At 45.7% G+C, this 288,358-nt stretch overlaps 1 protein-coding gene across 1 annotated transcript; it reads right to left on the bottom strand.

The window, feature by feature from the left end:
• Window positions 1-46,002: 46,002 nt before the first annotated feature.
• On the bottom strand, window positions 46,003-228,558 carry PIANP (PILR alpha associated neural protein). The gene is made up of 6 exons (XM_086932914.1): window positions 228,379-228,558; window positions 88,422-88,507; window positions 62,171-62,799; window positions 55,259-55,340; window positions 54,587-54,808; window positions 46,003-48,280 (listed from the first exon to the last, which is right to left on the bottom strand). Exons 2-6 carry the CDS (start codon window positions 88,475-88,477, stop codon window positions 48,259-48,261), a joined length of 1,011 nt encoding a protein of 336 aa, XP_086789040.1. The 5' UTR covers window positions 88,478-88,507; window positions 228,379-228,558; the 3' UTR covers window positions 46,003-48,258.
• Window positions 228,559-288,358: the final 59,800 nt, after the last annotated feature.

Consider the following 288,358-nt stretch of genomic DNA (forward strand, 5'->3'; position numbering starts at 1 on the left):
CACTGGCTCTAGTGCTGTCTGATTAAAGGCTATGTAAGGTGTGATCAGTTTCCCCCTTTTACTTGGGTCCGCGATAGCAGCACTTACTTCTATGGCTTCATACTATACTAAGTTGGCTCCCCTTAACGTGTGACGTTATGACGCCTTCTGCGTATATACACGGAAGTGGTCCGATGTTTGGTTCGGACGCTGATACGGATCGGTCTGCAACGGCGGTGCTTCCTTCACGCCATTAAGTAAGTTGGACTATACCATCTGATTAGAGGATACAGGACTTTAGTTCATTAGGGCTCACATTAGACTAACGCTGGCAGTATTGACGCAAGTCTTTGATTTGTAGGTGACGTGATTACTTTGGACAAACGCCCGGATTTTGCATCTGGTACACATTAAACGATATTGCTGGAGATATTCACTTCATTTATAGGTAGGTGGAAAGACACGTTATGTCACTTTGCATCTCGTAGTCAGGTGATTTGTGTGTGACTAGATACTTATGGTGGTTTCTCTCTTCAGACATTAGGTTAATGCAGTGCATTACCTCATGACTTCCAGCTGGAGGTCCTGGGTTAGCCCCTTTTTTGCTATCCAGATTTTGTGTTTGTAATTTAGTGTGTTCATGGTGATGGCACGCTAGCGATGGTTTTTTGGTGCTGGTGGAAAGTCTAAGTGTCACATTTGAGGTGTGTGTCACAGGTTCAGTTTCAATTTCCTTTGGACTGGGTGGATGATACTGTTGTGGCAAGGCTATTATATTTATATATGCATTTGTTTTTAGATTAATATGTGCAGCGCATGGTCCTGAAGATGGTCCTATGGATTGTTATAACCAACTAAGGACCGAAACGTCGACGCTTGGCAACGTTTTGTTCATTTTTGTATCATCATTTGATTGCTAAATGACTACATCGTGATAAGTACCGTTTTGTACATGATATTTATTTTTTCATGTGTGTAGCAAAAGTTGCCTGATACTACTAAGAATCTTTCCTGTCAACATAGTAGTATTTCTGCTGCCATATTTTAGATTTGTGTATGAAAAAGTATAAGAAAGAAAAAAAGACAAAAAGAATATTTTGAATAATAAAAAACAGTTTAAATCTGTTTTCCTTGCTCCTGTTTAATAATTGACCACTTTTTGTGGCAACATTGAAATGTATTGAATATTGTTTAAACAAGTCCTACAGGGACACTTGTGTAAATTGTTATTGATAATACCCAGTCCCTTTTGGAATATTGGGTGGCTCTGTTGGGTGAAACATTGTTAGCGCAGACAACTGTCTGCAAGGGCCCTTTTTTAAGGAAAGTGGTTTTTGTTGTATATAGGTATCTGTCTACCCGGCGTACTTATATTTGTTACTTGTATCCACCTGTGTATATATATTTGTGTATTGTTTGTATGTAAATTTGTATAGTATTTGTGACTAAGGAACATCTCCGTATGTCTGAACAGGAAGCCCTCACCTACACTGATGATTATATAACTAAAATAGCTGGTGGTCCCTCACTGTTAGGGCCACAAAATAGAGGCAATACCTTAAATATCCAACAGTCCGCGGCCCGTAATACTCTAGGGCGACTGCATAAAAAACTCATAAGAACTGAGTTGCATGCCAAATTCCTAACAGATTGTTTGAGCAATAATATTATACCCGTTGGAGTACAAGTCCGTAACATACCAGCAATCTTCGTAGAGGACGAAGACTACAAGGTGGGCTTCAGCTTTGTGGGAAATAAATGCTCTAGAAGCTGGATGGTCTTGAGCATAGAGACGGCACTTAAACATATTGACAAACTAAGGTTGGAGATTGCAGAATTAGAGAAACAGATCCGTGAAGATACTGTAGCCACGGATACTGAGGAGTTTTTAAAAAAGCTTGACACCATCGAGGAGGAGCTTCGCGGGCACCCAAGATGGCTGCGTGAGCTCGGAGCTCCGAAGACCCTCCGATCCTCCACATCAATCCTGTCACTTATCCTGGTTCACGTTTGTGGAATATTGACCGTGAACCGACGCTGACACGGGACCCGTTGTCCGAATTAAAATCCAACGTTCCTTGGCACAGCTACACCGTGTGGAAGTTTGAAGGCAGTAGTGGGTCCAGGGCCCAGGCTGGGGCTGGCGTATGAGACACCGTCGGACAGAGGTGACGAGGTGCCCGGCTGGCTGATCCGTCTCCTAGCGGAGCCAGCGGAGTTGCGGAGTGCGCATGTACCAGACGGAGTGCAGCGGCTGAGGCGGCAGCTTCCGAGCATCGGTGGACCGGTGAGGCCCGGTGTGTGGACGGAAGAAGTGTCCTGGTGCCTGACCATGGCTGGCAGAGGAGACCCTGATAGATCGAAGCCTCGGAATAGCAAAAAATCCATGTATTCGCAGTCCAACAATATGGAGCGGTATGCCCAGCCGAAGGGCTCGCCTGGAGTCTCCGCGAAGACCCAAAGACTTGCATCGAGAAGTGTCGCCTGAGGCTCATGACCCTACGCTCCGCGACGTGATGGGCACCATTGAAGGCATGAAGGCCGATATGCACCAACAACATGAGGTGATGGCACTCAAGGTGGACACCCTGGCAATCAAAGTGAATTTGATTAGAGCGGACTTGGGCAAAACGAATGAGCGAGTCAAGTCGCTTGACATCAAGACCTCGAGCCTCACCACGGACGTCTCGGACCTGCAGACCGAGGTCCGGAACCTGAAGTCGGCTAACGACCTCTTTGCACGGAGGCTTGAGGACTTTGAGGGCCGTGCCAGGCGGCAAAACGTCCCCATTATTGGTGTGCCGGAAGGGGCCGAAGAGTCGGCCACGGACCTCTTCGTAGAGGATCTAGTCCAGAACCATCTAGCCCCCAAGGGGCTTAGCAAGTTCTTCTCTGTGGAACGCGCGCACAGGCTGTCTGGGGTGCGACCGAAGGAGGGGGCCCCTCCGAGGCCCATCATCGCCCGGGTGTTCAATTTCAGGGACCGTGATTCCATTTTGCAGGCCTCGAGGAGTGGTGGGCCGTTGAAGTTCCAGAACGCTGACATTAACTTTTACCCGGACTTTACTCAGACCGTGCAGAGACGGAGACAAAGCTTCATGGGAGTGAAACGGCGTTTGCGAGACATGGGCATGAAATATGCTATGCTGTTTCCTGCAAAACTGAGAATCGAAAATAACGGCCGGGCACTGTTTTTCGACCTGCCGGAGGTGGCGGGGGACTGGCTCGACACCTTGCCTCAACGGCGTGACAAGCACGAGGAGCGGTCGGAAGGGGCTACAGGCGGCCGCGACTAGCAGGAGTGATGGGTGACTACAGAACTCTTTGGACAATGGGTCTACCTGAAGCAGCTCGGTTTGGTAATCCTGTGACTTGTTTGGGCTTTCCCCGATAACTTTCTATCTGGAGGTTGGGGGGGGGATAGGGTCACCTCCTTTCTCCTCAGGGGCTTCTTGTAGGTTAGTTTTTTCTTCTAGGGGCGACAGGCACACTGCGAGTTGGGGGGGCTTCTTAGTCTAATGCAGGGGTGCAGGGTGGGGGGTGGGGGGTGGGTGGCTTCTTTGTTCCTGTTTTTCGTTGGATTCCTTTTTCTCTTTTTTCCCTTTTTTGCAAGGCAATTGGTGGTTGGACACTTCTAATGTAGCGACTGTGCCCGCTGGGGACGGACTGGGTTTGGATTTCGATGATGGGGGGTAGGAAACTGAATGTTTTAAGCTGGAATGTCAATGGGTTGGGGGGTCGTATTAAGAGGGGTATTGTATTGCAAATGTTCAAGAGGTGTGTACCTGATGTGATACTGTTACAAGAAACGCATTTGGTTGGAAACACGTGTCACGCACTCAATAGGAAGGGCTTCAAAATGGTGGCACACTCGGGGTTCTCTTCGGGCTCCCGGGGGGTGGGGATTATGGTGCGTTCAACCCTCCCCTTGGAGATAGATTCAAGAGTGGTCGAGGAGAGAGGACGCTACGTCGCCGTCACGGGGAGGTGGGAGGGGCGTACCCTGGTTTTAGTTTCTATCTATGTCCCCCCTGGGCTGCAGACGGCCACTTTCAAGGACCTTGGGGGTGCCATTTTAGGTCTTCCCGAGGGGCTGCTTATCATGGGAGGAGACTTTAACGCTGTAGGTTCAGGGATGTTAGATAGGTATCTATCCAGAGATCTTCGAGGCTCGCAGACCTGGCTTCCCGACTTTTTGGACACAATGGGACTTATTGACTGCTGGAGGCTCTTGCATCCTGCCCAGCGCCAATACTCATTTCACTCAGGGGTTCACGGTAGTCTCTCCAGAATTGATTATGTTCTGGCTCTGGCGGCCCACGCATCGGCGGTTTCTGAGACCAGACTGATGGCGAGGGGCCTCTCGGACCACTCTCCGGTCTGGGTGTCCTTCGACTTCGATATCGTGGTAGCCGAGAGGGTGGCGCCGATTAACCCGTGGTACTTCCGTGATCCCAAGACTCGTGGACTCTTGGCCAAAGCCATTGAGCTTTACTTTTCTGAAAACTTGGGCTCGGTCACATCCGCTGTCTCCTTATGGGAGGCCTTTAAAACTGTCCTGAGGGGGGAGGCGTTCTCCTTAATAGCTGAAGTACGGAGGCGCAGGGACGCGGATGTGGTGATGATTGAGTCAGATATAACGGAGATAGACTCTCAGTTGGAGGTCGGCCCGACACCGGACCTACTACACGCTCTCTCCCTTAAACAGTCGGAGTACCGGGCCATTGTCACGGACGCGGCGAGGGCTATGGGTAGAGAACAGCAAGGGCGAATCTACGACGTCGGGGACAAGGCGGGCAAGCTTATTGCCTGGCTTGATAAGAAGGAGAGAGCCAGCCGCGTGGTCCCGGAGGTGCTGGGGGAGGACGGCGTTGCTGGTACCGACCCCAGTGCTATCGTCGTGGTCTTTGCTGAATACTTTGAGTCCGTCTATGCCTTGGTCTCCGAGATATCGAAGGAAGACTCTAGCGTCTTGCTTCAGGACATAGAGGTACCGTGCTTGTCGGAGACCGAAAGAGAGGACATGGATAGGGACATCACGGTGGACGAGATCGCTGTAGCGATACGCTCCCTGCGATCTGGCAAGGCTCCAGGCCCCAACGGCATCCCTGTGGAGCTGTATAAGATTAAGCCGGATGTTGTTGCCCCGCCCTTGCGGGATATGTTCCTTGAGGCGCGGGAGACAGGTATACTACCCCCAGACCAGAGGCTGGCCACCATTGTGGTCATTCACAAGGAAGGGAAGCCCAGAGACTTGTGTCGATCTTATCGACCTATCTCCTTGCTGAACGCTGAGCCCAAGATCTTGGCTAAATTGCTCGCTAACCGGCTGGTTGGAGCGATTAGCGACTTAGTGCACCCGGATCAGTCCGGCTTTATCCCGCATCGTAATACCGCCCTCAACCTGAGAAGACTTCACGGAGCCCTTGCGAGGGTCCGCACCCTCCAAGAGCCGGCCATCTTGGCGTCCTTGGATGCCGCCACAATGGCCTTCGATTCCCTTGAGTGGTCATACTTGTGGGCGGTGCTGGCGAAGTTTGGATTTGGTCCGGGTTTCATAGGGTGGGTCAAGCTGTTATATGCCAGCCCGCTTGCCAACGTGGCGGTTAACGGACGCGCATCGGCCTAGTTTATTCTCGGTAGGGGTACCAGGCAGGGATGCCCCCTGTCGCCCCTATTGTTTGCACTGGCATTGGAACTACTGGCGGCATGGCTAAGAGGGCATCCAGGCATCAGTGGGATCAAATGGTCCCCGGGTTTCGAGGATAGAGTGTCTCTGTACGCGGATGACATTCTCCTCTACCTCACCTCGCCGTGTAAGTCCCTTATTGTTGTTTGCGACGTACTGCGCACTTTCGGCAGACATTCTGGCCTTGTCATCAATTGGTCGAAGTCCCACCTGTACGTCCTGAGGGGTGAGGTCCCGAGGCTCCCGCAGGACTGTAATATACAGGTCGCGAGGCAGGGGTTTAAATACCTGGGTATCTACATTTCGGTCGATTCCAAAATACGTTACGCGAACAATTTGCTTCCCCCTCTTGCGCGCCTTCGGCGTGATGTGGAGGGGTGGCGGAAGCTGCCGCTTTCCCTGCTTGGACGTGCGGCTTTGTTCAAAATGATGTCCCTGCCCCGGTTCCTGTACGCGCTTCAGAACACCCAGGATCCGGTCCCGTCTGGGTACTTTAGAGAGGTCGAGGGCCTACAGCGGACCCTGCTCTGGGATGGCAGGCCGCGCATAGCCATTACTAAACTGACCCTTCCGTGGTACGACGGAGGGATTGCGCTGCCCGACATTCGGAGGTATTTTTGGGCATCGCAGCTGGCTGCCCTTAACCACGGCCTCTATGGTCCAGCCATAAGTCCGGGATATGCCATGGATCGGTGGCTCCTGGACGTCGGGAAATACTACAGGGCTCTGTATTCGAGGTCTCTGGATGGAGGAATAACAGGTCCCACTAAGACAGCGGTTCACATCTGGAGAGCAGTGACGAAGGCACAGGGGTGGAAAGGCAGACTCACGATGGCAACTCCACTTTATGACTCTGAATTGTTGGGCAAACTGTGGCATACCAAGGGGTTTGACCGCTGGGACTTGATAGGCATCTCCAGGGTGGAAGACATGATAGCTAAGGGGCAGGTCAAATCCTTTGAAGTGTTACAAAGGGAGTTTCAGTTGGGGGGAACGGAATTTTTCAGATATGCCCAGTTGAAACATGCCCTCCTGACAGTTATGCCGGAGGGTGGAAAGATCCCTGAATCTTCACCGCTGGAGGATAGGTTGTTGGACGGCCATATGCCCGACAGTGCTATCTCATTGACCTATAAAAAATTGATTAATGTCCGCGCTGACCTTCTCCTGGGGGTGCGAGATCAGTGGATCCGTGATGAAGTTGAGTTGGATGACGAGGATTGGCAGTGCGCGGTCTCGTCTCCGAAGGAGGTGGCAATCCCGGCCAGACTGAGGCTGGTGCAATTGAAAATCCTGCATAGGGTGTATGTCACTGGCCGCAGACTGATACACATGGGTCATTCGGTGGATGGCCTCTGTAGGCGAGGGTGCGGTTCCTTAGCGACTTTCATGCACATTATATGGGAGTGCAGGTCGGTGGCTACATATTGGAGGCGAATACATGCAGTGATGGGTGAAGTAACCGGGGTGTACCTGCTGGCCGAAGCCCGGCGCTGCCTGTTAAATGTGTGGGGCCCCACGGATTATAACAGTTCACAGACTCAATGGGTCACTCTAGGTAACATGGTAGCTAAGAGGGACATTGCTCAGAAATGGGGAGCGGCTTTGCCCCCAACAGTTGAGATGTGGAAGGCTAACATGGACTGGTGCATGTTCCGGGAGAAGACAGTGTATGTTGCCAGAGGTAGGCCCAAGAAATGGAATAAGATTTGGGGGCCCTGGAATGAGTATAGGGGTGACATCTGCCTTCCGCCTGATACAACGCCCTTGGAGGAGCGCTTATCCCCTTAGCTCTTGACCCCGGCCGAATGATTGAGGTACAACTGTCCTTCCTTCCTTCCCCCTGTTATCTATTTACATGGTTTGCTCGTATGGTCTACTACTCAAGATACTGACCCAGCCTTCCCCTGGAACGGGGCGATGTCGCACTCATGTTCTTTTGCCTTGCCTTCTTGCACTAGCTAGGTGCCTTCTTTTTATTACATTGTTTTTTCTTTATATAAAATAAAATAAACCTTATACGAATTTGCATTCTATTCTGTGTGCACCATTCAAGCTGCATAATGCCTTGCTGCCTAGCCTCCGGGATGTATGGCTGAATAGCTGTGTACTACTGTGTTGTAAATAAAGGTTTTCCAAAAAAAAAGAAAAAAAAAAAAAGCTTGACACCATAATTACTGATTTCCAAAGAAATAACATCATAAAAAAGACTGAAAAATTACAAAAAGATCTAAAAAACTATAGTAAAGAACGGACGTATCCTTACTTGAAAAAAGATTTTTTTCAGTCCACTAGTAACCAGACAAACTTGGCTCCTAAACACACCACTTTCTCTGAGACTGGTTTCTCAAGCTCTGATGAAAATCTGAATCGGGCAGTAGTTCAAACTATAGAGGAGGAAGAGGACATAATTCCCCTTCTTTTTTAGGGAGGGGCGCACAACAACAGAGGGGTCGTTCCCGGAACACCAGGAGGGGTTGGTACAGGAACCGGTACACTCCGGGGTTCCGTCAAACACGGAACAGTTATTACGAGTGTTAACTCCAGAACTAGATACAGAGATGCATAGCAACCAGAGTGTGGCCATTGTTCCAATCTTTAATTTATCTTCACATGAGTTAAGTTCGCAAGAAGTGGAGATATTGAGCCATGGGTTGTCCTTTGTCCCCACTAACAGAAATGATGCTTTTTTGACATTCAATGAGCTTTATAAGTTCTTTCGAACGATACGTCTGAAGTATTACTTCTTTGCAAATCCCCAAACGATATATGTGCCTAACATCAGTGGTCTAAAGTGTCCCTCAACCTTTTTTCCACCAACTAATATGATGCCGAAAGATCTCATCACTTTTGAAAATGTAGTGCTTAACGAAATCCAACAAATGTTTCAGAATAGAAAATATGCCAAATATAATTTTTCTAAGGAGGCTAAATTGGTGCGACAGACCCTTTCTAACTTGGATGATCTTATAGTGAAACCAGCGGATAAAGGGGGTGGGATCATTCTACAAAACAAAACAGATTATGATAAGGAGGTTTTACACCAACTTAAAAATCCAACACACTACAAAAAACTTAGAGGAGATCCCACCATGAGAATACAAAAAGAGATTCTATCACTAACGACGGTAGGCCTGGAAGGGCTTTGGTTAAGTGCCAAAGAATTTGACTATATGAATAAAAAGGACTTTACGATACCAGCATTCTATACGCTTCCTAAAATTCATAAAGACAACCAATGCCCTCCTGGTAGACCCATCGTGGCAGGATGTCAGTCCATACTCCAACCATTAGCGGAATATGTCGACTATTTTTTGAAACCTTTTGTTCCTTTGACCAAATCACACACACAAGACAGTAGAGATGTGATCACAAAACTTGAAGGCCAACCATTTGATCCAACCAGTGACATCTTGGTGACTATGGATATTAATAGCCTGTATACTAACATCCCTCAAGAAGATGCCCTTTTTATAATCAGTGATATCTTGGAAACACGAACACGACCCCACCAGGTTCCCACTGATTTTATTGTTCAATGTGCCAGAATTGCTCTAAATGAGAATTATTTCATTTTTGGTTCTGACTTTTATGACCAAGTCAAAGGCGTGGGAATGGGCGCGATTTTCGCGCCTGACACAGCAAATCTCTATGTGGCAACCTTTGAGGATAGGGTAATATATAACAACAATCCCTATTCTGATAATCTACGCCATTACTTACGTTCCATCGATGACGTTTGCTTAATTTGGAATGGCACAGAGACTTCATTGAGAGAGTTCCACGAGTGGCTGAATATACAGGATAGTAATCTACAATTCACACTCGAGAGTGACAGACCCTCGATTAATTTTCTTGACCTATCCATCTATAGCGATAATAACATCTTAGCTATGAAGCTCTATACGAAACCCACAGCGAGGAATACCCTCTTAAAATATGATAGTCATCATCCGCGCAGCCTACGCGATAATCTCCCTTTTGGGCAGTTTTTGCGTCTTCGAAGCAACTGCACCAAGAAGACAGATTATTTCCGCGAGGCCAAGGTGCTACAACTCAAACTGGTGATGCGGTCCTATCCTCGCAGACTAGTGAAACGGGCCATGAAACGTGCCTGGTACTATAACCGGGAGGCTTTGTTGACAAAAAAAGAAAAGACTGGTATATCTGAGATAGACACAAGGCTCCTTACCTGTGTTACGACGTTTGGTTCTGAATCCCATCAAATTAAGACTATCATAAAAATGAACTGGCATCTAATCAGTAAAGTCTAACCTCAACTTGAGTTACCTCGCTTTGCTTTCAAAAGAGGAAGAAATCTGAGAGATTCTCTGGTGAGGGCTTATAATGAACCGGATCACTGAAATAATATCGACTGACAAAATATCGACTTGCCAAAATATCGTGGACAAAATATCGACAGTCAAAATATCGAGTTTGTATCTACAAACAGGTAAGTACAAAAATATCGAGTACAAAATATCGTTAACAAAAATATAGATGTAAAAAATATCGACTTTATTAAAAACAGTGTTAAATTAAATTAATATTAAATTTTAATTACTAAAATATACTTAAAACGACTTAAATTAAATTATAATAATAAAATAATAAATGAAAATAATAAAAATAATTTTTTAACATCTTATTTGTTGACCCTGAACCCTAAAAATACCCCTTTACCCAAAAACCCAAAACTGACCCTGAACCCTAAAAATACCCCTTTACCCAAAAACCCAAAACTGACCCTGAACCCTAAAAATACCCCTTTACCCATGACCTGAAAACTGACCCTGAACCCTAAAAATACCCCTTTACCCATGACCTGAAAACTGACCCTGAACCCTAAAAATACCCCTTTACCCATGACCTGAAAACTGACCCTGAACCCTAAAAATACCCCTTTACCCATGACCTGAAAATTGACCCTGAACTCTAAAAATACCCCTTTACCCATGAACTGAAAACTGACCCTGAACCCTAAAAATACCCCTTTACCCATGACCTGAAAACTGACCCTGAACCCTAAAAATACCCCTTTACCCATGAACTGAAAACTGACCCTGAACCCTAAAAATACCCCTTTACCCATGAACTGAAAACTGACCCTGAACCCTAAAAATACCCCTTTACCCATGAACTGAAAACTGACCCTGAACCCTAAAAATGCTCCTTTACCCAAAATTTATCAATATTATTTAATTACCAATTAATTATTAATTAACAATAACAATAAAGTAAATATATTAGAACATTAGGTGTAATTATTTTAATAACTAATATTATTTTTTCAAAATTAATTACTTAAAAATAACACAAAATTATAAATATAAAAAATGTACTCTAATTAATGTAATTAACTAATTACAATTAATTAATTAACAATTATTTACTAATACAAAATATATTCAAAATTATATTAATTAATTAACTAATTAATATTAATTAATTATCAATTAATTATTAATTAAAAATATTAACAAACATACATTAATTAATTAATTATTATTAAATTACTTCCCACCCTATTCCCCTATAAACCCACAACCCGCTACAGAATTACATTACGCAATTATTATCAAAACAAAATTCATGTAATAAAATATTTTATAACATTAATACACACTATTCACACATATTATTACATAAAAATACACTATAAAATATTATATATTATTAAAAAATCGATATTTTTGCTATCTATATTTTATACAGTCGATATTACTTCACTTACCTGTAAAACGATATTTTTGTAGTCGATATTATGTCCAGTCGATATTTTGTCCAGTCTATATTTAAAACTCGATATTATGTCCAGTCGATATTTCGGAGTCGATATTTTGTCTCTATACCTAATGAACCATCGCCGACCACTATACAGTCGCAATGGGGGTTACCACCTGTGATTGGGCATTTCCCATGTGGCTCTTGTGCAGCTTGTGGGACTACTAAGACACTAAAAAACTGTACTGTGAATGGCAAAAACATCAAACTGTATCACCACTCAAACTGTAACACTAAGAACGTTATTTATTGCATACAATGTCCGTGCATGTTATCGTACATTGGTGAAACCACACAGCCAGTTAAGAAACGAGTATTACAACATCAGTCTAGAATAAGATGTAATGTTACAACTGCCCCTCTGGTAGAACATTATCAGCAAAAATTACATATGCCCAACGAAATGCAGTGGTTTGTGATTGATGTCATTAAAGGTACCAAGCGTTGCCAGAATGTTGATCGTCTACTTACCCTGAGGGAGAATAAGTGGATCTGGACCTGTGACACGGTGGATAAGGGCTTGAATTCTCTTATTGAATGGCATACTGTGGCCACCATGTGAGTTAATGAAGGTCTGGTATTTCGATCATACTAGGTGTTAAGATTTCCTCTAATTCTGTATAGATGTGGGGTATTTAGTGTGGTAATACTACCTTTTGAGAGATTCTGTTTAAAGCAATATACGGACGGGGCTCCGTCTTTAGATGACTTCTATGACGTTAGTATCCAATGATTGGCTTAGCCAGGTTACTGATTATAGACTGTGGCAGGTTTTGACCCTAATACCTTATCACCTAGGTCCTCCGCAGATTCACTGGCTCTAGTGCTGTCTGATTAAAGGCTATGTAAGGTGTGATCAGTTTCCCCCTTTTATTTGGGTCCGCGATATCAGCACTTACTTCTATGGCTTCATACTATACTAAGATGGCTCCCCTTAACGTGTGACGTTATGACGCCTTCTGCGTATATACACGGAAGTGGTCCGATTTTTGGTTTGGACGCTGATACGGATCGGTCTGCAACGGCGGTGCTTCCTTCACGCCATTAAGTAAGTTGGACTATACCATCTGATTAGAGGATACAGGACTTTAGTTCATTAGGGCTCGCATTAGACTAACGCTGGCAGTATTGACGTAAGTCTTTGATTTGTAGGTGACGTGATTACTTTGGACAAACGCCCGGATTTTGCACCTGGTACACATTAAACGATATTGCTGGAGATATTGACTTCATTTGTAGGTAGGTGGAATGACACGTTATGTCACTTTGCATCTCGTAGTCAGGTGATTTGTGTGTGACTAGATACTTATGGTGGTTTCTCTCTTCAGACATTAGGTTAATGCAGTGCATTACCTCATGACTTCCGGCTGGAGGTCCTGGGTAAGCCCCTTTTTTGCTATCCAGATTTTGTGTTTGTAATTTAGTGTGTTCATGGTGATGGCACGTTAGCGATGTTTTTTTGGTGCTGGTGGAAAGTCTAAGTGTCACATTTGAGGTGTGTGTCACAGGTTCAGTTTCAATTTCCTTTGGACTGGGTGGACGATACTGTTGTGGCAAGGCTATTATATTTATATATGCATTTGTTTTTAGATTAATATGTGCAGCGCATGGTCCTGAAGATGGTCCTATGGATTGTTATAACCAACTAAGGACCGAAACGTCGACGCTTGGCAACGTTTTGTTCATTTTTGTATCATCATTTGATTGCTAAATGACTACATCGTGATAAGTACCGTTTTGTACATGATATTTATTTTTTCATGTGTGTAGCAAAAGTTGCCTGATACTACTAAGAATCTTTCCTGTCAACATAGTAGTATTTCTGTTGCCATATTTTAGATTTGTGTATGAAAAAGTATAACCCTGGTATGGAAGCCTCTAACACAACTAAGGAGGAGAACAAACCTGAACTTCTACTGGGTAACAACAGGAGAAGAATCAGGTAGGAAAAACTAGTCACGAGCCAAGTGAAACTCCTGAGGCTCTACGCAGGATTAATTCCAATTTTGGAAAAAGTGGGAGATTTAGCCAATGATGTGGGCAATAAAGATTCCCATAACAAACTATATCAGGCACATGAGGACCTTATAAAGGGAGCGGCATCTGAGCTCTTTAGTAAGGTACAGAATTCTAGGAGGGGGCAACAACATAAATCCTCATGGTACAATACAGCCTGTAGAAAGGCAAAGGGAGAACTCCTCAGAAGCATCAAAGAGGGACTAGGCGGAGAGAAGCTACGTGAAAGTAGACGGGCATATAAAAAACTAGTTGCTCATGCCAAAACAGAATGGGAGGAGGGCCAATGGGAGGAGCTTACTAGCTCCCTCGCAACAAGAGACTACCGAATGTTTTGGCGAGTAGTAAATGGGGGATCGGGGAGCCTCCATTCGGCAATAGAGCCAAATATTGCAGCAGGGGTGTGGCAGGCACATTTTCAGTCACTTTATAGTTCAGAGCTGGGAGAAACCATGATTGCAGTCGGTAATGGACTGGCTCAGTATGGCGGGGACTTGATAACAGTGGGGGAGGTTAAGGCAGCAATTGCAGGTCTGGCATCGGGAAAGGTGCCAGGGTCTCCCTGGGGACCTGTTCAAGCAGGAGCCCGATATTTGGGCCCCCTACCTTGCTACTGTATTTAATGCAGTCCTGCATGGCATGGAAATCCCGAGTACTTGGCTGGGGGCAGAGGTGGTTCCTATATTTAAGAAGGGCTCGCCTCTGCTCCCAGCCAACTACAGACCGATCAGTCTAATTGACGTGCCCCAGAAGCTTTTTGGTAGGATACTGTTGAATCGCCTCCAGGACTGGGCGGAGGAAACTGACGCCCTTAGTCCATATCAGGCGGGCTTCAGGAAGGGAGTCTCCACAGTGGACCAGGTTTTTCGTTTGAACATCATCTACTGGAGGACAGCGATATTCGAAGGCGGCAGCTTGTACACTATATTTGTGGACTTGCGGGCCGCCTTCGACCTGGTGCCCAGAGGGAAACTCTAGAGTATTCTGGCCGAGATGGGGGTCCCCCCGGACATTCTGGCAATTTTACAGAGACTGCATCAGAACAACTATGCCCGGGTGAGGTGCGGGAAGCTTGGGGAATTAACGGACGGATTCCCCGTTGACAGAGGGGTTAGGCAGGGTTGTGTACTGGCACCGACCCTGTTCTGCCTCTTTGTCAACGGGGTAATCGCCCATCTCAATGGCATTGAATACACTGATGCTCCAAAATTGAACGGCAGCAGGGTACCTGCAATTATGTTTGCAGATGATACCCTGCTGCTGTCCAAAACCCCCATGGGGTTACAGAGGATCCTTGATTCTTTTGTGGTCTTCTGCACGGAAAGGGGGTTGGAAATCAATGCTATGAAAACTAAGTTCATGGTCTTGAACCCAACCCAAAGATCACGTCCGAACCCCTTGCTGGGATCATCACGTTTAGAGAGAGTCTCCACCTTTGAATATCTGGGTGTAATGTTGAATGAAACCATGTCCTGGGGAACACACCAGACTAGGGCAAGTCTCAAATTAGTGCAGACCACAGGTGGCATTGTACGGATGATGAAAAGTTCCACATACCGACCACTGGGGCCGGTTATCCAGATCTATAAGGCACAGGCCAGGGGTGCCATTACATATGGGGCGGAACTCTGGGGCCATACACCCGCCCACAATTTGTCTATAACGGAGAACAAATTTATTAGACAGATAGTTGCTCTCCCGTCTAGTACACCGCTCCTCCCTTTGAGGATGGACTTGGGCCTGAGACCCATAGCAGACGAATTGGGCCTCAGACCCATAGCCTTCTGGCGAAGGTTATGGAGCAGTGAGGAACTTTCTACCTATAGGGCAGAACTGAGGGAGTTTCTAACACACCCCAAAGCCTTACAGATTCCCTGGATAAAATATATAAAAAAGTCCTGTGTGAGATTGGGGTTCCCAGACCTATGGTCCGATCCAGCTAATGTGTCACTTAGGATCCCACGAAGAGTCTTGGCCAATGCTTATTATGAGCAGAAACTGGCTATGGTTTTAGATTGCCAGGGCGAGGGGTCATTAACATCTGTATTTACACAATGCAAGGATTCCTACAGGCTGGAAAGGGTCCTGGACGGGATGACTCCTGTGCTGGCCAGGAAGCTATTTCTCCAATGGAGATATGGCACACTGCCTCTGCGGTTATATACTAGCTCCTGGTCAACACCGCCCTCTACCAAGCAATGCCCGGCATGTACCTGTGCTGAGGAAAGTGACCTACATGTGGTCTTGTTTTGTCCAACTTACAAGGCCGTTAGGAAATATTGGCTTTTACCACTTATCAGAAACTTTGGTTGTAGGGAGTACCTCCCGATGTACAGAATTTTAAAAACGGATGTTACGGGACCAACGGTGTTTGCACTAGCCAAATTCCTTACAAATGTCTGGCATACTCGCACTCGTATTTTAAAGTCGCAGTTGACCATCTAACTATAAGAATATGAATTTTAATGTATGGCCTTTTATCTGCTTTTACTCAAGAAGTACTTATATTGTATTATATGTGTTTTACTGCATATCTTTGACGGTTTCATATTGTACTATATGTGTTTTACTGTATATCTCTGATGGTCAAATTGGCCGAAATAAAGATTGAATAAATAAATAAAAATAAGAAAGAAAAAAAGACAAAAAGAATATTTTGAATAATAAAAAACAGTTTAAATCTGTTTCCTTGCTCCTGTTTAATAATTGACCACTTTTTGTGGCAACATTGAAATTTATTGAATATTGTTTAAACAACTCCTACAGGGACACTTGTGTAAATTGTTATCACTTAAGTAAGCGTCTCCATTAGTGCGAAGGGAGCAGCCGGGGTCACGAGAAGACGAGCCCCGCTGAGAGCTCAGGAGATCAGGACAGGTCAAGTAATAATAATTATCTACAGCGCGCTCGAGGCTCTCCATTGCCTCAGCAGTAAACGAGGTTCACTTCTGGATGAAATGCGGAGTCTACGCATCCCTGTGAGGTGGACTCATAAAAGGTGCAGTATTTACAAATATATATATATATGTAACTGGTAACCATCAACTTTCTAGCTGGCACTGGTCGAGTTACTAAACCTGGCAGCATCGGTCCTGCAAAGGTTTGCTGGTCACCTTTCAGTTGGTTACAGCTGTATTTGGCTGTTCATCTGCTACCAATAAGGTGAAGTCTTTGCATAAGTTGTGTAATATTTAGACAGCACTAAATAATGATTACTACTGTGTCGCATAATTTGCTTTTTCTTGCAGTATTTGGGCCATAGGTTGCTTATTCTCCCAAACGGCCCCCAGCGCCTTGAGACCCTCAGGGGTGATTAGTTTGCTTATTACAAATACCAGGGTATTTAAAGACCTACAAACCTAGAGGCATATAATCATAAATGCTTACATACAAAGGCATATTATGCATGTTAGTGTTTGAGTATGGGGTTTATGAAGGAAAGAGGCAACTCTTGTAATCTTCCCAAGATAATGTAGTTGTGCGTGTATGTGAAGTTTAGTAATGAATTTCCGAGTTTGGTTGCTTTGCTTAAACAGGGAAAGAAGTACCTCCCGTGGGCTTCAAACCATGACTGCTCCAATCTTGCTTTAAAAAAGTATAGTTTCTGGATGCTCTGCACCAACGGTTAAACATTCTTCTCAATTAGAAGAATGAACAGCAGAGTCAGTCCAACGGGCATTCAAACTTGTGACCTGCAGATCAACTCGTTCCTGAACAAATATTCAACCCACTGAGCCCTCCTCCCTGTTGTCATTACTTAACAAGCATTTGTATAGACTTCCTAGCTATCCATGCACAACATACCAGCAAGCCACTCACTCCGCCTCAGCCCGTTTGTTTCCTCTCAATAGTAATTAGGGCGGATTTAAAAATGTGTGTAAACCGGTTTGGCATGGCAGGCTGCAAGAGCCACTGGGGGCCCCGTTACATAGATGACAACACGGGAAAGGCACAGCCGAGAGCTAGCAACACAGCTACCAATTAAAGCCATCTGCAGCGAACCAGTTTATTATCATAGGAGGACCTTCAAATACGTGCATTCTGGATATGCGCTGAACCAAAACCTCTCTCATATTTGATTTTATAACACGTTGCTCCAACTATAATACTAATAATGTGATGCACTAAGGTGAAACACGTGCGTGTGTTACAGAAATAAACATATACTTAAATTTTCAAAAACACCTTTGCTGCTATGATTTAAAGGCCAGCTTGTTTTCATGGGTCCGCACGTGGACGGACTATTAACACCCGCGCCTCAACTTTTACACTTAATTTGTTGACTCTCCCTCCAGACAGGAATGATATGTCTAGCCCAGGGCTTTCCTTTTAAAACGCTCAGCTGTCGGGTGTTAGTGCAATTGAAATAAAACAAGACTATACTTCCCAGAATGCATTGCGTCATGAAATCAAAGTCAAGGGATTTGATATGGATAACCAAACAGTCTGGTTCCCAAGACTAAAGGGGTGAATCTAAGTATGGTGGCTTGTACGAGGCTTGAAAAAATTATTGCAAAGAAAAGCTCAGTTTTTAGAGCGCGCTCCAAAGTGTGCTGAATAAAATCCAGCATGTGTTTAATTTTATTTATTAGCACACAGCACCACTCAGCACCACCACAGCACCACTCATCATCACCACAGCACTACCACAGCACCACCACAGCATCACTCAGCACCACCACAGCACCACCACAGCACCACTCAGCACCACCACAGCATCACTCAGCACCACCACAGCGTCACTCAGCACCACCACAGCGTCACTCAGCACCACCACAGCGTCACTCAGCACCACCACACCACAGCACCACTCAGCACCACCACAGCACCACTCAGCACCACCACAGCACCACTCAGCACCACCACAGCACCACCACAGCACCACCACAGCACCACTCAGCACCACCACAGCACCACTCAGCACCACCACAGCACCATTCAGCACCACCACAGCACCATTCAGCACCACCACAGCATCGCTCAGCACCACCACAGCACCACTCATCACCACCACAGCCTATCTCAGCACCACCACAGCACTACTCAGCACCACCACAGCATCACTCAGCACCACCACAGCATCACTCAGCACCACAACAGCATCACTCAGCACCACCACAGCACCACTCATCACCACCACAGCACCTCTCAGCACCACCCCAGCACTACTCAGCACCACCACAGCATCACTCAGCACCACCACAGCATCACTCAGCACCACAACAGCACCACTCATCACCACCACAGCACCTCTCAGCACCACCACAGCACTACTCAGCACCACCACAGCATCACTCAGCACCACCACAGCATCACTCAGCACCACAACAGCATCACTCTGCATCACCACAGCATCACTCAGCATCACCACAGCATCACTCAGTACCACCACAGCTTCACTCAGCACCACCACAGCAGCACTCAGCACCACCACAGCAGCACTCAGCAGCACCACAGCATCACTCAGCACCACCACAGCACCACTCAGCACCACCACAGCATCAGTCAGCACCACCACAGTACCACTCAGCACCACCACAGCATCACTCAGCGCAACCCCAGCATCACTCAGCGCCACCACAACATCAATCTGTGCAACCATTCAACAACAACTGGTTAAAATATGTTCTCTCAATGTTTCAAGCTTTATTACAAATGTCACAAAAAGATGTTAATATTTCACTTCTGTTCTTGGATTTTCATCACAATAAAATACACTGAACATAATCTTCACAAAAGTTATTTACCAAAGTTTAAACTATTGCCATTATAAATTACAATCACTTTTATTTAAGTATTCATTATTTTAAAAAAATAAAAGCCATTGTTATTTGTAATATCAATACATCTAAGTCACGTAAATACAAAATATGTTGCATTACAAATGCTATAGGTGTCACATTTGCGAAATTTATAACTATTGACATTGTAAATGACAAATCTATTAATTTAGCTATTTTCAAAACTAACACATAAATAAAAAAATTGTCATTTACAAGACCAATAGCTCAAACTTTCATAATGCGAGACCTATTGCATTGCAAATGTTTGTTTATACAGGAACTCTTGCAAACTCTCACTCTCACATATCCTCACGTATATACACAAATACTGACATATACTAGTTTAAAACATATGTAGTTACTCATAAAGACACTATTGAGGCAGGCATTCACTCACTAACACACCCATACACACACTCATCCACCCATACAGTCCTGCACACATACTGTCTTCAACACATACAAACAGTGACTCACTCATTCATGCATCTATGCACTAAGTAATACCCCCAGCGAACCACACAGACACTCACACACGCATACTGATATTCAAAAAAACAAGTAATAACGCATATAGAAACTCATGTAGCTACTCACCACCCATGCAGTCACTTATACACAAAGTGAGAGACTGATACAGATATTTACATATTTAAACATTACTCACTAACCCATGTAGTCACTAAGATACATTTAATCAGTCAGTTATACAATCAATTTTACACAAAAAAATAACCATTTAGACACTTATATTCCCATGTATTCTTCCATCGACCTTGAGATATACATGTAGGAAGAGGTGTGGCTCTGCGGCCAGGACAACTGATGCTGGTATCTGGGGATCACGGTTCGATCCCCTGCGCCAGCGGCAAATTAGCCCAGCACCATGTGACTCTGGGCAATAGCTAGCTTAACCTTCCCGGCGGCCCCCAGCGCCTGGAGACCCTTACGGGTGATTGTTTGCACTTTTCAAATGTGGATTATTATTATATAAAACATATTTAATTTTCCGAAAAACACACATTCACTGGATGATGTAATCAGTAATGTCATTTGAGATGTCATCAGTGATGTCATGGGTGATGTCACTATGTCATGAGTGATGTAATATGTGTCGTCATCAGCAGTGCATTGCGGCGCGCGAGTTATAGTTAGCTGAACTAACTACAACGGGGGAATTTCTATGGTGTTGTACGAGTGAAATGTCCAACTAACTATAACTCCCCTGAAACCTATGGTTTTTCTGTGAATTTCTAAGGATTTTTAAATGCTAATTTCTAATTATAACATGCCTGAAACCTATGTTTTTTTCAGTGAACATATATATTTCACACTATCTCCTAAAAACTTTGCCTGCACTGCCTAATTAACTACTCTCTCTCTCTTCCCAGTCCCTGCTCTTACACCCGTCTCTTTTGAGCCTTTCACCCCAATCCCTTCACTTCCCTCTCTCCGCATCCCTCTCGCCCCTGAGCCTGCCTGCTTGGATCTCTTCACCTCTTTCTTCCTCTCCTCCCGATCTCTCACCCCACCTGCTGATGAGCTCAGCTCCCTCATCCCTCGCCCCCCCCTCACCCCCTCATCATACGAGCCTTTCTTCTCGGACCCCTCTGCCTTTCCTCCCTGCTCGCTATCACCTCCCGCCCCTGTCTGCTCTGACCCCCTCACCTCTGCGCGGTCCAGGGCTGGCTGCGGCCGCCGCTCTCGCAACCTGTCGAGAGAAATCGATAGAAATTCATTTCTAACTAAGGTTATATGTTCTCCCCTCTCCCCCCTCTCGCTCCCTCGCTCGCCTTACCTCCAACAGCACTTATGTCATCTCTCCTGCTCTCTCCCCATCTCTCTGTCTCTTTCTCTCTCTCTTTCTTTCTTTCTTTTTCTCTCTCACTCTCTTTCTTTTTCTCTCTCACTCTCTTTCTCTCTCTTTCTTTCCCTCTCTCTCTTTCTTTCTTTTTCTCTCTCTCTCTCTTTTTCTTTTTTTTCTCTCTCTCTTTCTTTCTCTCTTTCTTTTTCCCTCTCTCTCGCTCTCCCTTCTTTCTCTCTCTCTCTTTCTTTTTTCTCTCTCTCTCTCTCTCTTTCTCTTTCTTTCCCTCTCTCTCTCTCTCTCTCTCTCTCTCTCTTCTCTCTCTCTCTCTTTTTCTCTCTCTCTCTCTTTCTTTTTCTCTCTCTCTCTCTTCCCCCCACATCGCTCCCTTCTCTCCCTGCCCACCTGGCTTCGCTCACCCCCAGGCGGTCCCCCTTCTTCTCCCTGGACCCCTTGCCTCTCCAGTTCTCCCTACACAACCTCTCTTGCCCCCCCTCCGCTCTCTCCCGCTGATTTAACACTCCTCTGTGGCAGTTGAGAAAATTTCATTTTCCTTTATTGAATCCACCTCGTTTTTTTCCATCATTTTGTCCAATCTCATTAAACAGTAAGAAAAAAAACATGTCTGGTGGGATAAAATGCTATTATACCTCTAACACCGTCCGCCCCCTCCTCGGATCAATGGATGAACTGTGGAGCTCAGTGGAGACAGTCAGTGCAGAAAAACACAAGCAGACAATCACTGCAGCGGGCACGGAGACTCCAGCAGGAAACAACCACTAACGGCGGAGGCAACACCGCAGGAGCAGACACTGCCTCCCGGGGAGGCAAAGAAGGAAGAGAAAACGAGTCCATGAGGAGACGATCACTACAATTAGGGCAGTGTGGGACTACAGCACTGATGGGCGGGGAGTGGACTTATGAGGCAGCTGTTGCAGCAGCCAGTCACTAAGGGTCGTATGTATCAAGCAAAATTGCATTTGCAAGTTTGCAAATGCAATTTTGCCAAATGGTATGTATAAAGGCAAATCTGCGTGTAAAATAAGGAATCGCAAATTTTGCGATTCCTTAAATGCAATGTAAGAAGCACCAAAAAAGTGTAATTTGGCCTTAAGGAATCGCAAATTACCACCAAGTTCAAGTTGGTGGTAATTTGCGATTTCTTTGAAAAATGCACTTTTTTGCATTTTTCAAAGTGCAATGTGAAGTACATACATGCCCTTAGGGCATGTATGTGCGCCACATGCGCACCCATGCTTATTTCAGGAGTGCAACAGTGTGTCCTTTTGACATCCCTGCACCCTTGAAATTGTATTCTCAATTTGCGATTCGCTAACTGCTAATCGCAAATTGAGAATGTCTTCCCATTCATTCCTATGGGACTCTAAGTCCATAGGAATGAATGGGGAGGTATTCCTTAATTGCGAATCGCAATTTGCGATTTGCTATTAAGGAATATGTAGGATTCGCAAAATTTATTGCAAATCCTACATACATAGCATTTTGCGATTCTCAAATAGCAATTCGCAAAAAATCGCTATTTGAGAATCGCAAAATGACTTTTTGATACATATGGCCCTGAAGGAGCAAACAAAACATTGCAAGAGGCTACACCTGCAGGTAAACATCACTACAATGTAAACAACTACTTCAGTAGGGGACAACTACTGCAGGCGCAGACACTCCTTGCACGAGACATCGCTGCAGAGCTCGACAGTCCGCGTGGGGCTGCTCAATGTTGTTTGTGCGGAAAATATGGGCATTTCCATGGAAACACCCATCTGAGTCATGGAATTGTTTAATTCTTTCTATAACTTTTAATGCTGGCGTTCGGCCTGTTTCTCACCACTGCCAAGTATTATGGATCAGTGTAGTGACCAGTGGGTAAATAAAAGGATTGCCGAGGTTCACATAATTGGGGAAAGCAAGGAATCTGAGGTTTTAATGTGGCTGTCTCAGGTCCTACCTCTGACACTTAACCGCTGGCACACGCCCCATCAGTATCCCTAGGACATGTGGCGCTATCGCTTCCAGACAAAATAGTCACCAGGACACATCTCACAATAATCACTAGGTCATGTCCAAAGTTAACCAGCAGCGGTAGATCATATTCAGACACTGGGCCACATCTCACCATAAACCTAATCACTGGACCACATCACTACACCACATATCATGTTAACAAATGGACCACATCACTAAATCACATATCAAATTAACCACTGGACCACATGACTAACACTTGATTTTTTTTTTTTTTTAAAATATATTTTTATTGCAGGAATTAGTACAACAATACAGTAACGACCAGCATCATATTATAGCCAACTCTTTCAAGATACAGCCCACCGACCCCCTTCCATAGTATTGCTATACAGCCAAGCGGCCCGTGTTCTAGGGGTTAGACGGTGAATGTAGCTGGGGTCAGTAGGGTGCTGGAGCTGGTCCGGATAACACACTGTCCGTCATCTGCTTTTCTAAACAAACCCCAACCCCCAAAAGGAAACCCCCCCCCCCCCAACTACCAGACATTATGAAACTCCCCCCCCCCCCCCCCCACCATCAGCGCCAGGGAGTTTATCACTGTAGGATCCACTGTTTGACCCACGGGGAAGGTAATAGTGCTGTTAATGCTAGTGTTTAACGGGACTCAGGTCTAGGTGCTTCTTCGTTTTCGGAGTCGCTGGGGGTACAATAATCCCTGAGGGCCTGCACCAGCGTTTCCCATTCTAACGCGGCCTCCTGCGCCTTCTCATTGCTTTGCCTCCAAGCCAACTGATAACGCAGCGCGCTCTCACCCGCCGCCCATTTCAAAAGTTCACCGTGCCATCTGCTGCCCGTAGGACCAGCACGTGCCTTCCAATTCCTGGTCACCTCTCGCTTAGCCAGTAGGAGCCCCAGGTCTATAAATTTACTGGTGATTTTATTCCGGGAGGTATGGGGGAACCAGTGCAGTAGCCCTACCGCCGCATCGAACAATAAGTGCCTCCCCGTCACCTCTTCTAAAGTCGCCGTCACCTCCTGCCAGTAGGCCGTCAATCCGGGACAGGCCCATAGCATGTGTAGGAGGTCCGCCTCCTGAGCCGGGCACCTAGGGCATTCCGCCGAGGCTGTGGCAAAGTAACGCCTGATCTTAACCGGGGTCAGGTACGCCCTATGGAGAACATAGTAGTGGACCAGTTGGAAACGGGCACAACGCGTACCCTTCCATGCTCGCCTCACCAGCTGGGACCAGGTCGTCTCCGGGATCTCCCTACCGATGTCCTCTTCCCAGCGGGACTTCAGTGTGGTGAGAGGGACCAACCCCTCGGTAATCAGCCTGCCGTAAAGGCAGGTGACCGCCTTCACTGTTCCTGCCGACATCATTACATACTGGCACACCTGAGACAACTGAGGTTCCTCTAGTCCGTTTCGCCAATACGCCTGGATCACTCGCACAATGGCCGAGTGCAGCAGAAAGTCGCCCCGGGGGATCCCAAAGCGGTCAATGAGATCCTGAAAGGACAGGAGCACTCCGTCCTCATACAGGTCTCCGACGAGCTGTAAACCCGACTCCTCCCAGTCCGCCAGTCGCGACCAGTCTCCTCCGTGGGGGGGGCCGTCAGCATCCCCAATGGTATTTCAGGTGCATATGGGGTCCGCAGGTGACCTCTGTTATGAGCCCGATTCCAACAGAGTCGGATAGTCCGCTCCTCCATCGATAGGTCCCGAAGGACTAAACGCTGTCGCAACGCGATAAAGGAGAGGACGTGCCTGGCTATACCCGTCCCCCTACCGTCTTCCGGGCCTCTGAACTCCCTGGCTATCTCCTGGGTGTATGTCTGGAGCTGCGCCGCCAGATAGTACTTCTCAAAGTCCGGCACAGCGAGCCCCCCTTCGTCCTTCGGCCTCATCAGGGTATTGAGGGCCACCCGCCGCCGGCCCGTGCCCCAAAGGAACCCGATCACCATAGAACGCAAGCGGCGAAACGTAGCCGGTGGTACCCAGATCGGCAAAGTCCGAAAGTAATACAATAGTCGGGGGAGCGCCACCATTTTGAGCAGGGCAATGCGTCCTGCCACGGAGAGCGGCAGCGTGGCCCAAAAATCCATGCTGCCTCGGAGTGCTCGCATGCAACGGGCAATGTTTCCGTCTAGGAGGTCGGGCTGGTCGTGGTACACAAATACCCCAAGGTATTTAAAGCAGTCGGGTTCCCATCTGATCTCTCTACTTAGCGCCGGATTGGGGACACCCCTACGCATCGGGAAATGACTAACACTTGATGACATCACTTAAACACATATCATATTTAACACTGGACCACATCATTTAACCACATATCATGTTAACCACTGGACCACATCACTTAACCACATATCATGTTAACAAATGGACCACATCACTAAACTACATATCATATTAACCACTTGACGACATCACTTAAACACATATCATATTTAACACTGGACCACATCACTTAACCACATATCATGTTAACAAATGGACCACATCATTAAATCACATATCATGTTAACAAATGGACCACATCACTAAACCACATATCATATTAACCACTTGAGGACATCACTTAAACACATATCATATTTAACACTGGACCACATCATTTAACCACATATCATGTTAACCACTGGGCCACATCACTTAACCACATATTGTATTAACTACTGAACCACATCTCATCCTAAGCACTACATCACATGTCAACTTAAACAATAAAGGTTTCATGTTAACTACTCGGCCACATCTCATTTTAACCACTAGCCACATCTCAAGGTATCACTAAACCATATACAATATCAACCATTAGACCACATCTCAACGTAAGCACTATATTGCATGTCAACGTAACGCAAAGAGGCCCTTTTCAAGTTAACCACCAGGTTACATCTCAACCTGCAGACTACATTGAAGCTTACTTTCCAGGTGGTACCTAGAACCCAGTTACGGCCATCACAAGTTGTTGCGGTGCTGGAGGGGTGGGGGGTTTGGTGGGTATGGGTTTCGGGGGGTGGCGGGAGGATGGAATAACAAGCTGGACCCAGACTTACAGTGGTCCAATACAACATATAGTTTTCAATTCTATTGTGTTTCCATGCACATTGGTTAAGTAGTGTTCTACACAGTAAGAGTATGCTATATGAGATGACTACTGTTTAACCCTGGACGGTAAACTCTACTCCGCTAGCGGAGTTTGCGGAGTTTCCCACACTCCGTGTTATGCGGAGCTCGCGGAGTTCCGAAAAACTTCGGTTCGCGCAGCGGAGCAGAGTTTTTTTCCTCACTCGTGTTCACCAACATCAAGTTGGCGAGCGCAAGCGAGGAAAATCCACCTCCCGGTGAGATTTTTCCTTGTGCACGATCTCCAACATCAAGTTGGCGAGCACGAGTGTGAAAAATAAACCTCCAGGCGAGATTTCCTAACGCTTGTCAGGTTTCTCATTGCAAGTGGGTGTGTATGCTCACGTTGAGAAACTGCCCGTTCGCGTTCAGAAAGCTGCTGCTCGAGTAAAAATCTATTAGAGCAGCAGAAAAAGTAAGCTTGCGCTGTGCATTGTGCTGTTTGCAATGATTGCACAGTGCAGACAAGCATCCGTCACTGTGCAATCACAGCAAATGGCATTTTTCTTCCTTACTCTGCCACTTGCGGAGCTCTACGTAGTGCGGCAGAGGTTTTTTTTTGCACTTTGCTTAGCTTGGTGTAGTGCAACTCCGCGAACTCCGTCCAGGGTTACCACTGTTACCCTTATACGTCAATATTTCTTGTTCAATCACAAATCTTATCTGTAGATTTGTGGTACCTCTATTGGTGCTAGTTTTGTACTGTCTTATGTCAACAAACACAATCCGAATCAAGGGCTTCCAAATCAGCTTGATTTGATTTGCTCGCCATACATAGATGAAGGACTTGCTTATACTGTGGTACATAACAGAGTAATGTTGAAAATACCTCTAGATAACAATGTGTGTCCTTTGCAGCTCACCTTTAGTATTGCAAGGAATGCTGTTTGGAATGCTGTGTTGGCGTCAAACACTGACACGTATTGGCTCCACATCAGAGGATATCACACACATTCGCTCCATGTTGAGGTAATTCGATCAAAAGTCAATTCTTACTTTCAAGAATATTTATATTTGAAACACGTGTAGGGCATGAATTGTAACCACAAGTTCGCCCCACTGCCTTTTTTGATTGAGGTCCAGGATTAACTAAAGTATGTAACAAGGGGTTTTAGTTTACAAAGACATTACTCACACTGACCCCGGTAGAACCTACTGTATCACAACGTTTGACACTGAAGGACCTATCATCTGAAATATTTGAAATAACTATGGCCATATCTTACTGAAGGGTTGTGATCTACATGTAGCTGTTCGTGACTACATCCAGATACAATGCAATTTAGGAGCCCGTTTTGAAATGTGCTAATATTCAGTGCTTTAAATGTACTGAGTGCCTGCCCTTCTTTCATTTGAAATGGAGAATACTTGCAGTTCCCAGTCCTGGAGCAATACATTTAATGGAATAGTACAGTGACCCCTCAGGAGCACACAGGTACTCTAAATAGTTAGCACATCAACTTCTGTATTTGTGTTTAAAGCCCTGTTAATACCTTCTTAACACTGGGCTGTACCTCACATGGCGACGAGGATGTACACTTTCAGTGTCTGCAACTCTCGCTAATTTGCCTTTCACAATTAAAAAACAAATTGAAAGTGTAAACAGTTCTACAAAAGGCAACACTTGTGATTTTATAATGTTACACCACATGTACAGTATCTGTTTTACAAGGTACCCTTTCACTCCAGACCATTGGGAGAATGAGTAGACATTTGAAAAAACAGGATTTTGAGCTGTAAATGCCATTACAGCGCACAGTATGACCCACAGCAATAGAACATTTCCCTGGGAAGTTCGGATAATCTTGAAACTAATTTCTGAACAGCCGCAGGGCTTCCCGTGGTAGCCAAGCATGCCTTTGCATCGTACCTGAAATAAGCTCCCGGCCCCCCGGAGAGCTCCTCCAACCTTTTTATTTCAACTCCCAGTGGTGTGAACAAAGAGTTCCTTTTGTGCAAGATTTATGAGTGAATACAATCAGAATTGCTAAAGTAGAAAATGCAAATGCGCTGAGGTGTTTTAAGGACGTGTAGAGTTTATTGTAAACACCCTAGTGATGTATTGTCTATGGTGTATGGTTTTTATAGGTTTGTAATGATGTATTCAAACGCGAGCAGTCATTTTAACACTTAATGGAACTGGTGGTTTGCATATGGTGGCTGTGTTAGCCCACACACTTAACTTTAAAAAACATAGTAGATTAATTGCATTTGTATGGAATACTAGGGCATATTAGCAACAAATAGCGATATTTATTGCTAAATGCGCCTAGCGCTTTTTTTTTTATCGCCGGATATTATCGCAGAGATAACGTGCTATTAGCAACGCTTATCTCCAAAGTGATAAAATATCCGGCGATAATGGTTCGATGCGTGAATATCGCTGGAAATCCAGCGATATTCAGGCATCATCGCTAATGGGGACTTAACCTGAATATCCACCTCCCATTGGATATACAGGTTAAGAAGTGGTCTGAGCAGGCGTTAGGTTTTGGCGATAATCACGCTTAGCGCAAGTTTTTTTATCACTTCGCCTGCCTTGCTAATAGGCGATAGCTCTGTTAGCGACTGCTTTCAGTCGCTAACAGGTTAAGTACGCCCACTTTGCATGTCATTAGCGATAAATATCGCTGACATGCAAAGAGGGATCCAAACCTGTAGCTATCGCCTACAAGCTGTCGCTAACTGCTGGTATCGACAGCTTGCTATAGGGCGATAAAAATATCACCGCTTTCGCTGGAAAAAGTCCTGCTTTAGCGGCGATATTGCCCTTGCTAATATGCCCCACTATTCCTAACAAATGCATTCTTTTTTTCATAAACACTGTAAAAAAAAACGTCCCTATTTCTTGCAACATTTTATTGCTGGTTTATAGACTCTGCCACGACAAACCTGCTTGGCATATAAGGCCCACGCTCCATCACAGTCAGCATGACATCGCGCCGAGGTCCCAGTCACCTGCGAACAGTGTTTCTGATTGCCACTATACTTTTTCTTGGTACTTTTTCTCTTAAATCTTAAAAAAATATTATCTACAGTTCCTCTTGTTAGTTGTTTGTCATTTTGGTGTCATTTTGCTTATTCAATTTTCTTCTATTTTTTTTAATTGGTGTGGGATTTCTATTGTGTTGTGTTTTTGACTTTCAACAGTTTTGGTTCGTCTTAATGTTTTACACGTTTTCACTTGGTTAAGTCTATCGGCTCGGTGCCAAAGCTATCAGAGGTTACACTCAGGTTTACTCTATTGAAAACTTTGGCTTGCCCCCAACAAGTTAGTCACTTTATTACTTGTGGCATACTACCATCCACCCTAATTAATGATTTACTTTCTTACAGATGAAACCTACACTAAGGAAACGCATTCTTTTGCTTACCTTACTGGAGACCACATCACTATTTAATCGCAAGTTCAAAAGTGTTTGCAAGGCTGCGCCATTGTAAGGTCATAATAAATGTTGGTATTGAAGCACTAAGGGCCATACGTATCAAAAATGATTTTTTGCGATTCTCAAATTGCGATTTTTAGCAAATTGCAATTATAGAATCGCAACATGCCATGTATGTAGGATTTGCTAAAAATTTCGTGAATCCTACATATTCCTTATTTGGGATTCGCGAATTGAAATTCGCAAATAAGGAATTCCTTCCCATTCATTTCTATGGGCTAGGAGGTCCATAGGAATGAATGGGAAGACATTCTCAATTTGTGATTCGCAATTAGAGAATCTCAAATTGAGAATGCAATTTCAAGGGTGCCAGGGTGTCAAAAGGACACCCTATTGCACCCCTGAAATATGTATGTGTGCACAAGTGGCGCACATACACGCCCATAGGGCATGTATGTGCGCTACATGGCAGTTTGAAAATGCAAAAAAGTGATTTTTTCAAAGAAATTGCAAATTACCACCAACTTGAAGTTTGTGGTAATTTGTGATTCCTTAAATGCAATCGCAAAATAGAGAATAGCAAATTTTGCGATTCTCGAATTTACAATTCCCTTTTGGGATGATACATCTCAAAAAGGCTTTTTCTCCGTTCCCAAACGGGCCAATTCTGAGAATCGGCCCATTTGCGAACGGGAAAATGGCTTGATACATATGCCCCTAATATACCAAAGCATGCTTAAAGAGAGCTGATATGCCCTTTCACCATACAATAATAACTTGGTTTATGTAGCTCTATGTCACGATTCCCCTCTCATGGTTCTCAACTTATTGACATTTGGGAGGATGGACGGATGAGTCTGCCATGCCAGAACTCAAATCCTTGGGGCTCCACTCACTGCTTTGTTACAGCATCCAACGTTCAGCTCACTGAGTTATCCTCTGATAGAAATGAAGAGCGTATGTTCAAATGCTTATTGACAGCTCATGTTGATCCTTTTTGAAATGCCATGTTTATTGTCTCACTTTATGACGAAAATATAGTTCAATATTATTTCAATTCAGTGAAACACAAATGTGCAGTTGATGTCAGAAAATCAGTATTTAACAATTCACTCTGTAATTGTCAAGGACGGGGCGCTTGGGCGGTCTGTTAAATCCCTTCTTGATTTCTCGAATAAAGGGTGAGTCCTCCCAGACACCAATGTGCCAACATACTAAGAATAATGCACATGAAAGGTGTAAAGTGCCTCCTTGGGAGGGTTCTAAAAAATGGGGAAACCACCCCAAAGGCATAAACCTCTGTACAAGTTTATGAATCTTGATTAAAAATGAAGATTAGTTTTCTTTTTAAAAATTGTGTATTTTCGCAATATATTGTTATTTACGATTCCTGTGAACCTTTGACTGTACTCATATCATCTTATATATTATCCTTATACCATTTTAGTGGATATTATATAGCATTATTACTCTTTATTATACCTTCATGCATTTATGTATTAACAAAGAACTGCTTATACGAAGTATTGTTTTTATGATCGTATTATTCTTTTCAATAAACCCTTTCTTGAACTTAAAAAAAGATGAAGATTAGAAATGAAGAGAACAGCAAAGCACCAAACTCCTGATGAGAAAATGGAATGGGAAAAGAGCCAGGCTGGATCCAGAAGGAGAACCCAGTAGAACATTCCAGCTGCAAGAAGCAAAAAGCAAAGAAAAATGGAAGAAAGTGGACGAGAACACAACAACAAATAAGGGAACAAATGTGTTGCATCTCACCCTTCATTTAGAATTTCTATGGGATGTGACACCAGAAGAAAAAGACCTTACTAAAAAGACCTTCCTCCATCTTGGGTTGGGATCCACAGATAAGATCCTATGGCCAGGCCACCATCCTGGAAAGGCCATATTATAAGGCTTAACCACGCCCTCAATCTGGAAATCATGGCGTTCACAACAAAGAGAGAGTGAAAAACAGCACCGTGTCTACTAGGACATGGCGCTCTTTCTCTTTCTCCCAGTGCTGGGTCAATTTTAGCTGCCATGCGCCAACGGACACACCCTTGAGCCATAGTGCAAGAGTCTGTGTTCTATCAAGCATAGGTTTTGTACTAGACTGTGACCCTAACAGTCCAAACACTAGGCTTCAACACTGCATGCGAACTGTGCAATGCAGCACACACGCAAAGTTTGAAAAGTACGAAGAACTAAAAATATTTCTCCTCCATTACGGCTGCCATGATGAGGTGTAAGTTTATGGCACAAATCCCGACCACAGTTGTTAGTAGATAAGAGATTTGTGTCAAAACCCATGAAAACCCATGGGTGGTTGTATGCGAACCCCTAGGTACTACCAATGGAATGCCCCTTAAGGAAAAGTAGCGCCTTTAGCAATTTCAACTTTCCAATACAAATTTTGATTTGCATTCGAAAGTAAATATCGCCCAAGGCTTTTCATGGGATTTGTGTTACAAAGGTAAATGCAAAAAAATGTAAATTGATACTTGTATAGCGCACTACTCACCCGCAAGGGTTGTACGAATACCGCTGTGGAACCCATCCTGGCTTTCCCTGTGAGGCGTCCACTCCTGGGCACCCCCAAGGTGGAGGCCAGGCATTCTTAGCGTTGTGGGGACCGTTGTGGAGATTAAGCAAGCTATTGCCCAGAGTTGCAGAGTGGGACTCCATGATTGGAATAGGCACCGAGGCGAGAATTATCAGGTCCGTGGAATTTTTGAGCCCAAGACCCGCCGAGGCGGGGAAATTGAACCCTGATCCCGGGCTAGACCTCAGCATCAGGGTCTGCCGCTCTAACCATTGAGCCACACTTCCCCACAAATGTAACACCAACCCGGAGGAAAGTGTTAGTAAATTTGGGCCTCAGTGTTTAAGGTAAAACAAGTGTGTTAAAAATACATATTTTAATAATAAGCAATCTGTTCTTACCTATCACAAACCGTTTTATGAGCTCATCTGATAGCACACTTACATTACCTCTCAAAAAAAAAATTCTCTGTCACTAGGAAGTCTAAAATGACTCTATCAATTAAATCATATTCATTCTCCAGAGCAGCCGTTAGTTTTCCTGATTAACTAATTGCACCCATTTACATTTCTTTCAGGTAGCAGGCACCCTGTTGAGGAGGCTTGTTTCTTCTAATGACGTCTACTGCCTGCTTCCCTGGCTTCTGAGAACTGATGAACCCCTCCCTTTCCTTCCAGCTGGTCAGCATTATCCGTTCTGGAATGGTTGTTTTTTAATAAAAAAAAGTGTGGGAACTGTTATGGTAAAATTAAAAGAGATTGGGACTATCATTCCCAATACAAATTGGGTTATTGGATGACAGTGTGGGAAGACCAACTCAGGCAACACAACAATTCTTGTAAGGATGACCACAAAAGTCACTGAATTAGAGGCAATGTGTAAAGCATTTCTGCAGCACATTAACAGTAAAAAAGTTAAAACACAACACAAGGAAACTCCCAAACCTAGGTGTCGATTAGGATGGCGGACGGACCTGTGTCCGTCCGCCACCCCCGAGGTGGAGGGACCGACCGCAGGGGCAGCGGCGGTCCCTCCGTTGCAATTCGGATGTGACCACCACCCTGGCGGTCACATCCCGTATATTTTACATAGCGGCGGGTGCTGCTTTAAGCAGCAACCACCGCAATGTAAAATATGCATGTTTACGTTTGGCATGCACAACTTGGCAGGCACCGCGTGGTGCCTGCCACCTTGCGCATGCCAAAGCAGGGGGGTACCATAGGTACCCTCCATGTGCACCCCCCAACACCCTGGGGGCTCGCAACAGGCCCCCAAAACCAAAAGACCACATGCTTTTCCACGGCAGAAAAGCCGCTGTGGAGAAGCATGTTTCCGCCTGCATCGTGATATGGCTGGCGGTGTCTTGCAGACACCGCCACCATATCTGCGTACAACCACCACGGATCAGCGGCGGACGGACTTGCCATCCGCCGCTAATCCCAAAGCCATCGTAATGTGGTGGGTGGTGTTGTAAAAAACCAAGGCGGTGAATCAGCATCTTCCAGGCCGGCGGTGGCTTCCGCCGGCCCGGAGGATGCAGATTCACCGCCATCATAATTGGCCCCCTATTTAGGTAGATAGAGTACATTTTTTCATCAATAAAATGATAACAGAACTGAAAAAAATCCAGTCTGTAGAACTGGAGACATTCAATTAAAAAGGTTTGTGTGAAAATAGCGGCTAAAAGCACTAAGTGCCATTGGTGCCGAATTGGTTGTGCTGTTGCGGGGGAAAGCGGTACAAAAGGGGGTGGTGATGGACGGAGCATCTGAACCAATCAAACACTCACACCCAATCAACAGATCTGGGTTTAATCCTTCACCGTTCTTTAGCCCACTCTGCCACCCCAGTTCAGACATGGCCATATGGAAATCAGTCTGACCCTTTGCCTCATGGGAACAGTCCAGCCCGAACTGCCAAGCCATGCCTTCCCTGGACCGGAAACAAGCTTCCGAGGACCGGTTTCTGGCATTTCAGCCATCTTCAGCCCGGCTTGCTTGAATCCAGTGGCAAAGTGAGCAAGGGACTCACGTCTGAGCATACCCTGCCAATTTATGGTGAACAAAGCGGTACAAAAGGGGGTGGTGATGGACGGAGCATCTGAACCAATCAAACACTCACACCCAGTCAACAGATCTGGGTTTATTCCATCACCGTTCTTTAGCGCACTCTGCCACCCCAGTTCAGACATGGCCATATGCAAATCAGTCTGACCCTGTGCCTCATTGGAACAGTCCAGTCCGAACTGCCAAGTCATGCCTTCCCTAGACCGGAAACAAGCTTCCGAGGACCGGTTTCTGGCATTTCAGCCGTATTCAGCCCGGCTTGCTTGAATCCAGTGGCAAAGTGAGCAAGGGACTCCCGTCTGAGCATACCCTGCCAACTTATGGCGAACAAAGCGGTACAAAAGGGGGTGGTGATGGACGGAGCATCTGAACCAATCAAACACTCACACCCAGTCAACAGATCTGGGTTTAATCCATCACCGTTCTTTAGCACACTCTGCCACCCCAGTTCAGACATGGCCATATGCAAATCAGTCTGACCCTGTGCCTCATGGGAACAGTCCAGCCCGAACTGCAAAGCCATGCCTTCCCTGGACCGGAAACAAGCTTCCGAGGACTGGTTTCTGGCATGTCAGCCGTCTTCAGCCCGGCTTGCTTGAATCCAGTGGCAAAGTGAGCAAGGGACTCACGTCTGAGCATACCCTGCCAACTTATGCCAAACAAAGTGGTACAAAAGGGGGTGGTGATGGACGGAGCATCTGAACCAATCAAATACTCACACCCAGTCAACAGATCTGGGTTTAATCCATCACCGTTCTTTAGCCCACTCTGCCAGGCACAAGTTTAGGCGGACTGCGATTGCACGCTGGTCGGATAAAGGGCTCAGGTAGGTCCGCTGAAGAGCTAACTTCTGAAGTCAGGCGCAAAGATTTCCGTTCACGTTGGAGGAAGTGGCTTTTGGCGAGAAGAGCAGGTCGATAATTGCGCACGGTTGGTGAAATAGAATGAAGATGCAGCCATCACTGGAGCTTCGCATTGGTGATCTCTAAAGGTGGTTGTTGCTATAGCACTAAGTGCAGTTCTTGCACTACCAGTCATCGCGAACAGTCACTGTTAGCCTGAAGAGCAGGTCTAACCAGAGCTTCGCATTGGCGGTCATCTCGGGTGGCACAGTTTTGCAGTGTATGGACCCGTTCATGGTCGCAAGGAACCCAAACTTCAGGCTGTTTACCTTTTCTGCTTGACGGAGCTTCCACTTCATGCCAGCAAAGGCTTCATGACCCGTGGTGGTGCATCATGGGTATTAAGGAAATACTCCAGCAGAGTCCAACAACAGGGCTAAGGCAGGTCTGGGACGGCCCATTTGCATCTTGTCAGCCGGACAGTTGCAGGGTAGCCTCTGGAAGCTTGTTGTGTTTCTGTAGCTCACAAAGATTGACCAACGGACCCTAGGAGTCAGACTGGGTAGCCTGGGAGGAAGGCCAGTAGGTGCAAACTTTCTTCTTCAGATAGCAAGGCAGCCCTTAAAGCTGCAGGGCGGCCCTCTGGCAGCAGGGCAGTCCTTCTGAATCTTCCACAGGTCCAGGGGTTTTCCTTTGAGTGGTTCTGAAAGTCCTCATTTTATACCTGCTGTCAGTCTTCATGTGGAGGAATTCCCTGACCTACGAGAAAAACGAGTTCTTGTCAGTTCTTCCCCTTCCTCTGGGCCAGGCTTCAAACTGTCTGGGGTTACAAAAAAGAGCAGGCCGGGTGTTAGGGTCCTTTGTGTGTGCTGTAGGTAAAGCCTTTGAAGTATAAGTGAGACTGGGTACTGCCCACCCCACCAATTCCTGACTACACATAAGCTCCCTATGTCCCATTGTCTGGAAACAATACACAAACCCCAAGAGCAGAACCATTCACAGTCATGTGACCCAGGACACTAGAAGAAAGGCACAGTTGGTTGGGAAAAGAAAATGCCAACTTTCTGAAAATGACATTTTCAGACTTGTAACTTAAAATGTGACTTAACCATTCAAGAGGATTTTAAATTACAATTCATTTGAGTTTAATAAGTATATATCTATCTGTTCCCACTCTGAAGTCAGCACTTACCAAATGTAATAAGGTAACCAAATGTTAGTCAATGGGATAGATATAAATTACAACAGAGGAAAACGACTTTAGGGGTTTTTCACTGCCAAGATATGTAAAACTTAAGTACACATGTCCTACCTTTAAAATACAATGCACTCTGCCTTTAGGGTGACTACGTATTACGAAAGGAAGGCCTAGGCCTGGCAAAAGGTCCGTTTTTCCAGGTCGAAATGGCAGTTTCTATCTGCACTACAAGCTGCAGCGGCAGGCATGAGACATGTTTTTAAAACCCTACTTTAGGAGGTGGCACAATGAGTGCTGCAGACCACTAGTAGCATTTCATTTTAAGGCCCTGGGTATATACAGTACCATATACTAGCAATTTACAAATACATTAAAGGTACCAATTAGGTGTAGTCCAATGTTACCATGCTTTAAGGTGAGAACACAAACACATTAGCACTGGTTAGCAAGAGTAAAGTGCACAGAATCCAAAACGCCTAACAAAACTGGGTGCAGCAAAGGAAGGCAAAAAACCCTCGGGTGACCATGCAAAAGGGGCAAGGTCCAATATCGCCCACTTCAACCACGGGCTAGAAGGTGAAGGGGAATGACTGCTGAAAGTAAAGTGCTAGGAGGTGGACCCATTTGTGTACTAGTAGGTGATCTTAAGAATCCTTTTTGAAATGCAACTGTCCATCACCAAACATGGTATTAAAAATGGTTGACCTTTCAGGCATCTAGCTGGTGGTGGTGGGGCACAGCTTTGGTCCTTTCAAATTACAAATTTCGTTTTTGTTGATATTTGCTGCTGCAGTTTTCCACACATGCAACTTTTTCTGATCCAGTTACCTGCTGTAAAAATCATATGCGGAAAAATTGCACCAGGTGAAACCAGGTGCAATTATATTGTACACAGCCAAATCATTTCCATAAGACCCCAAAAATATCTGTAATTCTGCACTTTTCTGAATGCAAGGACTATTTTACCAGCCGGTAATCTGGTGTGATTTAACTGCAGTTGATTTACAAGCAAACTTCTAATTAAGGCCTAAAAGTGCAGGTAGCTACAGATTAACACAAGATGCAATCATTTCTGTAGAAGCTGGGAGTAAAGAAATAGGTCTATAGTTGGTTATAGTCATTAGATCAGCAGTGGGGTTTAAGCAATGGTACAATAGGTGTTTGCCTGTATCTTTTAGGTGCCAGGCTTTTTAAAAAGGAAAAATTGTAAAGTACTGCGCTGAAGAATGGCTCGAGGAGCCCATAATCTGAGCTATATGGCCATATAAGGATCTAACTGTGAACCAGTAGGGTGTAGACTGGGAATTTTGAGTCCCAAGTATTGACTGGACCGAATATCGTTACAACAATAATGAGGGGTAAAATATTGAAAGGTGTACCTGCAAGGCGGTGACGTGGGGAGGGGGAGGGGCAGGGTGGGGGGTAGTGCTGTATGGATTACGGACTTTAAAAGGTAAGTAAACATATAAATAAATAAAACGAATTTCGTTGCGCGCACTTCATCGCATTTGGTGATGCAGTGCACACAACGAAATTCGTTGTATTTATTTATATGTTTACTTACCTTTTAAAGTCCGTAATCCATTCATAACTACCCCCACCCTCCCCCTCCCCCTCCCCACATCACTGCCCTGCAGGTACACCCACTACCGGCTCCGGCTGCTTCTATGCCAAAGTTCACACATAAATGCCTTAGTGATGTATATATCTTCAAGGAACGTAGAAGTGGAGTTAAGAATAGTAAATCCTTATCTCCCTCTGTGCAACTGACTTTCAATATTTTGTTCCTCTACATTGTTGCAATGATATTCTGTCCCGTCAATATTCAGGATTCGATATTACCTACTACAATCAACCACCAAAGAGTGACTTTATTTTGGTGTGTTCCAGATTTTCTTCCATCAGTATAAAACAGATAAGAGTTATATTAGTGGTGGAAATGGCCACATCAGGAGTGTTGGAAGCCACTGCAAGGGAGCTGAAAGTCTGCAGGGTATCCATGATTTTGTCCTAAGAAAATTAGAAAGTATATTGCAGAGGGATTGAGAGGATGTATGAGTAGTTTTGCAGACTTCAAGGCAAAAGAGACTATTAAAAATATAGAACACTTTGTTGGTTTTGTTGGAGGCTAAGTGAATGTGATTGCCATTAAATGTAATTCTGGTATTGTAAATAAGCCTTATGTATTCATACACAGCATTCTGATAAAGGAGCTTGTCATTGGCTAGATACAACCACCATTTATATGCTGGGCATTTGCACTGGCATTTGAGTTCATTGAAGGAGGGTGAGAACCAAGGGAACAAGGAGTGGATGCGGCAAGGAGTAACACATTTCACAGAGATTGATGAGTAAGGAGCGGTGAAGCCCATGGCATTGACATCAAGATCTGAGGAGCAAAGAGATGGAGCTGGTAAGAGTGAAGGGGCATCTTTTCCTACCAAGTCTCTGGGACAAATTCTGGCTGGTTGAGGATGTGACATGACAAAATATTGTATATCAAGCTCCACTATGGGGAGAGAGAAGGACATTGCTAAGTGATCTGTCAATGCCGGGGGAAGGGGCAGTAAGCTACAGACAGAGTACTGTGGGGCAAAGAGAAATTCAAGGGTAATGCCTTTTATATCTATAGGGCTTATATTTAGGGCTCCCGGGTTTATGGTACTTATTTTTTCAACATTTTCCGTCTGTATTTATCCGTATTTATTTTTGGGCCATCTTATTGGTATTTATCCATATTTATTTTGTGTTTTGAGGATAATTGGAGCCATAAAATTGTATATTTCCACATGTATTAAACTTTTGGTCGTGCACTCATACATGGAAGCCTGTCACGCTTTAGCAAAGTAGGCAGCCACATGTAACAAAACACTACACTCACAGAGTTATACTTCAAATATACGTTAATACCTGCATTTAAGGACATTTCATCCTGTTTTTAACTCTTCATGCTGTCAATCTGCTCAGCTGTTCCCTGGCATTCATGAAAAACAGAATAGTGCGTCTCTTACGAGAAGCACCACTTTTAAAAATACCCACAGACAGGAAATGCATTTATTTTCTGTCCATAATCAATAAAAATGAAAAAATGGGAGCCTTACTTATAATATACTCATATATATTGACGTTGGAGCATCTGCATCAAATGGTTTGTTTACAAGAAGACTGAACTCACCTTGCATTGTAAAATTGTTAGCTTGAATACAAAAAGGAAAAATCTATCCCAGAAGATCCGGTGTAAAACCGCTGCCGCATGAGGGGCGTCGATAGACTAATAAAGGTTTTATTGTGCCTGTTGGCAAGACAATTATTGTGATATAGAGGAGCCTGGCCTCAGGGACATGGGAATGAAGAGTTCAATACCATCAGATGAAGTGCTGTAGATAACAACAAGGCTGCCACCATTTGCAAGTGGACGGCTAAGGCTGAGGTTTCCATACATAGGCGGATTGGACAAAATACCACCAGGATAAAAATATTGTCTAAACCATGTTTCAGTTATAAAAGCGGCATCAATATGGTTTTCGTTAAATAGCCATCTAGGTCCGGAGTTCTGAGCGGGTGGTATATGTGTGCATTAAATCCCACAGAATTGTGAATTCTGTGCAAAATGCTACCCGGTAAATCCGGTTATAAATGACTCCTCGGTTGTATGAATTTATTTATTTATTTTGAGTTTTATAGAGCGCAAACTTGACCCATTAGGGTATCAGAGCACTTTACGAGAACCAGCAGCAGTATGTCCTTTTCTGTGGAAGGCCACCAGATGCGACACAAGATCAAATAGGTCCCTCGAAATAAAAGTGCCTCTGTTTTGTTGCCATGGAGTTTGAAGAAGTGAATTTTCATCCAGGAGGCGACAACCAACGCTCAGAAATTTAAGTTCTCAGAGAAGGAAATGGACCTACCTGCGGACGAGATGTCACTCTGCATGTCATCTACATAGGACATCACAAAAAACCATAACTGAGAATGAGATGAGCTAATGGGGCCACGTTGACATCAAACAATGGAGCTCAATGAGGAACCTTGAGGAACTCCACAAACTAAAGGCTTGGGTGTTGAGTAGTAAGACTTCAACTCCACCGACTGGGAGAAATTAATCAGATAAGATGAATCTTACTTCAGTGATCGATAATGAATCCCAACTGAGTGTCTGAGACAAAGTATGTCATGGGAGACCATATCAAAGGCAGCAGAAGCACATCCCTCTTCTACCATACCCTTCAGCTCACCAATAAAGTCTTCAAAGAGTTCCCACTGGACACCCGAAGAACCGCCACTCAAGCCCTGATCACCAGCAGACTGGGCTGCCAATGCCCGCTACGTCCGCATCACCTCTCAATTCAGCAAGACTCCAAGTCATACAGCACACCGCAGCCAGACTCACTCTCAAACTACCTCTAATCACTCACATATCCAAACACCTCAAGAACCTCCACCGGCTCCATACCACACACACGCCCTCTCCGAGCTTCTCATGCACACCTACAAAACACTACACAATCAAGTCCCAGCGTACCTCAACAGTTGCATACAGTTCCACTGGACAACTTTGCTCGGCCAGCCTCCTCCTCGCCCACGTCCCCCCGCATTCGCTGATCCAGAGCTGGGGGCCACACCTTTTCCTACCTGGCCCCTAGAAGCCTGGAATGACCTCCCTATTTACAGGTACATCTAAGAATTCAGCAAGAAACTGAAAATCTGGTTCTTCCAACAGGCTTCAGACAGGGCTGCACCACCCTTCTGGGTTGCCCAGATACCCTCTCATCTAGGGTGATATGCGAGCTGTATAAATAACATAAAATAACGTAACATGACATAGCATAACATAACATAGCATAACATAAGGGTTTCACAACTTCCCCTTTCTGCCCAGGGGCTAACGCCAAGTAAGATCTGGTAGCGTAATGGACTAAGGCATCCACTACAGGAATCTGTGTTTCACATCTTAACCTAAGACTGTGCTATGGAACTAAACAAATTGTAGGAAAGTGTTATACAAATAAAGACAAGTTAAATAACATAACAACATAGCTTGGCTCGACATCATAACAAAAGGCAGATGAACTCCTGATTTCACTTTTTAACAATCATTTTTTAATTAACTTTGTATAAATGTTTCATCTCACAGTTCACAAGATGTTAAATACTGCATTTCACATTAACAGTGTGCTCTACAAAAATATATCAGAGTCCATGATGTCACGTGTAGAAAGAAGGAAAAGGGGAGAGTAAGAGAGAGGAAGGACACTGAACAAGGACGAGCGAGAGAGGAAGAAAAGGGTGAGCTGTAGAAAGGGCCAGAGTGGGAAAAGGTCCAATAAGGAGACTTTTGGAGAGTTATAGAAGGCACATAGACAAGAAGCGAAACGAAGGGAGAAGGAAAAGGATGAAAAGACAGGAAAGCAATTGTAGATGGGAGGAAAAGCATAAGTAGAAGGGAAGTGGGAAGGGAGGGCGAGATGATAAGGAGGGAAAGAACAAGGTAGAAAGACCAGGAGCAAATATGTGCAAGAAAGGAGTTTGAAGAGAGGGAGAAGAAACTTAAAAGAAATAAGAGAAAGGAAGACAGGGAGGTAGAAACAAGAAGGAGGGGGAGATACAGAGGTAATGAGAGGCAGACAGAGCAAGCGAGAGAAAAGAGAGGAGAAGAGAGAGGTGGGAAACAGGTAACTCGAAGGGAGAGGAGAGGAAGCGAGTAAAAGAGTGAAGGAAACAAAGGCGAGACAGCAGTGGAGAGGCAGGGTGAGGGTCGCAAGGACAGAGAGCAGAACTGAAGAGATAGGCTCGGCCTCCTTAGTGACGTCTGAGATGAATTTGGCAATTTCCGCTGAAAGTGGAGTTCCCACTGAAGCATCCCTCGTTCCTGCGAGTGACAGAGAGAGACATCAGAGTGAGCACCGAGGTGCAGAGCCCAGGGAGGAAAACACAGGGCGAGGCAGAGGCGGCCCTTGACAAGGAGCACCGTGGACAGCAGGGAGGGCGAGAGACAAGGAGGGCAAGAGATGGCCAGGCCAGAAGAGGGGAGGAAAACCATGCAAGAGAGACAAGAGGAGAGAAGAGGAGAGAAGAGGAGAGGAAAACGATGCCAGAGAGAGAAGAGGAGAGAAGAGGAAAGGAAAACCATGCAAGAGAGAAAAGAGGAGAGAAGAGGGGAGGAAAACCATGCAAGAGAGAGAAGAGAAGAGAAGAGGAGAGGAAAACGATGCAAGAGAGAGAAGAGGAGAGAAGAGGAGAGGAAAACGATGCCAGAGAGAGAAGAGGAGAGAAGAGGAGAGGAAAACGATGCCAGAGAGAGAAGAGGAGAGAAGAGGGGAGGAAAACGATGCCAGAGAGAGAAGAGGAGAGAAGAGGGGAGGAAAACCATGCAAGAGAGAGAAGAGGAGAGAAGAGGAGAGGAAAACGATGCCAGAGAGAGAAGAGGAGAGAAGAGGAGAGGAAAACTATGCCAGAGAGAGAAGAGGAGAGAAGAGGAGAGGAAAACCAGGCAAGAGAGAGAAGAGGAGAGAAGAGGAGAGGAAAACGATGCCAGAGAGAGAAGAAGAGCCAGATGAGAAGAGGGGAGGAAGCCGACACAAGAGAGAAAATTCTCCGTAAGGTTTTAGATCTCCTCCCTATTGATGCCAGAAAGACCATTGTTCATGCTTTGGTGACCCCCATCTTGATTATGGGAATGCTCTTCTCTTAGGTTTGAGTAAAAAAGGCCTTCACCAACTGCAGTGCGTTCAGAACGCTGCTGCTCGCCTTGTGCTCAAACTTCCTCGCAGAGCATCTGGGAAGACGGCCTTAGCCAAACTCCATTGGCTCCCTGTCAAGGAGCGGATTACATTTAAAGCCCTTTGTTTCGCGCATCGAATTGCCCAGGGCAAAGGCCCAGATTATTTGAGAAATCTTCTTACCATGCACCGCCCCATCCAGAATTTGAGATCGTCCGGTGCGATGCTGTTTAAACCCCCTTGAATCACCACAGCCAGGATGGGTGGCTGTTCTTTCAGATACTTGGCTCCCAAACATTGGAATGAACTTCCGCTTGATCTCCGAATGGAACCCTCTGAAATTAGGTTCCGTGGAAAGCTTAAAACGCTTCTGTTCCCTCTTGTGTAACCTTCTTGCCCTTCTTACCTCTCTTGGCTTTTTCCATCTGCCTCTTGTGAATTAGCAGTATTCAGCGCGGGGACACACTGTTTTCTGTGTAGCCAGGCGCTTTTAAAATGGTTTATTATTATTATTATTATTAAGAGCCAGGCAAGAAGAAGGGAGGAAAACCACACAAAAGAGAGAATAAGAGCCAGATAACAAAAAGGGAGGAAGACGACACAAGAGAGAGAAGAAGGTCCAGGCAAGAAGAGAGGAGGAAGACAACGCAAGAGAGAGAGAGAAGAGCCAGGTGAGAAGAGAGCAGGAAGACGACGCAAGAGAGAGAAGAAGGTCCAGGCAAGAAGAGAGGAGGAAGACAACGCAAGAGAGAGAGTGAAGAGCCAGGTGAGAAGAAAAAACAAAGAAGACACAATGATGGAAGAAGAGTCAGGTGAGAAGAGGAAGACGACACAAGAGGGAGAGAGATACAAAGAGACAGGGGAAAAGAGGGAAGGAAAATGTTGCAAGAGAGAGAAGAGTAAGGTGAGAAGAGGCTAGGGAGATGACAAAGGAGTGAGAAGAATAGCCAGGCAAAAAGTGGAAAGGACACAAAAAAGAGAGAAGATGCAGGTGAGAAGAAGGGAGGAAGACAACACAAGTGAAGGAGAAGATGAGGTAGGCGTGAAGAGAGGAGGAAGATGACACAACTGATGGAGAAGACAAGCCAGACCAGAAGAGCAGAGGAATGTGACAAAAGACAGAGAGAAGACGAGGCAGGCACGAAGAGGGGAGGAAGAAAACACAAGCTAGAGAGAAGATGAGATAGATGAGTATAATGAGTGATGGATGAGTACACAAGCCAGAGAAGATGAACCAAGCAAGAAGAGGGGAGGAAGACGTCACAAGCCAAAGAAAAGCCAGGTGAGAAGAGAGTGGGAAGGCACCACAATTTGTAAAAAATTAAAAAAAAAATAAGTGGAGGTACCCAAAGTGTTGCTTACCAGGCCGCCACCCACTTTTTCTACAAGTGTGGTTTCATTTTGACCTTTGGCGTGGCCCACTTCTACCTTCAGAGCAGTGCATTTAGGGTGGAAAAAGGAAGCCCTATCACACCCATCTTGGGCCTCCAGGCAGCCCAGTGATTAATTTGAGCTGGTGGTGTCCAGTTCTCATCACTGGCACTTAACTGTCAATAACAGTACTTATGGTATCCCACCATACGGTGTTGCTGTCTGTCTAATTTTGAAATGAGCACAACAACAGCTGTTTAATAATTATTTCTACATTAAAAATGACTAATACCAGCCACTCAAGTCATTCTTATAGCTTTGGATGACCTGGAATATTCCAAATTGTCCCCTTTGTAGAAGTGTCATGGTTAGTAGTTGCTATTGCCAACGCAGGCAGGGGCAATGGGTGGTGCAAGCTTTTTACAAATTAAGCACTCAGCCAGCATGCATGCAGCCCGCCCTCCACCCAGACTAACCTCAGTGGTGAGTAACTGGCTCAGGAAACAAGCAAGTGATTGCCATAGCCAGTCTGCGGCATGTATCGTCCAGCATCGAGAGGTTAGTCTCAGCATTGGACTGGCCTATAGTGCAAGATGCGCTGATCTCACAAGTCAGTGTGTGGGCACGTTTTGGTCTGTTTGTCGGCCTGGTTATTGGTCTGCTAGACTGGTTTTCTACTGTTGGTTTTCCTCATATTACCACAAACACTGCCTGCAGCAAGCACATATGCATGCAGTCTCCCACACTTGGCAAAACACTAATATTGAGTGTCTTCAGAAGTTCAAAAATTGCCCTGATTTGCAAATTTTGGTCACTTTTTTAGCCATCTCATTCACTAATGGTGGCCACTTTTATTTTGGTGCCTGTTTTTTGTTCCAGTCTGATCCTGGTTACTCTTCAAGGTATTGCATGATGGGATGCCTGTGATAGGCAGCAGGCAACGCAGTGGAGAAAGTTGGAACCATACTGCTCCACGCATATGCCCCCAGCATCGCAGCCTAGCCACTCATCACTGCCCCGTTCGCTGCAAACAAACTGAAATGGCTAAACCCGCCCCAAAGGAGCCAAATATCCAAATAGTGCCTCTGACCAGCTAGTTTTTGCTTTGAGCAACCTGTGATGGCAGTGGGAGATGCAGTGGGATCTGGGAATCAGGTTTGGAGGAAGTCTTAAGACTTCTTTTTAAAAACAAGAAGCTTTTTCCTTTACTAGCTGAACTTCAGCACTGGTGATGTGTCAATGGTGTGTTGGCACCTATATGACAACTTCCATGCATGACCCTAGGAGCAGACATCAGCAGCCTTTGAAACTTTAAAACGTTATGTTTTATTCGAGATTTCACCTAATGGTGGGTAGAAAAGAGTGCCGGTGCTGCACACCAGTAGCCACCAGCTCAAATTAAGCAATGCTGTGAAGACGAGCCTAGTGAGACTAGGGAAGGAAGACAACACAAGCCAGAGAAGACGAGCCAAGCCAGAAGAGGAGAGGAAGTAGACACAAGGCAGAGAAAAAGAGCCAGGTGAGAAGAGGGAAGGAAGGCGGCACAATCCAGAGAAGAGGAGGCAGGCGAGATGATAAGAAGAAGAAGACACAAGGCAGAGAAGAGGAATCAGGTGGGTAGAGGGAAGGAATACAGTTCAATCCAGAGAAGACGACCCAGGCAAGAAGAGAAGAGGAAGAAAACGCCAGGCAGAGAAGATGAGCCAGGTGAGAGGAGGGAAGGAATACGGTCCAATCCAGAGAAGATGAGCCAGGCAAGAAGAGGGAAGGAATACGGTACAAACCAGAGAAGACAAACCCGATGAGAAGAGTGGGGGAAGATAACACAACAGAGAACAAAGACGAGCCAGGAGAGAAGAGAGAAGTAAGACGACACAAGCCCAAGAAGAAGAGCCAAGAGAGAAGGGGGAGGGAAGGCCACATTTTCCAGACAAGACAAGCCAGGCAAGAAGAGGAGAGGAAGAAGACACAAGGCAGAAAAGAAGAGCCAGGCGAGAAGAGGGAAGGAATTTGGTACAATCCAGAGAAAACGAACCAGGTGAGAAGAGGAGAGGAAGCGACACAAAAGAGTCAGAGAGGGAAGACGAGCCAGGTGAGAAGAGTGGAGGAAGACGGCACAATCCAGGGAAGACGAACCAGGCAAGAAGAGGAGAAGAAGACACATGTCAGATCAGAAGAGGCAGTTGAGAAAAGGGAAAGAAGGCGGCCCAATCCAGAGAAGACCAACCTGGTGAGAAGAGTGGAGAAAGACCACTTAACAGAGAATGAAGACGAGACAGATGAGAAGAGTGAAGGAGAGGAAGACAACACAAAAGAGAGAGAAGAAGAAGAGTGAGCTGACAAGAGGAGAGGAAGACAACACAAAGACAACACAAGCTCGAGAAGAGCCAGGCCAGAAGATGATACAAGAGAGAGACAATTAGTCATCCAAGAAGAGGCGGGGAAGATGACACAATAGAGAGGAGAAGAGGCTAGAGAGAAGAGGAGAGGAAGAAAACACAAACCAGACACGGTGAACCAGGCCAGATGAGATGAAGAAGATGAGCCAGGCCAGAAGATGGAGGAAGACAACACAAGAGTGAGACAAAGAGCCAGCGAAGAAGAGGGGAGGAAGACAACACGATCCAGAGAAAATCTGACAGAGAGAAGATTGAAATACCAGAAAGAAGAGTGAGTGGGAATTTGGGGAAGAGAAAAGAATGAAGAATGAGGGTACAATGAGGTGGAATAAATAAAAGACAGACGGGAAACATGGAAGAGAAAGGAAAGGTGGCAGTGAGTGTGGGAAAGAAGTGCGAAGAGAGAAATGTAGGGCCCTGCCAATGAGATCTAATGAGCAGAAAGAGAAATGAGAGGGAATGTGAGGAAGAGGAAAGAATGAAAAGAGGGCAGTCAAAGAGACTGAATAATAGGTAACTGACTAAAGAAAAAAGAGCAAGAGGGAAAGAGAAGAGAAAAAGTAGGATTAAAGAAGAGAGACAAAGATTGAATAACTAGAAAGTAGAAAGCAAGGAAGAAGGAAGACAGCAAGTAGGCAGAAGAGATAAAATAAAACAGAATTAAAAGGGAGGCAAGGTAGAAATAAAGAGGACTGGAAAAGTCATTAAACACTGAGAAAGATGCGACACAAGGAAGAGAGACAGAGATTGAGGAAAGTATAAAAGGAGGATTAGACAGTGAGAAGGGAGCAAAGTGGAGGTGAAATGAGGTACCAGCACTGGTGAAACAAAAACAGGGAGTACTCTAAGAGAGTTCATGGCTGAAGGCATGCACTGAAAACCAGCTCTTCCCCCCAAGGCGACCTGCCATCACCCACTCCCCAGGGGTCAACGAGGCCCACCACCACAGAGATCATGTCCCTGCAGAGCCTCAGGCGCCATCTTCCCTGGTAGGGTAGCCTTTCTTCAATACATGAATCCCAGACAAGGTGCAACATTTCAGGAGAGGCCATAGATAATTAGCTCTCCGTAAACAGATACTTCACTCATTAACTCAGAGGCGCGCATGGAGGGGTGTCCAATCCTTTGAAGACAGTACTGGTGGGAAGTGGTTCATACGTTTGCTGCGTGGCGTCCATTTTAGCATGTGAGCAGATGGACTAACAAAGTAGTCGTCCTTCCTCCCTTTCTACTATTATGGTGACTCTTGGGAAGACGCCATTTGCACGCACGTTGAAGAAATCCCCCATTTCAGCAGCTGGTTCATCCATCACCAGGCGTTGTGCTCTCCTCGCCCTCTTAATAAGAAACACAGGCTGGTTTAAGCCCTTTTCCACCACCGCTGGGTGCCAGTCTGCAGCCTCCAAGGCGGCCATCTTGTCCTCACCACGTTAAGGCTCCTGCAAACGTCCCATGTTGTAATCAGTGATTTGGGAGTTGGTAAGGTGTGGTGGGCTGCTATGTAGTCTGTCATTGGCAAATATGGCACAAAACGTGAGGGAGGGTTCACGTTACCCCAATCACAGTTTCACCAGGGGTATCCTAGAAGAAACAACAAAAAGGAGGTTGAGAAGGACAGCAAGTGGATAGAGGGGAGGAAGGAGGAAGACAACAGGAATAGAAAGAGGGTAGGAAAGATGACACATTCTAAAATGCAACCCTTGCTTAAATATATCAGGGCTCATAAGTCAGAAAACTAGGTTAAATCTAAATGCAGCCAAGTTGAAGAAAGTTCTGGAAACCCTTCCACAGAATATGCAGTGAAACACAGATATTGCCTTACAATTTTATCAGCTAATGTACTTGTTTCTTGCCTGCAAAAGGTAGAAAGACATACAGTAAGTCCTACAAAAATCAGGGGCATAGGAGTCAATATTTTGATACATGCTGGTGGTGCAGCAGTTGTACACTGCAACCATTTGTTTAAATGACAGCATGGATTTGGGGTGTGTGGACGATTCAGTAGCCCTATCACGCCCCTCCCGTTCTCTTCAGGCAGGTGGTGTCCATTTGTTAGCAGGATGCAGGGGGCGGGGTTTAGCGAAAGAAGTGGTCAGTTAACAGTGACCCGAAACAGAGTTCTCCCCTTCGCGGCGTGATGTTACCCGTTCTGGAGGCAAACTGTTTGCCACAGATCCTGTAAAAGTTGGATTTTTTTACCTGGGAGATTAGTTAACTCTCCTGATGTTTTTACAGGACTTTATTCACTACAATAAGGTTGGTGGTCTGAAAGTGTTGTTCAATTATTTTGGCAAAGAAAGAGTATCCAAAATGGTGGTGTCGACTCTTATAATGCTAGCTTTATGGTGATTGGAGTATTTTTTGAGTTTTCTTAACTGTAATTGGCTCCTGTCAAATTTATGCAGTAAAGATAGAGAAGCATAATCCTCGCCTCCGTGTCCTTAATAGAATTGAAAATTCTTACTGCGTACGCTAGAACATTTTTTATTGCGCTCTGCTGGTTTTAAAGGAGGCAGGGCAGGCAGACCTTAAGCCAGGGATTTTTGAGCAAGGATGAGTGCTGTGGTGTGCACACCCTCAGAGGCACTTTTTTGGGTGGTGTGGTGGCTACCGTTTTAGCCTGTTTGCCCCAAAAGTATAGTGAGAAGGACTGATGAGGAAGCGGTTGCGGCCATTGAAGGGGCACCTAGACAAGGACTGTCGTGGACCCTTCCAGGGATGATAGGCTCCGTAGGTGTCAGTCTTTGCCTAGCCGGCTGGGAGAAAAAAGGCGCTTGATGTATCTGCAGCAGCTGAGGAGCTTGTTGACGGGAAAGCTGGGCCATACAGACCGCCTACCAGCAGAGTGATGTCTGGCGTCGGTCATCAGGGAAGGCAGTTTCAGGCGAGGCAGGACGGGCTTAGAGACAATGCGGGTCCCTCCATAGAGTTACCTTTATTCCACAAGCCGGGCCAGAGCCGGGAGTGGAGGGAAGACTGGAGCAGCTTCCTAGTGTTGCAAGGTACCGCTACTCCGCTCCAGTGCGAGAGCTCCTGGAAATAGAGGAGTAGGGATACAGCGGTAGCACAGGAAGCAGCTGGGAGGAGGTTATAATAGGGATGTGGCATGCACTTTAAGGACTCTTGACCAGCAATTTAATAATCAAAAGGAGACATGCAGAGGCGGACACCGAGGAGGCCAAGGGGAGGCCATTTAAGGCCCGGTCAAGCAGATGTAGATCCAAATGAGTGGAACATAGAGCTGTATAGGCATGGAGAATGTTCCAGCCCACCAAAGAGAGCGCGTTGCTAATGGGGAGGGCACAAGGTGTGCAGGAAGGGTAGTGTGATATGAGGCATAGGGGATATGTAGACCAGGCTCGGCATGTGCTTTTCTCTGGTACAAGAGGAATCAGGGCCACAATTATGCCGGGAGAGTCTAGTGCAAACTCTGAAACCCCTTCTTGAAGATGGAGCACAGTCCGGTGCTACCCTTTCTGGGACTGCTTGGGACCTGTATCTCAGAATAAGGGAAGGTTGAGTGCGGTCCCCTTTTAGAATCATAAAGAAGTGTATAGTGAAGAGTTTGGGGTTTGTGGTTTGGGTGTGGAGATGTTTTGAGCATAAGTGTGGGAGTTTTGATTCAGTTGTGGTGTAGAAGTAAGAGCAGGAATGGTGGAATGTCCCTTGGGTTGTGCGTCACAGGCGCAAGCTCGGTGATCAGGACGGTGGAGTTGGTGTTTTTTGGAACACAGAACCCAGGCAAAGTGACCGGCGTGCAGTGATGACGCCGCATTCAATGTTGTTATCAGGACTTCAAGCTTTTGTGCGGGACTCCATCTTGAGACCAGGCAAGGACATTGGATTGGAAACAATGAAAAGTGTAAGTTCGGTTGGAGTATGTCGCACTGCTAAATTTGATGGCACGGAAGCGAGATTGGCAAAGGTCAAATATGTGAAGGACCAGGGTACGGGCATGGAGGAAGCGAGTAAGAAACAGCTGTCAAAAAACAATGTAAGGCAGTAGGGGATGTGACAAGGTGGAGGGGGGTTGGCAGGAAGACGGTAAGAAGAAAGAAAATAAAGAGGTAAAGCACAAACAAATTGCCTTATAATGGTATTACAACACCATTAGGGGCACATTTGATGGCATCTACCACAGAGCAAATATTGAAGGGCGAGAATATAGAAGTTTTCAAATCACTGCAGAGGCAGTTAAGGGCGAAGAAATGTTCCAAGAATTAGATATTCTATCTAGGAGGTCAAGGTTTCCAGTTGCCATAGAGAACTCGATTTCAACTTTTCTAATTTACGCCATCGTATAATGCTTGGGTTAGGTATGAAGGAGAGGTTCAGGCTTCATTGTAAGAGGGTGCTGAAGGAAAATGGAGATAGCTAGATAAGATCTCTGGTTGCAGACAATGGCACCTTACATGCTGGATCCAATTAGATACACGGCCAGTGGGTTGCCTTTAATTTAAACGCCTTTTCAAGGGTGTCCACCCAGGGAGGGGGCGGTTGAAGCAGGAGGGGTCCAAGCTCGGCAGACAGGAGCCTGTTGGACCTGTAACAAGGGATTTGCAACCGGGAGTACTGCTGTTTCAGGTACGAGTGCTCTCGGTTCAGTGGTAAACACCCAGTCAAGGGGTGCAGCATGCGGCCGGTGGGCCTGCAGGAGCATAGGAGGGCCAAGGGGGAACTGGCCAACCCACAGTTATAAAGGCAGAGGGAGGAGCTTATGGAGCACTTTGCAGAAAGGATTGTATGCCAGTTAAGGCGGAGAAGCCGAGTCACTGGATTTCTTTGTATGGGAGATGGGGTTTCAATTGGATTTTAAGCCGGGAAATGATGGTCCCAGATTGAGAAGTTGGGCAGAAAATTTGCGATCCGTGCGGGATCATGAGGATTTGGTCCAAATTGCTACTTTGGTGGAGTAGATAAAAACAGGTGTTTATTTGGTGGGTGGGTTGATATGTATGTGGATGATTATCGCGTGCCAGCCTCACAGATGTTGGGGATGTACTGTAAGTCTTTGAGGCTTTACAAATGCCTTCCGCCGAGTCTGGTACACATTTCTTTTTCATAGATTTGGCAAATGAGGCTAAGGAGGGGGTGGGGGGGCTCTGGGGAGGATATACAGAGGTTTGGGAGGTGGAGGCCTTGGTGTGTCTGTTACAAATGGAACATTAGCCCCATGTGGTGGTTGGATTAGCTTGTTTGTGCTTTAATTGTTTTTTTGTTGCTGTTTTTTTTTTGAAGGTTGCATAGCTGGGCTGAGGAGAGAGTACATTGTTACATAGATTTGTGGTTTCTTTACAGTGGAACACCCCAACATCAAATTCGATGTTATGAAAAGAAATTTAGGAAATATGCTGCCCATTTATTGGTGGTTGGTACCGTATTCTATTCATTGCAGCAGCTGAGTGCCTTGGCAGTTTTGTTAGGAAATATGTTATAGGGTGAGTTGGTGGGGGGCGGGGGCAGAAAACACCTTTAAAGAGAGTATCTGGTGGTTGTTTTTGAGAGCATTGGTTGGTTATGTTGACACTCAGGCTGATCACCACGGAGGGCGAGGGTGGAGAGAGGAATTGAAAGTTAAAATCTGATTTACGCACCTTTCTCATTAAAGCGGCCTTTTTCACACATTAAGGAGTCTTGAGTGGTTCTGGCTGTCCTGTCCCACCCTATAAAGGTGCTGCAGTATGGACCACAGTGCTACGCCAACCAGCAAAGCTACACCTGGAATTATTCTCCGATACTAAGAAATACGGCTTACTAAGAGCTGCTGTGTAGAGCTAATGTCGCCGGGGCATCTTTAGGTCTTAAACCACATTTTGAGCATCATAGTGGTGGACAAGTGTTTTCAAACTTAAAGCTGCTACCTCCATCTACCTAGGAGGATAGTAATGAGGGATGGAAAGGAACTTGACGGGTTTAGGCTGTCCCCTACAACACCTGCCCTCACTGTCATTATTAATATAGGTTACAACACACAACCTCTACTCTGCTAGTAGGTTGGGTCATACATAACATAACGTGTACTTGTAAAGCGTACTTACACCCAAGGTTATCTTGGCGCTGAATAACAGATTTTTATTGCTACACAACTCCATGGTACTCATTGTATCGACCGCAGAAGGATAAATATTGAGTGGACACGCCGGCATTTGAACCTGTGACCATGAGGTTGGACACAGGCCCACACAGTGGACGCATTAGTCCACTGAGCCACCAGACCCAGCATAGGCCCGATGTCGAAAAGTGTGATCCTTAACACCATCGCTGCTGATGGTATCCCTCTCCTGTGCTGGGCCCTAATGAAAATGGGTGCGGTCATGACGAGCTGAGCTCGTCATGAGCATCGAAGGTGTTAACTAGAATTTCATAACAGTATGTGATAATTATCATGAAAAATAAATTAGGCCCTCATTATGAGTGGCCTTTTAATTCCGATGGGGTTGGAGCGATCAGCCCCATCGGTGTTATGAGACCTATGAAGCAGCCAAAATCTCTTTGTGGATGTCTGGGAGAAGATTATGAAATACCTGAGGGATCAGACCTGGGATCCCAGACTCTTTGGATAAATCCTCCTTTCTTAGTGGACACTCAGGGCCCAACTTATAATGGGTCTGATATTTCTACCTTCAGAGTTACGGGTGTCGGCAGCTGTAGGGTTGGGGAATAACAGTCCATTTTCCAGGCTGCAGGTAATGATGGACCTAGTAGATATGATGCCAAAATTAGGCGTAACTGTAACCCAACACCTTAACATTGTACTCTCAAAATGAAGCATTAACTCTAAGCCAGCGCCCTAAACTTTTGTCTAAGTGTAGCCCAAATAACTATACCAACCATAGCCCAAAACCCTTCACATGCGCCTGAAATGTTAAGCCAAAATCCTCTCCCAGAAGGTAACATTTGTAGGCACTTGGGTGCAGTTCTGTCACTTTATCAGAACCTTACCAGAAGGATTTACAGAAGCATGATTGATACTGTTAAAATTTATTTATTTGATATTTAACACAATTTTAACAAAAAGATTTTAATTCAATTGCATCTTTTTCAATAAGATATGGGTATGCTATGTTTACATCGAAAAATAAACAAGCATTGGCAAAACTGAGGCGCTGGCTTGCACTGCGTGAAGACCTCTACAGCGAGTTGCCAGGGGAGAGCAGCCTTCAGTGGGAGGAGCGTGGCAAATATAGCTATTATTTGGGCTGCGACCCATTGATGTGAAACCCCTGCCAGGAATGGAAACACCTCTTCAGCTACTGATAGACCCGGGTTGGCTGTGTTTGGAATAAGGAATTTGTTTGCCACATCACCAACGCCATAATATAAAGTCAGTGGCACAGTGTACCAGTCTGCTAAATGCTGTGCCTTGTTTTGATCCCATGAACTCTAACAACTGCTAAAGCAGTCTGTAGCCAGATGCTAAAAAGTGACTAGAAAACTCACAAACTCAATTACGAGAGGAAATCCCAGAGAAACCAGAACTAATCTGTAGAAAGACCTCAAAGAAAATGGTCAAGCTCTTACAAGGCACTACACAACGAAGGACTGGCGTACCTCAACAAATTAGTGAATTACCACCAAACGACCAGGGAACTCCATCCCGGATCCGTTACCTATGAGCTACCCAACGCAACCACCAGGCAAGCAGAGGAGGCCGCTCCTTCTCCCACCCGGCAGCTAAGACCTGGAACTTCCTCCTCCTGCACCTCAGAGCCTCACCACCATCGCGCCAGCACTTCAGCAAGGACCTCAAGACCCGGATTTTCAACCAATAGGAACAGGCAGGATTATCCCGCAGCATGATCCCACAGCACCTTGAGAACCTCACGGGTGAAGCAGCCGTGCTCTACAAATCCTGACTGACTGATTGAATCAATAGGCCTGCCTTACCGGTTGAGTTGGAACACAGGGTTCCTCGAGGCATTCTCCACCTTGACTTTGCCCTCCTGGATGGCCAGGGCTTCCAGCTCCGGTGCAAATTTGAGGGAGTCACTGTAGCTGAAGACAGAAAGGGCCCCCGGGGACAGGTCGGTGAGTGGCTGCTGGCTGTCCTCCTGCTGCAGGGGGTTCTGCTGGGCAGTGTGGTTCCGGCGCTTCTGGTTCCGATCCCAACTGGGGAACGAAAAAACATAAGTTAGACACTTAGAGCCACCAGGCGACGACTTGAACACAGCTGCACTACTGCCAGTCTCCTCTCTCTGAACATACAATGAAGTGTGTGGCAAAGCAGAATCCCGGTATCCTCATAGTCAAAAGGAGAGAAGGTCCATTCAAGATGACCAGCATTGGTCATTGAGGGCCAGTGCCATTCAAGAGGTTTATGATCTCTTCCCAAGAACAATTAGCTTAAGATTAATCAAAACCACCACAATTCACAAAGCCATTGCTTAGCCAATAATCCTGGTGCAATTGTGATCGCCAAAGGCCAAAGTGGTGCATTTATCGAACCAGCCCTGGTGACACAGAGTATTGCACCGCCTTTGACTTAACAAAATCATGCTTAGGGCACGTGCCTCGCGTCACACGAACATGGATTTCCACTGCTGGACACAGCAGACTCACCAGAACTTGATGATGATCCCAGTGGCCACGAGGACAATGATGACAGAGATGGAGATGGTGACATAAAGCTGGGGATCAATGCCTGCAGAGAGAGAAGAGAGAGAAGAGAAGAGAATGAGGAGACTGACCATAGATACTACAGCACCAACACCCAGGCACACCAGCAGACTGGAACACCTGCACAACAACACACCAGCACAACAACACACCAGCACACCAGCAGACTGGAACACCTGCACAACAACACACCAGCACAACAACACACCAGCACACCAGCAGACTGGAACACCTGCACAACAACACACCAGCACAACAACACACCAGCACACCAGCAGACTGACACACCAGCGCAACAACACACCAGCACAACAACACACCAGCAGACTGACACACAAGCGCAACAACACACCAGCACAGCAGCAGACTGGCAGACAAGCGCAACAACACACCAGCACAACAACACACCAGCACACCAGCAGACTGACACACAAGCCCAACAACACACCAGCACACCAGCACACCAGCACACCAGCAGACTGGCAGACAAGCGCAACAACACACCAGCACAACAACACACCAGCACACCAGCAGGCTGACACACAAGCGCAACAACACACCAGCACAACAACACACCAGCAGACTGGAACACAAGCGCAACAACACACCAGCACACTAGCACATCAGCACAACAACTCACCAGCACAACAACACATCAGCACACCGGCACCTCAGTATACTGATACACCAATATGCCAACACACAGGCATATTGGCACACCAGCATACACAATAGAACAGCACACTGGCATACCAACACACCAGCACATTAATACACCAGTACACTAGCAGACCAACACACTAGCACACTGGCATACCAACACAACAGCCCAACAATACACCAATACACTGGCATACCAACACACCAGCACACAAGCACACCGGCACCTCTGTAGACTGATACACCAATATGGGAACACACAGGCATATTGGTGCACCAGCACACACAATACTCCAGCACACTGGCACACCAACACACCAGCACAACTACACACCAGCATGCTGGCATACCAACACACCAGCAGACCAACACACCAGCACACAATACACCAGTACACTTGCATACCAACACACCAGCACATCAGCAAACTGGCACCTCTGCAGACTGATACACCAACATGCCAACACACAGGCAGACTAGCGCACCATCACAACAACACACCTGCGCAACAACACACCAGTATTGCGGCACATTTGCACACCAATACAACAGTACATCAGCACACCGGCACATCGGCTGACTGAAACACCAGCACAATAACACACCAGCACACTGGCATACCAACACGCCAGAACCCAGCACATTGGTCAGGGCCGGCTTTAGCGTTGGTGGCACCCAAGATGACAATCTTTGTTGTCCATACCAATGACCTTCTTCTCCAGTGATTCCCTCTCTACCATCCTCCATTTGTGCTATTCATCTCTCCATAGCCTCTCTGTCACTTGTATTTACTTTTTTTATAGCACTACTCATCCCTGGGTTGTGTTTCATACAACTTTGTATAGAAAATGTTACATAATACATTGATGGCTTCCAGATGTAGGAGTCACATCATCCATACTGGTAAGCATTATATATTAAGACTGTATGTCTGGAGACACACAAACTTAGAATTGAAAATACAGTGTTTGGAGTTATTTACACCAATAGGAATATATTTCTACCCAAGGAAACGTTTTTAGTAACGTAAAAATAATGAAAGTTTGAGAAAAAACAACCAGTTAATAAACATGTGCCTTGCAGTTTGCATACAGCCTTTTGATGCCGGTTCATTGCTCACAGTGCTATATTTGAAGACTGTAACTTATGAACTGCAAATGACCAAAAAGTCTCTGTGACAAAAGCAGTAAACCACTCAGCTCACAAAATATAATAAAGATTGCTGATCTGCATGCTGCACCTTGTGCTTAACAGCAGGCACATTAACCTTCTTTGCTCTTTATAATGAGTGAACACTGTGATTGTACAAAACACCGGTCTCAGCAGCAAGTATGTTAATCTGCAGAGCTGACTTGCCTATAACATTACCCCCTGAAAGTTGCTGGGCACACAGAGGTCTCTTCTGACTGCTCTTGTCTTGCCTGACCTGTTTGCTCTGTCCTCTTCCCAGCAGGGTGGGACACAGGCAGCTCTGGGGGAGACTAAGGGCCTCAATTACGAGGCTCCTAGGGGCAATTCCGCGCCACTGCAGCATCACTTTTTTTACTCTCGGTAGCGTAACAAGCAGCAGCATATTTACAAAGCCACGCAAAACCACTTTACGTGGCTTTTCATGGCCGCATAAATCTATGCCCCTTTCACGCGGAACACTGCGTGAGAGGAGCGTACCATGTGTGTTTCTGTGGGTTTTCCCAAGCAACATGCATGGAATCTGAAGCATTCCCAAATTAACTATTCCTTGTGAATCTGTGAATGCTTTAGAGTCTAACGCCATCCCAGGAGTGGCGTTGGGGAGGCACAATGAGAGGAGGGGAAATATTTTTATGGCAGAACACATAGAAAGAGGAAAACACCTCTTGTGATTGTTTTTGTGCAGGAAGGTGTCCCCTGCATTGTTGGGGTGATTGTGTTTGTGCAGGAAAGTGTCCCCTGTATTGTAGGGGTGATTGTGTTTGTGCAGGAAGGCGTCCCCTGCATTGTAGGGGTGATTGTTTTTGTGCAGGAAGGTGTCCCCATTGCAGTGGTGATTGTTTTTGTGCAGGAAGGTGTCCCTTCCTGCCTGAAAACAATCACCCCTACAATGCAGGCACCCTTGCACCATGGCGCAGGGTGTCTGAGCTGGTGCACGGCAGCCCATTGTGCACCGGCGCAGGGGAAAAGGACAGGAATGCTTCATATCTCATAGACAGTGCATTCCTGCCCTTTTCTTCTGACACCGGGCAGCACAGCATTATTTCTTGCGGCGCTGCCCTGCGCCAACTCCTCATAAATGAGGCCCTCAATAGGGACAGGCAGACACCTACAGTGTGGGACCCAAGCAGCTCTACAGTGAGAATCGAGGGGTGCAAGCAGACCCCCTGCATTATGGAGCCTAGGCAGCTCTGGGCTGCGCCTCTAAGGGTACAGGGAGACCCCGCAGTGAGACACAGGGAGCGCTAGGGGAGATCCGAGAGGTGCAGGAAGACCCCTGAAGTGAGACACAGGCAGCTCTAGGGGAGATTCGAGAGGTGCAGGAAGATCCCGCAGTGAGACACAGGCAGCTCTAGGACAAGACTCAAGGAGGGGGGGAGTACACACAGAATCCTGCAGTGAGGGACACAGGTCTATGGTCAAAGGTAGGGGGCAGTGGTGGCTGGGCATGAGAGAGTGTTTTTAATACTTAGAAATTATGTTTATGTAGCTGTGTTTGGGTTAGTATAAACAGCTGCAAATTGACATTATGGCCTCAGCCTGCTTGACCTGACATCCATTATAAAGATGCTGAAGAAAAAGTGTTGCTTTTATTTTCCATGAATGAGCTTACATGGTTCTAGCTTCTGTTTTTTCTTTAAAAAAATAAATGAAATAGATTTCATTTTCATAGTGCTGTAGAAGTTCCGAATGAAATGTATTGATGTGCTGTGCAAGTAACAATTCCAAGGCAATTTGTGCCTCACTCAGGGGCCGATTCACAGAACTAATCCGAGACAAAATCCTAAACTTACTACTTTTGGTATTCACAGAAGACATTTAGTAGTAGTAAAGGCAGGATTTTGTCTTAAGTTAGGATTTTGTCTTAAGTTAGGATTTTGTCTTAAGTTAAACTTAAGTTTGTCTTAAAACAAAATCCTAACTTAAGACAAAATCCTGCCTTTACTACTACTAAATGCCCTCTGTGAATTCCAAAAGTAGTAAGTTTAGGATTTTGTCTCAGATTAGTTCTGTGAATCGGACCCTTATTGTTTAATGACTTAGGGCCTGATGTAGGTAATTCTAATTTACCACTTCTAAAATACCGAATCATACCGATTCGGTATTTAAGAAGTGGTAACTTAGAGGGGGGGAAATGTAGGTAATTCTGATTCGGTAAATACCGAATCGGTATCCCCCATTGATTCCTATGGGCCTTGAAGCCCATAGGAATCAATGTGGAATGCCGAATCGGTATTTACTGATTCGGTAATTACCTATTCTTGCAAGGGTGCAGGGGGTGTCACTTTGACACCCTCTAGCACCCCAATTTCAGGCTTGTGTGCCATGTGGCACACATACATGCCCTAAGGGCATGTCTGTGTGTCACATGCACAGGTGTGCATGCACACCTGGATTCGGTATTTTACCACCCAATTGGATTGGGTGGTAAAATACCGACTCCTGAAGGCCTGTGGCAATCTTCAGTGTGCCACCTACATCTCTATTTACCGATTCTGTACATTTACCGATTCGGTATTTTACCGAATCGGTAAATGTACAGAATCAGTAAAATTATCGAATCTGTACTTATGTAGCCCCCTACATAAGAAAACCGTAATACCAGTCGGAAACGGCCGAATTCGGCCGTTTCCGACCGCTATTAGGGCTCCTACATCGGGCCTTTAATGTTTTGTTTGCTTCCGTAGTACAATGTAATTCTCTTTCTTTGTAGGGTAAATGGTGCTCAATTATTATTCATAATGTAGGTGTTTTCTAAAGGTTTCATTTCATTTTCTTTAATGTTTATTGGTTCATGTCATACCACTTGGTTAGTTCTGCCCTATAATCTCACCACACACCGTGTTGAGAATGTGTTTTTTCACTGTCTGAAACCTACAAAATCTGCCCTTTCAGGGATGCGTGCCAGGCTTTCTTTGCTTTTCGAACTAAACAGTCTCTATGTCAGACTATCATCTGACTCTGTGCCCAGACGTTTTGCTCTCACTATTGAGGGCAATCTCCACATTAGACTGCTGATTTAAACTTAGAATGTTGGTTCTTTCCTCTGAGGCAGACTTCATGTCAGTCCTCTTGGTTATTTATTATTAGATTTAACTTGTTTTATTTTATTTATTTTTTATTTTATTTATTTATTTATTTATTTATTTATTATTATTATAATATTTTGCGAACTGAATAGATTTATGCTGGTTCTTTGCTGAACTGTATTTTGGTTCTGCATATTTACTTAATTGTGGCAGATTACTTTACGTATTACCTCTAGCAAAATGTACATTTCTGGTACATTGTTGATGCTGATTTGAATCTGACTAACTATTTTTGCCTTCTGTAATGATTCTTAAATTTGTATAAACCTTTATAGCTTTGGATTTTATTTTTTTCTATATTTGCACAAGGGACCCATCCGTTGAGACTCACACGACCTTGTTCCTGCACACTTGCCCTTTTAATTTACTCATAAAAGGAGTTAACAGGATGTACTGTCATAACCCTCCAGAGCAGACACAAGCATCTCTATGGAGAGGCCTAAGGCTAAAGACAGCACACCCCAGTTTGGGGCACAGACAGATGTACATTGAGACAGGATGGTTTCTGATAGTCTTGTTTAGTTTGGGACACTGGCAGCTCAGGGACCAACCAAAGTGGCTCAGACTGTATCCTCCAGTGTGGAACACTGTCCTCTCTAGGCTGAGACAGGAGGGATGCTGACAGCATTCTGCAGGATGGGACACATGCTGTTCTAGGGTGTGCCTGGCAGGGGTACAGGGACTCCAATCCACTGTTGTGGGGGCACGGGGACCTGTGGCTCACCCCCTGTGGCTCAAACCCAAAATAGAAAGGCTGCTTCCTCCTATCCTGATGGGTAGATTCCTCCATTTGACAGAGCTCTCTGTGCAGGCACATAGTAGTGGGAGGAGGCCAGTGGAGTTGTTTAAGTGCTAATGTGTTTACATGTGTTCACAATGGTGATCAAACTCTCCGTAGTGGACTTGAAGGCTTTCGGAGGTGCCATGGTGTTGTTTTTAGGAAGATACAATACATAGCTCAGTGTATTTTCCATGGGTAAGTTAACATTCCTAACTCCTTTCCACAGCCTCTATCCTGCTTGTGGGATGTATGACTGTACAACGCGTACCGTTACACCGCGTCCCTTTACGACGCAGTTTTAACAACGCAAGTCGTTACAACGACTTGCGTTGGGGGGGCACTGATAGTGAATAGTTTAATTTACTATTCCAACTCCAGTCCCCGTGGATAGTAGGGAAGTTGTTGGATAGTAAATTAAACTATCCCCTATCCTAGAGCGCCCTCCAGCGAAAGTCGTTGTAATGACTTTCATTGTTAAAGCTGCGTCGTAACGGTACCGCGTTGTACCAGTTACGTTATAAAGGATGTTTCCCCTGCTTGTGTCACCTTTACACGGTGTAGTGTTTTATATATTATATACTTTGATACTAGTGTTTTTATATTATATACTTTGATACTTTGTACATGCTTATCAATTATAGAAATATAGCTATGGTGCTTCATAAAAATTCCCAAATGCAAAAACATGCATAATCCTGGACATTCGCCACAATGATCCCTGTGTGGAATGCAGCACATTCCAAGTTTTTCCTGCACATCTCCTGCTTGGTGGTCACTGACACAAACCAGTCCAACCTAAGTGGCTGGTCAAAATCCTGGCCTATCAATGAGTCCTAAAGAGGACACACTGTTGTGGGAGATTGCGTGTTCCGGATACAGGTGGGGTGATCTGTATCAGGATTTGGTGTCCCTCCAGCTGAATAGTCCTGCATTTCGCCGCTGTGTGCAGGAACAAGCAGCTTGCACTCGACGTGTGACAAAAGAGATGCCGAATGTGACATCGCTCTGGAGCAAAGGTGGTTGATATAGTGTTTTCCGGTATAGGACTGTGGTAGCTCTTAGATAAGAATGGTCAATATACCTTTTCACAGTGAAGGACAGAGTGAGCTTTGGTAATGAGATGGAGAAACTCACCCTCTGCCCTGGTTCCAAAGAGGAATGGCTTCAAAGTGGCTGGTGACCCCTTAAGGTTAAGTCCATCATCTGGATGGCGAAGGCGGGAGTTAGGGAAAGGCGTCACCATCCCACGCGGGGACACATGCCCAAAGTCCAGGTGCAGGGAACCAACATCGGCTGAACTGGCATCCATGCCCTCCTCATCAGACACAGTGGGTCCCCAGACAATAGCCCAGGGGTACTGGGAAGATGGCTGGCCCTCTTCAAAGCCAGAGGGTGTGGCAGAGCGAGGCGAGGATGCCATCCGAGGCACCTGACGCCTCCACCTGGGGTGCCAGGCATCTGCTCGTGGGATTCTTTCTGGGCGCAAAGGGGTATGGCTCCTGGCAGCCTTCAGCAAGGCTGCTTTTAGGTTTCCTGCTGGTTGAGGGGCGGAGTCAGTCCATGCGCCTCCGGTGATCTTCTCTGTTGAAAGTCTCCACGGGTCGCCCGCTGGTGGATAGTCTCTGTGGTTGTTGACGGGTACAGGGGGCACCTGTGCTGCATCACAAGACAGGCTGCCAGCCACAACAACAGTAGTGGTTATTAATGTCCAGACTTGAAAGGATTGGTACTTGGTCCAGTAGTGACAGCAGTGGAGTGGGTGCCTGTGGAGAGATGCAAAAGAGAGGGAAATGAGCCTCAACAGTGTCTCATGTCACCAGGGACTGAAAATGCACTAAGAGATTCCTCATGAGCCACCCAGCACACCCAGCACTCCTGCACCACTCTTCAAAGCCAATGCTCCCACTGTCTCTAATCTGGCCAAAGCTCCTAAACCACACCAGTGCTCCCACACTGTCCTTTATAGTGAGCGAGCGCTTATGCGTCAGTTCCTGTTCCACAGCCAACCCTCGTACAGTATCTACAAGGACAGGGCTCCTGCATTATCCCCTAAAGAATCTGGTAGGTATCTCTGCAGCTGGCCTGACAGCCAGGGAACCACCAACCCATGCATACTGCTCTTTTCAGTCAAACCTCTCAACAAGTATTCCTACTCCATTAAACGCTGGCAAAACCTTTACTATTCTCAAAAAGATGGTCCCTATGGTGGAAGTGTAGCCTTGGACTTCCACTGCAATAGTATCATCAAAATCTCCTCTGCGAGTTAGTTATAGTTTTGCGGTGAGTGCATTTATTTTGCTAAATCCAGTTCATATAATGCAGAAACGTTCTCAAGGCGCTCCTAACAAGTGACAGCGCAGTGAGAGTGATATAAAGTGAATAAAGAGTGCGCTTGTGCTATGTACAAGAATATATACATGTGACTGATTGGGAAAATATGCTGTTATGTGTGGCACTCATAGTATGAATGTCAATACCCACAATCAAAATGTAAAACCAGCCCACATATGTTAATGTCAACGTTTCGACCCCTTAGCGCAATTATTTAGAACAGGGTCACCAACAGGACAAAGTAAGAACAGTTGAAGCTAGTGCTGACAAAGGTATCTGAAAAAAATGATGCTACAGGGAAAAAAGGGTTGCGTCCTTTTCTGTTGCATTTGTATTTCTGATACTTTTGTTAGTGCTTGATCCCCACTGGTAATGGTCTGTTCGCCGACAGATATTAGATGTGAAATAGTTCCTCATGCATTTTATGGTGGCAGCAGGGCACACTCAGACAACCAGCATCTGGCAAGGCCATTTGGCCTGGCATTTGGCAAACATCAAAGTTATGTTTTAATTGATTTCTTTTTATAGGCATATATAAGATGAAAAACATTGGCAAACATATGGAAATGTAAAGGTAAAGGAGCAGCCCTGGCACACCAGCCTTTGCACGGGAGTGCCCTCCTTTTCAGACAGTTGTGCACATGTGATCTGGCAAAATGGCATCACTCATGTAACAAAACAGTCAATGGATGAAGGGGCTGATACATTGCTCCTTGCTATAAACCAGGGGTCTCCAAACCGGTCCTGGAGGGCCGGATCCATGCCAGATTTTTAAAATAACTACATGTATCTCAATGGGGATATCCAAAAAATCTGGCATGGATCCGGCCCTCCAGGACCCGTTTGGAGACCCCTGCTATAAACTATTGGGTGGAAGCAAAATGGGAATGGTACTTGAAAATAATAATGGATGAAGAGGGCTTACCAAAAGCCATTGTTTTTATGTATGTATTTTATTATAAATTTATCGGAAAATGAGAGCCTGATGAGGCAGCTAAAGCTGTCTCTAGGTCAAATTTACACACAGTGATTCTTAAATATCCCTGTGGGCTGATCCCAGATGTGATTGACAGTGTCTCAAGCCAATTGCTGAGGGATCTGCAGCAGAAGATGCCAATGACTTAGGACGGCTGAGCAAAAGCACCTTAAAGTAAGTATAAGATGCAATTTGTTTGCCGGAATGGTAAAAGCACCCTAGGCGTCAACATTGAAAGGCCTCCCAGCAGCGGGTTATACATCGAGCAAGCCGGGCAGCCATACTCCAATTTAAAGGATAATTTCCATACAGTATACCCCTGTTATGTCCTTGCAAGTGTCACCCCATTTATGAGATGTAGTGGGTCGTATAGAGGTAGCTGACTACCACTGACCACCCTTGGCACAAGTGGTGGGAAATGTAGCCTTTTATATGATCCAACGTTACCGCTACTACATACGTTTAGTGCAGATATCTAAAATGTAACATTTTTGTGCTTATAGTTCAAAGGCACTTTTTTGGAAAGAGTCACACATTCCCTTTTGATACAGTTGAATATAAAGCTCACGCCCAGACCTCAAGCGGCTCTACATATTTTACATTATTTTATTCACTGCGACTCTAATGAGGACTTTCTGGTTCTCATAGGACATAGCCCATCATTTGTGTCTCCATTCCAAGCACACATCATCTTAAAGACCTGTTGTATCTCATACAAAGAAGCAACGAACAACCTTCCTCCTCTTCACTTGCCTGAAAAGATGAACATTAGAGTCCCAAGTCTGAAACTACATAAAAAGAAAGACAACAACAGGAGGCAAGACTTTTCTGTCTTTGCACCTGTATGGGTTGCCAGGGTTTCCTACTTTGTCTCTACACATTGAAACTCTTTGCCTCCTACATCAGAAGTCAAACCACCCTACCTGCCTCTCACAAACATTTGAAAAGATGGTTACTTGCATCTAATTCTAGCCCAGGGAATTCCATTAGATCTGTCAAGGCTAGGATACTTTCAGGGATAATTGTGTGATCTATAAAAGTACTAAATAAAAATAGAATGCAAACACCATCCCACACACATCAGCCAGAGCCTCGTCGTGCCAACAGATTGAAAAGGTCCAAAGAGACATCTCTTCAAGAGGCATGTAATCTGCTGAAAAGGGCTTCCCACTCTCTTGCCAGCGAGGGTGGATAAAATTCCCGCCCACGAGTTTCTTTCTGCACGACTTGAATCGCTTCCCATCCTTGTCGCCGGCATTCCGCTGCCTCCGCTGCACCCCACTCTGCATAATATCAACACATATATTTTTATCTGTTGGGAGTTCAGGTTCTTTTTCTACCTATCTACCCCAGTCCTACCCAAGTTACTTTTGATATTTTAGGGGAGAATTGGGTGGAGATGAGGAGATGGCTGTAGATTCATGGCATGAATCCTAAAGGTGACGGCCGCCCAGGGGCGAATGTAGCCGACATCAACCCGATTCCAACATCCGGATCCTCACACTGTTGCTGCCCGGTTTTACTTCTCTGAGAGCTGAAGTTGCTGCCCCAATCCTAAATCTATTTCAATTCAATCTAATGCGGTGGTCTCTCCAAGTCTCCGCGGGGACAGCAGGCCACCTTGAGAATACCTGCCAGAGTGGCGCAAGCCGCAAAAACTAGTTTGCCCAGCAGGCCCTGCAATTCAACAAATGTTCAGTACGGGTTTGAGCATGTGTGTGTCTTATTCAAGATACTTTATTGGTTACATCCTTGTTTGTTCTAGCATGCCAGAAGACGTTTACGAGAGATTCACCCGGGACCTCTACTTTGCTGCCCAAAAATCAGCACGCATTATGTTTTGCTTTGAAGAATTATTTTCTGCATTATAAAAGAATTGTTCTATGATTTCCAGTAACAACAACAAGCCTTGAGAAAGCTCTGGTCATCCTGACCGCGAGGGCGAAACATGTGTCGATTGTTGCACCTCTAGAGCTCACATGTAAATACTGTGTAAGAACAAACAGTATTTTGAAGAAGACACACAGCATTGGCTTTTCTCCAAAAAACAGCAGATCTAGAAAGGACATTTGTCGCATGTTTTAAAACTATTATTACTGCACAAAGAGGAGCTCAAAAACTGTACTGTACGGTTCTTGACATGAGGCTGGAAAGGTCCAGCACCTCAAGTAAAACTCCTCTCAAAACAATTATCAACTGATGAAGGCAATCTTATCCAGTCCTAGGATTCCTGGACCTTCTCCACACCTCTAAACAACGACTAAACAAATGTTGCCTTTTCTTTGCTTACCACCAACATGGTGTCTTCAGCAAATACCAAGGTTTGTTTATAGGTAATCAGGTGACCACCTGCACCAAATCTGAATCTCCACTAGGCTAAGTAACTTCGGGGCCTATTATCAACAACTAGCGAAAATTTTCGCTAACTAACTTAGCGACAACTTTTCTATCGCCGTGCTTCGCCTGATTTTATCGCAGAGATAACGCGCTATTAGCAACAATTATCTCAAATGCGATAAAATTTCAGGCGTTAGCAGCGAAATGCGAGAATATCGCTGGTAATCCAGCGATATTCAGGCATTATCGCTAATGAGGACTTAGCCATAATATCCAACTCCCATTGGATATAATGGCTAAGAACTGGTCTGAGCAGGCGTTAGTTTTTGGAGATATTCGCGCTTAGCGCAAATATTTCCATCGCTACGCCTGCCTTGCTAATAGGCGATAGCGACATTAGCGACTGCTTTCAGTCGCTAACTGGTTGGGTACGCCCACTTTGCATGTCATTAGCGATAAATATCACTGACATGCAAAGCGGGCCCCAAACCGCTTGCTATCACCTAAAAGCTGTTGCTAACATGAGTTAGCGACAGCTTGCTAATAGGGCAATATAATTATCGCCTTTCGGCCGCTAAAGCGGCGATAATCCAATATCGCCAGGCTTGGTAATATGCCACACCGTTTCTTTCTCCTTCGGTGCTATCGTGAGGCAGGAGTACTCAAAGCCTACCAGGATGGTCTACAAAGGTCCTGAGATGTTCACAAGCAAGCACAAGAGACTTTGCACTGAGAAGACGTCATCAAGTAGTCCCTGCAATGTCCAATCACTGGCTCTGTCTAGTTGAGGGAAAACTCCAACAAGGCTCTCAATGTCTCGAGGTATGCACAATACATCACAATTCATTAACAATCCACAACCCAGCCTGCTTTCCTACTTACTCGTTGACTTTATGCTTCTTTTTGGCCGCGCACAGTGCACCAACGGCTTTCATTTTATGGGCAGGTGTGAGTTATTAACAGCATTGCCTACTTATTTTTCTCCCCCCACCTCTTGAGCGCTTCCGAAAGAGAAAGAGGACTGGTAAATCCTACCCCTCAGGTGCTGAAACACCTGTGTCTGCTTGTGGTCTTGCCCGGTGGTGCCAAACCTCCACTGATGAGTGTTTGACCACAGCACGGCTCTACTTTAAGGAGGTTCAGTGCTCCACGTGACGTGAAAGTCAGGCCAACCCTCATACGAGTCAAGACTAGAGGTCCCCCTTTCCCTCAAAGAACTTTTAGAAAAATGGGTTCAAACTGTGCATTATGCACATTTTCAAAAAAGATATTGGCCAATAGCCTTAAGATTAACTAATGACTTTAGAGGACTGCCGGGGTACGCTACTTCAGGGTCTGCTAGGGTATCCTGGACCAATATGTCTCCTCAGCGGTAAATAATGTGTGTACCTGCAACGATATTATGTACTAGGTATTAAAATATTGGACGCACAGTTTGCAAATATTTGTGTCACAGGAGATTCTGTAGTTAAATGATAAAGTGCTGAGCAGCGAGTAAATGGTCACCCAAAAATACTATGTCTGGGGAAATACCACCAGTTTTCAGTGCGGCAGACACAATTAGAAAGTATGGGTGGGGTGGGTGGAGGAAGTGGGGAGGAGCACGAGGATGCAGCACGGGGATGCAGCACGGGAGGGGTTAATAAAAAAAATTAATAAAACTTTCCTGAAGCTGCCGGCCGTCTCGCTGCTCCTCTACCTCCTGCTCCCAGAAGTCGCTCGGGCAACATTAAAGGCTTCCCATCAAATCCCCACGCTGCTCTCTTACCATCTTACCAAGCATCAGAGCAGCACAGGGATTGGCCTGAGTGGGCTGGTTTAACGCTCGCTCAGGCACAGGGAGTCTGTGCTGTTTCTGCAACCCGGCTGTGCAATTCAGTTGGTTGGAGAAACCTAACTGAGCATGTCTGTTTGGCCGGCCAAAGCCCACCGGCCAAACAGACATGCGCACTTAGAAGTGCACATACCACTCCATTCCTCCTCCCCCCTCCCATGGCCTGGCCCTGCCCCTCCCTGCACACGCTGGCTCACCCAGCGGCTGAAAAATAAAACAATAGTGAAATATTGTTTTCTTTTTCAGCTGCTGGCGCTGAGCCGATGGAACGACGCTCCTCCGCCATTGTGATAATGAAGAAAAAGGAGGATCTGTGAACTAGAATGTTTGCCTAGGATCACACAATTTGGACACGCAGGGAAGCCGGCATTGATTCCAGGTTATCTGATTTCACATTTTGAATTTCAGCCACCAGATGTGTATCTCTGTCACTCTTTCTCTCTATTTTGAAATAATTCTTTCACCAGATGTGCATCTGTATGTCTCGCTCTCTCCTATTTACATCAAACGTCACTGCTTTAGCTTTTATTCTTGGACCATGACAAGAAAACTGACACAGGCATAGCAGACCCGCTCAGGGCCCCCAGACCCAACTACTAACAGGCAGATGCATCAAAGAAAATACCGGGAGCAAACGGGCAGATTCTCAGAATCTGCCCGTTTGCTCCCGGTATTTTTGCATTTGGGATGCATCATCCCAAATGCAGAAATCGCAATTTAAGGAATCTCTAAATAGAGTTTCCTTAAATTGCTCTTGCATTTAAGGAATCCCAAAATGAGATTCCTTAAATGCAATGCATGAAACCCAAAAAAATAGCGATTTCGCTAATAGGGGGAGCAAATTACCATGAAGTTGAACTTCGTGGTAATTTGCTAAAACTTTGAAAAATGCACTTTTGTGCATTTTTCAAAGTTACATGTTGCGCGCACACATGCCCTTAGGGCATGTGTGTGTGTGTGTAACATTTGTGCACAGGTCCATTTCAGGGGTGCAACAGGGTGTCCTTTGGACACCCTGGCACCTTTGAAATAGCGGAACATTAGCGATTCGGTAATAGCTAATCGCTAATAAGCTAATAAGGAATCTTAAGGAATCGCTAATAACATTGCGATTCCTACATGCATCCCGTTTTGCGAGTCTTTACTAGCGATTCCTTAAAATTCGCTATTAAGGACTCGCAAAACATTACTTTGATGCATCTGCCAGTAAGTCAATTATGCATTTAATTGATTGGTAGTATTCACCAAACTCCACCCTGTAGCTACAACCCTGGTCCCCCACCCAAACTGGCTCCTGCTTTTTCTATACGCCCCCCCCATGCCCTACTTCATCTTGCCATCCCATGTGACATTTCATTGCCTGTCTCTGCAGTGTTGATTACTTATGCGGTGCAGGGCTGGCGGCGAAATATCATTCATCAGCAAGAATGCGCCAGGAAGGCCGCATAACGTCGGGAAGCAATACGAGTCGCTATCACTGTGACAGGTAAGTGCCCATCAAACCTGAGTTGTTAATAATTAATATCATGGCACTAAATGTGCAGTGTGCCTCCTCTGACACTGCAGTGTGCCAGAATGCTTTGTAAATTGCTATGCATGTCAGGAGTGGTCAGGGATTCTCAATGGTTATCTTTGTGGCAGGAGACAGTTCACTCTGCTGGGGCTGGTCAGTGTGTCAGGGCTGCTGTTCAGTGTGCTAGAACTAGTGTAGGTTTCTTTTGAGTAGTTGTTAATCAACTGTTTTCATGCACTCGAGTTGACACCACCCCAGATAAGGCGCCTCAGTTTCACAGTTGGGTACTGAGAGCCTCATTTATGAGGCCCCTTGCGCCGCCGGAACATCACTTTTTGTGAAATTTCGTGGCGCAGGAGCCTGCTCCATATTTACGAGGCAGCACTAAGCCACTTTTCTTTGGCTTAATGCTGCCTCGTAAATGTTGTTCCCTGTACCGCAGTTTTCTGCATTACAGGGGCGTGCAAAGGATGTTGCTGGGGGCGTTCCCAGCAACATCCATGGCTTTTTGACACTGCCCCAGATTTACGAGAAATTGTGAAACTGAGGCAGCGCCAAAAACGTACGCCTTCCCAGGGGAGGCATAAGGGAGGCGCAACGGGGAGGAATATCTTTATTTCCCCTCATTTTTCCCTTTTTCATGTGTGCTGCATTCTGCGGCACACATAGAAGAGGAAAAGCCTCTTGTGATTGTTTTTGTGCAGGAAGGTTTTCCTTCCTGCACAAAAATAATCATCCCTCCAACGCAAGCACTCGTGCACCATGGTGGGTGCAAAGCTGCCTGCGTTGGCCCACAGCAACCCATTGTGCGCCGGCACAAGGGAAAAGGACAGGAATGTGCCGTATCTGGTAGATACGGCACATTCCTGCCCGTTTCTTTTCCCGTAGGGCAGCGGAGCAGGAAGACCTGCTGCGCTGCCCTATGGCAAAACCTAATAAATGAGGCCCCCAGGGCCTAGTCCATTGTAATCTCACCATTCGCCCCAGATCTTGGTGTGTTTTTGAGGTTAACCTCTAGCAAAATATATGGGCTCCTCCCGTTTTGCAGACCAATCCAATCCCGATTACCACTAGGCTTGTGTGGGGGTTCAGGGGATTTCCATGTAGGGGCCATCATAGTGGCCATGACCGCCATGTATCATTCCCTAAGGTCATCTAATATTCCCAGTAGGGCCTGCTTTGCAGACAGGCCTATCGACCTTCCCAAAACTCTTGCAAAGACCCCCTTGATTCGTGAGGACATTGCCAGGTCACAAGGAAGAACTCTGTGCCTGGACATACACACCAGACGACGAGGATTGAGGGACATCATGTGTCGATAGTTCAGTTGGATCCATCGGATGGGCCATAAACCTAGTCGCCAATCTGGATCATCAAGAGGGTCCACCCATTCCTCCCGTTTCAGCTTTAGGGTTCTGAATCTGTCTGGGCATTCATGACCAGAGTATGGTATATTTGGGATATGTCTCCGTTCCAGAGTCTGTCCATTAGTAGTTGGCCTAAAGTAGATTGTGTTCAGGGAGTCCCATGGTTGAGTTTTGTAGCCGGCCGCAGCCGCTGATATTTACGGAACTGAATTTGTGATTGGTTAAACTAAATTTGCAGATCTTGAAATGCTCAAATGTGATCTCCCTGCCAGATGTCTCCCAGGCTTGTAATGCCTATTCTATCTCGCTTGATGAAGCCTGTTAGCTGTGCAGTGGGGTAGAGTCGCCGCCACTGTCATAATGGCGTTTGTTGCGCCATGCCATGGAAGGCAGTACAGAACACAAATTCACAAAGACCACACGGGTAGCCTCAGGAAGGTTTTGTGGGATATGGTTACCGTTTAAGATCTCCAGCACCTTATTTAGTCCCTGAAGAGACAGTTCGGCTCGAAAAGCCAGGTCGTCTCATCCTCCATTCAGCCAGTCGTTAATGGCCAGCACTTGTGCCGCTCATTACAATACAATTGTAGGTCGGCCATTCCCATCCCTCCATCATACACTGTCTGTTTACATTTATCCAGGGCTATGCAGGATGACGATTTGCCCAAAGAAAGGAGCAGCGCATAAATGAGATGTCGCAAAACTATTGGTTAGGGATCATCAGTGGTAAGTTTCGCAGGACGTATAGATATCGCGGTACAATCACAATTTTGAATAGGGCCACTTTACCCAGGTCATGAATCGGTATTAGAACATTGGAATGTTGGGAGCTCCATTGAAAACAATGGGCTTGTAATGGCTGGTCGAAGCCTGGAGCTCCAACATTCCAATGTTTCTTTGTTCACAGCTGTGAACAAAGGCTTCAGAGAGCCTGAGGGGATTCCAATCCCCTTGCGCGCCCATAGGGCTTTGTTCTTTTTTGTTAGAACATTCTGCCCTCTAGTGGCAGAATGTTCTAATAGCCTTATAGCCCTTCGTAGCTGGGTTATACCAGCTATTAAAGTCCCTCTCCCTTGTTAAAGGCCCTCACCCACTGGAGGGGGCCTTTAATAGCCGGTATAGCCCTCTACGGCAGGCTGTAAGGCTTTAATAGTGCCCATTGCTGGTGATCCGTTTTCATTGTAGATACAAGGGGGGATAAACTGAGACTCCGTTAGCCCAGTGTTGCAGGAGATATGTACACATGAGAGTTTAAAAATGAGTCGCTTAATGGGTATAGGGGGTCTGTCAAGCTGTGGCCACCTCATCCCTTCAGAGCAGGATCAACAGGAATTTACTTCAGTGCACTCGGAGACCAGAGACGTCTTCATATAGATCTAACAGTTGTAGGCAACAGGTGCCAGCGATGTGTGGGTTGGACAGGAACAGGAGCACGTCATCAGCGTAAAGCAATATTCTATCTTCAGGTCAATTCTCCGCTTCCACCTTTTCTATTTGTTTACAACAAGGGGTGGTGAGGGAGAGAGTCTCTGAATTAAGCAGAAAGCTCTCACCCAGTCAAGAGATCAGGGCTAGATCCAACACCGCTTTTTAGCTCACTGCACCATCCCAGTTTCAGAACCTGGCTGTATGCAAATGAGTCTGTTCCTGTACCAGTGCATGATGGGAACAGGGCAAACCAAACTACAAAAGCCAATTCTTAACCTGGGAAGGAAACAAGCTCCCGGGGACCGGTTTCTGGCATTACAGCCGTCTTCGGCCCAGTTTGCTTGAATCCTGATGGTGCAATGAGCAAGGGTCTCACATCTGAGAATACCCTTCCACGCTTAGGGTGGACAAAAATATTTACAACAAGGGGTGGTGAGGGAGAGAGTCTCTGAATTAAGCAGAAAGCTCTCACCCAGTCAAGAGATCAGGGCTAGATCCAACACCGTTTTTTAGCTCACTGCACCATCCCAGTTTCAGAACCTGGCTGTATGCAAATGAGTCTGTTCCTGTGGTCTGCTCAATTCAGACACTCTGTTCATCACCACCCCCTTTTGTAAATCGATTTTGGCCACTATAGGTGTGGCAGGGTATACTCAGACATGAGTCCCTTTCTCACTGCTCCATCAGGATTCAAGCAAGCCGGGCCGAAGAGGCTGAAATGCCAGAAACCGGTCCCCGGTAGCTTGTCTCCTTTCTGGTAAAGAATTGGCTTGGTAGTTTAGTCTGCCCTGTTCCCATGATGCACTGGGCCAGGGACAGACTGATTTGCATATAGCCAGGTTCTGAGCTGGGATGGGGCAGTGAGATAAATAACAGTGATGGATCAAGCCCTGATCTTTGGACTGGGTAAGAGTGGTCTGCTCAATTCAGACACTGTTCATCACCACCCCCTTTTGTAAACCTTTTCTATTTGGGCATTACATCTCACAAGTCTAGCTAGAGATGTGATTGCTAGGGCAAAGAGGATTACGAAGAGTGGGCAGCCCTAACTAGTTCCTCGTTGAATGGGGAAGGGGTTGGACAGCACGTCATTAACTAATGCGCTTGCGTGCGGCCCTGAGTACAGCAAGTTGAGGTACCTAGGTATTCAGGGACCCTGACCCATCCTTTCAAGGACCTTAATCAGGAAGGTCCTGGATGGATTAGGGTGGCCAGGACTTGTAGCAGCTAAGATTAGTGTGTATATAGTTAAACTTCTGCATTAATTAAGGATATAGGCCTATACTAGACACATTGGTTTGTGTGGTGACCAGGCTTGGAGATAACCATGATGGTGGCCATGCCAGGTTCCAGTGGGAAGTGGCCCTTCTTGGTCGCCTCCGTATGTATGTTAAGTAGCTGGGGAGAGAGAACTTAAAGGATTTTACGGTAGGGGGAAGCCAACAGTGCCTGGTGTTTTACCTTCTTTGCCAGAGACACCTCATCCATCTCTTCTTCGCTAATTGGCGTGTCCACTTCATCTTTAGTCAGTGGTGAAAATAACGGATGTGGAATGTTTGCAAGGATGTATCGTCGTTCTTGCGCTGACCGTGGACGGTGCGCATATAGTGCTTGATAGCGTGCAGCGAATACTGCCGCAATCTCAATGAATCTGCATTTTTTATACGCTGACATATCTAGAATCTCAGGGACTATTCTAGAAGCCCTGTCTCTGGTGGTCAGCCAGTACAACAGCTGCCGGGTCTTGCTCCTATGCTCTTATATCAGCTGCGTTGAGGTCCTCCAGTATTGGGGGACCTCTTCCTGGGGAGTCTGATGGAGAGTAGGCATGGGCGGAAAATCCGTTCCGCTCGCGGATTTTGCGGATTTTCGGGAAATCCGCAATCCGCGAGATTTGCGAATTTCCTGCAAAATCCGCAAATCCGCGAGCAGCGGATTTTGCTCGCACTGCTCGCACTGTTCGCGTGAGTTCGCGCCCCGCGAATAAGTGCGAAATTGCAGAAATACGATCTAAGCAAAACTGAAAGTAACTACTTACCAGGTTCAAAAGTTCAGGCACATCATTAGTAGCCATTTCCTGTAGTGCTTCCTGAGGGGCCCCTCCAGAGTTCAGTTGCCAGTTGAAACTATTATGTGACCCTGCTCTGAACCTCAGAATAGTTACACATATGCCACAAAGGTCATGAATTACAGCTAAGGGAGACAAGCAGGAGCCAGGCTGGAAGTTAAAATCCATTAATCAGCCCCTAATTCATTATTGTCAGTTGGGGCAGGGCAGGTGTTGTAACTAATTTTGCAACAATGAAAGCACTTAGCAAGTGCAAAAGATCACTAATCAGGGCGCACTAAGGAAGCAGGTGCCAGCTAAAAAAATATTCTGTGACACATTAATCAGCCCCAAATTAATTCAGGTCACTTGAGGCAGGGAAGGTGTGCTTTGCTTTGCCGAAAATAATGTACACTGGACAACCAGAGGGTGTGGTGATGAAACAGAGGGTGGCATGGGTGGGCCAGAGGGTGGCATGAGTAGTCAGAGAGTGGCAGTGGTGACAGAGAGTGGCAGTGATGAAGAAGAGTGTCCCAAACAGGTTGGACACATAGAAACAACAAGTTCGCAAAACTTGCGACCGACAGGTAAGTTCGCAAATTGCGAAATTGTAAAAACCCTCGCGAACTGGCAGAAACACGGGCGAACACAAAAAAAAAAAAATCCGCAAATTCGCGGGAATTCGCGGATTTTGCGGATTGCGAGTTCGCAAATCCGCAAATTCGCGGATTGCCAATCCGCAAAATCCGCTCATGCCTGATGGAGAGCTGCTTTAGCAAGAGCCACCTGACAGCGGGAAATCTCTGAGCCTCGTCTAATGTGTCGCTGCTCTAGTTGTAAGATTTGGGTTCCAAGTGCTCTTAGTTGATGCATTTTGTTTTTCTGTCTCCGCCTCATGAAGCATCTGGCCATGCCCAGAGAGTGGCTTTGCCAACAGCCCAAAGCATCTCTGCAGAATCCACTCTACCCTGATTTGCATTGAAATATGCTTGCATTGTGGAGGATGGGTACTCAGAAGATTGGTCTCTGAAAGATGCATTGAGGTGCCAGACAGGTCTCCGCGTGGAAGTTGTCGCCCCAAAGTTAACTACGAGTAGAGCGTGATCTAAAATACCCCTGGGATAGGATGGTAATTGCGTTAACCCGCAGTATGTAGGTTGCAGGGAGCAGTAGGAGATTGACTTATGCGCCGCAGACGTGTAGATGTATTCTCTGTCATGGGGGAGCCAGATCCTCCAAATGTCACATAGACCCATAGGGCCTTATTTACTGTATTTTAACGCACGGCAGCGCAGCGAGCCTTCCTGCTGTGCTGTTGTGCATCAAAATAAAAGGACAGGAATGCTCCGTATCTGCGAAATACAGCTCATTCCTGTCCTTCTCCCCTCCGCACAAACAGCAGCCGTGCGCCAACGCATGCACCCGTGCGCCATGGTGCAAGGGGCCTGGGTTGCTGGGATGATTGTTTTTTGTGCAGGAAGGGACACCTTCCTGCACAAAAACAATCCTTGATGGCATTTTTGTCTGCAGCACGCAAAAACGAGGAGAAATAAAAGTATTTCTCTTGGTTGCACCACTCCTACGTCTCCCCTAGGGAAGTGTGGGATTCTGGCGCATTCCCAGCTTCAGAAAACATTGTAAATCCGCATGCGTCTAGTTCTATGGATGTTGTGTGGGAACACCCACAGCAATACCCATGGAACGCCCCTTTGATGCAGAGGAATGTGTGAAAAGGGCCCATATTTACAAGACAATGAAGTCACTCGGGGTGTGTCAAACAAAGTGAAGCAACGGCAGCTCAGTTGGCTTGTAAATGACGCCTATAGAGTCCATCCAACCCTAAGTTGCTTAGCTCATGTCAGTCGGTCAGCCATGGGGTCCTGAGGTGCCTATGCCAGGCTTGGATGTGGCATTAAAATCCCCTCCTACCTAGGTTGTTTCTTAAGGGACATTTAGAATGGTCGATTCAGTCGCTTCAGGAGCTGGGATAGATCATTGGGGTGGTCAAATACACTTAAGATATTGTATTGTTGCCTAGTGAAGGATTCTTATTATAAAGGTTCAGGTTTGGGGCATTAGAGTAATTCAATTTGTTTCAGCGAGTGCCATGAAGCCGGTATCTAAACTGCCCCAATATATACGGCAGCCATTGCCGTGTCTGTTACTACATGCCCCAGTTAGTAAAACACCCCTGCCATGCAAGTACCCACACTGTGGGAGTATGCCAAGCACCACTGCCATGCCAGCAACCACGTCGCCATGGTATGTAAAGCACAACCTTCATGGCAGAATCGATATTGCCCAGGTATATACGTCACCGCGGTGATGTCAGAAACCGCATTTCCACGTTCTATAAAGAACAACTGGACTGCAAGTATTCACAACACTGCCATGCTCGGTACTGTGATGTCACAATCAGGCCAGAATCCACTTTGTTGAGGTATGAACTGTAGGATTATGTGGCAAAGAATCCCTCCAATAGAAGCCCATGTTGACACCAGAACATGGGCTTCTATTGAAATTCTCAAGGGCATATTCTCAAGCCCATTATCTCCACCTTAGCGGCAGTTTTCTGCCGCTAGAGCGGTGATAATTTTAACGTCGTTTCTTGATAATATTCCCCAGAGTTCTTTATATTTCTGTACAATACTCTTCTGCTTCCTATTGTCCCATCTTGCACAGGCGCCCAAAATCCACATCACTCTAGTATGTGCGGCCCAAATGTCATAAGAGAATCCACTTCACTCTGGTATGTGCAGCCCCACTGTGATGAGACAACCCATATCACTCTGGTATGTGCACCTCCACTGCGATGAGAGAATCCACATCACTCTGGTATGTGCAGCCCCACTGTGATTAGAGAATTCATATCACTCTGGTATGTGCACGCCCACTGTGATTAGAGAATTCATATCACTCTGGTATGTGCGGCCCCACTGTGATGAAATAATCCACATCACTCTGGTATGTACCCTTCCACCGCGATAAGAGAAGTCACATCACTCTGGCATGTACAGCCCCACTGTGATGGGAGAATACACATCACTCTGGTATGTTCACGTCCACCGCCATAAGAGAAGGCACATCACTGGTATGTGCAGCCCCACTGTGATGAGAGAATCAACATCACTCTTGTATGCACACGTCCATCACGATAAGAGAATCCACATCACTCTGGTATGTGCAGCCCCACTGTGATGAGAGAATCCACATCACTCTGATATGTGCACGTCCAACGCGATAAGAGAATCCACACGACTCAGGTTTGTGCACGTCCACCACGATAAGAGAATCCACATCACTCTGGTTTGTGCACGTCCATCTCGATAAGAGAATCCACATCACTCTGGTATGTGCACGCCCACTGTGATAAGAGAATATTTAGAGCCCTTGTTCAAAGCTAGCGCCATTGCCAACATGCTCAGCTCCTCTGCTCCCCTCCTCTGCTCCCCCTCCTCGCCACTGTAGTGACGGTCCTGAATATATGTCATTACTACTAATGCTTTACAGCGCATGCCATTACAACGCGATTGTTAGAACGACCGCGTTGTTACATCGTGAACCATTACATCGCAAGTTGTTACAATGACTTGCTGTAGGGGGCGTGCTAGACTTAGGAATAGTATAATTTACTATTTCTACTCCAGTTTGTGCAACAGCAGGGAAGGACTTGGATTGTACATCCAAAACATTCTGTCCCCTATAGCAAGTCGTTCTAAAGACTTGCGATGTAATGGTTTGCGATGTAACAACCCGGTCGTTGTAACGACTGCATTGTGATGGAATGTGATGTAAAGCATGCAATGTAAATGCTGTTTCCCGATGGTCCCAGGGCAACATCGAAGGATTACGACTGGTTCTGGTTGCCCAGGGTACAGACCATATTTTTCACATGAAGGGATACCACAAATTGAAGTTTATTTTACTGGGCATATTCGGGGAACTGCCTCCTCTGCCCCGGCCCTTTTTATTTATACATTCCGCTGGCAACCAGTGGGACTCTTCCATTGTGCTTACTCACATGGTGTAACTTAATCAAACACTCCACCGACATGGTGGCGGTAGTACATTACATTCCTCTCCAACTGTTAAAAAGATTTATTACATGCAAAAACTTACAGTGTTAATAGAAACAAGGATTTTACAAAAGTTCCCTAGCTGCCAGCCTCAACCCGGGGCAGCTCCAAATCACACCAGGAAGTCGGCACGCTTCGACAACAGCGCTGGGTCATTTCTCAGGTGATACCCGAAACAAGCGCTATAGCCAGAGATGCTTGGAGAGCACCACTCAGTTCCAGTTCCTTTGCTTGCCAGAGAAATCAGCTGGGCTGGTCAATGGATCATCGTTTCTTCATTATTGTTGTGGGAACCATCTACTGAGACATCTCATCTAGGTAATGGCGGAAATTGCTCTGAGTTTTCTTCGCTCCCGCCAGTGGTAACGGACATGTTCACTTGACTCTTGATCATCACTTATCCCTTTCTTGAAAAATGAAACATTTTGTGTGCTCTCTTCATCTTGCTGGCGGGCAGTGATCTTCGTACCATTTCAGTGTACTACTTTCCAGGGTCGTTGCTCAAAGAACAGATGGAATTTGCTGCCGGGATAGCGGTTTTAAGATACACAGAATTGCCTCATTGAAGTTCTGACTGGCAGGCTCTCCGACGAGCACTGGACTTGTCATTGATGGCTTTTCGTCTGGGGAATACCGCATTCGCGTCTATAGGGTCGGGAACCCAGGTGTGATGTGAGAAATAGCTTCCGCCACAATACGCACGATACAGACATAGACTGGAGGTTTGCCAGTAGTCACATGAGGAGTTTGTCTGTATTCACGCTGGATCCGATAGGTGGGTCTCTCAACCGGTTGTTGGTCAGCGTGGGCTCTCTAGACTATTTTGTTGAGGATCCGCTTAAACTGCTACACTTCCCCACTGGCTTGAGGCCATCTTGGTGTTACCTTGTGTTGATGGATGCCCCAAGACTTCAGATAGTCGGAGAACTCTTGTCCATGAAAGGGTGGACCGTTGTCGGTTTTTATTACTTTCATGATTCTGTGCACAGGCACCCTTTGCTATCAGTTGAAAGCGCCTGACGAACATGTAGCAGAGAGGCGAGAACCTCCTGCGTGTCTGGTGTTCTTCCAGACCAGTGGTTTTTCAAACTCCTCCAGTCGTTGGGGTGGACAGCGGCTATCGCTCCTTGAAGGCACTCATCTTCTTAAGTAGCATTTATCAAAGTGTCCAGTGCCAGTTGGAGGGGACGAGATTGTTTTTCAATGTACCTCACGTATACCTCAGTGGCTTCAGCTTCTTCAAACGCTTCCGAGGTGGCAGCATGAGGATGGTGGGAAAGGTAGTCTGTGGGTTTGATTAACCGGGCCTGGATTCGATCTTCTTGAAGTTGTAGCAGCCACTTCTCTATCCGGGGCAGTGGTTCGGAGGCTGACCTTTGGAATAGAAATATTTACAACAAGGGGTGGTGAGGGACAGAGTCTCTGAATTAAACAGAATACTCTCACCCAGTCAAGAGATCAGGGCTAGATCCAACACCGTTTTTTAGCTCACTGCACCATCCCAGTTTCAGAACCTGGCTGTATGCAAATTAGTCTGTTCCTGTCCCAGTGCATGATGGGAACAGGGCAAACCAAACTACAAAAGCCAATTCTTACACTGGGAAGGAAACAAGCTACCGGGGACCGGTTTCTGGCATTTCAGCCTCTTCGGCCCGGCTTGCTTGAATCCTGATGGTGCAATGAGCAAGGGACTCACATCTGAGTATACCCTTCCACGCTTAGGGTGGACAAAAATATTTACAACAAGGGGTGGTGAGGGACAGAGTCTCTGAATTAAACAGAATACTCTCACCCAGTCAAGAGATCAGGGCTAGATCCAACACCGTTTTTTAGCTCACTGCACCATCCCAGTTTCAGAACCTGGCTGTATGCAAATTAGTCTGTTCCTGTCCCAGTGCATGATGGGAACAGGGCAAACCAAACTACAAAAGCCAATTCTTACACTGGGAAGGAAACAAGCTACCGGGGACCGGTTTCTGGCATTTCAGCCTCTTCGGCCCGGCTTGCTTGAATCCTGATGGTGCAATGAGCAAGGGACTCACATCTGAGTATACCCTTCCACGCTTAGGGTGGACAAAAATATTTACAACAAGGGGTGGTGAGGGACAGAGTCTCTGAATTAAACAGAATACTCTCACCCAGTCAAGAGATCAGGGCTAGATCCAACACCGTTTTTTAGCTCACTGCACCATCCCAGTTTCAGAACCTGGCTGTATGCAAATTAGTCTGTTCCTGTCCCAGTGCATGATGGGAACAGGGCAAACCAAACTACAAAAGCCAATTCTTACACTGGGAAGGAAACAAGCTACCGGGGACCGGTTTCTGGCATTTCAGCCTCTTCGGACCGGCTTGCTTGAATCCTGATGGTGCAATGAGCAAGGGACTCACATCTGAGTATACCCTTCCACGCTTAGGGTGGACAAAAATATTTACAACAAGGGGTGGTGAGGGACAGAGTCTCTGAATTAAACAGAATACTCTCACCCAGTCAAGAGATCAGGGCTAGATCCAACACCGTTTTTTAGCTCACTGCACCATCCCAGTTTCAGAACCTGGCTGTATGCAAATTAGTCTGTTCCTGTCCCAGTGCATGATGGGAACAGGGCAAACCAAACTACAAAAGCCAATTCTTACACTGGGAAGGAAACAAGCTACCGGGGACCGGTTTCTGGCATTTCAGCCTCTTCGGCCCGGCTTGCTTGAATCCTGATGGTGCAATGAGCAAGGGACTCACATCTGAGTATACCCTTCCACGCTTAGGGTGGACAAAAATATTTACAACAAGGGGTGGTGAGGGACAGAGTCTCTGAATTAAACAGAATACTCTCACCCAGTCAAGAGATCAGGGCTAGATCCAACACCGTTTTTTAGCTCACTGCACCATCCCAGTTTCAGAACCTGGCTGTATGCAAATTAGTCTGTTCCTGTCCCAGTGCATGATGGGAACAGGGCAAACCAAACTACAAAAGCCAATTCTTACACTGGGAAGGAAACAAGCTACCGGGGACCGTTTTCTGGCATTTCAGCCTCTTCGGCCCGGCTTGCTTGAATCCTGATGGTGCAATGAGCAAGGGACTCACATCTGAGTATACCCTTCCACGCTTAGGGTGGACAAAAATATTTACAACAAGGTCCCCGGTAGCTTGTCTCCTTTCTGGTAAAGAATTGGCTTGGTAGTTTAGTCTGCCCTGTTCCCATGATGCACTGGGCCAGGGACAGACTGATTTGCATATAGCCAGGTTCTGAGCTGGAATGGGGCAGTGAGATAAATAACGGTGATGGATCAAGCCCTGATCTTTGGACTGGGTAAGAGTGGTCTGCTCAATTCAGACACTCTGTTCATCACCACCCCCCTTTTGTAAATCGATTTTGGCCACTATAGGTGTGGCAGGGTATACTCAGACATGAGTCCCTTTCTCACTGCTCCATCAGGATTCAAGCAAGCCGGGCCGAAGAGGCTGAAATGCCAGAAACCGGTCCCCGGTAGCTTGTCTCCTTTCTGGTAAAGAATTGGCTTGGTAGTTTAGTCTGCCCTGTTCCCATGATGCACTGGGCCAGGGACAGACTGATTTGCATATAGCCAGGTTCTGAGCTGGGATGGGGCAGTGAGATAAATAACGGTGATGGATCAAGCCCTGATCTTTGGACTGGGTAAGAGTGGTCTGCTCAATTCAGACACTCTGTTCATCACCACCCCCCTTTTGTAAATCGATTTTGGCCACTATAGGTGTGGCAGGGTATACTCAGACATGAGTCCCTTTCTCACTGCTCCATCAGGATTCAAGCAAGCCGGGCCGAAGAGGCTGAAATGCCAGAAACCGGTCCCCGGTAGCTTGTCTCCTTTCTGGTAAAGAATTGGCTTGGTAGTTTAGTCTGCCCTGTTCCCATGATGCACTGGGCCAGGGACAGACTGATTTGCATATAGCCAGGTTCTGAGCTGGGATGGGGCAGTGAGATAAATAACGGTGATGGATCAAGCCCTGATCTTTGGACTGGGTAAGAGTGGTCTGCTCAATTCAGACACTCTGTTCATCACCACCCCCCTTTTGTAAATCGATTTTGGCCACTATAGGTGTGGCAGGGTATACTCAGACATGAGTCCCTTTCTCACTGCTCCATCAGGATTCAAGCAAGCCGGGCCGAAGAGGCTGAAATGCCAGAAACCGGTCCCCGGTAGCTTGTCTCCTTTCTGGTAAAGAATTGGCTTGGTAGTTTAGTCTGCCCTGTTCCCATGATGCACTGGGCCAGGGACAGACTGATTTGCATATAGCCAGGTTCTGAGCTGGGATGGGGCAGTGAGATAAATAACGGTGATGGATCAAGCCCTGATCTTTGGACTGGGTAAGAGTGGTCTGCTCAATTCAGACACTCTGTTCATCACCACCCCCCTTTTGTAAATCGATTTTGGCCACTATAGGTGTGGCAGGGTATACTCAGACATGAGTCCCTTTCTCACTGCTCCATCAGGATTCAAGCAAGCCGGGCCGAAGAGGCTGAAATGCCAGAAACCGGTCCCCGGTAGCTTGTCTCCTTTCTGGTAAAGAATTGGCTTGGTAGTTTAGTCTGCCCTGTTCCCATGATGCACTGGGCCAGGGACAGACTGATTTGCATATAGCCAGGTTCTGAGCTGGGATGGGGCAGTGAGATAAATAACGGTGATGGATCAAGCCCTGATCTTTGGACTGGGTAAGAGTGGTCTGCTCAATTCAGACACTCTGTTCATCACCACCCCCCTTTTGTAAATCGATTTTGGCCACTATAGGTGTGGCAGGGTATACTCAGACATGAGTCCCTTTCTCACTGCTCCATCAGGATTCAAGCAAGCCGGGCCGAAGAGGCTGAAATGCCAGAAACCGGTCCCCGGTAGCTTGTCTCCTTTCTGGTAAAGAATTGGCTTGGTAGTTTAGTCTGCCCTGTTCCCATGATGCACTGGGCCAGGGACAGACTGATTTGCATATAGCCAGGTTCTGAGCTGGGATGGGGCAGTGAGATAAATAACGGTGATGGATCAAGCCCTGATCTTTGGACTGGGTAAGAGTGGTCTGCTCAATTCAGACACTCTGTTCATCACCACCCCCCTTTTGTAAATCGACCTTTGGAATAGAGGCAATAGTGGTTTGTGGTACATAGAGAAAACACTGGGGTGTCCATATACATAGTTGTGAAAGTATCAGTATGCACAATATATGGCGATAGCCTCCCCTTTAATTTGTAAGTAGCATTGTTCTGCCTCTGTCACGTATGGACTGGCATAGGATACAGGTGCCCAGTTTTTGTCTCTTTGTCGTAACATTAACATGGCACCTAGGCCATGAGGGCCTGCTCTACAGCCACACTGGTGTCTTTCTTCGAGTCAAAATACTCTGGGGTGGTATTTGCTGACAATGCTTCTTTCATTAGTCGGGAAGCCGTCTACTGCTCCAGTCCCAATTGCCAAGTTGTGGTTGTGTTTGTCAGCTCTCGCAGGGGTCTTGTAAGACCACTGAGGTTTGGGATTAATATCCCAAAGACGTTCACCAAGCCAAGAAAACTTTGTACCTCTGAGATGTTGCGCATTGCCGGAGCTTCTTGTACATCTCACACCTTCTCCGGATCTGGTGCAACTCTTTGTTCAGAGAAAATTTATCCAAAGAAGATGATTTTTCTGTTGAGAAATTTGCATTTGTCTTTGTGCAAGGTGAGTCTGGCATCTTTGATTCTCTGTTGTACCCCTCATAGGTATTCATGGTGTTCTTTCAGTGATTTGGCAAAGACAAGGATGTCATCACTTAAATTTATGACCCTGAGGTTTTGACGTAGGGCATCGCCGCAAGGAATCTTACCGCACTGCCCTACGTCAAAACAAAAGGGCAGGAATGCGCCGTATCTATGAGATACGGCGCAGTCCTGTCCTTTTCCCCAGCAACGGCGCACAATGGGCTGCCGTGCCCCAATGCAGGCACCCTTGCACTATGGCACAAGGGTGTCTGCATTGTGGGGCTGATTGATTTTGTGCAGGAAGGGACACCTTCCTGCACAAAATCAATCAATTTGGGCAGAATGCAGCACATGTAGAAAAAAGAAAGCACGAGGAGAAATTAAAACCTTTCTCCTCGTTGCGCCTCCCTAACGCATTTCCAGGTTTCTATTTCTGGTAAATCTGGGAATGTGTCTGGTTCCATGGGTGTTGTGTGGGATCACCCACAGCATCACCCATGGAACGCCCCTTTCATGCAGTTTTCTGCGTGAAAGGGACACATATTTATAAGGCCATGAAAAGACACGTAAAGTGGCTGTATGTGGCCTTATAAATATGCTGTGGCACATTGCGTCACCAGAACGTCAAAAAAGTGACATTCTGGCGGCACAAAAGTGCATTTCTCTCATCATGTTCTGAAAGACTTCTGCCACACTAGATATGCCAAAATTGAGGTGGCAGTAGCGGCCTAGCCCAACATGCTTGGAGAAGGTGGGAATATATCGGGGTGAAGTGGAAGTTGATGATACCCCAACATGACATCCACCTTCGAAAACCATTTGCCTCCACTTAGCTCTCTAAGTATGTCATTATCCATCGGGGTTAGGTGTCTCTCCCGCTTGATAGCAACGTTGGGGGGGCCTCATGTTTACACATATGGGGACCTTTCCTAGTTGTTTAGGCTTCTTGGCAACTACAAATGGCGAAACCCATGGAGTGTGCTCTGTAACTTTTCCATTATGCCAGCCTTCTCAAGCTTTTCTAGCTCTTCTGCCTTCGGCCTTAGGTGGAAGCTGCAGTTGCAGTTGTAGGGTAACCGGTTGGATGGAGGGGCTGTTTGTAGCTTGACTTCTTTATTCTTGAGGCAGCCAATCCATGTGAAAATGGTGCCAAACTCTTCAAGTATGGTCTCAAGCTCTTCTTCTTGTACTTCCAGCGCAAAGGAGATTAGCCCTAGTGCCGAGTCTCCCACACTGATAAATGTTGCACACTAGATCAGAGCTAGAACTTTGAACCCAAGATCCAAGTCCAATGCTCCTACAGGACTATATGACGTTACAACGCATGCAATTACAATGCATGCTTTTACAACGCAGTCTTTACATCACAACTACCATTACATTGCATGATTTTACAACGCATGCCATTACAACGCATTTTTAAAAACTACCATTACATCGCATTCCATTACAATGCATACCATTACAAGGCATAATACTTTTAGGGCAACAATAGGGTAAGTGTTGGATAGTGTAGGGGTAAAAATTACGATTCTCACTCCAGTGAGTGCAACAGTAAGGTAGGTGTTGGATAGTGAAGGGGTAAAAATTACTATTCCCATGTACACCAAAACCCATTCCGACCGTAATACTAAAAAAATCTCCATTTCTTACCTTATGACACGTTGTAATGCCATGCGTTGTAATGGTATGCATTGTAATGGCATGCGTTGTAGTGATATGCATTGTAATGGCATGCATTATAATGCCATATGATGTAAAGGCAGTTGTGTTGTAACAGTTGCGTTGTAAAGGTAGGTCATTGTAATGTCTGCGTTGTAATGGATGTTTCCCCTCCTACAGAGTCCGCCACGCTGAGAAGTGTACACACTAGGTGAGAGATTTGAACCCAAGATCCTCGTTCAGTGCTCCCACAAAGTCTCCCACACTGAGAAGTGTTACACACTAGGTATGAGCTAGTTCTCTCACACTCAGAATTATTACACGTTGTCCGAGCCAGAGCTTCTTTCTTACCCTCCACAGCCACCACTGCTACATCAGCTAAATCCTGGGTACCACCCTCCATAGTCAGATCTCCTGGACCATCCGCCAATGCCCATCACTTGAGCTGCCTCCTGTGTCACCCTGCCTCATCTCTAGAAATGGACCATACTGGGATATTAACCTTACTCTCTGGGGTCAGGAATTTTGTCGATCAGTTTTACTATATTTCTTAAATTGTGTATTTAACCTTGAAGGGTGCTGTCCATTTTTCAAAGTCTATACATACCCTAGCCTAATATAAGACCTGACCATAACCATAACCATCACCCTAGCCCTAACTGTAACCATAGCTCTGGCCTTTAATCTCACCCTAACCATAATCATAACCCTAAACCTAAAATGTATTGTGGCTCTGGCCTTTAATCGTGTCCTAACGCTATCCATAATCCTAATCTACTCTTAGCCCTGACTATAATCCTCACCCGAACCCTAACATTTATCATAGCTCTGGCCTTTAATCTCACTCTAACCATATTCACAATCCTAATGCTAAACTTTATCATGGCTCTGGCATTTAATCTTGCCCTGACCCTATCCATAATCCTAACCTACTTTTAGCCCTGATAATAACCCTCACCCAAACACTAACTGTTATCATAGCTTTGGCCTTTAATCTCACCCTAGCCTAAATCAAAACCATAAACCAAAATTGTATCATAGCTCTGGCCTTTTATCTTGCCCTTACCTTATCCATAATCCTAATCCTATAGCCGAACCATATCCCTCACCCTAACCTTAACTGTTACCAAAGCTCCAGCGTTTAATCTCAACCTAAAACTAAATTTTAACATATCTCTGGCCTTTAATCTTTGCCTAACTATGGGCCATATGTATCAAGCCTTTTTCCTGTTTGCGTATGGGAAAAAGCCTTTTGAGATGTATAATCCCAAAAGGCCATCGCAAAATAGAGAATCGCAAAATGTGCGATTCTCTATTTTGCGAATGCAATTAAGGAATTACAAATTGCGATTCTTTAAATGCAATTCTGGAAGCCCCAGAAATGTGCTATTTGGCCTTAAGGAATTGCAAATTACCACCAACTTCAAGTTGGTGGTAATGTACAATTTCCTTTAAAAAAGCACTTTTTGATTTTTTTAAAGTGCCATATGTCACACATACACACCCTAAGGGCATGTATGTGCACAAAATGTGCACACCTGCATATTTCAGGGGTGCAACAGGGTGTCCTTTTGGCACTCTTGCAACCTTGAAATTGCATTCCCAATTTGTGATTCTCTAATTATTAATCGCAAATTGAGAATGTCTTCCCATTCCTTCCTATGGGCCTCCATGCCCATAGGAATGAATGGGAAGGTATTCCTTATTTGCAAATCTCAATCTTGCCCTAACTATGTCCATAAGACTAACCTAATTCTAGCCCTAACCATAACCCTAACCCTAACTTTTATCATAGCTGAAGGTTGTCAATAGCTGGGCGGGGTTACAGCCCAGGTTCATGACAATACTGCTCTGTCTCGGGTGTTGATGCCAGAGGCTCGTGCTAGTTACCAAAGTAAGCAAGAAGTGTGTAGATGTCATAGGGTGTGTCATGAGTATAAAGAGCAGGCTGGAAATGGCGAACTGGAAGGGCCTCGTGGTCCTCATCTGTGGGCTACTTTCCCCTCGCGCCATGGTGATGCGCAACCAACCTTGAGAAGATCACAGGCGCACCTGCAGTGCGCACTTGTAGGCGGCGGCTGGTCTGTCTATAAATAGGAGACGTTGAGGTCACTTACCGGCGCGCATGTCCCATGGTGGAGTCACCGGCGTTCATTTGTGCCACGTTTGTCATCACAGCGCCGGCGGGGCACTGTTCCTCTCACTAGACAGTGGCAAGAGAGACAGAGAGCACAGATGAGTCACAGGCTGGAGCCAGGGAGGGAGCTGAGACAGCCAATGGAAGAAGTAGTGAGATGGGTGGAGGACAGAGGGGAGGCTGCAAGGGCAAAATAGTATAATGCTGAAAAAGGAAGCGAGGAAAATATATGTGCAAGGATAGACAGATGGATAGATAGATAGATGGATAGATAGATAGATAGGCAGATAGATAGATAGATAGATAGATAGATAGATAGATAGATAGATAGATAGATAGATAGATAGATAGATAGATAGATAGATAGATAGATAGATAGATAGACAGACAGACAGGAAGGCAGGTAGATGGCTAGGCAGAGAGATAGATAGGCAGGCAGGCAGGCAGACAGACAGACAGACAGACAGACAGACAGACAGACAGACAGGCAGGCAGGCAGGCAGGCAGGCAGACAGACACACAGACACACAGACAGACAGACAGACAGACAGATAGATAGATAGATAGATAGATAGATAGATAGATAGATAGATAGATAGATAGATAGATAGATAGATAGATAGATAGATAGATAGATAGATAGATAGATAGATAGATAGATAGATAGATAGACAGATAGATAGACAGATAGATAGATAGACAGATAGGATAGACAGACAGACAAACAGTCAGAAAGTCAGACAGACAGACAGACAGACAGACAGACAGATAGATAGATAGATAGATAGATAGATAGATAGATAGATAGATAGATAGATAGATAGATAGATAGATAGATAGATAGATAGATAGATAGATAGATGCAAATGTACTAATGGATGCACAAATAATTAATGTATTTCTACCATGACATTGCCTTCTCAGCTACACCATTGTGCTAATATTTAAAATGTTTTTCATGCAACAATATGTATTATTGCAAATCAATTTTAAATGCCATCCACACTGTAAGGAAAAAAAACATGCATTATAAAATGTGATTTTCCTTTGTAGTGCATTGACATTGCAGGGCAGGTTTAACAAGACATAGACAAAAGTACAATGTAGAAACGTATAACGTTGTTTGCGTGTACAATGTTTACTTTCACACACTGGGGAGCAATCATTGGTGAATGTTGCACCGATTATGTGCCTGCAAAGGTGAGTTCATCACGTGGGCTGATTAATAGTCTGCGCGCAGACCTGTCTTTGTAAAAGCTTTCCTTTTTTACCAGCTCTAGAAGAAGAGAAGTGCTGTGCTTAACGTTTTTATTTATTCAAGGAAACAAGGTGTTATGCAAATTCATTCAGCGGGAAATAATTCGTAGTTAGACCTTTTCTGGGAAATATACATTTTGTTACCACTGGCAAGCATTCAAAAAGAAGGCAATACAGAGTCGCCTTCTGACCAATCTTTTCATAATTTTCAACAATAAAAGATCAAGCCAACTCAGCTCCTTCCAGCACAGGTTCGGGGTGGTCTGTCAAACACGGGCTGAGAGGAAGGGGGTTCCAAAATGCGTTTTACTCATGCAATTTCCCATAGGAAAATCGAAAGCGCTACAGCCGAAATGGATGAACAGAATTACCCCAAATTGGGCAGAAACCTAGATCATGATACAGAAAGCAGGGTTTTTGTGATTTGGTTTAACCCCTCCCCCGCAGGGCTAATTCCCTTGCTGTGCTGGGGGGTGGGGGAGGGGGGCGCGGAGCCGCGGTGCTCATGACGAGCTTGGCTCGTCATGCAGCACGGTGGCGCTGTGCTCATGACGAGCTGAGCTCGTCACGACCACGCCCGTTCCAATGGAATGCCCAGCACAGCAGGGGAATTATCCCCGCGTGGGCGCGCCGCGCAACGGCTCGTCATGAGCACAGCGCGACCGTGCCTCATGACGAGCTGAGCTGAGCTCGTCATGAGCATGCAACGGGTGAAATATGTCCTGTCGTTTTTGAGAAATTAAAGTTCAGATTCATGTATATACAGCAATGTGTTACCTTACGGTATCACCCCTGAGTACCATGTACAACAAGATCAAAACAAGTGATCTCATTGGCTGGTGCAGTACTCACTCTGTAGTACTGTGGTACCGCAAGGTCCAAACACACAATCTGATTGGCTGGCCTCAAGATGAAGACAAAGTTGTGGCCGTTATTTTGTGTCTTGGGAGCTCGGTCCCCGTGTTATGGAAAATAAATAAAAGGAATAAAGGGACGGGGTAGGATTACCCTGACCCCCGGCCCTTGTACTGGGATCTCAGAGGGGCACTCCCAGGGGAGAAAATAATGTTTGTGTCTCATGGTGCCACGGTACTGCTTTACTAGTGTAATGCTCAGCCATCCCTGTGGAATTACACAGCTGTACCGCAATAGTACTAAGGTACCGTGGCGTCATAGAAAAAAAAGGAAGGGTAGGCCATTGGGGCACTGCAAGACCATAAGGGCTGGCCAGCAACTGGATTGTGGTCACTCTTGGGGGGGGGGGTCTTAGGCACAATCCCTGCAGCCAGCTCCATGCTCAGCAAAGCCGAACGCCGTACGCGGTGGGACGATGGCTGCCTACGAAGGGGGCGGGCAGTGCCAAGCCCTCCGGCCAACCCCACTCTGTACATGGCCAAAGACCATGTACGACTGAGAGTTGGGTGCCCATGCCAGGCCATGCATCCCACCCTATGTTGACCATGTGCTACAGGAGGGGTGGGCTCGGTAGGCCTAGTTAGGTATGATAAAAAAATATTTGTTTACTTTAAAACAGCCTTAGAAATTCACTGAAAAAAACAAAGGTTAAAGCGATGTTATACTTAGGTATGGATATAATATCCTACTTTACATTAAAAATAACCCTTGAAATTCACTGAAATAATCAAAGATTAAAGTGATGTTACATTTCGGTGAAAATATCATTTAAAACACAAGCCTTTAAACTAAAAAAGGCCACTGAAATTCACCAGTTTTATTTAACTGAAGTAACTCTACCTCACGTACTCCACATGCACTTATTCTGACCTCAGATATTACATCTTTTATGACCTGTTCTATGACACCATTGAGAACATCAGTGTGACATCGGAAATTACATCATTGATAACAACACTTTTGCACAGGACGCACGAGCTATAGTTACTTGAGATAACTAGAACTTGTGAATTGTAGTGGCTTTTTGAGTTTAAAATGTTATGTTTAACTGACATTTTCACATAACTGCAATAGCACTTTAACCTTTGATTTTTTCAGTGAAAATATATATTACATATTGGGCACTTCTACTGTACAAAATAAAAAAATTAAAAGGTATGAAACCTATAATTTACAGTTCCTTGTTAAATTTAGATTTCGGTATCATAGTGAAGTCCCCCAAACTACTATACAGAGATTAACTATTGTCAAGGCTACTCACATTATGTGGCTTGGAAGACCAAATTATGCAGCATGGCTGTCTAAATAATGCGGCAAAAAATCCAAATTGAGCACCACATTTCCTGCCAATATTTTTTCATTGATTTACTCTAGAAACATTTTTGGTGAAATCGGTTATGTGGCAAATGAAGAACATCCATAACTATGGAACAAACGCTACATTTATAGAACCCGACAGATCCACTGGCCCTCACTATTGTTCATTGTTGTATAATTTATCCATGAAAGTAAACAAAACTGAAACATTCTAATTCCAATCAGTGCCCATTGCTATCTGCGCAGTATTTTCCATGATAACTACCCCCAAGTAAACAGATATTATAAAACATACACAATGGACAATGTGTAATATCACTCTATATTGCCACCTTGGGGGGTTCTGGTGATGTTTAAAAATCACTTGGCCTTCAGCCTCATGGTTTATGATTTCACCAGAAGCCCTCCATGAAATATTGGACTATTTTACAAGGTTATAACCTCTCACGCTCTAAATATATATATATATATATATATATATATATATATATATATATATATATATATATATATATATATATATATATATATATATATCCATACTAATATAATAAAGAGAGAGCCCAAACCTTTGAGGCGGGTAATCTCAGGAACCACAGCACCAATCACAACACCCAATACAGCGTTGGAAAGGGCAGTTGCAGCAGAAGGACATAGGCTATGCAGACGCCCACCATACACATTTAACAGGTAAAAGAACCGTGCCAGCAAAGTAGTCCCTTGTAGGCGTGTCTGCGTTGTGCTGTGGGCGTGTGCTGGGGGCGTGACAAACGCTGGGGGTGGGTGGTACGTTCTGCCCTGCATGCCATGTCTCATATCGTGTGCTAATCCCACCTTGCTCCCTTTAAATACCCCTGCACCCCATAATCATAACCCACCCTTACTTATTAAAATACCCCAACACCCTTAAACACTAACCCATCTTAACCCTATAAATATACCCTGTACCCAAAACCCAAACCTATCCCTAAACCCTAAAATACCTCTGTACCCCAAAACTCAAACCTAGCCCTGAACCCTATAAATACCCCTGTACCTCAAAACCCAAACCTACCCCTGAACCCTAAAAATACCCCTGTACCCCAAAACCCAAACCTAGCCCTGAACCCTAAAAATACCACTGTACCCTCAAACCCAAACCTACCCCTGAACCCTAAAATACCCCTGTACCCCAAAACCCAAACCTACCCCTGAACCCTAAAAATACCCCTGTACCCCAAAACCCAAACCTAGCCCTGAACCCTAAAAATAACCCTGTAACCCAAAACCCAAACCTACATTTGAACCCTAAATACCCCTGTACCCCAAAACTCAAACCTAGCCCTGAACCCTAAAAATACCCCTGTACCCCAAAACCCAAACCTAGCCCTGAACCCTTAAAATACCCCTGTACCCCAAAACCCAAACCTACCCCTGAACCCTAAAAATACCCCCATACCCCAAAACCCTAACCTAGCCCTGAACCCTAAAAGTACCCCTGTACCCCAAAACCCATACCTATCCCTAAACCCTAAAACTACCCCTGTACCCCATAACCCAAAACTATATCTGAACCCTTAAAATACCCAAACACCCCAGAACATGTACCTCAGTACCCCTAAAGATATACCCCTATACCCATACTTACCTTATCCAAACATTAAAAAAAACATGCTTTTACCATTCATGCATTTACAACGAATTTCGTTGTAAATGTATGCGTGGTAAAAGCATATAAAATGTAATGCCATGCGTTATAATGGCATTGTGGAGTCATGTTACTTTCGTAATGAAAGTATGCGGAGTGATGGTATGCGGAAAGAAAGTTGCAAAATAATGGGTGTTTACCCTCCCCCGGTAAGTACATTGGTGGCACGGCGGCCCACATCTCCAGCAACATACTCATATTTTTTCACCACCCTTTGAAAAATGCACAGGTGTCTCTCATTGATGGCCAGCACCGACATACACTTTTAGACACACCCCCGCCACAAGTTCTAGAATTGCGAACTTTAGAGCTGGGGAGCTACGTTCGAATCTCAGCATCAGCTCAACATCCTGTGATTCCAGGCAAATCGCTTTGTCTCCCCGTGCCTACCACAAATGAATGTGTTCTTCTGTAATGTAAATTGTGCTCATGCCATGTTGTCGAGTTCGCGCTATATAATATTGTAGGGAAACTCGAGTTCACACACTACTGAACGCGCACTCTTAAGTGCATCAGCAGTGCACTGTGAATCGTAGCATTTCACAGGCCTGTCACAGATAAGAAATGCTATCAAAACGAAATCCTACAAAACAATATACTACTGGCCGGCAGCAATTCATACCCAGATATTGTCGGGACGGGCTGCTAGTATATATATATATATATATATATATATATATATATATATATATATATATATATATATATATTTTTTTTTTTATCCAAAGGCTCTTGCAGCTAAAGAAGCACTCTACAACTGTTAAGTGTTTCCCACTTTATTCAGGCATTCGATGGTGACATTTCATCTCTAATTCAGTCCTTGCGCGTGTGTGTGTGTGTAGGTAGATGGACAGACAGACAGACACACACACAGACGGACGGACAGATGGACGGATGGATGGATGGATGGATAGATAGATAGGTAGCCAAGTCTTGAAAATGAGAAAGAGCGAAAAAATACAATGAGGTGTTTGTAGTGTTGTTGAAATAGGGAGCTACTGCTCAGTGTCTTGTGAAAGGTTACCGCTACACACTTTCTCACTGCTGGCCATAGGCTCTCTCATCATCCATAATCCCGCTTCTGTTTCATAAGGAATTGTTTTCTATTGGATGTGGCAGGAATGGAGGAGGGGCTGAGGTATGGTGGTCTGCCAATGGGACGTGTGCCTGTGGGAGGAGTCCCGGGACGGGTGGTTCACATCCTTTGCGATGGCTAGTAACATGTCATGGCGTGTTTGTCAGTGAAAACGCGATGGATGGAAACACTTGAATCAGTCTTAGACAACGTGGAGTCATTCCTTCTTTCCATGCCTTTGTATTATGGAGCATGCCAAACTATACAGAAATAGGTTTTGGTCCCACTCCAAACGTCCTTTGTAGCACACTAAAAGGTTGCAAACAGACATATTCGGAATACATGGAATACTTTGGGGTGTCGAATATGGTGATGCAAAGTAACCTTCATTGATTTTTGCTTCATAACCTATTAATTTGTAATTTGTGTAATGATTGAATATATGTGTGCACACATTATTTTACATTTAGATCACGAGAAGCAACTGCTTTGCATGATTCTTTTTTATTATAGTGATCGTAAACTTTACATGAGTGGAAGAGGTGTGGCACAGTGGCCAGAGTGACTGACTCCAGACCACAGGGTTAACAGTTTGATCCTGGGGCTGGCGACAGATTAGCCTAGCACCATGTGACTCTGGGCAATAGCTTGCTTAATACCTTCGAGTCTCATGACGAGCTGAGCTCATCATGAGCCACGGTGCTCGTGTGCTCATGAAGAGCTGAGCTCGTCATGACCGTTAGAACGCTCGCATGCTGGGAAAATTCCCCAGCTGTGCGAGCGTTCTAAAGAAATGGGTGTGGTCAAGCACACGACTACCGTGGCTCATGACGAGCTGAGCTCGTCATGAGCACGGGGGCGCTGTGCGCGCCCCCCCGCCCCCCAGCCCAGCAGGGGAATTTGCCCAGCTGTGAAGGGGTTAATCGTCCCAGCAGCTTGACACTCTCGGGTAATTGTGCGCTTTACAAATTCTGAATTTCATTTCCCTCTGTATTGAAATAAATGCTGTCTATCTGTTTGCTGTGTATGACACCTTTCCTGTTTCAGACACAAGATTCAACATGTTCTCAGTTAGTAATGCTACCTTTGCTCGCTTGTATTTTGAAGGTTGTAGTCGTTAGCGACTTTGGACGATGATTCTTACCATCTGCTTAGGGTGGGAGGAGAGGGGGTGAAAACTCACTTATGTGATATCATGAAGGTCACAATGATGGAAGAAGTTGGCATTGTATTATATGTGAGAAGGAGGCCGACACTACGTACAGGAGGAACACTGTGTTTTGATTGGTTCTGCTCTATGGGAATCTGTAGGATGTATAAATTCAATGTAAAGTTACGTTTAACCCCTTTGCAGCGGGGGTAATTCCACCGCTGTGCTGGGGAGCGGGGGGGGGGGGCAGGCATTATCCCCGCGTGTGAGCGTTCCACGGCTCAGCTCATCATGAGCACCGGAGCACCGTGCCCGAGCTCAGCTCGTCATGAGCATGGATGGAGTTAACTGTGTGAAATGTGTTCATTAGATCACTTCCCCTGTCCACCTTGGCAGGTGGACATCTTTCCCTTCTTTTGAGACCAAATGCTCCTTAATTTCCTGCTCTTAGAGATGTTCTCGAGAGCTTGTACCTTACTTCTTATTCTAATTGAAACCTTTCTCTGGTTTTTCTTTTTGGATGTTATAGTTGCTCACACCTGCTGCTTCTGAATTTCATTACAAGACCAGAGGCTACCATTATGCAATATCTTTTATTGATGCCCCAAACATGCAGCCCTTTAACCCGTTAAGTGCTGCCGTCGGCCAACGGCTGTTGCGAGCACTACCTTGGTAGTGCTCGCACGTCTGTTGGCCGACGCGGCCCCACTTGCGCAAGAGAACGCCCACTTCCGCCACGGTAAACGGGTTAAAGAATACTAATACATCATAAAAAATAGAATGTTCATGAATAGTTGTAAAATACCAATGCACGCAGTCATCCTCCTCTTTAGTTAGCTGCTCCTCGACAAGATAAGTACACTCTGTTATGCTATTCTGTTATGGATGCTACCTTAGCTTGGTCTTATTGTGTTTTCTTTATGGAACAAAAGGTTGGACATTTGCGTATTCAGTTTTTAATAACTGTTTTTTGCAATGGCCACTTTGATATGCCTGAGTTAGCTACATACATGCCAGATTCAGGTGATTATTCACGGATTGATTGGCTAGTTTGATTTGATTGTAGCTTTACTCATTTTTTAATAAGCCTTCGTGGTTTGCAAATGTACTCTTCTCTGTCACTACTGTGGGGCAAATCCAGCTTCATAGTGATCGCGATTTTATTGCATTTGTGATTTCTGCCTCAGTCTGAGACAAAGGTCCATCCAAATGGGTCATAGTGGAATTTCCAGATTGCGGTAAGATTGTGCAAGACAGTCACCATCATTATCTATCACCCGCTATCAATACATAGAGATTAGAAAATATGGCAATGGCTTTGACATTCTGAAAAAAGGAATCAAAATAACCCTCTGCCATTCTTCCCCGGACCACAAATCATGTTCAAATCTAAAAAGCTACCCTTGTGTGTGTATATATATATACGACGGACTACAACAGGTGTGTGCATTCACCAGTGGGGGAGGAGCGGTCCAGCCTGCAGTACTTCAAGGGCAGCGAGAAAGGACTACTGTGTTGATGCATGGAGACGGTGTTGGGCGCTGAAGAAGGCGAGGTCCGAAATGCATTCGCCGCCACCGTAGCAGTTGTTTGTTCATTAAAGCCTCTCCGAACTGTCCCCCTGGGCTCCTGCTCTTTCTTTGGAGGGAGAAACGTACCGAATATATATATATATATATATATATATATATATATATATATATATATATATATATATATATTAAGAACTCCACACACATTAGGTTGTAGGCTGAGCTGGACTTTGTTCAGAAAGTGCCCTGGGCGAAACCAAATTTGGCACTTCTCCCACACTTTTCTAGAAACCTAAGTCACAGGGACACTGCTGCAGGGAGCTCCAGCGCCCGTCTGGAAGTCGCCTCCCTGGGCATAGACCCAGCGCCGACATGCTAAAGGCCGACCATGGTTCCAGGCTGATTAGACAGTTGCCGCCCTCATTTTGCAGGAGCTGATCATTGAAGACAGATGGCAGGATGTGAAACATCCATTATAAAGGTTCTTTACAGAGAGCGCTCTTGGGATTTGATGGACTGGCTGGAGGACAGCATCCTCTGTGCTTCCAGATGCTGACCATTACAGAAAGCTGATGAGAAGAGGCTTCAGGCAATTCAGGACACCATGGAGTCTTCAATCACAAGTTTAAAGAAAACAAGCATTGGCAAGGTTGTGCCTTTGAAAGAAGAGTGGAGACCTTTTCGCTTTGCCATTGCTATTAGCTTCATCCAAGGGAAAAAAGAAGGAAACATAGTTGTGTGTGTGGTGATACATGGCCATGTATGCGCATGCATGGACGAGATCTTGGTGAGGGTTTTTTACTTTATGAGAAAATATTTTGTGATAGTCGCCATCTTGGAATGTTAATTTATTGTTAGGGCTCAGGGTTTGATCATATTTTTGTTTTTACTTTTTAGCCTGTATTTATCTATCTGTATTATTTTTTGCTAATTTTATCTTAATTTATCCATATTTATTTCGGATTTTGTGAAGAAATTAAGATGAAACTGGTATTCTCCACATTTATTTAACTGATAAATGTGCAGTCATGCTTGAATGTCTGCCAGGTTTCTGTGATATGAACACCCACAGAAGATAAATAAATGCACTTATATGAAAATGTGCAACTCTCAATATCAATCTTGTGCATATCTACTGCTGTTTAAGCCTCTTTACCAAAAGTCCTTTCTTTTTATGAGCCCCTTACCTATCAATCCACAAAGCTATTGGCCTGGCAGTCATGGCCAAGAGTATTTAGAATAACTCATGAAGCAACCCAGTTTCTGTTTTTATCCACACTTAAAAATAAATACAGACCAGAAAATAAATGGTCTTCTGTCTCTATTCAGCTGTCAAAATCAGTAAAAACAGAAAACAGGGAGTCTTAGTTATTGTTAACAAATTGGTGACCAGTGCATAACTATGCATGTGCATGCATTGATAGTGATCTTAGAATGTGTATTGGGCTAAGACAAGGCATCTCAAGACTGCTGCTATGTCTGCATATGCATAGTCAAGCAAGGGTGGCCATTTTGGAAATTGTAATTTACCATTAAATGATGACCCACAGCCATTTTACAAAGGTAAATAAAAAAGGTGCTGGAGCCACAAACACAGAAACAAACAGCCAGACAGTACTTTGCAGCAGCCAGGCAATTGTATTAAAAATGCAAAAAATAAATATATTTAAAAGCTAGTGGGCCAGGTAGGGGAAGAGAAGTAACATAAAAACTTGGGGGTTGAGAGGAAGGGAAGAAGCTCAAAAATGAGAACTGGGGTAGGGGTTTGAGGATTAATGAGCGGATGTGGGAGAGAGCAAGTAAAGACATGTACTCCCATGGAGTGTTGAAAAAATAGAAAAAAAGTTCCCTAGTGGTAACAGTGGAAGGATACAACTCATGCAATCAGAAAAAGAAGAATTTGGAGGAAAGTCATAGAAACGCGAGCATAGAAGTAAGGTAGACTAGAAAGCCATCTAATCAGGAGCAAGGGAATGACCCAAATTCCACTTTTTGGGACTTAATTTAGCCCCAAGGACTGTGTGGGCTCAGTGGCAAGTATAGGTTGCTTCTTTACATCAGGAGTATTTTTCTTAGATATATGGTTACTATATTATTAACCTTGAAAGCTGACTAAATTTACATTAAGGGGATTCAGCCAGGATGATACACGACAATAAAGCAAACATTATTATATAGTGTGGTGCTTGGCTCTATTTTGTGCTGCTGCTGCACTGAAAATAGACAACAAACTGTGGCCTTATGCTGTATGAATGGCAAGGATTTTGGTGTAATGGATGGTGATTTGTGTCTCTTTTGGTATTTAAAGTTTTAAGGCGTCCTTTAGAGAATGTTGAGATGCTAGGAGGCTCAAGCTAAATGGGTAGCAAGCACCTGTTTTGGGTGCTTGAGAAACCTCAAACCCAATCTTGACCTCTGATTCTAGCACCCGAAAAACCATCATGCAGGCATTAATTCTGTCACAGCTAGACTATTGTTACATCTTGTACTTAGGTACTAACAAGTCAGTCATCAGAAGACTCCAGCTTGCCCAAAACGCGGCAGCCAGGCTGCTCTTTTCTCTCCCCAAGTTCTGCCCTGCCTCTGGTCTTCTTCACAAGGTGCATTGGCTCCCAGTGGAAAAGTGCATCCACTTTAAAACCTTGTGTGTTGCTCATAAGATTCTGTGCTCCCAGAAGGTCCCCCATTTTGTCCAATCTTTTATTGCGGTACCAACCCGCCCGCCTTCTTCGCTTAACTGATCTTAATCTGGCTACTGTCCCTTGTTTAGGAGAGCCAGAACTGAAGGCCTTGATGGAGCAGGGGAGAGACAAAACATTTTGTGTACCCCTTGTAAAGTAATTCTCTCATAACTGTAATATTATTAATTTTGTGAGGCATGGAGACTAATAAACCAAGTCCACTTAAAATCAACACAACACGAGGGAAAACGAATTGCTGCACTGCTAAAAATTATTTTGCTAATAAAACAAGGAGTCATACTAATATAGAGCTGTGGTATTGTAGATATAATTGAATAAACGTGTGTATTTGTGATTATGTTAGAAGTTTTGTGGCAAAAAGAATTCAGATGGTAAGTGAATGACGCATGTTTGTGTGTTTTTTTGCTAGGTAACTACTAACAGGGAAATTTAGAATGGTGGGAGGTAAACAGAAGGGCTAAAATTCGATTTCTAACCTCTGTTGTGTTTGTTTTCATATTAGTTCCCATTGAGGCCTGCGCGGCCTAGTCTGAAAATGGCTGACAGACAATGAAAGTTGACTCTGAAAAGATGGCCCTCATGCATGCACGAGTAAATGAGAGATGAGTGAACGGCCTATGCTCGGAGCGAGAGATGTCAAGGCCAGTTTGGCCTATGAACGGGAGATGTGCCAAAGGATGCCTGCATTTAAAAGCCTGGGAAAGGAAGGAGCTGAAACTTTCTTATGTATAAAAGATACAAGAAGTGAACGACAAGTACAAATGTGAACATTAGGTCATTAGAAAAGCATTGGGAATGACAGGGCAAATTCGTGAACTGGTTTGAACAAGGAGGACATGAGGTGATCATCACCACCCCTCTAATGGACCAATGAGAAATGAGTGCGGACCCTAAAAGTTTCAATTTTGGGTTAGATAGTTAGTGAAAAGGGTCTAAAAGAGCTTGCGTGAAGGAGGGAAAATGTTGGTTCCCTGGATTTTATTTCACACCACGACATGCTATCGGTTTGAACAATTTTATGGTGCAAAAGACTTTAAAATATTTTGGACTTTAAATTTTGATGGGCAAAGAGATCGATCGCGGAGATTTATGTCGGGAGTGAGACATCGAGGAGGTTAGAAAGACAGTCAGCTTGGGAACCTGTTCTATGCAGTTCTGTCATCTTCCTATGGCAGATTGTTAATATGCTTTCTAATTTTTCATTTCTTGAATGTATTTAAAAAATGCTTAAATTGTGCTTGTCTAAATAATATGCTATTTTCCTTTCCTAATGAATTTAGATAAATTTCTGTAAAATATAAAATCAAGTCTGTTTTTATTTAGAATACAATTCATGACAAATTAAATACTAAAAGTTATGAATATATTGTGATTGAGCTGGACTTAATCGCCATCAACTGACTTCTACTAGTTGGTCCATCGACCAAATAGCGGAGTACCTTGATGTTTTATTCTTTATGATTGTTGAATAATTTTGAAATGTATATAATGTATAAAATATAGAATTTAGGTTAATGAGGTACCCCGCTTACCCAGCAGCTCACCTTCTTTTGTCATTGATTCAGGGGCAGTGAATGCTGATGTGTGAATGTCTGACTCGCTGTATCATGGGCCCCACCAATGAGTAAAATATTTGCTCCTGGGTTAATGAGATGAATTTCGAGGGTTGTTTGGATCCGAATTTTTGGTAGCAGAGGTCTGGTTACTATAGGTCAGTTTGGAGATTATTGATGTTTTACGTTTAACACTATATGTTGAGTTTGTATTACGTTATATGTAGTTGGAATTTTTAAGCTTCCGGGAAGTAGGGAGTGGATATATGTAACAAGATAGTTACATGGAATTGTGCATTGTCTAGTTTCAACGTTCCTCTCCTTTCGTGCCAAGGCCCTTGTTTTGTGGAATTTGCTACCTCTTCCTATTAAAAACCATGAGGACCATCTGCACTTCAGGAAATCTCTGAGGACGTGGCTCTTCTCCATCTAATGCCCGCCCTTCCTGTTAGGCTTTTGGCTACAGCCTATTCATTGCCGAGGTCTTGCACTGGAAAGCCCAGTTTTTTGGCAAAGATGTGTACTTTAACCTCATAACGGCTATGGAACGTCCAGCTCCAGTGCTGGACGTTCCATTGCAGCTAAGAGGTTCAAACGTTCAATGGCCGACGGCAGCACTCCTGAGGTAGTGGTGCCGTCGGCCGCCGAACGTTCGAAGCACTTAAGACGTTATAAATCCACATAACATAACATAACATAGCATAGCATAACATAACATAATATAATATAACAAAACATAAAATAACATGAGAAGGCACCAATGGCACAATCATTGCTTTAGCAGTGGTGTCAGTCGCAGGGGTATATGTCTTACTTCCAATGTAAACCTTTTAAGGAATCCATGGGAATTGTTTGCCCATGATTTTTGCTGCAGTCACTCCTAGATTTATTGAAAGTAATAACTGAAAGTGCAAACCCACAGGCTGGCTTATCACATATTTATTAGTGGCCTTGGGTACATAATGTGCCTCCGCAACCACTTCTCAGTGTGTTCTTAGTAATTGTCGAAGGAGCACCTCAGAGTGAAGGAAATAAGCACTTTAACAGCAGCCACGTCTAAATAAAGAAAAACACCTTGCAGCCTCTGCTGGATTTATTGTCAGTAATTGTCGCAAAACAACTTCAGAGAGGGAAGAAAGCAGAGGGCGCAATGAGCATATCTGTTTCCAAGAAAAGGCCACATTGCAGTTTGATAACTGTTTAGCAACAGGACCTGGAGTTTCTTACAGTGCAAATAATGGCTTGAAAAGCAGCATGTCTCCCTGCTGCTACTTAACAAGTTGTGTCGCGTAACTGGCAAAGTGGTCAGGATTTGGCATTGACATGTCACGCAACGTGGGCTCGTGGCATTGCACTCGGAGGGCCTCGTTTACTGTATTTTAACGCTCGGCTGCGCAGCGAGCCTTCCCGCTGCGCTGTTGTGCATCAAAATAAAAGGGCCGGAACGTGTCGTATCTACAAAATATGGCGCATTCCTGTCCTTCTCCCCAGCGCCGGCGCACAAACAGCAGCTGTGCGCCAACGCAGACACCCTTGTTTCATGTTCCAAAGGTGCCTCTGCTGAGGGGATAATTGTTTTAGTGCAGGAAGGAACACCTTCCTGCACAAAAACAATAATTGAAGGCATTTTCCTCTTTCTATCCTTGCTGCAAAAAACCGAGGAACAAAAAAGGTATTTCTCCTTGTTGTGCCACTCCTACGCCTCCTCTGGGGAGGCAGAGGATTCTGACATTCCCAGCTTTATGAAACGTGCTATATCTGGGAATGTGTCAGGTTCCTTGGATGTTGCGTGGCAACACCCACAGTAACTCCCCTTTCATGCAGAATAATGCGTGAAAGGAGCCCATATTTACAAGGCCATGAAAAGTCACTCAAGTGACTTTACGTGGCCTAGTAAATATGGAGAAGTCCATTGCACCGTCGGTGCATCAGAAAAAGTGACACACCAGCGGCGCAATGGGCTTGTAAATGAGGTTCTGAGTGGATAGGATGATACAGTGGGGGCGGGAGCGGGTAACAAATGAAACAAAGAGTATGCACAGAAGGAAAGGAAGTAGGGGTGAGAGAAAGATGGATGGGTGGAAGGAATGATGGATTGGGAAATGACTGAGTGGAGAGGTTGATGGATGGTTGCAGAGATGGATGAGGGGTGTTTTATTTTTCTGGCTACTCCCTGGCCAACCAGCGACAGAAACGTTGCTGTATAGAGCGGTCAGTCATAATCTCTGATTTGCAGCTTTAAATGTAAAATTTTATTTTTAAGTACCTAGGCAGTGTTCACTTCCTTGTACACTTCCTTACTGCAGTTTTTTTTAAAGTGTATTTGTAATTAAGTTCCAAGCACTTGTAATATGTGCAATATTGGTAATTAGCAATGCTGATTACAAGCAGCTGTTGTAGAAGCAACCTCTAAGGCTGGCTGGAACGGAAAGGCAAAATATTTTTACTACAAACAAAAGACACGTTTAGTAGTGGCTCAGTGTATAAAAAGTGTTTTTCTAGCCACTTCACGATTTATTGTTAGTAACTGCGGAGAGTGTGTAAGCAGCACACATGTGTGACAGTAACATGGAGTGTGGGAAGTGGGCATAAGGGGGTAAGGACAAAGAGGAAAGAGCTGGAAAACACATGCACTCTCATGGTGTGCTTAACCAAAAATAAAAATTTAGTTCCCTAAAAGTGAGTAGCGGAAGGATACAAGTTACCCAAACATGAGGATGGCAAAGAGGATATGCTTCAGGGGACGGCAAACACAAGATGCATGAGGAAAGCCATTGAATAACAAGCAGGGAATTGAGTGTGACGATAAAGCCAACCAGTGGTATGCAACAGGCACAGCATTAAACCCACTGTAAGTGCTTGGTAAGTTCACAATAGGTGTCTTGCAACCAGACAGCTTACACCTTCTGGTAGATTAAATATAAAAAAAACTAAAAAGCCACAGTAAGAGGACGGGTGCTCCCTGGCACTTGCAAAGAGCCAACACAGTTCAGGACAACTACACTCTATCAGAACACTCGGATTGTATTACCAGTGAATAACTGCTGGACACCTCTCCCACTGTAACACGATCACCTGTAGTGCATTCCCAATGTAACGCACTGCCATGCACAAGTAGCCAGAAAATTATAATACCCCCACTGTGAATACAAGTTCTGATGGCACCAAGGAAGTGAGGTATGTGATACAGAGCCTCCCTAGAAGAGCTCCGTTGTCTCTTGCATTCAAGAATTGTTCTATTCATGCTTTCACCCATCCATCCACCCGCTGATATCCACTATTTCACCTTTACATTTTCCCATCCATCCATGCATTCTTTCATCCATCATCCAATCTTTTACCATTCGATCCATCCAATGGTCCTTCCATCAGTGCAGACATCAATTATGTATGCTTGCATCCATCTCTACACCCACCCACAGATCCATCATCTGACTTATCCATCCATCCATCCATCCATCCATCAATAAAGCCTTTCTTACATCAATTGATACTTTTGCCCTTTCATTCATCTATCCATCATCCATTCTCTCCAATTTCCATTTACTTTGCCGTCCTTCCTCTCAGATTTCCATTTACAATGTCATTCATCCATCCTCTCCAATTACAATTACTCTGTCATCTTTTCACCCACCCACTCATCCTCTCAAATTTCCATTTTGTTTGCCATCCTTTCACCCGCCCATTCATTCTCTCAAATTTCCATCCATCCATTCTCTCAGATGCCCACTTACTCTACCATCCTTTCAATCCACCCACCCAGCCAGCCATCATCAGATGTCCATTTACTCTACCATACTTTCATCCACCGATCCATCCTTCCATTGCACATTTCCATTTACTCTCCATCTTTTCATCCACTTTCATTTCTTACATTAACTGTGCATTTTTCATCCACCCACCTACCCATCCTATCTGATTTCCATTTACTCTGCCATCCTTTCATTCTACCATCCACCCATCCTTTCACCCACTCACCTACTCATCATTTCACCTACTCATCCATCCATCCTTGTACCCTTCCATCTTACTCACCCATCCATTCTTTCACCCACTCATCCATCAAAACTTTCACCCACCCATCCATCCTTTTACCTACTCACTCTTTCACCCATCCATCATTTTACCCATCCATCCTTCCATTCTTTCACCAATCCATCCTTTTACCCACTCATTCTTCCTTTCACCCACCCATCTATCTATTCTTTTATCCAAACATACTTTTACCCTCTCATCTATCTTTCCTTTCATCCATCCTTTCACCCACTCATCCTTCCTTTCACACACTCATCTATCCTTTTATCCAAACATACTTTTACCCTCTCATCTATCTTTCCTTTCATCCATCCATCCTTTCACCCACTCATCCTTCCTTTCACCCACTCATCTATCTATTCTTTTATTCAAACATCATTTTACCTACTCATCTATCTTTCCTTTCATCCATCCATCCTTTTACCCACTCATCCTTCCTTTCACCCACTCATCTATCTATTATTTTTTTCAAACATCATTTTACCTACTCATCTAGCTTTCCTTTCATCCACCCATCCTTTCACCCACTCACCCACTCATCCATCCATCCTTCCGCCCACCCTTTCTCCCACTCCTCCATCCTTTCACTTACTCTGGTAAATCGGAGGGGGGATTTGCGACGCCCCTGAATGTTTCTTTTTAGCACAATATCCTTGGGTGCACTCCCAGTATGACACAATAGCATGTACTACGTCCCCCTTGTAGCACACTCCCTCGCAGTGCACCCCTGTAGTTCACTCTCAGTGTGACACTCCACCTTTTACTACTCTCCCAATGTAACAGATTTCACTGTACTGCTTTGCTCGGTGTAACCCCAAGCATGCATTACTGTTCATTTGTAACCCAATCCCCTGGGGTGCACACCCATGTAACACAATAACATGTACATGTACTTGTAGCACACTCAATTGTAGTGCACACTCCCCTTTAACTCACTCCCAGTGTAACACACTACTATGTAAAATTCTCCCATTTAGCGTGCTCCCCTGTAGAGCACTCCCACTGTAAGACACTATCATGTACTACTGTCCCATTGCAACACACTCCCATTGTAGCACACTCCCTTTGTAACAGACTTCCTGTAGCACACTCCCACTGTAGCACACTTCCTGGGGCATACTTCCTGAAGTATACTTCCATTGTAGCACACTCCTATTGTAGCACACTCCCTTTGTAGCACACTCCCATTGTAGCACACTCCCTTTATAACAGACTTCCTGTAGCACACTCCCATTGTAGCACACTTCCTGAGGCATACTTCCTGAAGTATACTTCCATTGTAGCACACTCCTATTGTAGCACACTGCCTTTGTAGCAGACTTCCTGTAGCACACTCCCACTGTAGCACACTCCTATTGTAGCACACTCCCTTTGTAGCACACTTCCTGAGGCATACTTCCTGAAGAATACTCCCATTGTAGCACACTCCATTCGTAGCACAATTCATGTAGCACACTCCCATTGTAGCACAATTCCTGTAGCACACTCCCATTGTAGCACACTCCCATTGTAGCACACTCCCATTGTAGCACACTCCCATTGTAGCACACTCCCTTTGTAGCACACTCCCATTGTAGCACACTCCCTTTGTAACAGACTCCCTGTAGCACACTTCCTGTAGTACACACCCATTGTAGCACACTCCCATTGTAGCACACTCCCATTGTAGCACACTCCCTTTGTAGACAATTCCTGTAGCACACTCCCATTGTAGCACACTCCCTTTGTAGCACAATTCCTGTAGCACACTCCCATTGTAGCACACTCCCTTTGTAGCACACTCCCTTTGTAGCACACTCCCATTGTAGCACACTCCCTTTGTAACAGACTCCCTGTAGCACACTTCCTGTAGTACACACCCATTGTAGCACACTCCCATTGTAGCACACTCCCATTGTAGCACACTCCCTTTGTAGCACACTCCCATTGTAGCACACTCCCTTTGTAGCACAATTCCTGTAGCACACTCCCATTGTAGCACACTTCCTGTAGTCCACACCCACTGTTCTGCAATGACACGCACTCTCATTGGTCTCGACCACCTGCTTGTGCCCAAAGCCCTCCTTTCCTCATTTTCTGCAGTTGGCCCTGCATCCAAGCCACCCACCCCATCACCATCACATCCACTCGAGTCTTTTGTGGCAAATATAGACTCAGCGAGGTCACGTGGTCCAGTAGAGTGGCTCCCTTTCACCCCCACTGGCACTGAAAGCAACCGACTGGGAACATTCAACCCTGAAGCATCTGTTGGTGCTCCCAGCCCCACAGATACACTGGGCACTGAGCATCCTTCAGTGAGACTGGTACCCCATCACTTTCCTCAGCTGATTCTGGGATGCTGGGACTAGCCCGAGGAGAGAGTGATGTCAAGATGAGAGTCATGTGACACCAAAACAAGAGAAGAACCCAGTGCCAGAAGGCCATGTGACACAAAAACAAGGAAAGAAACCAGTGGAAGAAGGTCATGTGACACATGAACAAGAATAGAAACAAGCACTGGCAAAGCCAATAGGTCTCGCCTATGCACAAGCTATTGGCTTTGCCAATATGTTTTTAACCATGGCGTAAACCAGCATGGCTGCTGTTCAGAATTGCTAAAAGTTAGTGGGGTAAAGGAGAGTAGCATGGAGTGGAGTGTCTGAAAGGGGAGTGTTATGGAGTGGGTAGGGATGATTGGAGTGGAGTGGAGTGAAGCGGAGTGGCGTGGAGGGAGTAGAGTGTTGTAGATTGGAAGGGCATAAAGTGGAGTACCGTTGAGTGGCATAGAGCAGAGTGTAGTGGCGGAGAGGATGTTGGGTAAGGTGGAGTAGGTGGTCGTAGAGCAGATTGGAGTAGAGTGCTGTAAAGTCGAGTGGGATAGAGTCGACTGTAATGGCATAGAGTGTCACAGAGTGCAATGGCATAAAGTGGAGTGGAGTGTCATAGAGTTAAGAAGTGGAGTAGTGTGTCGTAGAATACAGTGGAGTAAAGTGACAAGGAGTGGCATAGAGAGAGCTGCATAGAACATCGTACAGTGGAGTGGTGTTGTAAAGTGGCATAGAGTGGAGTAGAGTTTAATGGAGTAGAGTGCTGTAGAGTGGAGTATCATAGAGTGTAGTGTCGTAGACGGGAGTGGTATAGAGTGGAGTAGAGGGGCTTAGAGTGAAGTGGCCTAAAGTACAGTGGTGCAGAGTCGATTGTCGTAGAGTACAGTGGCATAGAGCATATTGGGTTTGAGTAAAGTGGTGTTGAGTGCATTAGCATAGAGTTCAGTGACGTAGAGTATAGTGGTGTAGAGTGCAGTAGCATAGAGGTTAGTGGTGCATTGTAGATTGCAGTGGAATGGAGTGCAGTGGTGGAGAGTAGATTGTTTCAGAGTAGAACGAAGCGGCGTGGAGTGGGGCAAGGTAGAGTGGAGAGGTGCAGGGTAAAGTGGGGAGGTGTAGAGTGGCACAGAGTGCAGTGGCGTAGAGTAGAGTAGACTGCAGTGGCATGGAGTGCAGTGGTGCAGAGTAGATTAGAGTTGCGTAGAATGATGAATACTGTTTTGGTATAGAGTATAGTGGCGTAGAGTTCAGTGGCGTAGGGTTGAGTAGTAATGAGTAGAGTGCAGTGGCATAGAGTGCAGTGGCATAGAGTGCAGTGGTATAGAGTGCAGTGGTATAGAGTAGAGAAGGGCAGAGTAAAGGGGTGCAGAGTAGAGTGGTGCAGAGTCTGGTGGTGCAGGCAGCAGTAGAGCACATTGGTGCACAGTAGAATAGAATGGCATAGATGGCAGTGACATTGAATACAATGGTGGAGAGTGGCATAGTGTGCAGTGGTGCAGAGTAAAGTGGCATTGAGTTCAGTGGCAGAGAGTGCATTCTTGCAAAGTAGAGTGTGGTAGAGTGCAGTGATATAGATTAGAATGTGAAGAGAGCAGTGACCTAGAGTACAGTGGTGCAGCGTAGAATAGAATGGTGTAGAGTGCAGTGATGTAGAGCGCAATGGTGTAGAGTGGAATCGCGTGCAGTGGTGTAGCATGCAGTGGCATAGAGTGCAGAGCGGTAGAATGTTGCAGAGTAGAGTATAGTAGTGCCGAGTTCAGTGGTGCAGAGCACTTTGTGTTGAGTGCAGTGGCATAGAGTGCATTGGTTTTTAGAAAAGTGGTGCTAAGTGCATTGGCGTAGAGCACAGTGGTTTAGAGTAGGGTGGTATAGTGTGCAGTGGCATAGAGTAGATTGTTCCTGAGTAGAGTGAAGTGGTGTAGAGTAGAGTGGTGCAGGGTATAGAGTGGAGTGGTGCAGGGTAGACTGCAGTGGCATAGAGTAGATGCATAGAGTGCAGTGGCATAGAGTAGATTGTTTCAGAGTAGAGTGAAGTGGCATAGAGGGGAGTGGTGTAGAGTGGAGTGGTGAAGGATAGAGTGCAGTGGAATGGAGCAGTGCTGTAGAGTGCAGTGGCATAGAGTAGAGTGGTGCAGAGTAGAGAGTGTAGAGTGCAGTGGCATAGAATAGAGTGGATTAGAGTGGTGCAGAGTGCAGGGGCATAGAGCAGATTGTTTCAGAGAAGAGTGAAGTGGTGCAAAGTGGAGTGGTGCAGGGTAGAGTGGAGTGGTACTGGGTAGAGTGCAGTGGTGTAGAATGCAGTGGCATAGAGTGCAGCGTTGCAGAGTAGAGTGGTGTATACTGGAGTGGCCTAGACAAGAGTTGTGTAGAGTGCAGTGGTGCATAGTAGAGTGCAGTGGTGCATAGTAGAGTGGTGCAGAGTAGAGTGATGTGGCATAGAGTGCATTGGTAAATAGTAGATTAGAGTGAAGTAGAGTATAGAGGCATAGAGGGTAGTGGCATAGAGTACATTAGTGTAGAGTACATTGGCATAGCGTGCATTGGCGTAAAGTGCAGTAGAGTGGCATAGAGTAGAGTAGTGCAGAGTATAGTGCAGTGGCATTGAATGCAGTGGGGCAGAGTAGAGTTGTACAGTGTAAAGCAGCGTAGAGTTCAGTGGCAGAGAGTTCAGTGGCAGATAGTGTAGTGTTGCAAAGTAGAGTGTTGTAGTGTGCAGTGGTGTAGAGTAGAGTGGCGTAGAGTGCATTGGTGTAGAGTGCAGTGGCGTAAAGTGGTGCAGAGTAAAATGACATAGAGTGCAATGGTGTAGAGTAGAGTGGTTCAGAATGCAGTGCCATGGAGTATAGTGTTGCAGAGTATAGTATAGTGGTGTAAGGTGCAGTTGTGCAGATTAGATTGTCATATGGGCCAGAGGAGTAGACTGTATTGGTTTTGAGTGAAGAGGTGTAGATTGTATTGGCATTGAGTGCAGTGGTGTAGAGTGCAGTGGCATTGAAAAGAGTGGTATGAAGTGAAATGGCGCAGGGTAGATTGCAGTGGTGTAGAGTGGAACAGAGCAGAGTGTAGTAGAGTGTAGTGGCATACAGTAGACTGTTTCAGAGTAGAGTGTAGTGGTTTAGAGTCGTAAAGTGTAGAATTGTAGCGTAGATTAGAGTGACTTAGAGTAGATTGGTTGTAATGACCGGATTCTCGAACCAGATAGGATCAGCTCCTCAGAGCACCTCCAACCCAGCCGGAACGTAACCACCTCCCTCCTCAGGACCCATCTGTCCAGTCACCTGGGTACCTACCTGAGGATGGGGAACTCGCAATATACAAGCTCATATCATCCGAAACACCACTAAATCTATAGGGATTACTAGGAATACTCACTGATTACTAAGGACGTCCATGCCCTACACCACACTCATACCTCATAGTCTCGCGACCACATGGGTCCAGACTAATCTACCCTGGGGCAGTTCTGATTATATACCATTACACACTGGCCACAACCAGTGCTCCCTCAAGCCACAATCTTGTGGGTATAAATACCAGTGTCCCCCCTGGTACTCTCTCTATTTCCACACCAGTGTCCCCCTGGTGCTCTCACTATTTCCACACCAGTGTCCCCCCTGGTGCTCTCACTATTTCCACATACACACCAGTGTCCCCCCTGGTGCTCACTTACTTACATTACAAGCCGCAATCTTGCGGGTATATACACCAGTGTCCCTCCTGGTGTTCTCTTACTTACAAGCCACAATCCGGTGGGTATAACGCCGCATCCCAACGACGATCACTTTCCTATGAATACCTTCAGCTCTCTCTCTCTCTCTATGTTGGGAAGTTTCTCTCACTATTCACTAGAGGTTCACTACTACAATAATATTATGGAATGGCCGAATTACTTAGTGTGTAACTATTTCCCTAGCTCAAGGGCTCCTCTCTCTCCCTAATTATTCAGTGGCTACTTACCTGATCAGGGGCAGCATCTGTTCTGGTTGTAACACCTGACTAGAAGGAAAGGTTACCTGCTCTTTAAGAACAAGAGACACACACTGTATGCAAAAGTTATTCCCTGATTTAAGCGCTCCTATTTCCTTTTGAAGAAAGGTTAGCTCTATCAGAAGAACAACACATGCACACTGGTTCACTAAGAACTGGGGTATCTTTATTACAATAGCAATAAAATGGGAATAGACACATACACAGATCTGCGGGGTCTCTGTAACTAACATGAACTGTAACACACCGCTGAAAGAAAAAGGATTAGACATACAGTATAAGGACAAGGTTAATATTTGAAGAGTAAAGAACAATATCACCTAAGGAGTGTGGGGTCTTGCTCTAGCTGTCATCTGGGCTCCTCTCTCGTCTGTGCCTTAGCTCGTCTTAGATCCTCTCCTGCACTCTTTGACACACATCTGCGCTGATCACTCTGCACTGGATTCCTCTCCCCCACGAACTCTCTCCACCTTCCAACTTCAGTATAATTGTTTCTGCCGCTCTGATAACCGTTCACTCCACTAGCTTCACCACTCTGTCTGATTGTCTCTGTGCTAATGTCCAATTCACTCCAGCTGCTCCCACAGATTAATCCACGATATAACTTCAGTCTCTTCCAAAAGGCATCACTTCAGACTCCAGCTGTTCACAACTCCTCCTGATAAGTAACTGCTTCTGACTGCTTCCTTCAGTTCCAGCTCACTGACTGTCTGTCTGTCTTCTCTCTGTTCCAAGCATCTTCTGTCTCTTCTCCTCCTGCAACTGCACTCCTCTCCTCTGCTCCAATTCAACTCAAACTCTTTCTGATTCTCCACTCCTTCTGCAACTCCACTCCTCTCCTCTGCTCCAATCCAACTCAACTCTGTCTGCAACTCCAGCTCAACTCCTTCCAGCCCGAACTCTTTCTAGCTCAAACTCTTTCTGCTCCTCCAACTCAACTCTTTCTCGCTCGAACTCTTTCTGCAACTCCAGCTCAACTAACTGACCCCGCCTCTGCACTTCACTAATATGGAATGCTGTTCCCTCATGGAAATTTCCAACAGAGGGCTGCCTCCCACCGAATTCCTGTGCCAGCTTCAGGGCCCCTCGCGCAACTGCAGTGGCCATCCGCATGTTACGTCTGGGCCCAAGAGACAAACACATTCTTCGGATAAGAACCAGTCCTGGCTGGTTTTCCCCTAGCAGACAACAGGCTTAACTATAAACATTACCTTTACCCTGCAAGCATCTCAGCTCTGCAGGGACAGAAAGCAAAATGGAGTCTCTCTAGTTCTGGGCCTTGTAGGCCTGAGAAGGATGAAATAACCCTTAACTCTGTCAGAGTACCTACACAAACCATACCAATATGTAATATAAAGTCAGGACTACAAAGGACACATAATTATGTCAAAGCCAATAGGTAATAGATGGATTAGAGTCAAGAATAGGGGATCTATCATCATATAAAGCAGCTATCCTCTTCTAGGTCTGGAAGAAAGGGCTTAAAAGGACCAACACAAGGTAAGAATACAGATTATAGATGTTAGCAAGCTTAAAGTCATCATCACTCCGAAATAGAGCCAAAAACCATGTCAGAACATTGGTGTACAGTGCAGTGGTGTAGAGTGAATCGATCAAGAGTAGAGTGGCGTAAAGTGTAGTGACGTACAATGCGTACAGTGCATTGGTGTAGAGTACAGTGGAGTGACGTAGAGTAGAGTGATGCAGAGTAGAGTACAGTGGTGCAGAGTTCAGTGGCAGAGAGTACAGTGTTGCAGAGTAGAGTGGGGGAGAGCATACTGATTTTGAGTAAAGTGGCGTAGAGTGCATTGGCATAGAGTGTACTGGCATATTTATTTATTTTTTTATTTTTATTTGAAAAGTTTTATATAGTGCTGGCTGAACCCAAGGGTATCAGAGCGCTTTACAAGGGTCACACGAGTAGCTATAAAAATAGCAAAAAATACAATGAGGTAGCATACACGTTCCAAAAATCAATAGATAACCGCAATTTATACGATCTGGTTAATACAAAGTGTGAGATTCAGCAGCAAGTCAAGAGAAGAGAGGTATGTCGTGGAGAAAGGGGGGATAGAAAAGAGAGGGGCAGGATGAAAGAGTGGTGAGAGGCTGTGAGGGGCAAGGAAAAAAAATTGTATCAGGAAGGGCCTAAGAAAGGGATCAGTGAGATAGAGGGAGAAGAAAAGAAGGAAGTGAAAAAGGGGGTGGAGAAAGGGAATCGGGAGATCAGAAAGGGGGATCCTAAACAGTAGGAAACCGGGTTGGGATACGTACCCAGAGAAGGGCTTAAGGGCCCCAGAATTTGTCGAGAAGGTGTAGTTTGAGGTCTTTTTTGAAGCGGAAGTAGGAAGGGTTGCACCAAAGTTCTTTAGGGAGTACATTCCAGATAGCGCATTTCCGGAGAAGGAGCGTGATTGAGTGGATTTCTTGTTTAACAGAGGAGGAACAAGAACGAGTGTGTTTGAGCTCCTCAGTGTTCGAGAGCAGCCCGCTTTGATGAGTTTATTTGCGAGGTGAGTTGATGCAGGGCTTTGTGAGTAATGCAGGCGGTCTTATAGGTAGATCTGCCTTCAATGGGAAGCCAATTGAGGGCTTTAAGGGTATGGGAGATGTGATCGAACTGTTTGAGGTCAGTGATGAGCGTAGCAGCTAGGTTAAGGACAGATTTGAATGGGGCTAAGTGGACTTTAGGAGTTCCAAATAGAATGGCGTTACCGTGGTCGATTTTAGACAGGACCAGAGATTGGACAGCTGATCTAAAGTCATCAGCAGGAATGAAGGGTTTTAGTTTCTTGAGGTGATAGAGAGTGAAGAGTGCACTTTTGGCTGAGTTGTTTATGTGGGAGATAAGAGAAAGGTTCTGGTTGATGTTAATTCCGAGGGATTTAACTGAATTGGATAAGGTGAGGGAGCAGTTGAGAGCTGTAAGGTCTGAGATCCAGGATCGGATAGGGAGTGAGCTGTTTTTAGGGGAGAAAATAATGATTTCAGTTTTTTTGGGGTTGAGATTGAGGTGGTTGTAGTAGAACCAGAATTGAATCTTAGTCAAGGCGTCATTGAGGTGAAGCAAGTCAGTGCAGGATTGAATCTTATGATAAAGTTGAGCGTCATCGGCATGGAGGTGATACTTGATTCCCGCATGCTTAAGAATAAGAGTGAGGGTTCCATAAAGAGGTTGAAAAGAGAGGGAGAGAGAATAGAGCCCTGGGGGACACCCAGCGAGACAGGTACTGGTTTGGAAAGGCAGTCGTGAATTTTAATTTGCTGGGTTCTGTGCTGGAAAAAGGAGGAGAACCATTTGAGAACTGAACCGTTGAGGCCAAAACGATCTTTAAGGGTGTTAAGTAAAGAAGAGTGGTTCATGGTATCGAAAGCAGAAGAGAGATCAAGGAGAATGAGAAGGGAGGACTCGCCCTTGTCGAGGGAGTGATGGATGTCATCAATTATATTGAGCATGGCGGTTTCCGTACTACAGCCCTTTCTGAAACCAGAAAGGGGCAATGATGTGTTTTAGATCTTGGACAAGATTGGCAGGGGGGGGTCTCTGGAGTGAGAGGATGGTTTAAGTCTGGCAATGACGTTGAGGACTTTGAGCTCGGACACTGGTTGGAAGTGATGCCAGGAAGCATTGTTTTTTTCTCAAGTTTGGTGGGGTTGGATTCAGGAAGAGAACTGACTAGAGGCAGAGCTAAAGGACCATGAGGAAGAGTTAAGAGGGCCGGAGAATTGGAGGAAAAATCTAGTGGGGGTAGAGAGCAGTGTGGAAGGGGAGTTAAGATGAAGGAGTGATCGATATTGGAGATTTTTTCTGAGAAGTAGTTGGCAATCGCTTCACTTCTTTCAATAGTGGCCGTAACCTTGGGGGGGGGGGGAGGGGTGGAGGTGGTTTGGTTTTTAATAATGCTGAATAGTTCCCTGGGTCTATTTTTAGCCCTGTCCAGTTGTTAGCGGAAGAAGGCCGCTTTAGTATTAAGGATATGCTTTTTGTAATTGAACCTTGCGGATCTGAGGAGGGCGAGATTTGGAGGGGACGGGTTTTTTCTCCAAATGCGTTCAGTCGACCTAAGGGCGCGCCTCTCATTGTTGAGATCTGTATTAAACCAGGATTTGGAGGAGGTGTTTTTCTGAAGTTTAAGTTTGGCTGGAGTAATTTTGTCTAGTACAGCCATGATGGATTTATTAAAGTGCTCAGTGAGGTCATTAGCATTTTGGGTCAGAGGAGGAAGTCGAAGTTGTGCTTTGACTTTAGTCTCAAGTTCGCCCGGGGAAATAAGATGGACATTTCTAATCAATTTTTTCTATTTGATGATTTTGGGGGGAGGGGGAAGCATCGTGTTAGAGATCGTGAAAAGAATGAGGTGATGGTCAGATCAGTCAATGGGTACGATGGAGGAAAACAAGGCTAAATCAGTATTTGTAATGATAGCATCTAGAGTGGCTCCTTTTGTGTGAGTAGGCGAATGGCAGAGTTGTTTCAGGTTATTATTGTCAAGTAGATCCTTATGGAGATTAACCATAGGATCATCATTTTTGTTCCAATGGAGGTTAAAGTCCCCAAGGAAGAGGTTTTTAGAATGGAAAGCGAATATTGAGAAAGAAGATTGGATAATTCTTCTACAAAGGGAAGTGAGTCACTAGGGGGGTGGTAGATATTGTGAAGGCGAATAGGTGGGGAGCCATGCACTCGAAGTTCCGCACCGAGGTATTCAAAAGTAGAATGATCGGAGCTCTGCACAAGTGAGAGTTGGAGTTCATTTTTATAGATTATGGCAAGACCACCTTCAATTCTGCCAGGTCTATCTTTTCTGAGGATGGAGTAGCCAGGGGGAGGGATCAGGTCAAGAATGGAAGAAGAGTGATCATCAAGGCCAAGTTTCAATTAGAAAGGTGATGTCAATGGTTTCAATAAGGATAGTTTCCGATATTTCAATCGCATGACAAGCAGTAGAGCGGCAGTTTACCAGCATGCAAGAAAGGGGTTTAGGTTTGGTTTTGGGCGGGGGGATAGAATGGATAGTGGTAAGTTGCAGAGGCAGCCTTGGAGAAGCTGGGGAGGTTGGCATTCTGTTAGTTCCAAGGATCACAGGGATGGATGCGTGGGGGACAGGAGTGACGGTAATCAGAGGGTTATGGGGTGAAAGAGTGACCGGGGATACAGAGATCAGGAGAGGGAAGATGGCTTGGGGCATGGAAGGGACTATCTGTATCGTTACCGAGGGGGTAGATTTCCGTTGTTGGTGGAATGAGGTGTTGGTTTCGACAGAGCCCCGAGAATTAGAATGGTTGGGGCTGTAAAGAGCGGAGAGGGAATTGACGTCTTTCCTTTGTGAAGTGAGTTCAAACGACAGGTTAGTAAGATGGAGTTCTATGTTAAAAAGTGTCTGTATTATTAGAGAGATAGGAACAGGGGCAGGGGGATCGGGGGAGAGGAGAGAGTTCTGAGATAGTCATGGCGGAAGGTCTGGGGTGGGGGCAGGGTGGGAGCCCAGGAGGGGGGTGGAGAGGGGTGTTCTGGTAGATGGATGAAGGGAGGGAAGGGAGGAGAGGAAGGAGATTCACTGGACCCCGTTGGGAGTCAGGGGGAGGAAATTGTGTGTGTGGAAAGTGAGAAGGTCAGATGTCCTGGTCACGGGGGGAGGGATGTTAAGGGAGGGAGAAATTGGAGTCAGAAGTTGGGTCGAAGGGAGATCTACTTTAGGGAGTTGGGAGGAAAGAGAAGATGAAAGGGGGGAATTGGAGTAAGGAGGTAGCAACTCAAGAGGAGGAGGGAACGTTTGAGTGGCAGGAGGGGTTGAAGGGGACTCGGAAGGAGGGACGGTAATTGATGTGGGAGGGAAATAGTGTGTCTGGCCTTCGGAGACATCTAAGAGAGTTGAAGTGTCAGTGAGAGGAGGTATGGAAGTAGGAGAGAGAGAGGGAGGAAGGTCCACATGTGATTGGAAGGCTGGAGGGTTGGAGGGAGATTTTGATAGAAGATAAGATAATGTGCTGTAATGGTGTTCAAAGATGGTGAGGTGCAGTGACGGTGCGTCCATTGGGGGTGTTGAGGCATTGCCCCACTAGCCATGGGCGACCGCACTGCCAACATGATGCATTAATAAAAAGGATTTTTTAAAATAAATCTGAGCGGCGCGCACTGACCCAGGCACCCGCACTGTGCACTACCGGCCCCGGGACAAGCACAACAGAATCGGGCATCACATAAGGAAGTGGGCCGTGGGGGGCGGGGCTGCGGCAGAGAGTGACAGGCAGCACACAGGCAGAGCAGAATAGTGGAGTATGGAGTAGTAGACTGCGCATGTGAAATTCAGGAGAAGTCAATATTTTGACTGGCCCGCGCATGCGCACAGTGGTAGACCTTCCCTCCCCCCCCTATAGCACTCAGAGACACAGGCAGGGACCCGGGGCCCCGGTCTCAATATGGGCAGATAGTATCCTGCTTGTAGCCAATCCTGATGCAGTGGCGCTGTTAACGCTGCACCAGGATTGGCTGCCGCAGCAGGATGGTGCCGCGCGTGGGTGTTGGCTGCTCTGCTGAGGGGCCGCACTGTATGGCCAATCACATATGGCTATATCAAGCCATGTCGAGGTGATTGGCCATTTCCCTATGCTGTCGGGACGTCACCGCGCATGGCGCACCTTCACTGCCAACAACAACTAATTAAAGTGAAAGTAGAAGTACTGGTAGTCGATGAGAGTCACGAAGGGAGTGGACCACGTGACCAGTTCGTCGTCGTGACTCGTCGTTGTGTGCCTACTACGGACGGGCCAGACCGCGTGCCTGGTGCTTTCTTTGTGTGCACTGCAGTCTGCCACTGAGTCTGCGACTCTGCGGCGGTCGGAAGAGACATCGAGTAGAAGTCAACGTCGTCACCGCGTCCACGTAAGTTTTTTACTGTGCCAGGCCTCCTCTGACCTCTGCTGTGCTATCCCTAACCAGTGCCAGGCTAGCTTCCCCGTACCGTCATTGTGGCCTCCGTCCGACTGGGACTCGCTGCCTAAATTGGATGTAGGGCCTTGTGCAGTATGGAAGGTGAATGAACCAGTGCAGAGTGAGATCCACAGCTGGCGATGGAGTGAGTGAGGTCTAAAACTGGCCCTGCAAGTGCTGGTGCTGCCTGCTACGTGAGGGCACAGGACATGCACTGCAGGGTGTGGTCACTGCGAGGTAAGGTAAGGGACTCTTGATCTGAACACACTACGAGGAGCATAGTATTAACTGAGTATGGCATGGATAGAGCTGAACCAGTGACGTGGGAGGACCACTTCTACCGCTCGACCATGAAGGCCTAGTTCTAGTGCTGCATGCAGAGTGCCCTGATTTGGCACTGGACGCTAAGAGACGTGGGCTGGCACTGCAGAATAAGGGTACTGTTCTAACCCTCTATGCCCATATGTAGCATTTCTTTCACATTGATTTACACTGTGTAATGCAATTGGGGCTCATGTAAAGTGCCCCGATACCTTCGGGCTGTGTTCCGGCTATATAAATCTTCAACAACAAAAAAGAGGGAAGTGAAGAAAGGGCAAGGGGTGGGATGTGAACTGGAGCTAGAAACAAACTGAAAAGAGATCAGAAGCAACACATGGGGATGGAATGACTCGGAAATGCTGATTGAAGCCTTTCAGGGTTTTACATTTCAGAAATGTTGGCCCTCTCTCAGCATCTAACTGGAAATCCGTGTTAAATTATTTTATAGAAATATTTTTTTCTCCTGGAAAGAATATCTTTGTGAAAAGATGCTTGCATTTGAATCCACCGTGAATAATACGTAGTTGAAGTTCATTTTTAAGGAATGCACCAACTGTTGCCTTCTGACACATTCCACAATAATGAGAGCATCGCTCCCTCATGTTTTTTGATCCCCGCGCCATAATAAAATGCCACAAAAACACCAACCGAATGTGACAGTTGAGCAGAAAACACATTTCATTTTTTTAAAAATCCCAACGCAAGTGCCTCACTATTTTCTTTTTAAATCCACACATATATCAGATATTTTATGCTGCGCGCATTTTCTTAGCCTCGTACGTTTCCAGGGCATGCCTTCCGGTTCATGTTTTGAATCAAAAGAAACGCACCGCTGATCAAACTCCGGCTGACAGTAATAGTCCCCTGAATGTAATGATAAGCTGTGGCATTTCGCTTAAGGGGAGCCCATAAATCACGGCAATACCATCGAGGTTGTTAGTACGGGGTTGTAAATGCTAATATTAGCAGTCAGATACGTGAGCTTATATAAAATTAGACCACTTGCATGATTCATTCTCTATGTCTGTGTGTTTGATGCATAGCGCTGCCGCTCCGACACACTCCAGTGGGACTAGTACTAGCGCTATTAGATAAATAAAAAAATTAATTGGTAAGTACTTTCCAAATCATTAGTGTAATTACGTATACGGTCAGATACAGCTGACATTCTTACAGTGCAGACCCATCTCTTACACATAGCGGTTGAATAAACTCCCCAAACTGCCTCCAAATCAGTTTCAGGTAAGCACTTGTGAAGTGATTAAGAGGCGTAGGTGCAACTGCAGAGCCCCTCGGTTTTACTGTCATTGTCCTGTGTGGGGTTGCTGTGCAGAGGGCATATGCGAACAGATGTCCCACTACCACGACTTCCAATGCCCTCTCCTTTCTTACTTCTTCCCTTGTCCCTCCACTTCCATTTGTCATCTGACCTGCTGGGAGCCGTTTTCCCTGACAGAGTTTACTATGCACGTTAGATAGCGGGTCCTGTGTCAGAGCCAGTAACAACAACAGTCAGTGAAGGCCTGTGAGGCGTCACGTTCTACAAATCACTCAATGTTCGCAGAGAAGATTTGCGAAGCCCTGGTTTTCAGCCAGAAAATGAGTTTACAAATAAAAAGGAAAAAGAAAGCGTAGCTATGGCTATGGGAATGTATTTATTATAGTTTTGTTCGAGACAAACCTGCGTCAATGGTTGAAAATGCACCATTTCTCCACTACTTTTTCAAAATTTTCTCGGGGGTAGAACCCCCCCGAACCCTCCTTAGGGTGTTCGGGCTTGCGCTCTATCCGTGCTCGCTACAGTGAAGTCTGTCAATCATTTTACGCCACACTACTTGCAAATGTCACCGTCCGCCACTGGTGAGGTGTTTTTCTGAGGCTTGAATGAGGATGTTACCAGATTTGAAAATAGAGATGTCAATTTCGCCTTGAAAAGTAGGGGAAGGGGAGGTAGACAGTTTCAGACCATATGGGATTTTGTAAGATTTCAAGATGGGGAGGTGGTTGAGGAAGATACTTTTCCATTTGGGGGGTCGTTTGGAGTAGAAGATGTAGTTGGTTTTTATCGTGGAGGTGAGACTGAGGTAATTATCGACGAATAAGGTTTCTTGGTGTCGTATTAATAATTTGTGCTTAAAATTCTTCTTAGCATTTTTAGAGAGGTTAGGGGGGTAAAGGATGGTCCATGAATTGGGGCCATGTCTAGTTATAGGTGAATCCGGAGTCACAAGGGGGTGATTGCGGGGAGGCATGTCAATCCTCTAGAAAGGTCATTGGGGAGGGAAAAATAGTGAGCGAGGGAAAAAAAAGGAATGGGGCGTGGAGAGGAGGGGGAGTGAACTACGGGGAAACAGGGGAGAAAGCCAGGGACTCAAAAGAGCTTCTGGGGAGGGGCGAGTTATGAGGGAGAGCAGTGGGGAAGGCGTTCCAAGGGAAAGTAAAGGGGGGAGATGGGGATAGAATAGAAACGAGGCAGATCTGTTAGGAAGCATAAAGGCATAACATTGAATTACCATAAATCTTCAAACATATGGTTAATAATATCCCCCAGCTGTTCCCTCTTGCATTACATGAAACATTCAGTGCAATAAAGAATCAAAAGAGGTAGATCAGTAAGAATGCATGTAGGTCATCAGATTAAAAAGTAACATGCAGCAGTTCACGTTAAATTACAATTACAATACACAATAAGATATAAGACTGATAATGTCCTACGGCAGCTTAGGCTAGATAAAAGGGGGTGTTCAATGCATAGAGAAACTACGTACGGTAAATACGTAAGGGTGCATAAAGAGCATAGGATTATTAATATCCTGCAGCTGATTCAGGCAAAATTACAATGGAGGCGCTCAGACCTAAAAAGACATAATAAGGTGTAAACATCACCTCATGTCAAAAATAATAGACAAGCAAGAAGGTGTAAAAACACCTCAAATTAATGAGGTGTAGGATAGTAGGGTAGAGTATAGTGGTATAGAGTGCAAGGGTATAGAGTACATTGGAGTAGAGTGGTGTAGAGTAGAGTGGTGCAGAGTAGAGTGCAGTGGCATGGAGTGCAGTGGCATAGAGTAGAGTGGCATAGAGTTCAGTGTTGCAGATTAGACTGTCGTAGAGTGCAGTGGTGTATAGTAGAGAGGCGTAGAGTACATTGACTTGGTGTGCAGTGACGTTGAGTAGAGTGCCATAGAGAACAGCAGAGTAGAGTACAGAGGTGCAGAGTAGAATAGAGTGGCCTAGAGTACAATGGCGTAGAGTGCAGTGACATAAAGGGGCACATTAGGATGGAGGGCGGACTTTGTCCGCCCACCATCCTGTCATAACCAGGGCCCACCCACCATAAGGGCGGGGGTCCCGTATGTGCCATAAGGATGCACCCGCCACAGTGGCGGGCGCATCCTGCATCACTAACATTGTGGCGGGCGGTGCACTCAGCACAGCCAGCTACAATGTTAGGGAGGCATGTTGTACACTTCCATGCACAACATGGTAGGCACCGCACGGGGCCTGCCATGTTGTGCTTGGAACTGCAGGGGGGTACCATAGATACCCCCCATGTGCACCCCCCACCCGTCCGGAGTCCCTGGGGGCTCACAACGGGCCTCCCAAGCAGACTCTGCATGCCTTTAGGCATCTGTTAGGGCACATGCTAATATGGCTGGTGGAGTCTATTAGACACCGCCACCATATAGAACCCTTTTCTGCCCGGTCGACATGTCGACTGGGCGGAAAAGCGACAGACGGTCTTTCCAACCACTGCGGACCCCCCAGCTATTCTAATATGGCGGGGGGTCATTTGTGCACGGACGGTGGGCAGATCGCCCCCACCGGGCCGGCGATGGCTACCGTCGGCCCGGCGGGGGCGATCCACCCGCCATCCTAATGGGGCCCAAAGTGTTGCAGAGTAGACTATAGTGGCGTAGAGTACAGTTGTGTAAAGTAGATTAGAGCAGAGTGCATTGGTTTTGAGTAAAGTGGTGTAGAGTGCACTGGTGTAGAGTGCAGTGATGCAGAGTGTGCAGAGACAGAATATCGAATCAAAAATATCGAGTTGCACAAATATCAAGTTGCAAATATTGTGGGTCAGAAATATCGACAGCAAAAATATTGTGGTCAAGAAAATCGACTTAAGGTAAGTAATATCGATTTTAAAAATATCAAAGTGTTTAATATCAGTTGTAAAAAATATAATTTGTTTATTAATGTTATGTATTTTAGTATATATTTTATATGTATGTATCGTATGTTTTTTGTATAAGAATTGTTTGTATTTTTAATATATGTGTTACATTTGTAGTAGTTATTAAAAAAAATATTTTAATTTTGCATTTTTAGTTATGTAGAGGGTAGTGGGTTTATAGGGGAATAGGGTGGGAAGTAATTTATATATACATTTTATTATATTACATTTATTGATTATTTTGTATTTAATAATATTTGCTTAGTTGAGATGTTATAGTGTTGTGTATGTAGTATGTGTAAAGTAATGTATTATTAATTAATTAATAATTGGTTGTTAATTAATTTACATTAACTCATTGGTAATTAATTATGGTAATTGTGGAATTATTTTAGGTGTGTGTTGTGGTGTTCATAGGTGTTAAGGGTGGGAAGTAATTTATTTTTAATTGATGAATTAATATTTGCATGTTTATTATTTTAATTAATTAATTGGTAATTAATTCTAGTAATTGTGTAATGATTTTTAGATGTGTGTTGTGGTGTTTATAGGTGTTAAGGGTGGGAAGTACTTTATTTTTAATTGATGAATTAATAATTGATGTTAATTCATTTTAATTAATTAATTGGTAGTTCATTATGGTAATTGTGTAATTAATTTTAGGTGTGTGGTTATAGGAGTAAAGTATGGGAAGTAATTTGTACTTAATTAATTAATATATAGTTGTTAATTAATATTCATTATTTGATATGTGATTTTGGTAATTGTTTATTATTGTCTGTTGTTTTTATTTCTATAGCAGTAAAGGGTGGATATTAAATACATTTTAGCCCCTTTGTTGTGCCCGTCGGCCAACGGCTGTCGCAAGCACTACGTCTGTAGTGCTGTGCACGTCCGTTGCCCGACAAGGCCCGGCCACTTAATCAAACTGCTGCACCAAGCGGTTAATTACTTTATTACTTGTTGTTAATAGTAATAGTTTTTAATTTATAAATAAGTTTCAATTGTGTTTTATTATTTTAGAGTTTAATTTAGGTGTGTGTTGTGGCTATCCTAGTTTGTTAAAGTGTGTGTAGTCAATAATGTTTATTCGTTTTTTTAATTAATAATATTTTTTAATTGATTATTAATTATGTTAATTTTGGGGGTAATGAATTAAAAATGTTGAAGTGTTTTGTTATTGGTGTGGTCTTATAGGGTAGGAAATACAGTAAATACATTTATGTATTAATTTATTTCTTTGTTTGTAAATATTTTCTAGTTTAAAATAATGTTTTTTATACATTAATTTATTATTTTATATTATATATTATTTGTAAGTTTTTTATATGTAATTAATATAATATTTTCCTTTTTATATATTTAGGGGTTGATTCCGATTCAGGGAAAACCGTATTTCGGAGCGTTTTTCCCGTACAAATCGTACCCTGCAACGTCCCCCGGACGTACGACGAAGTACGATTCGTACCAGGAGCTGGACTCCGTACGAATCGTACAGAGACCGTACGAATGAAATCCCCGTACGAATCTCCCTCGGAACCCGCTGTACGCGACATCTGTACGGTTTGTGGCTGGTTTTTCCGACCCAGCAAGTACGATTCGTGTCGGGTACGCACCGTACGACCCTTTTTCTACGGGAGCTGAAAACAGCCGTAAAAGCAGAGTTTGCCCCGAAACAGGTACGGAATGCCCCCCCTCCCGGGTATGGTGCGGACACCCCATGATCGCAGGGGTACGGTGCGTACCCCTGTGATTATGGGGTGTATGCACCGTACCCCTGCGATCATGGGGTGTACCCCATGTTCGCTGGGTGTACGGTGCGTACACCCTGCGATCTCAGGGGTACGCACCGTACCCCGCGATGAGGTGTATGGACTGTACGGTGTGTATGTGATTGTGTGCTTTACCGTATGAATCGCCCTTACCTGACATGGACCGTACGAATCGCGTCCTCATATCCCGGTCCAGGTCGTACTCATCGGGTCATACGGTATGTTTACGATTCATAGATAAACACACAAACATAAGGGCTCCGGATACGAATTGTACAGACGTTTTTTTTCCAGGATCGGAATGGAACCCTTAATATTTTTGATTTTTCATTTCTAAATATTGTTTATTTATTTTTATGATTTTTTATAATTTGTAATGCTTTTTTTTTTTCATTTTAACTGTTTGAGTGTGAATAGTAATTTTTGTCTCTTCCCTATCCAACACTTTCCCTAATGTTGCGCTCACAGGAGTGGGTGTAGTAAATTTACCCCTCCGCTATCCAACACTTTCTCTACTGTTGCACTCACTGGACTGGGAATAGTAATTTTTACCCCTCCGCTATCCAACACTTTCCCTACTGTTGCACTCACTGGAGTTGGAATCGTAAATTTAATTATTTTGCTATCCTACACTTTCCCTACTGTTACACTGACTGTATTGGGAAATGTAAGTTTAAATATTTTTTAATAGTTTAATGTTTTAACTTATTATAGAATGTTTTTTTATATTTTTTAATTATTGATATATATATATATTTTAGATAATTTTAAAGTTTTAAAATAAATGAAAAATAATAGTTTACTAATTATGGGCTCATTAGGATTGCGGTTAATCCGCATCCTCCGGGGCGGCGGAAGCCACCGCCGGCCCGGAGGATGCGGATTAACCGCTGCGGCCTGTAAAAAGACCCCCGCCAGATTAGCTGGGGGACCTTTTTTCCGTCCGCCGCGGTCGCCTTTCGACCGCGGCGGAAAAGCTCTAACATGGCTGGCGGTGTCAATCAGACACCGCCAGCCATATTAGGATGTCAGCGGTCCTATGCCTTTACACGGCGGCATTTCCGCCATGAAAAGGCATACAGAATTTTCTTTGGGGGCCCGTTGCGGGCCCCCAGGGGTGAAGGGGGGTGGGGGGTGCACATGGTGGGTACCTATGGTACCCCCTGCCTTTGCGTGCACGAAGCGGCAGGCACCACGTGGTGCCTGCGGCTTCGTGCACGCAAAGGAAAACATGGTGTTTTTTTGTTTTTTTAAAATTTTTGGAGGACCTTTATTTAGAAGAGGGTGCACACAGCTATTCAGCCAAACATCCCGGAGGCATGGCAGCAAAAAATAGAAAATCGGACTGTTTCGGCACACCCAGGAGAGTATCTCAGGATTAGAGAGGTACATTTTTTAAAAATAAAACAGGATATACACAGTAAATACGTAATACAGTTCCATATGTTAACAAGATGGAAAGAGAGAAAAGAGAACTGGAGGGGGCCGGCTACGGGATCTAAAGTAGATACAATCACCGGGTGGGCAGGGAAGCATGTCCAACTGCAGAGACGACAACATTTTGAAGCGAACAATATAAGCAAGCATACATTTCTGAAAACTCCCGACTAATGCCCCACCCGATGAAACCAATGACAGGAGAGACTGAGCGGCCACAGTCCCAGCAACGCCCAAAAAGTCCAAACAGTAACCCGATAAACTGACCCCCAACCCAGGGAGAGAGAAAAAAGGAAGTCCAGTCAAACTAAAAGAAGAGAAAAAGGCCATAGAAACAGAGAACGGAAAAACAAAAATACCCCACCCCTTACCCCCCACCCTGCACCCCTGCAGATGGCTACGGCCTACCCCCCTAGCAGCGTGCCTATTGCCCAGCGACCAAAAACCCGAAATATAGTAGAAAAGAGATTTATAAAGGAAGGAAACACAGAAAAAGAAAGAAAAGAAAAGTTAAGGGAGGAGGAGACCCTCGCATCCCCGGTCGCACTACCCCCCTCCTGCGACGTACAGTCCTGGTCATTAAACAATCAGCAGCAAAGCAAAGTAAATTCGGTAGAACCCAGGAAAGACGTCCTACACCGCCCCGCCCCCTGATACAAGAAAATGGCGGATCCCGGGTCCCTCTCAAACCCTTAGCATCCAAGTCGAACACCAGTCTCACCCTTGACCTCTACGAGTGTTCACCATGAGTTCCGCACACCGCACCCGCGTATTCACAGGATAAGTCAAAAGTTCAGCCAGTCCACGAATCTGTGCGGCGAGTCCAACGGATATCCACAGTCCACCACAATCCTCAGCCGCCATGACACTCGCCACGGTACGACCAGATCCCGACCGTTCCATACTCCACCACACTGCACAGCTCACACGATCGATAGATGTTCGCTGTTTCCGTCGGGTCATAGTTTCAATAAAGTCATAGGGGGACGAGCACATGAACACGACCACAGGTGGACTCGCCAACGTGGGCGGGCGATACACCATGGCGGCGGGTTCAGCCGCACACAGCGGTACAGACATTGTTATCCAGGCTTCGACACTAGATGGGCCTCGAGTCGTAGATTCCGGGATCAAAGTGGGAGAAACGGCTCGCTTAGGGGGACCAGACAGATCAGAGTCCTTATGCGATCGGGCAGTTTCGGTGTCATCCACGATCGACTTATGTGAAAGAGCAACCATGTAGGAGCACAGACCCTTAATGGCGGCCATCACGGTTCGCAATGATGGCTCTTCTTCACCCCGCACCGCCGCGAACTGATCGACTCCAGACATCAATGCGCCCTTCGGGTCACCCGATTCCCCCAGGGACCAAAGTGCGATGAGGGCAGGCGGGGGCAGGAGGCACACAGTCCAGCAACGATAGGGCCTCTCGGAAGGGGGCCCCACCCCAGTGGGAAGGGAACGCCGAGAAGGGGACCCCCGACCTCTCAGCCACTCACAGGATCATTACACCACCACAATGCGGGTAGAACCGCAGGCTCTCCACCAATCCAGGGACAGGTTGCTCTCCACTTCTATCGACCGGACCGTGTCTGGATCCCCCGGCCGCCGTTGTTGCACTGCAACCCGGCAGGGTCAGTACTCGAGGTCCCGGCTCTCGGTCCGCGTTAGGCCAAGAACTTCCACTCGATGTAACTCCGGCAATCCGGGCCGTAAGTTTCCCAGGACCACCCCGCCAGCATCAGCAACGGGTCACCCATACGGGGGTGAGGGGAAAAAGCAGGATTTGTAGCAGGATATTCAAGCAGCAGGAGGAGGTCGACGGAGCCGAGAGCTTATGCGGCCATCTTCGTTCGTCGCTAGGCTCCTCCCCAAAAACAACATGGTGTTTTTAACATTGCGGCATGTGCTGCTTCAAGCAGCACCCGCCGCAATGTTAAAAATACAGGATGTGACCGCCAGGGTGGCGGTCACATCCTAATTAGCACGGAGGGACCGCCGCTGCCCCTGCGGACGCTCCCTCCTCCTCTGGGGTGGCGGACGGACGCAGGTCCTTCCGCCATCCTTAAGAGCCCCTATATGTAAATATATATGTATAAATTATTATGTTTGTGTGTTTATCTTTTTTAATTACGTTTATTTGTTATATTTTGTTAAAATGTATATTAAATGTAATTTAGTTTGTATATTTAAAATATTTAATATATGTTATTTTATATATATATTGAAATCAATATTTTTCACCTCTATATTTTTTACAGCAATATTTTTGATTCACTATTTTTGTACTTACCTGTGTAGATATGGGAGTACATATTTTTGTAGTCTATATTTTTTTTCGACATTTTGAACATCAATATTTTTTTCTCATCGATATTCTATCAGTGAACCGATGCAGATTAGAGTGCAGTGCTGCAGAGTAGAGTGCAGAGGCGCAGATTAGAGTGAAGTGGCACTGAGTATATCAATCAGTCAATGAATCACTCTTTACAAATCACTGCAAATCACCTGTGAGGGTCACAAGGCGCTGGGGTTGCTAGCTGCTGCAAGGGTATTGGTTCATTCGAACAACCAGCTCTTGAGATCTCTCCTGAATTGCCGGAGAGATGAGGCGGTCCTGAGGTGCAGGAGGAGGTTGTTCCAAGCGTTGGTCGCCAGCTGTAAAAAAGAGCGGCCTCCACTGTTGGCTCAATAGATCCGGAGGGCGTCTGCGAGGAAGAGGAAGGCAGATTGTGTGTGTCTGGTCGGTTGGTGGAAGGTCAAGCGTTTGTTGATGTATGCTCGTCCTTCATTATGTAGAGCTTTGTATGAGTGGGCCGACATCTTGAACTGGCATCTCTTCTGGATCGGGAGCCAGGGTAGCTTCTTGAGGTGGTGTGTGATCTGAGTCTGTCTGGGGAGGTCGAGGATGAGTCTTGCCACTGAGTTTTGTATTATCTGTAGTCTCTTCAGGAGCGTGAGGTGATTTCTACATAGAGTGCGTTCCCATAGTCCAGCCTACTGGTGACGAGGGCCTGTGTGACGGTCTTGCTGGTGTCGACTGGGAGCCACCTGAAGATCTTGAGGAGCATGCGTAGGGTGTGAAAGCAGGTGGATGAGACTGCGTTCACATGTTGATTCAGGGATAGCTTGCTGTCCAGTATGATGCCAAGGTTGTGGACGTGGTCTGTTGAGTTTGCGGATGAGCCGAGTTCAGTAGGCCACCATGCATCGTTCCATGACGAGGTGTTGTTCCAAAGATGAGGACTTTTGTTTTGTCTGTGTTCAGTTTGAGGCAGTTGTCCTTCATCCAGACAACGACATTCAACATATATCCATGGAAGTTGGTTCTGGTGGCAGAGGGGTGTTCTGACAGGGAGAGAGTGAGCTGGGTGTCCTTGGCATAGGAAATTATGTTTAGTCTGTGCGTTCTGAAGGTGTTGGCCAGGGGGGTCATGTACACGTTGAAGAGGGTGAGACTGAGGGATGATCCTTAGGGAGCGCTGCATATAATCTTCATGGGTTCTGAGGTGAATGGTGGGAGATGAATTCTCTGGGTTCCTCAGGAGAGGTATGAGGTGATCCATTTGAGGGCATCTCCCTTGATTCTGATGTGGCGGAGTCTGTTAATCAGGATATGATGGGAGACAGTGTCGAAGGCGGCTGATAAGTGCAGGAGGATGAGGGCTGCTATTTTGCCGCAATCCAGGAGGGCCCTGATGTTGTCAGTGGTTCCAATCAGGGCTGTCTCGGTGCTGTGGTTGGCTTAAAATTTGGATTGAGAGGGGTCCAGGAGGTTATTGTGTTCCAGGTGTAGTGGCATAGAGTTCAGTGGCACTGAGTACAGTGGCCCTGAGTACAGTGGTATAGAGTAGATTGTTTCAGATTAGAGTGGAGTGGTGTACGTAGAGCACAGTGACGTAGAGCAAAGTGACATAGGTTAGAGTGGCGTAGAGTGGATTGGCATAAAGTGCACTGGCGTAGAATGGAATGGTATAGAGTAGAGTGCATTGGCATAGAATGCAGTGACACAGAGTGCAGTGTTGTAGAGAAGAGTGGCGTACAGTGGAGTGGCACACAGCAGAGTTGGGTAGAGTGCAGTGGCAAAGAGTCCAGTGGTGCATAGTAGAGTAGCGTGAGGTACAGTGCATTGGCATTGAGTAGAGTGGTGTAGAGAGGCATAGAGTGAAGTGGCGTAGAGTAGAGTGGTACAGAGTAGAGTGCAGTGGTGTGGAGTGGGGCAGATCCGACTGCAGCGGCGTAAAGTGGAGTATGCATAGTGTGCTAGCATACTGCCATTACAGACAACATATCTTCCATTGTAATGATTAGTACACTTGCACAAACATACAGTTTTACTGATATCAGTATACAGCGCATAAACAATAATGTGTGGAAATGTCCTCGCCTGGTGTATAGATTTGCTTTGATCATAAAAAACTATTTGTTTCCACCACTCTTCAGAATTACCCCAAAATTTGCATCATTTGTGCTTTTCTTATTCCTATATATTCTGAAATATCTGCAGTCTATTTATAGACATAGAAATGTTGTTGTATGCAAGAAAAAAATATCATTGTACAGCCTTCCTCAAGCACATCCCCAGTAGCCAGCATGATTGTCACATAAATCCTGTCACTTTAAAGTCGGAGAAAGAAAAGGGAACACCAAGCTCACCGATTTTCCTCAAAAGATGAGCTGCTGGATTTGTCTTGAACTGGTGCAGACATGGATTCCATCTCTAAGCCTTACATAAACAAACCAAATCTCTACTGGGAGGTATATTCTTCCTCTGGCAGGGGACCTTTGAATTCCTGCTCACATGTTATGTACAGAACTGAGCGGGCAGGACCTTTTGTGTGTTCCCCAATTTAAGTCAGACATAGAGAAGAATAAAGACGCATGGATGAGGGTGACCCTTTAAACGCTGCTGGTTTGAGAGTGCACATTAACCATTTAAGACACTTAACTCTTTTTCAAATTGCACTCTTATTCTTCACGTTTGAGGTGAGTAGAAAGAAGTACCAGGTTACAGACTCAGCATGGATGTTACCTGGATGGTCAGTAGACCTCTGCCCCTGGGGCGCAGAAGAAATGGCTACACCTGTTAACAAAATCAAGTGTAGGGAGCAACCAGGCAGTCACTTAAAAGTGATGAAGTGGAATACTCTTTGAGGTCAAGCTGAGATACACTTTAAAAAGCAAGTGCCAGGTTCTCTGCCATGAGAACACACAGGAAGAGACATGTTTGCAGTAAGAACTGACAGCGAAACCGGGATTATAAAGTTTGCCGGAAAGGCTAGAGAAGACAAGCTTTTGGCGACTGGGCCACAGAGAACATAGGACTGCAGAAATTCCCACTTTCAGGTCTGGGCCGGCAGAGGCAGTAGAACAAACACAAAGATTTCAGGTTTATAAGAAGAGAATCAGTACTAGCAAGATGGTGCCTGGCAACATTTTGTTTGTTGTTGGGATCTGCTTGGTTCGTCATCTGATGTGTGTCCCTTGCATTTATAATTTGGGTTTGCACCTTTGGTTCCTGTTTCCCTGTCCTTTTCCCACATTGCAGAGACTCCAAAACAGGGGTCTCAAACTTTTTCTGTAGGGAGTGCTACTTCTGATCAGTGGAAATTATAGTAAGCTACTGAAGGCCAAGCCAGTTGCGCAATGTTACCAGACACCTCCATGTGTAGTTTCATTGAATTTAAGTCTGATGTCCTTAGTACCACAAAATACTTTGACTCAGGGTACTTTGACAGGGCTGCAATGTGTGTGAGTGAGAGTGTGATCTTTGGGGATGTATGAACATGTGTGAGTATAAATGGGATATATGTGTATGGGTGAATGAAAGTCTGTGCCGTGTGCACTTGTTGCACAGGACATACCTTTCCCCATATGTGGGACTGTTAAATGTATATCGCAAATATAGAACCATTTTTTTTAATGTAAGAAATTTAAAGTGCTGAAAAATATGCTGCAAAACAATGTTCATAATGTGGACATTTTTCTGCACTTAGAAAAATAGCTGTATTTTTCAGTTATAAGTATGGCACTGTGTCTACAAGCCACTGGCTGCAAGATGCCTTCTGTGTATACATGCGACACTTCGAAATGGGAGAACATTAAACTGAAGAGCTATCTTTATGTTTATATGGATTACATAAAACTCCTCATTTACATTTTCTCACATTTCAAAGTGTTTCATGTACATACAGCAGGCATCTTGCACCCTGTGGCCTGCAGACACTGTGTCATATTTATGACAGAAAAATACAGCCATTTGGTTATTTAGGAGGAATTTAAAGCAAAAAAATATGCTTTGTAAAATATTAAGATGTAATTGGCTTAATTGAAAGTAGAGAAAATATTGACTCAATGTTTTATAGAAATATTATTATCCACTTTAAATGTCTCCCTTAAAAAAAAATCACAGTATCTTTCAGTTATAAATATGGCACAGTGTTTACTGGCCACTGAGAGCAAGAGGCCTGCTGTTGGAAGGTGCAGCACTTTGAAATGGGGTAAAATGTAAAATGCAGAGTTAACTTAATCATTAAGATAACCCTTCATTATATAATTTTCTAAAATGTAAAAGCATTCAGAAACATCATTTTGTTTTCATGCTGCAATATTGAGTTGACAAGGGCTTTTATTTAAGATTTAAATACCTCTGTGCTTCAGTTCTTCACCTCGGTGCAGCAGCCTGGGTCATCAATCTGACTAATGCACTGCTCATCAGGGCCTGCTATCTGCAGCCTGGAGATCATAATGTAAAATAAACACAGCCTTCCCTGAACTTTAAAAGGAAAATGTGACACTGTGCTTATTTAAAAATGAACTCAAGGTTGTGAGCTACTTTAAAGGTGTCTGTGAGCTACTGGTAGCTTGTGATGACTGGCTGGAGACAACTGCTCCAGAGGCTTCCATACCAGTTTCCCTCCCTATGAAGATTCTGTACGTCAAGACCTGCGCCAGTGGTCAGACAGCATCTTCAGTACTGGTTCCTTCGGTGCCCCGGGTGTTTCCTGGTGTGTGCAGGAGCGCAGGACCGCACACACCTCAGAAGGATCTTGTGCGTTACTTACACACGTTCATGGCCAATATGCTGGATTCTGGCCTATCCATGTATTAGTGGTGGTGAGCTACTCAGTATTTTAGGGAACCTTACACCCAGACGCTGCCATTATCCGTGTGAGTGCTGAGAAGCTACTCCTGTAATAGAAGACTATAAACATGTTTTGTCTTCTCTTCCTCATTTTCTACCCTTCTTTCCATGTGCAGGAATCTTTCTTAGAGTTGCATGCAGTCATTTATTCCTAGGGATGTCCATTCAGGGAGATTACAGGAATTACCTTCCAATCCGTTGAACTCCTTTCCCTCCGGTGGCATGGGCATTCCTACCAGCTGGGGAGCTGATATCTTGGTGGTCACTTTGATTGGGACCACCAGATACAACAAAAAGGGTACATTGGGGGATACACAAAATGGTGGAGTTAGACAGCTGCAACAAACAACTTGAGCATTTCAGCCTTACCCCTAACGAGTCAAGTGCCTGGCCCTAGCTGGGACAAGATATTCACCAAACCATGGTTCAAAAAAAGAAAATCAGGGTGTTGACTGATGCCAATGTGATGGAGTATACCATTGACAGAGTGCAAGAAGACATCTCACAATTGCCAAGTGGAAGCAATGGCCTAACAGTTCCTGAGTTTCAGTGAGAAGAAGGCCAGACTACGTCTATCTTAAAAGAGGCTACATTACTCTGGAATCACTGGAACACCTTCCAAGACTTCGTTACAAAATATCTTAGCTAAGACTGTACCCCAAATCTGTGGAGTCTGTCTCCCATTCCTATATTCCAAATGTATGTCCAAATTTTAATGTTCTACATTCTTCTGAACATCACTGAAAAGCTAATAATGTTATGAAATCCTGAAACTTGAAGGGGGCAGCACTCAATGTGGGCTACTTGTGTGACCCAGATTCTTCTTGAAACCTTCCACACTCTGACATATATCGACGTGATCTAGTGGTAGGGTTGTAATGTGGTTGGGCGGCTATGCTGAGATGATATTTAGCAGTTAAATTGAGATGGTGCCTAGAGCATTTCTAGAAATGTTCATATACAAATTAGTGTATTATATAAAATAAGGTGAGATATAGATGATAAATTAAGATGTCATCATGCAAGTGGGATTTATAGATTAATTTGAGATGTGATGTAGATGTTATTGCTCAAGAGAAGTTTAGAGGGAAATTTAACATGAGTTCTAATGTGTAAATTGAGATACGTTAAAGTGTTTAATTCGATAAATATAGGGCCACATGCATCAAAAGAAAAACCGGTCGCAAGCGGCCAGATTCTCAGAATCTGTCCCTTTGCGACCGGTATTTTTGCATTTGGGATGCATCACCCCAAATGCAAAAATCGCAATTTAAGGAATCGCAAAATTTGCGATTACATAAATTGCGATTGCATTTAAGGAATCGCAAATTGTAATGCCTCAAATGCAATGCATGATGCCATTGAAAATAGTGATTTCCCTATTAGGGGACGCAAATTACCGTCAAATGAAGCTTGACGGTAATTTGCAAGAACTTTGAAAAATGCACTAAAGTGAATTTTTCAAAGTTCCTAGTTACACACACACATGCCCTTGGGACAAATAAATAAACGAATAAACATGTGTTCACATTACAATTTCAGGGGTGCAACAGGGTGTTCTTTTGGCACCCTTGCACTCTTGAAATTGCATGCACAATTTGCGAGTACCTATTGGGTACTCGCAAATTGCGCATGCAATTCCCATTCATTCCTATGGGCCTCTAGGCCCATAAGAATGAATGGGAAGCAATTCCTTAATTGCGACTCTCAATTTGTCACAATTAAGGAATTTGTAGGAATCGCAATTTTATCTGCGATTCCCACATGCATAGGCAAAAGGGAATCTTTAATTGCGATTCCTTAAAAATCGCATTTAAAGAATTGCTATTGACTTCTTTGATGCATGTGCACCATAGTCTTATGGCTATGTTGACTTGTGATACTGATGGTAAGTTGAGATTTAGGGCCATATTATCAAGAAAGAGCGATACATTATCGCCGCTTTTATCAGCAGGAAACGGCAGCTAAAGCGACTGTAATGGGCTTGATAATTATGCCCTTGTGAATTCCCATAGGAGCCCAGGTTAACACCAGAACCTGGGCTTCTATGGGAATTCACAAGGGCATATTGTCAAGCCCATTATCACCGCTTTAGCGCCAGTTTCCTGCTGAGAAAAGCGGCGATAATGTATCGCCCTTTCTTGATAATATGGCCGTCAGTCTAGTAGTTATGTTGCAGTTGTATTGTAGTGGGTAAGTTCACTGTATAGCCAGTGGGTACTAGTGGTCTCAGGTAAAAAGTGTTTTGATGGTGGCAAACCCTTAGATTCGGTCAATCTGAAGGTTTGTGGCCGCTGAAACACTTTTCAAGTGCACTCATTGCATTTAATGATTCAGAAAAGGCTTTCTGAATGATCAAATGAGGTTAGGAAACATTAAGGAAGGGGCACAGTTTCACTGAAAAAACAAAGGTTAAAGGGACGGTGAAAATGTCAGTTAAAACATACTGTTTCAGACTAAAGAAACACCTGCTCCAGAGATTTCCATCCCAGCTTCCTTCCCTATTATCAACTGAGACTATAACTCATTCAGTAACGTAACTATAACTCAAGCACCCACGATGCACAGTGTTGTCATCAGTGTGATTTCAGATGTTACAGTGATGTCAAAGAAAATGTCACGAGTGATGTGTTATGAGAGGTAATTAGTGCATGGTGGCCAGATACAGTATGCCACCCCTTTGTGCTGCCAACTCCCCACCTGCCATGCACGCCCTTGCATCTTCGGCCCACTTCCCTCTGCGCATGGTCTTTATTTTATATATTGCTTTACTCCTGCGGGTGTCCTGCATAAGAAGATCCCACGGGATACCCACAGAATCGTGAAAACCCTCAAAATATTTTTTTTACATTCGGGCCCAGAGGGAGTCCCTTTGAGACCCCCTCAAATGATCCCGGGGTCAGGGTACCGCTATTCTGCAACTTTTATACTTTAAAAAAAAATTCTTTCTGTTCAGGATATGACACATCACAAAAAACACACTTTCTGGACGAAGAACTAAAATTAAGGGGAAACAACACTTACAACGCAACTTTTACAACGCACTACCTTTACAACGAAACATTTACAATGCAACATCCATTACAACGCATGCCATTACAACACAACCATTACAACGAATGTCACTACAACGCATACCACTACAACGCATGTCATTACAACGCAGTCATTGCAACGCATACCATTACAACGCATACCTACACTATCCAACACTTACCCTACTGTTGCACCCCCTGGAGTTAGAATAGTAATTTTTACCCCTACACTATCCAATACTTACCCTACTGTTGCACCCCCTGGAGTTAGAATAGTAATTTTTACCCCTACACTATCCAACACTTACCCTACTGTTGCACCCCCTGGAGTTAGAATAGTAATTTGTACCCCTACACTATCCAATACTTACCATACATGCAATTTAATGGTATGCGTTGTAATGGTATGTGTTGTAAATGTAGTATGCGTTGTAGTGGAATGCGTTGTAAAGGTAGTTTCAAAGAATTAGTTGTATTGGCATGCGTTGTAATGGAATGTGTTGTAATGGATGTTGCGGTGTAAAAAATGCGTTGTAAAGTTATGCGTTGTAAAAGAATGCGTTGTAACGACATACATCCAAAAGTAAGTGTAATTCCGCCGATCAAGTTTCGCGATATATCGTTCTAAAAAACGTAAATGGAAAATGCATGGGGAAATTTGGTTTTGGGACATCTTTTGTGTCTCATCCCCAGCTTCATGGATCACCCCAAACCCAGGGCCGGACTGGGAACCAGAACCGGCCCTGGCAAAGTGCTCGGCCGGCCCCCCTCCGCCCCCTCCGGGAGGAGAGGGGAGGGGGGAGAGGTGCGACCGCGCTCTGTGACAGGGCCGGGTTTCGGCCGTTTTTGCTACAGGGCCGTTTTTGCAGCATAACGGCCCTGTAACAAAAACGGCCCCAGGGGCCCAAAACCGGCCCCCAACCATGCGGCCCACCGGGGAATTGCCCGGTGCCCTCAACGGCCAGTCCGGGCCTGCCCAAACCTTTCCAGGAAAGATCTGAAGTAGATGAAACTTTTTGGGGGAAATTCATCAAATGCCGCCAGTTATTAGCAAACCAAAAAATGTTCTTCCTATGGAAACGCTGACCTAACTATAACTACCCACTTTAACTGTCCAATGGATCACTGCTTACTCTTAAAAAAAGAAAATGACACTTTACATATTTTTTGTTTAAATGCATCCCATTTTCCTTTCAGGATAATGAGTTGCATTCTAAGAAAAAATATTGCTTTATTTAAAAGCAATCACAGCCACTGTGGTCTGCTGACTTCAGCGGGATACCATCCCGTGAGGGCTGCGATTCCTAGTGGGTCGTAATTTTAACTCATTAATATTTATGAGGTAGGTCAAATTGCAACCCCCTAGGATTTGCTAATTTAAAAATAAGTTTCATACATTAGGAATAGCGATTTTCTAACAGCGATTCTATTCCCTAATGTTAGTACATCTGGCCTTAATTCACTTTTGTGTCAAAGTTGCAAAACTCCCTCAACAACTGCATTAAGCACTTGGTTAAAAATGCCTCCTTTCATTTATACAGACAAACGTACACACATTCAACAAAACGAAGAAGTGTTATGTGCCCTCGCGGGGGGACATAAGCCTATTGAGAACCCCTTGAATGCAAACACCCTGGCACACCTGTGAACAAGAGCTTCCACCTGTGATGGAAAGGTATTTAAGTCTACCAGCATGCTGACATCTTGGAAAATGCAACTCCCATCCGATCAATAAGTTGTCGAGGCAGGACTCTATAAATCTCAATGCCGCAAAGCGACCTCTCCACGAGGCCTGGGGGGGGGGGCAGCCTTGTCTCTTGCGACTCAGCTGTACCTCAAGAGAGTCTTAAATTGTGCCGAACTGGGCCTAGTCACAGTATTGATTGCTTCGTGTGTGTGTGTGTCACTACTGCGGACATGTCAAGCAGTTTTACTGAGCCCTGTTTTTGAGTATGGCTAGAAAGAGCTTTAGCTGCCTGTGTGTCCTCATGTTATCACAAGAAACAGAATTGATAAGAGACTCTTAAGTTTACCAAAATGGTCCTAGTCACAGTATTGACATTATGTGTGTGTGTCTCACTGCTGTGGATATGTTCATGGAGTGTGTCTGCCAGCACTGAGCCCTGTTTTTAAGTACAGCTACAGAGAACTTTAGCTGCCTGTCAGACCTCACATTTTCGCAAGTAACAGAACTAAAAGTTTTTTGGGGGGAGATTTTATATAGCGCGAACTAGACCCGAGAAATCGGGTATCAGAGCGCTTTACATGAGCACCAGTTTTGTTACAAATGGACACATTCATTTTTGTTAGGCAAGGGGAGATTAAGTGATTTGCCCAGAATCACAGGATGTTGAGCGTCACTGCTGAGACTCAAACCTGGTTCCCCAGCTTGGAGGTCGACTGCTCTAGCCGTAAGGCTACATCCTCTCCCCGAAAGAATGTTTACGGAGATGGTCTTTGCCGTCCCTGCTATGTTGATCTTTTAATCTGGCATTTGATTGGACAGCAGTTGGGTAAGCCTGCTTATGAAGTAGTTCCATTGCTTATATGTGCCATAGAAAAGTGTATTTTGTATGGTCCCTACAATGGTGAGGAGCACACTGTGTTCTTTAAATACCCCTCACACACCAAAAGGACCCTTGGTGTCATGCTTCATCATAGGGGTCTTCGCATCCCTCTACCGAATGCGGCTTGGTACTAACCAGCGATTACGCGACAGCACTGATGTAAACTCTATGTGTGGTGCGTGAGGGTATTGGATGATGAGTGTGTGGTGGGGTCAGGAGTGAATAGTGTGTGAATATTAAAAATTAACATATACCTGGCACGTGAGGTCTAAAAAACTTTTAATGGGTGTCCGTGATGGTATTGTTAAAAGGGGTGTGTGGTGGAGGTATTTTGTATTTAATGTACAATATCTCTCATGTACGTCGACATGTTTCGAAGCAACAGCTTCTTTTTCAGGACGGGTTGTACAGATCCCCACCTTACTCACGTCAGAAAGTAAAATGGCGTAAATTGCCAACACTATATGCTTATTAAACACAAGAACTACACTAAATGTGCCTATTTATTTAATTTTTACTCATAAGTACCTACATTGAGGACTTGCTACCATTAGTTGAATGGCATCATAAGCCTTAAAGACGGAGGGATCATGTGCTTCCTAGCAGTAAATCAAGAGGTTCTCACTGCCCCAACCGTCCCGGCCGTGGCTCCAGGGACCATACAAACGACACTTTTCTGTGGATTCTGTTTGTTTATTAAAATTGTGGCCGGGGAGACTGAATCCACTTCTCTCGCCACTCCCGTTTTGTTATATTTATTATATGTGGCATAGACATTGATAACACAGACCCCTTGTCAAATACAGAAGGAAGGGTTTTACATTGTGATGTCGCTGACGAATACAATATAAGGTCCTTTTACATTGTGATCTCTGACAGATGTAACAGAGAAGGATTTTACATAAAGAACTGTGTGATCAATACAATAAGAAGGAGTTTTACATTGAGAACTTCAAGACAAGCACCATAGCAAGGGGATTGATACTGTTTATCACATAGAAACCTCACACAGATCTCTGATTTAGGAGGTTCTAGAGAGATCTGGCTATCATTGTGTATATTTGAAAGTATACGTTTAGTTTATGTGAATTAAAGTATTTTCTCTTTAAAATTGAAATCACTGGCTGAACGTTGACTTATTGTGTGTTATTGTATTATGTGTAGTTGCCAGTGCTTTACCCGCATCACCTTCCTGAGTAAGACGTAGACTGCTCCGCCCTACTACCCTGATGGTTAATTCCTGAAGGGGTATACTTGGTGCTCTGTTTGGGCCCAATAATAAGGTGACCTAAGGACACCAGAAGTCAAAAACCATGGGCATATGTACAACTGAATGGCGGAGTGTGGTGTTACACCACAATTGGACATTCTGGAAATGCAGGAATGCACCGTATTTACAATAATACAGCGAACCCCTGCGTTTCCCATAGCGCTACATTTAGCTGCCTAGGGGCACATGCATCAATATTGCATTTTGCGATTCCTTATTTGCGAAAAATAAGGAATTGCAATTAAGGAATTGCAAACTGCAATGTATCAAGAAATCGCTATAAAAATAACGATTTTTTAAAATTCCTTAATTGCGATTCTCTAATTGAGAATCGCAATTAAGGAATACTTCCCCATCCATTCCTATGGGCCTGGAGGCCCATAGGAATGAATGGAAAGACATTCTTAATTTGCAATTCACCATTAGAAATTTGCAAATTAAGAATGCAATTTCCAGGGTGCAGGGGTGTCCAAAGGACACCCTGTTGCACCCCTGAAATCGGCTCAGAAGTACATTTTGCACACTCACATGCCCCAAGGCCATGTGTGTGTGTAAAATGGAACTTTGAAAAATGCACGTTAGTGCATTTTTCAAGGTTTTCGCAAATTACCATGAAGGTCAACTTCATGGTAATTTGCTCCCCTTATTTGCGAATTCGCAAATTTTTAGAGTTTGATGCATTGCATTTAAGGAATCTCAATTTGAGATTCCTTTAATGCAATCACAATTTAAGAAATCGCAATTTTGCGATTTCTTAAATTGCGAAAATTACAAAAATGTTAATGCATCCCAAAAATGGGAATTGCACTTGCAAACGGACGAATTTTGCGATCCACACCGTTTGCGAATGCAATTTCCTTTGATGCATGTGGCTGCTAGCCTCAACGCAGGCAACTTGCACCATAGTGAAAGGGTGTCCCTTCCTGCACATAAATAATCATTAATGGTGATTTGTAACTTCTATGAGTGCTGCAGAATGCAGCCCACATAGAAGTTACAACTCATCATTTTCTAATGATTGTTTATGTGCAGGAAGGAACACCTTCCTGTACATAAACAATCTCTACTGGTGATTTACTCTTACTATGTGTGCTGCACATGCAGCACACACAGGAACAACAAAAATAGGACAAATTAATAATTTCTCCTCATTGAGCCAGGTTAAGACCAGGTTTTTCCTGGTCTTATTTATGGTGCTGCCCCGAATTTACGCCACCCTTGAAAATAGGGTGAAAAAGCAATGGGTGTTGCAGCGAAATACCCACTGCAACACCCATTGTCCGCCCCTTTCACGCTCAGTGCTGCGTGAAAGGGGCATACTTTACAAGACGGTGTTAAGCCATGTTGGCTTAACACTGCCTTTTAAATAGGGCATAGGGGTTATTACCACCAGAATTCCACAAAAAGTGACGCTCAGGTGGTGAGAAGCCCTTGTAAATATACCACTACAATTGTCACAAATGGAGCTTAGTAACATATGACTTCCCCTAGAGCTCCACCTTCCAATTCAATTCCACATTTCCCCATGAACTGCATAGTTTGTTATTGTCCACTTTTGAAGAATAAAGCAGCACTGCTGGTAGTCATGTGCCCTAATCCCTCTCCGCTGAGGCCCCACAAGCACCAACAATTCTAGTGCTGAAATATGCTGAAAAAACAGTAATAGTGAGTCATGTCTCACGTGTCAGCAGCATCGGGCCTTTAAAATAGCGATTCTCCCAATTAAATGCCAAGAGAATCTGAATTTCATTAAAGACACAGAGGCTAACATTATGCATTATTCCTTTAATGCCACTCCACAGAGCACTTGAAAGAACTTCTACATTATAAAGAAAACATTTCAGAACAGAACATCCAATACCAGCATTAAGTCCATGCACATAACAATCTGCCTCTTCAGAATGCAAAACTTGCTCCTTCATGGCTGGATGAGGATAAAGAAGTGATGAACAAAGATAAAGAATCCATTGGGCACGCAAAACCTCAGAAGAGCAAAATTCCTTGTAGGAAGCAAACTACTGGTTAGTATCTGAAAGGAAAAGGGAACATCAATATACCAGCTTGAGAAACTTTGAAGAAGAAGAAACTAGAAACTCATCAAACAAATTTTCATTTATTAATCCATAACTTTGTCTACTCTAACTTCTATCATTATTTCCTCTTGTCTTTTTTTTAATATTAAATACCATTCTGACAAAAGATAAGTCCCCACATCAGGGAAGGGAGGGTGGGATAATGTTAGACTCTGTGTCTTTAACGAAATTCGGATTCTCCTGGCATATAATTAGGAGAATCGCTATTTCATTACAAGACTGGAAGCTACCATTATGCATGTTGGGAGCCCTCCAAAGCCACATCTAACATGTGTTCAATTGGCTTACAAGAATGTTTTGCAAGTATATTAGAATTAGACTAGTCAGTGGCCCTCAAGAAATCCTCCAATCTGCCCTCTTTCCAGAAGGACTAACGTGCCCCTCTTTCCAGAAGGACTAACTTGCCAGAGCCCCTGTGAGGACGTGCAATCCCTGGAAGCCCAAACGGAACATTTTTCTCCTCATTGTTCTCCCTCTTCCCTTCTGTATTTTCAGACCTTCCCCGGAGACTGCTATCCCTTTAAATCTCTCGCCTGGTCAGGTCATGTGACGGGGTCACATGGGTTTCAAGGCTTGAAGATACAAGACGCCGGAGCTGGAGTTCATTCGCTGGAACCAGCTCGTGAAAAGGAGGAGGAGACGCTCGTGAGGACTTTTGAAGTGCGGCCTTGGAACGTCGCTGGACCAGCTCGGGAGAAGGAGGAATCACCCTTCGTCGAGGAAACTTCCAAGGAAGAGGAGACAGCGGATGGAGGAACAGACGGGCGGACGGAGGAACAGGCGGGCAGCCAGACCCTACCTGGCAACGTGGAGATTCCCGCCACGGGCCAGGAGGGTCGTGGCTGAACAAGGTACGAGGACGCCTTGGGTTGGCTGTGGGGCGCAACGGTGGTGAACCGAAGGGTGGGGGCGGAAAGGGAGAGAAAGCCTAGAACCAGAACCGGGTTTATCTCTGCATATATGAGAGCGCTAGCAACACTGGTGACGGTAGTGGTGGCTTCCCCTTACACTCCCTTGGCCTACCCATGATTTTAGAAGGAAGGAGAAACCCCTTCCTGACCACTCTTGTTGTTTTTTTTTCTTTCCCCACGGTCCTGTCCATCAACGCGCTGACCGCCAAACCAGCCACAGAAGGGGAAACACAGCGATCCACTCAAATTCACTCCACCGGGATAACAAAGAGGAAGGAAAGTGGACTACATCTCCCATAATCCCTTATAGGAAGGACCATATCATCAATCCCTAACTCCCTATAAGAAGAATGCCTCCCTTTTTCCATAGACCCCGGCTTTGTGTTACTCAGCAATAAATCTCAATCTGGTGAACACCACACTGACTTGTCCTGATCTGCTTCTCTGCCACGCCACACGTTGTGTCAGAAGTGGGATCATATTCGCCTCACCATGGAAAACCTTATTCAACAGTTGATAAGAGGGCAGGAGGAGTTGGAATGGGTGGTAGAAAAACAGATGACCCCCGCGCAAGCAAACCGGGAACTCGTGAGAGACAGTCTAGCTAATCATGCAGACCAAATGCTGAAAGTAGCGGATGATCGTCAGGAGTTAACAACACAACTATAAATAAGGGCGGGAACCGGGCCAAACGTATCTCTCCAAAAATATGTGACAGGAGAAGATCCCGACGCCTTTTTTCTTAATTTCGAAAGGCCAGCAAGGGCCTCTGGGTGGCTTGAAGCTAAGTGGCCTTTTTTCTTAGCCCCCCTCATCACCGGGGAAGCACAAGCCGCCAACCAGATGGCCAACTCTAATGGCAATACTCCTTACTCAGAGATAAAGGACTTGATTTTGGACCATATGGGTATGGATGCAGAGGCATATAGGGTACAGTTTGGAAAAGAACTCGGCACTACGTCAGACAACCCCAATACCCTGTATTTCAAATTAAAAGCTTCCGCAGATAAGTGGTTAAGACCACAGTCACAGTCAAAGGATGAAATCATGGATATGATCTATTCAGAACAATTCCTGGAGGCCCTCCCATACCCCATTCAAAGGTGGCGTTCCCCGTTCCATTTTGTACTCTGCGGAACTGGGACCCAGCTTCCACGTAAGTGTCCAAAATAAAGGGCGTACAAGTAAGGGCATTACTAGACTCAGGGTGCAAACAGTCAGTGATTCTCCAGTCCATTGTGTCCCCAGTCTCAGCTAGGATCAAAGACTCTGTGCCGGTTAGGTGTGTATACGGGGACATTAAGGTATATTCTATAATACAGGTTCCTGTAACCCTACCCCAAGGACAGATCTTAGAAGTCAGGCTTGGGTTTGTTCCTAATTTACCCGAGCAAATGATAATAGGACAGCACAATCCCTCATTTTTAATTATGCTAAAAGATAAACTGCAGGGAGCCTGTTCCACGTCTTTTACACAACCAGCTCTCATAACTGAAGCTCCCTGGGTAATAGACAGAAGCTTCAGATATGCCCAAAAGAACGATCCGACCCTCCAGTCGGCATGGACTCAAGCTCAACAAACACCACTTAGTTACCCTTCCTTCCAAATAAAGAACAACCTGTTATATCGAATTGGGAAACAAGGGGATGACCATCAATTGTTCGTACCATAAGTGAACAAGTTCTTTTTTTTTTTGCTCACTCGCATTTGTTGGCGGGACATAGGGGGCCCAAAAAACTATGCAGATGCTATTACGACATTTCTACTGGCCTGGTATTTCTTCGCAGGTCACCCGATTCTGTCAAGAATGCGAGGTGTGTCAGAAAAAGAACCCTTACAAGTCACCGGCAGTCCCGTTACAACCTCTACCGGTTGTTGGTAACCCATTCGAGAGGGTCGTTATGAATCTCATTGGACCTCTTCGACGTACCAAGAAGGGTCTCATATATGCTTTGGTCGTGGTTGATTATGCCACAAGATATCCAGAAGCCTTCCCTTTACGGACCCCCACAACCCAGAACATCTCTGAGAAGCTGCTTGAACTATTCTCACGGGTCGGTTTCCCTCGAGAAATACTCACCGATCAGGGGACTCCCTTTGTTTCTAAATTAATGGGGCAAATTTGTAAGTCCTTGGACATCTCCCATATTAAAACGTCTGTCTACCATCCCCAGACGGATGAACTGTGTGAGCGTTACAACACTACTTTGAAGTTGACATTGAAGAAGCTTCTAACAGTAGAAGGTAAAGAGTGGGACATGTTACTTCCCTTAGCCTTGTATGTAGTACGGAGCCAGGTTCAAACTAGCTTAGGGTGCTCCCCGTTCCAACTCCTGTATGGAGGAAAACACAGAGCCTTTTAGAAATCACTAAGGATGTATGGGAGCATGGAAAAGAGGAAGATTCAAAGACTTTTCTTGATTATACACAGAACCTTCGCTCTCGACTTCATAAACTACGGGAATTTGCTGATTCCAACCTAGAGAAAGCCCAAGTACAACAACAATGGTGTATAACAAGGGGAAGAAGTGGCGCCATCTCAGTGTGGGAGACTGGGTGTTGGTTCTTCTACCTTCCGCCATAGGAAAAACAAGGTCAGGATGGCAGGGACCATATAAAATTACAGAGAAGGTAGGAATAACCTCCTACAAAATTCAGATCAACCCAAAGAAGACCCAGCTGTACCATATAAACCTTCTTAAAAAGCGGTTAGGTACCCCTCCTCAAGACGTGCATAATATCAGTGGACTATCCCAGAACGAGACCACCCTGGAAGAGCTAGTTGTCAACCGTGACTTAAATAAGGACCAGGATAGAACCCTTCACGATACTTTGAGTCCCTTCGCACATCTCTTTTCCAGCATACCAGGGAGAACCCTTCTTGCCAAACATGCCATAGAAACACAAGTAGGAAAAATAGTGATGCAAAAACCGTACCGCATACCAGCGGCCCAAGGGCAAGCTATAGAGGAAGAAGTAATAAGTATACTAGACCTAGGTGTCATGAAACCATCCAAAAGTGAATGGTCCTCCCCTATATTGCTCGTGCCAAAGCGCGGATGGGTCAGTCCGCTTTTGCATTGATTTTTCGCGCAGTTAACTCCATCTCAAAATGCTACTCTTATCCCATTCCCAGGGTCGATGAGTTAATAGAAAAGCTGGGTTGGCTGTGGGGTGCAACAGTGGTGAACCAAAGTGTGGGGGTGGAAAGGGAGAGAAAGCCTAGAACCAGAACCGGGTTTACCTCTGCATATGTGAGAGCGCTAGCGACACTGGTGACGGTAGTGGTGGCTTCCTCTTACACTCCCTTGGCCAACCTGCGATATTAGAAGGAAGGAGAAACCCCTTCCTGACCACTCTTTTTTTTTTTTTCTTTCCCCACGGTCCTATCCATCAACGCGCTGACCGCCGAACCAGCCACAGAAGGGGAAACACAGCAATCCACTCAAATTCACTCCACCGGGATAGCACTGAGGAAGGAAAGCGGACTACATCTCCCATAATCCCTTATAGGAAGGACCATATCATCAATCCCTAACTCCCTATAAGAAGACTGCCTCCCTTTTCCCATAGACCCCTGCTTTGTGTTACTCACCAATAAATCTCAATCTGGTGAACACCCCACTGACTTGTACTGGTCTGCTTCTCTGCCACACCACAGCCCCCCTCATAGAATGAGCTAGAAACATTTGTAAACCAACACCAGCTAATTGCACAATACATTTCACCCATCTTGCACTAGTTGCACTGGTAAACGCTTTAAAGGGTTTTATAAAGGAAATCAGAAGTTAGTCAGTACCATTAGGATGAAGCTCTCTCATCCTGGATTCAAATTCCATCGTGCAGTTCACAGCACACAACTTTCTGCAACAATCTAACTTTGGAAAATATAGTTTCAGACAGTGCTTAATTTGAGCCACAGCTTTCCGGTGCTGAGCACCTGAGGTTCTGTGAAATTCTGTCTGGTTTCATGAGGTCATGGTTCCGTCACGATTTTGGTGATGTTGTACCGTATTTAGTGAGTGCGGCTAATGTGGAGTGAATTCGTCATGTTAACTAGCGAGTTCATTACGTATTCAGAGACTTCGTTTTCGAACATGGGTTCCATTTTGTTTATGCCTCCATTTTGTGTTGCCATCACGTAGGCCCGTGGGCCCGTGGAGGTAACCGAACGAACGAAGTTGCATGAGCTTCGCTGTTCATACACTTATTAATTAGGCCTTTTCTTGAATTTAAGGTGCATTGTAAGAAACTGACCTCGCTAAGCCAATTTCCTTGGTTGATTGTTGTCTGAGATTGCCAACCAAGGTTCAGGACGTCGTTAACTTTTAGGTTCCTTACACATGCTTTATCTTGCTCGTTATCTGTCATGGTTTCCTTTCCTATGCTCTTTCATTACATGCATTGTGCTTTCAATTATGGGTTTGTCCGGCTTGTGGAGATTGGATTTGGGACATTCCTAATAATTAACTTGTGGGTTGGGGAAATGTAAATTGAGGGTTTTTGCTATGTGATACTTTGTTTGAGAATGTACCTTATTGGTTATAATTTTGCGCAATGGGTGTGAACTCGTATTGTGAATTTTGGCATAAAAGGGGATGTCTTGCCTTACAAAAATTGAACACTTTCTTGAGTTGTACACCATGTTGTATTGCTGAGATTACTGTTACTAGCTGCAGCTAATAAATTTGATCTCTGACGCCACCCAGAAGTATTCCGTGTCTCTGTATACCAAGACAGGTGAATCCGAAGACTTTGGGCGTGCCCCTGGCGCCGCTGGGTTTAGAAACCCGGTTCTTCACACCTGCACTTAATTTGTTTCCTGTGCTCGGCACCAGCACCTAATTGTCAATACCACACTTGGGGCAATCTGCCACAAGGTGGCGCTGCTCATGTAATTTAGAGAGGAGCAGTATAACAACTGTGTAGGGAAGCAATATACATAAAAAAATTACTAATACCTGCCTCCCCAGCCATTTATTTAGCTTTGGGGACCAGGAATAATCTTTACTGTCGCATTTACATACGAGAGCAATGGTTAGTAGTTGTTATGGCACGAATGGTGGTGCGATGGGTGGTGCAATGCTGCAGTGCCTCCTGGTCAGAGCCCTGCCCCTTAATATTTTACAAATTAAGCTCTGGTTTCAGACATTGTTTTTCAATCTCAAAGGTTCCCTTAAAGCCATCTTATACGCTGTTATTACCTCCAAAGCTCTAACACCTGACACTCGACAGCGGGATATTAGATAAAGTAAGGAAACCAGCTTCATAGATAGTTTTTTCGGGTCTAGATATCTATTACCAGGCCAAGAGGAAAACATATTTAGAACTAAATTTACATCAAATGGGTCTCATACCTAGGTCTTGTGTGTCTCCTTAACCCTATACTCTTAAGTACTCTACAGACCAGAACATTTTTCCTATGCTCCTGCATAGACTAGATTGTGTCCTGCAGAAACACCCTGTAGCTAAGGTCCCTATCAAACTGTTCTACCAGAAAATTCACCACCTCAACTATAGGAGCCTCCACGGGATCCAAATCCCTTTCCAAGCTTGTTCCTGGAGCCCAGGACTCCTCAAGGAGTTCCTCAGCTCTTCCCGAAAGGCCTGACACTTCTCTATATCTTCTGATATTCTCCAAGTACGAAGGCTCAAAGTCCTTGTCAGAACCAGAGGATGCTTCTTTCCATCTGCATCTCTCAAAAAACTCTCTACGGCAGGTAAAAGAAAGGGAATATTGCAAGCTAACTCCAAAGTCATTGGAAACCACACCCGTTAAACCCAAAAGGGAATTAACGGACAAGGGAACAGCTCTCCTGCGTCACCTTCTGAAGAATTCTCTGAATTATTGCGAGTTGCGGGAATGCGTAAGTTATGGTCTCATTCCTGGTCTGAAGGCAGGCGCTTATGGCTAGACCACCGAGGTCTGGCATCCAACTGTAATACTTCTTCATTTGAAATGTCAGCCTGCTCGCATAGAGGTCTAACTCTAGTCGGCCCCAAATTAGACACAGTTTCCTGAAATAGGCCCCACTCAATTCCAATCGCTGAAATCCCTTAAAAACCTTGAATTCCAGTCCGCAGACACATTTGGCTTTCCAGGAAAATACTATGCCTTCAAGCTGATCTTGTGCTCCGAGCAAAACTGACACAGCTTCTTGGCTAAGTCTGACAGGTCTGAAGCCCTCATCCCTCCTAAGTGATTTCTATAAGCTTCTGCAGAAACACTGTCCATCTTTAACAAAACAGCTCTGCCTTGCAAACCGCGTTTGAAACTCATAAGGGCACAGAGCCCTGAACTCAACTTCAAATTATTTATGTGATGCAATTTCTCTGTGTGTGACCACAATACCCCAGTGTCCAGTGCACACAAGCATGCATCCCAACAGTGTAAACTTACATCTGACTCCAGAATGAATTCTGGAGAGCATCCAAATATCACCCTGCCAATCCAGGTGTACAAATTCTCCGGCCACCAGTTCAAATCCAGCTTGGCTTTCTGCACTAGAGCTTCCTTGTCTCCTACCACAATCCTGCCCGAAGGGCCTTTGTTTTTATTCTCTGACAAGCGTTGTAATGCAAGGAACCCAGAAAGATTGCCTGAATGGAAGAGGAGAGCAGACTCAGAAGTCTGGCCAGTTCCTTCAGAGTCAAACACTCCCGTTTCATTACATACCTTATCTCCTTTTGAAGTTTGTTGATATTCTTTAAGGGCATAAGTAGAACCACATTCACAGTGTCTATTGTGAAGCCTAAGAATTCCAGCGATCTAGAGGGGGCAAGAATAAACTTCTCCCTGATTACTATGAAGCCAAAACTCTCTACAAGTGGATGAAACCATTACCAAGTCCTTCAAAACATTTGTCTGGCATTGGGACATGATCAGGATATCTTCCAAGTAGACGATGATATGCACACCTCCTTCACTGAGGTCAGAAGCTACAGCTCTCATCACTTTGGCAAAGTACCACGGGGCCGATGAGAGACCAAAAGGGAAGTGCACGGAATTGGTAAAGGCGGTCCTGTCATGCGAATTGAAGGTAGCGCTGACACTCCCTGGCCATTGGAAGTAGGCATCTTTCAGGTCCAATTTTACCAACCAATCGTTTTCTAACAATATATCCCTTAAGAGGTGAATTCTCTCCATCTTGAAATGTATATGATCTGTACACGAGGAATCTGTTCAGATTTCGAAGGTTTATCACGGGCTCCACCCTTTGTCTTTTTATTCCACAAGGAAGAGTGTACTCATGAAAACCCTGCGACGTAAGGGAACTTCTATGATGGCGCTTTTCTGCAACATACATTTTACCTCTTCTTCTACCACACTGCGCTGATCTGTGGTCAAAGCTAATTCTCTTAGGGGAACAGGTTGGAAGGGTTATATCAGGAAATCTATTTTGAAACCCTGAACAGTCTCTAGCACCCAAGGGTCTCACTCAATTGCTTCCAAGGCCTGGCTGGGTAAAACGTCAGAGGCGACCTTCAACTCTTCCTAGGAAAGAAGTTGCAAATGGCACCCTGCACAGCGCAAGAAGGCGCTGCTTCTTTCTGCCGATCGAGTACATTTTCTACTCGAGCAGCAGCTTCCTCAACTCGAATGGATGGTTTCTCAGCGGGAGCAGTCGCGACCATCCATGACCGCCCGTGTTGCGAAATCTCGCTCGGAGGTGGTCTAGCGTTGAATTTTCCTCACTCGTGTTCGCCAACTTAACATTGGCAAGTGAGGGAAAACTCGGCTTCACATGCTCTGCTGAGCGCGGAGTGGGGAAAACTCTGCAAACTTTGCGAACGGAGCTGAGTTCACCGCTCAGGCCTAATAAAAATACGGCATATACGGCAATACAAGCATATACAGCAAACTACAATAATAAAAAGCTAGTAACAGTCACTAAAGCTAGAAGTTGAGGTACTTATCTGAGAGGAGCAGCATTTAAAAGAGGCAGATTGTTATGTGCATGGACGTATTATATGTAATGGATGTTCTGTTCTGGAGTATTTTCTTTATGATGTACAAGGTCTTCCAAGTGTTGTGTGGATTGGAGTTAAAGGAATAATGCATAATGGTAGCCTCTGGTCTTGTGATGAAATGCAGCATGACAAGGTGTAGATCCTATAATCCTAAGGTGCCCGCTGCTCTCATATGTAAAGCTCGGCAGTGTAGGAAGTGGGCTAGTGAGGGGTGTCTGTTGCCTCAACAAATGGCTGAGCTGCTTTTATATGCTCCCTTCCTCCGCACCAGCTTTCTGCATTGTTTTGACCACTGCCAGCTTTCCCAGAGCCAATAAAGGGCCATTCCAGAGGGCAACGATGATATGGATGTTGTCAATTGTGAGCTATCACGGTTCAGCTACTGTGCTAGTATGGTGATCTTAGGTGTATGCCTGAGAACATGCTCTTCTGCCTTCAAACAGCATTATGATCCTACCCAGTGTGAACCAACTGCTCCTGCCAAGCTCACTGTACAGCGCATGTGCACTGTACATGAAGCACTTTGCTACATATGCATATTATGGGGCCTATTCATACACTGCATTTTATAGTATATTTAGTAGTACTGTAATGTGGGAGGCATCGAGGGAGTGGCTGGAATAAGGGGCATACTAGGTATTTAACATGAGGGGATAAGGTGGGGAGTAAGGAGGGATTTAGAGAAGGTTAGGGAGGCCAATTGTGAGTCACAAAGTGCACTTTTAAAGTTACTACAGCCAAAAAGGGACTCAAAACAGTTACTCCACGTCGGATCAGGAGTAAGACTGGCAGAACACATGGCCAACCACTTGTACTGCAACTTCCTATCATGGAAAACAATGGCGGTAGGGATTAAAAATAAAACCCCACAGGAAATAATGTTAAATTACATTTATTTAAGAAATGCTATAAATATAAATAAATATAAGTTAAGGCTAAAACAAAATGTAAAATATAAAACATTTTTGTTATTTAATTATAAAATATTTTTGCAATTTTTTAAAATGTATTATTCAATGTAACATTATTTTTAGTAAAACATAATTAAATTGCTTTTAATTACATTTATAATCGCATTCAATGCTTCTTTGCACTAAGTGCGCCGGGTATGCCCAGACATGGGTCCTGGGCTCACTGTGCCACTGGATTCAAGCTATCTTGGCTAATGAGGGGTGAAACCCTGAAACTGGTCCAAGGGTGCTTGTTTCCGGTCCAGGGGGGACCTGGCTTTGCAGTTCGGGCTGGACTGTTTCCATGAGGCAAAGGGCCAAGACTGATTTGCATATGGCCAGTTCTAAACTAGGGTGGCATGGTGAGCAAAAGAATGATGGCTTTAACCCAGATCTCCATTGTGTGTCTTTTGATTCCATAAGCTAAGCTGATAACCCACTGGTTCAAAGAGAAGCTGCAATGACTCCCTCAACTGGTAGTGCAAAAAGAAACACCAGAACATTTAAGAACATGTTGAGGCTCTAAAGGACACAAGTTATTCAATCATAATGATGGTAAAGAAGTGAGGCTCCAGGGAAGAGGAAGGAAAGCACTGGAATAAGAAGCAAGGAAATGAGATTAACAAGAAAGCCAAACAATGGTAGGCAATGGGCAGGGCCAAAGTCCACAGTAAGTTTTTGGTCCGGTTCACAGGAGGTGTTTCGACAACAAATGACAAGACCTATTAAAACAAGCGTTAGCAAAGTCAACAAGTTTTACCTATGAGAGCTATTGTCTTTGGCAATGTTTTGTAGCCGTTGTACAGCAGCAAGGTTGCTTTGCAGTGTGACTACAACTAATTTTAAAAAGTGCTATGAAAAATCCAGGGCAAATGTGCTATTTCTTTAAGTGCAATAGCGCTGGATGCATCATAGTCCTTTTTTAAATATTTTTTAGCCATGCTGCACAGCAGTCATGCTGCTATACGGCTTGGCTGAAAGTCATTGCCAAATTTGGCAATGTCCATACTGTACAGCAGGAACAAAAGGCAATGGCAGAGCCAATAATCTCAAAGGTGAGACCTATTGGCTTTGCCAATGCTTGTTCTTAGGTCTCGGCACAACTCCCCTGTAATTCTGAGCAGATCAGTTTATCTCCCCATGTGTGAAAAGAGGAAAAATATAACATGTAGCAAAGAATCTCATCACACAAAGAGAGCAATTGCATCCATCTCTATGTCTTAGATTTGGAAGCAGTTGGAATCTTGTCAGAATAAAAGCAGGTGACATCGGTTGTCATAATAAACATCCATTTGAAAGAAGAAAAGGGCTTCTTTCAGGTGTGTGTGTCATAGTAAAACATAGCTACAAATGACAAGAGGTTCAACAAAGGTGTCAGGGAAGAAGAAATACGTAAAAGTACTACCTCAATCACAACATGATCAGTGGAAGGGCAGTAATCAAGCAGAAGCAATCAGTACTTGGTCCATGCTCCAGCCGAAAGAAGAGGAAATAAAGCCAGCATGCACTGGCCAATTTGAAGGCAGCAAATAAAAGTGACAATGAAGCCAATGAATGGTAAGCACTGTTCGGGCTGCAAGCCCCTTGTAGCATTCAATAACACTCGCAAGCGAGAGTGCATGCGCTGTCCAAGGTGAGACCTAAAAAGGACCCCATTACTACCTCCAAGTCCCCCGCCAGCACCTGCACTGCTTCTCACTGTCTGCATGGTTAGAGACTAGTTCCCATACTAAATAGCCCCCCTACCTATGACCCCCCACTCCTCTCAAGCTCACTACTTTCACAGTGTGATTTGTACATATTGCACGCCACCTGCCCCAGGGTGCAGCAAATGCTGTCTTTGTCCTCAAAGACAAGATGGAGAAGACAACACTTGTTTTGAGTGCCTTCGCTTTTCAGGGCCCCCTCCTCTGGAACACACTCCCTTGGGGAGGGGAAACACAACAGGAATATTTACAAAACAGTATGGAGTCCATCTGTCCCACAGTGCGGATACACATTACCCAGGGTACACTGAGCGTCAGCACCCCTTCGCCAGCAAGCAGTACAGCAACCCAAACTATACACACTCAATGCACACTCGTGCCCTGTGTGTGGTTGTTGATAGCAGTGCCCTCTTATTTGTACCAAGGTGTGATTGCACCGTGGTGTGTAAACACCTGCCAGCGGGCACTGCGCTGAAGTTCCCGGCACTCGACCATGGAGTCCCAGCCCTGGCTCCTGTCGCGTGGCCTTCAGCCTCAGTCTGAAGCTCACTGTACAACAAAGGGACTGCAGTGCATCCCCTGGCACTAACACGCGGGGAGCTATACAGCTGTGATATGGCTCATCCCATGAGTATGTGGCACCTATACGCAAAATAACAATGGATTAAACCCAGATCTGTGACTGGGGGTGAATATTTCGCCATTGTGCAACATTCCGTCCATCATCTTGTGTGTTTTGCTGTTCACCCTATGTGGGAAGGGTATGCCCAGACATGGGTCCTATGCTCACTAACCCACTGGAGTCAAGCTATCCTGGCAGAAGCCGGCTGATAGCCAGAAACCGGTCCTAGGATGCTTGATTCCAGGTCCAGGGAAGACATGGCTTGGCAGTTCGGGCTGGACTGTTCCCATGAGGCACAGGGTCAAGACTGATTTGCATATGGCCATGTCTGAACTGGGGTGGCTTGGTGAACAAAATAATGATGGATTGAAATCAGATCTGTGACTGGGGGTGAATGTTTCGCCATTGTGCAACATGCCGTCCATCATCATGTTTGTTTTGCTATGTGGCACCTATAGGCATGTGCTGTGTCTCCTGCCACCCATGCTCCTGGTGTCAGAGCCCTCCCACCCTTGGTGATTGTGAGCTGTAACTGCAGACACCTATGCACCTGGCACTTGTGTGTTGCAGCTCTTGGCACTCGTGCACCAGGCCCTGGTGCAACAGGGACCTCTGGACTGTGCAGGGCTGGCTCTGGGGTGGTGCGATCGATGCCACCGCATCGGGTGCTGACTTCGGGTGAGGGCGCCATGTTTCCAAGTATCTTATGGTTTTAAAAGCACCTGCTGCCTCGTTCCTTGCCTCCAGCTATTTCAAAGAAACAATGAAAATGCATGTTCTTCCTGGAAAGAGATTGGAGTTTTGTCTGGTGAAAGTTCTGACTCATCGTAAGGTAGCGCAAAACGTGTACCATGCAGATCACAAAGTGCACATAATGTAAATAGGTCAGTGGGTTACTGCTTCTGTTAGGGAGATCCTTTTGTTACTTGCAGTTTATACCTTAAAATCCTGATATAGAAAAGTTAACTATTTATTAAAAGTAATCAAAGAGCTGCATGCAAATTGCATAGATTAGAGCTTGATCCCCCCCACCCAGTCTTTCATTTTCCTAATGCCACTAAAAAACTTAATTGGGGTTGAAATCAATTCTTATTAGTAAAGACAACCCCCAACCACGGTGGTACGTTTTGAATTCTGTTTTTGCTTCTCCAGACCATACATTTTTAAACTATACTGCCTACCAGTATGGAAGATATGTGACTACTATACCTTGTAGCCCTCTGTTTTATTTAAGATTTCCTATACACTGATTTGCACAGGTATGTTTGATTGTCTCTGTGTAATGTGTGTGTGAGATGCAAAGTGATCTGTCACCCTTAAGTGGTATGAGTGGCGCTATAAAACGAATTAGAGGTAGTCACTGGGGGGGTGGGGGCACCAGCAAACAGCAGGCACAGGGGTGCCACCGGTGCTAAAGCCAGCCCCGGGACTGTAATTTTAAGCACTTTCTTTGTCGATCTTGTCCGCTTGGATACTTTTCTCTTGCACGCCCAATTACAACCCGCAGTGATACTAGGCATTTGTGACTTGAGCACAGGGCCCGACTGGCCATAGCGGGCACCGGGCAATCCCCTGGTGCGCCACACGGGTGGGGGCTAGTTTTGCCCCTGGGGGCCGTTTTTGTTACAGGGCCATTTTTGCAGCATAGCTGCAAAATCGGCCCTGTAAAAAAATCGCCCCGAAAACCGGCCCGGCAAACAGCTCAGCGGCACCTCCGACCCCTGCATCCCCCCCCCCCCCCGAGTGGGGAGGGGGGGCCAGCCGAGCACTTTGCCAGGGCCGGTTGTGGTTCTCAGTCAGGCCCTGCTTGACACTCGCGTAGCTAGGGGGGTGCGGGAGGGGCGGCGGCCGCGCGGCACTGGCGGCCGCGGCTTTTATAATTTATTTGGGGTCACTCACTACCTGACACTTTGTCAGTCAGTATCCCCAGTCCCCAAACAAATTATAAAGGCCGCGGCCGCAACGGGCCACCAGTGCCGCGCACGCGCCGAACGGCCCCGTTTGTAGTGCAAGCAAGCTCACTTGCTTGCAAAACTGTGCCTCAGGCACCCACGCACGCACGCTGCACGCACCGCCACCTAGTATAGCGGTGGTAGTGTGGTGCGTGCGCGAGTCGCGAATGGTTTACCGAGATCAGAAAATGCAATCTCCTGTGCAATGCCAACCTCCCTCGCACTGCCGGGCGGCATGCATTGCTGCCTCTTCTAGCACTGCCCCTCGTGCGCGGTAGGAGCGGGCCGGTCTGACGCCTTTGACTCGGCATATTGACGGCAATGAGGGAATGCTGCCAGCCATAGAGGGGGTGTTGGTATCTCCTCTGCCCCAGTCCTGCAAGACGTCCAGGTGAATCGAAGGCCAAACAACTTTTCTGTCAAGTTGAACTTCCTCTCACTCCTCCACAAACAAGGTAGGCAAGTGCGGTGAGGGGGGAGTATTATTGGACCAGACCTGAGCAAGTCGGCTGCTGGCTGATGATCGGCAGCATAACTCATAAGGGGGACTAGTGGGCTCCATAGCTGCCAAGGTTTTAGATTGCTGTGTGACATTTTCATAATTCCAGTGAAATTATGAGTGACATTTCAATGACTATGAGTGACGCTTTCTCGCAAGCAAAATCAAGCAATGAAGGCAGGGCAAACGTATAAATATCGGCAATTGCACCCATTTGAGCAACAAAACTCTCTAAGAAGATATTAAAACTGTTGAAAATACTCAGAAATTGAAGCACCTAGTGCCCTTCTAAGCTGACCGTACTGTTGGTCCAAGATCTGCACCACTCATTGACAGTCTGTGCTGCGCCACTGCAAACAAAAGGTTTCTGTAAATTTCAGCAAAGGGAATTATTGTAGTAGGGTCAGATTATCAGTTGCGTAACTGGTGCAATGTGCCTGCCACTTGCGCACCTCAAGTACAGAATAACAAAATGACTGCTATAGAGAGGGGAAAAGAAGAAAAGAAGGCGATGAGGACTGTTTTCCAGATTGGGTCTCATCACGCTTATCTCCTGTGAGAGTATCTAGGCGCTCGGGGGTGGGGGCGGTGCTGCTGATGAGGGACGTTAATCGAATAACCATGTTTTTAGGACCTTCCTGAAATCCTGCAGGGTGGCAGTCTGTGTGTTCTCCTTTGTACTGCCTGTCACCGGTGTATTCAACTGTGTAGCCCTGGACCGTGTTGTGTATGTAACTTGCATGATCGAGGTAACTATTAGCGTCGATACTAGGGATCTGAGGGATAGCCCCGGGCGTCACAAGCTCTAGCTACGCCTCTGCTGCTTGAGCACTAGGGTATGTGACCATTGTCATTCTTGTACACACTTTCACCAGGCCCTTGGGCACCTGTTTCCAACGTGTAATGCTTTTTGACTTTTGCACACCTTAAACTCTTGCACTTGGCACCTTATTTACGATCTTCAGCTCCTGATGTGTGCACCTGGCACTCGTGCAACTGGTGCAGGCTGGACATCCATGGTACTAGTGCAATTGGCATTTATGGCACTGTTACGCACACACTTTGTGTAACTTGCACTTCTAAACTCTCATTCAAGTTACTATCGTACGTAACATTTGCGAATGCTACGTGTGTGCTAGACACACGTGCGCCTATTACTTGTGCAACTGTTACTGGAGCATTTGTGAATCTGACATTCACTTGTTACTGGTGCACAATGGTCCAGGGCACATGTGGGTCCACATCAAAGTGCCACCTCTTTAGCATGGCACTCTCACACTTGGCATTTGTGTAACTGGCATTTGTTTATTAGTTTCATGTGCCCCTATCACGCGCACACTTTTTCTGTAGACATTTTTTTGTGTGTAGTTTTATATAGCACAAACTAGACCCGGAGGTATCAGAGCGCTACATGAGCACCAGTTATTATACAGACAGACACATTCATTTTTGGTAGGCAGGAGCAGATTAAGTGCGGGGCTTTAAGTGGGATGAAAAAAATGGGGGATCTCTCAAAGGGGTGTGGCCAATTTAATTAAGGGCGTGGCTTAAAAACAGGTAAGCTAAAAATCTGTGCTTAGCCTAGAGTGCCGCCTGACTTGTATTTTGCTGTTTGTCATTGCATCCAGATATATGGTACACTTTCAAATCCACATAACTGACTAACCTATCCATCACTTAGAATGTACTTGCATGTTTTACTATACTAACTCAACACTAATCCTCTATGGGTCTCTGAGTAGCGTGCTATTGGCCGAAAAAGTGCTTCAATGCCTCGTCGGGGTAATAAGCGCTATATAAATGCAATTACAATACAATAAAATACAACAAGTAACATCATACCTATAACTAATCAGGACTATTGGCTTTGTCAATGGTTAGTTGCAGAAGATAATTAAGCAGCAACTATGGCTTGTATATTATTGAAAAAGCTTCCACTTAAAGCCCTGGACACCACAACAATGTTTGCTGCTCCCGAGTTTCTAATAGAAAAGGGAAATCCAGAGAGAAAATGACTATTTTTAAAGGATTTCATTCCCCCTACAACGCTCACCTGGCATGACGTCATGCCGTAACCTCCACTGGTGAGAAGTGAGCAGTTTGAGCCGCCCTCATGATGTGCCTGCTGTCACTGCAGTCCATAAAAAACGGACCGCCTGTGCCAGGGCACAGAACAGAGCCCGATAGAGACCCGTTTTGAGGCACCCTTTAAAAAACTGCTGGTGCTCAGCACCGACCCACTTAAAGCCCTGAGTAAGTGATGTGCCCAGAATCACAGAATGTGGAGCGTCCCTGCCGAGACTCGAACCCGGTTCCGAGCTCCGAGGTCGACCACCTTGGACGTTAGGCCACATTCTCTCCCCACATATATGCTTTTGGCACTTCTGCACTTGTTAATCGTGCAACTAACTTGTGCATCGAACACTCGTGCATGGTGATTGTGCACCTGTCACGTGTGAGCCTAATACGTGTGCACCTGTCGTCAGAGCACTTGTGAATCCTGGCACTCATATTACTCGTGCACAGTTGCCTAATAAATAAGTGTCTCGTTACCAGGCGCGCTTTGACACTTGAAAGACTTGTGCACCTGTTCCAAGTCTGGGTCCTTCGGCTGCAATGCCTCCTTCAAGCAGGGGGGGCGCTGCAGTGCATCAATATTCATATGCAGTCAGCAAGATATGTACTCAATGTCCAGACATAGAAAGAATAAAAGAAATGATAAGATTTTAACACCAGACACTATAATAGCAAATTATGGTAATAAAATTCCATTTGTGATAAAAGGCAGGCAACCGGCCAATCAGGTATTAGTATAAGACTGCTGTGCTAAAAAGGGTTATTACAGGTGCAGTTAAAGTCACTGGGGCGGAGGGCGACTGTCTGAGAAGTAGCAAGGTGTCTGTGCTCAGCTGGGTGTGCCAAGGCGCTGGTGCCAAGGTCGGACTGGCCTTTGGGGCAACCGGGCAGTGGTCCGGCAGATCAGTGTGCTGTTTGGCTGTTTGTTGGCCTGTTTTATGGTCGGTTGGGCTTGTTTTACTGTTGATTTCCCTAATATGAAAACTAACACTGCCTGCAGCAAGCTCAAAGCCATGCAGCCTTCGCCTTCCAAAAACCCTTATACATCGTCTTTACAAGTTCAAAACTGTTCAACTTTGCAAACACAGGTCACTTTTAGATATCTAATTCTATGTCAGGAACGGAGGCTTCCGATTATGCTTCTCTTTCTTTACTAGAAATTCCCAGCAGCCAATCAAACTTTAATCTACATAAACCATGAGTCCTCATGGCTCCTCCTCCCCTCCAATCACAGGGGGTCATGACTATCTATAAATGGCCCTTGGGCTGTAGTCCTTCCTCTTTCTTTGCTGCTGCAGCAGCTCGGCTAAGTACACTTGTGTCTATATATGTGTTTTATTAATAACCTTAAGTACGCCTCGAGCGTTTGAGATACTGTTTTATTGATGCTTGTTTTTTTAGCTTGCGCTCACAGGAGCGGTACCCAGTGCTTTAAATGGAGAAAAACAAGTGCAGGTACTTATTAAAATAGAGGTGTGCATATGGCATTCGATATGGCGCACTGGCCCTTTTTATTTGCAACATTGCGCCATTTGGGATTTGGTCCGAAGTTTTGTTCTTGGGTCCGGTTGGTATATACCAAACCTATGGCACACGTGGCCGCGAAAGGCCATATGTCGGTGGACTTTCCTCTGGAAAGAGGTACGCGCCAAGGCTGCCCACTCTCGCCACTACTATTCGCCCTGGTACTGGAATCACTTGCGGCATGGATAAGGTGGGAACCAACGATAAAAGGTCTCAAGTGGACGGACACTTGGGAAGACCGCATCTCACTTTATGCTGACGACATCCTGGTATATCTGTCCTCCCCCGCGCGCTCCATTAACACCCTTCTAGATGTCTGTACAGCATATGGTCGGTCATCAGGATACACTATTAATTGGTCAAAGTCCACCATGTACGTGCTGCGCGGCCCACCACCGCGTCTCCCTGCTAGATGCCCGCTGAAAGTGACGGTACACTCATTGAAATACCTAGGGGTACACATCACAACCGACCGAGGAATCTTTTACGACAAAAATCTACAGCCGCCACTCGTCATTGGGAGGCGCTGCCGATAACCTTACTGGGGAAGGCAGCGCTTTTTAAAATGATGGCTTTGCCTCGCTTTTTATACATTCTCGAAAACACACCATATACAGTAGCACCCTCCTAATTTAGGGTGATTGCAACGCAGGTATCTAAATTACTATGGAACAATAAACCGGCACGTATTGCACAGACAAAGCTGGTGCGCTGCTGGTATGATGGCGGAATAGCACTCCCTGATGTACAACTTTATTATTGGGCAGCGCAACTGAAGGTGATTAACCAGTGGGTCCACTTTCCACGTTCAGACCCGGCACTGCAGGCAGATAGAGCACAATTGGGCATGGAGGATATGTTGGCTCCACTTTATGAAAGAAAATTGGTGGGGACGCGGTTTGGACCGCTACAGCATACCCTTGGTCTGTGGCATGCGGTTCAGGCGAGACTAGGATGGCGAGGCGTTATAACTCAGCTCACACCATTATGGGATATGAAACGACTGGGTAAACTCAGACAAAGCAAGGGTTTCGACCAATGGAACGCCATTGGGATATCGACTGTAGGAGACCTGTGGCGGAAGGGGGAGGTGATCTCCTTCGAGCAGCTACGACAAACATATGGGATGGCCCCCTCGGAACGATTTAGGTACACACAAATATAGCATGTCTTAATGGCAGTGCTACCGGTAGGTGCAGAGGTCCCGGAAGCGTCCCCGTTGGAAGACAGACTCTTAACGGACTACATGCCGAAGAGGGCGACATCTCTCACCTACCGCAAACTCATAAATAACCTACCTGACCCAATGGGACCCCTAAGGGATAAATGGACCCATGATCTTGGCGACATGGATGACACAGAGTGGCAGGAAGCGCTAGAATCCCCAAGGGAGGTGGGTATACCCTCGAGACTTAGGCTGGTGCAGTTACGCATACTACATCTCTCCTATTACACTAGACACACCCTGCATAAGATAGGGAGGGTAGAGCATCCCTACTGCCTGAGGGGTTGTGGAGAAGAGGGTAGCTTTTACCATACCATATGGGCCTGCAACAGGATAGCGCAATACTGGGCTAAAGTGATGCGTACCATTTCACAGGTAGAGGGGGTCTCACTACTACCGGAGCCTAAGCGCTGCTTATTAAATGTCTGGGAGCTTAACGACCTCACGCGCATCGGGCAATGCTGGGTTACACTGGGCATGATGATTGACAGAAGAAAGATAGCACTGAGATGGGGGGACGGAGGTACCAACCCTAGTGGCATGGAACAAGGACATGGATGCAGCCATGATTGCGGAGAGAGTGATATATCGTAACAGGGGTTGCCCTAAAAAATTGAATGCTTTGTGGGGGGCGTGGAATAAGTACAGGGGTGAGCCTTATGATCCTCTATCGGACCAAGAAGAAAGTGACTCGGAGTCGGAGGAGGTCTAATGCCCCAAGACAGCATAAAGACTGGGGGGTCTCAGTTATCATACGAATGTATAGTTTGGAACATAATCAAATTACAAAGATGTACTTTAACGCTGTGGGATGCTGTACTGCATGTTTCTGTCGTATGTTTGTAAACTGTATGATTAACAAGAAAAGAAATAAAAAGTAAAAAAAAAAATAGAGGTGTGGTAAGTGGGCGGGGCAAGGGGTGGGGCTAAGGGCAAAATATCATCATACATAATGACTTCTGTACCAGTTGCAGCACATATTAAAATACATGAGAAATGTGTTTATGTCAAAAAACACAGATTAACTCATAACACAAAAGGAAAGGCATGATGGCACTTTCACCCCAATGGTCCCTGAATACCTGATTGACAGTGCAGGGTCTGTCTAGAGACCCTCTCCTGTTAATCACAGCGTGACACAACCCCTCTCACCCCCCTGCAGTTTGGGGGCATTCAAATGGGCAATGCTGGAATCTTCACCAGCAACTCTTCAAAAGAATACTTGAGCCGAGTTAATCACAAGCTCCTCGGAAGCAGCGCAGCCTCTGCCCTGCACTGGAGCAGAAACCTAACTAACCTGAGCCTGCGGATCAGGGTACCGGTACTCTGCCTGGCTACAGAGAAGTGGCGGTACTGATGGCAAAAAAAATCGGAAGTGCCGGTACTCAGTACAGGCGAGAACCGGCCCATTTAAAGCACTGGCCGTACCCCAATCGTCTGACCAGCTAGTGGAGTGGGAGCGGGATGTACACGCTATGCGCGTTGCAAGGAGAGTCCTCTTTTGATCTCTGATGGCCTCGCGCATGTGCAGGTGGCCGTTCAGAGGGTTTCTCTTCCGATTGGCTCCTTTTTCTGCCCATGTGTGGTCTCCAGTGCCTCTCCAGTGCGTCTCTATCACTCAGAACACCAGATGGGGCGTAAAAACGCTGTAGGGCCTTGCCCTAGGAGCGTTAGGTGGCTCGCTCCACAAGAATATCTACAATAAAGTCCTTATGTATATTTTTTGACTGTACCCAAAGGCTTTGCTGGTCAGGGCCTTGCCCTGTGAGGGTCTCTGAGATCCGTCACTTCACCCTTGGGCATATTCTCCCCCTGAACCTCTTCCACCCCGCCCCCCAGTTCTCAGGATGGCGTACACCACCGAGGAGGGTAATGATGATTTTGTGGAGTATGAAGAGGTGCCCTACGAGCACCACATGGAAGAGCAATTAGTAGCGGCATTAGATTCACATGTTCAGAAATCAGTGAATCTGGCGCTGATCAAGGCTTTACAACCCTTTACCTAACCCGTAACATGTTATGGGAAATGTGTTTTCGAGGCCCCACTGGATACTCATAAGCGCAGGATTTGGATGTGAATAAACTGGGGTTTTGCCAGTGATGCTGCTTCTAAGGGTGCCTCCTTGAAGGAGGTTCTGTTGCAAATGGCTTCACCGGTCCATGGTTATAGCAGGTCTTTTTCTCAAGATGTAGTGGGAATCTCCACGTATTCCACCCCTGGAGTAGCAGATGCATCCTCCCCTTCATCACCCCTCTCCTTCTGAATTGGAGAATACTTAGGAAGGGCAACGTCCTGCGACCAAATGCAAACGTAAGATGCACCATGTCTCACCGGATGTTCTGAGTAACAAGAATCACCTGTTTGATCCCAGGAATATCGTTCACCCCAGATCCACTGATTGGGTGAACTGCATGGAGATGGCACACTACTTGCAAGACAATATTTGCCAGGGTTTTAAATGCAAGGTGTCCAGTACACTACGTTCTGAATGTCCCCACCCATCTCTCCTGGGCAAAGTCACGGATACCCCTGAACTAGATCCCACTATTGGGACTTTTCTGAAAAAGTTTGCAAAAGATCCAAAGAAGGGGCTGGACACAGCCTGGCAGGGGTGTCAGGATAAATTGTTGGATGTTTCTGGGCCTCTCACCAAAATATAGGATTTGTCTGTCCACGCTAAGGACAACAATACTATATTGGATCCTAATGAAATCTTGGAATGGGCACAACGTGCATTCTGTATTTTGGGCAGCGCTAACTGTGCCCTTTCTACCAAACGATGCAAATCCTTCTTTATGAGGATTGATCCTCAGTTGGCAGACTTGGCCTCTTCAGATGGGGGCACCTTGATCAACTGACTTCTCTTTGGAGATAAGTTCGTAAAAGACCTGGACAACTATGCGTCCTTTTCAGCCCTTGACAAAGCTTAGACCTCCTTGAAAAAAGTCTTTATGTTGGCCTTTTTGTCCAGGCTGGATGCTTCCGAGGTCGAGCGCCTGGCCGAGGCTTCTACCAAGCTTCCAGTGGCGGTGCACTTAGAGTACGAGGCGGTGCTCCATGCTCGAACTTCTATCCAGCCCGCAATAGAGGTGGCCAGGGACATGCCCACAGAGGTGGCTCCAATGATACCTCTTATTCAGGTGAAGGTTTTTCCGTCTCCTGAGATCATTGTGCGTAGGCAGATTGCCTTATTCCTACTTAATTGGAGGGATCTCACTCAGGATCAGTGGGTGTTACAGACTGTTCAAGGTTTCCACCCAGAGTTTTATTCCTCCCCACTTCAGGGGAAACAACTGATTCCTCTCCATTTTTCCCAAACAGATAGCAGTTTCATAGATCAAGAGGTACGCTCATTACTGAGGAAAGGGACGACAGCAAAGACCTCTCCTCATCGACACAGATTTGCCAACACAATCTTTTTGGTTACAAAGAAGGAGTAAGGTTTCGGTCTGGTTCTCAACCTTAAAGAGTTCAATTCATGGGTCGTGTATTGCTATTTTAAGATGGAAGGCACACACCTGTTACAAAATCTGTTGCAAGCGGAAGAGTGCATAGATCATCTCAACATCAAAGAAGCTCAGTTAGGCAATCCCTGTATATGCCCCCATTCCAGATTTCTTCCGTTTCAGTGGAGCTACCAGTGGTTAATATTTCTCGCCATGCCATTCAGCCTACCGTCTGTGCCTGGGAGTTTCACTACGCTTCTTCAGCCAGTAGTTCAATACCTCCTATAACAGGGGTGCACCTAATCATTTATTTAGATTGTAATTATGGTGCAAGGCAGAGTTAGTCCTTCTGCCTCTCTCTTGGATGACCTGGCTTCTTCAAGATCTGGGGTTTGTCATCAATGAGGAAAAGTCACCCATGGTTCCGTCTCAGACGATGGAATTTCCGGGGTTCCAGGTGGATTCCATCCTTGCACAAATTTTGCTACTCTTGAAAAAGTGAATTTACATAAAGAAGGAGTTGAGGAGAGTGCTTGCCTCTCCGACTATATCATTGAGGATAATGGTTCGCCTGGTAAGACTGTTGGCATTCTCCATTAAGGTTATTTTTCCGGGTCCCCTCCGGTATCAGGCCATTTAATGACTGAAGATAATTTATCTTTGCAAGGGTTTGACGTACTTGGAACAGATTTTTCTGTCAGAGGAAGCCAGGACACAAGATGTCCTGGGGGCTGGCCATATGGATGCCTGGAACCATATCTGCCTTGATTCCAGATGTAATAATTGAATACGATGCCAGATGAGGGTCTGGGGAGCTCATTGCATCTCTGTGGAGACAGGGGCAGGTGGTTTCTGGAAAAACTGCACCTTCATATCAACTGTCTGGAGCTCCTAGCGGGTTCATTTGTAGTTTTTACTCCCTCTCCAAACAGACCGAGTTGTTGCATTCTGTTGAAGATGGGCAAGGTATCAGGAGTCCAACATACCGATTCATTGGGTGGGACGAACTTTCACCTCCTAGTGGAGATTGCCAAGTACTTTTGGCTTTATTGTTTACAACATAATATATCGGTGATGGCCAGAAATATTCTGAGTAAGTCCAGTGTGGCAGTGGACTAGAATTCTCGATTCCTCCACAACTCCAGCAACTAGAGGCTTCACCCCAAGATATTTTGACTTTTGAATTTGCACTTGGGTCCTTGCATGATCGACCTGTTTGCCTCTGGCCTGAATGCTCAGCTTCCCTCTTTTACAGTTGGAGACCAGAGCCATAAGTGATCAGTTTGGATGACTTTCTCCAGTCATGGCCGACAGGTCTGGTTTATGCATTTTGTCCATTCGCCATTATACAGAGGGTCCTTGCACAAGTAAGCCGTCAAACAGCGAAATTGGTTCTGGTAACTCCTTGTTGGAAGGCACAGTCTTGGTTTCCAGTGGCCATGTCCCTGTCTTGTGCACCTCCAGTGAGTCTTCCCTCTTTCCTGGATCTTCTTTCAGATCCGATGGCCTTCTACATCCGCTGGTGACACAGGAGCTTTTGTCCCTCATGGCACGGAGATTTTCCAGTGATGCTGGCAAGTGCCAGGAGTTCTCCAGGATGCCTAGTTCTTCTGGTCACAATCTTGGGCTCCCTCTACACACAAACATTATGAAACAGCCTGTCATAGATGGTTTGGGGGGTGTGGAGAGTGGGGTGTTGACCCCATGGGATCTGGCATCCATATGATTGCAACTTTTCTGCTGGCCGGGGAATGGCTTATAGGACAGTGAAAAATGTTAAATCGGCCATTTCGGCTGGTCACACTCATCTAGATGGTAAGCCGGTAGGTGAAAATCATTTAGGGCCTGATTCACAAAACTAACTTAAGACAAAATCCTAAACTTACTACTTTTGGTATTCACAGAAGTTAGGATTTTGTCTTAAGTTTGTCTTAAGACAAACTGAAGACAGACTTAAGACAGACCTAAGACAAAATCCTAACTTAAGTCTGTCTTAAGTCTGTCTTAAGTTTGTCTTAAGACAAACTTAAGACAAAATCCTAACTTCTGTGAATACCAGAAGTAGTAATTTTAGGATTTTCTCTTAAGTTAGTTCTGTGAATCAGGCCCTTAGTTTGTAAACTGTTGAGAAGGATCTGGACGATTCGGTATCCTCAGCCTAAGTATCCCCATGTGTGGGATGTGAATGTGGTGTTGCGTTTCCTCTGGAAGTGGCCCGGGCAACGAGTGCCTTTCACGCAAACTACTGTCAGCGAAAGGTACTCTCCTTTTATTCCTGATTTCTTGTTGACAGGTCTTGGATGCTAAGGCCCTGGATTTAGAAGGTCAAGTATTTACTCCTTTGGGGGTGTCCTTTACTAGCTCTAGACATACCATAATGGATTCCAGATGTGTTAGTTACCCTGCTTTTCCACATCATCAGAAGTTGTGTGCTATCAAGTGTAAAAAGTGTTATGAGGACTGTACACGCGATTTGCGTAATGATGCTGTAGGACAATTGTTAGTATCTTTGCAGAAAACTTTCTGTCCAGTTGCTTCGGCTACGTTGGCTCGTTGAGTTAAATGGTTGTTATCTGAAATGGGAATTTATGTCTCCATTGTCGGAGCTTATTCCATGTTAGGGGCTATGGCCTCTAAAGCTTTCTCCACTATTTCTTGTCTGGAGGACATTATGGCTGTGGGGATCGGTCTTCTGATTTAACATATAAAGTATTCTATCATAAGCCAATTGTGGATGTTGCATCTAATGTGATGGCTCAAATTTAAACTAGCTTAATCCGAAGACTCTGTTCCTGACATAGAATAAAAACATTTCCAGCTGACGCGCCAAGAATTTTCAATTCCATTAAGGACACGGAGGTGAGGATTAGCCCGCCCTGGGTGTTTTTCTACTGTGTATTACCATATTGTGCTTTTTATATGTATTTGTGGGGTTTTAACACTGTTTTATTGTCACGACTGCGATTCGAAGAACATCAATCACCGGAGTTATCTTGACATTTTTATTGCTGCCTGTAAATTGAATGCTGCTGCAGGTGCTTTTAAAACCAAAATTAACTTGCAAACAGGGTGCCTCGTCAGCACCCGGTGCGGTGCCACAGGTCGCACCGCCCTAGAGCCAGCCCAGCTTGTGAGAGGCATGAGGTCATGGGGATGGCTGCTATTACTGTGTATGTGAAAACAGGAACACCTGGGACACCCCCCACTATATGGAGACAACAAGCTCCAGTCACACAGTTATTAAGAGACGAATACAGTTTTATAGCAAAAATAGTGTGAAGGATTTTTCCATTGCAGGAAAAGTAAGGACCAATCAGGATGTATAACATTAGCAGTGGTTTGTCATGTTTTCTTTCTGCTGTGACGTTATTCGTCACGTATGGTCAGGGATACGGGAATTATACAGCTGGGGAAAATCATATTATGTGGCAGGTTGACTAAATTATGTGTCAAAGAAAAAGCAAATTACTTGGCGTAATGTGATACATTTGGAGACAGTATTCATTATTTATACACATCTACACTGTCTTGGATAATGTTGACTTTCTTGGGAGCAGAGGACCAGGGTAGGTGCGACACGCGACTTGCACTCAGGAACCTTTTAGCACGCCTAAGCGCGGCAGCTCTGTTTCACCCTGTGGGGTACCGTAGTTTCTCATCTTAGATTTGACAGCCAACACCAAGACAAGCAGGTACCAAACATAGGGCACCAACACTGACACAAATGTGGGGTAGGAAGTTTCACCTATCATTATTATTTTTGTCCTGAAGAAGCGCCACAGATCCATATGACCACCAGAAGCACGAAACATGTCGACTAACGTTTGACCCCATCTTTATGTTCAAACAATCAGCTACTCGGGGTACCTTATCATTCCTCCAGCAGCATGGACCTTATAATTAGGCGTTTTAAGCTGACAGGGTATCCGGTTATTAAAAATTTTAGCGATACCCCTAATCAGTTTTAACCTTTTCATCACTACACACCCTTCACCACCCCACCCAGATCTTACTTGCATTCATCATACAGCAACAAAAACAAAAGTTCTCCGCCAAAGTGACCCTTCGGGGGACCCATAGGGCATTGTAGCGATGGCCAGACGAGGAGCAATCGCCCTATGATGAAGCATGACATCCTTCAGGATGTGTGAGGGCAACATGGAACAGTCCTATTGATTGTCTTTCCATGAGTACGTCCAACCTCTATACAACTCTCTCCAGTTTTGTTTCTTTCCTTACTAGGAACAGTGACCCTTTGTTTTTGGAAAATGTTACACCTCAGTATCACTTTAACACTGAAATGCTGCAATAGGCAACTGAAAGATGACCAGTCAACTTTGCGAAGGGCTTTCCACAATGTAGCAACAGATACTGCTGCGTATTTTTTAGTAACTTTTGAACAGTTTGAGCTAGAAACAATATTTTGTTTTGTTAAAACACAAATTATGCAGCAGGTAATGAAGTATGTGACAAATGTGGCACATCTATAACTATGCGGGATACACTGAAGTCACAGAATCGCATAATTCCATCAGCCGCGCCAATGGCACTATATTAGGCCAAAAACCCACTGATAATGGCTTCGGTTTGACTCTTTATAAATGAAAAGCCTTGACAAGTTTCAATAATACAACACAGATACAAACTGGGAAGGAACAGTGCATGTGCCTAGTATACAAAAAAGAAGTGTCAGTAATTCCATGGCAGCGCTGACAACACGTGCTGCCACTGTCCTGCTTACTCTCTATCGCCCTACGTGCTCGCAGGAGGCGGAGTTCGCTAATATAATTAAAAGGCGCTTCTAGAATATACACCCCACCTTGGGACACTGACGACTGTGCATGTATGCTCACCCAACAAATTCTCTAATTCTCTCATTTTGTCACATGAATAGACATTAATGGATTATAGTCAGGACCTCAGGAATTAGGTGATTCTGCAGACGCAGCGTTTTATGGTTAATTATTAATTTTCCACACTTGCCATGAAATCCATCATCTGATGCATAATTTGCAGATTTGAACAAAAAGCCATATTAAATGGATTGAAAGCTACTAAAACACAGTGACCTATTGAGGCACAGTGGAAGGCCCTTCACAAAGGTTTATTGGTCACCTTTCAGGTGCTTCTTGCTGTAGGTGTGTTTGAACTGGTACTATTGAGATTAAACTATTTTCCAGACAGTGCAAACGTGTAAAACAGCGACAAAATAATAAAGTAATACTACTGCGCATTATGCTAGATGATTTAACCCACCCTGCTGCATATTTGGTCCTCCCCCTGCTGCATAATTCCTGTGGCCCTAATTATAGAACTACTGTTACTCCTTTGGTCCTAAAATGATCAGCTAATATACCCAGGCACATGCAAACATGTTGTGCCCTTGAAAGGGATGAAACAGGATCAAATCTCTTTCCTTGTGTATCCTCTGTCTGTTTGCCGAAGGACTATGCTTTGTCATACCAGACCTCTCTGTCAATTTATGATGTGAGGCCAGGGCAGTTTTCAAACTGGATTTTAGTGTTAGTTATGGGAGGACAATAGTCATTTTTATAGCACACTCCCCTGCCTAGCCGGGTCTGGTGGCTCAGTGGACAAAAGCAGCCACTGCAGGGGGATGTATGTCGTTACAACACATGCTTTTTCCACGCATGCCTTTACAACGCAGGTTTTACAACGCAAGTCGTTACAACGACTTGCGTTGGGGGGCTCTGGATAGTGAATAGTTTAATTTACTATTCCAACTCCAGTCCCCGTGGATAGTAGGGAAGGAGTTGGATAGTAAATTAAACTATTCCCTATCCTACAGCGCCCTCCAGCGCAAGTCGTTGTAACGACTTGCGTTGTAATTCCTGCGTTGTAAAGGTACTGCATGGAAAAAGTTTCGTTGTAAAGGATGTTTTCCCTGCAGGGGCCTGTGTTCGACATGATGGTCACAGGTTCAAATCGTGGCAGGTCCACTCAGCCTTTCATCCATCTGAGGTTGATCAAATGAGTACGGTTGGGTAACAATAAACATCTGTTATTCAGCGCCAGGACACCTATGGGGAATCACGCGCTTTACAAATACTTATGTTATGTTACTCATCCTCAGCTTTCAGAGCCCAAGTTTAATGTGGCTGAAGACTTTCGCCATTTTGGAATTGCCCTGACACCATTATGGACTTGCTTGCAGTAAGGCACTGAGAGGTGGAGGCTGGTTAGAGGAAAGCACGATGATAGAAGAGAGGAGTACGAAAAAAGAGAAAACGATAAGAGAAAAGAAGGGTGAGGAAGCAAGTGGATAAAATAAAAGTAAATAAGAGATTCTAGGGGAAGAGAAGAAACATATGACAGATGGTTGATTAGTGCTGAGTAGGAGGTGATGGACGCCATAAAGTAGGGAAGGTGAAGAAGATGGTGTGAGAGGTGGAGGACGGAGGATTAAAAAAGTCTCAGGAAGTAGGATGGATGGAGCAGGATACTGATGAGCAAAATGAGTGATGTGTGTAGGAGGATGTGTGAGCATCTACTGAGTTGGGGGCGATAAAAGGTGAGCAGAGAGAGAGAAATACAGAAGGGTGGAGGTGGAGGATGACGCTTGCGAAGGATGAGATGAGGGGAGGATGACAAAGGAAGGTGGACACATTGAAGGGCCATGAGCAAATGATACATGGAGGGAGAGGGGACAGATGTTATGTTATGTTAATGTTAAAAGGGTTTTATAAAGCGCTCATTAACCGATTGGTTTCATGGCGCTGATACTAGGTAATGCCGAACCTGTCGCAGTTTATTTGTAGGCCTGGATGTACAGCCATGTTTTGAGGGATTTTCTGAATGTCAAAAGATCAGTGCTTGACCTGATTTCCAGGGGGATGGAATTCCATATTCTAAGGGCCAGAGTTGCAAACCTGCCACCCCCTTGGTGCTTCAGCTTGAAGGTCAGGACATTCAAAAGTTGGAAATGAGCCAAGCAGAGGTTGGGTGAGGGGGTGTAGCGTGATATGAGGCTGTCTATGAATTTAGGGCTCCGGCCATTCAGGGATTTAAACACCAGACAGACAATTTAGAATGCGCAGCGTTGGGGAATAGGAGGCCAGTGCAGAGTCCAGGTAAGGTGGAGAAAGAGAAGGGTAGGTGAAGAGAGGGGAGGGTAATAGGGAGGAGACTGATGCAGGTGGGAGGGTAATGTAAAAAAAAGGAGGGGGAGAGAAGGAGGGTGAGTCAGAAAGACAGGAAGGCGAGAAAGACTGAGAGGAGGCTAAAGAACACAGGAGAGGGTAAGGAAGAGAGAGTATGGTAAGGAAGAGAAAGAAGGGTGAGGGGGACAGATGAGGGTGGGGAAAATAGAAGGGTGAAGTGGAGTGAGAGTAAGTGGACGCACAGTGAGAGGATGGCGAGGTGAGGAGAGAGTAAAAATAGAATAAAGCAGAAAGAGAGGAGGTTGAGGTGAGATAAATCGAAGGGTGAAGTGGAGTAAAAGAAGGGCACAGACGGAAAACAGGTGTGGGAGGGGGAGAGAGAGTAGGATGAGGTGAAGAGAAGAGGGGGAGAGGATGTAGCCTTACGGCTAGAGCAGTCGACGTCAAAGCTGGGGAACCGGGTTCGAGTTTCTGCAACAATGCTCAACATCCTGTGATTCTGGGCAAAACACTTAGGGCCATATGTAGGTAATCTCAATTTACCTATTCTTAAATACCACATTTTACCAATTCGGTATCTAAGAATAGGTAAATGGGATGTAGATAATTATTCGGTAAATTTTACCGAATTGGTAGGATTCGGTAATTAAGAATAAGTATTTACCGATTCGGTAATTCCCATTCATTCCTATGGGCCTGGAGGCCCATAGGAATGAATGAGAAGCCATTCAGTATTACCGACCGAATCGGTAATAGGGGGAACATTTTCAAGGGTGGCAGGGTGTCACATTGACACCCTGTTGCACCCCTGAATAGTGCATGGGTGCACATGTGGCACACATACATGCCCTAAGGGCATGTATGTCTGCCACATCGCACTCTTGTAAAAGCAAAATAATTACTTTTTCAAAGGTTTTCGATATTTACCACCAACTTGTAGTTATCTCAGGAATGCACTAACTTGAGTGCTCCCTACATTACGGATTCGGTAATTTACCGAATCTGTATGTTAAGAATTCGGTAATTTACTGATTCCTTAAATTACCGATTCGGTAATATACCGAATCCGGGAATCATGCCACCTACATCTCAAAAGCCAAAGACCGGTGGGTAACGGCCGAAATTCGGTAATTTGGGCCGTTACCGACCGGTATTGGGCGACCTGTCAAGACAGGTCCTCCCAGAACCGGAAACAAGCACCCTGGGGCCGGTTTTGGGGTAACACCACGTCTAGGCATACTCTGCCAACTTAGGGCAAAGAAAGCACACACAAGGAGATGATAGACGGAGTGCTGAAACTTTTCAAACACTCACAGATCTGGGTTGAATCCATCATCGTTCTTTAGCTCACTTCGCCACCCCAGTTCAGACAAAGCTATATGCAACTTAGTATTGACCCTGTTCCTCATGGGAACAGTTTAGCTCGAACTGTAACCTGGTTCCCCTTGAGAAGTGCAGGCAAAAATGTCACTGCCCATAGCTGGGCTCCCTTTGACACTACTCCTGGCCCTGGGCCAAGTGACAAGGGGGATGGGAGACCTCCTAACTCTAGGTCATCACAGACACTGTCTCTAATCAGGAGTTTTTCACCTACAAATCATCAATTTCAATGTGTTAATCTACATTGTTCAATGGAAGCATAACAGGACCATATCACCCAGAATGCATTGGGCTAGTGGTTCTTAACGTTTTGACTACTGTGGAACCCCACTTAATCATTTCTGGAATCTGGGGACCCCTAACCAGTCATTAATGGAACCTAAGACCACCACTGAGTCATTCTTGGAACCGTGGGAATCCCACTGAGTCATTAATGGAATACGGGAACCGCCACTGAGCCATTAATGGAACCCGGGGACCACCACTGAGTCCTTAATGAAACCCAGAGACTTTCACTGAGTCCTTACTGGAACCCGGGGACCGCCACTGAGTCCTTACTGGAACCCGGGGACTCCCACTGAGTCATTACTGAAACCCGGGGACTCCCACTGAGTCATTAATGGAACCCGGGGACTCCCACTGAGTCATTAATGGAACCTGGGGACTCCCACTGAGTCATTAATGGAATCTGGGGTCTCCCACTGAGTCATTAATGGAACCCGTGGATTGCCACTGAGTCAATACTGGAACCCGGGGACTCCCACTGAGTCCTTACTGGACCCCGGGGACTCCCACTGAGTCATTAATGGAACCCAGGGACCACCACTGAGTCATTAATGGAACCCAGGGACTCCCACTGAGTCATTAATGGAACCCGGGGACCACCACTGAGTCATTAATGAAACCAGGGGACTCCCACTGAGTCATTAATGGAACCCGGGGACCGCCACTGAGTCATTAATGAAACCAGGGGACTCCCACTGAGTCATTAATGGAACCCAGGGACTCCCACTGAGTCATTAATGGAACCCGGCGACCACCACTGAGTCATTAATTGAACCCGGGGACCACCACTGAGTCATTATTGGAACCTGGGGACTCCCACTGAGTCATTAATGGAATCTGGGGTCTCCCACTGAGTCATTAATGGAACCCAGGAACCACCACTGAGTCATTAATGGAAACCGGGGACCACCACTGAGTCATTAATGGAACCCGTGGATTGCCACTGAGTCAATACTGGAACCCGGGGACTCCCCCTGAGTCCTTACTGGACCCCGGGGACCGCCACTGAGTCATTAATGGAACCCGGGGACCACCACTGAATCATTAATGGAACCCAGGGACTCCCACTGAGTCATTAATGGAACCCGGGGACCACCACTGAGTCAATAATTGAACCCGGGGACCACTACTGAGTCATTAATGGAACCCGGGGACCACCACTGAGTCAATAATTGAACCCGGGGACCACTACTGAGTCATTAATGGAACCCGGGGACCACCACTGAGTCATTAATGGAACCCGTGGATTGCCACTGAGTCAATACTGGAACCCGGGGACTCCCACTGAGTCCTTACTGGACCCCGGGGACTCCCACTGAGTCATTAATGGAACCCAGGGACCACCACTGAGTCATTAAAGGAACCCGGGGACCACCACTGAGTCATTAATGGAACCTGGGAACTCCCACTGAGTCCCTAATGGAACCCGGGGACCGCCACTGAGTCATTAATGGAACCTGGGAACTCCCACTGAGTCCTTAATGGAACCTGGGGACTGCCACTGAGTCATTAATGAAACCCAGGGACTCCCACTGAGTCCTTACTGGAACACGGGGACCCTGGCCCAAGCAATTTCCAAGATGTGAATTGCAAAACAATACCCAAAAATACAAACACAGGCATTCATTAAATACACAGAAAACACACATAAGTTATGAAATATTTAATTAACAAGCATAAAAAAATATTTATAATAGGAAAGTTGGAGCTTTTCTTAATTCAATTGAGACTACCCATCGTCCATATTATATTCTGTTTGATACTCTAGCATTACTCCAACAAAGCAATCTGATGATACCAACTTAGTTTTTGCCTCCAATGTCAAATGAGTTCATATTTACAGAACGTTTTATGATTTTCAATTTTGCTTCTTTAATGGCATACACTTTATTGATCTGTTAATAATATTTAATTTCCTAAGCAGTCACGGAACCCCTGAGTAGGCGTCGCGGACCACCAGTGTTCCCCGGACCACAGGTTAAGAACTACTGCGTTAGGCTATTAACGAAAGTAGAGTGGCTGTAATGACCTGGAGGCAGGTGGTTACCCTACACCCAGATAGACAAACTATCATTGCATTCGGAGCAGGGTTGCAGGTGGTTTAGGGGACCAGCTTTGCAATCCCACAACCTTCCTGCAGCTTGCACTGGTGCCCCTTTTAAACAGGCTGGAGTCCTTCAGTTCACACAGAGGACTGAGAGACACAGGACAGATGGCAGGACTCTGGCAGCAAGTGATACTAGTGCTCCCAAGGTGAAGCCTCCAGCGATAGTCCTGGAGTGGTGTTTTAGAAGTGCAATCAGTCGGTCAATCGCCAAGAAAAGATGCTTAGGAAAATGGCACCCGAGGAACAATAGATGCTCCAGCTCAGACCACTGCACCAGCATGAGAGCATCTTATGCCCAAGCATTGTGTGCCACCAGGTTTGCCCCAGTTGTAACTACTTCGCCTCTACTCCAGATGTGCCTTAAGGCCTACCTTAAATCAGATCCTACCAAGATCAGATCTTAATTCAGACCTAACCACTTCATCGAATAGGTACAGAAGCAATCACAGAAATCCCTATTACACCATTAACCCTTTCGATGCTCATGACGAGCTCAGCTCGTCATGATGCACGGTTGAGCTGTGCTGATGACGAGCTGAGCTCGTCATGAAATGATGGACATGACGAAAAGTCAGCATAGGAGGGGAAAACACCTAGCAGCCAAGGTGTTAAATATGTCTAAGAGGCCTTAGTAAAACTGACTTAGAGTTACGAAAGGAACCAGCCAGTACAAGGAACGACTCGTCATACTCGAGACTCCTCAGATGGCTCAAGTCACAAACTTCTTTTAAATACAGTTTGCGACTACAAATTTTAGAACCTGATTTTGGAATTTTTTATTGCAATTTGCATTACTATAGTAGAGAATCCCCGAGAGTAGATTTTGTGTCAGTGGCAGGATCTGGTTTAAGGTACATCTTGCATGAGTAGGATGGGGGCGGTGGGTACCCTTGCAGGAGTAGTTCAACCCCACAAATTTGTTTGTAATGATCACCTACCACTAGCAGAAATTTTCTCACACTAGAAACACTAGCAAATTTTGTCATATAAAGGGGAATGGTGAATCCCTTTACAGGGTAAGGAACTGAAGGGCCAACAGTGCGATCCAATGTAGTGTAGAGGAAGCGAGCTCTCCCTTTCAATCCATTTTGTGGACTTAAAATGTTGATTGTGTCAATGCAGAATGACATAAGTTAGTCCCACAGATCCTGTATTAGATTTCCAAAAGTACTCCTGGAATTATTTTCAATTTCCTAAAAGTCAACCAACAACTCCAAATGTGGCTGTATCCAGCTGTGCTCCCTTTGACACTACTCCAGCCAGGATCCAAGCAACAAAAGGCATATATATGGTGACCACCTCATTCCAGGTCATTACGCACACTGCGTCCAGTCCTGAACTTTTCACTTCCACATCATTGATTTTAGGCCTGTGTGTCTAATTAGTTCAATCCAATCACTTCTATCTGTAGATTTCTGCCTTCTACAGCCCTGTGAGTCAGACACCACATCTCAGCCAGGTTATGAATTAGACACTAACGGTGTTGCGCGCCTGTGCGACAGCGCTGGCGCGCCTTGCTACATTGAACAGGATAATACTCAGTGAACATAAGTCACTTCAGTTTGAGATGAACACTGTGCAGTGTTCCTTGAAAGATTCAAAGAGCTTCCTGATGAAGGGAGAAGACAATGGCTCGCCCACATATCTAGAATTTAAACAAAACATCCTTAGAAATCCTTTAGAAGAAGATCTCAAGAACTCTCCAGAGTCCTCTGTAGGTGTTTAGGTTTATATTAATGTTATGCTCATTTTTATTCTAAGCCGCTACAAATAAAGAAAGTTATTTCTAAACACACAGGTGTATCAATTAAACACATTATGCCAGTGTGAATGGTCTTTAAGATTTTGTTTTCCGTAAAAACATCACTGTAATCATAACAAAGGCAAATATATAAGATGCCAATGCATTAAAACCAAAAGGCCTGAAACAGCACAGTCCATTGGACTAAGCATCCCCTGGTCTAAAACAGCATTGTACACTAGCAGCAACCCTCTGATAGAGGCAAGAGCATGTAAGATCACATTAAAACACAAAACAGCTAAACAACAACAAAATAAAGTCAGGTCCTAAAAAAAATTTCTAAAATGTAAAAAGGATTATGCCTCTCTAATGCTTCGAGGGAGAGTGAAGAAGAGTTTGTGCACGAGAACAGAGAACCCTCATCCCCTCTTATAAAATTGTATGGGGTCATGACCAAGAGGTCTACTTTCCAGGATGTTAAGTTCTTGTTGGCGTGTAGACTTGACCTGGGTTCGGATACGTTTATCCTAACAATTTATGTTTTCATTCATTTAATCTTTATTTCGGTTATATATAACCATAAAAGATACAATAGATAAAAACACATTGCATTTTCACAATTACTCCATAGTTTCATATATGGACAGACACAGTAGACGGGGCACGGATCTTAATTTAACATTTAAAAACACAGTTCAAGCTGCGCCATAAAAACCTATCTAGCCCGGAGATTACGTTATATTAACCCCTTCCATGCTGATGACGAACCCCAGCCGTCATGCACTACGGTGCTCGTGTGCTGATGACGGCTGGGGTTCGTCACGGCCCGCCCCTGTTCGTGCTGTTTACAGCACACCAGGGGAATCGCGGCCGAATGGAAAGGGTTAAAACATGCTGGCCAGCTATTTACATGGTTAAAAATAATCATTTACATCATGTATAATTATACAAAACCATAGGGTAGTTTTATCATACAATCATAGCCCCACGAAAGTGCAAGTGCTTGACTTGGCCTAAGTTATACCCTGAAAAGCAATTGTTATTCATAATTCCTTTTATAACCTTAACCCACTTCTTTTCCTCATCAAAGATACGTTGAATAAAAATCTGCTTACAGCAAAAACTACTTTTTGCGAAGAATCAGTCCTTAAAATACGTAAAGCATTGCTACAACTCCTAGTGCCTAGCAACCTGCATAAGGGTTTGATCCAACGTCGCCTTGCAGTAGTATATGCAGCACAGAAGAATGGAATGTGCTAATCGGTTTCCCTTGCTTGCATTGTACACAGGGGGCAAAGGTCACTACCTTTTTCCCCCTTCTCTTTTTTCCAACTAGATGTGTTTACTCCTATTTGCAAAATTCCATACCTAAAGTGTAAGAATAAAGATTTTGCTAAAGGAGGTTCTATCTCATCAAGGAAGGGTTCTCGGGTGGGTACATCTTTAAAGGCTAAAAACCTCAAAGTTAATGGGCCCACAGTAACACTATTCAACAAATGTTTGCTATAAAACTCCAAAAAGTCAATTTTAGATTCTTTTTGCAAAGTGGCGTAAGTTTTAAAGGGTCACTCCAATAGGAAAATAGGCCTAATTTTTGCACGTATGTTTTCAACACACTATTATTTGTGATTGAATACCTTTCTCCAGTAAAAGTTCAACACTTCCTTAGAAAGGTTGAAATTATCAAGTTGACACATTATGCTGTTGGAAGATAGATATGTGAGTGGAGTCTCTGTGTCGTTGTTTGATGACGTAGGACCAGCATCACTGACAATACGTCAGTGGGCTCACGAGTGAATTCACATTTATATATATTTTCCAATTACACATTGGGCCTAAAGTTCACACAGATTCTACCCAGCTCCTCTGATCAATAATTCATTAACCGGCACATGCATCAAAAGAAGAACCCGTCGCAAACGGGCAGATTCTCAGAATGTGCCCCTTTGCGACCGGTATTTTTGCATTTGGGATTTGGCATCCCAAATGTAAAAATCGCAATTTAAGTAATCTCTAAATTGCGATTACTTAAATTGCGATTGGTTTTAAGGAGTCGCAAATTGAGATTCCTTAAATGCAATACATAAAAGTAAAAAAATTTGCGATTTCGCTAATAGGAGTAGCAAATTATCATCAATTTGTACTTGATGGTAATTTGCAAAAACTTGGGGCATGTGTGTTTACAAGATGTACTCAAATGCAGATTTCAGGGCTGCAACAGGGTATCCTTTTGACAGCCGTGAAATTGCATGCGCAATTTGCGTGTACCTATTGGGTACTCGCAAATTGCAAATGCAATTCCCATTCATTACTATGGGCCTCTTGGCCCATAGGAATAAATAGGAAGACATTCCATAATTGCGAGTCGCAATTTGCGAGACGCAATTTGCGAGTCGCAATTAAGGAATGTTTAGAAATCGCTATTTTTTTGCGATTTTTACATGCATAGGCTTTTAAGATTCCTTAACTGAGATTCCTTAACCCCTTCGATGCGGGTGACAAAGCCAGCTCGTCATGGGCGTTACCTGCGCTACGCGGATGACGAGCTGGCTTTGTCACGTTACCCGCGATTGTCAAAATTCAGCGCACAGCGGGAAAACCCGCTAGCGCGCATGCGGTTAATAATGGCAATTAAGGAATCGCAAAAGTCTACCTTGATGCAGGTACCTGAAAGTGAGAACATGACAAGGGTGTCAATGACAAGACACTGAGAAGATCTTTTTTAAGTTTCGTTCTTGATTGCCCGAGGAAAGGAACACTCCTCCTAGTCGCCGCAGTTTTTACAGCATAGTTTATGTGAAAGGTGTATTTCTTTGAGAGGGTTCCAGTTAAGAGGATAAGGCAAACAGGCTCCTTGGCAATCCTAATCTTGATTGAAGATGAAAATGAATGCAGAGGTAAATAGATAGATGCAAATCTCTCCCTGACACCATGGAAGAGAAAGAGTCAAGCAAAGACATCCACCGGGACACACAAAGAAATAGTCCAACTATAAGAAGAAAAAACTAAGATCAGAAATAGTAGCAAGAGGGCAAATAATGCAATCAAGAATAAGGGAATGGATCATTGCAACGCAAATAGGATCTATAAAATGCCTCATTATATATGATTCAAACAGAAACTGACACCACAGGAAAAGACTTGATTAATTCTTAGATTCTGGAACGTTAGGGAGAGTTCCCTGAACAGGCCGCCATTTTGGAAACAGCAATTCATAAGGCTTGTCCGCACCCCCTCACGGGGTTGACCTAACACGTTAAGAATTTCAAGTCTGACACCATTGCTGTGTGCAGAACCCCACAGTCCATCACTGCCCTTGTCTGATGCTTTGCAGTGACCATGGAACACCCCTCTTGTGACCGCGGAAACACAAATTCGGTACAAGGCATGAGGTCACCAAGCCACGCCCCTGAGTGTGGCGCGTCCTACAATAGGTTGTCTGAGTTTGCAGTACATGTATTCCTAAGTTATGGTAAATTCTCAGCAGATATGCAATAAAGAGACAAGATGTACTGTCAGAGAAAATACTTATGTAAAAATAGGCAACATGAAATAAAAATAAATCCACATCTTACTATAAATCAATGCCCGCAATGCACCAACACTTGAAAATTCTACTCTTCCTCATCGTTAAATGTTTTTTTAAGCTGTTAGTTTGGCCATAGCATGTGCTTAAACCGCATTGCTAATGCTATGTTGTGGGAATGCAGTTGTTAACACCTTAAGTGCTGCGCCTATTCCAACGGCCGACGGCACCACTACCTCGGGAGTGCTGCCGTCGGCCATTGGACGTTCCAACTGCACCTGCGCAATGGAACGTCCAGCACTGGAGCTGGACGTTCCATAGCTGCTAAGGTGTTAATCTGTCCCCTTCTTATCTTCATTGCATTTATTGCTCCTTGTGACATCTCCCGCTGCCCATGTGGCTAGGTCCGCTCTAAATAAATACACTTAAATAAATAAATCATAAATAAGGCTTCCAGTTTCCGTTTTTATTTCTTTTTCCAAATTCATACAGAGAGACAACAATCTGTTCCTTATCTATATTTATTTTTAAAAGCAGAAAAATACAGAAAAGTGTGCTTCTTATGAGTGACTCTCCTTGTTGTCCTTCATGAATTTCAAATCAACTGCTAACCAGATAGACCTCATGGGGATTTAAAAACAGGATGGGATTCCCTTAAATGCAGGCCCATGTTAACATATATTTGTATATAATGCCAATATTTACTGTCGGTGTAGTGTTTTGTTATATTGATTGCTTAATCTGCTAAAACGCACCAGGTATAAAAGTCTGAATGCATGTTTATGAGTAAAATAAGTGTGGAAATATACCATTTTACGACTCTGTTCATTCTCAAGACATAAAAGAAATATGGATAAATACCAATAAAATGGCAAAAAAATAAATATGGATAAATACAGACGAAAATGTTGAAAAAAGAAATACCATAAAGCTGGGATCCATAATCATAAATAAAGACGGAGGCAACCACATGCAGGCTGCTTCCATTTGTCCTGAGAGAGCCCTGAGAGTCATCCTTTTTAGGTCTCGCCTGAGCAGTGCACACACTGTCTCTTTGAGACATGTTGTGTTCAGGATATGGGCTTGAAGCTCTGTCCATTGTCCACCCATGTTTTCAATTGGCTCTATTGTGACTGTCCTTTTTAAATGCCTCGTGTTTGGTTACTGTGCTTACTAGTCCCTCCTTTTCTACTCTTGTAACCTCCCATAAGGACTGCCCCTTCTACATGTTTTGTTACTCGGTATGTCTCATTTACACCTTCTAACAACTCTTTTGTTAATGACTTCTTTTGTGTGGCTGCCTTTGCAGGCACAACAGCTACGCACTGCCCGAAACGCATTTCCCTGACATGTTCCTGTAACTGTTTCTTGTAATTTTAGGTGTGTTTTTCAAAGGTTTCTGCTGCATTAGCGTGCAAGGTAACATTTTATTTATTTATTTATTGCAATGCAGCATGCACTACTTAATTTTTCTATTTATTGACTTTTGTGACAATGGCAGCATGCCGCTCTTTAGATTTAAACATCTAAAGCTAAAGTGCGGCATGCCGCCATTGCTACAAAAGTCAATACATTTAAAAAAAGACTGGCGGACGAGGCATTTTAAAAATGTATTTACTTTTATAGCAATCACGGCACACAGCACACCTTGCTTTACTTTTAAACATATTAAACTAAAGCACGGCGTGCCATGATTGCTACAAAAGTAAATAAGTCGAAAAAAAATACAGCGCAAGCACAACCTTTTTTTCTATTTATTGACTTTTGTGGCAATGTCGGCACGCAACACTTTAGCTTTAAACATATAAAGCAAAACCACAGCTGTTAGACTTAAATTTTTCTGCGGGTTCACCCACAGACTTTTTGCTTTTTGACCTCCTGTTTTTTACCTCGTTTTTGTTGGTTTTAGGACTCTGGGCAGTTTTATCCCTGCTATTCAAGGCTAAAGTGCATATACTCTCCAGGTAAATTGTATTACTGGTGAGTATATCCATGATTGGCATATTTGATTTACTAATATGTCTCTAGTAAGGGGCACAGATGTGCCCAGGGCCTGTAAATCGAATGCCACTAGTGGGCCTGCATCACGGATTGTGCCACCCACAGAAGTGGGCTTTCAAAGGTGTCTCAGACCTGCCACTGCAGTGTCTGCGAACAGTTTTTACTGTCATGCTGACCTGGCAAGTGCACCCACTTGCTAGGCCCAAACTTCCCTTTCATTACATGTAAGGCACCCCTCAGGTAGGCCCAAGGTACCCCCAGGGGAAGGGTGCAGAGTATGTGAAAGGTAGGACATATACCCGTGTGTTTTACATGTCCTGATAGTGAAAGACTGTCTATTTCGCTTTTCACTATTGAAAGGCTGTCTGTCCCATAGGTGAACATGGGAGTTGCCTTGTAACATTTTACAACCATACCTCTCCATTGAGATAAGATAGAAAAATAGAGTTTAGTATGCCTGAACTCAGATTTTAAAAATGCATCTTTCAGTGAAGATGATTTTATGCTGTGTGTTTGAAAATGCCACTTTTAGAAAGTGGGCATTTTCTTGCGTAACCATCCTGTGTGCCTCTGTCTTTTGTGTATTCCCTGTCTGGGTTTAGAGTGACAGGAACAGGGGATGTGCATTCACTCTAGACAGATACAAGGGGGTGGTTGAGATGTGTCCTACCTTTCCTGGGTGACTCATAGCCAGGCTGAAAAGATCTGGCTGCATTAGGGGGATGAGTTGTTGTTTGCACCTGAATGGACTGTGGCTGCCTCTCACAGAGTTGTCTCCACCTCCTGTGGTGAACCTGGCCTGAGTCTGGCTGAACTTGTTTGTGTGTGCCAGAGGAACTTTGTTCATACCAACTTGTGGTATAAATATTGGGGCTCTGACCTCAGAACTTCAGATTACTGCTGGACTAAGATACCTGCCAGGAAAAAGAGCTGGAAGAGCTGTGAGGAGAGACTACCACTTTGCTATATGCTTTGCTGGGCTGGCCTGCAGATGCTGCTTCTGTCTTGAGCAGGGAAAGTACTGGACTGCTATTTCTGCATTCCAAGTATCTCCAAGGGCTTGATGAGGAGCTTGCCTCCTGTTGGAAGTCTCAGGGAAATCAAAGACTTCAACATCTTCTGGGTACCAGCTTCTGGAACAGGATGTGTCAGCTGTCACCGAGGATATAGGTAACCCGACGCCGTCAACGACGCTGCTGCCGACTGCATGAAGTGAAGAAACTGCAGAGGGCACTGCTGCACTTCGCACCGAAACACTGGTCTCACAGAAGCCTCCATCGGCGCCGCTGCTTGCTCTGTGACCTGTGGGCACCGCACCGCCTTGCTTCACACTGCCGCCTTGGTATGCCCGACGATGCTGCAATGCCATCACTGACCCAGCTGCCTGCGCCATGAGCTGTGGACACCGCTCATGGAGAACATATTTCACCATCCTGCTTCGTACTGCAGCCCTGGGTCTCACTGATGCCACCCATCCAAGCTGACATCGACGCTACTGCCTGAATTGTGGTTTGAGGACCCGCTCGTAAGATACTTGACGCACCCCCCCGTCCCACACCGCAATCTTGGCCCACCGACGCGAGAGCCATCAACTCCAGATCATCAACTGACACAGCTGCCTGCACCGCGACCTGTGGGCCTGCACACTGCATTGCCCCGTTTCACACTGAAGCCTTGGGTCTACCGATGACTGCCCTTCAACAACAACAACGTCGCTTCTTGCACTGTGACCTGCCAGCACTGCAACAAGCACCGCCCTACTTCGCACCTCAGCCCTGGTCTCACCGACACCACTGGATGACCGTCACCGAGCCACTGCCCACAACGCGACCCGAGGACAATATGTATGACCTCAAGGGCCTGACAACTCCTGCACCAAGTTTAGGAACCGACACCTGCCAACACCGCTCCTCTGGAGCTCACAGCAAGGTCTGACACCCTGCATCTCCAAAGGTAGTGTTTTGCGGGTCTCCCCGACAGTGTAATTGGCCCTCGACGCCGGACAGAAATATTGGATTTGTCTGCTCATGATGCTGTGATAGCCCCAGACGGAGCTGTTGACTTCAAGGAACTGTATATAAAGTCTATTTTTGCTTTATAGTTATTGTGGATTACTGTATGTTTTTTAAGGTTTTGTTCTTGTTTTACACAGATAAATATTGGGTATTTTTCTAAAAGTGATGTGGTGTCCTTTTGTAATGTTTTTACTGTATTATGGCTGGTTATGTGCAAATGCTTTACACACTTCCTCTCAGAAAAGATGGACTGCTTGTGCCTTGGACGTGTAATCCCCTTATCCTGACTACAGTGGTGGATCCGGTCTGGCTTGAATGCATACCCTAGCCAACCAAAAAAACAATTTCTATCAGCGGCGCGACACATTTGTCGCAAAAGTCAATAAATAAAAAAACAAAGGCGAGCAGATGCCGCATTTTTTCCCATTTGTTTACTTTTATAGCAATGACGGCACATCGTGCTTTACCTATCAACATATTAAGCTGAAGCGAGGTGTGCCGCCATTGCTACAATAACAAATAAACAGAAAACAAATACACAAATAAGGCAGCTGCATAACTTTTTTTTTCTATTTATTGACTTTTGTAGGAATAGCGGCATGCTGCCCGTTAGCTCTACAGCTAAAGCACGGTTAGCCGCCATTGCTATAACAGTCAATAAATAAAAAAACAAAGGCAGGCGGACACTATTTCTTTTCCATTTGCAAAGCCAATAGCTCTACATTTAACTAATGCGAGACCTATTGCACTGCAAATGCTTGTTAGTCTTGGCATGTGGAATCTCTTGATTACATGATGGGTCATCAATTTTCCCTAATCCTCTGGTTCTCTTTTCTCAACAAGTGAGAAATGATGCTCCTTCGTTATCAGCCATCAGAAGAAGTGGTATTGATCTGAAGACCCCTGGCCCCTCCTGGAGGATGGGGACCTGGTGGAAGCATATTGCATTTTGCAACCAAATGGAATCAATGTATTTTGAGTTAATTTCGCTTTTTTCAAAATCAAAGTATGTGTGGCTGATGGACAAACAGCATTATTGGGGAGAATATGTGGCTAAACGGGCGAGGGCGGGCGATCTCAAATCTGGGGAACCGAGTTCGAGTCTAGGCACTGACGCTCAACATACTGTGATTCGGGGGAAATCCCTTAGGGGCAGATCTACAAGAGGCTAACGCAGCGCGGTGCCACTAGTCATTTTGCTGCGCCGCGTTAGTTTCGAAGCACAGGGATGTGACATATTTACAATAATATGTTGCATCTCTTTGCCGGCACCATGGTGCAAGGATGCCTGCATCGTGGGGAGATTGTTTTTGTGCCGGAAGGAGCACCTTCCTGCACAAAAACAATCAATTGGGGTGATTTCATCTTCCAATGTGTGCAGCACGTATTGAAAGAGGGGAAAACGAGGAGAAATGAAAACATTTCTCCTCGTTGCACCTCACTACACCACACCCAGGGTGGCGTAGAATTCTGACGCATTTCCAGATTTATGATTTCTCTGTAATCTGGGAATGCATCAGTGGACACAAGTGTTGCGTGTGAACCCCCACAGCAACACCCATGTCACACCCCTAACGCGCAAAGTGTTGCATGAACAGGGTAAATATGTACAAGAGCAGGTTGTCACGTAGGGTTTTTGACATTTAATGTAATTTTGAATACATTATTGAACACTAAACCTTGGTGTGTGTTAGGTTATATTGATTTCTTCTTTTTTCCCAAATCATTGGTATTCGTTACAAGTAAGCAATCGAAACCCCAACAGATCCAACTGTTTTTGTTTAATACATATACCCAGGTTCTGAGGGACACCGGGTCACCCCATTATTGTTTCCTGTAAATATCACTCAGCAGGCTGCGCCACCGGTGCGGCATGCAACGTGATGCACCGGCGGCGCAAGGGGCTTGTAAATCTGCCCCTCAATCTCCACGTGCGTACCAAAAATTAATGTGTCTGTCTGTAATGTAACTAGTGCTCATGTAAAGCGCTCTGATACCTTCACGTCAAGTACCCGCTATGTAAAACTCCCCAAAAATATATATATATATATATATATATATATATTATGTTTTTCATTCCAACATCTTGTTCAAATTTGTTAAAAGCTGCATAAATGAACAGTTATATGAGAGTGCAGGGACAAGAGTCATTGCATCACCTCAAACACGTGGCTGATAACAAACAACTCCTGTGCAGAGTGTAGAGCTGCGCCTCGGTGTTACTTTTAGCAGTCTCTGCCTTTCCTGGATTTCCAGTTTCTTAATGTGGTGAGAAAAGCCCAGAGATTTTCACTGCTGTGTGAATGAATCCCATTAGTTACTGTAATTTACGGTGTCATTTACTATGCTTTTAAAGTGACACAATTAAAAAACAGATGAACTTAACAAATTACCAGAATACTGACTACTGAGGCGGCGCTGCTTTTCTTAAAGAGGAACAGACAAAAGAATGTGTGGAATGTTTGTTACCTGCCCTGAACCTGGAAGGAGGAGCCACGCACGTGCCAGAAGGGGCACGGGATCTGACGTCAGCCAGATCACCAGTGTGCATCCTCCACATCACGAGAAAAAAATGAACAACATACCCAATCAGGCCAAGGCCACGTGCCTCTAGGCCCCTAAAGTAGCTTTAGGCAAAACAGTGCATGCAGCGCACGACATCCACGGGGTGTCCATGGTGCGCTACTGCGCATGTCACTGCAAGGAGAGTGATGCTGAGAGTTCTCTTTGATGTAACTTTGAGACGTTTTAGTGTAAAAAACCGACATGCATATTAGGTAACATCTCAAACAGGGATGAATGGAATCGAGGCTTTAAGTAAGAGAGGGGCGGGCTGAAAGGGGCGGGCCCTATAATTAAGGTTGTGGCTTAAACAAATAAACTAAAATTCGCACATGGTGTGACTGTACCCACACATTTGCATAGAATCACAACTGCAACTGTCATGTGTGACCATTGCTCTGTGCGCTTTGCAGAGAGGCCAAGCAATGGATGATCACGTATTGTGTACACCTTTTTGCCCCACTGACAGACACTGCGAGAAACTCACACTGCCTTCAGGCGCACCTAAATTATCCCCATGGACATCATTTAGGGGTCATCAGAGGTCGCAGCTGCAACCCATGGCTTGCACCTTATGGGCCCAGGCACTGCCTTTGCGACCCCTGCTCTCAGAGTTTGCAATATCAGTGCCAGGAACACAGTGATAGCTCATCCTTATGGATGTCCGTTGAGGCTGCACTTTCTTTATATTCTATCAATTACTTTATTACACTAATAGTGGATGATATATATATATATGTGTGTGTGTGTATATATATATATATTACCCACTGGCGGTCGCCAGTAGGTAGTTATAGTTAGGACCTATTATCCATAGGAAAGCCGCAACATTCTATTCCCATTAACTTTGGCGCCGATTGATGAATCTTTGCGAATTTTTCCAAACTTTTGGCCAGTTCTGGTCCGCTCCTATCCTGAAAGTCAGGTGGGGGGCGAGAAAACAGGGGGGGTCCCAAAACGTGTTTTTCCCATGCAATTTCCCATAGGACCTTTAGCCACAGCTACAGCTTGAACTGCTGAACGGAATTACGCCAAATTTGGCAAAGAGGTAGCCCTCAGTTCAGACTTGTGCCTTTTGCTTAAATGGTGTCAATCTGTTCAGTAGTTACTGAGAAAATTACAGTTAAAATCTTTTATATATCTATGGGCGCGGTGGATCCCCGGAGTCTGCGCGCATCGTCATCGCACCATAAGCGCACCCTTCCGATCACTCGCTGAATGCTAATGGGCTGTCAAGTGGTTGTCAACATTCGAAACCAGGAACTGTTGGCAGCCATTTTGTGCCGCGGTAGAAGCGAGGCTGAAGAAGTCAGTGGAATATGTGTACTAAACGTAGAAAGGGGGCAGGGTAGAAATACTTTTATCCTCTAGACCTGCTTAGGGGGTCCCAAAACATTTTTTTTTTTTTAAAGATCCGGCACGTGCGTGTAGGGTGGTTGGACTCTGCCGTAAAAAAAAATGAATAATATAAAACTGAGCTTTTTTAATAATTATCCCCCGGGGGGGGGCAAAATTATTACATTTTATGCAGCCCCAAGGATCGTAACCTCCCGGGGCTAGAAAAAAAATGGTGGAGGGAGGGGTCCAAGGTCCTCAAAGTCCCGGGGACCACCACCCCCAGGGCTTTATGTACTGTGGGAGGGGGACTGCGTGGCCACCCTCCTGGAGCACTCGAGGGCAACGTCACCGCCGGGGCTACAAAAAAAATGGTTGGGGGGGCTGCAAGAACTCCAAAGCTCCGGTGGCCACCACTACCCTAAAACACTACTCCCTACACTAGACGAACACCACTGCTCTATCCTAAACCCTAAAACACTACCCCCAGCACAACCCCTATACTACACAAACACCACTGCACTACCCTAAACCCTAAATCTACCACCAACATGACCCCCTACTCTACACAAACACCACTACACTACCCTAAACCCTAAAACCCTACCCCAACACTTATAAAAACAGCACTTCATTTATTCATATAGAAAGTAACTCATAGTTAGTGTTATAAAATCACTATTACAAGTATACAGTTATCCATACAGTTACTCATGCAATCACTGAGTCATATGTATACTTTTTTGTATACAACAAATGTCACATACACTGCCTTTTATTTTTGTACTTTGTTGGACATGTACCATTGAGAGATATATTTGCTCTTCACCACACTCATAAAGATATTAACTCACCCAAACAATTGTTATAACATGTAGTCTTAACGTCATATACCTACTGAATCAACTATTCACACATCTTTGGGCAGTCAGACACCCCCCACCGAACCACACACACATTCACTCTCCCATACAAATACTCAGTTAACTAATCAATAAGTAATATAGACTTTCACGTAGCTAGTAACCAACTGGTGCAGCAGTTTACAGAACAACTGACAAAGTAATACAGATATTCACACAGTTTAGTCACTATCCAATATATTTAGTGAGACACTATAAATCACTCAAGTAAACAATCAATCACACTGCCACTAAATCCTTTATCCAGATTTTTTTGTATCCACTCATTCTTCAATGCAGATTGCTATATATATATATATATATATAATACATATTTAAATAACAAACCAAACCACATTCACTGGATACTGTCATCAGTGATGTCATAAGTGATGTCATATGAGATGTCATCATTGATGTGATCAGTGATGTCACTGACCATGTCATGAATGATGTAATATATATACGTAAAGAGCTGCGTATGAATGGGCCGTATTTAGAAGGAAAGGAAAAGTCATGCAGGGTAACTTTTTCTCGCTTTGTAAATATATATGGAGGAGCTACCTGCGCACCCAGTACGTCACAAAAAATGACGTACTGGTGGCGCCGCGAGCTTGTAAATCTGCCGCAGAATTGTTTTCATTTCTCCTCATTTTTTGCTTCCAATATATGCTACAATGCACAGCATACATTGTAGGAGAAAAATGCCTTCACTGATTGTTTTTGTACAGGAAGGTGTGTCTTCCTGCACAAAAACAAACTCCACACGACACAGATATTCTTGCACCATGGTGCAAGGGTGCCTGAATCACCACACACCTGCAGTTTAAGCAGCAGTGCAGAGGGAAGGACAGACTTCCAACATATTTATGTACATATGTTGTGTGTCTGTGCTTCGGAAGTAGCTCAGCACGCTGTAGCTAAAGAGCTTACAGTGTCATGCTTTAGCACTTCCTTATAGTTCTGCAGTTATACATTCACCAAATACCACAAATGCATTCTTTGGTCAATTATGCAGTACATATACATTTATGTAAACTTTCACACACTAGCATATACATTTAACTCTTTCTTTAACCTGAGTAGTTAGTTCTGAAAATAACTTTTTTTTTGTTTTTTGTATTTGTTTTGTATTTTTTGAAAGTTTTTTTGTGTGGTTTTTTTAAAAAGTAAAAAAACGTCAACAGGACGAACAAAACCATGAACTTTGAGGGAATAAAAAAAAACTAGCATCAATAGTTATCAATTGCTCTGCAAACTAGTTCTACTGATTGCTCCCCATAACAAATTAAATGATTGCACTTCATGCAGTGCATTCTAACTTTCACGAATTGGGGACGTATCTTTGGTGGTGATGCCGCAGAGGTACTTGGTATTGCCGGTGGTGGAGGTGCATTTTGGCGCAGTCTTCTACGTTCTTCGTGAGCATAGTTCACAGGAAGCATGGATTGGAGGTGCTTGCGCATACTAGCAGTGCCATAGGAGTATTTCTTGTTTGGATCTCCTCTGGACAGTACTGCCTGGCAAATCTTGCATGTTACTTTGGTGGCATTACATTTCTTCTGCCCCTCTGGAAAAGTAAAAAATGTCCATACGATGGATGTGTATCTTTTGGGAGGGTGAGGTTCTGGTAGAAATTGTTCAGTAACAAAATCATCAGAATCAGATGATTCTTGCAGTGGTGTAGTCATTTTTGACTCCAAAAAAGAAGTTCAGGTTTCCAATGAACAAAAAGTGACGTTCTTTTCAGGACAGGTCTTCTCCTAAGGAAGGTATAAGTAATTGAAATGGGTGGGGTTCTTCAATAGTTAGAACAGTAAGTGTTATAAACCAATTAAATCTCTTTTTTTTGGTCACATGGGATCCGCGTTGGGTGCGTACACGCAGCACGCATCAAGCGCAACTTCTCCAAATTGCATTTAAAAGTAATATACGTTTATTAAAACTAAAAGAATATTTTTCCCCTTAAGATTTATATTAAATACACATATATATATATCTTTTTTCATATCGAAAAATTTTGCGGAAGTCGTGCGCCCACCGCGTTGAACACGTAGATGACGTCATGCGGAAATGCGCGCGTGCGGTGTGGCGTGATATGTGTATGTTGCATATGCGCTTCAAGTCACGTACGGGTCGCATAGCAATCGCGCATGAAAATACGCACCCATCGCACACCCTACGCGGATCCTACATAGGAATTCTAAAATGACGGCTACGTTCCGCGCAGTAGTTGAGAAGAGTGCGTTTTGGGTGTACGACTCCTCCCCAAAATTTTATTTTTAAAGAAAACAGAAAATATTATAAAAACATTAAAAAAAATATTATATATTACATTTAAAAAAAATATATATATTAAAAATGTGTAATGTAATCTAAAAAATAAGATATCCAAAAATAAATATATGTAAAAAAAATTGGTAGATCAGTATCAAAGAAATAAATATAACAATTAATACATTTAAAAATTGGTATTGAAAAAATCTTTCAAAATCACTGAAAAAAACCTTGGGTTTCAGGCAGGTTATACTATGGAATTATCTTTTAAAAAACTTTTGAAATTCACTGAAAAAACATAGGTTTCAGGCAGGTTATAGTTAGGAATTATAATTTTAAAAACCTTAGAAATTCACTGAAAAAACCATAGGTTTTAGGGGTGGTATAGTTAGATGGACATTTCACTCATACAAAACCATTGAAAATCCTCCGTTATAGTTAGTTGTACTAACTGTAACTCTTGCACCTGCAATCCACTGGTGATGATGTCACATATTACATCATGGTCAGTGACATCACTGATGACATCACTAATGACATCTCAAATGACATCACTGATGACATCACTGATGACATCAACCAGTGAATGTGGTTAGGTTTGTTATTTAAATATGCAATATATATACACCAATCTGCATTGAAGAGTTAGTGGATTTATAAATATAACCTTTTTTCTGTGAATGTCTAAGGTTTTTAAAATGCTAATTCCTGACTATAACCTGTTTGAAACCTATGCTTTTTTCAGTGCAAATATATATATATATATATATATATATATATATATATATATATATATATATATATATATATATATATATATATATATATATTCGATTTCATCAAGTGCTCTTTAAGCAATGCGCACTCAGAAGCAGGTTGCTTTTAAGATCGTGTGACCAAGACACATTTCTGTGTCGAAACGCCTAGCGTATTTGGGAATAAAAAGAAAATCGTAAAAACAACCTGCTTCTGAGTGCGCATTGCTTAAAGAGCACTTGATGAAATCGAATTGAAGTGCATAGACTGGGTTCGCCGTTTTCATGCGCCACCTGACTTGGGAGAGGATCTCATTAGGACCCCCTATGTGAATTTGGAATATATATATATATATATATATATATATATATATATATATATATATATATATATATACAATCTTCACTATTAGTGTAACAGAAATGGAATTCAATTTGCTGAAATATGACCCTCCCTGGCAGCTGAGGTAAGTAAAAAATGCTGTAAAATGTATGTTGTGTGCTTGCATGTGGGTAAGAGCGTGCTTATGTGAGAGTATGTGTGTAAGTGTGAATGTGTGTGCGTGTGTAAGCATGTGTGTGAGTGAGTGAAACTGATGGTCAAAGGGTGTGTGATTTCACTTCCGGTACCCCAGGCATTTTGTGAATTGGCGTGCATGATTGTGCCATTTATAACACCTGGACGACACTGAATTTAAATTATGCCCTAGACAAGAGTAATATGCTGCCTGAAAAAAACACAGTATTATCATCCTGGAAAAAGCAAACACTTCTAGAAAATGAAAATTTAAGTAAAGCATTCGAAATATAAGCAGGAATGACGTGGGTTATCTCAGCATTTTTCACACTCATTGTTCAGAAGCCGATCAGTGTTTTTGCTTGAAAAGTTAACGACATGAATACAGGGCCTGAAAGGGACCCTTTTCAATGTCCGATTTTAATTCCTACCAGGTGTGAGACCCAGAGCGACCCGGACCACTTAAAGAAATGAACTGGATCCTTGAATTAATCTCAGCCACTGCCAATCACGCTGGGCTGCACTGTACCCAGTACCCCGGTTTTGCCACCTTGCACACAGGGCCGGAGACCAGCCATCTTCAGCTCACTCTAAGGGGCTGATTTACGAGAGCCCCTCGTCCCTTTTGCACCATGTAAAGTGGTCCATGCCTGACGCAGGGCTCTCATAAAGATTTATGAAGCAACCCAGAGCCATCGTGCATGGCTTTGTGTGGACTCATAAATCATGAGTTAGGCGATGCAGCGCAAATCGCCGCATCACCTTAGTCTGAGCCCGGGAGACATTCCATGGGTGGTGCGGTGGGTTTTCCCACGGAACATTCTTCGACTTTGATGCTGCCCCAGATTTACAAAGTGATGTATGCAATGTAAAGTGGTGCAAACCTGTACTATATGGGAAAGGGCGACCATTAGTGCAGGCAGACAGTCCTCAGCCAGGACTGGCAGCTCCCAGCAATTGCTGAGGTGCTTCGTAGCGCTTCCCTCAGTGGATGAAGTCTCAAGAACCTCAAGGGGGAGACTCCATCTTCCAGAGGGAAGGTTCAGGGATAGGGGCCAAGCCCAGGAACAATCTCTAGACACTCCTTGCCTCTAGGGGTCACTTCCGGCCAGAACAGGGTAAAGGAGAGGCACCTGGGGGGTGTTCAGATGGGACTTTCAGGGCTTCACAGCTCAGAGATGCTGGCAGCAGGCAAGATGAAGCACAGTCATTGGAAAGACAGAAGGTCCCCTCTGCCCCAGGTAGAGAGCTGCCAGCGGCCCTTTCTCCTATGAAGGCAGGACACACCATGATCTGCGCCATGATCTGATCCCATGAAATGACATTGTTCAGCGGGTGGGTGGACCTGGTTCAGGTTCTAAAGAATCTTTTTTTTTCAGAAAGCATCTAGCTAGCTCCAACCTTGGCAGCAAGGAGGGGCTTCTGTGTATGAAGGAGGAGGAAAGACTTCAGCAGAACTATGTGCCAGCTATAGACTAGGCCTTGACGGTAAATTCTGTTCCGCTCGCGGAATTTGGTTAATTTTGCGTGGTGCGGAAAACGCAGAATTGCCAAAAAATCCGCAGCTTTGCAGAATTTTTTGCTTGTTCGCTCTTTCAGAATGCTTGTTCGCAAGTTATTCCTCCTTGAGCATGCAAACAGCTTTCGCAAACAAGATAAAAGCATCGCAAACGGTGGGAACAAGCAATTCTGTGTGTTCGCTGAACTTGTGCGTGCTCGTGGAGATTTTTTACTGTTTCGCGGAGCTTTGCGTAGCGCGACTATGCAAATTACGCCCACCCCTACTATAGACATTCCCAGACCAGTGGGGGTAGGGGTACTTGCGGTGTGAGGGGGAAGGGTCAAGGGCTTCTGGGGGGTGGCAGTTGATGATGGTGCAGGAGCCTGTCTTTACTCCACCCCTCCTGGTGGAAGTCTTGGCTCCATCAAGTGCCTGGTTCAGTATCTCCATCACTAACATATGCACGCACGTTTCTGCACGTGGCAGTGTGTACCACACCCAGGGATACAGGAATCCTGACATCCTCAAATTAAGGAGGGACTTTCCAAGAGACACTGCTCAGGATATGCTTATAGTTCACAGTCAAGAAATAGTCATAATTTAAAAGCTGCTACCTGCATTAGCTTTCGAATTACTTCATCGAGGCCTGGCTTTGTTCTTAAATAGTAGATTCGAGGTCATATCCATAGAGCGCCACATTGAACAATGTTCAACCACGAAATCTTGGCTCACGTCCCAGCTTCTTCACTTAACAAAACTGTGTGATCCCAGGCAGATCTTTTACCACATTGTGCTTCCTTTTCATTGATTGAACAATTTGATAGCGCCGTGAAGTACATCAGTTCACTGTGTGCGCTGTTCAAAAACATTACTCCTCTGCGGGTCGAAAAGTGATAAAGCTGGTTCACATATAACAACAACATTGGCCCCATATACTGTGCACATGGAAAGCTGATACCTTTTGTGGATCATTCGTAGCAGGTACTCAGCACTTCGGGAATTCTTGTATGTTTCTAAGTTTGTGTTTACAGCTTTTGTTTTCACGAAATGTCAGGGAACGCACTGGTTTATGATGCATTAAATCGAAACACAAATGCTGCAGAAATAAACAGTTTTGAATTCTGAAGAGTTTTTTCCATATTCTCACATGGCATTTATTGTGTGATGTACATGCCAACTCTTGCAATGGATTAGTTTGGCCTTTGGTTCTCAGGGCAGAGCCAAACTCTTTGCTCTGCTCCAGCCAAACTCTTTGCTCTCGCTCGACTCTCTCTCTGAATTTGCTGGCTTGCCCAGCTCTGTTTGGCTTGCCCTCCTAGCCCATATTTTCAGGAGTTAGGAGCTGCTGCAGCCTTCCTGGAAAGCTGGAAGAAGCTTCTCCCATGCCAGGGCAGCCCGCCAGGAAGCCTGGGATGGTTTCCAGCAGGCTCGCGGGTGCCAGCGAGTAGATAAAGCTAATAGCACCTACCAACGAGAAAGCGAGGCCATGAGTAGCCAGAACTTCTGTGCCCCTGGTAGCACCCCGAGATACCTGGTGAAACGACAGACCTCCTTGTCTGGGGCGCTGGTGGGTGACAGGATAAAGGGTAGGGAGATCCTTGTCGCTCCAGATGCCTTGTCCATCAGGGGAGCAGTCCTGGTCCACCTACTCTTCCATGACCAGGGACCAGCGTCTATCAACCATCGCATGAACTTCCACCAACCTGCCAGACACCTGAGCTCCGCCTCCCTCACCAACACGCCCACATTCGCCGAAGCTACGGTGGAAGTCATTCCTTCTACTACCAGGTCCTGGAACGACCTCCTCCTCCACCCACGAAAATCACCCTCACTAGCAAAATTCAGAAAGGGACCCAAGACCTGGCATTTCGACTGTGACCAGTGAGGTCCTAGTGCCCGGATACCCTCAGGGATGATAAGCTATGCTCTACAAATACTGATTCAATGATTGGTCGATCGATTCCATCTTGCTTGCGATCATCAGGAAACCACTTGGTGAACATTTGTTGTTCTGGAAATTCAGTGGATGATGTTTCTGGGCTGATTGAAGAGTCAGAAATTAACATAGTCTGACCTTGACCCATGCGTAGTCAATAAGGGGCAGTGCCAGGAGCACTGGTATGGCTGGTTTACATGATGGACAGTGGGTCAAGAGAGGAGGAGACAACTGAGTAACACGTGTACAATGTTAGAAAGGATGTTGGGTATTGGGTGCACTGGGAGTGATGACAAAGGAAGGAGCCTGGATCATCATGGCCGGTGGGGTTGGTAGGTGCAGAAGGGTTGGAAGGCTGAGTAGATATCGGGGGCCTCCACCATGCCCTCCCATGACACTAACATCCCTCCACGACATGCAACCTCTGGTCGGATTGCTGGTCCTGGCGTTGTCACTCTGCCTCACATTTCTCCCACACTGCCACAGCTGGAGTAGCCATCTTGTCCTCTAGTAGAGGGGAAGGGAAACTGCTGAGGGCCTTAAGAGTAGACAAAAGCAAGTTTCAAATACATTCTTGCTTGAAACACTACATAGTCCTTGAAAATCCACCCAATCACTCCCACTAACCCATATGATCTCATAGTGACAGCATAAACCTTACAAACTCACTGGGACCCCTCACCTTACACAAGACACAGATGAAAAGAAAGACTAATACATTCAGCTACACACAACTGAGCAGAAAGTATGTGTAAAGTTTCTGCTCGTCGGCTCCTCAGGCCTGCTTCCAAAAGTACAGGTTTCCCCAAGAGGTCTTCAAGCTCCCCAATGACAACTTTATCACAGTCAAACCACCCTATTCTACCTCACAGGACATAATGGTAAGTCCTTTACAACACAGTCTACTGCCAGTGGTCAGCCTCAGGAATCCCATTCCCAGCCCTGTGTGGCACGCTTGCTTTGGATCTGAAAAAAGATGGAGGAATCCAAGTTGGAGATGGAAAGGAAGGTCTGTGTTGGCACATCATTAGGGACAAAGACAATAGCAACAGACCCTTAGCCCCGCGTCTACGTTCCGATACTGTGCATGCCCTGAGACTGTTCTCCAAGTCCGTCCTCATCAAGTGACAACTCCGAACAAACTGCCCACTCATGATCTTGACAATCTTGACCAACTACCTGCCTAGAATCACTTCCTTTTTCTGGTGTAGTCTTCCTCTTCATTACCCAACCCACCTGCATCGATCCCGGCCTATGCCTCAGCCGTATCCTTTATGGTCCTACATCACTGCCTTCTGCTTTTCCTGTTCCCTTCTGCATGAAGACAATAGAGAAGCTTCTCACCTGAGGGGGGTCAGAACAAAACTTCTCTCCATTCTCTTTATCCCGCACCCGCTTCTGCCAAAATTATTATTATTGATTTTATAAGGCGCATAGCTACCCGGAGGTTTCCCGGCACCATCAGACACGGGCAGAGTGAAAGGAGACTATTGATTGAATAACCACATTTTTTAGCTTTTGCGGAACTTCGTATAGATGGTTTCCTTCCGAAGTGACGTAGGGAGCAAAGAAGGGCCTAGACAAGGGAAAGACTGGCCGCCCATGCGCGACAGTCTGGTCCTGGGTACCGAAAATTTGGCCTGAGTAGAAGAGCGGAGGAGGGGCGGTGGAAGGTAGGGATGGACTGAGGCGTTCAGGTACTGAGGTGCTGTACCTGATTTGATTTTATGCATATAGCTCAGGGCCTTGAATTTAATGCGGGTCTCCACCCTAAGCCAATGAAGGTCATGGAGTGAGCAAGCATAATGTTTCCACTCTGAGGGCCTCTAGTCCATTTCATGGGCTGTGCTTAGGCTCAGCCTAACTGTATTGAAAGGCCTCCATTAAGAATGGTGAAATTTCACCACCAGGTGGAATTATGCCACCTGTAATTACAAGTATACGCGGGCCCGGATTTATAGGGTCACCCAATTTCAGACCCCATTAGTCTGGGCCCGGTGACACCCACCTGCTGCAGTAGCAGGTGATGGAGCAGACAGTGCTTCTACGGGCAGTGCTCAATTTGTAAAAAATGAAGTGCCAGGGCACCAAGTATTTTTGGGGAGTCCACTGCAACTGGCATGACTTCACTTCCTGCCACACACCAGTGACAGCAGTACCAACATATATTTATTTATTTAAGCAACTTGTAAAGCGCGCAAATACCCGTAGGTGTCTCTGCACTGCGGACTAAGGCAGCGGGACGGCCAGGAGCGGGTTTCTGCTAAAACAATAGGCACACAGCAACACCATGAAGTGGATAAATATATGCCGCTGTTCAGAAAAAGGCACCGGCAAACACCGGCACAAATTAAGCACTGTCTCCGGGACATAAAGAAGCCTGTCTTGACCCCCATAACTCCAGCCCAAATTCTCACTCTCCCACGGCGCTATGATTAGCCTGCTCAGGGTAGGAGGAAAATGTCAGCCGATTTCTCCCAAGAAGGGGGAAAATGCACAGTCCAGTGCCTGGAATTTCTGGGTCCAGCAGTTATTCCCCATTCCGGGGGGTTTCTGACTCCACCTCGACCACTTATACAGCATCAATTTCCAGCCAACTCATAATGAGAGCCTTACTGGCTAAGCTCAGAGTGAGTCTGGGAATCCATCCCTCCTGACTCCCAATGGCTATCTCCAAATTAGCATTAAACACCCTACAGAAATAGAAAACCGACTGACGGAAACAAGCACACGCATAAAACAAGAACCGACAAGAAGAACTTGCTCTGTATCACTATAAAATTCACCAGACGGAAATACATACATAAAAAGTATTCCATAAAAAGGGTGATTCGCATTCAAATCAGTCATAAACAGGTCTGGGCCGCAGCAGTGGAATTATAGTTCTCACAAAAAACCCTCTGCGGTTCTCAGGGAGGGAGCCTTTTGTACCTTCACATGGAGGGGAAGTCACTTATCACCGAGCAAAATAGGGTAGCTTGGTGACCCCTAAAGTGTGGAATGACCTGCCGCTACACATAAGAGCCTACTTCTCACCTCTTGAATTCTGCAAAAAGCTGAAGGCCTGGCTTTTTGAGCAGTCCCACTCAGCCCTTTATTTATTTATTTGAGTTTTATATAGCGCTGGCTAGACCCAAGGGTATCAGAGCACTTTACATGTTTTGAATGTAGGTTTATAAGAGGTACAAGACAAAAGTCACGTGAGATCAACAAACAGTCATATGGAAAATTACAGGACAGTAGAGCAGTAAAGTAGTCCCCAGTAAGGATGCAGTAATATATAACAATACACCAATCGGGTAATTGGGAGGGCTGCATCGTCAATTAGTCAGGGATTCTCCCCGATGGAAATTGTCAAAGAGGGTGTGCCTGGAAAATGTAAAAGAGGGTGTGTCTACACACACGCCTGCTCAGTGCCAGGATATCCGCCAGTGTAATAGTGCGCTCTACAAATCAACATAACAGAACATTCCATAACTCGCACAGACTAAAGCCAATCCTCTTAATCCCTTCCATGCTCCCGTCGGCCTTTGGCCGACGCGAGCACTACCTGGCTGGTGCTGCGAACGGCCAACAGCCGACGCGGCCCCGCCCACTCCTCAGAACGCCCACACTGCGCCGAAATAACGGCAGCAGTAAACGGGTTAATCTAGAGATTCCCGTTAACCACACTCTGTCCACGCAGCTCAAAAGGACTTGGGATTACCAAGTTTATTACTTTAAAAGTACATATCTGCCAAGCGGCTCCATGACATCCGGCTACACCTGTAGTCAGTCCTGGCTTTCTACCCAAATGCGCATTGCATTCTGGGATTTGTAGTTTCTCTTTTTACAAGCGAAATCATTTTCATTGCATTTGTTATCACCTCGTGAAGGTATTTTGTCAATTTGTCAATGGACACTTTAAACAAACGGTAACAAGCTCATTCTGGTCTGATGAGTTGAAATGACAGCGACAGGCTGGCATCGGAAGTTATTTGCATGAAATGTACAGCACTGACTTCTGGGAATGAAACAGCACTTGATTTATGAATGTTAAGAGGACTCGAAGTACAATAATGCAGAGCAGTCAACAAGCCTGGGAGCAATAAGATGATCATGCCTGAAAAAAAAGACGCCATCACATATAGCAGGGGTCTCCAAACCGGTCCTGGAGGGCCAGATCCATGCCAGATTTTTAAAATTACTACATGTATCTCAATGGGGATATCCAAAAAATCTGGCATGGATCCGGCCCTCCAGGACCGGTTTGGAGACCCCTGACATACAGTGTTATATTGTTGCTGTACACCCCCTTTCGATTTTACAGCATTATAATTGGAAGTCCAATTCTACTGAGATATCCGCCCCCGCCCCTCCCCCCAAAGCATGACATTTTGCATCTGTACTAGGGGAGTGTGCGAAATTTGCATATTTTGCTTTTGCACAGTGAAATGAAATTCTGCAGAAGGCAAAACTGTCCATTTTGGATGCAAAGATGTATTTTGCGCTGAAAATAAGTGCAAAAAATACAAGGGCTGCAAATAATAGCTGCTGATTGCCTTTTGGTCATTTGAGTGGTTTACATGCCTTCAAACTAAAATTTCACTGCAAACGTCATGTATTCAAGCCATGTGGAATAGTGGCATAATTTTGCATAGCAATCGCGACGCAAATTTCACCCAGGTCTCATCTAGACCTGTCTTAGCAACAATTTTTTGGGGATCAAAGCATAGGTTCCCGCACCAGACCTAACATCCCTGATTGTCTAATTCAAAGGTGCAAAAAGGGCTTGAGGCACAATCCCCTATACCTCTAATTGATAAGCCAATAGTTGTCCCACTGGCTTGCCCAAAATGAATACAAAAGCAAATAGCCCAGCACACTTTTTTAAAAAGTCAAACAATTATCAGAATTCAAGTACAGTTGTCGCACAAAGACGAGTCGATGTTGTGTATTTCTTATTAAACTTCATCCTTTATTTTCTTATCTTTTAAAAAAAAACATTTTCCAACCGCCAACGCGTTTCTTCCACACACAGACTTCTTCAGGGCTCACAAATGTTTTTTATGGTGCGTTTTCACATAACTAAATTGAACCGTTTTTGTAATCAGTCAATCTGAAAAAAATCTCCTGTCTTGAAAAGGAAGGTCAGAAAACTTCAATTATAATCGACTCGTCTTTGTGCGACAACTGTACTTTAATTATGATAATTGTTTGACTTTTAAAAAAAGTGTGCTGGGCTATTTGCTTTTGTACTCATCTAGACCTGTCGCAGGCAGAGATAACACAATATATATTTTGGTGAGAGGAGTTGGCCTAACGGCTAGGGCGTTCAACCTCAAATCTGGAGAACTAGGTTCGAGTCTTGGCAACGACGCTGAACATCCTGTGATTCTGGGCAAATCACTTAATCTCCCTGTACCTAACAAAAATAAATGTGTTATCGTGTAACGCAACGGGTGCTATGTAAAGCGCTCTGATACCAGATACCTTTGGGTCATGTTTGCGCTATATAAAACTCAGTAAAAAAAAGAAAAGAAATATATATATATATATATATATATATATATATATATTTATATTTAAGTTCTGTGCACTTAGTCATATTGCTGCCAGATTGCTCCTTCGCTGACTCCTTCACTTATAGGCGGATCCAGTCTAAATATTCCTTCCATATGTTCACTGTTATGGTCCCATTTGACTGCACCCTGGCAATTTCAAAAACAGCACATTGGCACCTATCCCGAAGTTAACATTCTATCTTTGGGGATCCTTCTTCAGCCGCATCACCGCCAACTGCCTAATGGAGTCGAACTGACCTATTCGCCAATCTGGCATTGCCCGAATGGCTGGTCTCACAGGTCAGTATGCGGCCTGTTTTTTGGCTCTTTGTGGACCTGTTTTACGATCTAATGGGCCATTTTTTTTTTCTGGTATTTCCACAAACATTGCCTGCAGCAAGCACAAATGTATGCATTCGCCCATGTCTTGCAAAACACACATACACCTCATCTTATGCTCAAAACAGCCCTGATCTGCAAATGTGGGCCATTTTTTAGCTATCTGATTCATTAATGGCGCCACTGCTATTTTGGTTCCTGGGTCTATTTTCTGTCCCAGTTCGCCTGACCCACAGCAACGCTATTTGTATATTACTCATTTCTGCATGGGCATTACAACCTCCATGCACACTTTTATTGAGCAATCATCCATAGTTTTCGAACCCAACTCGATGCATTACAGCTCTCTCCGCGAGGTTGTTTACTTCCGGGCATTCCCACTGCAAATGAATGGAGACAGCTATGTGGTCAGACCACAAACATAGTGCATTTTTTTTGTGCCGCCCATTGTTTTATAACTTCCAAAGCGTATTGCATGTTATATGGAAGATTTCACAATGCATCCAGTTATACTCAGCCTCAGTGGATTTCTGATTCATCAACGCACAGCATGGGCTCTACTGAACATCTGTTACTCTTCACCCAGGTCTTCCTACCATCTGGGTCTACCTGGGTAAACATGCAGCTATGTTTTATACATTTCCCCCATCCTGTGACCTTATGAAGAGAAGGAGCAGCTGATGGTCTGTGAGTGTCTCTAAAAAAATCATTGATTGTAGGGACCTTTGTTCCTGAAAATTCTTTCAAAAAAATAAGAGCATACCCGAATATACCGCAATGTATCTACATATGCATCTTGCTATCCATGATGGGTATTTTCAATTAAAAAAGCATATATTCTGCAAATAGACTGGCTCATTCAGTAGGTTCAAAGGGTGATCCCCTCCCTCTACGTCATTAGAGTCACCATTTCTAATCTTAGACTTTGGTGTGCTAGACTAATACATTCTGGGTTTTGTAATCTTGTTTTACTTCCATTGAACTAATTAGACTAACACACCCGAAATATATCATTTGTAGGTGAATCTTTCAGCACAGGAGGCACCGTCAGCAAAGACCTGGACTAAATTGCTCACCTTATAGATTAAGGAAGGCTGGGCCCTTGCAACAATTTCAGGATCTCCCCGAAGATACATTTACAAACTGTTGATCTACAAGGACCTCATTCAAATAGTAAAATCCTGAAAATCTAGCACGGATCTGGCTCTCCTAGACCTAAGCTCACCAATCCTGGGCTTCTAAAGTATACCAAAATCCTTGAGCCACTCCTAGTGTCTATGAGAGCTACCAACGTCTATATAGGAAGACCAAAATTTACTCTCTCAGGGGCTGATTCATAGAACTAACTTAAGACAAAATCCTAAACTTACTACTTTTGGTATTCACAGAAGTTAGGATTTTGTCTTAAAACAGACTTAAGACAGAATCGTAACTTAAGTCTGTCTTAAGTCTGTCTTAAGACAGAATCTTAACTTCTGTAAATACCAAAAGTAGTACGTTTAGGATTTTGTCTTAAGTTAGTTCTGTGAATCGGGTCTTCAGTTTCCTCTGAGCAGAATGCATTTGATTGTGATTTAAAACAAGGATGAATGTGATACAATGGGAAAGTCCAGTCACAATGCAACATGTTCGGTACTCCTAGCCCACCCTCCACCTATTCTTTACTTAATGCACTCCTACCCACTGTCGGGGTCTTACCAGCCCACATGACTCCACAATCATAAGCTTTAGTGCTTCAAAGGCTTGACTTTGTTGTGTTTGGACAAAATATTGAGGGAGTTTATTGTGTGGACAAAATATTGTGTCAAGAATGTCGAGAATAAAAATATTGGGCAGGAAAGTTTCAATGGGTGAGCAGTGTTTTACTATGCGTAAGTATGCACCTTAATGATATATAAATCTTTATGATATGGACCAATTGGAATCTTCACCCCGTTCAATTGATAGGTGAAGTAACACAGCTCGGATTTAAGGCAATATACATTGTCAGCGGGGTGGATTCAGCATGCGGCTGCCTGGGATGGGAGGAAGATGCGGCTGGCTTGGCGTGGCTATAATGTCAACATAGAGACGGATCTATAAAAATTTGAAGTATAGGGGTCTTATCTGGTGTTTAGGTTTCCTATTTATTTTACAGTCTTTCTGTGATTTTCCACTTTCTTCCTTTTTACGTGTTATCTATTTTGTGTAATTTATGCTTTAATGTTAGATATGCTTTTTTATTTGTTTCTTACTTGTATATGTGCTTTAATAAAAATAAATCTATTTCCTTTTTGTATTAAATTAAAATAAAACTATTTTGTTTGATATTTATATCTTACTTGACTCCTCTCCAAAATTATAAAATGTTAAGTCCGTATGCTAGTTAAATTTTACTACATACATCTAACTATCAGTCTATCAATTACACAGCTTCCGCTACTGTTTGGATCTGATCCTTTCTCCAATGGCTCCACGGAGTGTTGTTATGTCGAGGATCAGAGGGGCCAATACCACAAGATCTTTGATAGTCAACTTATCATCTGTGTACATTGATATAAGGTTATGCTACTGTCCTGTTAGTATGCCATGGTCCAAGTTTCATTACCTAAATAATGTTGCCAATTATTCGATGCTCAGCACAAACAGTACAGGACACATCTGGTAACCATGTCAAGTATCTTGGCTTAGATTACTTCCAGGAGCCAGTCTACCATTGACTACTCGTTCTGCATTCAAATTTTTTGACCAAATATTAAAACCTTCTCCAAATCCCATCCCGCTCATAATTTTTAAAGCCAGTCCAAACTCAATCAGTCAAATGCCTTCTCAATGTCCAGTGCTGGCCTTGTTGTCATTGACCCCTCTCCCTTCCCATAGTATTTTTTCCACCTACATGGTTCCTAGAGCCCCGGAAACAATAATGACTTCATTATAGAGTGTTATTAAGAGAGGGACCAGGGCTGCAGCACATATCTGATGAAGTTCTACTCTTTTTTTTGTGTTTGAAAAGCTTTATTTGACAACCAATAAAAATATAACATACCAGCAATACAGAGACAAGATGTAAAAGTAGAAGTATAACAAAAGAATTGGCTAGTACATTGAAGAGAAGAATAAAAGCAATTTTGGGAATTTTATATGAGGTAGGAAAAGGGAGGAAGAGCAGGAAGAAGAAGAAAGAAAAAAGGGGCGAAGGGAATTCTAACTCACTCACATTTATACGAAATATGCAATGTAGTATGCAATTTCCTCTTACGCCATTGTGTTATGAAGTTCTACTCTAATCGGGTCACTTCCTGGTGATTTCCCTGGGGGATCCTGCTGAGCCCTAAACACACCTTCTGTTCCATAACTGGTCTGCTTAAATTAAACATCACTCCATGCATATTCCTCTGTTGGAAACACGCGTTCGCCTAATATCACTCGCATTGATATGAAGCTGCCAGGGGTCTTATTAATGTAGATGGGATTCCTCAATGGTGTCTGCCTGTCTTACCAGCCCTCGTGCAGTCTCATTGACTAATTTGTTGTCTATGGCTGACATTGAAAGCCTTTAGTGTAAATAACCTGATAGGAATACATTCATTCTCTGCTTTTACATCAGAAAAGTAGTTCAACATAGTAGTTAACCACTGTTGTGATGTCACCCAGGGGAAGCTCTTTTTTTTTTCCTTGTTACATTGCCTCGCATGGATCTCGCGAGGCGCGAGCGTGACATCAGAATACCAGCTGGAGGCCTCACTCGCCTTCTCCTGTTTCCCCAATGGTTGCAAAGATCAGAGTGAGATGGTAAAAAGAGAGTGGAGCTGTTTTTGATTTTCTTATTGGAGGAGAGTTTGGTCAGATATATGGAAAGGGCGGTGTGAGTGGATGGCAGGAGGACAGAGCTATTTTTCCTAATTCATGGGAGGGGGTATACGATTGAACAGAGTGTGATGGGGTGGGTGGCAGGAGATGAGGTTATTGTTTTTACTTTTGTTTTAATTCAAGTTGTTAATGGTTCCCCAATCCTCCTCTGCCCATGCATATATGTTGAAAGCAGGAGCAGATCATTTGGGGGCATTATGTCGCTCAGAACCCCTTGGTGAAAACATCCCCCGTTATTCGCAGTTACCCATCTCCAATTCTATATGTGAATGGTTGAGGGTGCCCTATTTCTGTAGGCCAGACAGACCAAGATGCACCGACTTGTCCCCCACTTGGTATAATGTGCTCCAGCATTGGTAGTGTTGGTGTTTCCCTGGAATACCTCTCATGCATACATATTTCCTCATCTATGAAGTCAACTAAACTTCCTCTTGGGTTGTACACCAGTGGGTTGTAATCACTAGGGGTAGGCGTTATGTTTGGCCCTCTGAGTTACTCTTTTAAAGTGGAGCTCCAGACAAATTCCGGCGACCGCCATTTGGCCAAGTTATTCTTTGCATGCAGCTCGCCAACGATAAGTTGTCAACTGTGTGTGAGATCGGACATCCCTAGCACGATTTTTTGGTCACTATGAGGGCACTTGGTGACATTTCTTCAATGTGGGCAGAAAACTGCAGGTCGAGTAGAAAATCTACTCAAGTGGCAGAAAAATCAACTTGAGAAGCTGCACACGCCGGAGTGCCGTGTGATGCAGTTTGTGCTGATTTTTCAGCGCCAAACGATATTCCTACCCTAAATCACAGCGCGACGTGCCCATTTCAGCCCGTTTGTGTAATTCCGCTGCATCTTGTAGTTTTTTTGTAATTGCCCAGAGTTAAACTCTGCGAATTCCGCCCAGGCCAAGTAATCACTAGAGTCCATCTATTTAAGTCTCTAATCACTTTGTTATCTCCTGAAATGCAGATCATCAAATGCCCATGCCTTCACCTTCCAATCAATGACTCAGGGCTATTGACTAGAGACCACATGAAGGGAGAATGGTCTGAAGGCACCTAGGGCCATATGTATGAAGCAAAATTGCATTCGCAAACGCCGAAATTTGCAGAATTTCAGCGTTTGCGAATGCAATTTTGCCAAATGGTATGTATTAAGGCAAAATAAGGAATCGCAATATTTGCGATTCCTTATTTTGCGATTGCATTTAAGGAATCGCAAATTTTGCGAATCCTTAAATGCAATGTAAGAAGCACCAAAAAAAGTGCAATTTGGCCTTAAGGAATCGCAAATTACCACCAACTTCAAGTTGGTGGTAATTTGCGATTTCTTTGAAAAATTCACTTTTTTGCATTTTTCAAAGTGCAATGTGAAGCACATACATGCTCTTAGGGTATGTATGTGCGCCACATGTGCACCCATGCTAATTTCAGGGGTGCAATAGGGTGTCCTTTTGACACCCCTGCACCCTTGAAATTATTCTCAATTTGCGATTCTCAAATTGCGAATCGCAAATTAAGAATAACTTCCCATTCATTTCTATGAGCCTCCTGGCCCATAGAAATGAATGGGTAAGTATTCCTTAATTGCAATTCGCAATTTCCTAATCACAATTAAGGAATATTAAGAAATCGCGAAAAAATTTCGATTTTTTACATACATCCCTATTTGCAATTCTCAAATAGCGATTTCTAAAAAATCGCTATTTGAGAATCGCAAATCAGGATGTTGGTGCATATGGCCCCTAGACACCATCATCCTGGGCCTTGAGCCTGGACAACAGTGAATCTAAACATACATGTGACACGTGCATGTTATAGTACATTGGTATCAACTGTGTTGACTTGATAAAGTCCCCCAAATCTCTAGTGTTGCTTTTTTTGGCCAAGATCCTGTAAGAGCCTTGCGCATCTCAAGTTAAACATCCCAGAGAAAACCGATTGAGTATGGCATCCATGCTAGTGTTAACCCCTTGACTGCTGGGGCTATTCCCCTGCTGTGCTGGGGGGCGGTGGCGCGCACAGCGCCCCCATTCTCATGACGAGCTTAGCTCGTCATGAGCCACGGTGCTCCGGTGCTCATGACGAGCAGAGCTCATCATGGCCACGCCCATTTAATGGAACGCTCAGCAGGGGAATTAGCTAAGCGTGCGAGCGTTCCACGGGCCATGACGAGCTCAGCTCGTCATGAGCACCGGAGCACTGTGGATCATGACGAGCTGAGCTCGTCACGAGCATGGGAGGGGTTAAAATCAAACCCTCTATCGGTAGAACCCAGAAGATTAAATGTAACTTCTTAAAGAGATCTCTAGTGGCTCCATGCTATCCATGTCATTGCCATGTATCTCCTCCAATAATGCACCTACCCCTAGCAGATGAAATGTGGAAGGGAAAACATAGTGCAGCCACCATATCTCCTGATTGGTGTTATGAATTAGTTTCCCGAAAGGTGCAGGTCCTGAAGTAGTGTTGTCTGAATTACTTCACACTTCAAATACAGGATAGCGCACTGCGTTTAGTAGTAGGGTTATTTACATCCCCGCATTAACGCACTCCCTAATTACATTGGGTTGGTAACCAGACTCAGCAAACAGACCATAAATCGAGTCCTGTCCCAAACCTCACAGAAAACTGGGGGCAGATTTACAAGCCCCGTGCGCCACATTTGCTCCACCGCTGCGTCATATCTGTGACACAGCACTGGTGTAAACCATGCGCCACGTTGCACCCTATTTACAACGTGACGGATCTAGGGAGATGAGTCACGTTGTAAAGCCCTGCATCACATGAAACCTGCGTTAGGTTTCATGTGGGCGTTTAGGGGCAAGGGGGTGGGGCGTTCCATCGCAGAAACGCCTCGGAAAAGTGCCTGAGTGAAATCTACAAGATTTCACTCAGTCACTTTCCCGACGCTGCGTCAAAACCTTGCACCTGCTTGAAGCAAGCATAAGGCGTAGCGCACCATGTTGAGGATAGGCCAGGTTGGATCAGTGCTGGATTGCGTCGCGCCTGCGACACAACTCCAGCACTGCGTCAACCTTACGCCGGCAGATGAGACACGCATCTGTTTATCCTTGTGCCATGATGTGCCGCATTGTAAATGCGATGCATCTGTGGTGGCGGAAGGGTAAACTTGCCTCACTCATATTTCCTGGTGCATTCCTGCTGATTTGCAGTCTGTAGCACAGAGTCATCTAGAATATTGCTTGCACTGAAAACCCAACAATCACTCTGCTTTTTTACAAACCCCATCAAGGGGTGAACCCTCCGTAGGCTCCCAAGGCCAGATGGGCAGCACCAATCTGATTAAACTAATAGAGATGTCCCTGACCTGTCCTCTCCTCGGATGGCAGCGCCTCTCTCCATGCTGCGGCAAACTCAGGCAACAAACATTATATCACAGTGTTTTTCCAGCTAACCCATATTATTCAACAAGCAGCATTATTTACCTGACAGCATACTACTTACACCATTACATTAATGCGGGTCAATTACATATGTACAATTTCAGCCTTAGGTAATTTTGTCAAGTACCAGTGACCCATACATCTCCAGTGAAACAATAGACGTATAAATTTCATGAAAATGGCACAGCACTGCAAGCAATTTTGCTGTGCCGAGCTGTGTCATCAACAAGGATACAATGCATTCTTGTGCCCACTCACTCCTGCGCTGGCGCTAAAAAAGCTGACTAACACCAACGCAGGCACCCTTGCACCATGGCTCAAGGGTGCCTGCGTTGCAGGGGTGATTGTGTTTGTGCAGGAAGGGACACCTTCCTGTACATAAACAAGCATTATTGGCCTTTTGCTCCCTCTATATGTGCTGCAGAATGCAGCACACATAACAAGAACAGAAAATAAGAAGAAATAAAAGTATTTCTCCTCCTTGTGCCACATTAAGGCCTCATTTTGAAAGGCATAAGTTTCTGGCGCTGCCTTCGATTTACAGATCTTTGTAAGTCTGGATCAGTGTCAAAAAGCTGTGGGTGTTGCTGGGAACGCCCATAGTCGCACCCATTGCACGCCCCTTTACCATAGAAAAGTGTGTTGCAGAGGGCCATATTTACAAGGCTGAGTTAAGCCATACAAAGTGGCTTAGTGCTGGCTTCTAAATATGGGCTGGCATAGAACGCCACTGGAGCGCCCAAAGAATAGATGCTCCTGTGGCATTAGGGGCTTGTAAGTATGCCCCAAAAGTATTTCTCCTCGTTGTGTCACATTAACGCCTCCTTTTGAAAGACATTCATTTTTGCGGCTGCCTCAGATTTACAGATCCTTGTAAATCTGGTTCAGTGTCAAAAAGCCATGGGTGTTGCTGGGAACACCCACAGCAACACCCATTGCACGCACCTTTGCTGCAGAAAACTGCGCTGCAGAGGGACATATTTACAAGGCTGCGTTAAGCCACACAAAGTGGCTTCGCACCGCCTTGTAAATATGGGTTAGCATTGATCGCCACCAGAGCGTAAAAAAAAGTGCTGCTCGGGTGGCGTTAGAGGCTTGTAAATATGCACCTAATTCGCCAGTGGCATCAGAGCCAATAAATATTTTCACCTACGTTGCGGGATCAAAGTGGCACCTACTGGATTTAAAGTCAACCCTACGCCTAGCTGGACTCAATGGATTGTACCCAATTCCCTAATCACACAACTGTCCCTTAAATGCATCACAATCCTCATGTCTAGGGAAGAAGAAATGCCTGCCGGATTCATCACACACTCATCTGCTCTTCTTGCTGCGGACACTTAGTTACCAGAACTCATCTGTTAAGCAGAGCATGTGGCATGTGATTGGTTGAGCTGGTGTGCCAGCAGGCAGGCTATGTCCAGCATCCTACATGCAACATCTGTATTTACCATTCCCAGGGCATCATCCTCCGAAGCCGTACGGATCCGATTTTCAACAAGCAGCTCCATCTGACATGCCTCAGCTCCCTCCGCTAAGCCCAGGAGGCAGAAGTTATTCCTTCTTGATCTGTCCTGAAGTTCAGTGAGTCGTGCTGAATAATGCGCAGCAGTCAACTAGATCATTTGCAAATAGTGGCTTGCCTATTTATTGCGTGCTCTACCTCGGGCATGCTCTCTTCCACCTCGGCTGTCCTATCAAGCAGTTTACTCACATCTTGTCTCATAATGTTATGGTTATTGGCTAGAGGATAATTTGTATCCCCTGAGGTTTTATTGTTCCGCTGTCCTCCATAATCAGAAACAACACTTCAGCCATATTACTACTGCTAACGCCGGCTCCTTCTGTGGGTACTAAGCGGAGTTGACGGAGGCGGTGGCATCAGCAGACTTCTTGCCACTCCTCTTGATGTCCTGCTATATGTAAACTACGCTTTGCACTCTTGCTAAGTTTGGGAGCTATATATGACTCTGCATTTGTTTCCATGCGAGTAAGGAGCAAATATGGTCGCCTTGGAGTGGGCTAACTCACACAGCTGACACACCAAGATATCTCTACAAAGGGCACCTTGAAGATGATGGTCAAAGCAGCAGAAGTGGACAAGTAGATTGTCAGGGCGTATAGCCATCCTGGAGCCTTTATGATAGATAGCTTGAATGGGGACGCTCTCAGCTAATTCTGTGTCTGCTGTGGTGCCAAACATTGCCCCATGCCGTGGAATATCACCCTGCCCCCCCCCACACTTCCGCAAAAGTAGTAAGCATCCAAATGAATGGAGGGAAGGGATAGACCTTGCACCAGTGACACAGGTGGAGTCACATTTAACCTTAAACAACAGTCCCTTGTTGCATCAACAGGTGTGAGAGCTGTGAGAGTGTAGTCTAATAGAAGGAATCCACTTAATGTCCTGCTCGTAGGGTCTCACCCAGCTTACCGGCAGTCCGCTGAGATGAGTATCCCCCAATACGTGCGTCAGCATACGCCATCCAGCACATCTCTGTTCGCGAACATGGAGCGAACCCCGCCCCTGGGCCGAGCAGCCTGTCACCTTTTCAGTAGGCACCGCAGTCATGTACCAGTGGTGCCCGGGCTTAGCACTGTCTGTGGCCCACCGAGCGTCAAACTCATTCACAAGGAATATTACAGGGACAGCTCTGCTCATCACCTACAGCGACCGCTTACTGGCACTTGGGTGATGTGCAAATGTTTCTTCTATTTGAGGACTGGGTCAGGATTCAGACACTGAAAACAGGGCCAGAGGAGGAAAGAACCTGAACTGGTGGCCCTAGACTCCAGTGCTTAATGGTTAATCCATGCCCTACAAATCCTGTCGCTTTAGGTTCTCCTGTATCCCTCAAAAAGCGGCCATTAAGTCCCAAACTACTACCAGTTTGTGTTGCCAGAGTGCACAACTGCATATCCCTTCTACCATCTCTTGCTTTTCTGCTGGTCTTAGAGGTTGGGAACCCCTTTATTTATTTGATTTAAATTTTATTTTATTTAATACGATTTTCTATAGTGCGAACATTACCCGAAGGTCTCAGAGCGCTTTACAAAAAACCAGTTGCGATAGATAAGGATTTAGGATTACATGAGTTACATAAAAGATACAAACAGGGAAAAAAATGCAAATGTACAAGTTGTAAAGTCACACAGGGAAGAGATACAAATAGAAAAAATTGCAAATCTACAAGTTGTAAAGTCACACAGGGAAGAGATACAAATAGAAAAAATTGCAAATGTACAAGTTGTAAAGTCACTCAAGGAAGATACAAATGGATAAACTCTAAGAATCGCCAATGCACAATCACGCCCCTGCAGTGGTGTGATGGTGCATTGGCCTGGGGGACACACAGAAGACCTCTCCAGGATAAAAGACACCATAAAACACCGTTGTAGGCACACAGGGACAGCCAAGGGATCCCCATGTGCTGTGACACTTCTGATGAGACATGTCAGACCCCCTGAAGTCTGCTGAACGTCTTCAGGAGACATCAGGGCCTCCCCAGACCTTAGCTGCCCCAATAGGTTCATGCACGGTAGACATGGCTTCATGAATTCAATGATGCTAATACCAATCTGAAGACTCACCATCAGGCTTTCTTGTTGTTTTTATAAGAAAAATCTATTTGCAGTTAATAGCTTTGCCTGACCTAGATTGAGAACCATGAAGTATATAAATGCAGGGTTGGATTGGGATTAAAAATCGGCCCGGGCACGCAAAAAAAAGTGGCCCACATTTGCATATTGCCTTTATAAAAACACTGGGACGGGGGGGGGGGGGTAAAAAAAAGCACGGATTACTGGTGAACCACACCTGAATAAAAGTAAAGCTACTTTTGCTCCGTCCCCCTGCCCCCGCACAATATGCATATTTTAATGGGCCGGCTCCAGCAAGAGAAAGGGAGTGACACCTCTGCCCTTTGATAAAAGGGAGGTAATTGGGGCCAATCTACCTCCAGAAAAGGCATTCAGGCACCCATTGGGCTGCTGGCAGCATCCGAACAACGCAGAAACCGCCAAATCGCCCCCCAGGCTGCTCTAAAAAGCAGCCCACAGCTGGACCTGGGCATCGGCCCCACGGGCATTGCCCGAGTGCCCGCGTTACCAATCCAACGCTGTAAAAATGGTTCTGTCGGGTATGTCTTTTATTCCTTCAAATTATTCTGACTATTCAGCAATTTATTCATTTTCAAACGAGTTAATCCAACCAATAAGAATTGCAAATCCAAACCATCTAGGGTATATCCAAGTACTTTTATAAAATGATTTCATTTATAAATACTAAAATTGCAAAATGTACACGGCTGTAATCAGAACATGTCGGCGCATCATATGTGAGGAAGGAGATGTTTTAGTGCTCAGTGGTATTCGTGCAAGTGTGAAATACACAATGGTGACTTTGGAAAAGGTGGAGGAAAGGGGAAGGGAAAAATTGGCCAGTGATACAATGTTTTGCAGTAAGTTCTGCGGACCATATCTGTTGGTTTTGTTACAGAGTACTTTTTAACTGGTCCAAAGCATTACAGTGTTGACGTTTCAACCCTAGTATAGCCCTTTTAACGGGTCATTGCGGGTCTTCATCAGGACTGGGTGAGGGTTCGGGGGAGGGGGTGTGGGCAGATAGCTTCCGGGGGGCCTTCGTAGGTGCACCCAAGCTAGGCTTGTGGACAGTCACTAGTCTATCTGTGACTAGCAAGGGGTCTGGCCCCCTTGGAAGGTGGTTCTGATATAATGAAAGATGCTCATTCAATTACGTTGATTCAATTCGGGGTTGCTCCCTTACTCCAGTCAATACGTTCGGCAAAGGTTCAGGCAATGCCACTAAGACGTAGTCTTTTGGCCGTTCATACAAAATACCAAGGACACTCGAGCCCGTGATTTCTTTCCGCTACGTCTGTGCTCACTAAGGAACCCTGCTCTATCCAAGAGACAGACTGAGCCTTCACTATCCAAGAGACAGACTGAGCCTTCACTATCCAAGAGACAGACTGAGCCATACACTATCCAAGGGACAGACAACGCACTTAACCCATCCAAGAGACAGACTGAGCCCTCCACTGTCCAAGAAACAGATTGAAGTATTCACTATGCAAGAGACAGACTGGGCCCTCCACTATCCAAGAGAAAGATTGAGCCCTTCACTATGCAAGAGACATACTGAGACATCCACTGTCCAAGAGACAGATAGAGCCCTTCAGTTTCCAAGAGACAGACAGAGAGCCCTTCACTATCCAAGAGACAGACTGAGCTCTCCACTGTCCAAGAGACAGACAGAGCCCTTCATTGTCCAAGAGACAGACCAAGTCCTTCATTGTCCAAGAGACAGACATAACCCTCCACTACCAAGAGACAGACTGAACCGTCCTCTAGCCAAGGTAGAGTTTGGGTCCTCCACTATCCAAGAGACAGACTGGGTCCTCCACTTTACAAGAGACAGACTGAACCCAGCTCTATCCAAGAGAAAGACTGAGCCCTTCACTATCCACATGCCATACTGAGCCTTTCTCTATCCATGAGACAGACAGAACCCTCCACTACCCAAGAGACAGACTGAACCGTCCTCTAGCCAAGGTAGAGTTTGGGTCCTCCACTATCCAAGAGACAGACTGGGTCCTCCACTTTACAAAAGACAGACTGAACCCAGCTCTATCCAAGAGAAAGACTGAGCCCTTCACTATCCACATGACATACTGAGCCTTTCTCTATCCATGAGACAGACAGAACCCTCACCTAGCCAAGAGACAGACTGAGCTCTCCACTGTCCACAGAACACCCGCTATGCATGTATGACGTGCGAAAGATGAATCTCACCCCTGTTTGCTCTCCTTCGCCACAAAATATTCACAGCATTTTTTCATCATTATTTAATTGTGGATATTTTTAGAGCGCGGACCTTGACATGAGGAGCAGCGATGAACTGTACATAGCAACGCGGACACGTCTCCTGCATGCAGCGTGATAGCGAGCATATGGGAATGTTTGCATAGCTGGCGGAGAGAGATACAACAAAACGGGGGGGGGGGGGGCGTAGGAAGAATGAGTCAAAGAGGGAATGGAGGCCTCAGTCCGGAGAGGCAGAAGTGGTTCTTTAGCCTGTACAGGCATTGCTGCTGTGTAAATCATTTCAAAGAATTACATTATTGCTGCAAGAAAAATAATTACAATAAATAAAATCAATGTAGTTCCTCTCTGGAGCTTTCTAGGAGTGTGGGGAGTCTGAGATATAGGGAAGGTTGTTCTTCAGCCTTGGGAAATATGAGAACATGGTTGTCCTCTGTGATAATTCCTTGTGTTTGGTGGGTCTTAAGCTTGCAGTTAAAACACTCCATGATTCTGTTGTTCTGTGGGTGATGAATGGTGCTTTGCAAACAAGATACCTGTGGACCTGTAAAAGTTGCCTCGTCGCCCCCAAAGGTTTCACACTCCTGATGTTTAAAAATATTTTTGCAATCATTTAACGTGCAGATTAAGAGTGCACCCTAGCTCACAGTGCCACGAAGGAACATTTATATCACAGCAATGACTTAATTAATGCACATTGGTGCCTGTACCCCCTCGCGGACCTAGGCCCATCCCGGGGCTCTGTTGGAGATTGCATATGAAAAGTTCAGAAATAAGCAACTCCAGCACAGCAGTCCGACCCCAGGAAGCCTGCTCTGATACAGTGATTATGATGTCTGACACCCTGCACTCAGCCACTGAGCATGACAGATACGCATATTTATGCCAATGTTTGGAACAGTCTTTGCGCAACGGAACATATTGTCCTAGAATGTGCCAGCTGCCTTTCTCTTGCTGTGTACAGGGAAGGAGCTAACATTCAGTGATGCAATGCAAAATGATGCCACCCCTTTAAAGTTTCATTTGTGCACCCTAAAATTTTGACTGAGCTGACCTTTTCCCAGATATATACAAGCTTGCTCTGAGTGAGGGGCCACAAATGGGGTACTGGACACCAGAACCACAGGGCGCCAGGCTGTCCTCAGGTGGGAGTGTCGGGCACCAAGGAAAAGACTGTGTGACCAATCCACGAGACCTACGCGAGAAAGGCTTTTCCTAAAAGAAGACCTTCACCTTATGCAAAAAGAAGTTATCCTATAAAGGTGTGGTCTCTTGTCCATCTGCACAGGCCAACAGTGGACTTCTATGCCCACCTGGAGGACACCAGGTGCTGAGTAGGTGAACCGTGGCTGTTCTCGGGGGTCTCCGGGGTGCAAGATCCCAATGAAGGAATGAACTAGCCCATCTTGGGTGACGGGAGAAGCAAGCATAGAGAAGGCCATGAGTGGTTAAGCAAGTGAAAGGTAGCTGGCACATTCTAGGACAACATGTTCTCTTGTGCAAAGGCAGTTCCAAATATTGTTGTGGCGAGGACGGGCTTGACACAGCGTGGGCTCCGGCTTCTGCAATCTTAGCGGATCAAGCATGCTCAAAGGATGCGGCCACTAATAGTTTGACACCTAAATCCATCAGCAGGCTACTGGTGGCCCAGTGGCAAAAGAAGATTACCTTCTCTTCCAAGATTTATGATATAGAAGTCAGTGCATAGTGAGACCCTCGGAGGAAGACCAGTCACTTATTCTAGTGGTCCCTGGGCAGCACAGGGTGTAGTGGCTTCAAGTGGCAAAGTCATGCCCCTTGGCAGCTACCAAACAGGGGAAGTAGAAGAAAGAACAAGACTTCCCTATGCCTGCTCCTGGTGGAGGGCTCTCTGCTTAGACTGCTCCAACCCCCGAATGTAGGTGACCCCCTGATCTTGGTGGACAGGGTTACTCTGTCACAAACATGATGGACATCCCGCCCGCCAAATTTCGATTCGATTATATGCTATGGAACTTGTAATACGGCAGACAAGTTGTGATGTAATATCCCGTCTGCCAAATTTCGATTCCATTATATGCTATAACTTATAATACGGCAGACAGGTTGTGATGCAATATCCCGTCTGACAAATTTCGATTCCATTATATGCTATGGAACTTATAATATGGCAGATAGGATGTGATGTAATATCCCGTCCGTCAAATTTCGATTCCATTATATGCTATGGAACTTGTAATACGGCAGACAGGATGTGATGTAATATCCCATCCGCCAAATTTCGATTCCATTATATGCTATGAAACTTGTAATACGGCAGACAGGATGTGATGTAATATCCCTTCTGCCAAATTTCGATTCCATTATATGCTATGGAACTTGTAATACGGCAGACAGGATGTGATGTAATATCCCATCCGCCAAATTTCGATTCCATTATATGCTATGAAACTTGTAATACGGCAGACAGGATGTGATGTAATATCCAATCCGCCAAATTTCGATTCCATTATATGCTATGAAACTTGTAATAGGGCAGACAGGATGTGATGTAATATCCAATCCGCCAAATTTTGATTCCATTATATGCTATGAAACTTGTAATACGGCAGACAGGATGTGATGTAATATCCAATCCGCCAAATTTCGATTCCATTATATGCTATGAAACTTGTAATACGGCAGACAGGATGTGATGTAATATCCAATCCGCCAAATTTCGATTCCATTATATGCTATGAAACTTGTATTACGGCAGACGGGATATCCGTCACGTTTGCAATGTAATATCCCATCCATCAAGATCGCAATCAGGCCCTTAGAGTCAATGGTATTATTCTAGGTCTGATAGACCAGGCACCCTAATATCTGACCGCTGCCCCTCCGTGGTGAGGTTGCTACCATGCGGTCTTCATTCTGCAGGCGTGGTTTGTCCCTTTGGTGGTCTTTGAGGACAGTGCCTATTCACCAGGGCACACTTTGCCAGCTCCTTGAGGCATGCATTCAGTATACAGCAGGAGTGATACAGGGGCATGTAACTCTGAGAGACCCCACTCCTTCACTCTCATGGCTTGGGGAGACCCTCGCTGGGTACTCTGTAGGCCCCCAGTCCCTCTGCCTAGCACCCTGTCTCTTTCTACTGCCCCCTGAGAGAGGTCTCGTCTGATTGAGGTCAGTCTGCTGGCAGATGTGGGTACAGAGCAACAACAGATAAGGCAATGCACATGACTCATGTAAAGAACAGATGCGGCGAGCGGGAGGGCACGGGGGCTCTGCACAAACTAAGAAACTGTGAAGGCAGAAATACACTATAAAACAGTACAACAGTGATAACAACAGACAGATACAAATCGAAGAAACACCCGAGACAGACTCACACACCAGTAACAGAGAACCACGAGGGACAGCCAAAAACACAGAACCATAAGCATCGTCAACTACCACGGAAAAAGAGTTCACCCACACAAAAACATACCAGAAGCCAAAAAAAGCAGGCAAACACTGGGGAAGGGGAGCACAAGAAATAATAAATCTCCAGAGCAATGTATGAGAAAGGGAAAATGAAGAAAGAGGCTCACAGCACACAAACGCCAACAATAAAGAAATGACTGAGACAAATAAATGTCAAAGACAGAGCACCACCAGATGCAGCAAAAAAAACATCACCAGATGCAGAGAAAAAGAAATATGAGGCAGAGAAATACCATCAGTAAATTGTATTTATATAGCGCTTACTACCCTGATGAGACATTGAAGCGCTGTACGGAGAGTAGCAGGACCCAAGGTTAGTGATTAATCCTGGTTATTGTTAATTGTTGTGATTAGTCACCTGCACTCAACAAAAAATAACATGCATTTTATTCCAGTTGCTTTGCGATGGATTATATTGTATCACTTCAGCTGATCATGAGTGGGAGGCTAGATGGTTTCAGGTGAATGGTTGGTGAGATAAATAGGCTGGCAGAGATTATGTAGTATTAGGTCGCAGGGATAAGGTTTTAAAGAATAGAGGCTGTGATTTGTGAAAACAGTGTGTCAGCCAATTGCAGTATTACAACAGCAGCGATTAAGACAGACAGGCATGAGACTGAGAGGAGGCCGTACTCAGAAAAAGAAAGCATGCAGAGGATGGAAGGTAAGAAGAGGGTCACTTTGAAGAAAGAAAGGAGAGAAATCAAGCGGAATCTCAGGTATGGGGCAGAGCAGAAAGCAAGAAACAAGAGAGACATAGATACCTCAAAGACAAACCAGAAAAAAAAACACAGAGACAACGAACCACCAGAATCAGTGAAACAACTGAGACATGGAAACACCAGGGAGACAGAGAAACACCAGAACCAGAGAAAAATCAGAGGCAGAGAAATGCCACAGACAGTAAAAGGACAAAAAACACCAGAAAGAGAGAAACAATAGGTGAGAAGCAAAGCACAGGAATTAAACAAGCATTAGAAATGCAATAGGTCTCGCAGCATTAGAGTTAGTGCTTTTAGAATTGTTAATGGGTTTTTTTGTAAATCTTTAGCATGAGGTTGAGGGTGAGTGAGGGTGAGTGAGGGTGAGGGGTTGAGGGTGAGTGAGGGTGAGGCTGAGGGTGAGGGTGAGGGTGAGTGAGGGTGGGTGAGGGGTTGAGGGTGAGGGGTTGAGGGTGAGGGGTTGAGGGTGGGTGAGGGGTTGAGGGTGAGTGAGGGTGAGTGAGGGTGAGGGGTTGAGGGTGAGTGAGGGTGAGGCTGAGGGTGAGGGTGAGGGTGAGTGAGGGTGGGTGAGGGGTTGAGGGTGAGGGGTTGAGGGTGGGTGAGGGGTTGAGGGTGAGGGGTTGAGGGTGAGGGGTTGAGGGTGAGTGAGGGTGAGGGTGAGTGAGGGTGAGTGAGGGTGAGGGTGAGTGAGGGTGAGTGAGGGTGAGTGAGGGTGAGTGAGGGTGGGTGAGGGTGGGTGAGTGTGAGTGTGAGTGAGGGTGAGTGTGGGTGAGTGAGGGTGAGGGTGAGTGAGGGTGAGTGAGGGTGGGTGAGGGTGGGTGAGTGTGAGTGTGAGTGAGGGTGAGTGTGGGTGAGTGTGGGTGAGGGGTTGAGGGTGAGTGAGGGTGAGGGGTTGAGGGTGAGTGAGGGTGAGGGGTTGAGGGTGAATGAGGGTGAGGGAGGGTGAGGGGTTGAGGGTGAGTGGGGGTGAGTGAGGGTGAGGGGTTGAGGGTGAGTGAGGGTGAAGGTGAGTGAGGGTGAGGGTGAGTGAGGGTGGGTGAGTGTGAGTGAGGGTGAGTGTGGGTGAGTGTGGGTGAGTGTGGGTGAGTGAGGGTGAGGGATTGAGGGTGAGGGGTTGAGGGTGGGTGAGGGGTTGAGGGTGAGTGAGGGTGAGGGTGAGTGAGGGGTTGAGGGTGACCCATTTTCAGAACACACACTAACAACTAAAAATGTATCGCAACTACTTGCCAAGGCACCACAGTACATGCAAAACTCCACCTGCAATGCATTCTTCCAGATGTTTAAATGTACTGAACCCAAGATATTAAAGAAGCTTGGTCATAGAAACTGTTGAACCTTTTATGAAATTATGGCCGTTGCACCAGATTAACCCAGGGGAGTTGAGGATGTTATCCAAAGGGTCCCTCGGAAAAGGAGAAATCATTTGTGAAGCTGCGGAAATTATGTTAAGTTGAATCGTATACTAGTACCAGGATACAAAACAATGCTTTTCAATTAAATATAAGGTGCAGGTTCACAACAACAGCCACACCGGAAACAGGCTCCACCAACAAACACTCTGGAACATTTAAGATAATGACCCAACGTAACACTTGTAACACAAAAGGTACGAGAAAAGAACGACGACAGGCTGCTATGGTATTAGGCGCACATACATATAAGACCATGAGCACACAAAACACGCCCATTGTGGGAGAAGACGTGCAGTAACACTTCCAGCCCACATAACCAACAGCATGAAACCATGTGCTGCCTTGCAGCACACTGCTCAATGTCAATCTTTTATGTATGCGTCTACATGCGACTCAGTCATGATACCAAGAATGAAGGAACTTCAAAATTCTGATGTCACGATACTGTTCAAAATAGTATGAAGGCGAAAAGTTTGTTCAAATCTGCAATCATAGAACAGAGCACTCTAAATGTAAAATGCTGTTGCATGTTGTACACAACGCGTTTCTCACTTGCATCTACGTGAAATTTCAGTACACAACTCATCGAAGGTGTAGGGCACAGGCGAATCCCTTTAAAAACGCTGTATGTTCATTCTTAAACCAGTTCCGTAAAAAGACCGTAATACTGTGAGTGTGTCTGCTGTAAGACTTGGTGATATCAACATCTGTTCTCGAATGCGTTTCTCAATTAGAGTTACCAAAAATCGTAAAACCGACTCACCAAAGATGAAAGGTAGCGTGGGGTTCCTTTCAACACGATCTTTATTCATTGAGTAACACGCTCTGTAAAAAGACCGTAAATGCGATAAGTTTACCCGCACTAAAACTTGGAGATGCCTGCCCGAGTTCCCAGTCAAGAGTAAGCACTTCTAGAATCCTCTACTCACCAGTCGAAAGCAGCCTGTGGTGTTGTCTCCTGAACACGAAAAACGCGAAAAGCACGGAAACGAAAATCAGCGGGTGACTGAATTTAATTAGCCTGTACCTCCTGAATGCGCTTCCTGCATGCGCATGAAAAGAGGACTAAGCTTATGCGCCATATTGAATGGGTAACTAGACCGTAATCTACGCTAAAAAGCGGTCCATATAAGAAAACTGCATACAGCCGAGACACAATTAAACAACTCAATGCAATGGTCTGAATGTAAAAAGAATCCAGCTAGAGGGTGCCCAGATCTCCACAACAAGGCGAAATGCTTATGAAATTCGGTGGTTTGAGCAGTTTAAAAAGTGCCTGGACTATCCGCTAGATACTGTGATTTAAATTCATAATGAAATGTAAACGTCAGGAACAATATACTCGTTGCTTATTTAAAAAGTTCCTGGAAGTTTGTGTGTTTGAATGCTAATTCATGAAGTGAACGGACGGAGGAGAGGGGAGGGGGGAGGAGAAATGCGACACGGCGGGAAGGGGAGGGCTTTGCATTGGACTTACCGGAGGACTTCGACTGCGAGGAAGACCGCTCACAAGACTGCTCAGCAAGTAGGGATGTGCAACCTTTTCCCCTTTCGACCTTCGTGTAATTTGAACTAATGCGGTTAGCACCCGCAAACTGAAGTTTACGCGCTTTCACGTTAAAAGTAGGAATTTCATGTCCCTCTGAATTTTGGTTTGAGAAAAAGATCACCAATATCGACCCACTTCCAACGTTGCAAGGAAAATGGTTTCAAAGTGTCTTTTAACATGTTTTTATTGGCGGAGCGGGGGTGTGGGAGGAGTGCGGCTGGCTGCCTGATGGAGTGGAGAGCGGGCGGGCAGAGAGAGTGAGGGGGCGGAGCGGGGGTGTGGGAGGATTGCGGGAACAGACGGGAGGGGAGGAGAGTAGGAGGAGGAGTAGGGGAGGCACGGCCTAGCGGCCGTCAATCAAGAAGTGAGGGGGCGGGAGAGTTGGCAAGGCAGGCGGCTGGGGCCATGTGCACGCGCTTTTAAGCTCAATGCGCATGCGCATTGAGCTTAAAAGTCACGGGCACTGCAAGGAATCGCCACGATTCCTTGCAAGTTAGATAAAGAGTCGATGAGCCCCTATAGTCTCGCTTGCTCGATGCGCATGCGCATCGACAGGCGAGACCTAAAAACAGGCATATAACAGGGAGGGACAGAGGAAAATCAGGGACTCATCGGTGAAATATCAGACACAGAAAACATTACCAATTAAAAAAAACTAGGAAGCAAAGTAGTGAAAATAGATAACACTAATGAAAACAAAACGTGAGACATAGAGGAACATCAACATACTGGCAATTGAAAAAAAAACAATCAAAAGTTTGAGACAGTCAAACGACAGGAAAAGAACAGACACAGAGAAAGAACAAAAATAGCAAACACCCAGACAGAGAAACTTCAAAGACTTTGAAACGCTATGGATAAGGGAAAAGTAAAGACCGAGAAAGGTCGCTAACAGCAGCTACAGAGACCAAGAAACAACAGAGAAAAAGAAATACAAGTGAGAGAAACATTGGAGATGAATGAATGGTAGCGGCTCAAAAACAACAGAGATGGGGAAAAGAAGAGATAATATTAAGCAACAAACACAGAGCAGAGATAAACTGGGTAAACAGCAGAACAATGAAAAATTAGCACCACACCAAAGAAATATCCAAGACAGACAACAAAAAAGGCAAAATGTTATGCTGGAGTTTAGCATCTCTCTTTCGTTTCTGAGAATTGAAAACTGAATTTAGAAAAGCACCAACCTTCCTATTAAAATTAAAATTTCATTTTTTCAATACGTAATTGTGGAATAAATAAAATATTTCAAAATGTGTGTATTTGTTTAATGTATACTTGCTTCTGTATTTTTGTGTGTTGTTTTGAAGTTAAAATCGTTGAAATTGCTTAGTGTGGGGTCTCCGACTTTCAATATTGACTCAGTGGGGGACCTCATATTTCATTTACGATTCAGAGGTTGTCCACGGAAGTCAAAAGGTTAAGAACTGCTTCCTTAGATAGCAAAGAACCAGAAACAGACAACTGGTGATAGCAAATCCGAAGGCACAGAGGAACATCAAAAACTAGTGACAGCAAATCAGCAGGCACAGAGGAACGAGAGCAAATGGTGACAGCAAATCAGAAGGCACAGAAACCAAAGGCACAGAGGGACATCAGAAACTGGTGATAGCTGACAGCAAATCAGAAGGCACAGAGGGACATCAAGAACCAGTCAGCAACTCAGAAGGCACAGAGGAACTAGAGAAACTGGTGACAGCAAATCAGAAGGCACAGAAACTGAGGCCAGTCAATCCAAAGGCACAGAGGGACATCAGAAACTGGTGATAGCTGACAGCAAATCAGAAGGCACAGAGGGACATCAAGAACCAGTCAGCAACTCAGAAGGCACAGAGGAACCAGAGAAACTGGTGACAGCAAATCAGAAGGCACAGAAACTGGTGACAGTCAATCCAAAGGCACAGAGGGACATCAGAAACTGACGATAGCTGACAGCAAATCAGAAGGCACAACAGAATATCAGAAACTGGTGACAGGAAATCAGAAGGAACCGAGGAACATCAAATTGAGAAACACTAGAGAAAGTGAAATATGAGAGATGATGAACATCCACAGAAGTGAAACACCAAGGAACGTGAAACAAGAAAGACAGACAGATAACACACGCCGAGAAGCACTAGAAATGGTGACAGGCCAAAGACAGGGAAGACCCGAAGAACAAGGATGCAAGTTTCAGGGTGAGCGCGGGTATGCCGCATGGAGTCCACTGTAGAGAGGGAACTCTTTTTGTGGATAGCCCCAGTCAAAGACGTGTACTTTGTGCAGCCAGCACCGCAGCTCTTTGCAGTTGCAAACATTCAAGCGTGTACCCTGGCCTTAGGATGGGGGGTTGTACACCTCCACCTCACTGGCAGCAGCCCCTTTACTTGTGAATATGGCTCAGGGGGAGGTGATGTTTTAAACTCTTATCTGATTAAGAGAGCTGGGCACTTAACCCTTTCATTGCTTAAAGAACTGCAAATGGAAGCATATTTGTAATTTGAAACTGAATAAAGAACAATAGAAGGAAACAAATATGTATTAACAGCAAATTGAATCTTTAAATAATACACGAAAACATTTGGTTTACCCACTAAAAGAAGATTACAATGTGATTTCAAAGTTCCACATCTTGGTTTAAAAATATTGTCACTTTGAGCCATTTCTGAACTCTGTTACACATTGACCTTATGCTTTTTGGAGATCACTGCTTGCATTGATGTATACAAGTAAAACCAAAACATGTTCTTTTCACATTCCTTTGTGATTATGTTAATTTGTTGTCTTTGTAGAATTGACCCTTGGCCTTTAAAAATGAGGGTTATTATAAGAGCGAGACACTTCCTGTGACGTCACTGTCAGTGCTGGTGTTGTGAATTGCATATGATAATTAGCCCCTCCACTGTTTTCCTTCGGATGTGTAGGGCACACACCCTAAGGAAAGCTGAGACCCTAGTGATGGAGACAATTTGGAGACAGAGAAAAGTCAGAGGCAAAGAAACATCAAAGAGACAGAAACACCAATGATAGGGAACATCAGAGACAGAGACACCTCACCAAGCAAAGCACCCGACAAATAAACACCAGACCCAGCAAAACACCAGCCGGAGAGGAACTTTAGAAAGACAAATACCAGAGAGAGAAGCACCAGCTAGGGTAACACTCCAAAGACTGAAAATCAGAGGAAGAAAAAACAACATGGACAAAGCGACAAAGCCAAAAAGACACCGGTGATAGCAAAAGGCCTAAACAAGGGAATTCCCAAAATAAGAAAAAACACACAGACACTCCCTGTAGATAGGCAAACACTAATGTCAGAGACAAAGAAATATTACAGAAAGGAAAGCAGCAAAGAAAAGGATGCATTTGAGTCGGATAAATAAATACCAGAAAGTGACCACCAGAGAAAGGGACGCAGGGACCGAAAACCACATAAGACAAACAGCATCTCTCTTTATCTGCCTCTTCCCTTTTCATTCTCTCATTTCCCCTCTTCCTCTATTTCCTTCCTCTTTCTTGTCTCTATCAACTCTTATACCAACTCATGCTTTGCACATTTCCCTCTCCTCCCTTGCCTTATTCTCTTTTCTTCCTCTTTCTCTCTTTTCCCTTCATTCCTCACTCCCTTTCTCTCCAGCCTCCACCTTCTTTCTCTCCACTCTCCCAGCTTCTCTCCCCCCTGCTGCGATGCCTTGGCCTTCTCGCGCTCTTTTTAGGGGCTTATATGTGCTTTCTCCCCTCTCCCTCCACTTCTTCTCTTTCTTTTCCCCAATACTCCACTTCCCCTTCTCTCACTTCTATTCGCCTTCCTGTCTATATCTCTTATCCTCCGTCCTGTCTTATCTTCCTGTCTCTCAATTTTCCACCCCCTTCTTTCTCTTCCTGTCTTTGCCTTCTCTAGTTCTCTTCTTTCTCTCACTTGTTTTCGCTTCTCTTTCTCTGCCTTCTGCTGCTGCTTCTTCTCGTCTCTCCAGGACAACTCCCAGTTTCTCCCTTCTCTCTTTAAGTTACCCTTTCAGTTTCTTCTCCCCTATTATTTCTCATGATCCTTAAGCCGCCCTTGTGCTCCTCTCTTGCCTTCTCCTCATCTCTGCCTCCCTTTTCTCGCTTGTCTCTCGCTCCACATTCCTGTCTCTCTCTCTCTGTCTCTGCTTCTGCCGCACCCTCTTTCTACTTCACGCCCCCCACCCTCCTGGTGCTCGGCCTCTCTGCGCCCCCTCCCTCTGCTGCCACCTCTCTTCTCTTCCCGCCCATGAGCCTTGTTGATTTACCTCCATCCACTGCCCCCCACCCCCGCCCCGCCCCGCCCGGAGCCCCTCAGCATGTCTCTGCATCGCTGCTCGGTGTATTTACAAGACGCCCCCCTGACCCCGCCCCAGCCCCCACAGCGGAGGCGCCGCAGGGAGCCTGGCGGCTGCCAGCCCAGAGGCGAGCACGGGGTCACGGCGCGGGCGAGCGGGGGCGCGCACAGCACAACAGGTCCCCTCCGGGGGTGCCGGAGGGGGCCACACCTTCACTATAAGAGGATGGATGGCGGCGGCAGTGGCACGTCAAGGGGGAGAGGTGCCCGATTCACCCCATCCTCATTCATGCCAGCCAGCCCCAATATTTACAGCAGTGACCCCCCCCCCCCCCCCCCGCCCCCACAGATTTAACCAAACCCAGCCATATTTACAATAGCATCCCCAGAACACCAGCCCTGGCATCCGCCCGCCCCACCCCGAGGAGGGACGCCCACGCACCTGTTGGAGGAGACGGAAGACCTCTCGCAGTCGAAGGGTGCAGAGGGGGCGCGCGACCGCCAGCCCCCCCTCTGTGTCATCCTAGGGGGAGGGGGGATGGATGGAAAAGACAGCGACACTGGGGTACAGGCGGTGGGACAGGGTGGGGGTCTGGGTGGAGAGGAAGGCAGACGTAGGGGCTTTTTTTCGGGAGGGGGACGGTCGAGTGAGGGTAGAGGTTTGGGTGGAGTGAGCCGGGGGGGGGGGGGGAGCGGTCAAGGAAGGGGTGGATAAGAGCAGGTCAAGGTGGAGCGAACAGAGGTCGGGTGTGGAGGTATGGACAGAGAGGAGGACAACTCAGGAGTAGAGGCAGGGTGCATATATGGGCGAGGCAGAGGTGGAGGGGAAAGAGTAGTGGGTTTAGGGAGAGGTAGGGGGTGTGTGTAGGAATGGGTGGAGAGGAGAGCCAATGTGTAGGTGGAGCTCAGGCCAAAGGTGAGGGTCCTGGGACAGGTGGAGGGAAGAGGACACAGATCTGGGAGAAGGTACTAAGGAAGAGGTGGAAGGGGTGGTGGACGTAGGGACAGAGGGTAGGGCCGTGGAGGAGTGGAGAAAGGATGCAGAGAAGAAGAGAGGTGGCAGCGAGGATGCGGGCGCTCAGCAGGGCTTGAGCGAAGGATGCAGGAGATGCTGCCCAGACTGGTCCAGCCCCTGGAGCGAGGGATGGAGCGCAGGATGCAGGAGATGCTGCAAAGACTGGTCCAGCCACTGGCGCGAGGACCAGAGAGCGGGATGCAGGAGATGCTGCACAGACTGGTCCAGCCCCTGGAGCGAGGGATGGAGCGCAGGATGCAGGAGATGCTCTCAGACTGGTCCAGCCACTGGCGCGAAGGATGGAGCGCAGGATGCAGGAGATGCTCTCAGACTGGTCCAGCCCCTGTGTCTGTACCACAGACCGAAGAGCACCGTCTCACCCGTGGTTTAACACTAGCGCTGCCGGGGCGGGGAGGGCAGGGGGGAGGCCCCTCGAGGCCCCGCAAGAGACAGGCTCCTGCGCCTGTTAACTTACGCGCATCGGTGCGTGACATCTCTGACAGCAAAAGAGTCGCCCCCTGCAGCTATTAACTTATAACCACCCGCTCTGACATCTCGTGCAACACCGACAGCTGTGCCAACTTACAACAAAACGCTTGCAGCACAAGAGACAACCTGCGGCTTCTAATAGCACACATTAGTCAGAATCGACTCTTACAACATATGAGACAGTCCCCAGCGCACATACACGTATAACCAGCGCACGCGAGCCTCTCGTGCACCTCTTAACTTATGGACAACACACCCTGATTGTAATACACAACGAGACAGCCCTGTGTCTATTCATTTCAAAGAGGCGCGCTCAGGCATCTTTCAGCATAAGAGACATCCCCGGCGTCCATAAAACTAACACACGGGGATGTCTCTTCCACCATATGAGACAGCCCCAGGCAGTTCATAACCAACACACAGGAGGGGCATGTCTTCCAGCATATGAGACAGCCCCGGCACAAATTAACATATAACCAACACCTGGGGCTATCTCTGCCTTCATATGAGACAGCCCCAGCAACATAACCAACGCACAAGAGAGGCATGTCTTCCAGCATATGAGACAGCCCCGGCACATTGGTGCCGGGGCTGTCTCATATAACCAACACCTGGGGCTATCTCTGCCTTCATATGAGCCAGGCCCTGGCAACATAACCAACACACAGGAGGGACATCTCTTCCAGTATATAAGACAGCCCCAGACAACATAACCAACACACAGGAGGGACATGTCTTACATCATATGAGACTGCGCCCGGGGCCCATTACCATATAACCAACAAAAGGGGATATAAATTCCATCATGAGACAGCCTCTGCATCATATCCAACCCACAAGAGAGGCATGCTTTCAACATATGAGACAGCCCCAGCAACATAACCAACAGACAGGAGGGACTTATCTTTCAGCATATGAGACATCCCCAGCACCATAAAACCACACAGAATGGACATGTCTTCTAGAATATGAGACACCCCCGGCACCAAATGATACATAAACAACACAAGAGGATATTTCTTCCAGCATATGAGACAGCCCCTTGCACCATAACAAACAGAAGGAGGGATATGTCTTCCTGCATATGAGACAACCCCCAGCGGCATAGCCAATACACAAGAGAGGCTTGCCTTTCAGCATAAGAGACAGCCCCCGTCACCCATTAACATATAACCTACACACTCGGGATATCTCTTCCAGCACAAGAGACAGCCCCAGGTATTTCATAACCAACACACATGAGGGACTGTCTTACAGCATATGAGACAGCTCCCGGTGTCCATTACAATATAACCAACAAAGGTGGATATATTGATCATCATATGAGACAGCCCCTGGCAACATATCCAACACACAGGAAGGACATATCTTCCATCATGTGAGACATCCCTAGCGCCATAACCAACACACAAGAGAGACATGTCTTTCAGCATATGAGACAACCCCTGCATCATAACCAACACACAGGAAGGACATGTTTTCCAGCATAAGAGACAGCCCCAGCCCTATAACCAATACACAACAGAGATATGTCTATCAGCATATGAGAGATCCCCTGCATTATAACCAGCACGTAAGAGGGACATGTCTTCAAGCATATGAGACAGCCCCCTATTATAAAAACAACAGTGGTCCCATGCAATATAGGATACGGCATACAAATGAATACAGACAAAATGGATTCTGTATTTGTCTGACTTGTCCAGCCGGACATAGGTCAGAATGTATTTACTTATAACAACAAATAAAGAGAGAATATCCTTCAACAAACTCACGTTGTGGGGCACAAGCCTGTACCTCATTTAGACACAAAACACCTTAGTACAGTCAAAGTGAAAGGAAAGGGTGAAAGGGCTTTTAGGCAATAAAGCTCAAGTTGTTCTACAAATCACAATATGAACAAATATTTTCAATTGCGCCTTTACATCAACATTAGTACACTATAAACACACTGTATAAGGCACATCAATTGGTCGACGGCGTTTCGATCCCACTTTTTAATTCAAAGGGATCATCATCAGGACATTAGATACATGCCTAATAATTGTAAGCCTCTAAAACCATAAATTTACATGAATTTTCAGGGCTGGGGGTTCAGAAGGGGTACGGTCACCCGAATCAGGACTGGCCAGGCAGAGTCTGGGTTCCGATCACGTGCAAGTTGCAGGGGTACCGGGTCAGTCGGTATCGCTTCCCGCTCGATAATACGATCTGCACCCCTGCAACTTGCACGTGATCGGAACCCCGACTCTGCCTGGCCGGTCCTGATTCGGGTGACCGTACCCCTTCTGAACCCCCAGCCCTGAAAATTCATGTACATTTGTGGTTTTAGAGGCTTACAATTATTAGGCATGTATCTAATGTCCTGATGATGATCCCTTTGAATTAAAAAGTGGGATCGAAACGCCGTCGACCAATTGATGTGCCTTATACAGTGTGTATATAGTGTACTAATGTTGATGTAAAGGCGCAATTGAAAATATTTGTTCATATTGTGATTTGTAGAACAACTTGAGCTTTATTGCCTAAAAGCCCTTTCTCCCTTTTCTTTCACTTTGACTGTACTAAAGTGTTTTGTGTCTAAATGACGTACAGGCTTGTGCCCCACAACGTGAGACTGTCGAAGGATATTCTCCCTTTATTTGTTGTTATAAGGAAATACATTCTGACCTCTGTCCGGCTGGACAAGTCAGACAAATACAGAATCCATTGTGTCTGCATTCATTTGTATGCCGTATCCTATATTGCATGGGACCACTGTTGTTTTTATAATAATTGCTCCCTGAGGTCCTGTGCTGACTAAACTTGGGGTCCTGGGGTCGCTTGTTGTTTTCTAAATATATGAGACAGCCCCCGGCACCATAACCAACAGACAGGAAGGACATTTCTTCAGACGAATATGCCTCTTCACTCCGCATACCATTTTACCGCATGCTGCCACAAAGCGGTCGTAACAACGACCGCGTTGTGCAACGCATACCATTACTCTGCAAGTCGTTTATGGTGCTGGGGCTGTCTCATACGCTGGAAGAGATATCCTCTTGTCTGTTGGTTACGCTCAGGGGCCCCTTACGGCGCGCGAGGCAGACCCGCACACAGACACCTCCAGCAGTGAAGGGACTGAAGACAGCCTCGTGTACACAGCAACACATCGCACGACACCAGAGACAGGTTACGCATCGCCCTGTTTCATTGACATTTCTGAAACCGGCTCAGAAAGCCTCGCTCACCTCCCCCGCAGCCCCCTTCTTGCGTCTCCTGCCCAATGAACGCCAAACAACAGCTCTCTTACACCCCTGGTGCCCGTTCCTGAATCTGTAAGCCAGAGCACAGAGACATTCGCCAATAATCTAACACAAGACAGTCTCATGGACAAATAAACTGACAGCCACCACAAAACCAAGGGGCAGATTTAGAAGTCCCTTGCGCCTCATTTGCGCCAATGTTGCGTCACTTTTGTGACGCAGCGCCGGCTTAAACCATGTGCCATGTTGCACCCTATTCACAACGTGAAGCATCTAGGGAGATGCGTCACGTTATAAAGCCCTGTGCCACATGAAACCTGCGTCAGGTTTCATGTGGGCGTGCCGGCGCAGGGAGGGGCTTTCCGTCGCAGGAACGCCTCAGAAAAGTGCCTGAGTGAAATCTACAAGATTTAATTTAGTCACTTTTCCGACGCCCCTTTATTAAAAAATTGCGCCTGCTTGAAGCATGCGTAAGCCTTGACGCACCATGTTGTACATAGGCAGGGTTGGAACAGTGCTGGAGTTGTGTTGCGCCCGCAACACAACTCCAGCACTGCGCCAACCTTACGTCGGCAGATGCGACATGCATCTGTTTATCCGTGCGCCATGATGCACTGCATTGTAAATGCGGCGCATCTGTGGCGGCGCAAGGGTAAACTTGCATCACGCATCTTTCCAGGATGCACCAGGAAACATAAATCTGCCCCGATGTCTCTTACTGCATAGGAGACTGCCCCTCACTCTCATAGTAGCACCCACCAACGACATTAATAACAGTACGTCACATGTGTGATGTCACACGGTACGCAGTGTCCTGTATCAGTGACGTTCAGATAGCACGGGATCCAATCTCTTGCACCACAGACACAGGTCCCTGCCATCTATCTCTTGACCTGCGTCTCGAGCACTTATCCTCCCTGGATGCTCGCGCCTCGGACAGTCTGTCACATTGTCTTCCTGCATCTGTTTCCCTCCTCCCCATTTAACTCCATCTGTCTCACTCCAGCCATCTGTGCCTCTCTTGTCCCCTCTCCGTCTGTTCTTCTGTTGTCTACCCCTCTCCCCTGCTCCCTTTCTCTACTTGCATTTATTTCTGTCACGCCCTCGTACCCCAAAAGCATATTTGCCCCATGTGCCATTACAGCTGCGTTTCCTCAGCTAATGGCCGTGCCTGTGGGATGTATGTCATTACAACGCATGCTTTTACAACGCATGCCATTACGACGCAACTTTTACAATGCAAGTCGTTACAACGAGTTGCGTTGGGGGGGGCTGGATAGTGAATAGTTTAATTTACTATTCCAACTCCAGTCCTCATGGATAGTAGGGAAGGTGTTGGATAGTAATTAAACTATTCCCTATCCTAGAGCGCCCTCCAGCGCAATTCGTTGTAATGACTTGCGTTGTAAAAGTTGCGTCGTAATGGTAGTGCGTTGTAAAAGTTGCGTTGTAAAGTATGTTTCCCACGCCTGTGCATGAATTTGCTCCTCAAGAGGCATTATGACGTCATGAGCCAGACCGTGAAAATTTGCACAGGTGCAAGACATGGTGCAAATTCTTTAAGCACTTTTTTTCATCTTGCATCTTTAGGAGCAAACCAGACACGGGGCCGGGTTGCAAGAATTTCCCTAGGACTGAACAATTTTGCACCAGTGGCTGTAGCGGGCATTCTTGCACCAGGGTAAAAAAAAAAGTAACTTCACATGGTGCTGCGCTCGCACAGATCCGTCCCTGCAAACACAATTTTGAACTGGTCAGTAAGCATCTGTGTAAATTGCAGCCTCACCTGTACACAACTGCTCTGTCACCAGTGCAATGGAATTTGGACCCTAGGTTGCTGCAGCCTGTATTATGGAAGGATTGTTACATCAGGGCAACCACCTCAATTTTCTCTGTTTTTGCTGTCTTTAGTCAATAAGACAGTGACCAAATAGAGTTCTTCCAAGTTTTAATATGTATAAGTTGAAACCAAACCTGAGGCAATATGAAGTTGCTTTATTATTATAACAGCAAAATCAATATACATAAAAGAAATGAAATAGAACCGTTTATTCATTTTATGTAATAAGGCCTGCTCACCCATTATGCCTTTTCTTTGATAATAAAGATATTACACATGAACATGATTCATTAACAACAGATGTTGGATTTTTTTTTGCAATCTTTAAAAGCCAGATTCCTCCATTTTTGCCATCATACTGGCGCTGTGCACTGTAGGAAACACTGGGGCATATGCTCAAGGACTATCGCCCAGGGTAAACATCACTTACAACGCAAGCATTACAACGCACTACCATTACATCGCAACCATTACAACGCAAACCATTACAACGCATTGCGCTGGGGGGCGCTCTAGGATAGGGAATATATTTAATTTACTATCCAACACCTTCCCTACTATCCACGGGGACTGCAGTTGGAATAGTAAATTAAATAATTCACTATCCAGCGCCTAAAAGCACTATGCGTTGTAATGGTATGCGATGTAAAAACCGCGTTGTAACAGCAGGCGTTGTAATAGCCTGCGTTGTAACGTCATAGATCCATCGCCCAGTTAGCGGCATTTTATCGCAGCCAAAGGGGCGATAGATTCATCCCCCTATTCACAAGCTGGTGCTAACAGCCGATATCGCAAGTTTTCCTGTGATAGCAGCCGCAAAAAACATCGCCATGAATGACACCGGCAACGAACTCTAATGAGATGCAGAGTAGGCGTTCCCGTGCAAAAAGCTACAATAACACAACTTCGCAAACGACCAGCCAGATCAGCGATAAGATCCCAAAACAGGCAATAAGGAGCGTTAGCAGCAGGGATTTAACACCTGCTCTCACCTGGTGTTAAGTCGGACGACAACCTGCACCACAAAAGGGAGCCCAGCCCAGAGCCACACCTGAAGAACAACAGATGCCATGGAGCTACTGGTCATGCAGCTCGGAGCCCAAACAGGGCCACTACACCCACCACCACCCCATGCTCGCCACCCCCTGACTACCACAGAGGCAGTGCAAACAAAGACAGGGGACCTTCAGAAAACGCACCAGCCTCACAGACCCAACACCAGAGGATGTCATTGCCCCCTACAGGCTCAAAAGGACAACCATCCTCAGCATCCTCACCCACATTGCCCACAGGCTGATGGTACCAACACAGTGGACAACCAACATCCCTCTGCAGACAAAGCTGCTGGCTGTGCTGCACATGTTGACCTCTGGGACCTTCCAACCAACAACTGCCAGAGTCGAAAGAGTCTTACAGCCAGATTATCAGAGCTGCTCACACCTGTCTGGGATGCCATCATCCGCTTGATACCCTGCTCAGCTCTTGAGGTGCCACTAACTCAGTGCACCACAACTCATGGACCTTTTCTGATTGAGTTTTGTGCCGTGGACAGCTCACGCAGCAATAGCACCTCAGGCAGTGGGTAAGACCTTGGACATGTAGCTTTGTCATCCCCCCCTTTACACGTAAGATGAGTGGACTGGGCTGGCGTACGCAAGCCCAGCGTAGGGGTGTGAATGATTATCCTGGGGCTCAGGGCGTGGTTCAGTACTGGAAATGTGCAAATGCGTGTGTCTCTGTCATAGTGTGGGTGTCCGTTGGGGAGTGTAAGTGGTCCCTGATGGGAATTAGACACCCACGTATGTTTTCTAGTTCGGCTGCCATGAGGTCGAACCCCACCCGCACCTGTTTAGCCACCTCCTTCTGGCAGTCTAACACCTGGCCTTGGAATGCGATGTGTGCTTCGGTGAGGTGCTGGTAGCCAGCCGTGGTGGAGGGGGCTTCCTGCTGTGTGGTCTGTGCTGGGGGTGGGGTCTCCTCAATGCAGCTGGGCTGCCCTGCTCCTGGAGGTGGGGTGCCGTAGCTGTCCATGAGCTGTTGTGGGGCGTCAGTGTCAAAGATGTGGAGGTCCTCTTCATCATCACTGATGAGTTGTCTGGTCTGCTCTGCTGGAGCTGTTGTTTGTCCCTCTGCGATGTGAAGGGGAGATGCATGTTGACATTGTGTTGACATGTATGTTGACGCATTGTACAAGTTTACATACAGACTGCATGACAATGTACATTGTGACTTTTTGGGAGGAGCTGACTATTTGATGCGGGACAGGGGACATTTCTGCACCTTCAGGGATGTGAGGTTGTACAGAAACATTTTCATCTCACAGTTTCCTGCTATGCCAGCTGTGATAGGCCAGTTTCTACGCACAAGCGGAACCAGTTGTGTCCTCTGTTCGGTAGTGAAAGTGTTGCACTTTGTACCACATTGTCGTCAATGTTGATGTGCTGTTATTGCTGTGTGTGTGTGCTGCATTGTGGGAGAGTTGCCCCTACGGCTGTGATTTTGCTGCCCCTTATCCCTTTGAGGCGCTGTGCCTTTGACTTCTGTGCTTCTACAGTGCTGAGATGTTGCAGACTAATTTTGGCTCTTGTTTGGATTTTGGACTCTTGGGCATGGTTTATCCGCAGATGTGTAGTTGACGTCAGGGGTTGTTTGTGCATGTGGATGTGTCAGAGTGTGACCTGCTCCTTTCTGGATGTGTTCCACACTCAGCCACCTCAGTGTTGTGGCGTGCAACATTTCATGATATATTGACAGCAGCAATGCTATTCGTCATGCAGTGTCACTTGCATTGTCAGTGTGGCTCACAGGCACGCAGCTTTACTGGTTTTAACATGTGTGTATGGGTTGGTTGTGGGATTGGTGCTGTGTGGGGAGGGACCCCTTTGTGCCCATAGTGGACGGGGTCCTACTTACTGTTTGTATGTGTGCTACAGTGAGCCAAGAGGATCAGGGACATGATCCAGAGTCATTGTGGGGGTGCAGTGTGCTCTACTCACTTGTGCATGTGTGCCATTGTGTCCATCTCCCCCGTCCCCCCAGTCCCTGGTTGGTACTCACCCTGTTGATGTTGCTACAGGTCATGTTGAGCAGTGTCCAGATCCCCAACTCCTGGCACCGTCAGGGCCGGACTGGCCATAGCGGGCACCTGGCAATCCCCCGGTGCGCCGCATGGGTGGGGGCCAGTTTTGGGCCCATGGAGCCGTTTTTGTTACATGGCCATTTTTGCAGTATAGCTGCAAAAATCGTCCCTGTACCAAAATCGTCGGAAAATTAGCCCCGGCAAAGAGCTCGGCGGCACCTCCAACCCCCCTGAGTGGGGAGGGGGGGGGGGCCGAGCACTTTTCCGGGGACGGTTGTGGTTCCCAGTTCGGCCCTGGGCACCGTATCCTGACTGATGACTGTGGCCACCATTTCCTCCATGTCATCCACCTCCTGGTGTGCCGCTAGGTACACAGTCAAAATATCGAATCTTTAATTTCGACTTACACTTATATCGAGTTGCTAATATCGAAGGGACAGAATATCGATGTCCAGAATATCGATGGCCAGAATATCGACCCTAAGGTAAGTAATATCGAAATTACTTATATCGATAGCATATATATCGATGTAAGTAATATCGACATTACTTATATCGATAGCATATATATCGATGTAAGTAATTTCGATTTACAAATATGTGTTAGAAATTTTAGTTAAGTAGTTAAATTAATTGTTATAATATGTGTTTAATATTTTTTATAAATAAAAAATATATAAAAGTAAATTATATGTTTTACTACCAGAGCGGGTTGTGGGTTTTTAGGGGAATAGGGTGGGAAGTAATTTATTTGGAAATAATTAATTATTTTTTAATGATTAATTTATTTTGCAATTAAATATTAATTGGCAATGAATTATTTTAATTGATTAATTGATTAATTAATTGATAATTGATGTATATTTATAAGTAAATTATATTTTTATCTACTGGAGCGGGTTGTGGGTTTATAGGGGAATAGGGTGGGAAGTAATTTAATTGTAATTAATGAAAGAATTTTTAAGCATATTTTAATTAGTAATTAATTATTAATTGGTAATGAATTATATTAATTGATAAATTAATTATTTAATTGATAATTAATTTTATTAATTGATAAATTAATTATTTAATTGGTAAATAATATTTTTAATTGATTAATTAATTATGTAATTGGTAATTAATGTAATTTTAAATTAAATGTTAAGTGTTACTACTGGAGCGGGTTGTCGGTTTATAGGGGAATAGGGTGGGAACTGATTTAATTACAAATAATTAAAAAAAAATTATGTATAATTTATGTTTTTACAAAAAAAAATTGCAATTAATTAATTCAATTGATTAAGTAATTATTTAATTGATATTTAATTTTCAATTAAATGTTAGGTGATAGTACTGGAGTGTCTTGTGTGTTTATAGGGGAATAGGGTGGGGTGGGAATAGTAATTTTTACCCCTACGCTATCCAACACTTTCCCTACTGTTGCACCCTTTGGAGTGAGAATAGTAATTTTTACCCACCCGCTATCCAACGCTTTCCCTACTGTTGCACCCTCTGGAGTGGGAATAGTAATTTATACTCCTACGCTATCCAACACTTTCCCTACTGTTGTACCCTCTGGACTGGGAATAGTAATTTTTACCCACCCGCTATCCAACGCTTTCCCTACTGTTGCACCCTCTGGAGTGGGAATAGTAATTTCTACCCTTACGCTATCCAACACTTTCCCTACTGTTGCACCCTCTGGAGTGGGAATAGTAATTTTTACCCCTACGCTATCCAACATTTTCCCTACTGTTGCACCCTCTGGAGTGAGAATAGTAATTTTTAACCACCCGCTATCCAACGTTTTCCCTACTGTTGCACCCTCTGGAGTGGGAATAGTAATTTTTACCCACCCGCTATCCAACGCTTTCCCTACTGTTGCACCCTCTGGAGTGGGAATAGTAATTTTTACCCCTACGCTATCTACAACTTTCCCTACTGTTGCACCCTCTGGAGTGAGAATAGTAATTTTTACCCACCCGCTATCCAACACTTTCCCTACTGTGGCACCCTCTGGAGTGGGAATAGTAATTTTTACCCCTACGCTATCCAACACTTTCCCTACTGTTGCACCCTCTGGAGTGAGAATAGTAATTTTTACCCACCGGCTATCCAACGCTTTCCCTACTGTTGCACCCTCTGGAGTGGGAATAGTAATTTATACTCTTACGCTATCCAACACTTTCCCAACTGTTGCACCCTCTGGAGTGGGAATAGTAATTTTTACCCACCCGCTATCCAACGCTTTCCCTACTGTTGCACCCTCTGGAGTGGGAATAGTAATTTATACTCCTACGCTATCCAACACTTTCCCTACTGTTGCACCCTCTGGAGTGGGAATAGTAATTTTTACCCACCCGCTATCCAATGCTTTCCCTACTGTTGCACCCTCTGGCGTGGGAATAGTAATTTCTACCCTTACGCTATCCAACACTTTCCCTACTGTTGCACCCTCTGGAGTGGGAATAGTAATTATTGTTAAGTAAGTATATATTATATATGATTTGTAAATTTGTTTTTTTTTAAATTAAATATGCATTATTAATTTTTTTACCATTATTAAATATATTTAAATATGTGTAAGTAATTTATAAGTATTATTTACAGTATTTTTCATGTTTTTTTAAACCCAAAAAAACCCGATATATTTAACAACGATATTTTTAACATCGATATTATTTTTTCGATATTTTGGTACTTACCATGTTGTACATAGGGCGTCGATATTCTTGCAATCGATATAATTACGCCGATATTTGTGTAAGTCGAAATTCTGTCTGTCGAAATTCTGTCATAGATCCGTGCCGCTAGACCCCCACCTCCAATCTGCGTTGCTGCTTTCTTGTTAGCATCGAGTTTCTTCTTGGTTTTGCCCTTCACATCATTCCAGCGCCTCTTGAACTCTTCCATTGTGAAATGAAATGAAATGAAACGTAGATTTATAGAGCACGATTGCTGCCCGGGGGCGTCCAAGTGCTAGGAACCAACAGAGGTGGCCTGGCAGAGTTGCTAGCAGAGATTACTGAGGGAGGTTGAATAGGAATGTCTTTAGCTGTTTCCGGAATGAAGAAAGGTTGGGGTTAGCTCTAAGATGAAGGGGGAGTGTATTCCAGGTCTTGGAGGCATTATAGGTGAACGTCCTGCCGCCAGACCTAGTCTTTTTTATTCTTGGAGCAGTAGCCATAAAGGCCTGGCTCGAGCGAAGACTTCTGCTGGGTTGATAGTGGTTGACTAGGTCACGGGTGATCATTGGACCTGTGTCCCAAAAGGCCTGGTGGGCAATGCACATGGCCTTGAAGAGGATTCTCTGACGCACTGGCAGCCAATGTAGGCTGATCAGACCAGCTTTGGCTGATTGTCTGCGTGGAAGCTGTAGCAGTGTGCGAGCCGCACAGTTCTGCACTGTCTGAAGTCTACGCAAGGTGTACTCTGGAGCACCAAGGTAGAGGATGTTGTTGAAGTCTAGGCGGGACTGTATCAAACCCTGGATGGCTACCTGCTTAGCCTCCATGGGTAGAAGGGGGAGAATTTTCTTTAACATCCTGAGAAGGCCAAAGCAGGTAGCCGAGAGTTTTGTAGCCTGGATGTTAAATGAAAGGGACCTATCCAGCCACACCCCGAGGCTCTTGATGTTATCTTTGGGTGCTGGAGAGGTGCCTAGACAGGGCGGCCACAGAGAGTTGAAGAAACTGGGGTTAGAGGGGCCCAGGAGCATCAGCTCTGTTTTGTCCCCATTTAGTTTGAGGGATGATGAGGACATCCAGCTCTTTACCTCCTCTAAACACTTTCTAAGTCCACCTGACATTGGCATGTCGGCCTCCTGCGCCAATGAGACCACCAGCTGGGTGTCGTCCACGTAAAAAATAATCTTAACCCCAAATGGATGAACAACCTCAGCCAGTGGCCTCATATAGATGTTGAAAAGCGCAGGGCTTAAAGAGGAGCCTTGTGGGACCCCACACCTCAATGGTCTGCTAGTGGACAGTGACTCACCATCAAATACTTGAAAGGATCTGTCCTTCAAGAAGGACTCGAACCAAAGCCAGGCTTTATCTTTTATTCCGACACTAGACAGACGGTTCAGCAGGATGTCGTGGCTGACCGTATCGAATGCCGCGCTAAGGTCAAGGAGGATCACTGCCACTGATCCTCCTTGATCTAGGATTTTTCTGGATTCCTCGGTGGCGGACTCAGTTCCGTGTTTGGGTCTAAAACCCGTCTGGGTGGGGTCTAACAGTTGGTTGTTTTCCAGGAAATTCACCAGTTGGAGGTTGATGTATCTCTCCAGGATTTTACTCAGCCAGGGGAGCAGGGAGATAGGCCGGTAGTTGCTAAAATCTGAGGGATCCAGATTGGGTTTCTTTAACAGGGCTCGGACCATGGCCCGTTTCCAGACAGCAGGGACAGTGCCAGAGTTGATGGATGCGTTCACAAGGTACATTATGGTTGGCAAGGTGATCTGTGATGCTGACATTATGATATCTGGCGGGGCCGGATCGTCAGGGGATCCAGATTTTACCTTACGAGCCACAGACTCTAGGGATTCAAGATCTAGAAGGGGGAAGTGATCCATTATAGGTGGAGGCTCTAGTAGGGGGTCTACCATATTTGTATTGGCCCGAGCTAAAGGGGCGGTAGCTAAGGGGGGAAAGGATGAGTAGATTTTATTGACTTTTTGGTGGAAAAATTCTGCTACGTCATTACAGTGGGCTGTTGTTTTGCCTCGTGCAGGCTAGATGGTGGAGGTTCGGTAAGTTTTTTTAAGATTTGTCCATCTCAACGCTGCAACTGCATTCATATGGTCCAAGATGGTCTGCCATATTTGCGTCTTTGTTGCCAATGACACCTTTGAGGTGACGAACTGTTGATGGTAGTGTTCTATCACCTCCGTAATGATGATCCTGTTTTCATGTGGACTGAACCATGTCTTCCTCTTCTCCTTGGCCTTCCCCAACCCCAGGTTCCTAGCTGGTCGTCTGTGGGGCTTGTGGGGTTCGCGTTGTCATCTGCACTCGGTCCGGGCGCATCCATGGTACTACGCATTTTTTTTTGTTTTGTTTTTTTTGTTCTGCTTTTATAGTGCATTTTCACGCATGACACATGGGAATTGCAGGCCTGTCACTGGTTATCACAGATTTTTGTATCGCGATTTGGGGCATCGCCACTTTTTTCACGTTCATGTTTCACATTTTTTAGGCGTTGCGTTAATTTTAACGCTTGACACAATATCGTGAGACTATCGCATGGTACTGCAGTGTTGAGAATACAACGTTAACACAGTGTTATTTACCCGCGATAGTCTGCGATATGCAAAGTTGCGTTAAGCTAATTTTGCGATGATTATCACACGTTCTTGAGAATATCCCCCACTGTTTGCTCCTTTCACATGACATTAGGAACAGTGAAAATAGCCACGGCCTCCCTCTTTTATACAAGCGCAACCATAACATAACTAGACCTATATTTTTAGACAAAGAACTATGGAATTAGGAAGAGAACATCTCAACACGAGGCAAGTTTTGCATTGTGTTCTTTATTCTAATTTGTGGGCACAAATGTGCCCTTGTTACCTCACGGGCATCTGATCATGGCTCAGACCGCTTCTGTAGCGCCTCTGGTGTAGCAGAACACCTGCCCTAGCAAAGTGCCTGCTCACCCCAAACGTAGAAGGAAATGGGTAACCCAATAGACCCTTGTAGGCTTGGGCAGTGAACAATTGAGGTAAGAGGAAGCTACAAGGGATTTGGTTTGTATATTGACTTGTGATCAATTAGTGAGTTAGTTAACAACGATCTAACTCTAATGTATCCATAGGATAACAGCGAGACTTTACTAAGATGAAGACAATTAATGATGGATAAGGAATAAGGGAAAAATCACACGGAAGAGTAATTTTATCTGAAAAATATTGTATTGAATAAATAAACAAATAAATATACGGGGATATATTGAACAAATCAGTAAAAGCAAAAAATGTTATGGACAGATGTATGTACAAATCAACAGGTCAGTTCATAACAGTTCATCAGCTCCTTGAATTCATAGGCAATAACCAGGTCAAGCAATGTACGATGGTTAATTCTTGGTGCAGGTGAATTGCTTTTGGAGATGATGCGGAGGTCGACGTTTCGGTCTTAGGTGCAGATGTCTAAAAGACCATCATCAGGACAAAAATGTTTTTGCAATGAGTGCCCCCTAAGTAAGAACAATATATTGTCATTACTTGTTATGCCAACTGAGAAGAATCAAAGTGTGGGCACATGCAATATTTTAAAAAGATTTGACAGAAAACCGTGTGCTACACATCCTAGCAATGTGACCTATACTATTTACATTCCCATTTGATTAAACAATTCTGAATCAGTAAAGGCTAATCCTTCAAAGGCCATTGTTACTAAGACACAATATAAATCAAGTTTATCAGCTTGAAACCGTACACTTTTATCCTTACATTTTGACATTTAATGCAAGACAAGCATTATTTAAGGATAAATCATTGTTGTTTGAACACAGCATAAAGCAAGCTGATGGACTAACAATCTTAACATAGTAATTCATGCAAAGCCAAGCAGATCTTTAAGGTGGCTAAAGGTAAATCAATCAGATATCAGTATCAGTTTGATATGATTGTCATCAGCATTCCTTAGGGAGGTCAATAAATTATAGACTTACTCAACAATCAGGCGAAATATATTCAAAGGTATGAGTCACTTTAGAAGGGTCACAGCAGGGCTCTAGTCCGAAAAATAGAGCGGCTCATTATCTCAAGGCTGTGAGTAAAACCTGTACAAAAGGGGGTGGTGATGGACGGAGCATCTGAACCAATCAAACACTCACACCCAGTCAAAAGATCTGGGTTTGATCCATAACCGTTCTTTAGCCCACTCTGCCACCCCAGTTCAGACATGGCTATATGCAAATCAGTCTGACCCTGTGCCTCATGGGAACAGTCCAGCCCGAACTGCCAAGCCATGCCTTCCCTGGACCGGAAACAAGCATCCGAGGACTGGTTTCTGGCCTTCCAGCCGTCTTCAGCCCGGCTTGCTTGAATCCAGTGGCAAAGTGAGCAAGGGACTCACGTCTGAGCATACTCTGCCACACTTATGGCGGCCAAAAGCGGTACAAAAGGGGGTGGTGATGGACGGAGCATCTGAACCAATCAAACACTCACACCCAGTCAAAAGATCTGGGTTTGATCCATCACCGTTCTTTAGCCCACTCTGCCACTCTGTCCATCACCACCCCCTTTTGTACCGTGAGTAAAACCTGGCGGCTTTTTGTGATTAATAGGTGCTGGCACTAGTCATACCTGTGGCATAGGATTACACAGATCCAATGTTGGAGTTTATGTCCAGCAAAAATGTCACGTCAAAGGAAGGCGCAATCTCTGTGGAGAAAGAGGGGGGTACATGGTATAAATTGTAAGCCACCCCGTGAGTCAGGCACAATCTACGGATCATGAGAAAAATAGTCGCTTGAATGCGCTAAGGTGTGTGGGTAGGTTACTTGCCAGAAAAGTTACAGCATATGCAGAAACTTGAAAAAGCGGGTGCCCTAGTGAATCGAAAAGCTAGTTCCTTTTCAATATAATTCAAGCACACCATTATTTATTTTAAGTCAGTTGAAATATTACCAATTGCCGGTCGGTAGCCAACATGGCGTAAATCATTAAGGCTCCATGTTAGTAACTCTCTGACCACCGGCAGGATCATCGCTCGTTTTGCCTCCTTTTCGATTCACCATGTACCCCCCTCTATCTCCACAGAGATCGCGCCTTCCTCTGACGTGACATTTTTGCCGGACATAGACTCCAACATTGGATCTGTGTAATTCTATGCCACAGGTATGACTAGTGCCAGCACCTATTAATCACAAAAAGCCGCCAGGTTTTACTCACGGTACAAAAGGGGGTGGTGATGGACAGAGTGGCAGAGTGGGCTAAAGAACGGTGATGGATCAAACCCAGATCTTTTGACTGGGTGTGAGTGTTTGATTGGTTCAGATGCTCCGTCCATCACCACCCCCTTTTGTACCGCTTTTGGCCGCCATAAGTGTGGCAGAGTATGCTCAGACGTGAGTCCCTTGCTCACTTTGCCACTGGATTCAAGCAAGCCGGGCTGAAGACGGCTGGAAGGCCAGAAACCAGTCCTCGGATGCTTGTTTCCGGTCCAGGGAAGCCATGGCTTGGCAGTTCGGGCTGGACTGTTCCCATGAGGCACAGGGTCAGACTGATTTGCATATAGCCATGTCTGAACTGGGGTGGCAGAGTGGGCTAAAGAACGGTGATGGATCAAACCCAGATCTTTTGACTGGGTGTGAGTGTTTGATTGGTTCAGATGCTCCGTCCATCACCACCCCCTTTTGTACAGGTTTTACTCACAGCCTTGAGATAATGAGCCGCTCTATTTTTCGGACTAGAGCCCTGCTGTGACCCTTCTAAAGTGACTCATACCTTTTGAATATATTTCGCCTGATTGTTGAGTAAGTCTATAATTTATTGACCTCCCTAAGGAATGCTGATGACAATCATATCAAACTGATACTGATATCTGATTGATTTACCTTTAGCCACCTTAAAGATCTGCTTGGCTTTGCATGAATTACTATGTTAAGATTGTTAGTCCATCAACTTGCTTTATGCTGTGTTAAAACAACAATGATTTATCCTTAAATAATGCTTGTCTTGCAATAAATGTCAAAATGTAAGGATAAAAGTGTACGGTTTCAAGCTGATAAACTTGATTTATATTGTGTCATAGTAACAATGGCCTTTGAAGGATTAGCCTTTACTGATTCAGAATTGTTTAATCAAATGGGAATGTAAATAGTATAGGTCACATTGCTAGGATGTGTAGCACACGGTTTTCTGTCAAATCTTTTTAAAATATTGCATGTGTCCACACTTTGATTCTTCTCAGTTGGCATAACAAGTAATGACAATATATTGTTCTTACTTAGGGGGCACTCATTGCAAAAACATTTTTGTCCTGATGATGGTCTTTTAGACATCTGCACCTAAGACCGAAACGTCGACCTCCGCATCATCTCCAAAAGCAATTCACCTGCACCAAGAATTAACCATCGTACATTGCTTGACCTGGTTATTGCCTATGAATTCAAGGAGCTGATGAACTGTTATGAACTGACCAGTTGATTTCTACATACATCTGTCCATAACATTTTTTGCTTTTACTGATTTGTTCAATATATCCCCGTATATTTATTTGTTGATTTATTCAATACAATATTTTTCAGATAAAATTACTCTTCCGTGTGCTTTTTCCCTTATTCCTTATGCATCATTAATTGTCTCTATCTTAGTAAAGTCTTGCTGTTATCCTATGGATACATTAGAGTTAGATCTTTGTTAACTAACTCACTAATTGATCACAAGTCAATATACAAACCAAATCCCTTGTAGCTTCCTCTTACCTCAATTGCTCACCCCAAAGGCCTCTTGGCTCTCTTGACAAATAACAGAATTTATTGTTATCAACCTCCTTTGCTTTATCAGCCTTGGGAGACGAAAGGCTGAGTAGGCCCCACAGATTCAAACCTGTGACCATCGGACCCCCGCCGGGCCTGGTGGCCTAGTGGACTAATGCATCCACTGTAGGGGGCTTGTGTTCCACCTCATGGTCACAGATTCAAATCCCAGCGGGTCGCCTCAGCCTTTCATCCTTTTGAGGTCGGCGGGTCCACTCAGCCTTTCATCCTTCTGAGGACGATAACATGTGTACCCTTGAGTTGGTTAACAATAAACATCTGTTATTCAGCGCCAAGATACTCTTGGGTGAAGATGCGCTTTGCAAATACACCTTATGTTAAAATCAAGATGCCCGGGTGCAGGTGCCCCAGTCCACGGAGTCACGTCACCCAGCTTACAATGCCGCCGGGTATATTGGCTGGCTGGGCAGCCCTGTTGTCCATCAGCATTCCATTCCCAGTCAATCAGCAGCGCGCGCATGGCTCCAATCTGGGCAGACAGGGGCACGCGCTGATGCGCCCTGAAGACAGCCCCAGGAAGAGAGAGCAAACCGGGTTCTGAAAGCTCTGTTTACTTTTTCAAGTTACCATGGCTTACCTTTCCTCGGGGCTCCCAGCAGCACGAGGAGTGAACCGTTGGACAAATATATCAATGGTGCAGCTGGGCCCTGGCGCCAGAGGCCTGCAGGGGCACCGAACCCTGGTTATCACGGTATTTTACTACCCCACCCGTGGTGAGAGGGGCGTACATCCTTGCTCATTCTAGGTCCCATGTCACCCTTGCAATGCCCATGTGACAAAACTCCAATCCTGTGATGTCATTGGGTAACAACAGGTGTGCAGTGGTCCTTCTGATGCACCTGGCATTTTGGTGCATCTATGCCCACAAGCAAGTAGGCCAACCAGTGCTTAACTTGTGCAGGTGTTTGCCAGGGCTCATCAATAGAACTCATTTTAGTGCATCAGGGCTGAGCTGAGATGCATGTTTTTATGATTGTGGTGTCCTTGTTGTTACCCAAAAAAACATATTTATTTTGCATGACAGAACCAATGATGCTGCACTAGAAGTGCCAATTTTGAGACACACACATTTAAATTTAAAGCTTGGCATTGACACCATGATAAAGGAGCTGAGGACTAGTGATTCACACTTCTCCCGAAGTCCCACGTGACGCCCCACATGACCTCCAAACAACGCTACCCTCTGACTCCCCATCCATTGGGATGTGCTTGAGCCATGATGGGCCCGCCCTATGTGATGCTTCCTGCTGCACTCTGCAGCCTTGTGGGACCAGCTAGCATCAATGTAATCCAGCTTAGAATCCCAGCCAATTAAATAGGACCTGACAAGCTGACCTACGGAAGGCAGTGAAAGTATCAAGTATCTATGACCATCATACATGAACCACCACCTAAACTTCCACCAACCACTGAGAAACATCCGCTTCGCCCACCTTGCCCTCGCTCAGGCACCTCACATCCACACCAGAGGTCGATCGTTCTCCCACCTCGCTGCCAAATCCTGGAACGCCCTGTCCCTCTACCTTCGACCAACTCAGGACATTAGTTGGGCTTTACAGGACTGGGGCCTTGTGGGGCAATACATTTTTGATCACACTTCCAACCTGTTCCTCTGTAATCTTTTTTTCAAGCTCCATCATATTGGCCCTAGCAAGGGTAGCCAACTGAATGAGCTGGAGAAAGTAATCACATTTGTTGGCGGATGTTGTATTTAGTACAGTTGCTTACACAAAGCAGATGGTTACACTTTTTCTTGTTCTGTCCATGGCTGAAACCCATTCAAACATCTAGTGTTAGGGATGCGTGTCATGTCCCTCGCCAGAAGCAGTCTGGTCGCCAGAAGCTAAGCTTGTCTGTCTTGTTAGCCTATTCATAAAGGTTTAGCTTCAATAAAGCTTTTTAAGATTTTTCAGTCAAAAGTAGGTTCAACTGTCCTCTCATTTTATGTTTAACCACTGGAGTTTTCCTTTCCTTATATTGCCTCTACTTATTTCCTAGTTCGAATTGTAGTTAGTAAACTTTACTTAAGGCCCATGTCTGTTTCTGTTCAGTCATAATAGCTATTCCCTTCACCCTAATAACTGCCTTAAAGGTGTCCAAGAATTTTACTGTCAACAATGCAGCATCTTCAGGCTCTTTTGCGTTATCATTTATCTTTCAGGACTCCAGAATCGAATCTCCAAGATTTCCTCTATCAGCTCCCCTATCCCCATTTAAAATCCCAGATGAGATGGCTATAAGGCTTGTATCTATCTTATCTGAGCGGGTATCAGCACCGTACCTATATATGGTCTATACTATAGAAGACTTTAGAACCGATTCACAGAACTAACTTAAGACAAAATCTTAAACTTACTACCATTTTGGTATTCACAGAAGGCACTTACTCATTTTGGTATTCACAGGAGGAGGAGTAAAGTTAGGACTCCTAACTTTAGGACTTCTAAATGCCTTCTGTGAATACTGAAAGTCTTAAAGTGAGGATTTTTCTCAGTTTAGGAGAAGTAAAGTTAGGACTCCTAACTTTAGGACTCCTAAATGCCTTCTGTGAATACCGAAAGTCTTAAAGTTAGGATTTGTCGCAGTTTAGGAGTAGTAACGTTAGGACTCTAACTTTAGGACTCCTAAATGCCTTCTGTGAATATTGAAAGTCTTAAAGTTAGGATTTTTCTCAGTTTAGGAGTCCTAAAGTTAGGAGTCCTAACTTTAAGACTTTTGATATTCACAGAAGGCATTTAGGAGTCTAAAAGTTAGGAGTCCTAACTTATGTGAATACCGAAATGAGTAAGTGCCTTCTGTGAATACCAAAGTGAGTAATTGCCTACTGTGAATACCAAAATGGTAGTAAGTTTAGGATTTTGTCTTAAGTTAGTTCTGTGAATCGGGCCCATAGTGGCTGTGGTAAAAGGATGTATACTTCCCATCCTCCTGGTTTCTTTCACTCCATAAGTTGTATAACCCCGAGTTATTTAAGTGATCGAGAAGGGCTTGTGTCTCTCCCCAGCCATGTATTGGCGTGTGAGATGTTTGTCCCGGTTAGAGTGTGGCCTTTATTAAAGTCTATCGCCCACATTATATCTCACTTCGCTCCCTCCATAGTCTTATCTAGAGTTTGGAAGATTAACCCCTCTTTAAAAAAAACCCTACTGGGAGTATATGATGCTTCCACTGTGATATCCTGTCCCCATTGTAGGACCACGATAATGACATAGTGACCGTCTATTGAATCAGTGATGACTCTTGTAATGTCTAGGGGTAGGTGTCTATGGATAGCTATCATCACGCCTCCAAATATTTTGTCATTCGGGGATGCAAAGAATTTGTTCGGAGAGAGCATGGCGGTCATGAGTCTTTGGTCAAAAGTGTGTCTCCTGAAGGCATACAATATCAGGTGACTCGTGTCAGATGGTCCTCTATATTTTTGGGCGATTGACCAGGGTGCTGAGACCCTGTATGCCCATCTTATGAGTCTAACCATTTCTTAATTTAGATCAACTGTTGGTTTCCCTGGTCTGCTCAGATTCCCCCATGTTTCCTTAAATCATATCTCTGCAGGTAGACATTTCCTTTAGGGTGTTTCGTATGAGTAATGTCCCCTTTCCCCCATCCCTCCCATCGTTTGAGCTTGCTGTAAAGAAATGCCTCTTTTGGGTGATCACCTCCAAAGTTTTGGACTGATGCTGTGGGTAAATTAAGGACCCCATTACCTTATATTCAGTTTTAGAGGGGACGCCGCTATTCTGGGCTTCTTATTTTACCCTATCAATTTAGTGATTACTTTATCCTCTGCTTTGAAGACATGAGAGGATAGGTTTACGAGGAGCGTGCTGGAGACGCAGTTGATGAGCGGCGCGATCATCATTCTTATCGTGTCTATTCCGCCCAACCTGGTCAAGTTTTTAGGAGACCATGAGGCTAAGAGGTCATTGATTTTGGTGAGGGTTTTATTTTCATTAATCGTTATGGTTTCATGACAGTCCTTGCGAAGCCATATGCCAAGGTATTTGAGAGCATCTGGTCGCCACTTCAGGCCAGATGTGCCTAAACGGCAGGGTGAAGTGAATGCTCAAAGGGAATATATCTGTTTTTGAACGATTTAGAGAGTATCCTGAGAGTTTTGAGTATTCGTTCACTTCAGATATGATTGATGGTGTGGCAACTTCGGCTTCTTCGGTAAAGATTAGCACATCGTCAGCATAGGCTGCGACAAGTTGTCTACCTGATTGGAAGTGAATACCCTGAATCTTGTTGTTACCTTTTAGGTGGTGCAGAAGGGGCTCCATAACTAGTAAGAATAAAAGAGGGGAGAGAAGGCACCCTCTCTCCCCTCTTTTGTTTCTCCTAGCCGTTATGGAAAGTAAGATTCCCCTCGGAGTAGCCTCCAGCGCGTCCCATCTGACCACCTCTGAAGTGTCCCCCTCTTTGTTCTCTGCTAGGAATATTTGTATATTTTCAGCAATTTTAGTTTTAGAGGGTTCATCTTCTAGGATTGTGTCATTAAGGTGTCAAATATTTTGAGGAGGGGGTGAGTCTATGACCGAGAGGTCAATAGAGATGCATGTATGGTGGCTAACTTGTATGGGTTCTATTTTTGGGTTAGAGGCGGCCTGGACAGGGATGTATCGCAAGGATGTAGTCTATTGCGGTAAAAGTGTGTTGTGTTGCAGAGTATAAGGTTCAGTCGCTGATGCTGGGATTGTATAGTCTTCTTATATCAATGAGGTTATTATTCTTATAGCACAGTCTCATTTGGTTGTGGGATCTGCTGTCCAGGAATTTGTGGGCCGACAGCTCCCCGTCCTTGTCGCAACAGTCTCCTTTGAGTAATCCTGGACTGTAGTGATTCACGAGTCATTCCCCAGTGCCTGTGAGATTTCCTCATGCTGATACTTTATTACTTTGACATTTTTCCACATACTAACAGTCTCTTCAAAGATTTTGCCTCTTTAGTACCAGTGCAACATACAAATGCAGCAGCGAGAAAGATGACCGGCCAACCCTTGCAACGGGCCCTCCACTTCGCAGCAACACAACAAGTACATTTTTTAGTAACGTTTGATCTGTTTGAGCTGCAATACTTTACTTAAAATCATCAGATTATGCAGCAGATGATGTATTATGTGGCAAATACGGCAGACCTCTAATTATGTCGAAAATATGTGCAAACTAGGATATTTTTCCATTCATGCTTGAATTGCTTTTGTGGAAAAGGGGAGAAGTGCTGATGACAGAAATTGCATGGCTCGGAGACAAAAGGCTTGTGTTTCCACTTTGGGACATTCTGTGATTGCAAACATATCCCACTTTGTGAACGTATTTTAACATCAATAACTCATATTAAACCTTCAATAAACATGTGTATCCTTTGGTTGAATTAAATAACGTAATAAGCTGCAACTGGTCAGTGAAATGCCAAAAAAATACTAAAAATTGGGATGTTTTGCTCTTTTTGGCCACACTTCTGACTCCGCCCACTGACCCAGTCCTCAGGTTATTCCTGTCTTTTGATTCTCCGCCCACAGTATTTTTTTCCCCCACTTCGACCACTGGATGGAGGTTAGAACAACATGGGAGACGTCCAAGATAGTATTAGAGGCGAGAACAGGAGAGAGGGTGCTATCTAGTCAAAAACATCCCATCTCTATACCTGATGTCTTTGGTCTTTAGGAATAGTTCTTGCACCTCAGGTTGGACCCAAACCCAGGCATGGCTGTAGAGGCAGCCATTAAAGCAGGAAACGACGCCCACCCTACAAGAAGGACAATATTTACCCCATTTTTCTTCCAACACACCCTTTTCACTGTCCACCTTGACCTTTCTCATTGTCCATCTGTCTCCTTGACCATCAGTCTTCCTGTCCTCTTGCTCCCAGCTTCCATCTCTCCACCTACAACTCTTTCTCTGTACATATGTCTCCCCAAACAGTTCTCTCCTGGTTTTTCTATTTCTGTTGCAATAGGTTGTGGCTGCCACTAGGGGGCACAATGGCTTGGCAACCCACAACAAAATGGTCCATGGAATCACTTTGTAAAAGCCGACATATGAAGCTGGTGTTACCTGGGACACATTTCCCAAGATTCCTGATACAGTGAGACAGGATACGAGGCAGCATTAGAGAACTATTTCCTTTCCTAAATTCCCAGCAGGGCCTGCTCTAGGGCGGTGCGACCGGTGCCACTGAACCTGGTGCTGACTTCGGGTGGGGGCGCCCTGTTTCTAAGCATTTTATGGTTTTACAAGAACCTACTGCTGCGCTCCGTGCCTACAGCAATTTCGGAGCAGCAATAAAAATTAATGTTCTTCCTGGAGAGAGATGGAAATTTGTCTATTGGAAGTTTTGATATATTAAATAGTAGCACAGAGGGTTAATATGCCTGCTGCAAACAGCCTGTCCTATGCAGAGAACAAAGTGTGTATAATGTAAATAGGTCAGTGGGTTACTGCTTTTATCAGAGAGTTCCTTTTGTTACTTTCAGTTTATAAATTAAAATCCAAATACAGAGAACAGAACTGTTAAATGTCATCAAAGAGCTGCATGCACACTGCGAGGTATAGATTTGAGAGTTATGATTCTTTTCCACAGTCTTTCAGTGTCCTAATGGCACAAAAAAGCTTGATTTGCGTAGAAATCAATTCTTATTAGAAAAGACAACCTCCAACCATGGTGGTACATTTTAAATTCTGAGGTGCAGCAGATCTACAAGGAAGTGCCGCAGCGTGGCACCGCAAGCCCTTTGGCTGCGCCACGCCGTGGCACTTCTGAAGCACAGGGATGTAACATATTTACAAGAATATGTAGTATCTCTGTGCTTCCCCCTGCACTGGCGCACAAACTGCAGCCATGGGCCGGCGTAGGCACCCTTGCACCATGGTGCAAGGATGCCTGCGTCGTGGGGAGATTGTTTTGTGCAGGAAGGGGCACCTTCCTGCACAAAAACAATAACTACAGGAGTTTTCCTCTTTCAATGCGTGCTGTAGAATGCAACACACATTGAAAGAGGAAAAAACGAGGAGAAATGAAAACATTTCTCCCTGTTGTGCCTCGCTACACCACCTCTAGGGTGGCGTAGCATTCTGACGCATCTCCAGATTTACGATTTCTCGTAAATCTGGAGATGTGTCTTGTTCCAAGGTTGTTGCGTGGGAACACCCACAGCAACACCCATGGAATGCCCCTTCAACGCAAAGTGCTGCGTGTAAAGGGGCTGTATTTACAAGGAGAGAAAAAGTCACGCAGGGTGGCTTTTCCTGTCCTTGTAAATATGGAGGAGCCCCCTGCGACCCAGTACGTCACGAAAAGTGATGTACTAGTGGTGCCAGGGGCTTGTAAATCTGCCCCTGAGTATATGCTTCTCCAGACCAAGCGCTCTTCAACCATGCTGCCCACCAGTATTTAATACACGTGACTTCTACACCTTGAAGCACCTTGAAGTCTTATGTAACATTTCCTATACACTGATTTGCACTCGTATGATTGATTATCTCTGGGTAATGTGTGGGTGTGAGATGTAAAGAGCTCTGATACCCTACACTGGTATGAGTGGTGCTATAGAACTAATTAAATGCATCTGAGAGAGAGTGATTATTGGCACTCAAGGGGCACTGTAGAGGGTGCTAGTGAGGGAATCCATGATGGAGATGGTCACTAGGGGTCTGAGTCTGAGTCTGATTCTCTCCGGGCGCCACTGGCTCTAAAGCGGGCCCTCATTCCCACAGCTCAGCGGAAGTGGCTTCTGACCAGAGCCAGAGATGGGCATTTCTCTCTCATTCCCTGATCCTTCATAGGGTCCTGTCCAGTTCATTCAGTGTGTGTCTGTCAGGGCCCAGCTAAACATTAAAGGGAAAAGACAACTCTCTTTAGGAGTTTAATGGCTGCCTCTCTGCTTTCCCAGACATCCTTAATGTCCAGCATTTTCAAGTACCATTGGCAATAGCAACACCATGTTCCCTGCTTGCTTAACCCCTTGCCTGCTCATGACGAAACCACGCCGTCATGAGCCACGGGTGGCGAGTGCTAATAATGGCGTGGTTGGCAGCGAAATTGGCGTCGCGACCAAGGGGTTAAAGAAACATAAAGATTATGGGCTGGATTCAAAAAGGGCATTCGCACTCGTGGTAGAAGCTCCACAGTCACTTCTACCCCTTCTCTCTCTTCACCTCCACCCCTTTATCTCTCTGTCTCCACCTCGAACCTCTACCTCCCTCTCTTCTCCTCCACCTTTCTTCTCTTTCTTCTCCTCCACCCCTTCTTCTCTCTTTCTTCACCTCCACCTTTACTTCTCTCTTCTCCTCCACCCCTTCTTTCTCTTCACCTCTACTCCTACCTCTCTCTCTTCAACCCAACCCTTCTTCTCTCTCCTTACCTACACCCTTCCTCTCTCTCTTCACCTCTATCCCTTCTTCTCTTTCTTCACCTCCGCCCCTTCTTCCCTCTCTCCACTGCTACCCCTTCCTCTCTCTCTTCACTTCTACCCCTTCCTCTCTCTCTTCACCTCTACCATTTTCCCTCTCTTCACCTCCTTCACTTCTTCTCTCTCTCCACCTCCACCCCATCTCTCTCTTCACCTCCATCCCTTCCTCTCTCTCTTCAATTCCACCCTTCTTCTTTCTCTTCAGCTCAACACCTTCTTCTCTCTCTTCAGCTTAACACCTTCTTCTCTCTTTTACCTTCCACCCCTTCTTCGCTCACCTCTACCCCTTCTCTCTCTTAGCCTCCACCCCCTTGTCTCTCTCTTCGCTTCCACCCCTTCATCCTGTATTTCACCTCCATTCCTTCTTCACTTTCTTCCCCTCCACTCCCTCTTTTCTCTCTTCCCCTCCACCCCTCCACCCTTTCAGCTCTTTCTTCTCTTTCATCCCCTCCACCCTTTCTCCTCTGTCTTCATCCCTTCCTCTCCCTCTTCACCTCCACCCCCTCATCTCTTTCTTCACCTCCACCCCTTCCTCTCTTTCTTCACCTCCACCCCTTCCTCTCTTTCTTCACCTCCACCCTGCCTCTATCTGTTCACCTCCACCCTTCTTCCCTCTCTCTCTAAACTTCCAACCCTCCGTCTGTCTCTTCGCTTCAACCCTTCTTCCCTCTTCTACCTTTCACCCCTACCTGTCTCTCTTCACCTTCATCCTTTCTTCTGTCCCTTTATCTGTACACCTTCTTCTGCCACTTCCCCTCAACCCTTCTTCATTTTCTTCTCCTCAACTCCAACTTCTGTCTCTTCACCACCAACCCTTCCTCTCTCTCTTCACATCCACCCCTTTTTCTCTTTCTTCACCTCCACCCCTTCGTCTGTCTCTTCTCCTTCACCCCTTTGTCCCTCTCTTCACTACTTCTCCTTCCTTTCTCCCTCTTCCTTTTCTCCCCTTCTTCTCCCTCTCTTCCCTTCCATCCCTTCTTCTCTCTTTTACCCTCCAAACCTTCTTCCCTCTCTTCACCTCCACCATTCTCGTCTTTCTTCACCTTCACCCCTTCTTCTCTTTCGTCTCCTCCACCACTTCCACTCTCTAATCACCTCCATCCTTTTCTCTCTCTATCCAACTCCATCCCTTCCTCTCTCTTTTCACCTACACTTCTCCCTCCCTGTCTCTTCACCTTCACCTTCACCCTTTTCCTCTTTTTTCTCCCCCAGCCCTTCGTCTTTCTCTTCTCTTCTCTTCTATCTCTTTCCACATCCACCCCTTCCTCTCTCTTTTCACCTCCGTCCCTTCCTCTCTCTCTGCACCACAACCCCTACTTCTCGCTATTCACCTTACACCTCCACACTGTCTTCTCTTTCTCTTCACTTCTACCACTTCAGCCCTCTCTTCGCCTCCACACCTTCTCTCTCTTCACCTTCACCTCTTCTTCTCTCTCTTCACCTCCACCCCATCTTCTCTCTCTTCACCTCACCTCACCTCTTCTTCTGCCTCTTCACCTCCACCCCTTCTTCTCTCTCTTCACCTCCACCCAATCTCCTCTCTCTTCACCTCACCTCTTCGTCTGTCTCTTCACCTCCATCCATTCTTCTCTCTCTTTTTTCCTCCACCCTTTCTTCTCTCTCTTCACCTTCACCCCTTCATTTCTCCAGCTTCGCCTCCACCCCTTCTTTCCTCTCTTCATCGAATATGTGATGTTGCAACGCGTGCATTTAAAACGTAAACCTTTACAATGCGGTTGTTACAACGACCACGTTGTTACCACGCATGCCATTACATCGCAAGTCGTATCAACGACTTGGTGTAGGGGGCGCGCTGGACTTAGGAAAAGCATTAATTACTGCTCCCACTCCAGTTTGTGCTACAGCAAGTCGTTGATATGACTTGCGATTTAATGGCACGCTTGGTAACAACACGGTCGTTGTAACAGCCTCGTTGTGAAGGCATGCATTGTTGCATTGTGGAAACAGCATTGTAAATGCTGTTTCCCCTCTTCATCTCCTCTCCTTCTTCACTTTCTTCTCCTCTACCTCTTCCTCTCTCTTTTCACCTCCACCCCAACCTCTCTATTTTCACCTCAACCCCCTTCCCTCTCTTCACCTCCACCCATACCACTCTCTCTTCACATCAACCCTTTTTCTCTTTCTTCTGCTCCACCCCTTCCCTCTTTCTTCACCTCCACCACTTCCCCTCTCTCTTCACCTCCACCCCTACTTCTCTGTCTCTTCACCTCCAACCCTCCTTCTCTCTCTTCACCTCTACAACGTAATCTCTCTCTCTTCACCCCACCCCTTCTCCCCTTTCTTTTCACCTTCACCCCCACTTCTCTCTCTCTTCACCTCCACCCTTTCCCCCCTCTTCACCTCCACCCTTTCCTCTCTCTCTTCACATACACACCTTCTTCTCTCATTTTACCTTCACTTTTTCTTCCCTCTCTTCACCTGCTCACCCCTTTTTCTCCCTCTCTCTCTTCACCGTCACCCCTTCTTCTCTCACTCTCTTCACCTCCACCTTCTCTTCCTTAACCTCTACCCCTTCATCTATTTCTCTTCACCTCCACCCATTCTCCCCTCTCTTTTCACCTCCACCCCTTCTTCTTTCTCTCTTCACCTCCAACCTTTCTCCCCTCTCTTCACCTCCACCCTTTCCTCTCACTCTTCACATCCACCCCTTTTTTTCTCTCTCTTCACCTCTACCCTTCGTCTCTCTCTCTCTTCTCCCGCACCCCTTCTTTTCTCTCTTCACCTCACCCCTTCTACTTTCTCTTCACCTGCATACGGTCTTCTTTCTCTCTTTACCTCCACTCTTTCATTTCCCTCTTCCCCTCTACCCCTTCATCTCTCTCTCTTTGCCCTATCCCTTATTCCCTTCTTTACCTCCTCTCCTTCTTCCCTTTCTTCTCTTCCACCCCTCCTTCTCTTGATTCACCTCCTCCCCTACCCCTCTAGCTTCACCTCCATCCATTCTTCTCTCTCTCTTCATCTCCACCCCTTCTTCTCTCACTTCACCTCCACCCCATCTTCTCTCTCTTCACCTCACCTCACATCTTCTTCTGCCTCTTCACCTCCGCCCCTTCTTCTCTCTCTTCACCTCCACCCCATCTCCTCTCTCTTCACCTCACCTCTTCGTCTGTCTCTTTACCTCCATCCATTCTTCTCTCACTTTTTTCCTCCACCCTTTCTTCTCTCTCTTCGCCTTCACCCCTTCATTTCTCCGGCTTCGCCTCCACCCCTTTTTTCCTCTCTTCATCGAATGTGTGATGTTGCAACGCGTGCATTTAAAACGCAAACCTTTACAATGCGGTTGTTACAACGACCACGTTGTTACCTCGCATGCCATTACATCGCAAGTCGTATCAACGACTTGGTGTAGGGGGCGCGCTGGACTTAGGAAAAGCATTAATTACTGCTCCTACTCCAGTTTGTGCTACAGCAAGTCGTTGATATGGCTTGCGATTTAATGGCACGCTTGGTAACAACACGGTCGTTCTAACAGCCTCGTTGCGCAGGCATGCGTTGTGGAAACAGCGTTGTAAACGCTGTTTCCCCTCTTCATCTCCTCTCCTTCTTCACTTTCTTCTCCTCTACCTCTTCCTCTCTCTTTTCACCTCCACCCCAACCTCTCTATTTTCACCTCAACCCCCTTCCTTCTCATCACCTCCACCCATACCACTCTCTCTTCACCCCAACCCTTTTTCTCTTTCTTCTGCTCCACCCCTTCCCTCTTTCTTCACCTCCACCACTTCCCCTCTCTCTTCACCTCCACCCCTACTTCTCTGTCTCTTCACCTCCAACCCTCCTTCTTTCTCTTCACCTCTACAACTTAATCTCTCTCTCTTCACCCCACCCCTTCTCCCCTTTCTCTTCACCTTCACCCCTACTTCTCTCTCTCTTCACCTCCACCCTTTCCCCCCCTCTTCACCTCCACCCTTTCCTCTCTCTCTTCACATACACACCTTCTACCCTCATTTTACCTTCACTTTTTCTTCCCTCTCTTCACCTGCACACCCCTTCTTCTCCCTCTCTCCCTTCACCGTCACCCCCTCTTCTCTCTCTCTCTTCACCTCTACCCTCTCTTCCTTAACTTCTACCCCTTCATCTATTTCTCTTCACCTCCACCCATCCTCCCCTCTCTTTTCACCTCCACCCCTTCTTCTTTCTCTCTTCCCCTCCAACCTTTCTCCCCTCTCTTCACCTCCACCCTTTCCTCTCTCTCTTCACATCAACCCCTTTTTCTCTCTCTTCACCTCCACCCTTCGTCTCTCTCTTTTCTCCCCCACCCCTTCTTTTCCCTCTTCACCACACCCCTTCTACTCTCTCTTCACCTGCATACGGTCTTCTTTCTCTCTTTGCCTCCACTCTTTCATTTCCTTCTTCCCCTCCACCCCTTCATCTCTCTCTCTTTGCCCCATCCCTTATTCCCTTCTTTACCTCCTCTCCTTCTTCACTTTCTTCTCTTCCACCCCTCCTTATCTTGATTCACCTCCACCCCTACCCCTCTCTCTTCACCTCCACCCTTCCTCTCTTTCTTCTGCTCCACCCCTTCTTCTGTCTTTTCACCTCCACCCCTTTGTCTCTTTCTTCGCCTCCACCCCGCCTCTCTCTCTTCACCTCCACCCTTCCTCTCTTTCTTCTGCACCGCCCCTTCTTCTGTCTCTTCACCTCCACCCCTTTGTCTCTTTCTTCGCCTCCACCCCACCTCTCTCTCTTCACCTCCATCCTTCCTCTCTTTCTTCTGCTCCACCCCTTCTTCTTTCTCTTCACCTCCACCCCTTCTTCTCTTGCTTCAAATCCACCCCTTCTTCCCTCTCCTCAAACACACCCCATCTTCTCTCTTTCTTCACCTCCACCCCTTTTTTGTCTCTTCGTCCCACCCCTTTTTCCCGCTCTCTTCACCTTCACCTCTTTCCCGTCTCTCTTCACTTCCACCCCTTCTTTTCTCTCTCTCTTCACCTCTACCCCTCCTTCTCTCTCTTCACCTCTTCACCTCTACACCTTCATCTCTCTCTCTTCACCCCCACCCCTTCTCTCTCTTTTCACCTTCACCCCTTCTTCTCTCTCTTTACCTTCACTTCTTCTTCCCTCTCTTCACCTGCACCACCTTTTCTCTCTCTTCACTTCCACCTCTTCCAGTCTCTGTCACCTCCATCCCTTCTTCTTCCTCTCTCTTCACCTCCATTTATTCCCTCTCTCTCCACCTCCACACATTCTTCTCTCTCTCTTTACCGCCACCCCTTCTTCTTTCTCTCTCTCTTCACCTCTACCCTTTATTTCCTCTCTTCACCTCCCCCATCTTCTCTCTCTTCTTATACACTCCTTCTTCTCTCTCTTTACCTTCACCCTTCTTCTCTCTCTTCTCCCGACCCCTTCTTCTCTCTCTTCACCTCGTCCATTCTTCTCTCCCTTCACCTCCATCCCTGCTTTTTTCTTTCTTTGCCTCCACTCTTTCATTGGGCTCTTTGCCTCCACCCCTTCATCTCTCTCTCCTTTCCCCATCCCTTCTTCCCCTCCTCTCCTTCTTCACTTTCTTCTCTTCCACCCCTCCTTCTCTCGCTTCACCTCCATCCCTACCCCTCTTTTTTCACCTCCACCCTTCATCTCTTTCTTCTGCTCCACCCCTTCATCTCTCTCTCTTCACCTCCACCCCTTCTCCCCTCTCTCTTTACCTCCACCCTTTATCCCCTCTCTTCACCTCCACCCTTTCCTCTATCTCTTCACATACACCTCTTATTCCCTCTCTTCACCTCCAACCCTTATTCCCTCTCTCGTCACCTCCACCCCTTCTTCTCTCTCTCTGCACCTCCACCCTTTCTCCCCTCTTCACCTCCACTTTTCTCTCTCTCTTCACATACACCTCTTCTTCCCTCTCTTCACCTGCACCACCTCTTCTCTCTCTTCACTTCCACCCCTTTCAGTCTGTCACCTCCACCCCTTCTTCTCCATCTCTCTTCGCCTCCATTTCTTACCCTCTCTCTTCACCTCCACCCCTCCTTTTCTCTCTTCACCTCTACTCCTTCCTCTCTCTCTCTTCCCATCCACCCCTTTTTCTCTCTCTTTACCTTCACCCCTTATTCTCTCTCTTCGTCTCTACACTTCTCCTCTCTCTTCTCCGCACCCCTTCTTCTCTCTCTTCACCTCGCCCCTTCTTCTCTCTCTTCACCTCCATCACTTCTTCTTTCTCTCTTCGCCTCCACTCTTTCATTTCCCTCTTTGCCTCAACCCCTTTGTCTCTCTCTCTTTGCCCCATCCCTTCTTCCCTCTCTTTACCTCTACCCCTTCTTATTTCTCTTCACCTCCACCCCTTCTTCTCTCTATTCAAAACCACCCCTTCTCTCTCTCCTCACCTCCACCCCTTCTCCCCCTCTTCACTTTCACCCCTTCACCTCTCTCTACATCTCCATCCTTTCTTCTCTCTCTTAAACTCCACCCCTTCTTCTCTCTGTTCACTTCCACTCCTACTTCTTTCTCTATTCACCGCCACCCTTTAATTTGCATCTTTGTTTCCACCCCTTCATCTCTCTCTCTTCGCCCCATCTTTTCTTCCCACTCTTCACCTCCTCTCCTTCTTCACTTTCGTCTCTTCCACCCCTTCTTCTGTCTCGTCACCTCCACCCCTTTGTCTCTTTCTTCGCCTCCACCCCACCTCTCTCTCTTCACCTCTACCCCTTCTTCTTTCTCTTCACCTCCACCCCTTCTTCTCTCTTTAAATCCACCCCTCTCTCTCTCTCTTCACCTCCACCCCTTCTTCCCTCGCTCTTCACCTTCACTGCTTCTCCCCTCTCTCTTCATCTCCACCCCTCTCTTCACTTCCACCCTGTTAGACCTGGCATCATTGGCGTGAGTCTCCCTTCCATTTTGATGGATTGCCTCTTCTGTTTTGATATGTTTTTGCTGGTTATATGCTTTGGGCACTGTGCCACTGCTAATCAGTGCCACAGTGCAAGTGCTCCCTATGTTAAATTGATGTTCTAATTGGTGATTCCATGATTGGGTTATTTGATTTACCTGTCAGCCCCTAGTACAGTGCACCATGTGTGCCCAGGGCTTGTAAATCAAATGCTGCTGGTGGGCTTGCAGCAAAGTGTGTTTCAGGCCTGCCATTGCAAGGCCTGTGTGCAGTCTAGTACTGCCATGTCGACTTGGCAAGTGCACCCACTTGCCAGTCCCTAAACCTTCCGTTTGCTTCATGTTAGACACTCCTATGGTAGGCCCAAGGGCAGGGTGCATTGTAAGTATAAGGTAGGACATGCTCTGATGTGTGTAGTATGTCCTAATAGTGAATTACAGCCATTTTCGTTTTTCACTATTGCAAGGCTGTCTGTTCTCCACAGGCTAGAATGGGCAGTTAGGTTATTACATTCTTATAATCCTAACTGACTCAAGGAACATGGTAGAAATTCGAATTTAGTATGCCTGAACTCAGAATGATAAAATACATCTTTTAGTAAGGTTGGTTTTAATATTCTGTGTTTGAAAATACCACTTTTAGAAAGCAGGTATTTTCTTGCCTAACTGCCCAGGCCTGCTAGGTTGTGTATTCCTTGTCTGGGTTTGTGAGTGACAGGGTTGGGGAATTCCAGGAGACAGGCTGGGGCAGCCCAGTGGTGAATAGAGAGATCTGCATCTAGATGGGAGGGAGGAGTTGCACCTGGGACCTGAATAGTGCTGGGCCTTCCCTCTACAATGCTGGCTCCACCTCCTGTGGCTTGTCTGATGTCTCTGCCCTGCACTGTGAAAAGAGAGAAGGAATCTTGTCAACAAAGTGCTCCAGAGCTGTGCCTTCCCTCCCCTGTGCTGGCTCCACCTCCTGTGGGGCGGCTGATGTCTCTGCCCTGCACAGTGAAAGGAAGGAGAGAGGCATGTAAACAAAGTGCTCAGGAACTGCTTTGGACTAGGCAGAGGCCTCTCTGCCTTCAGAGAACAAAGGATTTTGGGGTATAAATAGTGGGACCCTGATCCCAAGAGATTAGATCACCTCTGGAACAAGAAACCTTTCGCCAAGGAGAAGAACCAAGGAAGCTGCAGGAGTTTTACTGCCCCTCTGCCAGTGTGCTGTTTGGAGGGTTGGCCTGCAGTGGTTGCTTCATTGCCAAGGAAAGGAGAAGGAACTTTTTAAGGACTTTCATCATCTTCAGAATATTCTCCAAGGGCTTGAACTGTGCTTGCCTCCTGCTGAAGTCTCAGGGACAAAAGACTACACCTCAATGCTCCCCTCTGAATTTCCTTGCTGGGAATTCTCAACTCCAGACATTTGCGTGTCGCTGGGAGCTGGAAGCGCAACGCATCGAGAGGAAGCGCATCGCTGTCGCAGCTGAAATCGTCGCATCGCCGGAGAAGCAAGCCTTCGCCACATCTCCCTGGAAGCGTGTGTTCATCGAAGCTGCCTACTGTCGCATCACCGGAGAAGCGTGATGCCATCGTGAGAGTGGCTATCACATCACCGGAGAAGCGTGTCACAGGGCCTGTCGCGGCTCCAAAGTACAGTCTCATCGCAAGCCTGCCAGGGCGTCTACGCATCGTCATCGCATTGCCGCATCAAGGGTGCCATCTTTTCACATCGCAACCGGATCATTGCATCGCATCAAGGCGCCATCTTGTGCACCGCAACGGGCCCGCAGGCCGAGAATCTATGCATCACCTCCGCACCGGTAAGGATCACGGCGCATCTCCTACTCTGCGCAAGCATTGAGGCACGACGCATCATCTACCCCGGATCACGGAACCGACGCATCTCCCCTTTTGTGAGCCTTTTGTTTTGCATTAGGCATCCAGGTACTTTGTTGAGAACTTTGTCGTATTTATCATCAACTTGAACTAAGTAAGTTTGATCGTCTTTAAAGCAATCTTAAGTGTAGTATTGTGGATTTTTGTTGTTTGTGGTCTTGTGTTAAGTCTAAATAAAGAATACTTATTTTTATAAAACCTGTGTTGTGTCCATCTGTAGTGTTTTCACTGTATTACTGTGTATATTCACAAATGTTTAACATACTGACTCTGAGATAAGCCTGTCTGCTCGTGCCAAGCTACCAAGGGGGTGAGCAGGGGTTATTAAGGAGTGTAATCCCCTTATCCTGACTTAGAAGTAAGGGTCCCTATTTGGACAAAGGTGAATACCATTGCCAACTAGAGACCCCCAGATCTAACACACCCCTTCTTCTCTCTCTTCAAATCCACCCCTTCTCTGTCTCTTCACCTCCACTGCTTCTCCCCTCTCTCTTCATCTCCACCCCTCTCTTCCCTTCCACCCCTTCTACTCTCTCTTCACCTCCACCCCTTCTTCTCTCTCTCTTCACCTCCTCCCTTTCTTCTCTCTTCACCTACACCCGTTCTCTCTCTTTTCACTTCCATCCCTTCTTCCCTCCCCTTCACCTCCACCTTCTTCCCGCTCTTTCTTCACACCTACTCTTCTTCTTTCTCTTCACCTCCACCCTTTCTTCACTTTCTTCACCTCCACCCATTCGTCCCTCTCTTCACCTCCACCCCTTATTCTCTTTTCATCTCTACTCCTTCCTCTCTCTCACTTCCATCCTTGTGTCTCTCTCTCACCTCCACCCCTTCTTTTCCCCCTCTCTCTTCACCTTCATCCCTTCCCCTCTCTCTTCACCTCCACCCTTCTTCTGTCTCTTCATCTCCTGCACTTCCTATGCCTATTCTTCTGCACTCCTTCCTCTCTCTTCACTTCCCACTTCCTCTTTCTCTTTTCACCTCCATTCCTTGTTCCCTCAATTCACCTCCATGCCATCTTCTCTTTTTACCTCTACTCCTTCCTCTATCTCGCTTCACTTCCATCCCTGCGTCTCTTTCTGACCTCCACCCCTTCTTTTCCGTCTCTCTCTTCACCTTCATCCCTTCTCCTCTCTCTTCACCTCCTCCCTTTTTGTGTCTCTTCACCTCCAGCACTTCTTACGCCTCTTCTCCTCTACTCCTTCCTCTCTCTTCACTTTCACTCTTTCTTTCCTTTTTCACCTCCACCCCTTATTCTCTCTTCACCTCCACCCTTTCCTCTCTATCTTTCTTCACCACCATCCCTTCCTCTCTCTCGTCACCTCACCCTTCTTCCCTTTCTTCATCCCCACCCCTTCTTCTCTTTCTTCACCTCCACCCCTTCTTCTCTCTCATCTAGCTCATCTCCTCCACCCCTTCCTCCCTCTCTTCGCTTCCACCCCTTCAGTAGAAGGGGAGGAGGAAAAGAAAGAGAGTAAGGGGTGGCGGTGAGGGGAGAGAAGAATGGATGGAGGTGAAGAGAGAGAAGAATGGATGGAGGTGAAGAGAGAGAGGATGGGGTGGAGGTGAAGAGAGAGAGGATGGGGTGGAGCTGAAGAGAGAAGAGTTGAGGTGCAGAGAGGGAGGCGGGTGTATGTGAAAAGAGAGGAAAGAAGGGATTGAGGGGAAGAAGGAGAAGAAGAGGTGGAGATGACGAGAGCGAGGGAGGGGCTGAGGTAAGGAGATAGAAGAAGGGGTAGAGGAGACGAAATAGGAAGGGGTGGAGGTGAGAGAGAAGAAGTGGTGGGGAGAAGAAAAAGAAGCGGTGAAGGTGGAGAGAGAGAAGAAGGAGTGGAGGAGAAGAAACGGATGAAGGGGTGGAGGTGAAGAGAGAATATAGGGTGATGTGAAGAGAGGGAAGAGTGGTGAGGTGAAGAGAGAGGAACAGATGGGTGAGTGGAAGGGGTGGAAGTGAAGAAAGAGAGGAAGGGGTGGAGGAGTAGAGACAGAAGAAGGGGTGGATGTGAAGTGAGGGAAGAAGGGTGTAGGTGTGGACGCAGAAGAAAGGGTGGGGGAGAAAAAGAAGGGGTGAAGGCAGAGAGAGAAGAAGGGGTGGAGGAGAAGAAAGGTGGAGGTGAAGAGAGAGAGGAAGGTGTGGAGGTGAATAGACGGTAGAAGGGGCTGAGGTGAAGAGAGAGAGGAAGGGGTGGAGGTGAAGAGAGAAGAGTTGAGGTGAAAAGAGGGAGGTGGGTGTATGTGAAAAGAGAGGGAAGAAGAGATGGAGGGGAAGAGAGAGAAGAAGAGGTGGAGATGACAAGAGAGAGGTAGGGGCTGAGGTAAGGAGCTAGAAGAAGGGGTAGAGGAGACGAAATAGGAAGGGGTGGAGGTGAGAGAGAAGAAGTGGTGGAGGAGAAGAAAAAGAAGCGGTGAAGGTGGAGAGAGAGAAGAAGGGTGTAGGTGTGGACGCAGAAGAAGGGGTGGGAGAGAAAAAGAAGGGGTGGAGGCGGAGAGAGAAGAAGGGATGGAGGAGAAGAAGGGTGGAGGTGAAGAGAGAGAGGAAGGTGTGGAGGTGAAGAGACGGATGAAGGGGTGGATGTGAAGAGAGAGAAGAAGAGTGTAGGTGAGGAGGGAGAAGAAGGGTGGAGGTGAAGACAGAGAGAGAGTAAAGAAGGGGTGGAGGTGAGAGAGAGACGAAGGGGTGGAAGTTAAGATAGAGAGAGGAAGGAGTAGAGGTGAAAAGAGAAGAAGGGGTGAAGGTGAAGAAGGGTCTCTCCACACCCCCCCCCCCCCCCCCCCCCCCATGATCGCTCTCCCTCCTCCCCTTTGCCCCTTCACCTCTCACAGCCTATCTCTGTCACTCCTCCCATTTCTCTCTGTCATCTCCCCAGGCCTCTCTGCTACTTGGCCTCTCGCCCCTACCAGCCTCTCACTTTTCATTTCTCCGCTCCTCTTCGCCTTTCTTGTCCTCTCTCTTCACCCTGGCTCGCATCTCACCTCTGCCTGTCTTCCTCTCTAGCCACGCCATTCCTTTTCCCGCCATCTTTCCACGTCACTCTCTCCCCTTGAACGACTCTCTCTCTCTCTCTTCCTCTCCCTGTCCAGCTGCTTCCGGTCCACCCTTCCCTCACGTTTCTCCACCTGTTGCCTTTACACCGTGCACCCTCTCTTACCACATCCGGGTGCTCTCCATCCTGCTTGCTCAACAACAACCCAGCCCTCTCCTGTCGTCTCCCCCGTGCACCCCCCCCCCCCCCACTCCCCTGCTGTCCCTACATCGACGTGTAGGCTTCTCCCCCTGTCTACCGTCTCCCCTCCCGCTGCCTGCTGGCCTGGGCACTCCAGATGTGCCCCCCTTCTCCTGGGTGTGCTGGCACTGCCAGCCAGGATCATTAGCCTCCTCGTTAGCGATGCAGTGCAATTTAAGACCAATTATGGAATCCAGGAAAGGGGGGTGGAGGGGAGCTGGGAGGCTGAGGGGAGAGAGGCTGATGGAAGAGAGGGGAGATGCTTTGTTAAGGGTGGAGGGGAGCTGGGAGGCTGAGGGGAGAGAGGCTGACGGAGGGGAGGGGAGATGCATTTAAGGGTGGAGGGGATCCTGGAGGCTGAGGGGAGAGAGGCTGATGGAGGGGAGGGGAGATGCATTGTTAAGGGTGGAGGGGATCCTGGAGGCTGAGGGGAAAGAGGCTGATGGAGGGGAGGGGAGATGCATTGCTTAGGGTGGAGGGGAGTTGGGAGGCTGAGGGGAGAGAGGCTGACGGAGGGGAGGGGAGATGCATTGCTTAGGGTGGAGGGGAGCTGGAGGCTGAGGGGAGAGAGGCTGATGGAGGGGAGGGGAGATGCATTGCTTAGGGTGGAGGGGAGCTGGAGGCTGAGGGGAGAGAGGCTGATGGAGGGGAGGGGAGATGTATTGCTTGGGGTGGAGGGGAGCTGGAGGCTGAGGGGAGAGAGGCTGATGGAGGGGAGGGGAGATGCATTGCTTAGGGTGGAGGGGAGCTGGAGGCTGAGGGGAGAGAGGCTGATGGAGGGAAGGGGAGATGCATTGCTTAGGGTGGAGGGGAGTTGAGAGGCTGAGGGGAGAGAGGCTGACGGAGGGGAGGGGAGATGCATTGCTTAGGGTGGAGGGGAGCTGGGAGGCTGAGGGGAGAGAGGCTGATGGAGGGGAGGGAGATGCATTGCTTAGGGTGGAGGGGAGCTGGGAGGCTGAGGGGAGAGAGGCTGACGGAGGGGAGGGGAGATGCATTGCTTAGGGTGGAGGGGAGCCTGGAGGCTGAGGGGAGAGAGGCTGATGGAGGGAAGGGGAGATGTATTGCTTAGGGTGGAGGGGAGCCTGGAGGCTGAGGGGAGAGAGGCTGATGGAGGGGAGGGGAGATACATTGCTTAGGGTGGAGGGGAGCTGGAGGCTGAGGGGAGAGAGGCTGATGGAGGGGAGGGGAGATGCATTGCTTAGGGTGGAGGGGAGCAGGGAGGCTGAGGGGAGAGAGGCTGATGGAGGGGAGGGGAGATGCATTGTTTAGGGTGGAGGGGAGCTGGGAGGCTGAGGAGGCAGAGGCTGATGGAGGGGAGGGGAGTGGAGATGCATTGTTTAGGGTGGAGGGGAGCTGGGAGGCTGAGGGGAGAGAGGCTGATGGAGGGGAGGGGGATGCATTGTTTAGGGTGGAGGGGAGCTGGAGGCTGAGGGGAGAGAGGCTGATGGAGGGGAGGGGGATGCATTGTTTAGGGTGGAGGGGAGCTGGAGGCTGAGGGGAGAGAGGCTGATGGAGGGGAGGGGAGATGTATTGTTTAGGGTGGAGGGGAGCCTGGAGGCTGAGGGGAGAGAAGCGGATGGAGTGGAGGGGGGATGAATTGCTTAGGGTGGAGGGGAGCTGGGAGGCTGAGGGGAGAGAGGCTGATGGAGGGGAGGAGGGATGAATTGCTTAGGGTGGAGGGGAGCTGGAGGCTGAGGAGGGAGAGGCGGATGGAATGGAGGGGTGATGCAGTGGAGAACGCGAGGTTGGAGTGTAGGAATGGGGTGAAGGGAAGGTGGGGGAGGGGAAGGAAGGGATTGCAGTGTGGGAAAGGGGATGCATGTTGGGAAAGCAGAGAGTGGGAGAAGGGGTGATGAAAGTGAAAAGAGAGGGAAGTGGTTGGGATGATAGGAGGGTCATAAGTGGAGGGAAGGGGAGGTTAGTGTGATGGGGTGGAGATGGAAGACAGGGTGATAGGAATGTGGAAGGATATAGGAGGGAAAGAAGTGGTGGGGGGGTGGGGGGGAAGGGAGACTGGAGTCATGCGAGACCGAGAGTGGAGGATTTGGGTAGATGATACCAGAAGTGGCCGAGATCAGTCAAGCAATCAATGCATCTATCAACATTTGTTTAGCCGTACTGACACCTCTAGGGGATGGGACCTCAGAATAAAGGTCAGAAACAAGCAGAAAGAGAATGAGCAGAAAGGGGCAAAATAAAGCTCAGAAAGAGCAACAAGAGGCAAAATAAAGGTCAGAAACAAGAAAGAAGAGGCAAAATAACAAGCAGAAAAGAGCAGAAAGAGGCAGAATAAAGGTCAGACATGTGCAGAAAGATACAAAATAAAGTTCAGAGGGCAGAAACGAGCAGAAAGAGGCAAAATCAAGGTAAGAAACAAGAAAGAAGAGGCAAAAACGAGCAGCAAGAGGCAGAATAAAGGTCAGAAATGAACAGAAAGAGGCAAAAATAAAGGTAAGGAATAAGCAGCAAAATGTCAGAAACTCGCATAAACAGGCAAAATAAAGGTCAGAAATGAGCAGAAAGAGGCAAAAGAAAGTTCAGAAATAAGCAGAAAATTTTCAGAAACTAGCGGAAACAGACAAAATAAAGGTCAGAAATGAGCAAGAAGAGGCAAAATAAAGGTCAGAAACTAGCAGAAAGAGGTAAAATAACAGGCAGAAAGGCAGAATAAAAGGTCAAAAACGAGCAGTAAGAGGAAAAATAAAGGTCTAAAATTAGCAGAAAAAGGCAAAATAACAGGCAGGAGGCGGCAAAACAGAGGTCAGAAATTAGCAGAAAGAGGAAAAACAACAGACAGGGCAAGCGGAAAGAGGCAAAACAGAGGGGAGGAGCGTACAGAGAAGAGGCAGAAAAACAAGCACAAAACAAGCAGGAGGCACAAAACCAAAGGCAGCAGAGGGTAGCGGACTTCAGGCATGCTGGACAGGAGGACAATTGCAGGTGGAGCAGGCACGAGGATCTGCCCCACCAAGATGGGGTTGGGGGAGAGGGGAACGAAGGATAAATGGGTGAAGAGTGGGCAGGTGGAGCAAGGAGACAGAGGAAGTGGAGATGAAGGCAGGGGAGATGTCATTGGTAGGAAGGGGCAGAGGAAGGAGGTGGAATCTTGTAAGGAGTGAAGGTGAATGTGAGTGAGGGCAGACTATAAGATGAAGCTGAGGGGAGAATGTTGGTGAGTTTTAGGGAAAGCAGGAGTGAGGTCAGGTGTAGATGAACAGGACCCTGGGGTGAGGGGAGAAGGAGTGAGGAGAAGCTGGCAATGAGGACAGAGAGGGAGAGAAGATGATTTAAGAGAAAACTGCAGGAGATGGAGTCAGAAAAAGTGTGGCTGGGTGGGAGGAAAGAAGAGAGGTGTGTGGGATGAGCTACAAGAAGGGGGTGGTATCTTGGTAGTGACCTAGTTGATACGCAGAATGTATGGCATAAGGGATTCGCAGAATGAGACAGGCATTAGAATGTTAAAGGCGTTAGGGGCACATGCATCAAGGTAATCATCTGCGATTGCCAAGTAGCGAATTTTTAGAAATCATTATTTGGTAATCGCAAATGCCTATGCATGAAGGATTCGCAATTAATCTTGTGAATCCTTAACATTCCCTAATAGCGATTCGCAAATTGCGAATCAGTATTAGGGAATGCATTCCCATTCATTCCTATGAACCTATAGGCCCATAGGAATGAATGGGAATGCATTCGCAATTTGCGATTACCAAATTGGTAATCGCAATTTGAAAATGCAATTGCAAGGGTGCCTGGGGGCCTAAGGCCCCCCTGAGGCAACGCCCCAAAAAAGGTGAGTATGAACATGTGTAGCACACATATGCCGTAAGAGCATGTGCACACTACATAGTGCATTGAAAAAATGCATTTTTTTGCATTTTCCAATGCATGCACAAATTACCATCATCTTGAAGCTGAAGGTAATTAGCGTTTCCTAAATGCACAGTCACATTTAGGAAATACTAAATGCATCTCAAATAGGGAATTGCAAATTGCGATTCCCTAAATGCATTCGAATGCAAAAAGGTACACGCACCGGAAAAGCATTTTTCCAGTCGCAAACGGGCCGATTCCGTGAATCGGCTCATTTGGGACCAGTAAAATGCTTGATGCATGTGCCCCATAGACTGTATTGTGGTCATTTAACTGCTGGCTCTTATGGTGGATGGGACGTTTGAGGTTTCCTGTATACTGAAATACTTGATTAAAACGACTCCAACCCACATTTACTGGTGTGGGCTCTAACTTTTCCATGCAGGAGCCTTGCCTTCTTCCATGTAAGAATGAATTTGCTGCGCTGCCACACAGACCACCACTTTCTGCATACTGCGCATATTTTAATAAAAGATCAAATTGTTTCTAGAATACATGGGAGCCTGCAATCCCCTCCCTGGTCGCCTGTAATAAAGAAATGACGTAGCCGCTGAACTGTAATAATTTATTACAGTGAGCTCTGATGTCACAATGCCTGCTACCCGAGCCAGCAGCCCAGGGGAAAGGCGGCTAACAGAGTTTAATTATAGATGCATTTTAAACAGCGAGAAGAAAGATGGCTTTTCCTTCTTCGGCTCTCTTTGTCCTGATGAGCTGTGATAAGCAGAAAGGAGATATGTATGGCAACATGTTCATTGGTTTTTTTCAGGCTTAGCTAAAGTATAGGAAAGATAGAATTTCTCTGCATGTTTCTATGCATTCTGAGCTACAGTATTGTTTGAATCTGGCTTGTATTAAACCGATTGTAATATCCCTTTGGAACACATATCTAATTGCTTTTTGGTGTGCTTAATTTTACACTAGAGATTCTAATTGCATTCCTCATATTTACACACATCCTATCTCTTTCATATGAAAAAGCTCCACACCAATGGTTTAAGCATTTTGTAGAAGGGGTGATAGTATGGCCATGTATTATATGGAATAAAGTACTTCCTGCTGGACATTATAGGAATACCGCAAATCACTTCGGAATTTCATAACCTTATGAAGGAACTTGGCCTTTGGCCTCATTCCTTCATATGGTAATGTCATCGAGGTCACCATGCCTGCTGCCAGAGCCAACAGCTAGAGGAAAGGCAGTTTGGTCATGGAACAAAATGTTACTTTTCTTTCTTCTGTTCTGTTTTTCTAGCTGTGCAGTGACAAACAGAAAGGAGCTGTTAATGGCAATGTTTTTTTTGTACTCCTTTGGTAAATATAGAACAGGTAGAATCATTCTGCATTAAAAAAAAAAACAATTGACTTATGTTAACCTGTTTACTGCGGCGGACATTCCGTCGTGGCACGGGCGCTCTATTGCGCGGGCGGCTCTCCGTCGGCCAACTGCCGACGCGAGCACGAAAGGGTTTAAACCAACTTTAAATCTTTTTGTAATAAGTATCTAACTGCTTTTTGATGTGTTTAATTTTGCTCTAGATATTCTATTTTTATTCTTCATGTTTATAAATATGCTTTCACTTTTATATGAAAGAGCTATACCCCAGAGATGTAAATTTTTTTTTTGGGAAAGGTGACAATGTGGAGATGTATTATAAGGAATAAAGTACCACCTGAAGTACCTAATAAGACTATTGCAAGTCACCTCAAACTTCGGCCTCATTCCTCTATATGGTCATGGAACTGCTTGATGGCTTTCAGTATATTTATAATGTACGGCAGGGGGATTTTATCTGATATACTTCAAACATGCCATATGTTATCAAAATCACTATAAAGCCCAAGAGGCAGGGTGCATTATATTAATGGTGCAGGCATTTATGTTCCGACATATATACCTCTACAGTAACCTTTTGATTCAAGTTTAGTGAAGTGAAAGGCGGTCCATAGGTTAAGGTGGACTGGCTACCGGACAAAACCGAGATGACCAGTCCTACAATGGCAACACCGAATTTGTATGCTTTTTCACCCTTGACTCAATTATCAGGTCGAGGGTGAACTGGCATGTACCCGGGTGGCAACCTTAGAGGTCGCCCCAAGTTTCCATGGTCTCCCGGTGTCTTGGCGGGCTTTCTGAGACATTTGCCACCAAGACAGAAGCCTGAGATCCTGCTGGCGAGTGCTATCATTCCCAGAAAATGGAAGATAAAAAGCCTGGACAGAAAAGAGTTCACGCCTCCGCCCTCACAGGATGGCTAGTGAATGACCCATCAGGGAAGTGATCCTCAAAGGCTTTACTGCCTCTGATATGTAAGTGACTTGTGTCCCAGTGGAGAAAAAGTCCCCCCTGCCTAGAAGCACTCGTGTTTGCGAGCAGGTGGGAGATTAGGTATTCAGGAGGCGTGCCACACCCAAAGGCTAGCCACACCTCTAGGGTGGGCTAGTAGGTCCGTACAGCCGAGGATGGCTCACGCAATCTTGGAAAATTCCTAAAGGAGTGGGTTCTGGTTAGAAAAGTGACCCACACCTACTTGATGTTGTCACTTCAGGAGCAGCCCTCAAACCCCCAAACACCCCTAAAATCCAGGATTTGAGGGGCCCCCTTGACACCAGAACTCCAGACCTGCTCTGAAGATGAAAAGGCCAAAGAAGAAGCCGTGTCAGCACAAGGCAGGACTCCGCAAAGAAGAGGCGCAAAGTACTGCACCTATGGCACCCACTGGACTAGGACTCGTCCAGAACCAAAGACCGGTTCCAAAAGGAAGGTGATCCCCTGTGACCCAAAGACTTCATTAGGACTCACTAGGACTAGAGGTACTAGTCCCCTGCAGGTGTCAGACACAAACCCTGCTTCCACAATCCATAGAAAGACTGACCACCGGGCTCCGTCGTTGACCAGCCTGAAAGTAACCAGCCAGGCACCTTCTGGGAAGCGTAGTCCGGAACCTCAGTGCGTCTCAGCCCACTACAGCATCCCCAGGACCTCTGGAAGAAGAATGACCTAGTTGTGACCTTTGCCAGACCAAGGCTTGTTGGTGGTCTAGTTAACTACTGCACCCGGACTTCCTGGGCAAGGTAAAGACCTCAACTCCAAGTGGGTTCTGTTGAACTCAGCCCACAAGTGTCACCTGCGATTTTCCCCATTGACCGCAATGATAAAGTTTGACATTCTACAAAGTACTGATTTATTGAACACTTTAAAATCGATAACTTCGGCTATGCGCCTCATATTGATTTAATTTTGGTGTCTAAGGGCCAGATGTAGGTAGCCCTTTACCGATCGGAATCGGCCAAAAATACCGATTTTCGGCCGTTTCCGATCGGTAAAGGGCTATTGAGATGTAGGGGCACATTTTCGGTAATTTTACCGAATCGGTATCATTACCGAATCGGTAAATTTACCGATTCGGTAATATGTACCGAATCGGTAAAATAATTACCGATTCGGTAATATTTACCGATTCGGTAAAATTACCGAAAATGCAATGTAGGTAGGCAATGTACCTTCTGCACATGGCTTACAGAATCGGTATTTTACCATGGAATACAAATCCATGGTAAAATACCGATTCCGGTGTGCATGCACATGTGTGCATGCACACCTATGTCATGTGACAGGCAGTCCTGCCCTTAGGGCAGGTATGCTTGCCACATGGCACCTGTGCCTGTTTTGGGGGTGCCAGAGGGTGTCAAAGTGACACCCCCTGCACCCTTGTGAATTCTTTAATTACCGATTCGGTAAATACCGAATCGGTAATGCCTAATCATTCCTATGGGCTTCAAAGCCCATAGGAATGAATGGGCATTACCGATTCGGTATTTACCGAATCGGTAATTAAAGAATTGTTAAGGATTCGGTAACGAATCCAGATGTTGGGACCTACATACCATTTACCGATTTTGAAATACCGAATCGGAAGGATTCGGTATTTCAAAATCGGTAAATGGGATTTACCTACATCGGGCCCCAAATGTTTATAAAAATAAGCTTTATTTTTATAAATTGGTGCAGATTTCTTTAGAGTCATGTTAATTACTTATCGTCTATGTTTGTCCTGACAAATGCTTAATGCATTTCTAAGCAAGCCGGTCTGCTCTTTGCCACTCTACCAGGGCTGAGAGAAGGATTACTAGTGCGAATCTGAGGACTACTTTTGAGTATCATGTTAGTATCATGTTAATATTACATGGTAAGGCCTCCCAGCCATACCACATAAATATTGCCACTTGCATCAATGCACGTTTTCCACCTGGACCTACTTGACACCTGGGGCCATATTATGGCTGCGGCGCATTTCCCAAAATTTGCACCCAGCGCAATACGGGAAAATGCGACACATTATGGTGAATGCGCTGCCCCCAGGGCAACCGGGAACTCGTGCTGCCGGGGGCAGAGCATTTATTAGAAAAACAGAGCAGCTGCTTTAAAGCCACTCTGTGTTTTCACAGTTCAAGCGGCAACGCGCCTGCACTTTTAGGGGAATAGAGATCTCCTTGCGGGCGGGTGCAGTCAGTGACTGCCCCCGTCTGCAGGGGGGATATCGCCCCCTGCCAGAGGGCTGCAAACAGAGGGCGCAGTGATAGAGGGACACCTCATGTGAGTGCACATCCTGAGAGCTTCTTTGCCTCTACGCCGGCATCTGTAATACTTCACGGGCACAGAGGCAAAGGGATTCCCTCATTTGCGTGTGGCACACCCCCCACACCCATGAGGGAACACTTTCTCAAGATAGCTCTGGCACTTTAAGTGCGCCAGCACTATCCGTATTGAAGAAGGGGCTGCACAAGCGTCTGTGGCCACTTATATAATACCAAAGCGATACAAAAGGGGATGATGGACGGAGCGTTTGAGCAAATCAAACACTCACCCCCCAGTCAACTGATCTGGGTTTAATCCATCACCGTTCTTTAGCCCACTCCGCCACCCCTGTTCAGACATGGCCATATGCAAATCAGTCTGACCCTGTGCCTCATGGGAACAGTCCAGCCCGAACTGCCAAGCCATGTCTTCCCTGGACCGGAACCAAGCATCCTGGGACCGGTTTCGGATTCATAATGCTCATCAGCCAGGCTATCACTTATATAATACCAACATGCCTCAGGCGTGCAAAGAAGATGCAAACCCGCGTTGCGCCCCCAGAGCACTTGTATAGTACAGCCCCTGGAATTAGAAAGGTTAATTAAATGTATTTGCCTGGCTTCAATACAAGACAAAATCGTCATTTTCTTGTGCATTACAGTTTCAATCTGAAATGTGGACTGTGTAGAGTTCTCTTTCAAAAGAGATCTGTTTATATATTTACAATCGGGATCCCTTTGGGTATCAATGTGTGTTAATATACCACAGTAGCTACAGCATAAGGCCCCAGAATGAGCCACTTAATTTGCTTTTACTCAGTTAATATGCGGTTTAATTTTTCATGCTTTTCGAATAATTTGTCTATTTTAATCACATAATCAATCACAATGCATAATTTGATCCTACAGTAAGCAGAATTCGAGTGGCTCTGCCAACGAAGGCATAAACCTGTTTGCGATGGCAGATAAGACAATGAAATACAGCATAACATAAAATGCTGCCAGGGAACACAGAGAAGTTAATTTAAATAAAAAATGACATTTTAGTAGGTTCAAATGTAATTTATGGACTGCTCAGGTGTTTGAAATAGAAAGCCTGAACTGCAAGGAAAGGTTTATGTCTTTGCAACGTTGAATCTGGTTTGGCAGCTCAGCTTAATTATCACAGCCAAGGAACAATATATACCTTGGGCAACATCAAATTTTTGTCAAAGGTCTGTAGTTTGTAAAGGTTTTAGTTGGTTGGAAGGAGGAAGGGAGGAGACAGTCTTGCATCCACCGAATAGTAAAATCGAGGCTACTTCACAGGTGACCAACAAATATGCAAATTGTTTCCAATGAAATTTCTGAAACGTAAATTTGCCTCAAGCATATTCATGGCAGATTTTGTAGAAACCTGACGGGTTGTTTATTTTGCGTCTCGATAAACCTGACCTTTATCATGGGAACAGAGGTCTTCCTAACAAAACGGAAGCTTGTTTCCGGTCCAGGGAAGGCATGGCTTGGCAGTTTGGGCTGGACTGTTCCCATGAGGCACAGGGTCAGACTGATTTGCATATGGCCATGTCTGAACTGGGGTGGCAGAGTGGGCTAAAGAACGGCGGTGGATTAAACCCAGATCTTTTGACTGGGTGTGAGTGTTTGATTCATTCAGATGCTCCGTCCATCACCACCCCCTTTTGTACCGCTTCCTAACAAAAGATACATAGAGATACCTATCTCTACGACCAGTGCGAGGCTGGTTGGCTAATAAAGTTTTTTTTTTTAAAGGGTCATCAGGTTAAGCATACTTCAATAGGTTCCAGGTAACTAACTCATATTAAGTAATGCACAATAACAGTTTTTGTTTTTGTATTTACCAACTAATTTTTGACCTATCAGATTATTGCATGCTGTAGTCAGCTAGGGCCAGGGCCAAATTAAGCAGCACAGTTGACTCAATTGTGCGGCAAAGAAGGAACCTATAAAGAAAAGACTTAGAAATTATGCGACATATTATTTATCTGTAGATTTATGATTTACATTCACCCCCTGTTCACGTTATGGGGATTATAAAATTAATAATATTTAACATGCATGTCTCTTTGGATGGCTATTTAGGTTTCAACGTATTAGATATAACAAACAAATGCAGCATGCTTGGTATTTTTGCAATTAAAAAATGCCTTCTAGAAATAGTCACTGCTCTGAAAACAGTGTCTGTGACATATACTTTGATGCTCATAGCAAATAAGGAAACAATCTTTAATTTTATTTTAAATTTCATTTAATGTTTGTTTTCTGTGGCAGACAAAAAACACTGTAACCTGGTCCATTAACTGTACTTGTTGACAAAACCTACTCAAAATTGTCTCATCTTTCAAGGATTGAATACAGTTTACAACTGACCAGTTGCCTAACGAAAATTGTGAGGCATCATCGGTGCTCCCCTTCTGCAGAAATTTTAATAACTTTTGGTCTGGATGAGCTGGAACCATTTTTGGCAACATTGGCAAATTATGCATCAGACTGCGGATAGTCTGCAAAAAAACAGAGATTCATATTTATGCGTAAAGGGCAGCGATGCACAAACAAGTCTTCCTAGTGGTCCTGCCTATGATTGATCCAAGCTAGGGTTAAAGGGACTGGTCTTGAAGACGTCCTACAGGCCCCATCCCTAAGAGACAAGACTGTACTAAGATCAGGCGCCCGATGTACAAAATCATGTGTTTGCGATTTCTTACTAGCGAATTTTAGCGACTTGCTATTAGGAACTTGCAAACTGCGATGTACAATAGTGTGTTTGACACTATTAGCGATTCACAGTGGGCCACAAATGGATCTGCCTCCTCAATATTCAGGAGGCAGGCCGCAATTTGCGACCCCTTGTGAATGGCTACAACCACAGGGATGGTGGCCTGCGGGGGTCAGCAGACCCCCATGTCTGTGATTGCTTTTTAAATAAAGTAATATTGTTTTTGTAATTTTTTTAATGTTGGCAACCCACATTCACAAAGGGGAAGGAGTCCCTTGGGGCACGTTCCTGTTTACAAATGGGTTACCACCTACTTGAAGTAGGTGGTAACTGCGAATGTTTTGCACCCGCATTCCTGGTCACAAAACATTCATACGTACCAGCACTATTCGGTTTTAGGAAGGGAACGCCCTAAACACGCCCCTTCCTAATACCGAATCGCAAAAGCAAAATGCGATTCTGTAACAAGTTACTGAGTTGCATTTTGCCTTCTGTACATGGAAGATGGCATTTTACCAGTCCATTTGCCCCTGGTGAAATGGTTCGTACATCTGGCCCCTAGAGCAGAACTCAGCCTCTCCCCTCTCTCTGCGGCTGGGAGGCCAATGAATGCAGAGCAGAGAGGGATGCTCAGTTCTAATGAGCTTGTCTTGTACAGCAGCCTTGAAGCTCCATCACTGCCGGGTCACAAAGGCTCATCTGATATCCTGCCCAAAACCTAATTATGAGGTCCTTGTGATCCCAACATATCAAATGAGAACAGGAACAGAAATCTTGGCCGGGCTCAGATTCCGCGAAACGCTTCTGTCCACTAAGAGCGAAGTAAAAAGACTAATGAGTCCCCTCTGATTTAGGGGAAGTCTGCGAAGAAGGGATGTCTGGCCAGCCTGTGCAGTGTGGCAGGCAGGGAGCTTCAGGAGTATTGAAATTGAAGGAGGATGGGAACACACTGCCTCACATCCCAGCACTCAATTTGCTGCAATGCATCATGGTAAATGCATCTTCTTTTTGTTTAGAAAGGCTCCCTTGAGCCATTGAGCTGATGAGCTCCGGCTGACGCACCTGCACCCAGTGACTGAGAAGTGAGAAGACTTTTGTTCAGCATTGCCAGCACCCCCAAAATGAATTGTTGCTCCCCACTGATGAAGGAATGAAGTCAGGAGCACTTGTCTAGAGTTACACAGCACGCGCTGCACCAACAAGGGTGGAAAATTAAAGACCACTACTGAAGTCTGTGTTCATGCACTGTATTGGCCATGATGCATTGGGGCAAAGTGAGTGTTGAGCTGTGAGGCAGTGGGCTCCCACTGTCCTTCAGCCTCAAAACTGAGGCTAACATTCTCTTCTGCCTGGGGAAAAGCCCTTTTAGCATTTACCAAACAAGGTACCGTTTAAGTTCCTCCAAGTATTAAACATTAGAATAATTGAGCTATCAGCGTCATTTATTGGAGAATGTGAACCGAATACTAGGAACCTTTCTAACCGCATGCATGTGTTGAGTCTTTAGTGTGTAAACTAAGAGATATTCTATAGTATGTATACGAGTGTCCTCCGGTTGTGGTAGACAGGGTGGAGGGAGTCCCAGGGCGCCTACTTCCACCCTGTCCAATCACAATGGCTTGGGCGGAGCGCTGGGTCTGTCCAATGAGAGACCCAGATTCCACACACCGCTTTTGTGCACAAGAACACATACCACATACATACAAGAGCAGCGGCTGGAAAGGAACGAGAAGTAACTGGACCCATAATGTCCATCAGCCATGAATGGGGGTGGCCCCACATTTAAGGGGCTGGACTGGTCCAGTGCCCATTTACCCCCCTTTTACTTGCCCCAATGCTTCCAAAATATTAATTTCTAAAAGCAGGAGAAGCATCCACAGTGGACTTCCTCTGTTACTACCCATGGATACATTTAAGGCTGAACGTAAAGTAATCAATACCGCTCTGATTTGGAGTATAAGGTTTAAAGTCTACTGTTTGCAGGAAGGCGGCAATGCCTAGGGAATGACAGTAAAGTAAGGCCAGGGCTTGATTTGTTCCGGTGGTTGCAGGGTGTGAGCATAGGGACTCTTTTTTGGGGACTAAGACTTATTTTTCATCATTACACATTGTCCCAGAGCAAGAATAGAAAGATAGACCAAGGAGGAAGAGAAAGAGAAGAGAACTGACACAAAGGAAAAAGTAGGGGTTTAAAAGAACCTAGAAGAGTGAGATAGAGAGCGAGGAAGCGTAGAGTGGTGGAAGAAAGAGGCGGGAGTCAAAAATAGGCAGCCTTAGGGCGTAATTATGAATTTGGTGGTCCGATGGACCGCGAAAACCTATGGTGGTGGTGCGGCTACCTCTGCACCAGCGGTCAGACCGCTGTAGTCCGAGTTGGGTAGTCAGACCAACGTAGGCCCACCGCAACGGCCAGGGATCCGCGGTGGCATGGTGGCCTGAGGCAATAATATGCTGGTGGTGCTGCTGATTAAACCCAGATCTTTTGACTGTGTGTGAGTGTTTGATTGGTTCAGATGCTCCGTCCATTACCACCCTCTTTTGTACCGCTTTTGGCCGCCATAAGTGTGGCAGGGTATGCTCAGACGTGGGTCCCTTGCTCACTTTGCCACTGGATTCAAACAAGCCGGGCTGAAGACGGCTGGAATGCCAGAAACTGGTCCTCGGAAGCTTGTTTCCGGTCCAGGGAAGACATGGCTTGGCAGTTCGGGCTGGACTGTTCCCATGAGGCACAGGGTCAGACTGATTTGCATATGGCCATGTCTGAACTGGGGTGGCAGAGTGGGCTAAAGAACGGTGATGGATTAAACCCAGATCTTTTGACTGGGTGTGAGTGTTTGATTGATTCAGATGCTCCGTCCATCACCACCCCCTTTTGTACCGCTTTTGGCCGCCATAAGTGTGGCAGGGTATGCTCAGACGTGGGTCCCTTGCTCACTTTGCCACTGGATTCAAACAAGCCGGGCTGAAGACGGCTGGAATGCCAGAAACCGGTCCTCGGAAGCTTGTTTCCGGTCCAGGGAAGACATGGCTTGGCAGTTCGGGCTGGACTGTTTCCATGAGGCACAGGGTCAGACCGATTTGCATATAGCCATGTCTGAACTGGGGTGGCAGAGTGGGCTAAAGAACGGTGATGGATTAAACCCAGATCTTTTGACTGGGTGTGAGTGTTTGATTGGTTCAGATGCTCCGTCCATTACCACCCCCTTTTGTACCGTGGCACTGTCAAGCATATTTTGAGTTTTCAGACCTCCACACTTTTCATGGCAGCGAGGCCACCATGAAAAGTGTGGCGGGCCGGAAACTAAGGGGGCCCTAAAGGGCCTCCTGGTGCCCCTGTGCATGGGGGTGTATGCAGGGGGCACGTGTTGTGCCCCCTGTCTGTATGGACCCCTGTTCCAGCATGACGTGGACTGTACAGTCCATGCCATACAGGAACTTGCTTTGGCGGTCCCATGGTAATGCCATATTAAGGGTCACATATGAGCCTTAGCACAGCACCGCCGTGGGACCGCCAAAGCACCGCCTGCCTTACCAGGAGAAAACTGCAAATCTGGTAGGCGATCAAGTTTGGCGTGGGAGCGGTGCTGAGGCGTGGCGGCCCGCTCCCGCACCACCAAACCCATCATCAGGCCCTAAGTATTCAATAACCATGCCTTCTTAGGAAAATCTTTGGGCTACTACATTTTTACAGATTGTAAAACATTTTTTTCAAAACAAGCAGAATCTGGACTGCCTGCTAGACATAAAAAACACCTCTCTGAAGCGGGTTACCAGCTTCACATGTCCTACCAGAACCAGACCCAACAAGGTATTCCCAAGTTTGTCCCAGATCTCGACATTTTCCCTAAATTGAACACATGTCCTGGCTTTGCACGCATTCTGCGTGTGTGCCAGCGTGAGTCAAGGCAGTAATGAGTCTCTTTAAAGCCGCAGCAGCTGCCTTGCATCGGTCGAAGTCCTGCAGCGCAGCAGGGGGGCTGCAGGACCCTCACACCCACAGCCAGGCTCCCCGCAGGCGGTACTTATTAGCTTTATGCAGTGACTAAACGCGACGGCCGCAGCCTGCACCCGCTGAGTTAAAAAAAGAAGTAATGTGTTAAGCCCCCATAATAAGCCTGCGCCGAGCGGCCTTGTGGATAAGGCAGCTCTGGGTTCCTGCGCTGTGCCGTGCAGCAGGCAGACGCGGCCGAGAATGCCTTTGATCTGCTCGCTTTCCCGCTGTAAAAGCAGCAGCGGTTTTGTCTGTGAAAGTAGCTTTGAAGAGGGAAATGCTAAACAATTTTCACAGTGGCTTGAAATAGCTCGCATTGTGTGTACGCATCTTCGGGAGCTAAGTCCTCAGCCTGCCTTGTTGAAGCCCTGCTGCTGGTCTTCCCAGGTGTGTTTTTCTTGGCATATCTGTGCATTTTGCCCCCAGTGGGCTCGGCAGTCAGGTGAGCACTTCGGAATGGTTCCTGTTTCACTTGTGCAGGGTGTCAGAAGTGGGATCCGATGAGTGTGAATGCTATACCCTCCACTCCAGGCTACGCGGGGGCTGCCAGGGGTGGCAGCATGCTTTTTGATCCATACCCAGTGCTTTAAATGGGCCGGTGCTGTCCGGTACTGAGTACCAGCACTTTCTTATTTTGAGAGAGAGAGTTCCTGCACTTTTCAAGGAATGTATGACGTTACAACGCAAACATTTACAACGCATGCCTATACAATGCAGTTTTTACCTCGCAACATCCATTACAACGCATGATTTTACATCGCATGCCATCACAACGCATTTTTAGAAACTACATTTACAACGCATTCCATTACAACGCATACCATTACAATGCATACCATTACAACGCATATTTCTTTTAAGGCAACAGTAGGGTAAGTGTTGGATAGTGTAGGGGTAAAAATGATTATTCCCGCTCCAGTGAGTACAACAGTAGGGTAAGTATTGGATAGTGTAGGGTTAAAAATTACTATGTGTAGTGGTTTAATTTTTATTTTATTTATATTTTTATGGGTGGTGACAATCTAGTAAATAGACTCTCTCTTTGGGTTGCAAAGATGAGAGCACAATGTGCTTTTTAAAATACCCCTCACACACTAAAAAAATCCAGTAGTGTCATGCTTCATCATTGGGGTCTTCCCGTCCCTCTACGGGGCGGGGCGTGCTACGACCTGACCGACTACGCGGGAGCACTAGTATGGTGACAGGACTATGTGACAGTGCAATGTGGGTGATGTCAGTGAAGTGTAGGGACCTAACGATGTGTGGGAATAAAAAAATTAAAAATCCTCTGGCTAGTAGAAAAAAACAATTTATTCACTTCCCTAGCTGGGGATGTTAAGAAGGGGGTTTTGAGGTGGAGCAATTCGCTACAACCTGGTCTACATGTTTCGTAGGCAGTCCCCTACTGCCTACTCATCAGGACCTTCTAGTGGTCCCTACTAAAACAAAGCTCAGTTACTAAGTGTAATAGGCCTGTCGTCCTAAAAACCAGCAGTAAAAATCCACTGTTGGTTTTAGCTTCTGGGCATGAGCTGGCCCTTAATGAAGCAAAAATGTCAAAAATGATGACCTGATAGTGGTCTCTGTAAAGCAAATGGGAAAAAAGGGGGAGAGAGAAAAGCACAGAATTTTACACTTGTAACTATGATTTATCTTGAGGCACTCATTAGTGTTAGCGCCACATGTTCTAATTATCATTATCAATTGCCCATCACACAAAGCATACACTTAAGACTTTATGGACAGAGTGATGGTTCAATCTGCCATCCCCTGGGTGTTCGTTATATTCCCGAACATTATGATGCCCCTTGTAATTAGGGCTGTTTCCATCTCAACACACACACACACTCACATAACTCAATACATACAGCGGCACCTCACAGGGTTCAAAAAGAGGAACCCGACTTTTTATAATGTCATCAATGGTCTTAGGATCAATCATTAAAATCCCCAAAGTGGGGCACACCCCAATAGTTGAATGGTTGATGATACATACTCCTGTGGCGCATGTGATATGCCCCATGAGCTGGCAATCGGTAGGTAATCACCGCGGCGCTCTGAAAGAGAGGAACCACGCCCTTAGCGTCGTGAACCAACACACCCGGTAAATATAGCAGGCGCTGTCTCAAAAGCCAAGTTTTTTGAGACCTTTGGCAAGGTCTTAAACTCACATTGTCCGCATAATCTTAAGCCTTACTTCTACCCGCGTTGCCGCTCTGAAGAGTAGTCGCGTCAGGGGCGCGGTGCTTCATATGAGCTGGACCGGGCGCCCGGGTCGCTTTGCAGATCTTGTTGCAACACTAGCGCGCTAACCCAAAATGGCCGCCTCAGATGGAACTGAGGAGTACTATTAGCGGAAGTCTTTCTTTTGTGCCTGTAGAATTACCAGAAGTTACCAACCTAATAATATGTTTTAGAAAAACTTAATTATTGGAAAAGTGATCCCTATAAATTGGCATGTAATATGTCAGTGATGATTCTGTTTAAAACTGACATATTTATTTAATACTTGAGAGTCAAATTGAAACTCCTTGAGATGCGAAAACGGGCCGAGCTGAGTGGCAGGCTCGCAGATAGAATGTGTCAATATGGGAAAGCTTTTGAAGGCAGGGAAGTCTCTGCCCGGATTATATTACAGGTTCGCTATTGGGAACTGACCAATATATGAAAAGAGGGCGATAGGGGCTTCCCTATGTGGGTGAGCACCAGGGGCTAGGTAATTTCTTAGGCTTAATACAGTTAGTTTTATGGGTAGGAAGGCTTGGCTAGGGTGATATAAAAGTACACAATGGTCATTCCACTGTGTTTCGTGAAGGTACGGTCAGCTTGCAGATTTTTCTGGGCTCATGATAGGTAGCAGAGTTTTTGTCAATTGGCCACGGGTAGAGGGGTGCCTCTCAGTGGGGAGTGGGTGTACGCAGTTTATAGCTGACCCCACGGAATTTCATCGTTTAATCCATGTTTGTTGGACTGGACACGGAAAACCCATCTTTGTTCCTTTTCCAGGAGATGTTGCTCATTGTCGATCTGTTCAATTACTGTCCAAGTTAAGTCTTCAGGTTTATGCCCACTTTCTAGGAAGTGGTTCGTTAGTTTGGTACTCGACTTTTTACATTTGATCGTACTTTTGTGCTCGCCTATTCTCAACTTTACCGCCCTGCTCGTCATGCCAATATATTCGAGATTGCAGGGACAGGTGATGAGATAGACGACATTGGAACTGTTGCAGTTGCTGAAGGCTCTCTGTTCCCATGTGGTACCGTTGTTGAAGGTTAATTTCTTACTTTTTTTGGTGAGACAGCATACCTTGCATCCGCCACACGGGTAGTGTCCTTGTACAAAGTTGGGATTGCCTCGAGTGCTGACCTTGTTGTCCTTAGGTCTGGTGTGTACCAGTATATCTCTGACACTCTGTGCTCTTTTGTGCGAAAACATAGGTTTCGGAATCTCGAGACCCCCGCTATTAAGGATCTTCCAGTTCTTATTAATGATTTTGCTCACTTGATCCGAATTGGTGTTATATGTGGTGACACATATTGGTCTCTGCACTTCCACTGTTTTCACTTTTTCCTCCAAGAGGCTTTCTCTGCGGGGGCGTGGCTTGGATGCCGAGGAGGTAGGCAGCGTGAGCTCGGAGCTCCGTGCCCGATCCCGGAAAATATCCTGAAAATCTGATCGGACCCCGATGTAATCAATATCATCCGGTACTGGAAGGTACTGCGGAGGGTCCGGTGCCCACGGAGGACGACGCCGAGCCATTCCACAGCAGTATTTCGACTTTGAAAGTTGGACCCGGGCGAGAAGTCGCAGACCCCAAAATGGCGGCGGTGGCATGAGACTTGGAGACGACGGAGACATCTGCCCGGAGACCCACTAAGGACGGCTCCCTGACAAATCAGAGGTGCTGGCTGTTGTATCGCGCCTCTCCCGAGGTGTCGGAGTGGACCTTGGGCGCACCCTCGGGCGGTGGCTGGGGACCGCCCCCTGGTAGTGGCGAGGATAGTGCAGCAGTGACCCAGTGACGAAGCCCTGGGCCCCTGGCACGACTAGCGCCAGCCGGGCCGACGGTTGTTCGGAGTTCCTGCCTCTTGGAGACAACCTTGGATCCGGGGGTCCCGCCGGAGGACGAAGCCCGGCGACGCTCGGGGAGCGACCAGGAACATACTCGGAGGCCACCGCTCGGACCGGCCCAGATGGGGAAGCCGAAGGGGAAGGGAGATGGCGCGACCGATACTGAGGCTGCGGAGGGAGCGGAGCGAGACCAAGCGGCATTGCAGCGGATGCAAGATCGTATCCTAGAGACCATCGCCACCACAAATGACGCCCTACATCAAGACATAGCTCAGGTGGCGACGGGCTTGGGCCTCCTGAAGGCCGACCATGATAAACTTAAGGACAGGGTAAAGGCCGTGGAGATCACGGTTAAGGAATTAGCCCCAGGCCAAACAACTATGAAGGCCCAGTTGACGGAAGTGATGGACCGCTTGAAGGTGCTGGAACGGAGGGCCGAAGATGCGGAAAACCGGAACAGGCGCAACAACGTACGCCTAGTGGACAACAACAGAGTCACCATGTTCCCGGACTATACATTTGAGACGCAGCGGCTCCGGGCGAACTTTCTGTCCCTCAAGCGGGAGCTCCGCAAGGAAGGCATCAAGTACTCCCTGTTGTTCCCCGCCAAGCTGAGAGTGGTGGTGGATGAGCAATCACTATTCTTCACGACATCCGCAGATGCTTGGGACTGGTGGGAAACTTATAAAGCGGGAACGGACGGTGCTAAGGTCAGGGAGGAGGAGGCCAAGGTGGCGCAACCGATCAGGCAATCCCAACGGATCAGGAGGAACCGCAGGAGGACCGGAAAGCCATCGATGTCGCAGACGGAGGCGGAGAGGCAGGCGGCGCTACAGGCGGTAGCGGACTTATCCAGGGCCGCCAGAAGTCAGTCCGGGAAGGGCACGGAATCAGAGGAACCGGGCACGGGCTCGGAGACGGGACAATCGGAATTTGGTGGAGCCCGGGGCCCTATTGTGACACCACAGACTTCGGAGGAGATACTAGAGGCGTGCTGAACTGAACTGGTGGAGTGGACTCGTTGGTTGGACACCGGGGCGCTGGGCCCGTGGCAGTGGAACGCTAATATTTGAGGTTTTGGAGATCTGTAATGTGGGGATTGCGGGATGGAGTGCGCGGGGCTGATTTGTTTTGAGGTTCTATCGCATCAAGCCACGCCTTACTGGCCCCTAAGGTCACCGCAGTGGGGACTGCGACCATTACCACCTTTCCTTGAGGGGTGGTCGGGAGTGTTGGTTTGGATGGGGGTACTTCCAGTTGCGGGGGGGCCTGTCCTGGGGGGGTGGGAGTTGCGAGCAGTTGGGGTTGCTCGGGGGGTAGTTGCTGTTGGAGGGGTTCGGCTTCCTGTTTGGAGAGGGTGGGTGGGTGGGCCCGTGGTCGCGGGGCTTGTAAGGACATTGTTCTTTGTTGTCTGGTCCGGTTGTGTAGGGGGGGATGGCTAGTACCGGGGCGTTGAAATGTGTGACCTGGAATGTGCGGGGTATGCAGTCCATGACGCGCAGACATAAAGTTCAGGCGTACCTCAAGCGTAGGGGGGTTCATGTAGCGTTCCTGCAGGAGACACATCTTAATAAACAAGAAGGGGCTGCTTTGCAAAGGCGCTGGAGGGGACAGCTATTTTACACGACATTCTCAGCTTTTGCAAGGGGGACACTGATT

This window comes from Lissotriton vulgaris, chromosome 7, assembly GCF_964263255.1.
Source record: "Lissotriton vulgaris chromosome 7, aLisVul1.2, whole genome shotgun sequence".
In the NCBI taxonomy this organism is placed as follows: domain Eukaryota; kingdom Metazoa; phylum Chordata; class Amphibia; order Caudata; family Salamandridae; genus Lissotriton; species Lissotriton vulgaris.

Excerpts from the sequence above, each read along its gene's own strand:
- PIANP (XM_086932914.1), bottom strand. The coding sequence starts at position 88,477 with ATGACAAACGTGGCACAAATGAACGCCGGTGACTCCACCATGGGACAT. Across the intron at positions 62,800-88,421 it reads ACCATGGGACATGCGCGCCG|GCACCCACTCCACTGCTGTC; the intron begins GTAAGTGACCTC and ends ATCTCTCCACAG. Across the intron at positions 54,809-55,258 it reads GGGATCATCATCAAGTTCTG|TTGGGATCGGAACCAGAAGC; the intron begins GTGAGTCTGCTG and ends TTCGTTCCCCAG.